At 40.1% G+C, this 285861-nt stretch overlaps 20 protein-coding genes, 1 long non-coding RNA gene and 1 other non-coding gene across 42 annotated transcripts in view; 6 read left to right on the top strand and 16 right to left on the bottom strand.

Moving 5' to 3' along the window:
* Positions 1-20311: 20311 nt before the first annotated feature.
* Positions 20312-27880, top strand: trib1 (tribbles pseudokinase 1). The gene is made up of 3 exons (XM_031296342.2): positions 20312-20982; positions 21693-21985; positions 25206-27880. Exons 1-3 carry the CDS (start codon positions 20665-20667, stop codon positions 25678-25680), a joined length of 1086 nt encoding a protein of 361 aa, XP_031152202.1. The 5' UTR covers positions 20312-20664; the 3' UTR covers positions 25681-27880.
* A 27556-nt stretch (positions 27881-55436) lies between these two features.
* Positions 55437-57536, bottom strand: lratd2a (LRAT domain containing 2a). Of its 2 annotated transcripts, XM_031296341.2 has the most exons (3): positions 57286-57536; positions 56184-57069; positions 55437-55656 (listed from the first exon to the last, which is right to left on the bottom strand). In XM_031296341.2, exons 2-3 carry the CDS (start codon positions 56986-56988, stop codon positions 55631-55633), a joined length of 831 nt encoding a protein of 276 aa, XP_031152201.2. In that variant the 5' UTR covers positions 56989-57069; positions 57286-57536; the 3' UTR covers positions 55437-55630. The 2 variants fall into 2 exon arrangements, 1 of the variants encoding a protein (XP_031152201.2); XR_004895429.1 differs by having other exon boundaries at positions 55437-56015; positions 56052-57536.
* A 3340-nt stretch (positions 57537-60876) lies between these two features.
* fam91a1 (family with sequence similarity 91 member A1) lies at positions 60877-85103 on the bottom strand. 3 transcript variants are annotated; one of them, XM_031296336.2, is made up of 24 exons: positions 84792-85103; positions 83857-83941; positions 83031-83182; positions 79990-80047; positions 77478-77545; positions 76923-77036; positions 76232-76322; positions 75394-75456; positions 75028-75134; positions 74831-74869; positions 72801-72913; positions 72256-72365; positions 71647-71759; positions 71441-71527; positions 71200-71329; positions 69098-69246; positions 68322-68456; positions 66961-67074; positions 66674-66746; positions 65657-65803; positions 65069-65170; positions 64737-64860; positions 64552-64621; positions 60877-63218 (listed from the first exon to the last, which is right to left on the bottom strand). In XM_031296336.2, exons 1-24 carry the CDS (start codon positions 84861-84863, stop codon positions 63033-63035), a joined length of 2502 nt encoding a protein of 833 aa, XP_031152196.1. In that variant the 5' UTR covers positions 84864-85103; the 3' UTR covers positions 60877-63032. The 3 variants fall into 3 exon arrangements, with proteins under 3 accessions (XP_031152196.1, XP_031152197.1, XP_035848706.1); XM_031296337.2 differs by having other exon boundaries at positions 65069-65155; XM_035992813.1 differs by having other exon boundaries at positions 71647-71756.
* A 2133-nt stretch (positions 85104-87236) lies between these two features.
* klhl38a (kelch-like family member 38a) lies at positions 87237-93191 on the top strand. The gene is made up of 5 exons (XM_035992818.1): positions 87237-87601; positions 89357-90713; positions 90952-91057; positions 91576-91967; positions 92009-93191. The coding sequence occupies exons 2-4, from the start codon at positions 89358-89360 to the stop codon at positions 91863-91865; spliced, it is 1752 nt and encodes a 583-aa protein (XP_035848711.1). The 5' UTR covers positions 87237-87601; position 89357; the 3' UTR covers positions 91866-91967; positions 92009-93191.
* A 2322-nt stretch (positions 93192-95513) lies between these two features.
* On the bottom strand, positions 95514-130521 carry spire1a (spire-type actin nucleation factor 1a). 4 transcript variants are annotated; one of them, XM_035992814.1, is made up of 21 exons: positions 129980-130521; positions 126127-126158; positions 114772-115035; positions 111020-111145; positions 107780-107854; positions 107475-107639; positions 107146-107232; positions 106562-106691; positions 105706-105747; positions 104769-104816; positions 104281-104435; positions 103492-103573; positions 103234-103376; positions 102174-102197; positions 100115-100144; positions 99071-99208; positions 98893-98963; positions 98458-98485; positions 98170-98333; positions 97528-98068; positions 95514-96802 (listed from the first exon to the last, which is right to left on the bottom strand). In XM_035992814.1, the coding sequence occupies exons 1-20, from the start codon at positions 130329-130331 to the stop codon at positions 97798-97800; spliced, it is 2427 nt and encodes an 808-aa protein (XP_035848707.1). In that variant the 5' UTR covers positions 130332-130521; the 3' UTR covers positions 95514-96802; positions 97528-97797. The 4 variants fall into 4 exon arrangements, with proteins under 4 accessions (XP_035848707.1, XP_035848708.1, XP_035848709.1 ...); XM_035992815.1 differs by lacking the exon at positions 100115-100144; XM_035992816.1 differs by lacking the exon at positions 105706-105747.
* A 963-nt stretch (positions 130522-131484) lies between these two features.
* si:ch211-215i13.3 (brain and acute leukemia cytoplasmic protein) lies at positions 131485-134975 on the bottom strand. 2 transcript variants are annotated; one of them, XM_035993306.1, is made up of 3 exons: positions 134635-134975; positions 134246-134390; positions 131485-132785 (listed from the first exon to the last, which is right to left on the bottom strand). In XM_035993306.1, exons 1-3 carry the CDS (start codon positions 134771-134773, stop codon positions 132566-132568), a joined length of 504 nt encoding a protein of 167 aa, XP_035849199.1. In that variant the 5' UTR covers positions 134774-134975; the 3' UTR covers positions 131485-132565. The 2 variants fall into 2 exon arrangements, with proteins under 2 accessions (XP_035849199.1, XP_031152195.1); XM_031296335.2 differs by having other exon boundaries at positions 134266-134390; positions 134635-134968.
* Positions 134976-137340: 2365 nt separating this feature from the next.
* On the bottom strand, positions 137341-146402 carry atp6v1c1b (ATPase H+ transporting V1 subunit C1b). The gene is made up of 13 exons (XM_031296334.2): positions 146198-146402; positions 144879-145059; positions 144725-144792; positions 144437-144522; positions 144137-144231; positions 143605-143696; positions 143227-143325; positions 142195-142263; positions 139739-139831; positions 139221-139314; positions 138797-138894; positions 138525-138648; positions 137341-137579 (listed from the first exon to the last, which is right to left on the bottom strand). Exons 2-13 carry the CDS (start codon positions 145008-145010, stop codon positions 137481-137483), a joined length of 1149 nt encoding a protein of 382 aa, XP_031152194.1. The 5' UTR covers positions 145011-145059; positions 146198-146402; the 3' UTR covers positions 137341-137480.
* A 4193-nt stretch (positions 146403-150595) lies between these two features.
* azin1b (antizyme inhibitor 1b) lies at positions 150596-157448 on the top strand. 2 transcript variants are annotated; one of them, XM_031296331.2, is made up of 11 exons: positions 150596-150828; positions 151622-151765; positions 152191-152389; positions 152547-152720; positions 152945-153117; positions 153270-153483; positions 153728-153802; positions 154120-154285; positions 154587-154696; positions 155611-155825; positions 155933-157448. In XM_031296331.2, the coding sequence occupies exons 3-11, from the start codon at positions 152288-152290 to the stop codon at positions 156006-156008; spliced, it is 1305 nt and encodes a 434-aa protein (XP_031152191.1). In that variant the 5' UTR covers positions 150596-150828; positions 151622-151765; positions 152191-152287; the 3' UTR covers positions 156009-157448. The 2 variants fall into 2 exon arrangements, with proteins under 2 accessions (XP_031152191.1, XP_031152193.1); XM_031296333.2 differs by lacking the exons at positions 150596-150828; positions 151622-151765 and adding an exon at positions 151776-151883.
* Positions 157449-159928: 2480 nt separating this feature from the next.
* Positions 159929-169714, top strand: adnp2b (ADNP homeobox 2b). The gene is made up of 4 exons (XM_031296327.2): positions 159929-160244; positions 161067-161188; positions 165638-165739; positions 165962-169714. Exons 2-4 carry the CDS (start codon positions 161081-161083, stop codon positions 168665-168667), a joined length of 2916 nt encoding a protein of 971 aa, XP_031152187.1. The 5' UTR covers positions 159929-160244; positions 161067-161080; the 3' UTR covers positions 168668-169714.
* A 201-nt stretch (positions 169715-169915) lies between these two features.
* On the bottom strand, positions 169916-172203 carry ggcta (gamma-glutamylcyclotransferase a). The gene is made up of 4 exons (XM_031296328.2): positions 171894-172203; positions 170783-170928; positions 170562-170694; positions 169916-170426 (listed from the first exon to the last, which is right to left on the bottom strand). Exons 1-4 carry the CDS (start codon positions 172200-172202, stop codon positions 170304-170306), a joined length of 711 nt encoding a protein of 236 aa, XP_031152188.1. The 5' UTR covers position 172203; the 3' UTR covers positions 169916-170303.
* A 788-nt stretch (positions 172204-172991) lies between these two features.
* Positions 172992-178175, bottom strand: snrpd1 (small nuclear ribonucleoprotein D1 polypeptide). The gene is made up of 4 exons (XM_031296330.2): positions 177940-178175; positions 177214-177290; positions 176666-176857; positions 172992-173240 (listed from the first exon to the last, which is right to left on the bottom strand). The coding sequence occupies exons 1-4, from the start codon at positions 177951-177953 to the stop codon at positions 173164-173166; spliced, it is 360 nt and encodes a 119-aa protein (XP_031152190.1). The 5' UTR covers positions 177954-178175; the 3' UTR covers positions 172992-173163.
* Positions 178176-179376: 1201 nt separating this feature from the next.
* LOC116047475 (ankyrin repeat and IBR domain-containing protein 1-like) lies at positions 179377-200375 on the bottom strand. Of its 4 annotated transcripts, none has more exons than XM_031296322.2 (21): positions 200174-200375; positions 196395-196734; positions 192283-192454; positions 192038-192169; positions 191096-191284; positions 190889-191006; positions 190539-190759; positions 189317-189405; positions 189053-189197; positions 188584-188744; positions 187991-188079; positions 187599-187729; positions 187308-187442; positions 186996-187082; positions 186783-186849; positions 186527-186672; positions 184727-184905; positions 184477-184528; positions 184251-184307; positions 183972-184095; positions 179377-183598 (listed from the first exon to the last, which is right to left on the bottom strand). In XM_031296322.2, the coding sequence occupies exons 2-21, from the start codon at positions 196580-196582 to the stop codon at positions 182127-182129; spliced, it is 3954 nt and encodes a 1317-aa protein (XP_031152182.1). In that variant the 5' UTR covers positions 196583-196734; positions 200174-200375; the 3' UTR covers positions 179377-182126. The 4 variants fall into 4 exon arrangements, with proteins under 4 accessions (XP_031152182.1, XP_031152184.1, XP_031152185.1 ...); XM_031296324.2 differs by having other exon boundaries at positions 179377-183595; XM_031296325.2 differs by having other exon boundaries at positions 187599-187723.
* Positions 200376-201047: 672 nt separating this feature from the next.
* LOC116047474 (receptor-transporting protein 3-like) lies at positions 201048-202945 on the bottom strand. Its single transcript, XM_031296321.2, has 3 exons — positions 202730-202945; positions 202162-202333; positions 201048-201662 (listed from the first exon to the last, which is right to left on the bottom strand). Exons 1-3 carry the CDS (start codon positions 202743-202745, stop codon positions 201320-201322), a joined length of 531 nt encoding a protein of 176 aa, XP_031152181.1. The 5' UTR covers positions 202746-202945; the 3' UTR covers positions 201048-201319.
* Positions 202946-208948: 6003 nt separating this feature from the next.
* Positions 208949-223256, top strand: fam83hb (family with sequence similarity 83 member Hb). Of its 4 annotated transcripts, XR_004895377.1 has the most exons (9): positions 208949-209271; positions 214877-215033; positions 215768-216100; positions 217090-217254; positions 217400-217524; positions 217625-218173; positions 218327-220791; positions 221504-221847; positions 222805-223256. XR_004895377.1 is itself a non-coding variant. In XM_031296317.2 (8 exons), exons 2-7 carry the CDS (start codon positions 214911-214913, stop codon positions 220767-220769), a joined length of 3738 nt encoding a protein of 1245 aa, XP_031152177.1. In that variant the 5' UTR covers positions 208949-209271; positions 214877-214910; the 3' UTR covers positions 220770-220791; positions 221504-223256. The 4 variants fall into 4 exon arrangements, 3 of the variants coding, with proteins under 3 accessions (XP_031152177.1, XP_031152176.1, XP_035849053.1); XM_031296317.2 differs by having other exon boundaries at positions 221504-223256; XM_031296316.2 differs by having other exon boundaries at positions 214841-215033; positions 221504-223256.
* si:ch211-199g17.9 (uncharacterized protein LOC108180085 homolog) lies at positions 223071-229025 on the bottom strand. Of its 2 annotated transcripts, XM_031296319.2 has the most exons (10): positions 228818-229024; positions 227778-227822; positions 227631-227696; positions 226225-226299; positions 225958-226005; positions 225723-225777; positions 224648-224737; positions 224479-224542; positions 224280-224346; positions 223071-223910 (listed from the first exon to the last, which is right to left on the bottom strand). In XM_031296319.2, the coding sequence occupies exons 1-10, from the start codon at positions 228831-228833 to the stop codon at positions 223807-223809; spliced, it is 630 nt and encodes a 209-aa protein (XP_031152179.1). In that variant the 5' UTR covers positions 228834-229024; the 3' UTR covers positions 223071-223806. The 2 variants fall into 2 exon arrangements, with proteins under 2 accessions (XP_031152179.1, XP_031152180.1); XM_031296320.2 differs by lacking the exon at positions 226225-226299 and having other exon boundaries at positions 228818-229025.
* Positions 226438-226570, bottom strand: LOC116047525. Its single transcript, XR_004104406.1, has one exon. It is a non-coding gene; the product is annotated as a U8 small nucleolar RNA (small nucleolar RNA).
* Positions 229026-229997: 972 nt separating the features above from the next.
* Positions 229998-231977, bottom strand: LOC118493429. The gene is made up of 2 exons (XR_004895381.1): positions 231233-231977; positions 229998-230619 (listed from the first exon to the last, which is right to left on the bottom strand). It is a non-coding gene; the product is annotated as an uncharacterized LOC118493429 (long non-coding RNA).
* A 63-nt stretch (positions 231978-232040) lies between these two features.
* grinaa (glutamate receptor, ionotropic, N-methyl D-aspartate-associated protein 1a (glutamate binding)) lies at positions 232041-244805 on the bottom strand. 4 transcript variants are annotated; one of them, XM_031296313.2, is made up of 8 exons: positions 244543-244805; positions 235575-235914; positions 234942-235057; positions 234641-234841; positions 233667-233795; positions 233200-233343; positions 232361-232534; positions 232041-232283 (listed from the first exon to the last, which is right to left on the bottom strand). In XM_031296313.2, exons 2-7 carry the CDS (start codon positions 235876-235878, stop codon positions 232385-232387), a joined length of 1044 nt encoding a protein of 347 aa, XP_031152173.1. In that variant the 5' UTR covers positions 235879-235914; positions 244543-244805; the 3' UTR covers positions 232041-232283; positions 232361-232384. The 4 variants fall into 4 exon arrangements, with proteins under 4 accessions (XP_031152173.1, XP_031152172.1, XP_031152174.1 ...); XM_031296312.2 differs by having other exon boundaries at positions 232041-232534; XM_031296314.2 differs by having other exon boundaries at positions 232041-232534; positions 234942-235054.
* Positions 244806-247917: 3112 nt separating this feature from the next.
* On the bottom strand, positions 247918-257124 carry mapk15 (mitogen-activated protein kinase 15). Of its 2 annotated transcripts, XM_031296310.2 has the most exons (15): positions 256737-257123; positions 256242-256391; positions 254754-254852; positions 254151-254180; positions 253158-253248; positions 252629-252759; positions 251506-251669; positions 251177-251316; positions 251037-251094; positions 250100-250237; positions 249749-249854; positions 249294-249612; positions 248864-248994; positions 248596-248748; positions 247918-248297 (listed from the first exon to the last, which is right to left on the bottom strand). In XM_031296310.2, the coding sequence occupies exons 2-15, from the start codon at positions 256329-256331 to the stop codon at positions 248103-248105; spliced, it is 1845 nt and encodes a 614-aa protein (XP_031152170.1). In that variant the 5' UTR covers positions 256332-256391; positions 256737-257123; the 3' UTR covers positions 247918-248102. The 2 variants fall into 2 exon arrangements, with proteins under 2 accessions (XP_031152170.1, XP_035849177.1); XM_035993284.1 differs by lacking the exon at positions 254754-254852 and having other exon boundaries at positions 256242-257124.
* Positions 257125-257923: 799 nt separating this feature from the next.
* vps28 (VPS28 subunit of ESCRT-I) lies at positions 257924-263372 on the bottom strand. The gene is made up of 10 exons (XM_031296309.2): positions 263276-263372; positions 261646-261709; positions 261495-261523; positions 261180-261217; positions 260830-260919; positions 260620-260725; positions 260364-260465; positions 259923-259976; positions 259752-259843; positions 257924-259114 (listed from the first exon to the last, which is right to left on the bottom strand). The coding sequence occupies exons 2-10, from the start codon at positions 261683-261685 to the stop codon at positions 258994-258996; spliced, it is 672 nt and encodes a 223-aa protein (XP_031152169.1). The 5' UTR covers positions 261686-261709; positions 263276-263372; the 3' UTR covers positions 257924-258993.
* Positions 263371-266306, top strand: LOC116047468. The gene is made up of 4 exons (XM_031296308.2): positions 263371-263647; positions 264151-264264; positions 264494-264650; positions 264846-266306. Exons 2-4 carry the CDS (start codon positions 264172-264174, stop codon positions 265895-265897), a joined length of 1302 nt encoding a protein of 433 aa, XP_031152168.1. The 5' UTR covers positions 263371-263647; positions 264151-264171; the 3' UTR covers positions 265898-266306.
* A 183-nt stretch (positions 266307-266489) lies between these two features.
* cap2 (cyclase associated actin cytoskeleton regulatory protein 2) overlaps positions 266490-285861 on the bottom strand; it is a 22413-nt gene continuing 3041 nt past the window's right edge. The window contains exons 2-13 of one of the 2 annotated variants that reach the window (XM_031296307.2): positions 282821-282948; positions 282600-282700; positions 281172-281249; positions 273167-273310; positions 272335-272420; positions 272079-272184; positions 268960-269143; positions 268371-268534; positions 268128-268251; positions 267966-268048; positions 267450-267590; positions 266490-267317 (exon numbers count right to left, since the gene is read on the bottom strand). In XM_031296307.2, coding sequence (XP_031152167.1) covers positions 267234-267317; positions 267450-267590; positions 267966-268048; positions 268128-268251; positions 268371-268534; positions 268960-269143; positions 272079-272184; positions 272335-272420; positions 273167-273310; positions 281172-281249; positions 282600-282700; positions 282821-282938 — 1413 coding nt within the window. In that variant the 5' untranslated portion in view covers positions 282939-282948 and the 3' untranslated portion in view covers positions 266490-267233. Of the gene's footprint in view, positions 267318-267449; positions 267591-267965; positions 268049-268127; positions 268252-268370; positions 268535-268959; positions 269144-272078; positions 272185-272334; positions 272421-273166; positions 273311-281171; positions 281250-282599; positions 282701-282792; positions 282950-285861 lie in introns of those variants that run through there. The other variant, XM_035993060.1, reaches the window with a different exon arrangement.

Below are 285861 nucleotides of genomic sequence, written 5' to 3'. Positions count from 1 at the left end.
GTTATGAAGATGTTCTGCGGCGTCTGCCGGGGGCAACCCAACTTGGCGGTGCAAGTTATCTATTTCAGTTAGCTGCTTCTCTACTTTGATGGCCTAACATTTCCACTTCTTAAAATACAAACTGCTCTATTTCCACAAGCTCACATTAGGAGGTCAATAGATCAAATACTGAGTCATTATCTATTCAAAGTGACTGGATAAAACAAAACACCAGAATCTCCAAATGAAACCATAAAAAGAACATTAACTACAGCACAGCCTCCACTCTCCAGACAGTTTTGGTTAAAGATTTCTGGATATTATGCAGGTGATGTTTTTACACACTTACCACGGCACTTTGCTTTAGATGAGTTCACAGTTACTTAATTCTTTCCTGTATAGTCTCCTCAATAATGTAACATTATACTATGCCCCCGACTCTGAAGGGAGATGCGTGCGTTTGATCTATGGCTCCTTGGAACAAGTTCTGTCTACTCAAGGTTATATTGTTTCATTACACCCCATCAATCATTCAGTAATGTAAACATCCCCTGAGCATAACGTTTTGCCAAATGCCCTTTACAGAGCGAGCTAACGGAAGGAAGAGAGACAGGAGGGAAGAGAGAATAAATGCACGAGGAAGAGAGGAGACAGATGATAACCAGAGAGAGAGAGAGAGAGAGAGAGAGAGAGAGAGAGAGAGAGAGAGAGAGAGAGAGAGAGAGAGAGAGAGAGAGAGAGAGAGAGTGTTGGGAGTGAGGAAGAGAGAGAGACACTGAGTCAGAATGAAATATCCTGACTGAGAAGTAGATATAGATTCGGCGAGTATCCTGTTCTCCCAGTGGGAGACAATTTGTTTGGGCTGGACAGGATACAGGGCGGTACATCTGGACAAATTAATCCTAAATACTGTATACAATATCTTTCTTCCTGAGCTGTGTTGGACAGGTCCTTTTCTCCAGAGACGATTGTCTCTCTACGACTTTGAGTTACTCTATCAATACCAGCTATTTACATTTATACATATATTACATTGTGGCTGCCCTACCTATTAACAACAATAACACTGTACAATGTCACAAAATTAATTGCTGAGATCTGAGAATGCAGTTACTTTGCTAAAAAGAAGTCTGACCAGGGAAAAAAACATGAACAGTGAACGAGACAATAAACTGACTCACTTATCAGAGAATAAAGTCAAAAGTAAGAACTGCACAGTGACATGCATCAAACTGAGTTATGACAAACTGACAGCTGCCAACCACTGAAAACCATCATAACGTTATACAGAATCTGATATTTACTGAGCAGCATTGCTTATAAAGCTTGCACATATGATAGACAACTACCTCTTAGCATTGACACACAGTCAGAGTATAAGATGAATAAATTTAATCTTAAACCACATATTTTTACTCACCTTCCTCTGCACAAAAAACATTCCCCACTTGATTTAAGTCAAACGCTTATTCATTTTCCACATTACAGACATCTCACACTCAACTTTACAGTGAGCAGTATTTCACTGGTTTAGAAAACTACGTAGTTGAGCAGAATATAAGACTAAGATTATCGTACAGGCTAGCTGATTCATTCTCTCCTCTACGCTGCCTGTTGATACTGTGTTTTTGTGAAAAAAAAAAAAAAAAAAAACACACCTGGAGGCCCATTGGCTCACAGGCTGTAGGCACCAGCCAATCCACACAGATAAAAGTTAGCAAAACTCAGACTAGCTGCCACAGTGGCAAGCCGGTTCTATTACCATCCAAAAGTCTAAATCAATTAATCAATATATGGGTCTGATTTCAGGTGAGCGTATACTTTCAGTTTCTATCTAAGCCAAGATTTTAGCCAGATTATCTTGACCACTCATTTTTTTTTGCCCCATTGGATGTCATTGTAGTGATGATGTACTTTTGGTAAGTGCAAATGTTATTATGAAAATTAAAAAACAAGTTGTAATAATCCAGAATTATTCTTTAAAATTCTCCATATAGTACTGTAGTCCTCTATATATATATATATATATATATATAAAAACAATTCACCGTGTGCATTAAATGCTACCAACCATAATGTGACTTTAGAATTTAGTTTGAGGTTGCGGTGACTGGCACAGGACTGGTTATGTCAAAATGCTTGTAAAACTTGTGAAAGCAAGGGGTGTGTTACACGTGCGAGGCCTGTGGAGGTAAGACGAGTTAAGCACGGTGGTCTTGTTTTACTATCAGGCTCATTCTTTAATCATGAGCAGATGAAAACATTTTACATTTATTTTCTTGTATTCTTATGAACTCGGCACCTGAAAATCACCAGGACAATGTCATTTGTGTATCTGCGTTTCTCTCCCTCTCCTCAATTCGGCTGTTTCCAGTTACCTTTCAACCGGTAAAAAATATTTACTCCTGAAAAAGTGAAGAGGATAACTTTCCATCTTCAACACTGTTCCAGGATACATCTGGCTTGTGTTGAAGGAGCTTCAGTGTGTGTGTGTGTGTGCAGTGGAGAATGATAATCATAAGAGAAGTGTATTGTTTCACTTAAGTCTGTGCTCTCCCACAGGGGAAGTCAGCAGTGGTGAATCGCACACAAGCCACAAAGCCTCCCAACAAAAAGCAGACACACACACACACACACACACAACCTCCCCATTGTGTGTGTACTTTATGTGTAGGAGGAGGTTCTTGTTATACTTCCTCCTCTGAATGCACATACAAACTCAAATGCAGGAAGGATCCACCGGTGGAAAGCTTCCCATTCAAACATACACCATTAACCTCCGAGGTCAAACATGATGTGTATACAGTCTTCCTCCTACTAGCACTTGGGAATTGGCTCTGATCCTTTCCTTGTCTCCTCTGCGAGCCTCTCACATACTAAACCCAACCTTTGGACCATGAACCAGCTCACAGTATGAACCACATGGTTGAGTAAGTCTTTGTGTTGATAGCTTTCAAATAAACAGAAAGCCCAGTACTGTTAAGGATCTGATCGTCTCTTGTGTGTTTATAATTGTCTTTTGTGGCACAGATGTGATCCGTTATTGGCGTCTAATTATAAAGATAATAAACTTTCAAGATTTTCATAGTCGTGATTGTAGACCGCACATTTCTGTCAAAATTCGGATTTGGGTTTAGGCATTGCTCCATAGAGACTTTGTTGTGAAAGATGATGAGTCCGCCAGGGTTTTATGAGGCTATTTAAAGGTTTTTCATAGACCATCCTGCCTTGCAGCCACCTGCCAGCAGTAGAGTCCTGAGCAGGTCGCAGGGTTGCCAGTTTGGCACAATATGTACATATATCAGAGTCAAGAAAATATGTTGTTTCTGTGAAGTGATCAGATGAATTTGTTGGCACTTGTCCCCCCACCTTACAGCCCCACAAATCCTTAAAATTACTTAAAGGAATAGTTTGACATTTTGGGGGAATATGCTTATTTGTTTGTTTTTTCGTTGAGAGTTAGCTGAGAGATTTGATACCACAAAGACTGGAAATACAGGGAAACAGCTAGCCTGGCACTGTCCAAAGTATAACAAAATTTGCCTACCAGTTTCTAAAGCTCACTGATTAACACAAAATTTCTCAATAGCTGCCAGCTGAGGCTACAGGAAGTTACTGTTCCTGGCCAAGAAATGTTTCATGTGCTGGATTAATGATTTCCACCTGTTTCCAGTCTTTGTGCTAAGCTAACCAGCTGCTGTAGTAACTTCATATTTACCCTACAAACATGAGAGTGGTATTGATTTTCTCATCTAACTCTCAGCAACAAAGTGAAATTTTTTTTTCCCAAAATGTCAAACTATTACTGGGTGCTTGGCTTCCTCACAACAACAACAACAACAACAACAACAACAAGACCCAGTGCCCAAAGTCACTGTGCCCAGCCAAGAAATAGTCCGACATTTAACTCCCTGCAAAGCCACAACTTGTTATTTTTACACTTTGGTTATTGTACCCCTGTAAACTGTTCCCTCCACCTTCTCCACACACTGTGCATACTTAAGTGAGCTTTTCTAGGCAAACCTCCATATTTGTATTTGTTTTTTTTACGGGTGCTGGTACGTGGAGTTTTCCCTTTAGACAGAGTCAAGCTAGCCATTTCCCTGTTTCCATTCCTTGTGCTAAGCTAAGCTACTGGCTGTAGCTTCATATTTACCAGAGTGGTATCAATCTTCTCATCTAAAAGGCCTTGGCACACCACGGTATATTTTTTATGCGTTTTTTTAATCCGTCATTTGATTAAACAAACGTTAAGCACAGAAACCTTACAAATTTAGTCTGATGCGTTTATTCTATTTGTTGCAAAATTCACGAAATGAGACAAAACGGTTTCCTCTTTCACATTGGGAAATCAATTTCTTTGGTTTCTGGTTTGGATATCCAGTAGAGCCGTTTATTCTCTTCAACGCTGATTGGACATACAGAATTTTTTAGATTGAATGGTAGTCTTCAGAACCCTTTAGCAGCTACTGGTGAGGCGCAAACATCCCTAAAGAGAGCTGTTCCCCCCCCCCCTTTTCTCCACACACAGTGAATACTTTGCCCATCTTTTCCAGGCAAGCCTCCACGCAGGTTTTAGCAGTTCTCTCAGATGCACAGCCAGGCGCAGAAAAGAATAATAACATGTCAAAGAAGCTCACAACGGCACAGACCACAGAAAATGGAACACGCCTGAGGGTGGAAAAACACTTCAAGATATCTTGCAGTGCTCTTGAATTTATTAAGACCCCTGCCTACTGCTCAGGATCAGGGGACAACAAGTGAAAAACAGAGGCGTGACTTTAAATAATGACCTGCTATGCTACAGGTTAACTGTACTTCTGTGTTACCAGACAGAGTTATATTATCTTACCAGAATTATTGCTATGCCATTTAAAAGATTTTGTATAAAAAAATCTTTCACTGCTGTGTTAGTCCATAAAAAGTAAATTCTGAATTGCATTTATAGTTTTCTAAGGAATCTGTTTTTGTTCTCACAGATGAACAGTAAAAAGACACGTCGGGTAAAAAAACATTAATTTAACATACTCTACGATTGACAATGTCACCGCAATACAACATGCAGTTCATAGGAATGAGCAGAGCCTTTTTATCTGCAAAGAAAAAGCTGTTTTACTGTACTTGTAATTAAAATAGCAAAGGAAGTACAAAGAATAATCTTCCTGTTCCACTTTTATTTGAAACTAATTTAAAGATGATTCTTGCACCTTTCATCTCTGTGGCTATTGGCTTGGTCTATCATGTGTGAAAAAACTTTCCCTAAGCCCTCACAAGTCTCTTGTTCAGTTGTTACACCACTGCTCAGCCTGGATTTAAAAAGGACCGGATCAACCTAACCCCTTCAGAATTTACCCTGTGGGAAAATGACATAACACCAAACACAGAGGGAAAATCAACACTAAACATGAGTCACAGCCTGGTAACTTGACGAACACCTAAGCCCTGCCTTAACACTGTATCACAAACAAGCATGGCTCCTCTTCAGCCTACTGAGCCACAAATACAAGATTTCTGTCCTTGTTTGTGTGATTGTGATGGCCCTGTCACGACTACACTTATCCAGTGTCCTTTACAGTATGTTCTTGTTTTGGTTTGAAATGCAAAATGGAAGAAAAACAAGGTAGTATCTGAAATAAGGACACATACCACTTTAAGCACTCATGTTAAAATGGGTCATGCATGCATTTGTTTTTTCATTCTCAGTGAAACAGAGTGGAGCAGGTTTTCATACTCCACGACACAAAAGCATACAAATTAACATACCCACAGCATACTTTGTCCTGTAGTATGACTCTCTTTTTGAGAGCAACTTGCACACAAAAAACACACAGACACACACCCCAGGGGTGTTAAAGCATGGGCATGACAGATCACGCTGTCTCTCCATTATGACATCGTGTTACGATTAATAATGCATGTTTCCTGACACCTTTATTAACTCCGCATACACCCTATACACACACAAATACACACAAACCTTCAGTCAGCACCAGCTCTAACACACACACACACACACACACACACCTCACTGTGGATGGAACACATCAACAGCACCCACAACTCTGGATGAGGTACTGTAGTACTAGTGATGCAGCATTGAAGACTAAAGGCAGTGACACACCAATCCGATAATCGGCCGTCGGACAGTCTGGCGAGGTCAGTGACTCGAGTCTGTTCGGTGTGTTCCATGCCGTTGTCCGTCCGAGGAGCTGTCTGCCTTCATTTTGGCCGACCTGACATGTTGTGTCGGAGGGCGGGCAGTCGGACTCCATGACCAATCTGATTGGTAGAGTGCTAACCCGGAAATGACGAGCGGGATGAGCGTGACTAAGCCTCTCAAAATCTGACGAAAATCTTTTAAACTGACCTTTGTCGATCTGAAATGAAGACAGATTCAGCAACTGCATGGCCTATTTCTCGCTTAAAATGTTTTCAGAACTATCGGTGAACTATCTTCGTAAAATATGAGATTGTATTCTTGAACGAGCAGCCATTATGCCCGGTTGAAAAATCCGGGAGCAGCCAGACCCACGTGACGCGTTCGTCCAATCAGCTGCCGGTTTTCATTTTTTGGGGCGACAATACAGATTAGCGCCGCCTGCTGTTATGGAGACGTATTACACGCTCAAGTCGGCGTCGCTTCGGTGTTTTCTGAGGCACTTTTTGGACCTCGGGGAGCCGACTGATCAGTCCGACTGCCTTATCTGCCAGCAGTCGGCCGTCGGGTTAGTGTGTCAGGGGCTTTAAAGCTGTTTCCTGCAGGTCTATCTGACTGGTTAAAGTTGGTGCAATGAATCACCATTCAACACAAATTGTGCATGACTATGATCTCAATGGGGACTTTTGACCTGGAGGTAAAGGACTATACACTGATGAGGTGTATGATGGTGGCAGTTTGACACGCTTTAGTAAATGTTTGTGAATGCGATCCTCATGCACCTTGTCCACCTTCATCGGATGTTTGATTGATAGTGTTGCCGAGCAAAAACAGGAAACACACATTGTTGAGAACTGTTGCCATTCTCCCCACTTTGCCCTATACGCATCTAGTTTTATTTATGTGGCAAAGTTTTGTGATATCTGTTGCTTCTGACTTAAGGTCTGGTTATGTCTAAAACTAGAACTCTGTTTTGAATGGCCACACAAGATGTAATAATTGTTATAGGGATAACAATGCACACTAAAGGACAATCTCTCCTCAGTGGTATTTATAGGATTGCACTTGTTTGTACATACAGATAGAGTAAGAGGTAATTGCGTGAAGAAACAAAAATAAGAGATTTGAATCCTCCATTGTTTCTTCTTCTCTGCAGACGTGGCCAATCACTGTGTGAAGGGGGAGTGAATGTCGGATGGTCGGTTTCGGAAAGGTTACTCAAATGATCATATATCGGATAGGTGTGGGGGGAGGGGGCTTTAGATGCTGTATAATCATCCAACAAGCACTTTGGTTGTAGCATACTGATACCTTTAATCATCCCAATAAAACGGAAGTGAATGTGACCACTGCTAGGTTTTTGGTGCTATAACCATCAAAAACAAAAGTCCTTTTAAACATATGTATTGTTTTGGGGCCGTGACAAAAGTCTCAGCAATAGAGATCTCAAATCCTTTGCAAATTAAACCAAAACTTTGTACATAGTTTAGTTAGATCCCGCCAAGCATAAGTAGAATATTTTAGATTTTTATTTTTTTAAGATTGATACACTGTGGAGGAAACTGTTCAACACTCCACAGAAGACACGTTTTGCAAAAAGTCTTCAGATATTTGAACAAGTTCTGGATCAACAGTTTCAAGCTTTTTGACAGTTTGCCACATTCTGGTCTGCTATCTCCCCTTAATTAGGAAGTTGTACCATCACGATTCACCAGGGACAAACGTCTATGAATGAATTCCTTTGAAAGATTTTAGTGCCTGTTTTAATAATATCATGTGTACTCCTTTATGATGACATTCTGCTGTTGAAACTCAAACACAAACTTCATGAATGTTAACCCACATTTTCCACATCCTTCAAAACTGATGAAACGCTAAGAAACGCAGGCCTAATTTTCAGCAGCCACGGAGTCTGCAGTTAATGGAGCCACACTCGGCTTTCATCTTTCTCCCGTGAGTTGTAGTGCAATCATATCATTAAAAGCTCTGCGTTAGGTAATTTGTGAAGAGTGACAGGTTGTTGTTGTTGTTGCTGGCTGAATAGTAAGTGTACAGTGTATGTGTACACACAAACACTTTCTTTTCCTGCTCCTTGTTTCCTTTCTTTCTCCGGCTGGCCTAGCCCTGGTTCAGGCAGTGTTTTCCAATACATGGGAAATAATTGGCCATCCCTTTCATCACGGGATTATGAGAATAAATCTCCTTTTGGAGCGGAGCAGCGCTAACAGTCATTGAAATCCTGTTACATGGGGTATTATCCTGCAATTAATTGCTTTTTCAAACGCTAAGCTCTTCTCTCCCTCTCGTGTTCGCACACTTTGATAAATTTACTACCGGTTGACTCACTCCAGAAAGAGGTTGGGGGTTATGGGACTTGTAGAGGGGATTGGTAACAAATAAGTTTTATTTCCTCTAAGCCTCAGACTCTTACTCAAAGTGTCATTAATGATGGTCCAACCTCTTGTTTTGGCCGGAGGATGTACTTTGTGTCCTCGCTTATTATTGAAATGAAGAGAGACTGATGATCTGCTCACTTCAGAATATAATTTATTGTGGGTATGTTAAAAGCAGACACCCCTTTTGAACAGCTGCTGTAGCTTATCTTTCATCAAACAGCACAGAGGAGATTAATGTCGGATGACACTTTCATGTGCCGTCCTCTAAGGCGCTGTTGGTAAAAGATTTTTTTTTTTTTTTAAATAAATCAAAGCGACTGACAACCAGAGGAATTGTATGAGAGAAAGCATAAAGTAGAGAACAGACAACTGAAAAAACAAGAAAGAAAAACCATTTATGCATTTTTAGCTGTGCTAGCAGCGTGGCTCTATAGATGGAAACGCCAGTCAGTCGGTCCACCACTTTGATGCAAAGTGAAATATCTCAACCTTTGTTTGTATCATGCCTTTAGATATTTGTGGGTCCCAGACGGAGTGACCTGATGACTTTGGAGACATTTACTCTTGCGCCACCATGAAGTTGACATTTTGGATTTCAAGTGAAACATCTCGACAACTAGCTGCACTTTGTGTTTAGTGCTAATTAGCAAATGTTAGCAACACGCTAAAATAAATAAGTACAAAAATAAAAAACAACTGCACCTTTGCCATCACCCTCCAAGACATACCTCAGTCCTTTCCTCTTCTGGGGTTCACCACTTATTTTAATTCTAGGTATCCTGTACCGCATTATCCTTCTGTAGAAAATCCCCTATGTTTCCTTTTTTATATATTGGTCAAATGGTTTCCAGATTTTCTCATACACACCCAATTTGTTTTTTAATATTTGTTAATCTCTCCATGGACATACATTGCGCCATATTCTTGATCCAAGCACCAATTGTAGGTGCCTCCATTTTCTTCCAGATGAGAGCTATAGTCCTTTTCGCCTGCAGTATAGCAAAGTCAATAAGTTTATATTCTTGGGGTTTCAAATTTAGATTTGTTGGATACTAGTGCAGCAATATCATCTTATGGTCAAGTGGAATGTTCACAGACAAGATGAACATGGTTTTATTGATTACCTTCCTCCAGAATGTTTTAATTTTGTCACACTTCCAGACACAGTGCATAAATGTCCATTTAGCCTCACTGCATTTAAAACAAAGGTCAGGTATATTACTGTTGTATTTGTTTAATTTGACAGGAGTTGTGGATGTCTGCATCAGCCAATTATATTGGAGTAGCTTTAAATTAGAGTTTGCTGTTTGTTTCTGAGATGCGTCACAGATTTTTTTCCCAATTGTTTTCTGAAATGTCCTGTTTTAAGTCCGCCCTCCATGTCACACTTCTGGTTATTGATGTTTCTTTAGAGCCAGATGCAAGCTAGTTATATATTGATGAAATCAACCCCCTCTCATTGCAACTGTTAGTTATAATTTATTATAAGGATGACATTGTAGGTATCCCGAGTGAGTGACTTGGAGATATTTAAAAAAATGTTTCCTTAAAATGTCATACATTAGAGAGATTTCTTCAAAGGTCATTAGAATAATTTCTTTAAAGAGGTCACCTACTTTACTTATTCCTTTCTTTGCCCATATCTGGAATCCTGCAACCAGCTTTCCTGATTTAAATGAAACATTGCCCCACACTGGGCTGAACTGTGACAGAGAGTCCAATATGTCCATATATTACTTTACCGTATACCATATATTAACCACATTACGAACTATAGGGTGATCAATATGTGTCCTTAAGTACTTTAGCTTAGCTGAATACAGGTATAAATGCAATGGCACCTTAAAGGAGCATGACTCCATCTCCATCCATGACGGAGCATCTCCAGAAGAAAAATACAACATAATAGTTCTCAATTGTGTTGCTAAATAGTACCAATAAAGATTTGGACATTTCAGCTCCCCAGTATCAAATGGAAGATACAGCAGAGATAAGCGGATTCGAGGACACTTCTTATTCCATATACATTTCCTGAAGAGTGCTGTGAGTTTCTTAAACATTAAATCAGTCTTGTGTTATGTATTTTTTGTGGATTAATTCAGTCTTTCACGGCTTCCTCCATCAAAGCAACTGGATTCATCATTCAACTTGATATTAAATTGTTCTCCTCTACACTCTACTTTCCCACAAAGCTAAATGGTTAAAAAAAAAATAACACAATGGCTCTCCTTTTTTCTCTCAGCACAGCAATAAATGACAATCGCTTCTTGTTTCCTTTCCTCAATCAGTGTTTTCTCATTGCACTGAGGGTGACATCATGGGCTCGACCCGGCTGAGCGGAGACAGCTTGTGTAACCTCAGTGATGGGCTGGTGACAGTATGGTGGTGACGTGTATGTTGTTGTAGCCACAGCGCGCACACACACACACTTGCCATCCACTTCCCATTAGCAACAGGAAACCCCTTGAGTCATCCCAGAGTGGAGCGCTGAGTGTAAGGCAAACTATTTCAGTGAAATCATGTGTTGAAGAGTGTTTCATAAAGACAGTTATGAAATCATGTTCTTTGGACATGAAGGGAAGTGAGCTGATCTTTTCAAGTGAAATTCTGCTGATGAAGGCTTGAGGGGGGCCTTTCCAGTGAAATTGTCTAGGTTAGAGGGCCACAATAGAATTAAACAGTTTGTATCTGTAATAGTGGTTAATACTGCAGTGCAGAGTTAAAGTACAGAATAATTTCAATCATCCAATAAAATCAATTAACTAGTGCTATCAGTTAAACGTGTTATTAACGGCGTTAACACAAACCCATTTTAACGGCGTCAATTTTTTTATCGCGAGATTAACGTTCTTTTTGGCCTGGCAAACTTTGTAGTTTTTTTCACATGCTGTTGCAACAACTAGTAACGTTAGAAAAACTACAACACCACAGCGGATCTAGCTAGACCGGAAACAAAACAACAGGCACGCTGCACACATACGTACATACCTGCAAACTAGTCGCTTTTCGGCGAAAATCGCCGTTTTGAATGGGGTCCAAGACCCGGTGCTAATACAGCACCGGTGCCTTAACGACCGTTAGCTACTGGACCGAATAGCGCCTTATTTAGGTGCCACTAAATGCCGGCGCTTCTCTCTGATGCTCCGAAAACGGACGTTAGAGGGAACTGAAACATCGCCGCATGGGACGCTAGTCAACACTACACTTAGCAGCAGCTAACGTTAGCCTACCATTATCTAGCAGCTGGAGTAAACACGGTTAAAATGCTGACAGCTAAACGATGTAAAGTGTGACTGTATTTCACTGGAGAGGTTTCTAACACCAGACTGTAGCTGCCGTTGTCTGAAAAACACAGACTCAGCCTCGTGGTGCATTCAAAGTTATTGTAAAATACCCTTTTCCCATCCACTAATTGTTTTCGCCGTTTTGTGCTTTTTTTTTTTTTTTTTAGATCAACTTTTTATTGTTTTATATTTTTGAACATACAGAACAGACAAATACAATTGAACAAGGTGCTCCTTTTTTTAAATATATCTTTCGGTTCAGGCACCGTTTTAAAAGTATCGTATCATGTTTAAGAGCATTAAAATGAGGGAAAAAAGAAATCAAGGGACATTTAGAACAGATAAAAATATGCAATTAATCACGATTAAATATTTTAATCGTTTGACAGCACTACAATTAACTGGTCAAACTGGTCATTTCAATAAAATCATAAAATACATAACTGGTCTTGTCATTATAATTTTGTTCACAGGACAGGAAGGGATTTACTAGGGTTGACAAGTTAAAGACAAACATATGTAGACCATACTGTAGACCAATGTATTAGGCAGCACTTCACCCCGCTATAATAAAAACAGTAAATGAGGGAATATCCTTCAATCTTTGCCAAGGGGCAGTGAAGCTGTTCTGGAGGCTTGTGGGGGGCCAACACTATGCTAAACACTTTATGGCAAAACCACAATTAATTTGTTTGGACGTTTTTTTGTTTTTGATGACATCTAGCTCTTGTTCCTATTCAATTCCAATGCACTCATTGTAATCCCCCTTGGACAAAAGAGTCTGCAAAATAAATGTTATGTAATGTTGGTTTTTCCCTTAGTCACCCATATACAGTAGCCTAATTATAGACTCCAGATAAGAATAGATTAGTAAAATTGATAATTTCAGTAAAATTCAGGTTTGAATAGAGACAAAAAAATTGATTCCTTAAAAAAAAAAAAAAAAGTATATATATATATATAAATTAAAAAAACGCGTTAATCGCGATGTGATTAAGGGCCAAGCATAATGCTACTATTTTGCCGTACTTCCTCGTAACACATCCTGCTGCTACAGGAATAGCAACACGGATTTCGGTGCCTCATTCTGGTGCCACTGATATGCCTGCACTTCTCTCTGATGCTCTGAAACAGACGTTACAGGCAACAGAAACATCGCACGTGACGCTAGTTAACACTATACTCGAGAGCAGCTAACGTTAGCCTACCGCTAGCTAGTAGCTGGATTAAACATGGTTACAATGCTGACAGCTAACGCTAAACGGTGTAAAGTGTGACTGTATTTCACTGTAGAAGATTCCTACACCGGGATGTAACAATCTGCAGCTGCCGTTGTCGGAAAAACACAGACGGTGCGTTCAATGAAACTGGTAATTTACACACTCGTGGTGCATTCAAAGTTGTTGTTAAATGCCGTTTTCCCATCTGGTGGTTGTTTTTGTCATTCAACAGCTATTTACTAGTGAAATAAGTTATTTTTATAGTGATTACATTATTATTATTAAACATTTCATTTTGATAATATGGCCTTAGCAATAAAAAAGCCGTTCTTTAATGTTGCCAACTGTTAAGTACCCTTCCTTTTTTTAACTTTCTTAAAAAGTATCAGTTCAGGCACCGGTACCGTTTTAAAAGTACCGCTCTAGCACCGGTATCCAAACCAAACAATACCCAACCCTAATATTGACTCTAGATTCAAATGTGTTGCTAGATTAAATATATGATAAACAAATACAAATCTTAAAATCAAGTTCATAGTCACTTTCTTTGCATTCATTTCATTCCCAATCAAGATACACTGGTAAGAATTGCTTTCCATTGTTAATATGTACTTAAAAACTGTTCTGAAATGCAAAATAATAGAATTTCAATGTGATATAGTCATATTATATATATATATATATATATATATATATATAAAGCAAGTCAAATTATCCATTTCAAACTGTCTGCATGTTCAAACTACATTAAGTACAGAGCATTTACTGCTGACCTTGGTCCCCTTGCCCCCTATGTTAAATCCCATGCACGTAACTTGGGTGTTATTTTCGACTCCCATCTTAACCTGGAGAAACAAATATCATCTGTTGTAAAGACTAGTTTTTACCAATTAAGAATAATTTCCAAACTCAAGTCTGTTCTGTCATACAATGATCTGGAAAAAGTCATCCATGCCTTCATAACCTCCCGCCTAGACTTTTGTAACTCTCTCTACTTTGGTGTCCCTCTGACTCTGGTGGCACGGCTTCAGATGGTTCAAAATGCAGCAGCTAGGCTGCTCACGAACACAAAAAAGCGTGAACACATTAAACCTGTCCTAGCCTCCTTGCACTGGCTTCCAGTCCAGTCTAGGATACAATTTAAAATACCCCATAGCCCCCAGCTACATAGCAGATATCATTCATCCTCATGTAGCTCACAGGTCCCTCAGATCCTCCAGCCAAGGCCTCCTCCATGTCCCACGGTCCCGGCTTAAGCAAAAAGGTGACCGAGCCTTTTCTGTTGCTGGCCCTCAGCTGTGGAACCGACTGCCACCAGACATCAGAAGTGCCCCTTCAATTGTAATATTCAAAGCCAGGCTCAAAACTCACCTTTTTACATTGGCCTTCCCGGCATCTTAATTGTCTTATCCTGCTATGTTTGTAACTAAGTGTTTGTCTTTTTATGTCGTTTTAGCCTTAATCACTGATTTGTAAGTGTATTTTATTTTTATTTTATGACCCTGTGGTTAATGCGCTATGTACAGCACTTTGGTCAGCACGAGCTGTTTTTAAACGTGCTATAGAAATAAACGTTACTTACTTACTTACTTACATTTGGGAAGTTTCACCTTGTTGTTGTCAGTATCAATCATACATTTCTGAAAATTAGGGCTGTCAAAATAACGCGTTCATTTCGATTAATTAATCTGAGAAAAAATAATGCGTTAAAAAAAATAACGCAGATTAATCCATTCTATATTGACGTTTGACCCGGAGCCGTTCTAGCCACCATTCGACTGTAAAATGAAGGAGGGAGACGAGAATGTGCTGCCTGGATCATTAACTGGAACATTTACTTGTAAAAATCTTCTTCCTGCCAACCCTGGCTACCGAAATCTGGTGCCACTGATATGTCTGCGCTTCTCTCTGATGACGATACAGGTAACACAAACACCGCTGCACGTGACGCTAGTTAACACTATACTCAACAGCAGCTAACGTTAGCCTACCACTAGCTAGTAGCTGGATTAAACACGGTTAAAATGCTGACAGCTAACGCTAAACGGTGTAAAGTTTGACTGTGTTTTACTGTAGAGGATTCAACACCGGTATGTAACAATCTGCAGCTGCCGTCGGGAAAACAACACAGACGGTGCGTTCAATGAAACTGGTAAACTACAGCCTCGTGGTGCATTTGAAGTTATTGTAAATGTCCTTTTCGCATCTGATGGTTGTTTTTGTCGTTCAACAGCAATTTACTAGTGAAATAAGTTATTGTTATTGTTATACATTATTATTAAATCATTTAATTTTGACCATATGGCCTTAGCAATAAACAAGCAGTTCTTTAATATCACCGACTGTTGTTTAGTACCCTTTTTTTTCTTTTCTTTTTTTTACTTTATTAAAAAGTATCGGTTCTGGCACCGTTAATTATGTATGCAATTCATTTTGATTAATTAATCACAGAGTATGTAATTAATTCAATTACATGTTTTAATCGATTGACAGCCCTACTGAAAATATGAAGTTTTATAACATTGGCATTGTCAAAAGGACCCAACACAGTAAATGCATTGTTATCAGTGTGTCACCACATTCCACCATTGTTCATACAAAATGAAAATGTTTAGCTTTATAACTTCTCAGAAGACCTTTGGGGAAGTATTTGTGCTGAGTATGTGCAAACATGACAACTCCCCTGTGTGAACACAAATGGTTTCAATCAATGGGGAACAATGTGTAGGTGTGTTACCATGTAAAAACAATTAGTGGTCATGTGCTGTAAAATCCAAGCACAGGATATTGTGAAAACTGAAAAGTACGTGTTAAACTGGGTTTTGAATTGCATAAAATCATTTATGTTGCCAAGAATCCAGTCTCTCCAATCTGACCAACCCTGACTCAGCCTAACAGATCAAAGAAACGTGTGTGTGATGGACAGATCGGGATAACTAGCTAAGAGAGGCAGGCATTTTTGGCCAGACTATAGTCTGGAGTCCATCCACATGAAACAATCCCCCATCTCAGCTCCTGGTTTGATTGATTGTCCTTGAGGTCAGCCAAGGTTGTGAAAATAGAGAGCATTTTCAGCAGAGATGGTTATAGCGGGCTGATGACTAATTTTGGATGAGACCTCAACACTCGAGTTCATACAGTTCACAGTGTCTAGGAGCTTATGTTAACATATACAGTAGACCAGAGTATTGCAGTAAGTTGTTATTTTTTGTTCTAAAGGCAGAATTTATACTATGATAGAATGGAAGAAATTCCTTAATTTTAATGCTAACATATACAGGTAGTTGAATAGCCAGTAGCCCACTTCTATCTCCCACATTCCAATTCTTCATTTTATAGCAAATTGTCAGTTGTCCAAAGACACAATGGTAATGGCAGATAACCAGACATTTGCAGAAAACAAGTTCTACTTTACAAAATTCATAACAAAAAGTGGCAGTATAATTACCAATAGAGGAAGATGGTGAACTTATAAAAAGACTACTGTTGCATATAGTACCCTTACTTCCTTCTTTCCTCAAGTGACCTTTTTCAGATGCTCAGAAATGTGGTCAAAGTTCAGCTGTAATTACAATAATTACCATATTTGCCATAGTTACGCATGCCAGCTAAAAGAAATATTTATCGTGTGTCCGTGCAGAGATGAAAACATCTGTGGTGCAATTTGCCCTGAAGCATTTAGCTTCCAGTGCATATCTTCAGGAGAATTATTAATCAATTTGATTCAACAAGAATGACTAAACAACAACAGCTATGAATAAACATTGAGTTAAAGGAGACATTCACATTTTCAGTTTCATACTTGTATTTTGGGTTTCTACTAGAGCATGTTTACATGCTTTAATGTTCAAAAAACACCCTCTATTCACACTGTCTGAAACCCTCCGTTTTAGCACCTGTCTCTTTAAGCCCCCCTCCCAAAAAAGCCAAGTCTGTCCTGATTGGTCAGCGTTTCCAGGTCTTCCACATCAGTGCTCTTGGGCGTCTCTGCACTGTCATTGCAGCCGGGGAATGACTGTAACGGCACTGTAGCTGCACTTTCTGCCTATGTATAGTATGGTTGTGTGAAGTCCTGAGGGCTCGTTCAAAAACAACCGTTTCAGTGTCCTGCTGTGCATGTGGGCTAACAGTCACACTGCCATGGCTGATGCTGTGTTCATGTCATATTGTTTAGACCGTACTTATGAGCAGCTGAGGTGAAAAGAAAACGTTCATGTCAGCCTCATGGTTGTAATTCCGAGTATGAGATATCTGGAATTTCTGGCAACTGTTTTCTCAGATTAGGTGAAAAAAGTGTCAACAAACCAAAAAGGGCAGTATATTTTTTGTGGAAAATGTTCATCATAAAAAGGCATCTATTCATCACCATTATCCAATACCCACACCAGAAAGACAGGTGTATGAGCAAAACAGGCTAATCATCATTTAAAGGGTAACAACTGTTTTTTTCAAAACAAGATACAATGTAAGTTAATAGGGCAATTGTGCAGCTTGTATTTACATTCACAAAAGTGCTTGTTTTGCCATTGACAGGCTCAGATTAATATTCTAAGTGTCTGAAAACATTATGTAAAGGATTTCTAAGGAGGTCGACCTTTCTGTTAAGAGCAAGATCCTTTTTTAAAAACATAAAAACATCCGCAAAATTGCGTTCGTTAAAGCCACCAGACTCCATGTAAACAAATAGTCATTTTAGCACCGTAAAATACACTTAATTCAAAGTTGACAGAAACAAAATAAAACTTTAACTTTAAGACCCACCAGACTCCCTTAAAAAAAAAAAAAAATATATATATATATATATATATATATATATATATATAAAAAAAATTTTTAAAAGGGAGTCTGGTGGGTCTTAAAAAGCTTTTAAAAAGGCCTCTCTCTGTGAGGATCCTTTCCATAATGTTGTCAGACACTTGGAATAATAATCTGAGCCTTTCAGTAGCAAAATAAAGCACTTTTAGTGAACCAAATTGACGATGCACATTTGTCCCATAGGGTTACATTAGAGCCCGGTCTGTGGCTGCCGGCTACAGCGTTCATGCTCAATACTGGACCAATTTCAAAGATTGTTGGTCCTATCATTCATCATATCATTCTTACACAAAAACATAGGAAAATATGGTCCAGGTTGGGAAGAAAAAAACAGTAGTTACCCTTTAAAAGAACTAACTGTAGCCTACGTCTGACTTGAGTTCGAGTCTCAGTCTCCAGCTCTGCTCAGAGCAGCTCAAATGAAAAATAATTCACAGCGATGGCTGGCTGTCAGCCAGATCAGATTGAACTATTCTTAGAGCAGATCAATTCCCAGTCTCCCTTTACCGCTGCTGGTGGTGACTAATTATAACAAGGGGAGAGCATGCCCTGAATACTGTTTTCTCTTCCAGCTCACTTGCATGTGGACGCAGGCACACTCCTACACTGCACTGTATACACACACACACACACACACTGGCTGACCGTCTATATAATGCTACAACCTGCAGCCCAGCAACATAAACTATCTTGCATAAGAGCAATGTACAGCCTACACATGTAGTATGGTGTGACCTTGTGTAATGTTTACAACATAAACTCTGAATTACGCTGGAACAAATCATCATCATATCACACACACACACACACACACACATAAACACACACTGTTTATCACAGCCAACGCAATACGTCAGTTTTTCCAGTGTATACCTAAACACTGTGCCACACATAAACAAGCAACAAACATGTATCATAACATTGATGCACTGACGCACCAGGTCCGGACCATTGTCACATAACAATAAACCTTTGGGCCTTCCACAGCTCTGCCGCCCTTTCCCACTGTGGCTGCTCATCCTGCTTTTTGAACTTTTTTTAAAAAAAAAAGGGAGCGAGAGACCGCAGAGAGAGGAAACCTGTTCCTGTGCCTGTTCGACTGCATGACAAACACACTTACTCACAGAGACGCACGCATGCATCAATCAGTTGGTGAGTCACCTTTTTCATAGGACGACCACTGCACAAAGAAAGAATGTAAGGCCTAAAAATAACAGCCATCATTCCTATGGAATCTGCAGCTCATCCATGTTTGGACAGCCTGCAGAGACAGGTTCACATGACCTTTTTGAGTCAAGCTGAGCCAAACTGCTGTGACCTGGTTAAGCGTGTGACCTCTTATGGTAGGAACTGTGTTGGAAATGTGGAAAGAAATGGTTTGGAACAGCATGCTTCTGTTTAGCAGGAGTGCTCACACACACATACACAGGCCAGCTGGTGCTCTGTGTTTAGTGAATGCTCAGTAAGCCTCTACTGCAGCTACTGTGCTTGTGCGACATAAAGCAGTGGAAAAAGAGAACTCTTGCGCAACACACACACACACACACACACACACACACACACACACACACACACACACACACACACACACACACACACACACACACACCCCAACAAACACACACAAACATGCACATTTATAATTACCTCAACACTCCTCATCACAGAAATGTTTTTTCAATCACCCTTCAATTTCTGGTTCTCGCATTCTTAAATAACATAGTTCCATAGTTCACTGATTATACTTTTTTCGAGAATACTGCATAATTTTCACACTGATTGCACAGTATTGGCTTGCTTGCTTGTTTGTAAGTAGTTCTGTCTCTGGGAGCCCAGCTGCTATGATGTTGTTTACAGAGCCGCGCTGTGCTGGCATATTTTATGTGAATGCTTATAGCCCAGCACCACTAAGGCTTTATAGGGGTGAGTCATATCCACATAACAAACAAGCCCAGCATGGGGAAATATCATGGTGATGTTAAAGGTAGAGTTAAGGCTCATACACTGGAGCATTGTACAGGTTAGTTCACACTTGAGGCCTAACATTTGGAGAGCAAACAGCTCAGGTGCCATACAGGTGGTCTGTGGAGAGATTGCTGCAACTGGTAATAAATGGTAATAAGAGCTGAACATTATAAGGAGCAACTGAGTCAGAGAAAGAGTTTTAAAGATTGTTAATTATTGTCTAAAAAAATGCATGCTTGATGAAGCAGCCATAATAAGTAGCAGATGCTTTCTTCATTCCTCTCACATGGTAGGGTTTTTTTTTTTTCCCCCCAATATCAGCAAAATCTCAGAACAAGAATTCAGAGATTCATGACACCACAAGATACAAGGAAAAGGGTTACATGAATGTTTGCACCATATGCTTATGTAGTCTTCTGTGAAAGGTAATACAGCAGAGCCGGTGCAATTACAGGATTGCTCAATGGTTGTGTCACCAGGAGGCTGGACTGGTCGGGCGGAGTGTTTGAGCTCTGAGCTCAACATCACCGGAGCTCACTCACTCTCTGCCTCTCTGAGTGTGAGGCGGTCTCTCTTTCTCTCTTTTTCTCTATCTCTCTCTCTCTCTCTCTCTCAGTCTGGACTCTGAGGGATCGGAATATTCTCACCAAAAGTACACAGACCTCAGAGCCACGGGTATTCACTCTCCAAAAACGACGTGGGTTTGGATTATTACCGTCACTGAAATCCGCTGAAGTTTAATTTATATCGCAACTATAATGAATCTCACACGGAGAAATGGATCGCACCGTTTGTAGTTTATTTTAAGGACACATCCTAAAAACAGTCGGGGTCTCGTTTATGCTTTCATGGTGAATCGGTCTATCAGGATGAACTTGCAGTGGAGCAGTCCGGCACAATGCATCCGCACCGGGAGAGTCGCGCACAAGCGGCTGGACTCAGACGATCAGCCGCCAGCCAAATGCGCCAGGCTGAGCGCCGAGGCGGGGGACACACAGGGACTCCTCGCCACCTCTCCCGGCTCCCCGGTCAGCCCAGTCTCAAGCCCTGTCCCGGCGACCCAAGGGCCATCCAGTATAGGACCGTTTCTGCTTCTACCTCTGGCGGACCGGGAGAGCGTGCACAGCGCGATGAACACCAACAGTGGCGATGAGCTGCTGTGCAAGGTATGCGCAATCCAGACATTGTGCAATTTCTTTGAATGAATGGTGTTTCAAGACATCGCGTTGCTCAATAGCCTGTCAGACATGTCATCAGTATTTAGCTGACTTTTTTCACCAAATGTCATTCTCACGCGAACTGTGTCACACTTTGCGTAACAACAGGAGTGTAACTTCATGATTTGTAAATCGCGAATATGATTATTTGAAATCTGTTTGCAAATACACGAAAGACCAGTCAACCCCATAAAGCCTATGCTGTGTTGTGATAATACAGACTACCTATGGAAATCCACCTATCCTGTGTGTCTGTCACACTGTGTGTCTGACGCACACAAAATGCAAACGTGAGGCAGTGAAAAGACTCATGAAAACAAGGATCCGCTTTGATGAGGACAGGGCCCTCCACTGTCCCAGATCGATGTGTTTATTTTGCGTGATAGACCTGCAGGCGTTTGGCTTTGTTATTAATAAAGTTAATCGCTATATGCTTTGATGATTCATTTGTCATGAAAAAAGCAAAAGCAGTATTGAGCTGGAATCAAAGCATATCCTACGCCTTCCATTTAACTCGCTGCCAAATTTGCATGCTTGTTTCCTCAGATGATCATTAGGAACACACTGACCCATTGCCTCCTCCCCCTCACATTCTCCCTTCCTCACTATCTTTCTAATTCCCATCCTGCATCTCTGTGCCTCCCCTCTCTTTCTCTCAGGTCTTTGATATGGGGGTGTACCAGGAAAAGATCAGAGCCTACGGCATCCTACCAGCCCACAGAAATGTGGCCGGCATAAGGGATATCATCCTTGGCGAATGCAAAGCCTACGTCTTCCTGGACAAGGACTTTGGGGACATGCACACCCTAGTGAAGAGCTGCCGCAGGCTGGATGAGGAGCATGCCTGCAGCCTCTTCCGTCAGGTGGCTCTGGCTGTGGCACACTGCCACCAGACTGGCATCGTGCTGGGTGACCTTAAACTGCGAAAGTTTGTCTTCGCTGATGAGAAAAGGTGAGACAATCACATCCCTTACAGTACTTTCAAGGAAACGGATTTAAAATATTGTCACGCAGTGGATGACACCTGAAAACTTTCTCACGTTGTTTAACCATCCACCTGTTCAGCATCCTGTTCCTTCTTCCCAGTTTCGTCCAGCTCTATTTGTATCAGTTAACTTTATTTGGATGCTCTCAGACTTTAAAACATGCAGGGTAGTGGGATGTGCCAGTGAAGGCACAGAGCAAACGTGGCAGCAGCTGATACACACAGGCCATGTGTGCAGATATCAATGTGGGCACAGATAGAGTAGGAGTTCTGTACTTGTGGAGGCAGACTGCATAGCTTCCCAGATTATCACCCTCTCTGTCTGTCTCCCTTTCTCACTCTCGATGTGTCTCTTTGTATGCTCGTGTGTTTGTTTTGCATGCCTGTGTGTGTGCGCGCGTGCCCATGCATGTGTGAATGTAGTGGGTGGTAGTTTGGCCGAGCTGCTAGACGAGGCTGGTGAATGAGACACTCATCCCCTTCTGCGGTCTATATTTTCGAATATATTTATTCCTCATTATTTATTGATAAATTACATCATAACTATGCTGCAGCATAACTGATGCTTCCAACAAGGATTCATTCAAATACACTTTTATCCATGCATGTAGTCTCACACACACACACACACACACACACACACACACACACACACTTCAGGGAGACACACAAAACCCCTGCTTACAAAACTATTTGTTGCCTCTTTGCCCTTGCGTCACTTGCTTTCCTGTAAGCACCCGCTGATGCTGCACAACCACCCCCACCACCCCGCCTTCCAAAGGCCCTTTTTCATGGAGACTTTTCAACAGTAACATTCTCCAGCCATGACCTCTGGGTTTGCAGGGTCACACTGGATGAATGAGAGCAGACAGCCAGCGAGAGAAGTTGAAGTTGGTTGTGTCTCTCTGATAGCTATACGGCTGCAGAGTGATGAGTCACAGTGTATATGTGCAGAGGGGGAGAGGAGGGGGGCTGAATAGCTGATTTTCTTTTCTTTGTGTGTGTGTGTGTGTGTGTGTGTGTGTGTGTGTGTGTGTGTGTGTGTGTGTGTGTGTGTGTGTGTGTGTGTATGTATGTGTGTGTGTGTGTGTGTGTGTGTGTGTGTGTGTGTGTGTGTGTGTGTGTGTGTGTGTGTGTGTGTGTGTGTGTGTGTCCATACATGTTTGTGTGGGTGCTGATTACACATTCAGAGCAAGCTCAAATGCCTTTTTTGCCTGGAATTCAGTATTTTGTTAGATGGGTGACCAAAGTGCAACACTGATGCTGGTAGACCCACAAGACCCGCTTTACCCTGGAGTTGTGGGATGACATATTCTTTTTAACTTCTCCTTTTGCTTTAGCTGGTGACATACTGCAGTGCCACTACAAATGATCTTACTGTGATGTAAAAACAAAGCTGAAGATTTCGCTGGTAGTGTGGAATTTGGCTTTTGTACACCCTAAGATTGCTGCCTCTATCCAATCACAGACAGACTGATCAACAAGTAGTAGTAAGTCTCCTTGAAATGTTGTGATTCTGCATGACCTCATTTATCCCGGCATACGCTCTTCCAAATCCACAATCAGGCACCTTTCAACCCCAACAATCGCGCTGTGACGCAATGTCCCAGCCAACAATGCAGCACTCGAAGCTAGAGACACAGAAAGTCACAACAATTTGACAAATGCCACACACACACACACACACACACACACACGTTTAGGGAAGGTGACTAGCAATGTGAAGCATGCAGAGCTTCACTGCCGGGCTAGCCTTCCCGTGCGTCACTGATGTGGCAACAGCCATTTGAGGGTAATTATGGGATGGCTGGCGCAGCGAGTGTGGAACCCAGGTGCAGATAGCCGCGGCGAGCGAGAGAGAGAGAGAGAGAGAGAGAGAGAGAGAGAGAGAGAGAGAGAGAGAGAGAGAGAGAGAGAGAGAGAGAGAGAGAGAGAGAGAGAAGATATGGGCTCTCAACAGAAGGATGACTCACTCTCTCCACCCCTAACACTCTCTGTTCTGTTTCCTTTTCTGTCTCCATCTCTCGTTCTCCTTTCCTGACATAGCTCCTCCACTATCTTGGTGTTTAACTATCAGTTGCATTCTATCTTGGTCCTTCTGGCTGTCACTCTTTTCATCCTCTCTCTGGCTGACTATTTCTGAAGTTCCTCACAGAGTCGACCCCTCTGAATATGCGATAAAGCGGCACACTTTATGTGTGCGTTTGACTTGATAAAACCTCCTCCATCACCGCGTTTTTCTTGGGAGCAAATACTGAGAAGCACAAATTAAATTTGAATTAAAAACACAGCACATCTGCTGCTGTAGAAAATGTATCACTCATTTTTCCCATCAACTATTTTGTAAGAGTGTTTAGCGGTCTCATTCTACAAATAAACTTTCACAATCTTAGTTGCTCTGGTGCTGGACTAAACATATCTCCCCCAGCTAAATATAGATCTCTGTGTGTGTGTGTGTGTGTGTGTGTGTGTGTGTGTGTGTGTGTGTGTGTGTGTGTGTGTGTGTGTGTGTGTGTGTGTGTGTGTGTGTAAGGTGCTGGAGTTGTATATTTATGTATGTGTTTATGTGACCATGTGTGCCAGGAAGTCATTGGAAATTTGCTTAAGCAGCTCAGCTTCTCAAACAGGACTCATTGCTCTGTGTGTGTGTGTGTGTGTGTGTGTGTGTGTGTGTGTGTGTGTGTGTGTGTGTGTGTGTGTGTGTGTGTGTGTGTGTGTTGTTTTTCCATGATGCAATCAGTGACTTACATTTAACGGATTCCTGAAATGTTTGACAGTGTTAAACAAAGCTACTGTTAGAAATAGACCCTCACACAAACACTCAGTGGTGTACTAGAAATAATTAATTTTGCTTTAAATATTGTTGTATATGGGAACTCTAAGGACATCATTTCCAACAACATGGCATTATTAAAAAAATATTCTGCTTGTGAAATGCAGATGATTTGGATTTTGATGGGGGGGATGAACATTAAGTTCTTAGGTTTCACCACAATGTGTATGAGATAACAGATGATGTCATTATTAGTACATGCTGTTCTTGTAAAGAAAGGGGATTCTTGAATGTTTTGAGGAATTCAGTAGCTGCTGGAAGTAAACATCCAGCAAACAAAACATTTGTCAGTATTGTCAAAGCTCTTAAAAGGTCCTTTAGAAAGTCCTGACCTTATTTTGACTGTCTTCACAGGACACAGGTGAGACTAGAAAGCCTCGAGGACTGTCGCGTCCTAGAAGACCCAAGCAACGACTCCATGTCAGACACCCACGGCTGCCCCGCCTACGTCAGCCCAGAGATCCTCAGCGGCTCCGCGCCTTACTCTGGCAAGATGGCCGACATGTGGAGCCTGGGGGTCATGCTGTACACTATGCTGGTTGGCCGCTACCCCTTCCATGACCCGGACCCGGCCACGCTGTTTTCCAAAATCCGCAGAGGCCAGTGCTGTTTGCCAGAGGGCTTGTCGCCCAGGGCCAAGTGTCTGCTCCAGAGCCTACTGAGGAAAGAACCCTGGGAGAGACTCACGGCGAATGAGCTGCTCGCTCACCCGTGGTTCCACCAGCCGCCGTCGTCGCAGGAAGTGGCGCTGGGTGAACAGGAAGTGAGCTCGGCAGAACAGATGGTGCCATCCTTTGACGTGGAAGAGGATGATGATCTGTTCTGCTGACGAACTTGATTCAGCTGAGTCTGGCTGAGGGACCAAAACAGAGATTGCTATGAGGGATCCATTGTTGTTTGTTTTTTTATATTGGCACTTTTTAGAAACCCATTTGTGTACTGTCGAGTGTACATACACCCTCAAGCTTTCTACAAAAACTTACTGTACTGTAATTTTGTTGTCGTATATGTGTTACTTGCTAAGGGCATTGTTCACAATGATCAGACATTGTGTTTTTATATGTATGTTTTTGAAAGTATGTGGTGCTAAAAGAAATAAGGACTCAAGATTATTTACCAGATCATGTTAACAAAATAATCTCTATCACGGAGAAGTAACCAATGGCAAACAGTTGTCACCAATGGTTGCTCTGAGCCTGGACTCACAAGGCTTCAGAAAGCATTAGATGAATCCTGAACGGGAGGCGAGGAGACTTGATGTTGTTCCTCTCTCGGACCAAGCTGGAGGCTCCGCCGGCTGACTCACCGATCCGGCTCAAAGAAGGCCAAGCACAAGCTTAATGTCTCGCAGCAGGCAGTGTCATAGAGTGAGAAAGATGCTTAGCAGAGGACTGATTGTCACACTCAGCGGGTACGCTACAAAGGTGTCTCATTGCCAATGCTACATGCTTTGCTCTCCATTCGTCTAAGCGAATGGAGAGCATTTACAAATCTCACACCATGCACAGAAGGTTGGGAAAGGCGGGGTGTTACTGTGTAAAACTCACAGAAAAGTGTGGAGAGTTTGACACACACACACACACACACACACACACACACACACACACACAGACACACACACACAAATAAGCAGTGGCACTGGCCTAAGTTTTTGTAAATGGCTAACAGAGAAAGAAAGAAGAAGTCTCAGTAATTTCCTTATTTGTAACAGTTAAAACTAAAACATTTAACTTTTTAAAAACATGCTCAAACCTGAATATAGCATGAAAAAAGGTTGCAAATTTGACTATGATCTACAATATCTGTCCGGCTCTTCTGAAACGCTGTGTGTGCAATTAGCCAAAGTTAAACCTAACACTAATGCTTCTGGTTTAAAATGAAATGCTGAAAGGAACTCTGGTTTTAAAGACTTGGTCACATGCCTTTGCAGTAACAGAGATGGATAAATCTTATGCCTAAAGGTATGCTACAGTAGGATTTTAGTGGAAAAAAATAAAAAATACACAAAGAGAAATCAAATGGTACTTCCTACTGACGCAATATGAGTTATCACTCAATCCAACGATGTTTGTAATTTTTAAGAAATGTGTCAAATATCCAGTTAAGGAACCATCAAGTCAGAAAGAAAACTTGTTACAGAAAAATGAAGACTTTCAGTGGAACCAGTTATGTTCATTTCTGTTGGAACATTTTGTCAAGCTGTGTTTCTTTGACAAAGCTGAGCTGTGTCGAGTGCTGTGCCCGTATCACTGTGTTTCATAAACTGAATGGCTCTGAATCAGTCGCAGTCAGGCGATATTTCATGTTGGTTGTCTGATGATGACTCATCACTTGAGCACGTCTGTAGAGAATGGTCCTGACCTTGGCTGGTAGAATCTGTCCTGACTGTTTCACCTCTTTAAATGGTACTTTTTTCCCTTCCTTTTATTTTTTTTGCCGTTAAAAGCTGTGGATTCATGGAGACTAGTCTTCATAGTTAGTGACAAGATGTACCACGTTCTAAAATATGTTTGATCTTGGACTGTGACAGGCGGATGCAGCACTAGTGTGGTTTATCCTTACAGGCTACTGAAGATCTGCAGCCAGCTATTTCATTGTGGCACAATCATTTTGACGATGGTACTAAATTTGCCATATCTGAGAAACGCTGTGCATTAAATATTTGGGTCACGCATTTGACTAATAAAACCTCTATTCCAGTTCTTGAATTATTTCTCTCTCATCTGCTCGAGATACCAGATGGGAACAGACCTGTGACAATCTGAATTGTTCCACACAGAAAAGTAATTTAAAAGTTTTATGATTTTACATGTAGTGAGTCACACATTCAAGTGACACGTAGAGTAAACTGACACGGGTGCACAAACTTCATATTGCACTGTGAATTACGTATTTGTGACACAACCTAGAAGCTATTACTGGTCCAGACAGGTTACACATGAGATATATTCATTGTACAAAAGATGTAAATATGTATATTTGAAATATGTATGGAGATGTTGAATAAAGATCACATTTTTTCATATTCACATGGCTTGTTTTTATCATTACTGCTGCTTGTCTCTCACACATACACACACGCAACCACCTGCACATTACATAGCTCGACTGCACGCCTAGAGGGTTTTCCTGCAAGAGTTCTCTCCACGCAGCTCTTCATAACTGTGAGAGAAAACAATACATTTTCTCATTTTTCCTCAGCACTTTCAATTTCCTCCTTGAAAAGGGGAAACATTTTCCTCTCTCTCTCTCTCTTTGCATCTAACCGTTTACTCTTCTGACCTTTGCGTAATGTAACATTTAACTCTTCAAACACACAAATGTCAATAGTGGGTCAGTGTCTTTTCCTGGAACACACAAGGGGGTGCATATATGGCACTCTTTTTTTTCCTCAGCTTCAGCGCCAACCGGTGGAACTCATCAAACACTGAACAGCAGCACTACTTAAACTCAAATACATATATTCTTTTCTACCTAATCCACTTTTGCCTATGAATCACTGTTTGACCTATAAGAGCTTGGCATGTCTCCACCATCTGTGTGTTATGACTACCCTAGGCATGGCTGGCCGGGGCTTGCGTATTAATGCACATACCTGCCTGCATGTCTGCATGTGTGTGTGTGTGTGTGTGTGTGTGTGTGTGTGTGTGTGTGTGTGTGTGTGTGTGTGTGTGTGTGTGTGTGCGTGAGCACAAGAGTAAGATTAGGTATCAACAGGGTAGCTGGTGTGTCTCAGCTGTTGGGAAGCTGCGATTGCCTAACACGTCAGAGTCAAATGTAAGCGCAGTATCAGTCTTCTCATCTAACTCTCATATTTTCCAATGCCAAATCACACGGACCCTGTCCTTAAATAAAATTACAGATTTCTCTGTGTTTGGACATTGATGGAAACATTTGGGATAATGTAAGTACCTAACTCAACAAAATATATAACATGATAATATACAACAGGTCTAGTCGTTTTTAGACATTTTCATTCGGAAAAGTTACAAATTATATCTGTAAAGGGTTATGTTAACAGACGTGTTTTGTGGTGAGGAGTAAAATTAAGTTAGGCATTCTCCATTGTGTGCCTGTGTGATCTCATCATGTCCTTTGGCCACAAGTATAAAACGTTATCCTTCCTTGTGATCAGGGACCATTACAGTTTCCCCAAACACATAAACCTTTAAATAATAACTTCACAAACTTCCTTGTTGGGTGAAAGCACACCAGAGCGTCATCAGATATTTCCTTAATCCTCCATGACCTCATTTGATGACATAGAAATTACAAAGGAAAGTATTTGCAGGTATTTCAGGGTATGTTAGGGTATGTTTGTGATGTTTGAACCTATTTTAAAAGGCAGATTTCTTTTTAAAAACAGTAATGCTACAGTCACGCTGTTTCAATATATGTTATTGAGCAATTGAAACTTTTCAGATGAAATGGGTGAATGGGATACTATGGGTTGTTTTTGACTTCCCATGTGACCCATACAGGAAAAGGGCGTTGCATAGGTATCACCCTGTCCTGTTTTTCACACATAAGCCACACAAGGAAGTGAAGAAGCAGATCTGAGATCTGACACCTGCTTCAGTCTCCGCTCTCACATGATGTTAAGTATTGTGCTTCTTTCTGGAACTCTTTGGCACAGGCCAGCGCTCCACTGATGCAATGGAAACAGCTTCCTCTGTTTAAATGACTCGCTGACCTCATATATTTCATAATACAAATCCCTGAATGAATGTGAGCTATTGTGTTGATCATAGTTCCGTGAGGAGTCTGGCTGCTTGTAATAAGGTTGGTATTTTCAACTGCCATCTTAAATCACAAAGGCATACCTGGAATTCATATTAATAAAGTCAAGTTATGAGCACTGCTACCATCTCGTGGAGGAACGGTAAACTGCAGCTTTGTGGCAGATAACATGCTGTTCTGAAATACACGTCTATGTAGGGTACAATACTGTAACAGGCCTGCTCTGTTGCTCGTCCTGAGGTTTCTTCCATTGTTTTTCCCAGTAAAAGTTTTTTTTTTTTTTTTTTTGTTCTCATCAATTGTTTATTACTGATATAAAAAGCACTAATAATGACTTTTAGATGGCTATTAATAAAGCCATCAGTTAAAAAAACATTTATAAAGTATGCCTTTTTTAGAAAGTGGAACAGATATTATCAAAATGATGACAATTCTTTCTCTGTGCTGAAATCAAGCTTTTTAAAATCAAATATTTTTATATTTTTTTATATCATGATGAATTAAATATCTTTCAGTTTTGGACTGTCAACCAGACAAAACAACACATTTTCGGGTGTTTAACAGATGGACCAATTAACTGATTAAAGGTGCCCTGTGGAGTTTTCTTGTAAACAAACAAAAGTTATTTTTACATTCTGTGTTACTGAAACACATTCTGTGAATCCTTGAGGTCTAACATACGTTGAATGCATTTCCTTCTTTATAAAACAAAGTCAAATGTCTTAAAAGTTTTGAAACCTGCATTGTTTAAATTCCTGTTTAGCAGGAATGTGTATGGTGGCACCCACATGCTCTTGTGCATGCACAAGGACAATTAAAACAGGGGCCCACACATAAAAACATTGCTTTGTAGCACTACTAGTGGTCAAAAACTCCACAGGGTACCTTTAAACAAGAAAATAATTAGCAAATGAATCATCAGTGAAAACAATTGTTAGTACCTGCGTGAAGCTGGCCCCCCACGTCATCCAAAAATTATTAAATTGTAGCACGGCTACTATTTGCGCTGCAAAGGCGTCTGATACCAGCCATCACTAGACGGCTGGTGTCAGAAGCCTATGCAGCGCAAATAGTAGCCGTGTAAGAAATAAAGCCTGGTAACATAAAATCCTTAGTAAAACAAATGTTTCTTTTAACGGCACAAATCAGCACAAACGATTGAGACCATTTTGGGGAGATTTGAACATTAATGGGGGGCTGGATGACGTCACTGGCCAGAAAATGTAAAGTTTAATTACTTAAAACCCTTAACAGCACAAACAATCATTTTTACGGCAGAAACCGGCACAAACGAATAGCAGTGTTTTTAATCATTTTTGGATGACATGGGGGGCCAGCTTCATGCAGGTATTGTTAGTTGCTGCCATAGTAAAAAACATGGAATAGTATAATCTTTCATCTTTCTCTGACAGCATGAGTCTCCATTGGCAATAAGTGGGAGTATTCAGTGTTTCAAGCAAAGTGGCCCCTCAGGGCTCTGTGTTATCATCGTTATTTTTACTCAGACAAATTAAGTGAAACAGAAAAACATTGTCAAGACATTAAAATATGCTGATTACATGGGTGGCCTGGTTTACACGGTTTGTTTATCATGACTTCTCTGACTGGTGTTTCTGAGCCCTAATTCCTATACCTGGAAATACAAGAGACATAATAGGACAAACATTAAAGTATGCTTAATCTAACTTTATTCTGTGTTTTATGGATTATTAACTCTGAGGGAACTCCTCACATCAGCCTCCTGACTATAGACTGTTCAGTATATGATGACCATGTCATGACAACAAACGTCCAAGGGAGGGCAGTGTTTTCATGCTGGCCAGGTTTTTCTTCATCTTTGCAATTAAACTATCCTCTTTCAAAGGAGGAACAGGTGGATTAGAGGACTTGATGGTATGGGATTAATAACAGTGCTGAAGGCAAGAAATTAAATAAAAAAGGATGTATTTTTGTCCTTTTTCAAAGATTAACATGTACACGTTATCTGAATAGGAACAATGCTTTTGATGAAATCTGCATAACTAAAGAACATCTGATCAATGAGGTTTTCATTATCATAAACCATTTGGCTGTCATTGTTAACTAAACAATAGACAGTCCCATAATAATGCATTCCCATCCATGTTTTTATTTGAGGCGAACAACATGATACAACCTCAGATTTGGGCTTTATGGGGGTTTAAACGGCAGCAGACCAAAATTGTTTAAATTGTTTAGTTGTAAAAGGATCCATCTGTCTGTGGAACCAATCAGCCCTTCCTGGCCGGGACTGAGATGGTTAAAAATGTCGCCAGATTGGACAATCTGAATAAAAACACCTGTATAGCTCTTTAAAAAAATTGTGTATTAACACAGAAACTGTGAAACATTTGAAGCATTCTCAGCAGCGCCTAAAAGCATTCCACTGCTGCACAAAAACATGTAGTGCAAGTCAAGGATGATTATACACGTATTGTACAATTCTAATTTACACTTTCATGTCAGGGTATTTTATCAGCAGTTCCTCTCCTCACACACTCTGAGAGAGATCCTTATTAATGACATTTGACTGAATGGGACAAATATAAATTGTGCCCTCAAATGTTAAATCATATTCTCCACAATAATGTTATATTCTTATTTAATCAACCTTCATCTGTCATTCCTTATGTACTAGGAGTCAGTTTCCTCTATCCAATGCACACCCATCTCCCCACTCTCCCTGCTGTATTATTCTTTTAGATCTCAAAGGACAGTGGTTATTGAGCTTGATTAAAATGTATGTATTTTCTGCAGGTAAAAGAGACCAAACAAAGAGAAGTGATCGATTCTAAGTGCCTAACATGCAGCATGTGTTCTACATCCCACATGAGCTCATCATTATATCCATTTGTTTCCAATAGCTGCAGTAACACAGGAGATAGGCTGCATGTCATTTCATCCACGAGTTCCCCTGTATGTTTCGCTGCATTTTCTTTGTGGCTTTGTGCACTGGGGCTGCAGTGAACACTGACATCACCGATTGCTGCTAATGGGGCCAATGGAGTGTACCAGAGCGCTCTCTGAAAGCTTTGTGTCATTCATAAGATCATACTGAAAGACAGTTCGGAATAATCTGAATGTATTATTCAGACATTCTGTACTTATAGTGCCAATTCTGAATATTTCTGGTCAAAGTCATGAGAGGGTCAAGCTAATTCCAGCATGCACTCTGCGGAAGGTGAGGACACGTCAAAAAGACGCTGCAAAACCATCACAAGACTAGCACAAATAGACAATCTCACACACTCTGATCTGACTAAATCTTTTGGCTTTGAGAGAAACCTGGAAGCAAAAATATCCAAACTCCCTGTGCGAAACACCAAGATCACAACCTAATCTTTCCTACAGTGAAGCTTACAGCTGTGATGTCATGGCTCCCATATTTGCCTACTTTTCAAAAGGGAAATAACATAAGAAAGAACTCTCCGATGCTCTTATGTGGAGTTATAATGTTATATTTTATTATTTGGGTTTAATAAAGACTGAAATTAAGATAGAAAAAAAGGTAAAAATAAAATGTTCTAGTCCTCTCCTCAAGCACAGTTGGATTTTTGTCTCTTGGGAAATATTGAAATTTAAGCAGTTCTCTGCTGTCATCCTGTGGAGTGTTTTCACTCAAAAACACCCTCTGTTGCATGACACTCATGCTTCAAGGGCCGAAAGGTATATTGTGCTTTCAGGGCTGCTTTGTTTAAAAGGCACAGTGTCAACCTACCTAATACCGACCTGACTTTAGTTTCCTCCTACAGATCATCCATGGTATGAATTGTAATTTGGCCCAGCTATTAGTTGATTATTTATTGTATAAAAAGGTAAAAAGATCTTCCAAAATATGAAAACTGTAAATACTAAACCAGTCAGGAAGACCTGACATGTGTACTATTAAGTGTGGGTGTATAGGATATACAGTACATATATAAGCTGCTTAATTCCTAACCTCCTCTTAAATGATAAATCAGCACTTTTCCTTACTGATGGCGAAGAGAAAATGGGGCAAGAGATTAGCTCAAAATTAAACAAAGAGCACAGTGTAAAGGGATTTGCTCTGCCACACAGGACCATGTCGAAAATGAACGTTTAAATGAGTATACAGTGGCTGTGGCTGCAGCCTTTGTGGTCTTACATGGGTCCGTGTACTTGGTGGCCAACGGATTTTCGTTTTGAAAGGAAAAAAAAAAAAAACGAAAAACGGCCAGTTTCCCAATTACCATTAGTAAATAGGAAAACAAAAAACGGAAAACAACCCATTATTCGTTTTTTGTTTTGATATTAGAAAACGAAAAACAATGTCGTTATCCGATTGTCTTTGATGTATTTGTAGATGGAACTCGGAAATTAAAATACGTGTGTATAAGTCGTATTCCTTAATTTTGCATTGGTATTTTTTCGTGACCCGGAAGTTACTCCCGCCACGCCAAGACCCGCCCTTCAATAGCATTTATTGGCCAGTACCGCCTGTAAGATCCGTTCTGTGCATGCGCATAATTAACTAACAATGTCCATGTGCGATTTACAGTCTATGTTTGTACCATGTGTTAACCATGGATGTATTAAGTGAACACGTTAACACTTTACGACCAAACATTACAACTTTTTTATTAAATCTTTTTTTTATTAAATCTTTATTATACAATAGTCATAGCTACAAACATTCGAAACTTGTCACTGATCCAAAACCGTGTAGCGACATCGTTGTTGTGTTGTTTACGTTAATGTTTTTACCTTTAATACTTCGTCTTGACTAATAACCATAGACTGTCTATTATTAATGCGATGAAGTGTAAACGTACATAAGTGTCCTTTTGAAGATGGGATGACCGCTCTCCCAGCCACCACTGCTGTATACCACTATAGTAGCTACATGCCAACGGCAGTAAACACTATAGTAGCTACATGCTAACGGTCATTTTAGCTGGCAATGTTGTTAAATTCTCCCCAATTCCGGGTCACATTCCTGCTGAAACATGTCCCATTGTGTAGTGTTTGGTTCAGAAGCCTTTATCTGTGATTTTTGACGTTAGAAAGTGCTGCTTCGTTCCACTACAATCTAACGTTAGCATACTCATAGCTAACTATTGTAGCTGCATGCTAACGCGACATAGCGGAGCATATAGCTAGCTATGTACGTATGTAGCAGGACTTAAAAATCACCAATAAAGGCTTCTAAACCAAATACTAAACAAATACAAATACAGTAAAGTGACCGGAATTAGGGGTGAAATGTCCAGCATTGAGCTACATAATAGTTTGCTAGGAGTTAGCTGGTCTCTCACAGAGATCTCATTTGTAGCCCTGTTTTACCGGATACTTTCATAAAAGTACAAACACAAAGTGAGAGGTATACACATGCTTAAACTTTATTAAAAGCATGGTTAACTGAAGCAGGACGGAGTCATGACTTAAAACACCAAAGCAAGGCTTCTAGCTCAGGCTAGCTAGCGTTAGCAAATTACCTTCAAAGTTGCAAAGAAATGATGAAACGTAAAATTTGAAGCCTTTATTTAATTTGCTACATGGTGTTGTACTGGATGGCCAGACGACCCTCCGTATATCATTAACAGATACTTTAGGCAACTCCAGCAAACACCTTGTAAACTTCATCTCTGCCATCATAACGGTCTACTGTCACTGTCTAATGTTTTCTTCCGGTAACCGGGAATGTCCAAACATCCTTACGCCAATGCGTGCATAGAGCTGTGAAGTTTGCCGGTGTTCGCGCAAGCGTAGAACTGATCAGGCAGTGCACAGAACGGATTTTACAGGCAGTACGGATCGGGTACTGACAAAGGAATAAGATTTATACACACATTTTAATTTCCGAGTTCCATCTACAAATACATCAAAGACAATCGGATAACGAGATTGTTTTTCGTTTTCCGTTTTTTAATATCAAAACAAAAAACGAATAATGGGTTGTTTTCCGTTTTTTGTTTTCCTATTTACTAATGGTAATTGGGAAACTGGCCGTTTTTCGTTTTTGTTTTTTTCCTTTCAAAACGAAAATCCGTTGGCCGCCAAGTACACGGACCTACATGCCACTGAGAGCTTTGTAATGATTCTTATTCTCTAAAAATGATGCCCATTAGCCAACTTGCTGCTCACTTCAAGCCCGTGGATAAGATGTTGAGTACATAGGCCCCATTGTACGAAAATACACAGATCAGTTCAGCAGCATTAACCCTTGCCCTGCTTGTATAATGTGCCACTGTCTGTGCATTTAACAGTGGTGGAATGGACATTACATTTACATTTAAGTGCTGTACTTAAGTACATTTTTAAAGTACTTTTACTTAGGCTAATATTTCAGTTTATACTTCTATTATACTACATTTTAAAAGGGGAATATTGTTGTCTCCACAGACACTACTAGTTACTTTGCAGGTTAGGATGTATGCTCAAAATATTTGCAGAATAGGAATTTATGTACACAACTTAATGTAGATTATAGAAAATAAGTAATTGAAGTCCCCAAAACTTAAAATTAGCCCCATATCGACCAGCTACAACAGTTTGATGTGGACAGAATTTTTAAATACTGCGTACACATTGATGGAGCAATGATAATAATAACAACAATCCAACAGTTTATAATTGAACAATCTGATAGGGACCATTCTGCATAATGAGTAGTTCAACTTTTGATATTTAGCTTGTAGTACTTTGTCTTACTACTTTTAGTTCACCTGCTCTTTTGGCAGGCTCTTCTGGGGGCAAACCAACAAGCTGTAAACCCAACACTGACATCATTGCCTTATGAAGTTATTATAGTGAACTTGTTATCAAACAGCTTATTTATACATCCAGCAGCGATGGAAAGACTACTAGAATATTGTATAGCCCATATTAAATATCAACGCGCCCACTGGTGGAACAACATCAGCAACATGACCCCTGATGTCCAAACCAACAATAAATTCAATTTTTATAGAAGGCACTTTGAAGCCTGTAGTAGCCTACATACAACTGATTAACTATTACAAATATATAACCACCTTCCTGAGTGTAGCCTCACTAGAATTAACCTAAAGAGACAAAAAACAATTCAACAAAATTGAACGCACCACGGCGGGTGCAACGATCATTAGGCCACATAAATAAAACAATCTGATAGCCTACTTCTGATAGAAATAAGAGCACAATGAAACATCACCAAAGCAGCCAAACAAATATGTAAACAATATAGACTCCACAGCGCATGCAGCCACAAACATATATCACAGCATAAGGAAATATGCACAGTTTTTACACACCCCGTTGCACACACACAAGGCAAGGCAACGTGGTTGCTGATGCTCTCATCTGTACAGTGAGTTGCAACAATAATTCATTTGATTTAATTGTCATGGTACTCACCTGTCTGAACGTCATTCTGAGTCTTGTGCACCTCAATCTGCTCTGGGTTCATAATAATATAATATATTTCCAAACACTTTGAGCTGAATGAGGCCCTGCAGTCACATCGGACATTATTGTCACAAACAGCAAACAGTCCTTACACACCTCACTAACGGTAAAAGTTCCCCAATGAACGCGGAAGTCACCACTGGATGATGCACTATTAGCACTTAGCAATTACCCAGACCTGGCCTGCACCTGTTGATGACGCAAACATCTTAGGTGAGTTTGATTTGAGTCACTTATCGTACTCGCCGCGTGGTGCAATAGATCACTGCTTGATAGGTAGATGTAAGATAGATGCAACCGTTTTTAACAGTGCTGAGGTGCGATAACGCTAACCATAACCCATAATGACGCTAAGTGCAGAGTGTCTACTCTCTGTTGCTCTGCCCGCCTGCGGCCGCAGATGCACCTGCAGCTGATTTATCACCTTCCTGTTTCTCACATAATTTATTAGGACTTTTTCATGTGCCTTTTGTTTTCACTCTGTAACAGATGACACTTGAAATGTGGCGTAGTACAATACTTGAGGACAAGTAAAAATCATTTAAAAATACCCCAAAAAAGTACGTTGGCTACACAAAAACGACTTCCTACAGTAAGAGAACATTTAATAAGAGACAAATAGTCTAGCTAGCTGTCTCAATTTACCATGCAGAGATCTGAGGAGCAGTAAACCATGGTCCTTACAGGTCCACCGGAGTTTAAAATTCCAACACAGAGAAAGCGGAAGAAAACGGACGTTGGCGAAAAGACATGCATCCGGCGGAATTTCCTGCGGTACTGGAGCAATCCCGGAAGTGGAACGTCGAGGGTATAGACTACTATATCTGTGTCTTTTGTCAAATGCTCCACTATGTTCACCAGGTTTAAATTGTATTCCAACTATAACTTAAGCTAATAATACTTCTTCCACCATTGGCCACATCATTCTGTGTTTCATGTGCTTGTAGCCTACTTTTGACAATATGAAAAGCATGCTGCATGTAATTGAACTGAATTTCATTGATCCTCAGGGGAGGGATTAAACACACACTCCCCTGACATACTGGGTGTTTCTCAATCTGTGTTCTTCTCAAGGGGGTAAGAATCTCCTCACAACCCAAACCCCCTATGGCGCCATTTTGATGCTAATAAGCACTCACCCCCCCTTAGCTTTCCATTGACTGCCATTCATTTTGACGTCACTTTGACAGCAAATAACTTTACATCTGAAGCGTTTATTTCTAAAGAAACACGACCGTGTATAAAAGGCTCCATTACCTTGTACCTCACGTTATGGCTCCATAGCAGACGTTTTTGTAAAAATAGGCTAACGATTGTGTCATAACCACGGGACTTACTGTCGCATAGTAGAGGAATTACCGTATAGTACAGGAGAAGCTCGCAGACAGTTTTGACTTACATTAGCTGTTTAAGTTTAATTACTAATGTTAACTAGCATTTTAGTTAGCAATAATTAGCCTGTGCCTATGTTATCTCCTTACATATACCTACGCTCTCCGTCTCTGCAAGATTGGGAATGATTGAGATTTCTCTTGGCACAGCTACCAGAAGACTTACAACTTTCAGACAGGTTGCTCACGTCACATTTACGTCGTCTCTCTCAGTTGGAGGCTGCGCAGTAACGCTCGGCGCTCACCGGAAAAGTGCTTCTAACGGCCTTCACTGGTCTCCGTCCAGAGCAACGGGATCTGTTGGTCCATTCTTATATACTGTCAATGGTTCTTCTATTGACTTGTGTTCTTGTGTCCCTGTGAAACATCATCTCGTGTTGCCAAAGTACCGTCCCAATACACAAGTTCGCATTTCACCAAGAATAGTTAAGATTCCCGGAAATGTTCTTGACACGCCCATTTTACCGAGGATGCACTGGTTGGTAACTTGTATGAACTTCGCAGCACTCATATCCCAACATTCATTTCGGCATTCATTGATGGTTGGGTTTCCGGTACATAGACAGACCAAAAACGGGACAATTTTAACAATTTTCGCCATCTTATTCATCACTAAATTCACTTCTGAGAACGTTTTAGGCGAGAAATGAATGGTTTAGATTTCGAATATAGGCAGTCTTGCGAAAATTTTTGCCGAATTGACAATTTGCTCCAAAGTTTTCAGAGTTGAGGAGCTCCATAAAGTGACGCGCCAGCCAGCTTGCGCCTGCCGGGGCCGCTAGCTCGTCACTCGGACAGTCACGCTCAGAGACCCCGCTGTAAGCCGGAGGTCTTTTAGACCGGTCCCGTAAATAAGAAGCTTTTATTTCGCCGTTGACTGATCGTTTGTTTAAATATCATAACACATGTCCATCATAAGATTAACGGGAACCTGTTTAAATTATGCCATAGGCTATATATTAGATTTAGTATTTGTTTTCTGATTTATTAGAAGTTGAGTTTCAGTCTGTATGATAAATTAACAGTTGTACATAAAGTGGTAACATGCTATGACATGTTATGTAGACTAAAGGGGAAACACCAACCTTTATAATTTGAATTGCTAATTTCCATTTGTTGTCCCTGGGCATATACAGTGCACTACAATAATATAGAAATGATAATTCCACATAACACTAATAGGAACGCATAGGACACACACTTATACACTAATAATAGTAGGGATCGCGTTCCACTCTTTTGAATAAGTAAGGGGTGTTTGAGCTAAACCATAAACAATAAAATTAAAGCTCAATTAGTTTTATTTTTCAATATTATTGCAATAGTTGTAGCATCATGAGGTTTTCTTGTCCGGAGCTTGTTTAAATACAAAGTGGTTATATTGTTGTGGTTTTTATTTCTAGCTGTTATTTTGGAGCACTGCAGGTAGCCTCTGTGCTGGGGGTGTTGAGCAATAACAGGAAGAATGCATCATTTCAAACTGTTAACAGCGTTTTCTGTGCTTGTGAACTTGCGGGTTCATTCTTCCAAGAACAACCAGCAAGTCCGTTCTTTGCATTCTTGAGATTAAGAAACACCCCCAGTCTACAATCTCATTTAATTTGCTACTGATGCCCATTCTATTGGCTCATCACCATGTCACGTCCCTGTTCATTGGCTGGTTAGCTTGTCTCTGAGTGGGAGAAATTGTGAGCACTTATTTCTTAAACATTAGTTTAATTCATTAATTGTCATTAGTTACAGTACACGCATAAACACTAGTCCGTGTAATGTACCCAAACTGTGTCAAACATTAAAAGGGATTAAATCACCAATCTACATAGTTGCACAATGACCTCCTCTCTTTCTCTTCATTTACTCTGAGCTCCCCACGGTTGAGCCAGGGGGTTATGAACAGGGGAACAGTGAAAGGGGGTAATCTTTCACTCCTTTGCATAGCACAAAGGCTTAGCTGGAGATAAGCTTGCACTCTGCAGCATGCACGGCAAGTAATATTAGATAGACACCGCTTGCTTTAGTAGAAAAGTTGGTCACACATCTGAGACCTCTGAGAAGATGTACACGAGGCAATAAATTATAGATATACAGGAATACACATGTATGCAGACACAAAGAACCAACACACAGACCTAAAAGTGTTTACCTTAAGTAATTTGAGCTACATGGCCTTTAAAAGTGGCACCATAATGACTCACAAAAGTGCATTGTAAAATAAAAGCTTCAGGTAAAATCGATTTAAGTTTTGGAACGAGCATATGTGTGTGTGGCACAGGGTTGAGGGCTGCTGTAGTCCATTTATTCACTGCTTTCGCACATAACAGGTAGCTGCTGCATTCATGAGTCGGGGGGTGATGGATGGAGAGGAGAAAAAACACTCAAAGGCTGGAGGAATGATGGACAGATGGAGAGAAAAGCAAGACAGGAGTTTATGGCATGATATCCGAGGGTTGGGAGGGAGGGGTCAGAAAGAAATGCAGCAGCAGGATTTGAGAGAATGAAACAAAAATGAGGGGAAAAAAGGAGAGCAAGAATAATAGAACAGCAAGAAGTCAAGAAGGGGTGTTGCAGCACGCTGGGAGTTCAGTTTGCATGGCTCCACTCTGCGGGTGACTTTAATTACTTTTCAGCGTCACTGCCTCTCCTGGTCATGAGCTGCATGCTCCGATCACCAGCTTCCGATTATCGGGCTTTTGTGAGGGCCTCTGCCTGTTGTCAGGCCGTAATTACGTTTGCGCTGGAAAGCATATCAGCACGTCAGAAAGCTTACAAAGCCGTCACCACGCTCTCCTTCTCTGTGGGTTTGAACCGCACGGTGCTGAGGAACTCAAATGTTAAGGCAGGTGCATACACAAATTGTGTTAAATTTGGGCATTTTTACATTTTATTATTGTTCCCATTTGTTCTCAGGAGTTTGAGGTTAATAGCAAGACAGTTTTCAAGGCTGACTTGCAAACATAAGGTTAAAAAAAGGGAACTGATTGTGAAAATAAATGCGATGATTCATAATGAGACAGCACATTAAAGCCCTGAATCATCCAGTCATTGTGAAACGCTAACCTACACTTCTATCAAAAGGAAGCACTGCCTCACACACCTAACTTCATCCGTTGTGTAAGCAATGCACTGTAGTGGTAACATAACAGTGAGAATAAAGCCACTCTTGTTTCCTGTTAAAACACAGCTGTCCCCATGGTCACCATGAATGTGTGACTCCCGAAACTTCCTCTCATACCACCTTTTAGAAACCTCTTCAGGTTCTCTTTTATTCGCTAGCTCAGATTCTCTCCCAGATTTTCTCTTTCCCATCTCCCTTGCTGCTCCCTACATCCCCTGTGTCTCTGATATTTGCTGGTCCCCTTTTTTCCCCCATTTCCCCATACCTGCCATTCTCTCTCTTCCCCTGCAATCACTCTCCACTGAACCTAAAAAGAGAGAATGAGATGACATGGAGAGAAAACCGCAGGTGTCTATTTAAGTGTTCCAGGCAGCCAGGCAGCCCACCTCCAAGCATCCACATCCCACAAGCCTGCCGTTGCCTGCACTTGTCTGAAGGTCGCACCTCTCCAAGCCATCGCATACAGCTGCTTGAGGCCTCTGAGTAGTCCAGCACCAAGGTCAAAAGATTCTCGGCCTGTTGTTCATCTGTCAAGAGCAGAGCTAAGAAACACCTCTACAGGGTACAGACAATCTAATATTTGTCTTTGATGTTTGCCTTTTTGTGTTCTTTTTCGCCAGATTTATGTCAAGTCATAACAAAGAAATATTATAAGGAGAGCGATAAATAGCAAAGAAGAGTGGAATAACCTGGCAGAGTCCTGCAGAAAGAGGGCCGCTACCGTATCAAAATACATTGCTTGTTTCAAATGCCATTGCCAACCAAATTTTACTTTTCAGCCCTGGATATAGTGAGCTTGTGTCAGATTCAGCTGACTCAATAACTGATTTTTGAAGCCAAGCTGCAGATGGACCTACTCGATCTGGGAGACAGTGGGGATGTGATAATGGAAATTGACAAGACGTTAATTTCATTCTGCCCCCTCAAAGATGAGGTGGGCCTTTATTAATAGAGTTATGATTTCAAGGTTTTGTACCATTTCGGGAAAGTCTTTGTAGGTCAGTCATCAGCACTTCATAAAGACAACTTGCATTCCTTTTAGCAAAACTTTAAAGTGGAAATATGAGTGTGCACCAGAGGCCATTTTACCGCTGAGCAAACACCACTGTGAGGATTAAAAGGTTTAGGACTAAGCAGAGATCTAGCTGGAAAAGTGAGCCATACAGGTTACAGTAGGTTATTATTAAAGTAAACAATCTTTCCAAGCAGCTGTAGCGAAAACCTGTTGCTAAAGAATATCTTGCTCTAAATACGAGCAAATATTGCCGGGGCTCTACTGCCATTATAAGTTACATTAAAGTAGCATTTTTTTACCACTCTGGGGCAACAGAACAAGCTTAAAAACACAACACTGACACGTTCTTATCTTAAAAGGTCAGCAAAAAGTTGCCTATTTATACTTATATTTTTGGGCTCCCCCAACTCCTAAGGAAAATATCTGGGTTTTTATGGGCTTATTGCTCCTCTATGATCACCAGCTAGTTGCTAGCATTGTACTGTATGTCTTAGTGTTGGGCCAATAGTGCACAGTAAGGTTTTAGAGTTTATTTTGCCAAAAACAGCTGCCTGTGGCTAGAAGCAGGGCTAATAAATAAAATCAGTGCTTTATTTTCTGATATTTTCTGTTAACTGACAAGGAAACACAACCTCCTTGTTGGAAGTATTGTCTGATTTTCACTACTTCGCCCAGCAGTCTATTGATAAAGCCTGACTGAAACTACTCCTTATATGAAGGTCTGTATCCTGGCAACCATAGAATTGGCCTTGAAATGTGATTGGAAATTTTCCCTGGCCTGGAGCTAAAATATCTCCAGGGGATATTTCTAAGTCACAAATATGTCACATTTCAAACCACCTCTTTAGTCATACATATCCATTGTTAACTGCAATAAAACTCCAGGCATGGTCTTCCTTTAAACCTTCATTATACCCCCCAATTTATAATCACAACTGTTGACTTCTCTGGGCATTTGGGTGGCATATAAAAGCTTCTTGTATGTAGTGGTTATATCATCTGGACCAAAACAAGTCAACTGCCTTTCATTGCTGCTGTGCCCGATAGCGGCTGTGTGTCTCTTTCATGTGCTGTCGCATTCAGCATGTGTGTTTGATTTTCAGCATAGCCAGCCATCAGAGGAGCAAGAGCCTGTGCTCCCTGAACAAACTTCCCTGAGACATGGCAAGATTTTTGTCAAGTTTCTCCTAGAAGGCAGCAATGCTACCAATTACCTCCGCAGAGCCAGTCAGCCGTCTCGCCGTTTTGACAGATGGCTTTGACCTCAGCAAACATGAGGACCTTCTCTTGGTTGACACATACGCCTGCTTTTGAAGGGAGAGGTTGATGGGTGGGGGTGGGGGTATAAAGGATGCAAGCCTCATTCTAAGATTGCATGCTATACAGAACAAGAGTCAGGCAGGTGAGGACAGGTAAGTTATCTTGATGGCATCACTCTGTACAATCCCTGCAAATGCACATGCAGTTTTCGCCTAATGATCGGGTTCATAACCTGCTTCCTGCTGGGCCTGAGAGCTCCAGCATACTCTTGAGCTGTGAATGAATGTGGCTTCCTACGATAAGAGGCATTGAATGTGAAGACCGACCGGCAGATATGTCCGTGTGAGGACAATAATAATACAGTTATGATGTTTATTTATTCTGTAGCAGTTATCAAAACAAACATTGCAAACTGTGTCTCATAAAACTGGGGTAATAACCAAATTACAGGAATAAAACCAGCATTAACAACAAAGCAAACAATAACAGACATTTCCTTTTGCTTCCAAACAATGTAGACCACTGAGCATGTAACTCAGCAGGCTTCCTTGTGTTTTTTTGATAAAGCAGATATGACTCCGCTGATGTGTTCCATGAGATGGAGAGTGAATAGGAAAAGCTCTCCTCTACAGCAAAATAGCCTCAGTATATCAGTTTAATATCAACAATAATGTACAGTGAGTGCAACTCACAGTGGAGTATGCAACATCTAAATAAACTCATATGAGCTATATGCACTTTGCAGTGTAATTGGAGCACACTTGTTTTTCAAATTGTGGCACTGTGTGACTCCTCACGCTGTTATTAACATTCCCTCTGACATAACATTGCTGCTCAAACACCCTTAATCAGTATAAGGCTCTCTAACTTTACCCTCCCCAAGCAGCTGACTTGAACCTTTGTTTTCTGTACCGCTGTTATTATCATAATCAAGCCTCTTGACGCACTGGAATTTCTGCTTTGGCCAACACACCAGGCAGAGTGATGAAAATGCGCCTCATGAGTGTGAGCTCATTATTCTCGGCTTTACACATACTGTGAATACAAATACAGAGTAAACGTACCTGTGTAGTGTACCTCACCTCTGGTAAATATCAGTGAATTATTATTGATTTGGTGGGTTACTGGGTTACCACATTCTACCACTTATTTTACAATCCTTATCCTAAATCCACCTCTAGAACAGGTTTTGCTGCAAGTACAGCAACTGTACATTTAATATTTGAACAAGTCAATTTACATGAATCATTTCCTCTAATTAGGCTCTTTTTTACATTTGTCTGAGATTAAGCCTGATTGTCAAGCTCATTTTCTTCATCGTACCAGCCTTGGGTGAGTATTGTGTTTTAAGGTTAGGATTTCAAAGGGCTCTGCGCCTGCCTGGAAGCAACTGCAGTGCAGGAGCTGGACCACATGGTGAGCACCGGAGGCATAAATCTGAAAGTGTCTTTGTCAGTTTCTCTTCTACACACTCTCTTAATACAGTTAAGTTAATAATGAGGTTCACCCCTCTCATGTCATCCAGTGATGTTTGAAAGAAATTTAAAGCTGCGGTTTTTTTTTGCTACTTGGGAGCAGCATAAATAAAAATGTCCACACTGTTATAATTGTATAACCATTGGGTTGATATGGTGAACTTGTTAGACTTGTTTTGTGTATTTACACATCCAGCAGTCACAGAGCAAATTAAGCATTCATTTGGATTTGTGTTTCTGGCCACCTGACGAATGTAAGTCCAATATTCACTCTCTTTTAGCTCCCGGGGGAAATATCTGGCTCTAAATGCTCCATTATGTTCACCAGATAGCCATTAACTTTGTCTGTCTGCTGTTTGGTGTTGGGCAGGTTGTTTACAGTAGGGAATGAGAGCTTTTTTTTAGCTGAAAACGACCTGCTGAGAGGGACGTGATTGAACCAAAACAGAGGTGTGGGTAAGTTGAGGGTTGTAAAACCAAAACAATGGGCCGAAGATGCTAAAACGCTCCTTAGAGATGAGGGAAACTGCACAGTCGAATGGTTATTTAACTTTGCATTAATTTTTCGTTACTATAATAATATTGATTTTAGCTGCTTTAAAGTAAGGGTTTTGAATAAATGAAATTTCATACGCAGAGACACAGAATTAGAGCCACAATGGAGGTCAGAGTTCACTCACACATGCCGGAGAGGTGACCCAGCCTACTTGCCACAGTGCTGGCATCTGGAAGCCCCACATTTATGCAAATGAGCAGCTATTAGAACGTGGATGCTCATTTGGCCGAATGCGCCCTCCAGATGTGACCAGATCGAGGAGGACAGAGCCAAGGGGTTTAAACAAGAGAGGGTAAAATTTCATGAATACTGATATGTCATGTAACACGCTGGCTGACCTCCCTGCCTTCAGCACTCTGCAGAATGATGTACCATACCAGAGGAGTCAATTCTCTCTTTTTGCAAAGCTGCTGGTGACAGCAACTCGACCGCCTGTGGAATCATTAGCAGAGAAAGTTCAGCATACTGACACTTGATCTGAGCAAATGGCCTCTCTAAAAAGACAGGTAAGGCAAAGCCCTTAACTCTGTGGAGAGAGAGCAGACTGCCAGCTCCTAAAGCTGATTAAGTTAACGGTGGCACCCTGGACTAAAGCCTAAAATTACAATTCTCCTCTTTCTATACACCATCAGTCTTCGGTCTTGGATCATTTCAGCCGCCCTAAACCTTGACCTTAACTGCTGAGGTGAGAAATGAAAAACAACCCGAGATCAGCTTCCATGAGTGATCGATCGCCATCCTGCTCCGATTGTGCAATGAAGAGGACAGTGACACACATTTTGGAGTAACACCTTGGTCCCCAGATCTCCAGACAGATGGCATGTGCCAGTTAGAGCGTGCCCTCAGCTGTTGGCAGAGAGGGGCTGTCACTCAACAATTTACCCATCTACTACACTCCATCCACCATCAAAATTATATGACCAATATGCTCCCTTTCAGCTCAGGAGAAAATGCCATTATGGCCTATTTGCATCATGTGCTCTTCCAGTCCAATAAAAGACAATGTTTTAACAGGAGGGTAATATTTGGGTAATAACCCTGAAAAACTCTCCATTTGTAAAGGAACAATTTCTCCTTTATGCTACTATGAGAGTGCACTTTGCCCTATATTAATCAGTACAGACACATATCAATCATCACTTGGCCAAAAGCCAGAAGATGTATCTAGACAGTGAACTCTGAAAAAGTATTTTTTGTTTGAAAGTAACTGAGTGAGCAGATTACAGTAATTAAAAAGTCTCAAATACATTCATAACTAATATAAAAATTGGCAATGTGTTGCAGAACAATTTTCTGTGCTTTCAAGAGCATCGTATTTTGAACAAGTAATTACTCAGCCAGCCTCGTGAAAGTTGTTGTTAATTTGTTTGTTAAGGGGAAAGCTGCACAAGGAGGAGGAGAGGCAGAATGCAAATTGGCTTTTTGGAGTACTTCCTTCCTGCTCTTTACACTTTCTTGTAAACTTTTCTCTAATGCCTCTGACGACTCTAAATGAGGGCTGATTATTTTAGACTGTGGAACAACTGTGGCCAGGAGGGATTCAAACAAACAGTCTGTGCAGAGGCTGCCACATATTGAGCATGTAAATGGATGTTCAGCTTTAATATGTCCCCAAGATGTGGCAGACACACTAACATATTGCATATTTATACATGATTCACACATAGATAATTATGTTTAGACCACTCTGTTCTGCTCCCAGAGATGCACCTTCACTTCACACAGTCTGGGATTTATGCAAAACATCAGTTGATGACTCAGAGCTTTGATTCATAGCTGGCATTATTCAGCACCAGCAGCATGTACATGTTTCAGTTTAGACTTCAAGCTTGTACTAAATAAGCTCATAGTTATATTAGTAGAAGAATTACAGACTAATCTTTGTATGGCACAATTTTACACACGGCTTGGTAGAACTAAAGAGACACTTTGAGTGAATGAAGGACTCTTCAATCAAGGATATTTAGAAAAAAGGGCAATTGAAGACATAAGTACTCAATAGCTTAAAACAACTGCAAAGTCATTAAACCATAACTAGGAAATCATTGCCAAAGTAAATGATGTAAGCATCCAGAAGTTCAGACAGGAGCTGCTTATTGAACTGATGAAGGGAAAAGTCTGGTGTCCTTATAAAATACACAAACAATAATGAAATTCATTCACACTAAAGACTTATTTGTTATGGTGTTCTGCCCTTTCAAAGCTGATCTCTGCCTGCATATACAGCTGTGTCAACAGATAAGGGAGCGATAAGAAGAAATAGTTGGGCTACCGCGTCCTTTGACTCGCACGCTCTGCTCTTGTGTCCTTTAATTTAGCCATTTAATGGTGCGCTAACCCTGAAGAGAAAAGCCTGTGTTGTTGGGTTACAGTATGTAAATTTGCGCTTGATTTCCTGGCATCACCTCATGCAGCAAAGTGAATTTCAGTGTTCCATAACATAAATAAATAAAACTATTTATACTATTTATGTAATAACGATACATCTAACGCTACACATCATGTTAAAGGTGTACAGCTTTGACAAACCTGTTCGCTAAAAGCTTATATAAACATGACTTGAATTGCTTGTGTTTACTTAGATGATGCAAATTACCTGGAAACCAATTGGGATCATTTAAAACAACTCAATTAATGTGACTTGGGTGCTCCCTAGCAAACAAAAAGCCCTATCATCTCAAAATAATCAGTTTAAAGAACCGCTGCCAGAGAATGCTGCCATGGGAAAAAAACAGGACAACAGCGTGGATAAACAAAGCCCGGGCAGACAATGAAGCCACCTGCCTCTTCGGCATCTCAAGCCACTCAGCTGCTCCACTCGACCATGGACCTCAAATGAAAGAACACAGCTTTGGGCAACGTTTTGGGCAAAATACTCTGGCAGCCACCCCAGTAATGGGAAATGGAAAAGTTAAGAGGTAGACAAATTGAATCCAAGAAAGTGTTGTGAATATATCAGAGGCTAAAGCCAGCTCATTGGTGAAAAGCACTTTCATGAATCCTAAACTTGATCGCTATAGACACCATAGCTCAACAACAATGCAAGTAGAAAAAAAAAATTGAAAGTGTTTATGGACAGTCATAGAAAACATATAATTGTCTTTCATTCTTGCTCTAATGCAAGACTATAACATTTGAAAGAACAAATAACACGTTCTACCTCTTACAACGAAAAGTTGAATTCATTAGCAATAAAACCCAATGTTGCTCAGTTCAATACACTCAGGGACTTGCTACGGCCTTACATGATCTGGTATGACCACTAGCTTATGATATCTAGCATTAGCAAACTTTAGACAGATATTGCTGTTTAACAGATAGTCAGATCGTTGACTTTTTACAACTCCTCTCTATTTGTGCTACTGTTACACAGCTTTCACTTGCATCTTGTAATTGCTGCTTGTGGCCATAGTGGCTGCTCTTCAGCAAAGGTTACAAAGTATTGCTCTTAAGAAAAAAATGTTATTACCCACCACACCAGTGCTTTTTTGGGTTAATGGAAATACAACTGTTAAGTCATTACTCCTTTCAAAGTGTTTCTCGTCAACCTACCATAACAAGTACGATGTCACAGTGTAATGATTGTCCTTGAGGCATTGGCGAGTTTTGCTGGCATGACTAACTCACAAAGAGAAGCTGTGTTGCTATGGTAGGTGGCTGTTAACTCACTCCCAGCATGGCAGGTGTAATCACATAACTTTACCCATCATCCTCTCTGTTTGTCCAGACAGGTTATGCCACTAAGGGAGTGGGACTTGAATCCTAAAACGTTTACAAGTGTCTGAGAGTGTGCATGCTTGTTGTTGCATGTTTCAACTTTTTAATGACCTTAGCTGCACCGATTCAACACACTCATTTCTCTACTGACCTTTCTATTTTTACAGCTGCATTATGAAATGTATTGAGATGTAGTTATGGGGTTGTGACATGCCTTTCATTTTATGGTAACAAAAAACAACAGCACTATTGATATCTCTTCTTGTTCATTAGAGGAATATGCTTATTTGCCTTCCTGGCAAGAGTTAGATGAAAAAAATCAAAACCACTCTCATATCTGTATGGTAAATATTAACATACAGCCAGCAGCTGGTTAGCTTAGCTTAGCATAAATACTGGAAACAGGGGGACACAGCTAGCCTGGCTCTGTCCAAAGGGAATAAAATCCACTTACCAACATCTTTGAAGGTCACTAATCAATGCGTTATATCTAATTTGTTTTTATCTGTACAGAAACGACCTTACAGATGGAAAAGGAGCGCCATTGCCTCCACCACCATAATACACATTAAATCCACATAGAAAACCCTGAGCTCAAAAACTGAAAATATAAGCAGTCTCTTGTATTGAAAGCCTTTGGGGCTTTTTGTGAAGAGAAAAACACATTTAAGTATTATGTTTTGGTCTAATGGTGAGCCAAGTCTTTTGTTTGAGATTGGGTATCAGAACAATTTGGAGCATTTTTTTCCTAAGCTAAATCACCCATGTGGTGGTGATGAGAATGAAAAATGGACCACTGTAAGACGAGCCTCTCAAACAGGTTTTTAAACTTCTGTTTTTGACCGTTAAGGTGCGTCAACTTATCTGCATGTACTAGATGTGTGGAGGTAGTAAACAGATGGGAAGCAAATTGTTTCTGACTGAGAGTAAAACATTTTAAAAACAAGACTTGTTAAAATGTTACTTTCTATTCATCACTCACATGCTTATCTCTCACATGTACAGCAAATTATTGTATTTCTGTCACAGTGGGACAACAATACGGATTCCCCGCTCTCTTATAATACAACTAATCTCATCAGTTAAATAAACATCCTGACACAAAACCTAGGTAGTAGCAGAAGCAGGCTGAGGTACCTGTAGGTGAGCGCTGACAGCTGATTATAATTGGGTTGCCTGTCCAAGCTTTCACATCTCATCAAGAGGAATGGCCTGGGAGAGAGTTCATGCTGCTTCACTGCAAGAGCTGTAGGAGCACAGTTCACCCTCCCACAATCTTACAAGAGGAACGCTCTGTATAAAAATAAAACATACTTCCTGATATGAATTTAGAGGTTGTGCATCACATACAGGCAGCCAATTCGAGCATGCAGCAGGAGGCAGAAAGACTTGCACATTCATACCTATGAGCAATTTAGTCCCCTATCTAGCTGACTTACATGTCTAAGGATTTTGCATGTATTTCTAAAGCATCTTTCTGTTCCAAGTGTCATCAAGTGCTTCCCATGTAAATAAAAACACAGCATAAGACCACCAAACAAAGGACACACCGATCCCTTGGGGTTCCTTTCCAATATAAATCTGAAGGGTCACAAGATCACTAAAAATCTCCTCCTTCCCAAGCGGTTTTTGCTTATAACTAAACCTAAAATAATTTTATATTATTATTTATATATATTATTTTGGTCACTTGGGGCAGCTGAAACAAGTGGTTAACACACTATTGACATCATCACCTTTTAAGTTGTCATTTGATACATTGTTAAAGAAAATATTGATTATGCCAAACATCTACTTCGTGCAGTGACAATATTTCTATTTGTTTCTAATGTATATCAATTTGTTCAAGTATTTTCTAAAATCAAATTTCATTTGTCTTAATTCAAGTGCAGCAACATGCCTCAGTCTTTGTTCAAGATAAAGCCACTTATTTGCACTTATTATATGCAAACTCTTACGATACCTGAAGATTTGTTTTCACTTGTTTGAAGATAATGAGGTTTTTAGAATGTGATTATAGACAAAAGAAGATAAAAAGGAGATGTTTAACAGTGTTGATATGAGTAAGTAAAGAACAAAAGTTATGCTTATTTTACTCTCCCTTCTTTTTTTGCTACCTTTTCTTGTCAGATACTAGATGCTTTCCCCTCTTTAGGCCTTTAAGTTAAACAGCTTGAGGAAGACAACAGCTCATGTTCACACTGAGGAGAGCACCTGTGACGATGGGTCACAAGTAGAGATTGCTTCATTTTAAAGGGGCGCTATGCAGTTTTGGCCATTTCTTGGCTGTTTTTGCTCGCAGGTTTCTCTATAGAGCTCCCCCTACAGCTTCGGAATAGATATTTGGCAGCTCCAATGTTTACTTGTGTCTGACTCCTCGCTCGGTCAGTCTGCCGTTTCCTCTTTCTCTGTTCCTCCGACAATGCTTTCCTAGCTTTCTGCTTCTTTTTTAGCCGGCTCAGCCATGACGATAGTGTGAAAAACTCCATCGCTACCTTGTTAGCCGGTTCCTGAACGAGCGTATGTGTGCAGTGCTGTGAAGCAATTCGTTACATCGCGAGACCTGATATCACGCAATACTTCCTGACGCTGAGGCCGGAGGCTCGCCGGCTGAAAGTTGCAAGGGTGGTTTTTCCGCTCACAGGCGCTAGGGGGGAGCGAGACGACCACCATTCAACTCTAAAAAAGTCATATAACCATTCCAATGACTCTGAAGCTGTTCAGTTAAGGTAAATTAAGCTAAAAAACGGCACAGTTTCCCTTTAAGGGCTCACAAACAAAAAGGTTGGGCAACACTGCATTGATCGATGTATCCAGAAACAAACCCAAACAGCAGGTACCAACCTTGCCTCCCCACACTGAAGTTCATCTGTTATAAAGTTCAAATTAAGCCAAACATCTCAAGTACCCTGCAACGCACAGTACCTCACATACAGGATGTTCCTGATGCAAAAAAGGATTAACGCCTTTTGCAGCTACAGCAGTAACATCTGCACAGCTGTACTCCTGTCTAGTTAAATGACTCTTTGTTCAATATAAAATGGTTTAATAAAGGCTGAACTTGACAAGACCCTAAGGACAGTTTACTGTGTCCTAATTTGATTACAGCACTGGAATATCAAAGCAACTGCTGGGAAATACAGCACATGGAGGCTAAAGCAGCCAAAGAGCCACGTACCATGCCCTACCATATGTAGCATTTAAGTCTGATTGTTCCCTTTGGTCATTATGAAAGGATATTTATAAATTTGACAGACTTTCCTAGATGATTTTGAGTTAAATAGTCTGACTTATTTGAAACTGTAGGTCAGACAGCTATAGGTTTTAAGCTGCGGGTTTACTGCTTCCTCATTCTGTTGCTATACATGTAACAACTGTGTGCAAAAACACAGTTGCTCCGTTTAAAAACTGTAATCATTTGCAAAATTGCTGAAAATATTTGATTTTTTTTTAATGCGTTTCACTTCAAGTAACATATAAAGCTCGGAGTCGGAATGAATGTTAGCCTTGGGAGTAACATTTCAGTTCTCTCAAAAGGAATAAACCATTAGAATATATTAAAATGAGAAAACATAACAATCAAAAGTAACAGTTTCTGTTAGTTTCAGTTTTCTGATGCAAGAGAATCACTCGTGGAAAACTGCAGATAGAATAGGCTTCCACAAGCTTATCACTGCCATCATCAGGGCACTCTACTGATGCAGTGTTGAGGCTATAAAAACATTACAATGTTCCCTCGTATTCTTCGGGGCTGTAGCTAAAACAAATACTGTCTGGAATCCTCCAAACATTATGCAGTGGATTTTATATGCAACAACAACAACTTTAGTTTATTGATATTATGGTCGGTCTTAGTTTAATACTAAAGGTGGCAGATGATCTAAAAATGCTGCGAACATCCATTGTAATTCTAATATAAACGATAATGAAGGAGCATTTCTGTCATTCTGTAAAAAGTGTTTCATCCAAACACACTGTTAATTCAGCAGGTTTTTCCTCCTTTATCATTTGTCACATTCGATTTAGCCTGGCTCACCGGATGTACATTGCTGGGATAAAGCCTGTGTTGTCAGGCTTAATCCCTCTTTTTCCCGCTATCTTTTGCAAGGGCTTAGCACCACCAAAGATGATTTTGTTTGGTTTAAAGAAATAAAAACAACCCAGAGCGTTTTTTTTCTTCTTCCCCATCCTAGAATAGATAAGCAGTGTATCCAGACCATACTCCAGCACTGACACAGCTTTAAAGCTTTAGTATGTAACTTTTTGATATCAATGACTGTCTGTTACTTTCAAGCCATTGTCCAATGAGTTGCTACAAAGCTAATTAAGACTATGAGCTGTCGGGAGGGCCGCATCTGGGAATGGTGGGTCCCTGGAGGAATGTTGCTTTAGGCCCCCCCCCCCCTTTATGATTTTAATACAATTTGTCAGCTGTTGGCCCCTGGAATAATCAAAAGCTTTCTCCCCACAATAGTGACAGCGCTGTGGAATGAGGTAGGGATACACATATCAATTACTTTCAGAATTGATTAATCTGACGATTGCTTTTTTGTCAATTGATTAATTGTTTTAGTCTATTAAATAAATAAAAAAATGATGAAACAGTTTACTATCCAAAGTGACATCTTTGAAATATTTTGTTTTACCCGTCCAACATCAAAAACCCCAAAGACATCCATTTAACAAGGATATAAAACAGACAAAAAGCAGCAAATCCTCACATGAGAGAAGCTGGAACCAGTGAATGTTTTTCACTAGAAAAATGGCATGAAAACACTGTAGGATTATGTTTTGGTTGAGGAATTGCACAGGAAGCAGGTATTATACATTTGATATATCAGATAAGTAGTCTGGTTTTAAACAGACTTGTAGCATAGGTTACCATGGTGATGCCTTAACTAAAAGTGAGGCAACTCTGTGAGACTAAAACACTAGGATTAGACCCCAAGCTAGCCAATAACCCTAGTCTACAAAACCATGGTAAAACTGGTTTGTGACTTTGGTAAAAGTCGAACAAATACAAACTACCAACTAGTTACTGGAAAGTCAGAGACTTTCCTGATGTAAAATATGGTGTAAAATCATGCAAGAAAGAAAGCAGTTTGACTGAGAAACTGCTTACTTACATGTGAGCCATTTGTAAAATCGATACACTTGAGTATCGCAATATTTTATTTTGCAATACTGTATCGATTTTCAAAAACGCAATATCGATATATCGATATATTTACGTGCAAAAATATTCATGTAAGACAGTGGTTCACGTTTATGTTGTGTTTAAACGCCCTACGGCTAGATGGCTATGCTGAGACGCACCACTAGTGTCCTCGCCTAACAGTGCCTAGCAGTGCCTGACTTTTTGCTAGAAGCCAACAATGTAGCTATGGCTGAACTTTGGCCTACTTTAGCATATAAAAATGTGCTCACTAAGAACCTGTTAACCACAATCCCAAACTGGCAGTTTGATTTTCTGTGTACTGAATTGTTTACCTAAAGTAAACTTCTTTGACTTTTATGCACATCATGTTTTAAATATTAGTTTTTCTAAAATTATACTTTAAAAAAAATCCCAATGTCGCCTTACGCACAGTATCGGAATATATTGTAATATATTGAATCGTGACCCATGTATCGCCAGATTCTTGCTAATACACAGCCCTAGCCATTTGTTTTACATAACAACTCCGATATTCAAGAGTCTTTTCATCTTTTCTCTGTATTGACAATCATTTTGAGAAGGTTTCTTCTGCAGCAGCTCAAACTGTTAACTTTTTAAACCCAAGAAATTAAACTATTTTCTACTAAAGTTTGAGAGAATCACATGAGATGACAGAACAAGCATTTTAAAACACAGCACATACTGTTCTCAGTATTAATTAATACAACAGAAATTGATGAAATTCTTATTATTGTGCATGCAAGTAAAACAATATGACAGAAGGGTCAAAAGAGACAATGAGTCATGATTTACTCAAACTTTGGGTAAGACAGACTTTGATCAGTGTAACACAAGCGCTACAACATTTTCTCCAACATGTGCTGGTGCGAGAATCACCCTTAAAGGCAGAAATAATCCGTCTTGTATTCAGCGAGCAGCTCCGTCTGGGTGAGCGGAGGGATGAAGTTAAACCACACAAGGATCAAATAACAGGACACACCATGAATAGAACAACAGTCACTCAGAATCATGACAGTTTGAGACAAATGTGTAAAGCTTTTATAAAACTAGGCTATACATTCTTTGTGGAGGGGCTATCGTACCTACAAACAGGCCTATCAACTAATTCAATCAAATTAAAATTTTCCCCCAAAATTTAATTCATAATTGCTAAGGCCATTAAGCATCTGAGGATGGTGATTGTGGCTTCAAGGCAATTACAGTAATAGCCTATAGACTCGCGTGAAAACAATTAAAATGACAATATTCGAATAGAAATAGTGATATATGTGCCCCAATTAAAAATAAAACGAAGGAGTGAAGGCTTGCTATAGATTAAAAATAAAACGAAGGAGTGAAGGCTTGCTATAGATTAAAGCAGGGTGTAACAGTTAATGTTCGATAAAGGCTACTCTACTTGCAAATCAATTTTTTTTCGAAGAGCAGTATAAGGGCAGCCATCAGTCAGCGCCTGGCTCACTTTTGATCTCCCCCGCGCTGCTGAAGTGAGTGGCCAGCTCCTGCAACACAGCTGTCCTGCCCAGGTGATCGTTCCTCCTCTTCTCCATGATCATGTCCTCCAAACTCTGAAACTCTAACATGTGCGAATGTTTCTCGGACATGAATATTTTCAACCTGTAGGGCTGCTTGCCTATCCGTATCTCCCCACCCATCTTGAACTCCCTCTTGCCAAACCTGCACCAGGCGGCAAAGCACTCGGAGTTCCTCCAGCTCAGCTCTCGGTCTTTTAAGCCCACTTGTTCCATCGCGTTCTGCACCACCATGTCCGGACCCAGAGATCTGAATTTGTACAAGTCGTTCACAACCCTACACCTCCTCCCTTGACTTGCATCTGTCAAAAAGCTGTTTTTCACCTCGGCTCTGTGCAGGTGCACCACTTGGAAGTCCCCCACGTACACAGCCCAGTGTGGGAACTGACCGGTAGCAACAAACTCCACGAGGTCCCCTGCTTTACATTTGTTTAGTAGATTCTCCGGGGAGTAAACCTCCAGGTTGGCAGACTTGACGCTCTTCTCGTAAATGCATTCATCTCTGTTGTAGACGGCGCACTCCACCTCGTCGCGCTGGTCGTATGGTTTCTCTTCCTGATTCGGGTCCTTATTGGTGGCATCGACCGCGCAACCTTCCTCCAGCTCGTCGTCGTCGTTAGAAAATATGTAGGAGACGCCGATCCGCGGACCTTCCTCCGTGTCCACGCCGTTCGGGTCCACTGTGGGAACTTCTGCGTAACTTAGATGTGACAGCTTTTCCATCTGGTTCCCCATGCCGCACCTCACCCCGGTGGCAGCCTGTGTAATACGATCTGATGTCGCGAGCTGTTACCGGTCGCCAAACATCACCACCATCTGCCACAAAACATAACCATTTAAAACTTCCTTGGCCCTGCCGTCGGACAGGGTTTTATAAAATTTACGCATAAGTAGGCTATATCACCGCGGTGTGACTGCTGGGATAGCCCGTTAGTTAGCCCCCCATCAACAAGTGGAGTTGGGAGGAGAATACAAACTGGTTTCAAATTCAGCGAGGTGAATTATCCGTCAGGTGTAGCCTCGTAGACTCACCTGCTGTTTCCCTGCGTAAAGTTCCGTCTACCGGCTGTCACATAGCCTGTAGGAAACAATGAGAGTTCAAATCCAAACCGTCGGTCGTATGTTTGTATACTCCGCAGGTGAACTAGTCCACTGTGATGACGGCGCCTACACTGCGCACTGTGCAGCAGAGATCAGGCCGGCGGTTACTGAAGGCAGATCCGGGGCTCGGCATCGCTACAGCGACTCTCTCCAGCTACACACAGCTCCGCTTTTAAAGCGGAAGTGCGCGTAATTTTCTTCACCGCACCTTTAATATCCGCTAATCATCTCCTAACTACACTTAACCTAAATGCTGATATAAATGTTGTGACTTTGTCTTAACAGTTTTGAGCATACAACTTTATAGTTGGCTTCAATTCAAATGAAATACAAACTTGATGTTGGTGTTAAATTTATGTTATTTTTCTCTGAATGCTCTAATGCCGTGTTTTTTTTTAAATGTAGGTCTTTAGGATTGTATTTATAAAAGATTAAAGAATTTTGTATTCATTTATTTGATTTCATTTTAGTTAGGAAGCTATTTTATTATGTTGTTTAATTAGTTATCTATGTTTTCTTGTATTTTATTTATTTAGTTGGCTAATTATTTAATTTGTAAGTTATCTATTTTTTATTTTATTTTATTCATTTTGTTAGCTAATTTAGTTTAATTTAATTTTTATTTATTTATTTATTTCTGGGGTCATTTTTATTGTATTTTGTTTTGTTGCTTATTTTTATTTATCTATCTACTTTAGTTGGTTATGTTCATTTTATTAATCGTTATTTTTTTTTTTATTTATTGAATCTTTTTTTTACTGATTATATTTTTTGTTAATCGCTGTGATCAAAAACTCACTGTATAGAAAACATGCAGAGTAGGCAAACCTCCATCCTGGGTTAGCTGACTGTGGATTGTTTACGAACTACAACCCTACATAGTGAGGAGGACTGTGTCCAACATCTGCCATATTTTACTGTTATGACCACCTGTCTGTCCTTGAATGAACTGAAGCTGCACAGTCATTTGCTCCATCTCCATCTCCTGGTGGGACCATAATGTCTCCATTACATTTGTAGTGGCTTGTGGCCTGCCTCGACTTGCTCTCAGTTATGGGCTATTTTCTCACCACTGTAGCAAAGGGAATGTGCTCAGTATGCCCCACAAATGGCACATGCTGCAGCAGCCTCCATGTGAAAACACCTGTCCTGGAAATGGTATGGCTGTGAGTGAGAGACTGGGAGAGATGCTAAGGGGTAAGAGCATGTTTGGCAAGCTGTAAATGGAAACAATTGTTCAACTCTGTGAAGAAGAAAGACAGACACACCCTTTAAAGGTCCAGTGTGTCGGAGCAGTATGTCCTGTATGTCCCTTACCGGCTAACGTAGTTCAAGATGGTGCATGAAAGGAATACTTGGAATTGATGGTGGAGGTAAATATTCATGAAAAATGACAAGTTTGTGAACGGGCAACACAGATTTTGATAATGAACAACTAAACACGTTACACACTGGACCTTTAACAGAGCAGATCAATATGCGTTTGACCTTAACACTGTGCTGAGTACCCACTGCGGGGTACTCACTGCGGGGCCGGTTACAAACAGTACAGTAGATATAATAGAGGACATGTCTCAACAGAAAAAAAATCTCCTTCTGATCCATTCATCTAGTTTAAACAGGCAGAATGGCCTCATTGGCCACAGTGGACTCAGCAGATTAGCATGGAGGCTTTTGGGCAGCACTCCCTAAGACTATCAGGTTAATTAAGAGACTGAGCTTTCTTCGAGTTGCACAGGATCACGCTGTGTGATTTCCAACTCTGACTAATCCAGACTGAATGTTTTCCCTGGTTAATAAGTTTTAACCTGGGTCACAGGGTTCAAATCAAATGTCTTCATGCAGGTTTCCAAGTCAAGACAGAACGAACATTTAACGATTTTAGCTGTACAAGAAGCGTGGCACTGTGTCAAGGTCCATCTGTTGGTCCACAACTTTTTCATGGATTTTTTTGCAGGCATTCATGGTCTCCAGAGGATGAATCCTAATGACTTTGTTTAATCCCCTGATGTTTCCTGTAGTACCACCAGCACACATCAAAATTAACTTATCCGCTAAGTTAATTTTGCACAAAATTTTGTACAGACATTCATGATCCCCAGACAATTTATCCTAATGACTTTGTTGGTCCTAAACTTTTCCTCTTGCACCACCACGAGGTTGACATTTGTGGTTCTGAGTGAAATTTCTATTAGCTGGATTGTTATGAAATTTGGTACAGACATTCAGGATGAATTGTAATAACTTTGGCGATGCCTTGACCTTTTAACTAGCACCAGCACTTGGTCCAACACTTTTGTTGACTAAATGCCTTCAAAATGAAGAACATTCCCCTCAGCTGTAGCTTAGATTAGTGCTTTAGCATGCTAAACTAAGATGGTAAACATGGTAAACATATCTGCTAGACATCTACATGATAGCATTGTCCTTGTGAGTGAGTTAGCATACAGTACAGCATTCATACAATGTTGTTCTTAAGTACAGTCTCAGAGAGCTGCTAGCATAGCTGGGTTTTTGTCTCCTTAGGCAACACAGATACACTTTTATAAGTTATCTTGGAGTCTAGGTAAGTTCAAAACAAAAGTGGGCATCTATGACAGCCTACACCAGGACGGATGAACTACAGCATCGTGAACTCACGTCATAATGATGCAATACAATTCAAAGGAACATTATCTAAGATGTTGTACTTCCAGTTTTACTTAAAATGATGATAAAGCAGCACAATAATTCAGTGTTCAAGGGGCCAGTATAATTTTGCAATCCTGACCTTTCATCAGTTTTGTCTCAAGCCTATATGTACTGTGTATGTGCACAACCTTTTGTTAGTATTCTTCTATTCATGTCTTTTCTCCCATTTCAGCCGAAAGCCTTGCAGCAACTACAGTTTGACAATGATGGAAGTCAAAAATAACAAATCTGCATAATGAATTCAGCAAATGTATTACACATTTCCCGAGCATCAGTGCTAGACAAAAAATTAACTGTTAGAGCAGTGACATGCAGCCTATTTGACCGCTTCTTGGAGCGTCTTATCCTCTGGTGGCATGACCCAGTTTATGCCCCTTGTGCACCCCGGTGACACACTGTAATTTGTGGTGCTGGGAAATTACTGGAGCAGGGCGGCCTGGGAGACATAGTCAATTAGGCGGGGCTCCACCTGTCCTTTAGGGGCATAGCCAACTACAGACTGACACCTATAATTTTCCCTCAAAGAAATGTGGGTTTTTCATGCTGTAGCTTTTTTTAAAGGTTTCACATCCATGTATCAGACTTATTTTTCAGCTAAGTGTTCATTTAAATCTACAAGGATGGGTGAACAAGTCTGTAGTTGAGGCTGATGGACATAGTATCCGGACCACTGCATCTTGCACACCATCTGTTCCACCTGGCTAGGAAAAACATCTACCAAGTATGGCTTAATATCATATAACGTGATCGGCTACAATTCAGAGCCAGTAGGCACTGAAATCCGTGATATAAAACCTCAAAGTATAGCTCAGGAAAAACGAGACTGAGACATTTTTAGGGAGGAAAAAGTTTGTTCTTATTACATATTTATTTATATTTTCATATACTTTTTACATATTTATTTGTACTGTAATAATAACATGTATCTGGAGCAAGGATGGAGGAAGGGCATGTTGAAGGAATGTCACTTTCTGTTTTTTTTAACCCATTTAATTACAAGAGCATCATCATTATTCAGTCAGTCAATGCTATTCACAGTCCCATTAAACAAGCTACAACAAAGAGTTGCTATAATATAGGTTGACATATAAAACTAGCCTTTTTTTTTAAACACTGGTGGATGTATACCTGGGGGAGGATGGGGGATATCTTGGATGACCAAGCAACTACAACTAGATAACAGACAGGCAGGATGGGAGTGGGCTCTTATTGTGAAAGGTAGGCGTGTATTAAAACACACCAATAGTGAGGTGTACAATACACACGCATACACAACATACACACAACAGTTTGTACACAGTCATCATGCTTCAACGGAACCTCATGTTAGTCTTTTTTTTTCTTCTATTTCAGCATCACGGCATTAGAAACAACCACAAGTGGGTCAAAAACTGCAGGAGGCAGACACCTTCAAAAAAAGAAATAATCAACAAAATAGGTTAGCATTCTAATAAAAAGTACTCTATATTCTTGGAGCCACACTGAAAATTCATGACAGACTTCAGACACTTTTTGGGCCATCACAGCTCTGAAACGCTGGGCAAAGCATTAGCATTTCCATCCCATGGGTCTGTGACTGCCTTCACAGCGAAGTTGCCTTCTACTCTCTAGACTACAAACCCCATTTTTCAAAACATGGTGTAAACAGAATCCCTTGGAGAGTGTGGCGGGCTGGCCAAGAGTGCACTGCACTACACCGCACTGCACGCAAACTGGAGTCGATCCAGGGAGAGATACTGGCAGGCATCAGTGGCAACAGGCCTGGGTCAAACAGACCTGACTGTTCCAGTTCTATGCAATTAGTACACTTGGTTAATTTTGTCAAATTCTTGAACATGGGCAATGGTTGGTAGTTTGTGCCCCAATGTTGTTGATTTTATTGGTTACAAACACTCATTCAAATATCATCAATATCATTTATAAAATCTGAAAAAAGGTGAAAAAAAAGATAAGCAAATCAAATCCAGAGATTTGATCAAAGACCTGTTAGTTTTTAATTGGCTGACAGCGATAAGGCAGCGAAATAAAAAGGACAGTAAAACAGAAGATAAAAAAAAAATATATCATTATACATGAAAGGAAAATGGTCTTTGGTGTTCTCTTTTACTGAGAAAGAATGATAACAAAGAATTAAAAAAAACTGCAGTTTCTCTGATGACTGGTCAATTTCCAAGAGGAAACACTTTCTTGTGTTAAACGTGAGCTCTAAAACCATGTGCGCACTACAAGGGATCCAACGTTTTTAAAAGACATTACATGTCTTCTTCCACAGGTTTGGAGAAATCCTGCACAGTGCAAATAATAAATGCCCCCAATATTGACTACAAGTAGGAAAGTATTCTTTTATGGTACGAGTTGTGCAACAGTATCATGCATCAGATCACTTAACGTGAAACAACAGCAGGGAGGCTGCGGGGTCTGTATCTGGACTCTGTCTGGGAAGTCCAAAAACTTGGTCCTAGAATATGCATTGTCAAATGATTCCTGAAGATGTCTGTTCAACACTTCATTGCTTATTTTGTGGGTCATTTTTAGAACATCTATACAATTATTAACCACTTTACACTCCGCTCTCAAGGATCACAGAACATCCAGTGATTGAAGGGTAGTGTGGAGGGCTAGTCGGTGAAGAACAGCGCAAGTGTTTCCAGTTAAATGGCCTTACAGGTCATATGCTGTTGACCTGCATCACTGTTATATACTGTGATAATAGCACCACTCCAACAGATAACGATGTCTTGCTAAGAATATGAGGAATCACAGAGGGGAACAGCTAAGGGGGTTCAAACTAGTGTTGGCAACTCTGTCAGAAGGATGATTCCTCATACGAAAGGTGAATGAAGTGCTGGCGGGGCTAATTTTCCAACACCTGGATACTGATAGACAAGATGCAGGATTTGACAATTTCCTCAGTGAAAGGGTGGTCTTTTTCAATGAGATGATGTTTTTCCTTGCGACCAAATCTGGTGATTTTGAGGGCGGGGCGCTTATGAGGGTTGGTCCTTCTGCAGAGCTGTGATGTCCAAAGGAGGAGGGGCCCGCCCGCTCCACTCCCTCAACTGCCCGTCCTTGAAGAGGAGGTTGAGGGCGGGCAGGGGGACACCGGACTCCGCCGGGGGCTGACTGAGAGGGTTCGACACGCCACTGTCTAGGTCAGAGGGCTGGACGCCGTCCTGCCAACACAGGGCAAATGTCACAGATCAGAACACCAGATAGAATGGATGATATGTGGGACAAGGATACATTTGGGACACATGGGACAAAAAAGTTGGCAAAGGCTAAGTAGAATGGTTCCTATCTGATTTACACTACAGTATGTGGCCGCTTTTATAAAACATCCATCAGCACTTTTAAACACTAAATCGTGTGGTTTAAAATCTGTGTATAAAATATGCAGAAAAAGTAAGGAGGCTCAGTTACATCAGGAAGGTCTGTGACACAAAAGAGACAGGATGTTTTAACATTTTAAAACTAAAACTAACATCATTCACCATGCTGTTCCACTTTCTATTAAATAGTTTTTCCTTTCTGCTTCATTTTGTCTTGTTTTTCTCTTCTCTCTCTCCTCACCCTTACACACATCCTCACAGACTGAAACAACAACCAAAACATTTGCAAATCAACAGAATATCTCATTTCTAATTCAACCCAACTCCCACATAACCCTGTGTTACTGCGCTCAATTTTAACTATGGTTATTGTCTTGCATTTTAGTTTTGTTTGTTTTCTCCCATGTCCTTTTGTTTCTCCTTTCGACTTTCAGGACACCACATGTACAGTACAATACACACTTTATGTTTGGTATGTTAATGCTTTACTTTTTCCAATAAAACAAAAAAAAGACTTTAGTGGCTATATTTACATTTAATTTGAAGTCTCAAACTGGCTGTGGGTCATCTCATGATGAATATCTTTATGGGATTAGCAAATGTACAGTATCAAACTGTGGAAGAATAGTATTCTGTATTATTTAACCAATACTGATTCAAAACAAAATGTTTAAGGAAATAGCTGCCAGGGGCAGTCATGGTGGCTGGTAATTGTTTTAAACCTGTTATATCAAAATCATGACTTAATTATCTCATTATCTCAAGAATGGTAAATACTCTTTAATTCTGCTCATATTTATTCTTTTAGGCTGTTATTCCAAACAAAACATTTAATCATATTGCTTTTTCATGTGAAGCGTGTTAAATATCTCATTATCTTAAGATAAGAGACACATTGATGGTTCGCCCCACATTGTGTTTCACGTTGTACAAAAAAACCCTCGTCTCTCATAATGCCCTACTGTGGACTTGTACTGCTATTTCTAAACTCGATTAAACCAACAGTTATATAAGACGCATTTCTAAAAATGGAATCAGTCTTTAATCTTGATTAATTCTAACACTCGATGTGTAAAATTAAATTCCTGACTGCTGATATTTCCATTAGACATTGTTATTTCTTTTCAGTGAGTATTCTCAAGCGGCCACCTGAAGACACAGCAGTGAGTGTTTTTACCTGGAATGACTGAACAAAGCTCAACACCTTCAGGGATAGCTTTCGGCTCGAGTGAAGTAGCTCTTGAAGGCTGAAACAACAACAGAGCTAAAGTCTAGCACCGCTACAACACACGTCTTTACACTTTTCTCAATGCTTTAAACAAAAGTAAAATCTTTGAGGATGTTGGGTGGGTTTATTTGTACCTTTCGTTGCAGCACAGTTTGTGCGAGGCAATTTTTTGACACACTTTGCGGTTTAGCTCAGAGCTGAAGAGGGGCATGCCGAAGCACAGTTCGAGAGGGACCCACTCATCTTCAGATGAAAGGCCTAAAGAAAGAGATTGGCAAGGGAGAGCAGAGATGGTGATGACAATGATACATTACAACATGACACAAATACAATTAACACGGACATGCTGGTCTCCCATTCTGGTCTTTACAGTCTCTTCCAACTCTCAAACATCGGATTGAGTAACTTGAAGGGATTCTAATAGAAAAAGAAAGAAATATATACATTAACCAAAAAGTTGACTTACTGTCTGTCTTTCCTTTGCTTTCACCGTTGTTTTCTTCTGTCACGAGCTCAAAGGACTCAGTGCTGCCGTTGGTGTCCAGGCCTCCACCTAGATGGGTGTCGCCTTGAAGAAAGGCAACACATCTCCATCAGCATTACAGAGAGGTTGTTTCACAGCTAGATTACAGCTTGAATGCCTTTCAGTTAAGAGGCTTCATTAAATGCACAACTTTTTGAACCATATCTCTTTTGCTGAATAAATATCAGAGGTCTGTCAATTGACAAAAACTGTGCAAAACTTTTAAAGTTAAATAAAATCTGTGATCAATTATGTCAGCAACATTCAATCAGTAAATCTCAAAGGTAAAGGCTAATACTGTTCGATCCACGTCCATTAGCAAAGGCTATCACAATAAGGGATACAATTAGGCAGACAAACAGAATAATTAAACTGGACTGTGAGCAATCTTTATCTAATTTGCACCATCAGTATCAATGGCCATCAGAGGCAAGGACATTGTTACTAATTCAACTATATGTCTTGTCTCTCACGTGCAAACATCTGCATGTGCACACGGTAAAAAAAGACTTCCCCTTCCCCTTCCCCTACCTCTGCACTCAGTGCTGTCGCTGGCCCTCCGACGGTGCCTGTTGTTGGAGTTGAGCATGGTGATGTAGCCGCACTGGTGCTCCAAGTCCACGTTCTCCTTCAGCTTCTGCAGCGCCTTGTGCACACACATGTTGGAGTAGGAGAACTCTGCACAGGAAGAAAACAAACAATAGGAGGGATGCTTCAAGTCAGCACTGAAACTGATAAAAAGGTATCTTTATTATACTTCTATTAATATCTGAGTAGCATAGCTTTCATATAAAATGTGTTTCTCCAGACGGTGTAATATTGTGACAGCAAATGTATTAGGGGGATGAGTGTTAGTGTTAAGCTTCACACACAAATTCACAAGAGAAGGATTTCACAGGATTCAAATCCTTTTAATGATGTTTGATGAGTTAAACCCCTCAAAGCCAAAAAGTGAATATTTGAGTCACCAGAGAAAGGAGCACAGCTTGACTGAGGTTAATCATTCAGGCACAACATGGCCGTGACATTACACTAATATTTACATTACTAGTGTATTATTATATTATCGGTTAATATGTTAATCCTGCTGTATACCAAGAAAAGTCTGGCTTTTACCTCCCTGATCCCGAAGTCAAGGGATATGAATAGCAATGGGAAGTGATTGACAAAGTCGGCCATTCCTTTCTAAGATAGCCAATACTAAACTTAATTCTGTGGTTTTAAGCTTTTTGAGAGAATGGAACCTGCTCACAGAATGAAGAATGAAGAAATAAGAAGTGATGCTAAAATAAAGGGAAGAAATCTATTTGTCTTCCCTTTATTTTAGCATCACTTCTCATTCTGTGCCAATTACGTAAACATCCGATAAAAAGGCGCCATATTCAACTTTTTCAGTTTTGTAAAATAATGTTCTTTGCAAATAAATGTAAAAACCTTGCACTGAATTACTTTGATTGAGTGAATTGTTGTTGTATTAGCATAACATACAGGCTGTATGATGTCAATTACTAAGTGATTTTAAAGCTTTATCCATGTATAATAACTCACCTCCTTTCAGATCTTCTGCATCAAAAGGGAACGGGATGTGAACGGTTTCTCCATGGCCATGCATACCGTGACCCTAAGGGTTACACACACACACATACAGTACAGTTTATTAGTTTACCACAGTTTATATATTGCACCAAATATGTTATTGTTGGAAACACACGAGGAGTAGATACATAACATTAGATGATGCAATGTTGACAGGTTCAAATTCAAGCAATTACGCCAAAAGAATATCCTGAAACAACCGCTTTGTAAAATTGGAGCTCATGTGTGTGTGTGTTTACCTGGATTAGCACAGCAGAGTGTGTGAGGGCATCGTTGAGCATGGTCAGCACGTTGGATGTAGGCACAACCCCGGGGTCGTGACCCCAGGAGGTGATCAACAACCTGTCGTAGACCTGAGCGGAGATAAACGGGTTAAGGAAAGCATTCCGCCACAGCTGCTAATCACGGAAAGCATCTGTGGTGTGAAGGTGTACGGCATCATGGGAGTACAACAGCTCATCACTCATATCATTACCATATTGAGTAATGATAAATAAGAAGAATGCTTTTCATAGAATATAAAACTTGACTCTTGACACAAGGTAGAGGGAAATGTTTCAGTATGTATGTCCTCTACAATAATAATTACATATCTCAGTCAAAAACAAAGTCCAGGGCGCCTGGGTAGCTCACCTGGTAGAGCAGGCACCCATATATAGAGGTTTACTCCTCGACGCAGCGGCCGCCGGTTCAATTCAGACCTGCGGCCCTTTGCTGCATGCCATTCCCCCTCTCTCTCCCCTTTCATGTCTTCAGCTGTCCTCTATAAATAAAGGCTTAAAAATGGCCCAAAAAATAATCTTAAAAAGTCCAAGTACTAAGTAGTTCATACTGACATGGCAACTTGTCAACCTTCCACTACGCCAAACATAAACTGATTAAAAGAATTAAACCTCCACCCTGCGGCTGATTTTACATGTTATGATACTTGCAAGGCTTTCACTAACTGAGTCAGAGCTTATCCATGAAATGAAGGTTTTATTCTTTTCTGTTTTGGTAACTATGTTCAGCTGTGAAAAAAAGTTGCGAAGGAAAAAAATCCTACAGTTAAGTTCACTGTGAAGCAAAACAGTTAAATTGAATAAAATGACAAGTAGACTTTTGGCCCATTTGCATATTACTGGTCCTCCCTTGAGAATGTACTTCATCAAATTCTCTTTTGTTCCCTGTCCCACATTCCCAAGATAGTTAAACAATTCCAAGACCATCAGGAAGCGTTGGAGGGGGGGAAATGCAGGTGCATGGTGTGGTATGACTGTGATTGTGATGCGCCAGGTGCTTTGTTATGAAATGAAGATTGACAGGGACGAAGGAAACAGCTTTGAATTTTACCACCAGTGCTCTGATTACCAACTGTAACTGCGGTCAAAAGAAGGTCAAAATAAGAAAGGGCAAGGAGTTAAAGACGAAATGAAAAAGTGTCCAATTGCATCTTCGATTGGGCTCAAAATGTCACATATAGGGCTTTTCTTATCTGACTTCAAAGAACTTTCTTTAGCTTATACAGTTTCTTTAACAGCATACATTTACTTACACAACAGTGCACCTACAGTACACTTATTAAACCTACCTACCTGATTAATTATTAGTTTGGGCTAACCTGGAATAGCTCTGGCAGTTTGCGGAGTCTGGAGCCTTTGGAGAGCAGCAGAGACGGCGGGCCTTGGCCGGTCACATGGTACAGGTATAGCTTGAACCAGATGGAGCTCACCTCAGGGATGGCCGGTCCAATGTGCTGCAGGGAGAAACAAACATGAACACATACATAAGTGTACAGCAGCAGAGCTAATGCATACTCACATACACATCCTTAGACGGTTTTTCCATTTCATTTCTTACCTGAACACATACTTTAAATAAACAACAATGTTCTTCTGTCGGAGAAGCAGAAATTGAAGCTGCTTTTAGAGATGTGAGCAGAAAACAAAGAAGATAATTCATGGAATTCCACTTCACCGACTCCCAGCAGTGTGAGAATACACAGCAGCGTGAATGGCACAACAAGAGTTTAACTTCTTTCCCTCTGTCTCTCTGAGCTCAGCTAGAAAGCTGGAGTGTGGCCAGGCAGAGGAATTACTCATGAGCCTCGCTTCCCTTCCTTCCTCCCTTTCTCTCTCTTTGTGTAGCCTTGTTGTTGGGGGCAACTGCAGGCTGAGTGCCCACAAAGCATACACACACACAGTCACAAATCACTCCAGGCACACAAGTGTGTACACACAGCAAGAGGGCAAACACAACCAAACAGAGAACACACGCACAAACACATGAACTGTCGAGTTAAACACAAACACAACTCTAAGACAGTCAACATTTGATCCAACATCCCAGCGTGACGCACAGTATACCCTCTGCTCTCCCTCCCTCCAGGCGTCATACCTGAGGCGTGCAGCTGCTGATGGGTCTGATCTCATTGCTGAGCGGCGCCATTGAGACCAGAAGCTTGTAGTTCTTGTTGAGGACACGGCTGCAGGTGGCCTGGTCCAGACCCAGCAGGCTCTCACAGCGCAACATGTCCAAGGGGAAACCTGGTTCAAGGAAAAACCAAGGCCAGTTACAACTTCTATACAAAATAGGCTGGGATCCAAGTCCGAGTAAGTAGGTGTATGCATGTAGTATGTACATAGTTTGCATTCTTGTGTCTTGTGACGTGACTAAAGACTAGAGTAACTGCATGGATAGTAGAAGAATAGAAGTAAGCAAAAGCAGAACATTTTGGCTGTTTCCCCATGTTTCCAGTCTTTATGCTGAGCCAAGCTAACTAGCTGCTGGCTGTAACCTTATATATACACACCGGACAGACATGAGACAACTATTCCTTGAAATGAAAAGGAGCATAGGGAGACTGTAAAAAAAGATCCTGGAAATGAATCTGTCAAGTGTGGATACATCAAACAGTAACTGGGTTGAAGCAGTGGAACTCAGCCAGAAAGCACAATAAAGAATCTTTCTTTATAGCCGTGATGCTAAGAAGAGTGTTCTCTCCAAGGTGACTTGTAAAGAACGTCCTCTCAAAAGGACACAAGTGTCAACTTGGCATTTGTGGATTTAATAATCACCTCTTGCCTTCTAGATATATATCTAAGAGGCAAGAGGTGTCTATGAAGTGCTAATGTTGATAATTAATGGGCTAAATCAGTACAGTCAAGTTTCACAGATGCAATGAACTGGCTGAAACTCAGTCAAACTGTTCAAGGACCATATTTTTTATACATGTTACAACATAGAGTGGAACAAACCCTTACAAAGGCCAATTACAATATGCAACGAGACTGCATCTTCATACTGTATTGTCTAAAGGAGGTTTGGATGTTGATTTTTGTAATGCAATAATAATTTATTATTATAATAATTTGTATCATTGTGAGCTTAGTTCAGCTTCAGCCTGTGGGCTCTCAGTGCTCTCGCTCCTCAGCAGACGCCTGGAGCAGCAGCTGAGGACGACTGAGATAAGACAATCACAAGTGAGGCACTCTGCCAAACCAAACAAACAGCATCTGGTGGCACAACAGTTGCAACAAACTAAGAGAGATTTGCTTTGTCGTCATTGGAGGACTCACTCTCTCCTGCTCCCCCTAGAGAAACCAGTAGAACAATACAGCTTCACTCTGGATTTACTGGCATAATATGAACATATTCAAAAGAAACTATTTAGACACAGGTAAGGGACGAAAAAGACAGCAGAGAGAGAGAGTGACACAAGTTTGCCAAAAGCAGCACAAATAGAAGACCCACTTCCTCTTTGTTGCTTCCAGAAGAGTTTTCAGTCTTATCCAGAACCTTCACATGAAAATTAGGGCTGCATGATTTCTAATAAAATAACTTTTTCTTTACTTATTGATGTATTATTGAATACCACAGAGCAAGCTTAAGGAGTTGAATAGGAGTCATTTACAGTAGTTGTTTGCCGCAATTGTGGTAATGATAGCTCAGAATATAGAGAAATTGGGAGAAAGTTGTAAACAGCTGCTGATTGTTGAGAATTTTTTTAACTGAATTTCTCATGGTTTTTAATATTTACATTAATAATTTCTGTTTGTCACTGAAAATAATGAGTTGTGCTTTGAGTCATACACACATTTAGACACAAACACACACACTGTTCACTCTGTACGTCCCAGCTCTCACCTTAATATTCTGTTTGATTGATATTTGCAGGCATGAAAGTGATTTTGAAGCAACCATTACAAAATGTTGGCTGCATTTGTATCACAGATGATGTCAACTGTTGGCAACAAACAAACTACAAAGCTAGGGAAACTATGAACATAAGAGTTTCTATTTCATTAGCTTGCTGCTGAGGCTGCAAAGGCAGTAAGAACTTAAAACCAAAACCAGCATGCTAGCTGTGTAAAAATATACAAAAACAAATCTGGCCTTCAAGCTGCCTATTATCACATGTATAGAGATGTATGGCACCTGGACCGTGCATACATTTACCAATAAAGGGGATGAAAAAGAGGGTGCAACTGTAAACTTACCTATATTTGGGATATCAGGTCCTTGGTCTTGAGTGAGTTCTTTGTTGTAGCGCAAGAAAAGAATGGTGTTTTTCAGGGTCAGAGCATGGTCAAAGTAACGCTGGGCCTCGCCCTCTGCCGTGCTCTCCACCTGGAGACAGAAAATAGGAAATAAATACAAGTAGAGTGTCTGCGCGCATGTACACATAAGGCTATAATTTATTTTCTACTATTATTTCTTTGTTTCCATTGCTGGTCTCACCTTCTCTAACTCAGCCATGAAGCTGTCCAGAGTCTCATCAGACAGCTTACCCACCTCAAACATGGTCACTGCATGACTCTTCAGGTTCTGATAGAAGGACAAAGACACAGGAGATCACAATGTACAGTCCATGTCCAATTTACACTGTCTCTATTAAGCCTTTTAACATTGAGAAAGTGTTCTCATGTCCACATTCAGTCACTAACCGGAGACAGGTTGCCCATCATGAGAAAGGCTGTGAGAGTGGAGTCAAAGAGGAAGGCAATCCTCTTTGTGGGTGGAGCTGGGATGCTCAGGCTGCTTACGCTTCCTGTGTCTGCTACAGTGACACAGAAAAATAAAAGACATATAACAAGAGCAATAACTCTGTGCAGCAACATTAATGCATATAATAGCACAACTAATCATCATAAAATGAGAATATGAGCTTGTGAGCTTATGAAAATGGAATGTGTTCACTACCAAAACCATACCTTTTGCTCAAATAATTTGAATTGATTATTAACATGTAAATGTGGTTGATGAACAGCCACTTTGATAATATCCAATTTGTTAGTCTGAGCAAACCAACAGTGCTGCCTTAACATTCATAACAAAGACCACAAATGAAACATTTTTGGACAAACACCTATTAATGTGAGAATTGCTTTCAGAAGCGTGACTGAGCTTTCTTTCGGATTAATTATCACTGCTGCATACATCAAGATGGGTATTCAGTTGCATACACTGCAGTGTGTGTGTGTGTGTGTGTGTGTGTGTGTGTGTGTGTGTGTGTGTGTGTGTGTGCGCGCGTGCGTGCGTGCGGCCACACATACCTTGGTCCTCCAGACTGGTGGTGTCGGTGTCGGTGGCCGAGGAGCCCCCCTCCATGACAGGACTGCCCTGCTCCCAGGACAGCAGCATCTTCTGAGGGTCCATGGTGCTCCTAACACAGAGCCACACAGTGATTAAATAAAAGAGCAATCTCACCACAATCAAGCCCTCATGTGTAGGGGTTTATTAAATGAAATAAAATATTTTAACATGTAGAGAAATGTATTTCTCCTGATGGAGAGCTTAAATGATTTACTAGGTGGATGTAGGTGGACGAATGGATGCGGGAGACCCTGAACTGAACAGAACTGTAATTTTCTTCCCACATGACAGTAAGTATCCTAACATACCAGTATGTAAAAAGTTATTTAATTCAACAACAAAAAAATAAATAAACAAGCAAAATATTATTTCGTTAACTGAAATGTTTTGGGGGGGGAATTTTCTGAAAATAATGCAAGTTAACAGACAAACATGGTTCAACATATGGCGCCACTTCCAGTGTTTTGATGTGGTGGATGGTTTGATATTGGCTGCCTGTACATACTTGAGTCTGTTGAGAGATGGGGCATTCTTCCAGGTGGGGTGGAGCTGGTCTGAGCTGATCACCTGACCTTTCTTTACAGCGAAGCCAAGACGACAGTACATGGAAACTGCATTCTGATAATAAAAAACAGTATAACACAGTCAACTTTGATACAAACAATTCAGATACTCTTTCACTGTCATATATCATCAACCTGTGACCTGTCACCCTCCTGGACGTTCACTATTGAGGTGAGTTATACTTTAGGTGGGGAAAGACAATGAGAATGGGGAATGAAAGAGAAAGTGAAATGGATTGCACCACTTACTCACAGTAAAATGTCTGGCAGGAAAAAATGGTAGCTCTCCTTTTTACAATAGATTTCTTCCTGCATGATTGCTGGTACATCTCAAACATCTCAAAAGTGCTGCTCTTTTTATCACAGATTGTTTTTCTCCTACAGAACTCCATACTAGCTGCAGTGAAAATAACGGACACTACATTATCTACTTTTAGTCAGGTATGCACTTCAGAATTGTCTATACAATGTGAAGGATGGATGAATATGTAGTCCAAAAGATGTAATCACTTTACTTGGACTTGGTTCGCTGGTTATAAGAAGACTGCTTCTCTATCGCATAGTCGAATTCTACTGATGTCAATGTTGACTTGTGAGGTTCTAAAAGAGACTAAACACTAGATGAATACTCTTTTGGGAGATGCTCTCTCAATGCCCAACAGAATCTACATTAAAAAGTCATGACTTAACGTCTAGTGACTCAAACCGATTCAAAAAAGAAAGAAAAAGGTAACTGTGTCATTTTTACTAAACAGTTGGCAGGCTTTTTCATTATTTACAGTCCTCAACTTGCCTTGCCTTTAAATATTTGATTCAGGCTGAACAGGCCACCTCAGTCAAGTATAGTGGGCTTGATTGCTTTCTACACCTCAACACTCCTGAGGTGCAAGCTTAGGTCATCCTCTTATCATATCAAAAGAAGCTCAGTGAGGTTTTTTTTCCCCAAGTGACTCAGGCCATGAGGCCATAACACAAGAGACAGTTAAACTCACGAAGTGATGGGAAAAGGCTGTCTTGCACAAAGGAGACCTCTCAGACATCTCAATCATCTCTGAAGTTACAGAGTTTCTCCTGGAGAATCGCTGCAACCGCTACCTTCAGGCACTTCTCTTAAATGCTGCTTTACAGCGGCGGGAATGGAATGACACCGAAGGACAAGGGAAGTTCAGCTCTTCACACTGGAGGTCGCAACACTGAGAGGGAGTTTGGCTCCATGTCTGATAGAGAGTGAATAGCAAACTGGGGAAAACTGGGTCAAACTCGAGCACCAATTCAACTGGAATGGTGCTGCTTAGCTCTCTGGTAGAGTCATGGGGCATGATGGATTCAACCAGAAACAATGGGTGTGTGTGTCACAGTCTATCTCTTAGCTGTATGTCTGTGTGAGTGTGTATGCAGAATGAAACAGCCAAATTGTGCAGAAATATCTACTTGCTGGGCTACATAATATCCCTGCTTGCACAATGCACACAATTTCATTTGAACTGCCTACAACCAAAGAAAGACAGCAATGCCAATGTACTTCTGTGATAAAATTATATAATATATATACTTCTACAACAAATTGCCGTTAGTCAAATTTAAAGTTACTGGAAATCACATTCAAATGAATAAGGAATTGAAACTTAAATCTCAATATTTGGCTACAAAACATCAATTAGCAAAACATGAAAAAGGCTGATTTTTATTCCTCTCTGCTACACTCTGTGCCTTCAAGTATACAGAGAGGCAGAAAGGATGTCTCAAAATCTGTTATAAACCACAGTGGAACCAGAGGAAATTACCTCCCCGTTTTGTCAGTGTCAATTGTAGAAAGCGGGGCCATATTCCCCAGATCTACTTTTTTCCTTTCTCTTCCTTTCTCCTCAGGTATGACTCCTGGAGGGAGGGAGAGCTTTCTCTTCTGAAAAACAGTGCTTTCGTCTCTACAGTACAATAGGACTCTCACATTCTGAAGCAAGTGGATACCCACCTTCACTAAGTCCAAGTCAATCTCCAACACATTCGCCAGCTGAGAGGCACAGGGGTAGGAAGGATCAGGAAAGAGATGGAGAGAAGAAAAAAATCTCAGTTGAAAAGTTGATCGATATAAACACACACACACACACATTCATTTACATTCAATGAGCACAGCAGGCGAGAACAATAAAACACATTTCAAAAGCCTACCTCCGCTACATTTGTCTGCTCATCAATGGACACAAAGATTTTGTAGAGAAGCGTTTCAAAGTAATCGCCTTGGACGCGGTTCATTACAAAACCTTCCAGCGGGGGCACTGAAAGACAACAACAGTTTCAGCTGTACAAACATTTCCACAAACATTTTCTTTTTTTTTTTTACATTGTTTTATTTTGAAATTAAATTGTTCTTTTAAATACTGTATGTATCTGTAATAATAGCATCGTTTCAGGTCAGTCGATTAGACATTGGAGGCTGTTTAAAACACACGCGCACACGCACGCACACACACACACACGCGCACACACACGCGCACACACACACACACACACACACACACACACAAAGTGATGTACCAGAGATGCAGCTGTCATCAGATATTGGAACATCCAAGTAGATGAAGCCCCGGTTGTACAAGCCTGGAATAAAAAACAAACATACAATAATAGTCTGTTAGCATAACTGACATAGTATCCATTAACATTGTTGTTGCCATTTTCAGAAAAACAAATCTAGTAGTTTTTGGTTATGCATACAACTTTCTGTTCTGTGTAGAACAGAAAATTGCACATATGAGAATGGTGAAAGAAATTCAAGCCGATCAAATTTCATTTGAACAATTTCTTGTATTCAAATTGCCTTTGTCTCCTGTATTTATTTGTATTTGTTTCCACTTAGTCCCCAGCACTCCAGTGGCCGAAGTTCATGACTGTCAAACTGTGCTCTAATTAACATTTAGGCTGCATGAACACAACCTCAGTCCCTGTGCTTCATCAGTATTAGCAACTATGCCCACACTTTAGCTGTAAAAGATGTTTGCCCATTGGTAGCTGAATTTCAAAGATGCAAACTCATTTATCTATTAACGCCACCAAATCCCATTACTATTATTTTCCGGGGAATAGTTACATTTTGAAGGTTAGTTCATGCTGTACCAGCAGGCAAATATACCGTAAAACCAAGCTGAAACAATAAATCCAACAGAGTTTCAAACAACTCTTTCTGTCGCCAACTGCTATTGCACTTTTTAATGATCTGGTCTGCTCTGCACTTATATACTGGTGTGAGATTTTGGTGCAAAAGGATTGTAAATCAATTAAGAAAGTATCTCTTTTGTGGCAACTCGTTTCCCACCCTTACATCCTGTTGAAACAGGATGTTTGAAATAGGAACATAACGTGACAGATTACTCACTTAAGACCACGTTGTACTCTGTTGATCCAGCCAGCTGAGGACCAGAATCTATCATCTTATCAATGGCTTTCTTCTCTCCTGGAGAACAGATCTGTAATTACACACAACAAAAACACAACATTAGAGCTACCTGTACATGTGGCTTTGTTTATAAAAAATTAAAAAAAAATCCCCTACAGTGAACAACAGTGATATTGCAGTCTCTGGGAGGATGAATGCATTTGCATATAATAACTGTGTGGATTCCTTCTACTGTTTTCCAGTGTTTCTTTTTTCTTTTTCTCATGGAGGGGAGAAAAACTGTTGGGAACTTGGCAGGTATTTATTTTCAGTCAGGTGAGATCTCCCCATGCAGTGCAGGGGCTCATGGTATGAACAATTGTAGCTTGGTGGGTAACGTGTATGAATTTCAATGAAAGCTCAGGGTAAAAGTAATTTTAACACACATTATTCTCTCCCTTATTTTGTAGATAAAGGATACATATAATGTACATAGAAGGAAAGGAGAAAAGAATGAACTGGAACTTCCTAAATCTATTTGCTTGATAGGAAGTTAAATATCTTAATGTGGATAAATGTGAATGTTGTCCTCTCTCCTCACACCGTATCCATCCCAGCCTGCTTTCACTAAAAGTTAAATATCCAAACGCATGCCTATCATCAAAAGAAGAAAAAAATAAGCAAACCTGACCCTGATATCATCCTCGGTGATGTATCCCGTATGTGCCGTCCACCATGGCTCCACAGAGATTTCCACTGGTTTGGCCGGTAGCAGGTCCCGCGCTGATTTCCTGCGAAAGAATTTCTGACAAAGGAGACAAACGGGGAAGCAGTTGAGGTAAGATTGAGTCACTGAAATCTGAATAACATGGCTATTAAGTGCCTAATATTGTAATTTTTAAAATGTAATTATTAAAATGGTGGAAAAAGATTTCCAAACTATGCAGAAATGTTTTGTTAATGGTGTTTAAGCTTGAGTGCGCTACATTTTCTGGCTATTATAGTCACATGTATGACGCTGTGTCTGCACATTGAGAATTGCTATGCAGTTTGTTGTTGACCAGCTAATCAGGGGAGGTACAGCTGGACTAAATATTCTAAATCAGCTGGACTAAATACTAAAATCAGTATTCCCATATGCATTTTTACACCAAATGTGCTAACAAGAACAAATAAATGAGCCTAATGTATGAAGTTTTGTTCTATAAATGATCATTTAAAAGGCTTTATTAGAAACATGTCTTACTTTGGAAGACCTGCACTGGTTCATTAGGTCTATGTATTGGTTTCTCCCGATGCCAAGCAGCCGCAGACCTGTGGGATGATGAGAAAAGGAGGAAGTCAGTAAAACTTAATTATGCCTCAGTAACTGGCCATGAACTGATAATCACTGCTCTAAGGCAAATACATCTGGCTGGAGCGCAGCTGCAAGTGTCTCTGGCATTTTTTCAATTACAGGCTCTGAGAATTAAAAAAAAAAAAAAAAGAATTACACCAAAAAAATTACAGAAGTTTGAGAATTAGTTTTTCTGGATATTCCAAACTTCATATTGGATAGTTACTTTGGAGAAAGAAGAAGCTTGACGAGTAGCAACAGTGACTCATCCAAATTCATCCAAAGGGAGTATGCCAACACAAATACCCACACACCTTCTCTGAGACAATCCCGACACACACACACACACACACACACACACACACACACACACACACACACACACACACACACGCACTTCTAGTCCATCTACCAACATACACAGAGTGCATGGATTTTTATCTGTAATTAATTCTGGCCCATGAAGCAAACATTTCATAGCCTGTATAGTGGTAGAGGTATGCATATTTTGGCTCTAAATTCCACCTTGCCCCCTCCTCTAGCCCATGATGCATAGGCCTGGAAGGGGCATAGCAAAATGTGCTGGGAAGGCTGCCAGTTCAAACAGAGACTAGTCAGGGATGTTCACATTTCAGCCTTCTAATGCAGCAGAATCCTACATGCATATCCTGCTGTTTCACCAAGAATCAGACGCAACACACAATGCGCCCACGTAAAACTCTCTCTCACAAACTCTCACTGCCTCTCCATCCACCCACTTCTGCATGACACACTTCTAAAGCTCCTCCAGGGAGATTAGAGGAGAGAAGCCCCTGCAAGCACAGCTCTGACGGCCCACTGGCAGCCTTCTGTCTCCACAGCATGAAGGTCCTGTACAGCCAGGACTCAGTCACTCACAGGCCAAACTTTGGCCTGTGAGTGACTGGAGTGACTGGAAGTGAAACGGGCTTTGGCAGCCAAAGCCCGTTTCACTTGACAGCAGAAAGTCTAAGAATGCTACAACTGCCCATACACTTGACTTTCAGCTTTGAAGCAATCTTAATCTGATTTTACAATAACTTCTGAGGAACACAGCTCCATTGTGATGTAGTGAGGAGTAATTTTGATTCACCATGGAATGGGATATACTGTATATCAGGCAATCCTAAAACCACTTGGCCAGTGCTCTGGTTTGGTTATGGAAATACAAATACATGTTTTAGGTGGATTAGTAATGCTAGTCAGTAGGTTTTGAAAACCATTTCTCTCATAAACCATGAAAACCAGCAAATCGAAAGAAAAAAAAAAGAGATGCATCTGTCAAGAAATATGAACAACATACATATGATACTCCTGCCAAAAGGCTGGCATCCAGCTGCCAATCGTTATCTTTATCAACAGACAAAAATAACCCAACTAAAAAATATTTAGATTGGCTTATTAATTTACTTCTGAAATGCTCTGTGTTAGAAAACCAGTTTTACAAAAGCAGAAAAAAACATTTCCTAAAGCTGAAGATGACGTCTTCAAATTGCTCGTTTTGTCCGACCAACAGTCCAAAATACAAAGATATTCACTTTATTGATACAAAACAGAAAAACTGGGAATTCTCACAAGCTTGAACCAATAAATGTTTGGCAATTTTGCTAAAAAGAAAAATTACATTAACAATTTATCAAAACAGATAACTCAAATAATCGGTTGTTCCAGCTTCTAGTTTTCTTTTAGGTGCTGAAGAACTTATATGCACAGTGAATAATGCTACAATGTCAGATAACCCATGAAGATTCTCAGTTTAAAGTAAGAATTTGAAATATCGTTCAAAAATGGTACCCTGAATTCAATACCGGTTCCTGAACGATAATGTTTTCGATAAAAACATTTTTTAATCCATTTTAACAAAAAGAAATTACAACATTATTGTACAAATCTTTTTTTTCAGCTCCTTTACACCTATGTGAGACAAACTGTCTTCAAGCTTCTCAAAATACCACAACAAACACACATGTGTCCCGTCATTGTCACTGCATGCCGCTACGACATGTACCATTAAACAGACAATCATAAGCACTATTGGATCTAGGTACAAGAATGCTGCATGCTTATTGGCTCACTGACGCTAATGAGATTTACTCCTTAATTATTGAAATTTGGTATTGAATGAGAAGGCTTTTTTTTCGATACTCTACCCTCCACTGACCTCATGACCCTCATTAAATCCCTAAGCTTTCTGAAAACTTCTGATCTGCATCTTTTCACTGTGACTGTTCTCCCACCTCATACACTGACAGCCCTTCAAAAACAAGAACTGGGAAAGATGTAAAAAAAAAAAAAAAAAACACAGAGAGAGCAGAAGTGGGAGGTACACAGAACCCCAGTAAAGTCATTTCAACAGTGTGGGAGAGAAGGGGGGAAACTGAGAAAAAAGAGGGAAGGAACTCACAGTCAGCAGCAGTGAAGTTGGGCAAGGAGTCATAACTCTTCTCACTGTTCATAATATCCTGGAGGTGCAAAAAAAGAAAGGAGAAAGGAGACAGGGAAAAAAAGAATTAAACTCATTTTCCTCTTTCCCTTCCTATGTCCCTCTGCCTCTGATTAATAACAGGATTAGCAGATCTGGGCGGCCGTGCTAATTTCTACACCCCATTTTCATTAAGTGCTTAAGACGGATTATCAGAATATGACATAGCCTTCGGCAATTCAGTGGCCACAATTAAAGCTCAGTCAAGTTTTTGCATAGGAAAGTGGGTGAAGCCTTTTTAAGTATAAGCTGAAAACTAAATGGTTCGTCTTTATTCATGTGTATAAGTTAAGTCATTAGAAAGCACTGGGCATATTAGTCTGTTCTGATGAAAGGGGAAGTATGCTGAATGTGGATCAATCAAATGTGGCAGCTAGCATCTGTACACACACCCTCTCTGTGTAAACACACAGGGTGCTGAAGTTAAGGAAATACATCGGAGGGCATTACGCAAAGAAATTACACAATGCATATATCTGTAATCAGATTCAAGTGCAACAAAACAAAGGTAACCAAATTGCAAGTGCATTACTTTTATTAAGAAATCATAATCATAATATGTTATATGGGTTACACTACCAGCCATGTGAACACATGAGCTCAGTCTTTGTAATCTAATTGATAATGTCAGAAGTCAAGGAGAACTGGCTGGTCAAAGTCCCAGACAGGCTGGTGCTTTGTGAGCCTGACTGTGCCTGCCTCAAACAACAGACTGGCCTTCATCAGGGAGAGTGAGCCATCATGCAGACAAAGCCAAACAAACTGACTGCAGAGCAAACAGCAAGATTTTCTCAGGGTGTGTTTTTCCTGGGATCAGTCCTCTGAGCTGGTAGTACATGAGGCTTCACTAGACACTGACTGACACCTAGTGCCTGACTGATGCGAAGTTATCAACATGGGATAGACATTACACAACATGCTCTTCTAAAACTGCAGAATATTTTATAGACTGACTAAATATATTGGATAATGGTGGTAATGTATGACATGTTTCACATTCTGTTCCTTCTTTTTTTTTTTTTACATGCAATTGACATTTAATTTTAAGTGTATGACTAACTAATGCTAGCCAATGACATACAGACATTTCTACTCTATACATACTGACTATACAGTAAAGGTGTAGCTGTACAAAAGGATACCTTTTAGTAGATCTATTCAGGTGTACCATGACGTGGTATATTTCCAAGTATCAAATTACACAATAAACATGGCAGCAGGGGGCTGTAAAAAGCTCAGATCCTTCTTATTATAATGGCTTCTTAGATTCCCTGTTTTGTCTGAAACTGCCATTTCCACAGTGGTTTCCAGGGATGCCAAAATAGGAGACATTGATAACTTAACAGAGACTGGATGTTTCTAGGGCTGGGATGATTTGTCGACGTAGTCGACGTAAACAATTACGTAAATGCGTCGACACAAATAATTTGCGTTGACGCGTCACGCCTAGAAATCTATAAATGACCGGCTGCCTCCAGCAACAGCGTAAGTATGGATTCCTCGCAAGTTCAACAACACGTTGAGAAAAATGCTCACACACGATCTTCTAAAGTGTGGGAGTATTTTACTCTTAGTACTCTTAATGCCAACAACAACGTGGTAGTCTGTAGACTTTGTAAAATGCATCCCTGAGTCAGGATAACAGCAGCAAAACTCCGTAAGTTCTGCTCACCTTTTTGTCCCTTTCCCTCCCAAGTAGAGTTTAGATTCTCTGCCCGAGCCCGAACTTGACCCATGAGCCGGCTCGGGCCGATATTTCCCGCCACTATCCTCGGGCCGGGCCCTTCATCAAGTATTTGTGTTTTTTTAATCATTACTTTATTAGCCTAATTGGGTGGGGAGAAAGCTATGCCTCTCCAGCTTCTCCCGTAGCTCTGGGTATATGTCCTGCACTGACTTGAGTGTGAGGTAAACTGTGCTAAAATCGCGTCTCCCCCCATCTGTAGCACTGGCTTCGATAATTGTCAGGTTAAAACGTGCTCAGGCTCATAATTCCAGTTAATGTGTCGGGCCAGGCTCGGACACAACATGCACTGTAGACGTGTGCGATTATCAACATAGTGACAGGGAATGTGTTCCCAGTAGTAGCCCAACGGTACGTTAGTCTGTTGATTCGTTTTAATGCCCCGCTATGACTTAACATCAAGCATCATCAAACGTTGTCAGTCGACAGTGTTATTTTTTTGGTTTCCCATAATCATGAGTGACCCAATTGATTACAGACTGTTATATTAGACACTCTGCAACTTGCCTTATGTTGGATTTATTTGATACATCTGATTTCATATGTTGCTAAAATTGCACTTTTTTTTTTTTTTTTTTTTTTTTTTTAAGATTAAAGGGAGAAGAGCTTGGATGTTAAACAATAGCTTATTCATTATTTTACCTACTACTGTTAAAAAAAGCAAATACAGGCTACTCTTTTGCACTTGCTCTGTTTACTTTAAGTTTTTATTTTTGTATTCCTCCTAAACGTGACTTTATTTTGTTGTTGGACTGATAGCCTACATCTGGCTTCAGGTTGCACTACAAATTCATTTTACTTGAACAGTGCAGTGTTAAACAATTTTAATAAATAGAGATTTGAACCTTATTGAAAGTTGTTTTGTGTAAATTGTTAATAAATGAGCAATGGGAAAATAATCGCTTATTGAAAAATTAATCTTTAGATTAGTCGACTAATCAAAAAAATAATCGCTAGATTAATCGTTTAAAAAATAATCATTTGGGACAGCCCTAGATGTTTCCAAACCAATTAGAGAATTTTTGGTGCTGCACAACAAGAATTCCTGCTCTTTGCTTTTGAGTTTACCTAGCTCATTGTTCTGAAAGCACAGGTGCAATTGTGAAATCACCATTATGTACTATATGTACAAAGATAGATTTTCAGGTGTATGAGAAGCTCCCCACATCAAACACCCATCTTCCCTTTTCTGTTCTGCAATGCAGCAGAAGTGGTTTACCTCCATGATTCCTATGTAATATGAAAACGGAGTGACTCGCAGCCCTTTGACCATGATGTCAGACAGGTGGTAGGGGTACAGCATCAGGTGGTCCCGGCTGTACTTCAGGAGCTCCTCATAATACTTGCGCTCATCCTTCCTCACGTGGCGCACTGCTCATAAAACACACACAACAGTCAGGTCACAACCAGGGCTGAGTGTTCATACAATAACACTAAACCAGATCAATCCAGGTTAAAAAAAAAAAAAAAAAAAAGTATTGATCAAGTGCTGAACAAGCTCCAGAAGGTCACAAGGGAAGTAAGACAATTAATCACATAAAGTGTTTATTATTAAAGCTATTTAGAGACTATTGCACATTATTTTAAGAGACATATTAAGGATTATTACAACGTATAAATATCACTCAATCTGCATTACCTGTTCATACACATGTACCAAGAGGGGAATCAAGTATTACTGTGATTCCAGGTATATACCTGTGATATAAAATGTTTGTTTACAAGCTGACCGGGCCTAGTGCAGTTACAATTTACACTAAACTGCCAGTTTTTAAATACAATAAGTTAAGGCTAATACAGACCAAATAATGTGATTTATTTTTTGCAGGGCATTCGTAGGCATTCGTTTTAGCTAAAAGTACCTGATGTACTGGAAACTGGGCATTCATTTGGTCAGTCCATAAACTTACTCACATGCCTTATTCTTGAGCTATTTAATGCAAGAATATTTGTTTGCCCTTTGTCTTTTAATCTCACAACTAATCATGATGTGTCCTACAGTACAAGTATGTTTAGCACTGCCATGAGGGACAAACTTAACTCACCTAGGTTATTGCGGAATCGAAGCTGGTTGCGGATGCTGTACAGCAGCACATGTTTTTCATACTCACGCTGAGAGTTCCCCAAACTCTGCAGAGCAAAAACACACAGCACACAGGTGAGGATCATGGCTGGATTAACTTTCAAATGAGTTACTGGGCCCCTTTTAACCACACTTTCCTTCCCACTGTCTATGTAATGTGTATAATTTCCCACACTGGAATATTTTCTCACCCCAATTTACCCATCCACATTAAATTCAGTTTCTTTTGTCGGTGTCATTATAAAATAATAAATAAGATTCTGAAAACTTGGTGCATCCCTAATATTTTCAGTTATATAGGCACAGATCAGTTGACACACAATAATGCCTAGAAGTCTGGGTCCCCTGGAGGTATGGGGCCTCTGAGCAGTTGCCCACTTTTTCTGCTTGGTAATCCATCACTGGTGAGGATGCACACAGGGATGCAGGCACACAGGCATGCAGGCACACAGGGATGCAGGCACACAGGGATGCAGGCAGGCAGCTCAAACATCAGCAAAAAGCTGCTGTAACGTTATGTACATACACCCGCCTCCACTTCACCACGATATTTGACGTATAGGCACAACGTATGCAGGAGGAGGGATTTATGCAGATTATTATTAAGCAACCTTCGCAATATTCGACATTGCAAGTACATCCACGCGCTAAAATCATGTGACGCCACCTATCAAAAGGTCTGTCATGTGATGCCAGTGTAGTTAGGGGCTGTAATGTAAAGATGGCCAGCTGTGGCTCCGGCTGAATGGTGAAACCCCTGCAGAGGAGGTTAGCGAGTCGTGCGAAGCTGACAGCTGCTGTATGACAGAGTGCACCGCGGTGACATTGACAGGTCCACCCCCAGGACACAGCGGTCTCCCCCTCACCTTGCCCTGTGAAAACGTTAAAACATGGTACCTGTTTGACATTAGCTGGGAGCTTGGTCCACGGATAATTCTGCCTGATGTGAAATTCCACGTCCGTGTTCATCGCTAGCTAGCTGGCTAAAAGCAGAATCCCTCGAGACGATCAGAAACGGGCTCTCGGGCAGGTCCACGGTGACTTTACCCCCCGATACCCAACAACCGAGCGAAGCGACCCCCGAGTTGAAGAGAAGTTTTATCCGGTGATTATTTTCCTTTACAATAAAGGGTCACTTCCTTGTTGTATTTTCGAACAAGCCGTTCGTCACGCTCGTGGCTACATTCGTCACTTCCTGTCGAGGCGTGACATTGGATGTGAATGGAGCTCGAGAGCGAGGTGACAAATGTGAGATGATGGGACTATCAAACCTTATTTACGTCATGTAAAATAGTGTTCTCCGTGCATCTCAAAAACTCGCCTCAAATGAGGTCTATTTTCTTATTATTTATTATTATACAAACCTAATGAAAAGAATAAGCTAACAGTTGGTCCACCATCCCATTACGTTCCAACGACAGTTTTATTCCATAATGGACCAATATGTCATATATTTACTTTAATAAATCCCAAAATGATTGATGAATTGGACCTATAGCCTATACGTTCCTCTTTTTTTTAAAGCCTATCGAATTTCCTCAAACAGTGGGTCATTGTAGTTTTTAGCTAACATTACTCAACAGCAGTAAATAGTGTAGCCTATAAGGGACTATTTTCAGTCACGGTTATGTGGGATTGACTCAAAATAAACAACAGTGCCAGTGTTTATTCACCCAGTGTGCCTCATTGATGTGTTTTTAATGAACTCTTTAGCTTTTCTGCAGCAGGAATATTAGTGGATCAAGAAAGTGAAGTTTTAAGCCAGTAAAATGAAGCAAAAGTGCAATGCACCTCAACCTGAATTTATTAAGAAACTGGTCTTTGTCAGATTTTGAACTTGGCCCCTGAAGGAGTCTGCACACCATTACCTATGAGCATGAAGCTGTCACTTGGTAACTGGTAACAGAGTGTAGGATTTCACTGTGTGACAGAGTCCACCAAAGTTGCGTGTGCTCACATGTCATGATGTCTGACTTGCTGACAGCTCACTATCTTGCAGCTTTGTCATTTAACCTATCCACATGTAACTCCAGTTCCTTGTCATATGCCGCTAAACAAACATGTCAATACTTAATCTCACTGCCTCAGGAGCTGCAAGGAGTACAAGTAAAAGAGGGGCTGAAGATAAGCCCCCCTTGTGAGTTAAAGAAATGCAACTTAGAGATATCAACTGTGAGGAAAAGGAGCCTTAAATGCCTCAGAACCATATCTCTCTCCGGAAGGTATGAGTGCAAACATGAGGTTATGACATCAAAGGAGGTGTAGTTAATTTCTCCTTTAATCTTGCCCACCAGTGACTTTAAATAATGTTACAAGAGATTCTATCCAGAGTAATTCATACCTTTCAGCAAGGTATGAGAGTACACTGCTTTTTCCTCCCTATCACTGTTTCCCAGCCTTTTTGGCTCCTGACTCATTATAATGAAGCAATGTCTACTTGTGACTTCTTGTCAGAGGTTCTGGTTTGAATGTGGATATGAGCTGGGAGCAGTTTTCCTTCTCAGGCTGTTTCATTTGAAGAATGTGTATAGGCCTTAAGAGGTGAAGGTAGACATAGATATTAGACAAAAAGGTCTGCATCAAAAAAACATAATTTTGTTAACATAGGTTGCAACACACTCATAACACTGTTAAACATCTCCATAATATCAAGGCATTTCAATTCGAAACAAGTTGACGTAGAAGTAGTCTTGTAATGATCTTAAAATTAGATTCCTCTTGGGACCCCCAGGTTGGAAACTCAATATCAGCTAAAGAGTTCTTCACGCTGTATTATTCTATTTTAATGGGGTAGTATTTTTAGAATGGAGCAGTATAGTAAAACAATATCATATGGATTATCAAACAATGGCCTCAAATACAATCACAACTTGATTTCATTGTCCAAATATGCCAATAAGACCACAGTACATATATCTCCACTATATCCAGGATTGAGGGTTTTGTGTGCTATTTGGCAACGTGACACATACATGGTCACATGATAACTGACACTTAAACAGGTGAGTAGAAGTAGTCGTAGTAGTAGTAGTAGTAGTAGTAGCAGTAGTTGTAGCAGTAGTAGTAGCAGTAGTAGTAGTAGCAGTAGTAGTAGTACTAACAGTAGTCATCTTCAGTTGTGCATGAACCAACGCACAGAAACAGCACCACATCTTGACACAAACTGTTCTTACAGCTGTTTCTCCTGATCAAGCTGGCCCATCAGCGCTGCTCTATATTTACACTTACCCTGGGTTACACACATGATGGAGGAGGAGGAGGGGAGGACTTAAACAGCACAGGAAGATGGACAAGGGTTAGCAGCTTGGGGACAAATTGATTATACACCAGTTTGGGTGGGCTCGATGGCTGAGTCAGGAACCTATGATGGTTCTCCCTCCCCTGAATGTAAACACTCTCTCCACTGGACCCTGGCAGAGCTGTTAAGCCGGCAACTGGGTACCAAACAGCCCTGTGTCACATGAGAGGCCCGGCTGGAGTCACAGTGGCCTGGGATACTATTCTTAGCTGCAGGAATGTACACAGTGGCCTCATGGCGAGCTCCACAGCCTTGTCGTTTCTCTGTGTCATGCTTCTTTTCTCTCCCTGACTACTCTACCCACTTTCTCTCTGGATAATGTTTTGGTCCTCTTTTGATTGGAACTGATACTTTTTTTCTGACCAGACAGACCAGACATTTTGGATATTATTTATTTTCTGAGCAGGAGGTAAGGATTCACTTAGTCACAGATGTTGCTAATGTACTGGCAACAGGTTCATCAGCAGCACGTTTCTTTCAGTGCTTTTGTTCAGCAATTGCTTCAGTATCTGCATTAATTATATTAATTGATTTTGATCATAAATGGTTTTATTGAAGTTTGGGAAATCAGAAACTAATATATATATATATATAAAACCCAGGTGTGCCACATTTACAATAACTTAAATAACCATTACTGGAATATTTTGTTTTGATAATATATTAGGAAATCAGATTTCTTTATGGTCAAAGTATTAGGAGTTTATATATATATATATATATATATATATATATATATATATATATATATATATATATAAACTCAACTCTCTCACAAGAGAGCACACAAAGCCATATTGGTTACATGGTAAATTGTCATAAACATTATTGATGACTGACTAGAAAGTATTCCAAATGATTGAATATTATCTATGCATGAGTGTGACTCAAGTTTTCTGATTGATCATAAGGAGCTCTTGGTCTCTACCAGCAGGTCGTGTTTAAGATCTGAGGAAAAAAACGTTAGTTGTGAAATGTCACTCACAGTCATTTCATAATATACAATAATGATCAGAGGTCCAAATATATCAGCCAGGCTGGGCCCCGTAAGTGGTAGTAAATCAGTAGCTGTCACAGGGGGTGATTAGAAGACTTAGTGTTGCTCGTAGCCCCATGATAAGTACCACTCTTTAAACCATCACAAGCCCTCTGACCAGGGAGAGACAGACGGACACTATAAGAGAGGAGGAATATAGTGGAGGAAAAACATAACATATACAAAATAGCAACCGAAAAAGTCAGGGAGGGAGAGGTCCAGAGAGAGACATTAGAGGGGATGGAGAGACAGACACAGATGGTCTGTTGACACGGTTCTGTCAATGTTAGCAGTGATGGGCTGCTTGATAAGGGAGATATGGCCTAATGCTTCATTGATGCATCAAGCTAATTTAGAGAGGTTAAAAATAGACATCAGTGACTCGGTAATCGTCATATTAAGGACAGCTGCTCCGAAGTGTTAAGAGTTTGAGAGTGGGCTGATAAATGAAAGTGTTTGCTATCATAGGGATCTGCATGGTTAGTTTGAGGGCAAAGGTGAAAGCCAGATAAAATGTCAAATAACGCTATAATCCCTACATTCCTTGAAAGCATAATTCATAATACACTGTTTAAAAATAACTAACCTTACCTTATTGGCTGAAACACCAGCTTCTGTCCTGGTAGAAAAAAACCACCAGGACAATATGTGTAATTTGGTAGGTTATTGGTAGATCCAAGTCTTTTTGTAGCAGCATCACTTTCTACTTTTGGACCTTAAAGGAATAGTTTGACATTCTCAGAAATAAATGGTGACTTCCTGGCAACCTCACGGTGAGACTCCAGGAAGTCCCTTTAAGGGGTCAAGAAAGAGTCCACCACCTCACCTCCTGTAAAACCACGTTTTTACGTATTTTTTTTTGTTTTTGTTTTTACGGAAAACAAATGAGATGTAGAGATGAAGAATGTGTTATTAAGTGAGCTTTATGGTATACATATATATATATATATATATATATATATATATATATATATATATATATATATATATATATATATATATATATATATGTTTTAATAGAACTGTGTAATGTCAGAGTAGGCCTGTGTTTTTGTCAACCATCTCTTTCCAATGGACACTAGAAATACAACACTATGATCATGGAGTCTCTCTTTTCCTACTCCACAGAATGGCCTTAAGACCACGAGAAGTTTTCTCTTTCAAAGACTCAGAACTTTCCTCCCACCTTCTTGCCCAGCTCAACATCCTCCGTCAGGAGCGCATCCTGACAGACGTCCTGCTCTGCACCGAGCACCAGGAGATCCCCTGCCACAGGAACGTCTTGGTGTCCAGCAGCCCATACTTCCGCGCCATGTTCTGCAGCAACTTTCTGGAGAGCAGTCAGGCCCGAGTGAATCTGAAGGGAATCTCTTCAAATGTCCTCAGTGGCATCGTGGACTATGTCTACACAGGCTGCATCACTATCACCATGGAGATTGTGCTCCCACTCATGCAGGCAGCCTCCATGCTTCACTATGGAGGACTCTTTGAGGCCTGTTCTATGTTCCTCCAGGAGCAGCTGAGTCCAGAAAACTGTCTGAGCATGATACGACTCTCTGAGATCCTTCACTGTGAAAGTTTGAGGGAGAGGGCGAAGGAGATGGCTGTGAGGTGTTTCTCTGATGTAGCTGCTACAGAGGACTTCTGTGAGTTGTCTCTTCCTGAGCTCATGTGTTACCTAGAAGACGACCGACTTTGTGCTGAGGAGGAGCAAGTGTTTGAGACCCTCCTGGCATGGATCCACCATGACCCGTTCTCACGACGTGGCGCAATCCATGATCTCTTCAAGAAAGTCCGCCTTCGCTACATCCATCCAACTTACCTCTTCCAGTTCATTGCCAATGACCCACTGGTGCAGTCCTCCACCCTCTGTACTGAGATAATCGAGTCAGTGCGCCGCCTCATGCTTACAGTCAGCACCAAGTGTAGCCGCGAGCTCAAGCCACTTTGGACCACACCACGACGTTACACCTGCAGAGAAACACTGGTGGTGGTTGGAGGACGCAAAAACAATGAACAGACCTCACGAGAAGCCCTACTATATGATGAAAGGACTCATCGTTGGCAGTGGTTGGCCAAGCTCCCTCTGCGCCTCTACAAAGCTGCATATGTGTGTATTCATAGCATCCTCTATGTGCTTGGTGGGCTCAGCCTCTGCATGACATCAGGTGACAGCTCAGTCAGCTCCACAGTTTACACACTCTCCCTGAAGACCAACCAGTGGCGAACTGCTGAGCCCATGTTAGAGCCACGATATGCCCACCAAAGTGTGTCCTATCTGCACTTTATTTTTGTGTTAGGAGGCATTGGGGTAGACAAGAAGATCTCTCAGTCAGTAGAGAGATATAACAGTATGTTTAATCAATGGGAGGCCATGGCACCAATGCCCACAGCAGTGCTGCATCCAGCTGTTGCAGCCAGTGATCAGAGGATCTATGTTTTTGGAGGAGAGGACGCCATGCAGAATCCAGTCAGGCTGATTCAGGTAGAGTCAGACTTCTCATTTTAGCTGCATTGAATCAGCGTTGAAGTCCAATTACTGCATTGTTGCCACTCAAATACAGACATGGTCTTAAACAGAATTCATTGTCATTAATTGCAGATAGAAAATTTGAAAGTGACTAGTTGACTAATGTCACACAAGCAGTCAGAAAACTACTTTTTTTTTTTTTTTGATGCTGCAGTAAACAGGTTGACTGTTGATGTTTGTGATGTGTCAACAGGTGTATCACATCTCTCGCAACTTGTGGTCCAGGCTAGAAACAAGGACGGTGAAAAATGTTTGTGCTCCTGCTGCTGTCATTGAAGACAAGATCTACATCATAGGCGGTGAGCTCAGAGAATGGTTTCCCCAGCTGTACAGTTTTACATTATAGATCTACATCTTTACAGTAGATGGGAATTTTAATGGATTTTTAAAGGCGTTTTAATCTGGCATTGCTTCCTACTGAAGATGTAAATCTTGAAAAAATAAAATAAAAAAAACACCTCACAAATATATAGTTTCAGTTTTTTCAAGGGTATAACTTCCTAAAACACCTGGGCACTGTAGTTTTTATCAAACGTTACAAAGACTCAAAATAAACTACAGTACCCACGTTAACTGTAATAAAAGAACATGTCTCCCAGTGCAACAGTGTGACTCAGTGATGTGTTTTTAATAGTTTTCGAACAACAATGGAGCTCTATGACACAGAGAAATAAACTAAATCAGGCTTTGGATGCATATACTGTAAACTACTTGTCATTGTTGGTTTTTGTGTTTTCATTGGATTTGTTGAAAAAATATAAAACATCACCACCAGACTTATTCTTTAAAGTGTGCTCAATGAAAATCTAATTTCCAGGATACACCAAGCGAATGATCGCCTACGACACCAAAGCCAACAAATTTGTCAAGTGTGAGAACCTGAAGAAGCGACGGATGCATCACAGCGCTACAGTGATCAACAACAAGCTCTATGTCACCGGTGGACGCATCCTCAATGGTCACGATGTCATCGAGGACTCAGACTGCTTCGAATGTTACGACCCCAAGACAGACGTTTGGACCTCGAAAGGTTCTTTGCCGTATAAGCTATTTGACCACGGCTCCTTGCCGCTAGTCTGTGTTTCCAACAGACCCAACCCACCATGACCCACCAACTACACAAATGAACCACTAACCATTTTAAACTGACTGCATTCCTTCATGCAGCTCAGTCTCTGCCATAACTTAGCAGCATGTTAGGCCAGGCTGACTTTCATTTGAATTGAAGGGGAGCTCAGCAGATGATCAGAGGTGTCATCCCTTAGACACCTGGGGTGGATCTGAACTGAGAACCCACGAGATGACGAGAGGCAGACATGCTTACACAACAAGCAGCTGTTCAGACACAATCCAAAAAGCTCTTTCCGTAGATGGCTGCGCTCGTTTGATGGTAACTAAGTGTTAATGCTTTAATTTCCCAGACATTTATACACAGCATACAACTGCCTGGCAGCTGCAGTTGAATTCCCTCTAACAATTAAATACATAGGGAATGGCTGCTTGTTAACTCAATGAGCTCTGCTTCTCATGTAAAACTGAAAATAATAGATCAGACAGATAATATAATTTGCACTTTATAGTAAATACATTCCTCCTTGACCCACATGCTTCTATCTGAGTGCACTCGCTGAAATGTCAATGAGAAGCACAATTTCACTTAAACAAAATGATCTGGGCCAACTTTATTCCAGTTTAGCTGGCTGACTTTGAGAATTTTTACTGCAACCCCCAACGAAGCATGTTCTCTATAATTGTCTCATGAATGTTTTTGCTTGCAACATAGTGTACGTATGTAGTGTATGCAGCATGAAAAAGAATAAAAAGATGTTTAGATTAGTTGGAGCACTGTAAACACCAATGTTGGTGTATTTCAGTGATGGTTTACTTTTAATTTCACCACAGCACAGTTGCAGTTGTTGTTGGATAAAGAAAATGGCTTCACAGGCAGCTATGTTGATGTGAGGACATGTGACAATGCTGGCTTGGAGGCAAGGGCATGGGATGCTGCAGTGACCTGATAAGGACAACTATGACTGGAAATGGTGTTGGTGTGGGGAAGATTTTCAGGATTTTCTGAGAACAAAAGCTATAATGTATCGGAGGAAAATGTAAGACAATGAGACTATGGAACTACTGTTATTTCCGTCTTGGTCCTTATGGAGCATACATTCAGTGTTGTGCTCCTGCCCCTACCCCTGGTAACAGTTGCCACGGCAACCATATTATCACCCCATTGGATCATGCATGGCACACATCCCTGTAGTGAGTCTATTTAAGATTGCATCACTGATCAAGTGACAAGTGTGTTGCTGTTACTTGCACAATTGACTTTCTTTCTTTAAAATGTGTTCTTTCCTACTATACACTATGCTTTTATTTTGAATATTGATTTCCCTGTTTGCGACTTGGTTTATAAAGGAACACAGTAATTTATGTATGTGTATGTGGTGATACTGCAAAGACAATTTCTTAATTTAGTGCTTTAAATTTCTATGCACACGAGAACAAATGATGAATATGTTTTGGACAGCGGTACAAATGTTGTTATTGCTTTACTGGGCTTTGGTGCAGATTTAAATGGTTCTCTATCTGTCTACAGACTGGCCGAGTCATGTTGCTATCATACCCAAGGGAAACATTGTTGACACAGGCACAGAAACATGTTAGCTGGCTATCAGGTGACACATTTGTTCTCCATACATCATGAAGTACCACTGCAACAAATATACTTCGGTGTAGTGTTATAGGAATTATGATAGAAAGTTAAAACAGTTTAGCTGGCATTAAAACAATACATGCTTTATGTTACAGTATGACTGCCAACCTCTTGACCCTTCAGGCCACATTATCATCATAAAGAGCTCCACATGTAGGCTAAATATCTAGTTACCAATTTCCCCCCTGAGAGGCTCACTGTTTGCATGGTATGGCCTGATTGTATGCAGTCATCTGGTGAAGCTGACTTTAGGGGAAGAGATGCAGGATCAGATTTCACTTATACATTTTAATCCCTGCCCATTAGTGGGGAAACATTCAAACTTGCCCAGGAGCAGTGACCAAAGGGGAATTTCATCACACTCCACATTAGCAAGCCCAGACTGTCATAGAGTTAAATGACTCCTTGTTAGCCCGGTCACTTTGAATGACTCCCAATAACCCTCTGTGTACGTGTTTGGTGTGGACTCAATAGCTGATGCCCAACCAAATTATTATCAAGACACAAACTGTGCAGAATGATACATGACAGCCAGCAGAATGTCTAAACTCAAACATGGAACTTTAAAGTTTAAATCAATTAAGACTATGACCATTATGAATAGCTTGCCATCAGCTGAGTCAGATGTCATATGCTCAACTCAGTTAGCCAGAGCAGCATTTCAGAACAACACCCTGTGAAACTTTTTATTGAGCTGCTGCTAAATACACAGCCTATTCAGACTGTTTGACCGTGTGTTTGCTTGCTGTCTTTCCATAGAAACCAGTGTGTGAGGGTCACCCTTCAGAGAGCCTGTGGCCTAGCAGGTTATTTTCAGTGTCTGTTACCAACACATCAAGGGATAGCATTTCATTTCTAGCCCATTCTCTGTGTGTGTGTGTGTGTGTGTGTGTGTGTGTGTGTGTGTGTGTGTGTGTGTGTGTGTGTGTGTGTGTGTGTGTGTGTGTGTGTGTGTGTGTGTGTGTGTGTACACATACAGCAATTGTTAGAAGAATTATATGCATAGGAGCAACATACATGCTGCCATCAACATCTACTTACCCTACGCTACATAACACGTAGGGGAAAGAAATGGATTATAAAATATAACCTAAAATCAATCAGTAACATCCCATTTCTCCTTTTTTAAACAAATGTGTCAATGCCCTTTAGTTCTTGATTATAGACTCAGATCTCAATGACTAGAAAAATACAGATTAGTTTATTGTTTCATTAAAGAGAAACCACAAGTAGTTTTAAATACTAAGTGAGGGTTTCCCTGCTGTGCCATGTGAGATGGCCTATTCCCAGTCTGTAACCTTACCCCTGTATTAATGTGATGGACAGGGGGATTAAGAAGGTTTACACCTATACGGCCAGAGGTGGAGAAGAAATGCTAAGAGATATTGCCTTTTTCTTTCACAAAAATCCTACTAAGACCAGATACATCACCCTCTTCAGATACAGTATGACTTTAATTTGAAAATTAGATACAAGCTACAACTAAAGGTTTTGTTTGATATTGTTTCGGCAATAATGCAAAATCGGCTGCCATATATACACTTAACTTTCAGTACTGAAAATTCACTTAATTCTGAAAGCTACTAAGCGAGAAGAAACATACAGTTTCATTTCAGTAAAAATAAGTAACATACAATTTAACATTGTGAATTATTTTTGATTATTACTTATTTAAAAGTCTGTAAAATAAGGAAAGTAAACTATTAGATTAAGTTAAAATAGTACTACTTGCTAAGTGTTTGAAATGTAATGTACTTTTCTAAAACGACAACTATTGCATCTGGTCAATTGCAAACATTGTTTGTATGACAACAATCAATCAGCATAATCAGATACATCAATTCTGAATATGGCAATACCGGTAACTTAAAACTGTAATACACACCTTCCACCACCTGATGTCCCCATGACCACAGGGTAATGTGAAGTGCAACAGAATGATTTCCTCTCATTGTACCTCCATCCCCCTCTGCTGTCCAATACTGCACATTCCTGAAACTAAATTTAACACCAGGCTTTAAATTCTGCATGAGTCAAAGTATGAATCATGATGGTTTTATTAGAATTCTTTTGATAAAAACAAACAGATCACAGTACAGCATGCATACATTCCTTCCTTACAGAGGTCTAAAATAAAACTGGTCAGATGTACGGTTTCACTGGCACATGGCATCGTTATTGAACAAGCTGGTTAGGCTTCGTATTCATTTGGTAACGGTCACAAAACACACTATATGCACACGTGTGTGTGTGTATATATGTATGTATATATAAACACGTTCATAAAGCATATTCAATGACAGTTATATACTTGCCTACATTCAGTGAATGGAGTGTTTAGTTTTGGCCATTATTCCATTCTCACACAAAAAATCTGCAGCCATCCAAACACATTTTCATTCATGGGGAACTCTGGGAAATGGCACTATGGACCCCCCAAGAGGTGAAAAACAAGATTTTAATTATTAATAAGACAAGAACCCAACATTAACAATAAACTGGTCCAACAAAAGTGCGATTTAGAGGAGTATTTTAACACTGAGGAGTTTATAAACTATACAATAGAAATAAAATTTTAATATTGACACAAACATAACAGTAATAATAAAGGTTTCAGAGAAGAATTTCAAATAAACTCCAGAGGCATAAATCCTAAAACATGGTAAAATTATACTACTGGAGTTAAGTCTTTTATATTAAATTTAGAACAATTAAGATATACAGCATGTACACATTCATAACCCTACATTTCTGTGCTTCTGTTGCCTAGCTTTTAACATGGAAAGGGCCAGAAACCTTGGATTACCCTAAAAAGGTCCCCCATTAAGTTTATCACACATATGTACAATAGGTCCATAACTACAAAAGGCATTCAAAGAAAGAAATTACATTTTGGCACCAGGCACAGAATTGAATATACATTAAAACTCATAGCTAAAACCCCACCCAGAAAAATAATATGACTATTCTCCCCTTCAACTTGTCATCCCTACAACATGAGAGAACAGTAAATATGCACTTAAACTGGCTAAAAAATGAATGATGTAACATTTGGCATAATTGTTGCTGGAAGAATAAGAGCGAGGGCAGGGGAGTGGCAGAGGTCTACCTCAAAAAAAACTGACAGGAGGATCTACAGTGCATTTCTGTCAAAAGACAATCTGTTGTTCATCCTGAGTGCTAGAAGTAAACAGGAACTAGAAAACGCATTTATTAGCTAAGATTAGGGATGGGCCGTTATACTATTTACACATTATCACTGCTGCTTTTGGCTTTCTGTATCATCTGATCACGCTCGTGTCAAATATACATTCTTATCTGGTTCACACTAGCGATATCAGCAACTTAAAGGTGCAGTAGGTAAGCCTTATAAAACTAACTTTCTGTCATATTTGCTGTCAACAATGGTTCTGCGTAGAATCGACGGCGTACCCCTGCAGACCCCCGCAGACCCCTCTGCGTCTACGCCGGACCCTACGCCGTAGCCTGACATGCACCTCTCCAAAAATGTAACTACACGTCGCGGCCATGCACGTCGCTCGACCGTGGCTTGGTAGCGTTGCTACCCCGCCCCAACGGGGGAGGAATGCAATTTCTCTCACTATGCCTCTAGAGTCACAACTCGCTCCAAAGATAATTGCCGTCACTCTCTCACTTTCTCCCTCGCTCTATCACCCACTCCCCATACACACACACGCCGGCTCGAGGCACACAACGCATAAGTAAACAAAGAGTTTCGCGATTGACCCTCCGGAAACCACACACCCCTAGCGTTCTGGCGGTGAAATGCACCGCGATTCAAAGAAACGTGTTCAACCCCGACGCAGAACTCCAAAAGGGTCACGACGACATAGGAGCGACGGCGTGGAGTTTACGCACAACCATAAAACGGCCTTAACTGTGTGTCAATCACTGCTCATGCACATGCATTCATTCTCCCTTGTGGGGGGAGGGGCTTAGGAGACTGTTTTGGGCTTTAGCGGAAAGGGGGGGAGGGACTGAGAAGTTGTCAATGTTATTAGTCCTGGATCTTCGTAATCCTACCTACGGCACCTTTAATTTAACTATTTTACCCACTGTGTCCTGAAGATCACTGACTTATAGAAACATGGCTCTCCTTTGTTATCTGGCAGCTCTGATACAGTCCTGACCAGGCATGACCAATCATAGCGTGCCAACTTTTCCTGAGATGGGGTAAAGTATAATAACCTTTACTAACTTTGGGGTGGGATGGACTGGCTTCATTAAAGGTTGTTTCTTCTTCATTGAAGAACTAACCTCTGGGAGAGGCGTGAAGAAAAGTGCACAGGGCAGTCCCGCTTTCTACACCTCATTGATGGCGCGTTCAGACGGCCTGAAGTTGACCGAGTTAGACGAGGACATGTAGAAGGATTGGGTTTTGCGATTGAGACGGGCACGTTTGGTGGCCACGCACAGGCTGCGCTTGCTGGAGGAGATGATCTCCATGATGAACTTTTTGCAGTCTACGCAGATCTCCATGGTGACCCAGTCCTCAGTAAACTCCTTTGGCAGCTCTGGCTCGTCCTGTGACCGGCAATCTTTGCTGCTACTACTGCTGCTATGCTTAGATGACCTGAGGACGAAAAGAAACAATGAACTGATCTGAAAAAGCATGACATTTTCACCATATTTCCTCAGTATATAAAAAGAAATGGGAGTTCCACAGTAACATACTTGTAAACACTTCTGCGTTGGCTGTGTCTGCTGTGTCCAGACCCAAATGGGTGCTTTTCTGGCTCGGCAGGGGCAAACGCTCCACTTGCCTCTTCTTTAGCCACAGCACTGGGGCCCAAAGAATAAATGGGCAAGGTGGAGTAGGGCTTAGGTGGCAGTCGCATCTGAGGTAAAAAAAAAATAAAAAAAAAAATACACAAAATGTTTTATTTTGTTATGTCAAGAGTCAACAAATTCAAAAAAGTGAGTGTTCAAAAGTGTGTTGAATAAAAATCAACAGCCGCCTACCTTTTTAGAGCACTGGGAACACACAGGCCTGGAGAAGATAAGAATGAGCCGTTATGTTGAACATTATTGAACCGACACTATCCTGAAACAGCACTCCACCAATTTACTCCGATAACAATGTTAGACTCATGGTGGACAGTTTTAAACCAAAAGGATCAGGATTGATGCAGCAGAACCAGAGATATCATCTTTTTTATTCCACACATTCTTCATTACCCACAATGCAACACAACCAGAGACAGTTGGGTCGGAGAGTCGAGTGTGTTGAGCTAGTAGCGGCTAGTCTCGAGTCGCTAGCCTCAAGCTTAGATGAGAAGCGGGCTACAGAGGTACATACAGTAATACTCCCCAACATGTGTAAACAGACTTTGAGGTGTACAATTGGTGGAGCTCCCCTTTAAGTTGAGTAGTTCTAGTATTAGTGATTCAATGTACCTTTTGCAGAACTGGCAGGTGTAGGACCAGGTAAAGAGAGAGAACTTCTTCATCCGACATGAGAAGCAAACCTAGAGAGGAAAGTATGAGGTGAGGTGAAGAAGGTACATAGAATCTGTTGCATTGAATTGATGAGTGAGGAGAATTATCACTCCCAAAAACTATATGTGGTGTCTACCTTTCCTTTCTTGAGGGCGGTGTAAATCTCTTTGTACTGCTGAAACTTCTCCAGCTCGGCCTTGACCAGAACCTGTCTGATGTGCATCACCTCCTCCACAGTCAGAGCCAGACACTCCACCGGATAGCAGAACTCCTCCTGGAGGGAAAAACACACATCACATCAGCAAACTACCCTTATATATGCAGATTAGGAAACAGATTACCCAAAACAGTGCAACAGCAAGGAGTGATGGTATCTACTGCCCATTGCACACCACGTAACCAAAAGACCAAGCATGTAATGAGATGGTAAAGGTGAAAACACCAATCTTCTATGCTCTCTGTGACCCACAAATGATGCTTCCACTGACATGACAGTGTGACAATGAACAGGAAATGCAGAGCATGCTGGTAATGCAACATTCCAGTCATGTTGGTGGTCCACAGCTTTTGGCTATCAAATTTACTTTATTCCCGATCACAGGTCCATATTAAAAAACAGATCTCTGATAAGATTTCTAAGTTTAAAAGTCAGCCAGCTCAACATAGTGAATTTTCTTTTCTTTTTGCACCATGCATTTACTTTTGACATTACTCAATGGACCTATAACGATACTATGGCTGTTTTATAACCATTATTTTCATGCAACCAATTTGCAAGCTGTAAGCTGTGGTCGCCAGGAGATTTGTGACATAGTTGGGAGCCTATTTAACATTTGCAACATATTTATCTAGCTTTTGTCTTAATTTAGTAGCTTAATGCGCCCAAAGTCAAAGTGAAAATTGCTCAGGGAACTTCTTCACCAATCATTTACTCTCACTGTACTTCAGTTGGCTTGGATTAGAAAATGTTAGACTCTGCAGTAAATGTTTACAGATCTTTTTTTTTTTCAACCTTCCCCGAGCTATTTTCAGTATGCCGCAGATCTCCCATTCACACACAAATGGTCATACCACAAGGTCCCATTCATCTAAAACAATTTAAATAGATGGGATTCTGGATGGGTCCCCCACAAAGTGTTTCAGTATGTGCCTTTGATGATATGCAGTAACAGTAACATACCGTGCCCTGATCACCACTGGCGGCTTCCACCTGACCAGCAGACAGAGGGAACAGGACGTTCAAACAGAAGCTTATATTCTACCAAGCTAAACACACACAGTATGCGTAAATACAATTTAATAAAAGATTGATCTAAAGGATATTTTTGAGAAGCTGCCAGTTACATTATTATTTATAGCCAACTTTCAAAACGTTCACCCATTATTTCACAAACACTCTCCTAGCTCAAGCTTGTACCATTAATATAATAATAATAATCTGGTGTGGCATGAAATTTAATTTAATAACAGCAAGTCCCATGACAAAACTAGAATTCTGCCTCTCCATTGTATGCTTCAGCCAACCAGTCTGTCCAGACTCCACATACACACACTTTTCAAGGTGGGCACTAGTGTCATCAATTCAGTATCCAACAAATGTCTCCCCTTCTGTTCCTGAGTATGGCGCTGAAGAATGGCCAGAAAAGCGTTTTTGCAGAACATTATGATGTCACAGTGAACTTGACCTTTTGGATGTACAATGTTATTACTTCATCATCTTAACCTATTAGGTATTTATGTGAAATGTTAGCATAAGAATTCTTGAGTTATGGCCAAAAAACGCTTTTTGTGATGTCACAATGACCCTGACCTTTGACTAGAGATGTTCCGATACCATTTTTCCCCTCCCGATACCGATTCCAATACTCGTGCTGTGGGTATCGGCCGATACCGAGTACCGATACCACTGTATTTAAAAAAAGAAAAAGAAAACACATACTACGCCTGCATGACTGTGATATGATTATCATTGTGGTAAGGCCTGAATCATATTAAACCCTTTGTAAAACATGAATGAATACAGCAAATGGAAGCCATTTCTTTTTAAATTTATTTTTAAATAGAACAGTATAAAACAGTTGTGCAACAGCAACTTAAATTAATTATTAATTAATTATTATTACTTAATTTGGGTAGCGCAGTATCGGAGAAGTATTTACGACCTGGCAAACAGTACCTTGGCTCCAAATGCTCCATTAAACGGCAAAATCCCACATTTTCGACGACAGACAGGGGTTGGTCATCCAGGACAATAAACTCCAAAATTTTGTCGGTTATCTTTGTCGCTTTTTGGCTGTCTTTGGAGAATTTATCTCGTCGTTGGAATGCAGTTTTCAGAGTTTGCTGCTGCAGTTCGTCCTTCTTTTTCCCCTTAGCTTTGGTAAATTCATCGTGCTCTTTAGCATGACGCGTCTTCAAATGTTTGATTAAGTTGCTGGTGTTGAAATTTGCAACACTCGTGCCACCCCTCGAAATTGCTTCTTTGCATATCTTGCATGTTGCCGTCTTACTGGTGGGAACATCCACTTGGTGGGAACATCCACTGTAAAGTACTGCCAAACCGCCGACATGATGCGCTAACGTTAGCTTCTTTTAAGGAGGCGTCAGGTGATCAATTCTTCTTCGCCCCTCTAAAACAGCGCAACTGTTTTAAGAGCAGCGAAGAAGAACTGTGTCAGAGCTAACGGAGCTAACCAGTAAATAGATTCTTATTTCTAATAAATTACGTGGTATCGGATCGGTGCCTGGACTCCAGTACTCGCCGATACCGATGCCAGCATTTTCGGCAGTATCGGAGGCATTTCCGATACTGGTATCGGAACAACTCTACCTTTGACCTCCAAAATCTAATCCGTTCACCCTTGAGTCCAAGTGGATGTTTGGCCCAAATTTGAAAGAAATCTTTACAGGGGGTCCTAAGAGATCGCCTTTACAAGAATGTGACAGATGGGCAACCTGAAAACATAAGACCTTTGGCCACGGCTGTTGCAGAGATGTAAAAAAAATCATCTGACAGCAACCTTCTCAAAAGGAGAAGTGTTCAATGAGATAGCAGTCTTCATATCTCATGGCAGGATAAGCCAGACGGTGTCTAGGTCGGATGCTGCCGACCTACATCTTACACATCCTTGCTAGTCTTCCCCTCTCTCCTGTTTCTCCCCTAATCTGTCTCGCTATGGTTTTCTAAATATATGAAGCACAATTTTAAAATGTGGTGATGGATAGACAGACCAGGTTACCTTGGTGCTGGGATCCGCCATCAGCTGCAGCATTATATAAAATAGGAAATGACTGTAAGTAAGTCTTTGGGGTTAGACAGCTATCCAGTGTAAACATTTTAATGACATTAGATGATAGAAAGGGAGGGAAACTGCAACAAAGATCTTACTGTTTAACATCTACTAGAGAAACTCAACGTCTATGTATCTATGTGAAAGGCCACGCATGTTTGAGCATGTGCTTGTATCAAAAAAGGAAAATAAACATAGCTTCAGGTAAAGGAAAATACTCACTCGTTATTTTATCGTGAAAAGGGTGAGTAGAAATCTGTAAATGTTTGAGTTTTTCATACCTCAATCTGTCACAAAGAAGTTTAATTATTCTCATTTTAAAATGAGGCAAGACAGGATTTAATCACTAACATTAAAAGGCATAAATATATAATAAAATGGTGTGACAACTATCCCCAGGAGAGCTGTCTCCTCCAAGGGTTTTAAGTATATTTCTTCCGATTGATGTTTGAAACCAGGGCCACTAGTTTGGCGCCAGAGGTCTGTCATTAAATTAGCAAGTGGTGAGAATGAACCGATTCCATCTAAATCGGCCTGTCCTATGGTTTCAATTACAGCCATCAACCTCACTAGAATCATATGACCACTGCAGAGTTACTCAGAAAACCAATGACCTCATAGCAAATGAATGACCGGTCACAGGACGGGAGTAAGTACAACAGATACATACGGTGGTCTTGGTAGATTAAGAGTTCATTTGAATTGTTATGTGATGAGTAGTTACTCTACAAACTCTGCAGTTCCACATGTATGCCTGCACTTAACCACTTTTTACTCTTTTCGCATATTTCATTTTGTTATATTGTATTACTGAGCAGACTGATTTTAATTTTGACTGATAAGAAGCTGATAGCAGAGACATTAAAAAGGAGAATAATCTTAGCTATACCAATAAAAAATATAATTTGACTATCTTAGTTTATTACCTAATATACGTTATTTGCAACTGATGCAGAAAGCTCTGTCATCAACCTCAGAGGCTTCATCCATTCAACCACAGTTTACATACCAAAGACTTGGAGCTCTGTCTGGATGGAGGTACAAAGGGGCAGACGCAGGTGGGGGCCTCCTTCTCGATAGAGTGCCACCTCTGTGGAGACTGACGCTTGTCTGGCTGTGGCATGGCAGAGACAGGCAGGAACTTTGGAGGAGCTGGAGACATGGGACAAAAAAGAACAACATGTGAACATTATGAAGACAACTTATGTTTGAAGTGGCCAAAAAGCAGAATTTAATATATTACAATATGTTTCAGGTAAGCTCATACCCTTCTTCTCTGTGACAGACTCGGGTGACGTGTCCTCCATCAAAGACGTGGACATACTGGAGCTGCTCTGTGTGGGCTCCTCCTGTCAACCACAAAATGACACTGATTTAGTTGCGTGATGCACTGCTTTAAATGACTTGGAATATTGCATATATAAATCCAATTATTATAAATCCAATGACTTTCTTCTTTTGGAAACACAGATAGTGAAGTTGAGAGATACTGCATCAACATTGTTTAAGCTGCTAACTTGGAACTGGATTAAGGGGGTGATAGTCTACATCCACGACGTTCCACATCCGGGATTGCTCCGTTGCCACCGGAAATTCCGCCGGATTTCACCCTTTTCGGCCGATGTACGGTAACTTCCGCTTCCTTTGTGTTGGAATTTTAAACTCTGGTCGATTTATGAGGACTATGGTTAACTGCTCCTCAGAACTCTGCAGGGTAAATCCAGACAGCTAGCTAGACTATCTACTATTAATCTGAGTTTTCTGTTGCACGACTAAAACAACTTTTGAACGTACACGTTCCACCAAAACAAGTTCATTCCCGAGGCTATTTTACATGGACAGCATGGCTCTGCCCGGTGCTTAGCACCGCCCATGACGATTGTAATTGGTTTGAAGAAATGCCAATAAACCAGAGCACGTTTTTCTCCCATCCCGGAATGCTGTGTGAACTAGCCAGGCCCTCCTCCGCAGTGCTGTAGAGGAAGGTCTGGCAAAGCGAGACTAAGGGGGTGATGATCATTTTATGAGCACGGACAATACGAGTCAGACATCTTACATCAGATTCGGAGCTGTCCAACTCAGCCAGCGGGGGCGCTTTGAGCAGCCTCTTCCTCTGGCTAAGGGGCGGCGCTCCACCTTGATTGGCTCCCAGGGTGCCAATGGCCAGAGACTGGGTGCTGATGGCTAATTTCCTGGGCGCATCTGGAGTGTCTGCGGGTGAAAGATAAGATTTAACTTGTATTACAAGTGAACCATAAATTCTAGTGAATCATCTTATCTTAACAGCTGGCCATCATGCCTCCTTTGTAAACTATGGGTGTCTTTGTATTATTACTTCATGATACCACAGAGTCAGTATACACAGGCCACATGGTGACCAAGATAAGCCCCAATCATATGCTTATTATATTACAGATTTCTCCTCAATCATTTCATCTAAATGAAGGAAACTAGACTAAAAAATCTTCATGTATTTTGGTACAAAAGGCCAAAAGATGACACCACTGATACTGGCTCCATACACATGAGACATTGCTTCTTTACCTGAACTGCGGAACAAGTCCTGAGGAGTGCTGATGCTTTTCCCTGCACCTGTGAAGGAATTAAGGGGAATATAACTGTAAGTAGGAGCACACACACATTTATATTTTAATTCCTGACACCAGACTAGAACCACAGGGAGGACTTGACAGCAACAAGCATCTGTCAGACCAGGTGTTTACTGAGGGGATGCTGTGTAGTTGTGGGCTATGCTCACACAAATATGTTGTGCATAGCTGGAAAGCACAGAGGGAGTGGTAAGTGATGGGGAAGTGCCAGGGGAAGCAGAGAATAACAATGAGTGCAGCCACAGTGCAAAAAGTTCTTCATACACCCATCTGGATTGCGGTCATCCTGTGAAACTGTAGTGCTACATTCAGATGGTCATCTGCCATTCAGCCAATCATCTGGAGGTAGACTGCTGATACCAGTGTTATATAATTTGTCATATTCCTCAGTGAGAGCGGATTAGGGTGACGAGCAGGGCAGACTGGCTGCATGGGCAGAGTGATTATCTGTAATCTCACTATACTGCCTCTGGCTCAATGGCTCTCTCTCATCACCTAGATCACAGATGGTCCCTGTCAGAAACTACTATATACTGGGAACGCTGTCAAACTTACAGTATATCATTCATAATGACATGCCTAAAATTGAGAATTCCTGCTCTGAAGCTTTATGTTTTTATTCTGCCTCCCAGCAAAGACCAAGGTGACCATTTCACACAGTCTGAGATTAGATTGCACTGTGTTGACCCATCTTTTCTGCAGGTACAGTAGTAGGTGTATGTATCGTAATTGCCAGTAGTGTGACACACACGCACACACACAAAATAGGGTGTGTTTAAAATCAGGGAGAAACAGGAGCTAACCCTAAAAATAGCCTGGAATGAAACACAAGGTACGATAATAGGAACACAATAGGTGACGTGAAACTTTACCTGATGAGTCAAAGCTGTAAGACATGCTAAGAGGTCGCATGACTGACAGATATGCCCATGTTTGAAATAAAGGAAATGGGAGCAAATAGGAGAAAGAGAAATCCATGAGAGTTAAAATGCACGGTGAAGTCAATGAATCATCCAAGACATATTCGCAAACAGACAGTTTCTGAAAATCTAACATTATGAAGACCATATTATGTTTAGGATATATAGCCTCCCATACGTATGATTATGCAACCACTGCTCCATATGACCCCCCTTAATCCCCTTACAAAAGGCATCTTGTGTTACCACATAGAAGCACTGTACAGTACACACCGACAAACTATTTGCTGTTTTTATCTGATTAAAGCCTTAAAATGGTTTGAAACATTAGATCCAACTGACGACTGCATACCACAAGGATTATTTACCTCAACGCATTGCTTTTATAAAAGTAACCACAAAGAGCAGCATGACATACCGGAATCATATTATTAAGTTCAAACCAAAGAATTTATCAGTCCAAGAGTACATTTGCCAGTAACCACAACTCTTACTTTTGCAGAGCAAACACGTAATCCTTGTTTAAACACTATGACACTTCTGATTAAGTGAAGTAGGAAGAGGTCTGTTAGAGTAATCATGATGGATGAGGTTAAGACATGGTTAATGGTTTTTGTCCTGAGTGAAGGGGTTAGGCTTGTAAACCAGAAAGTTAACAGACATACGCTCACTGATTAGAAACAATCACGGGGCTTCTTCAGATAAAACAAAAAGGTTTAGTAGATAGTTTGAACAGAGTGTCCAGAGTGCTGCACAGTTTCATACATTTGTGCAGGTATGTCAATGTGTGCAGTTGTTAGCGGCTCACCTAGGCGGCTTCTGCGGATCATGTCCGGTGAGACCGGCCTGAGCTTCCTTTCAGCTTTGATGCCCTCCAGCAGTCGCTCGTGGAGGCTCCGGGGACGTGGTGGGTGGGGTTTCAGTTTACGGGCTGCAACCTGTCATGAGTACACCAAGTGAGTACTCAACTGCCATCACCAGACTATAGTGAGATCCCCCCCCCCCCTCACACTTCCCAAGAAATATGCATGCTTTGTAATTGCATTAGGCCTTTAACACTTCTATTAGTCAAAGTTTATCACTTAAACAACACCACCATGTGATGATGGACATGCATGTAACATTATGTTTCCCATCGTTCACATCAAGTCATTTGGCTTTTACTGTGAATGCTGGTGTGCTGGTATAACAAATGACAACAATCTGGTTGAAACATGATGATTATCACGAGGCACTCCCTAAATGTTACCAAACTGAATACTGAAAATACATCAGATATCAGTATTATATAGTATACTGAATACCGTATAGACTAAAACTGTAAGGGCACTTTGAACTAAGTTTGGGGAACATATCTTCTGACATACTGGCACGGTGTTGTGTACTACTCACAGGGTTGAGAGGCGGTCGCGACCTGATGAATTCAAGAATGATCTCATGTGCACTCTTCTTTAACTTTGGCGGGATGTCTCCATTCACCTGGAATGACATTGTTAAATTTGATGTGGATTATGACTTAAATTAATACCTGCACTGTAGGGGTTGTCTAAATCTGCAGAGAGAAATTACCATTGCCACGTAAGAACATTAAGAAATGTGACTATTATTAACACAAATTAAATCAAAACATCTCATTGTTACGTTTAGGTCTACAGTTTTTCCAAACAAAGAAAAAAGCTTAATGAAATAGAAATAAATGCTTGTCTTGACTTTTCCCATACCATGACTTTTCGCAGCTTGTAACGTTTGGAGCGGATGTCGTCCATCAGCATTTCGTACGGTGTCAGCTGGTATTCTATGGGTAATGGGTTATACTGACGCTCCTGAACCTTCTTTAATTTAACACCATCTCGTAGATCTCGCATCACCTGCACCCAGAACCGTGCCTGGTGGGGACAATAAAAAACATGCAATATAATTAAAATACTGCAGCACATATGTTTTGTAATTACCAACACATGATCACAGAGTTAAATCTATTGGTGCTTAGTGTAGGGAAAAAAATAAAATAAAAAAATGATCTTACCCAATCTGCATTTTGCAGCTCATCGAGGTCTTTAACAGGTTCCCCTCGAGTACTGCCCTCCATTTTTCGAAGGTTCTGGCAAAGAAAGAAGACAAGAAATACATAAGAAGGGGGGAAACATTTTTTTTCAATGTCATGATATTCAAAAGTTGTACCACTGCATTCACAGTACTGGCTGAAATTAAGTTGAGGTAACTGGCAAACTGCCATGTTGAACGTTGTTTCACATGATATCAGTCTCATTCTTTATCGACAGCAGACCAGAGGGGAAAAAAAGAAGCCAATAGTCAACTAATGGCTGCTATTAATGTCCGCCTGCTGAATCATCACTACACAAGCTAGTTATTGAAAGTTCTGGGTGACCAGTTCAAATGTCAAATGTCGTCAGCTGCATGTGGCGAGTCCAGATATTGTAAACAGTTACTCTGCTGTCACACTATTCTTTCAGTTGAGTTGTTTTTCACTGACTATCATGACTGTGCAATGAGTGAGGACAGACAAAGTAGCTTCCCAGATTGGATGGACAGGGGACAGGTTGCTTTTCTAGCAGCTCCACCACCAAAAGAATACGGCCTTTTTAAATTTCCTCTATCATAGGCACAGTCAAATACTATACTTATATTATAAATAAAAATCTAAATTAAGTTTTGATTTATCGGTTGTTTTAGGTCAGATGAAACCAACATGATCTACCATATCACTCTCAGATCAAAAAAAGGAAAAGCTGGGGCACCCTGGTAGCTCACTTGGTTGAGTGTGCATCCTCAAGGCTTAATCCTTACCACTGCATTGCCCGCCCCCCCCCCCACACAGCTGTGCTATCAATTAAAGGGGAAAAAAAGCCCAATAAATTATGTTAAAAAAAGAAAATCCTAAAGGGTCCTCTGTTGACAGCTGCAGCTGCTTTTCGTCTTATCAACACATCTATTCATCCACACGACACACCTGTGTTTACTGTTGAAACTCATTCCTCCTTCCTAAGCCTAATCTTTTTTTCTGTTGATCTGACCTTTCTCTTCCAATATCCAAATGCATTTCTGCTGCCTGCCAATTTACCCTTCGCCTTTGTTACCAGGACTTCCTTCCTTTTTTAAACCGTGGCAACATTTAACCTGTGGCTTAGCGACCTTTCACAACAAATGATATAATAATTTGGTTTATCTCTAGACTGGCAGAACAGACAAGGGAATCCAACAAAAAGAAGCCGATAGTTACTTAATGACGACTTTAAATTACATCTGCTTGGGAGACAGAAGAAAATTTGGCTAGCCGGCTCAACCGCAACCACGAAAATGATAGCTCAGCGCTGGCTCCCCCCCCACCCCCCCACTCGCTTTGTATAAAACAGTGGTTGGCGTGCTTCCTGGACATAATTATGCTGGAGCTCTCTACAGCAAGGATTAACAAAGCCAAGTCATCGACTATAGACCTATGGAAAAACGCAGCAGCACAGGTATCGGTCCTAATGACCTCAACACCACAAGAAGTAGAGGAGAGCGACTAGGCAAGGTGTGATTTTTGTTTTGTTTTCTTGTATATTGGTTTGTTTTGTTTACCCTGAGACCGCAGAGGGTGGGGGGTGGGAGAGGGTTTTGGTTCTTGTTTGATTGTAGTTGTTTGTTCTGTATGTTCTATGTTAAAAAATATAAAAATAAAAAAAATGTATCATAAAAAAAAGAAGCTGAGACACTGACAGAAAAGAAAAAAACAACAACAACGAGAGAATCTGAAAGAAAGACTAGCCTCTTAATTTTGAAGCATGTGTGATACTATGTTTAAAAATATAAAATAGTATCACACATGATAAGTAAGGATGATTACTTATTAGCAACTGTCCAGTGACATTCAGTGCTACAGGGAGTGCAAAGCAGCCCATATACCCTGGTGCCCCCCTCCTGTAAGCTTCTTAAATTGCTGTAATAAGGTTAAACTTGATTCTATAACCATATATTACATAAGGTTGTTTGCATGACTTGCGCCTCCTGCAGAGGACACAGCCAGGACATATCGCATGAGTGTGTACATACATACTGTACAGCAAAGCTACACCGTCTGACCAGCTATGGAATAAGTCATGTGGCTACATCTACTCTAAACCTCAACCCAATCAGGGGACACAAAGTGTGTACTTGTTAGAGTGTACAAGAATGTAATTCTATTTTGAATACTTGAGTGGGATAGGGCAAATGGGGGGGGAAAAAAAAAAAGTGGGGAAGTTTTTCCCCACCAGCTCTGTACTCTTCTAATTGAGTTTATGCACAACACTTTCACACACAAAATATTCACGTCATCCAGAAATTTCTTATGGTTTGTATTTTGTGCCAATAATTACACATACATGCTGGCCTGTAATATCTGGGTCTGCTCAAGCTGCTTTTGGACATCTTCTATGGTGTATTTCTTTAATAGTATGTTTTCATGCTGACACATTTTCAATTAATGATTAAAAAGAATGAGCACATCTTGATTAACAGTTAACGGTTAATAGTCTAAAACATGCTGTATCTAAGAAGCTCTATAGGGAATCCATCACCAATCAGACTCAATTACTCCAGTACTGATACTAAAATCAGAAACAGGATGCCAAATCATGTCCATGAAGAGTAAAGTCATGCCAAGTAGCGTTAATCAATGATGAGTTCTTAACTGGTCTGACAAGGAGGTCATACAGGGACACCACCGTAGTCTCAATCCTTCTGGAGCATTACCATTTTGTGGGCTGTTTTGTTGTTATTGTGCAGTTTCTGGTCATCACTCTGGTATTTTCTTTTCCCAGTGTTAAAAAGCCTGTTGGCCTTAAAGATCCTAATTCAACCAATGTATTTCTACACAGTAAGTCCACATACCAAGCAGCAGAGTGGTAACTCCCAGGGGAAAGAGAGTTTGGTACTTTCTCTAATCTGTTCTGTGCCTCTAAGCACAATTTTCCCTATCACTTTTACTTCCTTTCATATTTTGATTTGAGACGCGCAAATGAGTCAAATGTTTTTTAAGTATGACTCATGGACAAAATAAGCCAACTTTGGGAATGTGGATGAGTGATAATTATTTAAAAGTAAGAGTAGATGTTACTCATTTCTGAAATAGGTTAAGGTGAGTCACTTCATATGCAAGTGTATGTTCAATTGTTGTGGTAAAGAAGAGGGTGAGCAGATGGCATCTTAGGGTTTTTAGCTTGACTGTTACTTATTCTCACCAGATTTATCAAGAACTCGCAGAAGTCACAAGCCAGTTTCTTACCTCCTTGGCACTCTTTATCTTCTCCAGAAAGGTGTGTAGTTCCCTGGTTTCGGCATAGAGAGCACGACACACAGCCTGGTAATGGCTGGGGGCGTCTGATGGGCTGGGCAGGTGGGAAGAACATAGCTGTAGAGGAGATAAGGGAAAGAATTAGCTATATATAGTGATACTTTAAAAAGGGACCATATTTATTTATGTATTTATTTGTGATTTGTGATATTGGGCTATATAAATAAAATTGACTTACTTACATACTTATGTAAAAATCAGTAACTAAACATGGCCAACATAAAGTACATATATTTGTATCCCACATAACTGTTGCATACATAGATCTCTTGTATAGTTAAAGCAAGGTAAGTCTTTTTGATCAATTATTTATTACATTTTGAAACAAAAATATGCATATCAAGAATGTACACAGAGACAATTATTACATTATTCAGGCACAATTTTATGGAAATACCCACCATTTGGTGAACATGTACAAAGATAATATAGACTTTTCCATCTGTTGAAATCATTGACAAATTCTTCGATCAAACCCAAACCTTGTTAGCCTAGAAATCTAGGCGCTCCCTAGCGGCAGCAAATGTAATTTGCAGCCAGGGTCAGTCTAGCAACTCTCCGTTGGCTTGCGAGCTGGAAAAACCAAACTCTAGTCAGGCCAATCACATCGTGTATAGAGTCGGTGGGTGGGCTTAACATCATGACGGCAGAGCTGCAACAGTTCCACGTGAATTCCCTGCTACTTGAAAACAAAGAAGATGGCTGCTGCTGCTGGCGAACAGTGGTCTTTCGAATCGGCTTTAGCCACGACTCTGGAAGACTTGGAGTTAAGCTTTTCTTTGAGAAAAGAACAAAGAACGGCACTGAAGTCATTCTTAAAAAAGGAAGATGTGTTCAGAGTTTTGCCGACCGGATACGGCAAAAGTTTAATCTATCAACTAGCGTTGCTCTGGTTGGTTGTAGCACTATCCTATTGCGTGCAGAGGGAATTTGAAAGACAACCGTTTATCCCACCCCTCGGATTGAGCTCTGTTAATGGTGAGTTCCCAGACCCAACATCTTGATGTGGGTCTGGCTTGTCTATAAGGGTCTATAGCCATGCTAGCAGCTGAGGCACAGCGGTGCTACGAGCTAAATGCTAACATCAGCATGCTAACTTGGTTACAATGACAATGCTAACATGTCATATTAAGCAAGTATACCATTGACCATGTTCTCCATCTTATAGTTTAGCATGTTAGCATGCTAACATTTGCTAATAAGCATTAAACCCATAGTACTGCTGAGGCTGATGGGAATATCATTAGTTTTAGTATTCTTTCTAGTATGGCTAAAAACAGTACCAGAGCTTTTAACAGCATGAACCTGATTGTCCAGATGAAGAGACACTGCCTCTCACTAGCATCACATATGCACCATTTAAAGCTCTGACCCATATGGTATTTGACTGTGATTGTTGATAACACAAGCTGCCTGCCAGAGTAATGGATGAGCTGCCAAATTATGTCCAGTGACACAAAGCAAGGAAACTTCAAATGAAGGAACAGTCCTTACTCATCACATACATCACTGGTGCCAAACCTTTAGCATAGTACATGTATTTTATTGTAAAAGAGCATTTTTGTTATCAATAACTAACAAACCATCAAACTGTTAGCCACCTCTATCAATGTTTCCCATTATCATCATCATCATCATCATCATCATCAGGAGGTGGCGCTAACTGCCAAATTTGATATGCCTCAATTAATCTAGATCTTTATCGTTAACCAGTACTGTGTTAGTGAATTAACTCAGTTAGCATTTGCACTTTGTTTAGCTAAGGTTAGCCAGCAATATCTCTGTTGAGAGGTCCTACATTAATTTGGAGATAAACCCCCGTTGGTAAGAAATAATCCTGGTGAAGGTGTAAAAGACACAGGCAGTGTTGGTGAGTGACAGAAAATGTTACATTACAGCCTCTCTAGCTTAACTGTCATGATTTAAGTGTCGGGATTTGCCCCATTTGGTCATTTATCATGATGTAGAAGCTATCTTGGACCAAACAGGGGCTTGAGTTGAGCTTTATGCAGCTGCTGGCCAGAGCCATGATCCGGGTTGGAGACCAACAACAAGGAAAACAAATGTGCACATTTAGATTAAAAAACATCAGTCAACCTAACATAATGCATTTTATTTGTATGTTGTGGAAGCATTCTTCACTCAAAGGTGAAACAACACATATGATGGGTTATAGTGGGACTTGCAATGCCCAACCCATTAAAAATCTGGCACCAATGCAAATTTCTAATGAAGTAGGAATCTTCCTTTTTTCTATTTTCCTCGACACAAAAGAGAAAACCAGACGAGTGACATATTCTCACGTTCTCCTGATGGGCTTGGCTAGCCACAGGAATGTCTGACTCAGCAAAAAGTGTCTTCTTCCTCATGATGCGTGAGAAGGGAGTCTTTACGTCCATGCTTAAAATAACGCTACATCGGTGGTTTTCACTGTTATGCTAAAAACGATAATCTGTATCAAGCACGAAACTTTATCTTTTGCAAAAAAATAAAGGAAAGCAAAGGTGGAGTCTGTAATTCTAATCCAATAAACAGTTGTCTGTTTTTTGTGCGCACTGAAAATCCAGTGTTTATACACTGCCCTGGATCTGTAAATGGGAAACAAGCTACGTTCTGTTCATGCTTGTGCACAGGGGAAAGGCCATGGATGTACAGAGGAAGACAGTGGGAGGGATGCTAAATCTGGTACATGCCAATGTTTTGAAGGAGTACTGGGAGTGGTGTATTTGTTTGTTCAAATGTCTTTCTTCAAAATCACAGACTCCACCTATATCAGTATGTACCTCACATTTCAGCATTTGATGAGTCAGAATTAAAAAAGGGACTACAATCCAAACTCCAGATTGACAGCTAAATTCACTACATTTCACCAAAGCAATGAGGAAACTCATTCAGCACATTCAACGTCTAACTATTCCTGTTTTAGTGGGATGCTTCACTCACAAGTCGGGTCATCTTTTGCTAGCTTCACGTCTTGCTGAACTCTTATCGACCCAACCTACCTCTGCCTGACAGAACAGCCGAGTACAAGGAAGGAGGTCAGTCAGGAATGTGCAGTTATCTACTCCAGCCATGTCATACCAACATATTGCAGTTTATACTCAAGAGAATGATTGTTGGAGAAATTAGGAGCCAGGCAAGGCAAGACACGCACTGGCAGCAAACAGACCTAATGTTTGTGTTCTACACCAGGGTTTATTATATGAAAGGAATGGGCTATGGAAGTTTCTAAGCCTATTCCCCAACTACCAGAGTGTTTACACAGCTATAATTGCCAGTTTCACATTCAAAAGCTATTTGGGGAATTTACAGCATGACAGACACCTATCAAGGGAATATGTTTGGAGGTGTATTAATGACTACATGTGGACTTAACAGATCCGATGTAAAAAAAAAAAAAATGGGATAAAAGGAGGAAATAGTCAAAGCAAAATAAAAATCTGAACATTTAATACGCCTATGACAACTTCGATGCGTCAGTCTGATCCCTCAAAAACATGACTGATCAAAATGTTGCAGTAAATGATAGACTTATTATGGGAGTGTGACCGAGTGGGAGGATTGTACTTTAAACACACCTGATGTATCTCAGGTTGCCTCTTACTGAAACTTGAAGAACCCCCCCCACACACACACAAAAATCAAGCGTTCATCAATCCGCAATCTCCCCAACAAGAACCTACCGTGATGAGGTCTCGATAGCTGCGAATGCTGGTGACTGAAGTGGTGGTGGCAGAGACGGGCTCCTCTTCTTCCTCCTCCTCGCACTCATCTTCCTCCTCTGTGGCTTCGTAGCCCTCGTCAGGACAGGGGTCACTCTCGGTTTCTTCTGTGTTGGTCATCATGTCGATCAGGCGCTCCAGCGGCGGGCTGAGTTCACGCTCCTCGTTTTCTTTGAGGCCAAAGTCCAGAGCTTTGTAAATCATGACACCGAGTGAGTCAATAACCTGTGGGACAATGGACAAATGGGATGGTGTGGATTATTATTGTGTACTGGAAAATATCAATTTTATAGACTTTGGTCCAATGGAGGTTCTACAGGAAGAAAAAAAAATAACGGTGCAGGATGGGGTCTAGTTAAGATTGACATCCACTGCCTTCCACAATATCAGATGTTTTACTTCTAAGCTAGATATGAAAAAATAAAAAGAATAATTAGAATATGAACAATTAGTATATACACACAAATGAATGGTTCTTTAGCTTGACAATTAGATAAGGAAACTGAGGGACATTTATAATTTAGCAAGGTAGTAAAATATTTGTTTTCCTGTCCACTGACATTTTTTCACTTGCTGTTATATCAACTATATCTACAACAAACTCAATTTACCTGAACAGACAAGAAGACAGTTCATGTCCTCATACCAGATGTGAAACGAGGCCACAGTGTTCCTCCAAACAGCGTGATTATTACCATAATCTGGGGATGATTTTATTTCATCACTGCTTCCCCACATTAACAAGCAGGGTATGACCTTTGTTTTTGCAGCTTGTTCCAAAATGTCTCAAACAACCACCCGGTTTAGGACGAGACAAAGTTGTTCTTTCACTGCAGAATGACAAGTTGTCCCCTCTTGATTTAATCAAACCACTGATCTCTGTTCTACAAGTGGATGCAAGAGGAGCTAAACGTTCTACACAGGACAGAAGCTCACGAGGAAGGATTCCAAAGGAGTGCCTAGAGCTATCGGTTCTTAGTCAATTAGATCGGACGTCTGGGCCTTTGTTGATCAAATATGTTTAGTTAATTAGTAATAATAAAAGAAATGAAAAATCTTCTTTTGGTTTTTACACTTGGAATAAATGTTCTTTTAGGACTTCAACTTTAACTGACACTTTCAACTACTTCCAGCACTTATATTTTAACTGCCATTGAAGTTAAGTTGAGTTTTTTTTTTCCGTGATCCAATAGTCATGTAATGAAGTGTATTTTCCTAAATACAGCATTACAGCTTCACAGTGCACTCTAAGACAGCAAGAAAATATACTTGCATCCTTTTTCCTATTTCCAGTGATCTATTATAGAGTGCCCATCATCATTTTTCTACAACATCCAACAAGAGAGGTATGTCAGTGTACAACTGTTGTGGCTATAAGGTTTGCACAGGATTTGAATGAGGATAGAAACTGCTGGCTGCAATCTATTTGTTTGTGCACAAGCAACACCTTAAAGCCATTTTGAATTTGCTTTGTTGAGGTATAAAAATAAAATGATGGGCTAACTCACTGCTGCATTACGTCATTACTGTACTGTATGTTCTTATTCAGAAAGGAATGGAGCAACATTGTTGAAAAAGGGAGGTGTCCGAATAAACACAGTGTTGATGTGGGTGGAGCTGGTGTTGTCAGGCATGACTGGCTATGCTTGGGTGAGGTACCAGAGAACAGTACCTGGGCTGTGGTGTCTGGGAGTGTAGCGCACTGAGGAAAGGGCTTTGACTGAGCATGTTCGGGATTATTGACTGCAGGTACAGAGGCGGAAAATCATTAGATAACTGACTATACTGTAGTAATACTGTAGAGTCAAAGTGCCACCCCTCACGTTTGGACTAAACTCACTTATGTTTCCTATAGATACTTTTTTTTACATTGATCTTTCTAAATAGCATGACATTTCTCAACATGTTGCATTGTTTCTACATTTAACAGTGAAAATGGGAGCCTATTACATTCAAATTATAAGCTGGTATCCACTTCCATATTTATCTACGTCTTCTTCATCTCTGCATTTAAAATGGTGTAGACATCACAGTTCTACATCACCTGACTAACAGGGCCTGTCTCTACCGCTTTAGCTTTCACCATTACAAAAGGTGAGAAGCTTTAAAAACAGTCACGTCTATAACAGGACAGTTGGGTCGTTTCATGTTCGTGGTGTTAAAGTCACAAGAGCTGTGAGAGAGAAATCATGTATAATAAAACTTGGTAGAAATAAAAAATAAACAAGAACATTTGTATTTCTTCACTATGTTCGTCGTGTCAAAAGAGTTAAGCGTACAACACTTTTGAGCAGGACGGTAGGTCTATTTCTGAATTTGTATCATTAGAAAACGCTATTCTTTATGGATCCAATCCCTGACCTGTCAGTTTAACTCTACTCCCTATTCAACATCTTTCTATAAATCTATGTACAGCATCAGTAGGCTAACATAAAATACCAATACCGTGAAAGTAGCAACAGCCTTCTGAGTGTTCTGACACCAACTTATTGATCCAATTTTTCCTCTTCTTATCATGTATCAACCATCTGTGTGTGCAGATGATAATCCTGTCCCAGGGCCAATATATATCCTTTTCCTTAGTGTCTTATTATGTAACCTTATAATCCAACTGTAGGACAACATGCACTGTAGTGGGCAGAGACTAGGGAATGCTGTGCAGACAGCACAAGGGGTGTCACTCATGGGCCAAAGGGATGCAAGGGTTTACATTGGACCAGGCAGGTACAGTGAATTAACAAAATGTAAGTGTGGAAAATCCTCTTGTATCCATGTGTAATTTAAGCAGTTGCATTAGACTAGATTTACATTTAAAAGGTCCAATATGTAATATATTTACTGTAAGAAACCCAAAAATGACTCCAATGCGTCATCAAATATTAAGGAAACATGCTAAGTTGAAATACTCTATCTTTTCTGACAACAATGCTAATACCAGTATTTTCTCCTTTTGAAATTTCCGTTCCGTGTTTTGGCCTGTTTGTTGTTATCAACTGTGCAGTTTGTCAGCCAGGCCCGGTTGCCAGATATACCTGTAAAAACGTAAACCCAGCGCGCTACAGCTGTAAGGTTAGTACAGCCATAAAAGCAGCAAACCAACGAACAGGATCAACGGAGATTGATTTTACCCGACAAAAAAAATGGCATGTTTCTAATAGTTGCGTGACGAGAGACGTAACAAACCTGTCTGGGTAAATATTGGAGATGTATTTGAAAGATGGAGACAGCTTAGAGCCCAAAAGGACGCAGAGTTGGCTAATTTCCTCCTGAACAGGTAAGCATTAGCTTCAGGCTAATTTATCACAGCTACTAGGGACGGGCATTTTATGTAATTTCAACATTTGTGTAGCTACTCACATTGAATTATATAGCTAGAGTACCCGAGTTAGTTACTCGCAAAAACAATTGAGACACAGCCAGTGAAGTGATCCCGACTGGTCCTGGCTAACGCCGCCATGCTAACCCTGCTAACTGCTAACGTTACCGGAGGACCAGGCAAGCAGCCGCGGCGGTTTACAACGTGTAGCCTGTTCAGCGTGTTTAGCGATTGTTGCCGTAATTCTAAGCCAATAAAGTGTGTTCAGTCGGGTGGAAAAGGACGGCAAGGTAGTGGTATTTTTAGCGGTTCCTATCATAATTCTAAGCCGAGGAAGTGTGTCTGTCTGGCGTGTGGAGAGGATGGCGAGGTTGTGGGATTTTTAGCAGTTCCTACGGTAATTCTAAGCTGAAAAAGTGTGTCTGTCAGTTGGGTACAGAGCTCCGCGTGAGCACGGACTTTTATGACTGTTAATATAGCCAGCATCTAACGTTAGCTACTCCGCTGTGGAGTAATGTCTGGCTATGTGAGACAAGCGTCTAGCAACATTGTTGTGGATGCTCCGGTATCAGCCTGGCAACCAACGTGAACTTCGAGTCTGGGGAGGAGGTGGCGGGGGAGACGACTCTCTCCAGTATTTTGAATTTGTACTGCAGTAACTATTTTAAAAACTAGTTGTCAGTATTACATATTGCACCTTTAAAAGGGACATCTGCTATACTGACAAAACATGGGTAGATTAACAGTTATTGTTTAAATCCAATTTCCCTGCCAACACAAAATGGCTTGTAATAATTAACTGCCTGGTACAGAACGGCTCGCTGTTCAATACAGTATTAATTACAGAACCTTGTACAATAATCTGGTTTATGTTGTCCAAGCTTTAGGCGCTCCAGAGCATAAATAACAGCTTAGACTCAATTCAACAACTACAGTTAAGTCCAGATATGAATGGCTAGAAAAAAATGCAAGTGAAGACTGTATAACTCTCCCAACACGGTAGTATTGCAACAGCTTCATGATTTTGTGATCAAAGAATGACATCAAGTCCACTATGAGCTGATGGCAGGTGGAATGAGGAAGAGGCATCTTAAGTATCGATAGCGAGCAGCATCCAAGAAAGAAGAAAAATTACAGCTAGGTTTTCCTGCAATCTCATTTGAAGACCTGTGACTCAATGGAATGAGGCATGGAGCCAAAGCAAAGGAGGAAGGAGGGGAAACAAGTATACGGATAAACAGTTGGGGAAAAACAGCCAGAAAATCCACTGCTGGGTTTCAGGCACAGGCAGAAATGCTTGGTAGCAAAACCACTAATTGAAACCAGGCTCCACCCAGGATAGGTGGAAGCCTGCCACGGTGGATGAAACACTCATATGTTCCCATCGCTGTGGTCTTGGACAACCACAGGTGACAGAAAATCGCCTATATTTGCATCAAATGCTGAAATGTAGCAGGATGAGTCATCTGGGTGCGAAAAAAAAAAAAAAAAAAAATAGTACCCTGTGTGTCACAAAAAAATACTCCCAAAAAATCCATTCAGAATATTCCTCCCTCGGAAGCAACGTTTCTCACGCTCCACAAACAAATAATGATGCCAACAAGCTTGTGCATGACATCATTGCTCATATTTTCCAACAATGAGTTGTTTTATACTACAAAATCTCCTTCTCACATGAAGACCCGTGTCAGAGACATCAGCTTGACAATCAATGACGCATAGGAAGAGAATTTTTTACTCCTGAATAACCTTTGTCTCCTGAAGGAACGCTGCGTTTCACATCAAATCCTAATTGCTAGAGCTGGCCAGCATAACAGTACAAAATAGCTAAACTCTATAAAAGTAAGACTTTAAATGATGGATAAAATCATAAAAATAAAAAATAAAAAATAAAAATAGGACTGGGCACACTCAACTTGCGTGTATACTTCAAAAGCTTTGAAGGTTGGGTGCTGGATCCTAAAAGTGAATAATCATAAATAAAGCTACTAGGACAGCACTCCAATTTGATAGTTCCTTGCCACACAACGGACGTTTCGGGCAGCGCCCGAATCATACAAATGAATACAGATTTTTTTCTAAAAACATTTGTGCCCACTCAAAATTAAGAGCACTTTTTCCACTTAACCACATAAAATGGGTCAAGCACTTGGCAAAACACTGGCCTTTTGACTATCAGGGGCATATAATTAAAAACATCTGTTTGGTGTGCTCTCATGCCAAACAGCTCAGACAGGCAAGCAAGCAAGTTTGGTCACTGGAGAATAAATGCTATCTCTGTTGAGGCTAAAACTCATGCATTTACCGTGTATGCTGCTTTCTTGACCAGAACTTGTTCTGAAAAGTGATTCATTCTAAATATGACTACCTCCGGTTAGACGAAGGTTAAATAAATGAAGAAAATCTCTGATTAACTGCCAGTTTAATTCATACTGGGCAAACTGAAAGGACAAATAATCCTAAAAATTAAAAAAATAAAAAATACTAGATTGAAAAATATAAATATACATATTCTCAGTTGTATAAGATGGCTCAACAAGCAGTGCAAGAGGAGCAACCATAATGGGGAAAGCATCAGTTAGCCAACCAGTACGCAGAAAGAATGAGTCGTTTGTGTGAACGTTAATGATGCTCTTTAACACAAACACAGGAGAAAGGAAAAAGTCAGGCTTATGTGCTGCTGAGTCTTTTACCACACAGCATAGATATACACAGTACATATCAGCTGTCATGTTGATGTCTATGGATATGCCAACATCTAGAGCTGATGAACTGACATGCTGATCTGCACCATCGCAGGTGACTTCAGATTAAGATGGCGTTAAAGCTAAGGCACGTCTGGGAGGGAAGGACGTGGAAGTGTCATTGTGAACAATATGTGTTATATACTACGACGGAATATTTACCGTTTTTTAGCCCCACAACATGTCCTTACAGCAGCATGGCTAACACCAACAACAGACGCTAAAGTTACCCATAATCCATCCGGTGTATCTCAACTAAGAATCTTATAGTAGCCCAAAATATACAACAATATGTGCTTCATAAAAACTGATGAAAATCCTTTTCTAGCCTTTTTCAAATATATGAAAATTCATTTGAAAGCAAACATCTGCATTCTTGCAGACTACAGCAAACAGGCCTGACATCATTTTTGGGTTGGAGTTAACACAATCACATTCTTGCCTTTGTAGTTGCAGCCCAAGGCAATACTGTGACCATCTGAGTTCACAAAACAGTCAGCTAAGCAGCCTTCAGCGTTTGCTGCAGTAGTAGAGCAAAGCCATCACAACACAGACAGTTACATAACCAGAGCTAAATCTAGAGGTATTTCACTGCAAGAGCGGATTCTGGGCCTCCTCCAGTCTGAAGCATCACTATTCATAGTGGAACAGAACGCGATGATGCCCATTCATATCTCCTGGTCAAAAACTGTCCGCTTTGCATTCATATATGAAGTCAGCTGAGGACTGAGAAAATGTCCCTGTGCATCAAAGAGCCATCACTGACATGTGTCATCATTTCAAACTACCAGTGTGATATAGGCATAAAAGCTGATATTGGAGATGCAGGTTAGATAGAGAAAATATATTTTAAACAAAAACCATCTCCAGATAAAACTCAAATAGCCTTAGCATTACATGGTGGTGCACACAGCAGTTTTTGTATGTGCCAAAAACATGATCCTCCCAAAACAGCAAACCCACAGAGTCTAGTTTATTTCACTACAGCCATTATTCATCAGCTGCAACAGCACAACAGTTTAGTCAACAGTTTGACCTAAAATGTTGTCAGAATACCCACAGTGGCTCTAAACTCCACACAAATCTGATAGGCAGCTTCTGTGAGGAGAAAAACACGCTCTTCACACAAAACCCAATTGTCTTAACCCAAACACCACACCGGACTTTCTAACAGCTACTGAGAACATGTGATAAAAGATCTGATAACCTTGTAAACTTGACAGACTGAAAGGTAATTCAATTAATATCTCAGGCCTGACTGGACCAGAAGAAAATGAGAAATAGATTTCTTAAATAAATAGAATAACCCGACACAAAGAGCTCAGACTACTCAATAAATTGCATTTCTGTGGTTAAGTGCTTGCTGTGAATATCCCTGTATAGGCAGAAATGTAACCCTAGGGGGCTGTAATATGAGCCGCATTTAAGTGTAGCTGTCAATGCCACAAAAAACAATTGATTAATTAGGATAAAAGCAGGATATAACTACGTCACTGGTAAATGTCAGGCATACAGGTACCAAACTGGGTGCCAATCTCCAGGGGACTACTGTATGTCTGGACTCAAAAACCACAGACAACTGGCCCAAAAAAAAAAAAAACACTAGGGCTGCTCGATTATGGCAAAAATCTAAATCTAAATATTGAGAACACGATTGTTTAACAGGTCTACTCACTGACTTTGGAAACTTCAATTACTGAACTTTAAAAACCGAACTGAATTCTTGAATTTTAAATATAATTCAACTAAAAAAAGAAAAGAAATGTATAAAGATGAATAAAGAAATATTCATTTTAAAAAATTATTTAAAAATTTGATCAAAATAAATAATATCAACTATTTTGTAAGTTAACGTTAGTGCACTTCCACAACCTACTAAAAACTACTAAACATATTAAAAAAAAAAAAAGTAGACCAAAATAAATTAAGATAAGCTTTATTGTCATGGCCAATCAAGAAAACATGTGACAGCCCACAGTCTATATACACCACATTTACATGTACAAACAAACTACAGTTAAAACACACAAAGAATATTGCATGATACACTACACCAATATATTGCACATTCCCTCTCAATAAAAAGTTATAACGTTGAATATTGCACAGATGTCCTACATCAAATATGTTGTAGTGCATGGCCACCACCTACGGAAAACATATACATTTTAGTAATCTATACTGTATTCAACATATTCCAGTAAGTAACTGAACAAAAAACAGCCAAAAGCATGCCACTGTAAAGGAAGGGGTGCGCTGGATTCATAAATTTATTGAGAGAAAACAAGAGCATAACTTTCACAACAGAATGCGGCACAATAATTTCATCTTGTTTTCATAATCGTTGGAAGCCAAAATCGCAATTGAAAATATTTTTTAAGAAAATCTGATTAAATCGCCCAGCCATTTAAAAAAAAAAAAAAAAAAAAAAAAAACACACATGCAAAAGAATCTGCAGCCATCATTAAAAATTATGTTAAAAAAAAGATGTCTTTCCCTCTTAAAATGTGCAGTCTGAAGTCAGAGCTGACAAGAGTAAGAAACAGTCTTTGTAGAGACAGAGCTCATTGCCTGCAGTGACTGGTATAAGCAGGGAAGGAAACACACACTAAACACAGAAGCCTCACATGCAGACACGTTCAGCCCCTGTTCAACCAGCTGCAGCATGGAAGCCATTACTGTACACTTTTTACATGCAAAACTATGCACTGCTCCGCTGAATCTGAGCCAAACAGCCAAATAAATCTAACCTATAACCGTCTGGAAAAAGGATAAGTGAGAATGGTGATCCGATTTGAATCTGGAATTTAACTTTGAAACATGAAAAAAAAAAAGTCTGTGACTAAACAACGCTTCAAACTTGGTGAATGACGGGTCCATATTATTTGGAGAATGAGAAAATAAACCTTTAGACTTCTTGCTTTAACTGCAATCTGCTGACCGACAACTGAAACTATTAGGAGCCATGTCAAAATCCAAGGCTTCACCTCGTGCATGACGCTGGCAAACTAATTGTCTTGGCCCAAAATGATGCTACAGTGAGCCGAGCAGACCTGGAAAACTAGAGAACTGTAATAGGATACTACAACTAATCTCACCTTAATCTTTAACTGAGGACCAACTGGGTTAAGCTTGTCCTGAAGGCTACAACAGAAGGTGCAAATCTCACAAATTTCCTCACAAAAACTATATATTTACTACTAGCCATGAAGGTGACAATAAAGCACTACAAGAGAGAAGCTTACTCATGACCAGATTTAAAGCAAGTAACAAATCAGTATCTTGTTTGAGATGACCCAGCACAGGTTCTATGGTGTAAGTGAGGAAAAGTGGGTCATCTCAATAACAATGTCAAAAAATGAGGGACGCAGGTCTATGGCCAAGATGTGACCAAGTGGGAGAGCACTGCTGTGTATTATCAATCAAAAGAGTAAAACAACGTTTGTGTTAGTTGCTGTATGCACTAAATCAATTTACTCCAAATGATCTGAATATAATTAGGCCAAGGAAAAGCACCAGGGTGAATTTATAGTTCCATTTAATGTTCTCCAAGAACATTAAATTACATTGAGCACATAAAAACAAACACAAATCAAACAGGGCAGACTATAGCCATGCTCTGCTGTGAGGCAACTGTGCTCTGAGCTAAATGCTAACTTTAGCATGCTAACATGTTCATAATAATGCTAACATGCTTATGTTTAGCAAGTGCAATGTCAACCATGTTCACCTTCTTAGTTTAAAATGTCAACCTGCTGGTGGCGCTAGAGGAAAAGACAGGGCATCATCAAAAATCAGTAGGGTTTATCCTCAGGGGATCATGAATATCTCAACAACTATTGGATGGATTGCCATGAAGGTTTGTAGAGATATTTAAGTCTGGACCAAAATGGTGGACCGAACGACGGGCCAACATTGCCATTGTTTTGTTTTTTTAGCATGCGACTAAAACAAGCCACTAACAGAGAGCTCCCGTGACAATAAATTATATCTGTGCTTTAACTGTCAGTCCATGAGACTTTTTATTTATTTTTTTAAACAGGTGTGTCCTCGAGGTTTGGCCATGTGTTTGTGTCTGTGGGATTGTCATGCTGATGCACAAATAGCCATTGTGCAAGATGTTGGATATTTCCAATTCCAACAAAACAACAAGGCGACACACTCCGTTTATTCGTAGAAACATAGTACAACCAAAGATAATGATGCAAGTAGCAACCCAGCATCAACTAGCAAAAATATAGTGTAAAAAGAAAAGGAAAGAGTGAGCTGAGGTAGAGGAATTATATTTCCAACTAAGCCACGCAAAACCACACACACTGTGCATGCCTGTGATCACATGAACTAATACGCAAACATGAAGGCCGATCAGACTGCTCAGAGCTGACAGACAACTCTCTGTGTAATTAGTCTATGTACACATAATAAACCTTTAAGAGAGACTTCTCCTCCCAGGATTATACAGTGTACCTTGCTTGGCCTAACAGACACTGGACACATGTCCTCTTCACGTGGTTTCGGTGATGAGTGTATAATAATGTAGAAAGTAATGCATTTAATAAAAAAAGAGAAGAAGTCGTAGTCTCTCTTAAGTGCTCTTCTGCATCAAAGTGCAGCAAGCACAGTAAGTATAGAACAAAGTAGAGAGTGCTATTTGCACAGATCTCACTCCCACTCACTGTGATGCCCACTCACTCCTGTGCATCACAGGTCAGGGCTCAATCGCTGGGACAAACACTTGAAAGGTTGTCATTCTTACATTTGGATAGGAAACAATTTATCGTTATGTTGCTGCTGAGCATTGGAATGTCTACAAGTTCCTAAAGAGAAAACTACACACAAGAAAATACCATCCCTTTTCACCAGCATTAATAATCAGTTAATGTTCATTTAAATGTCCTTTTGTATTGGCTTCATATAGAGGACATTTTTTTTCTCAAGGCTGTCAATATCATTGCAACACAGAGGCCACACCAGCCTACTTGTGGTACAATTGCTCACTAGTAGATCCAGTGGTGGGCAAGCTGTGAAAACAGTTTGTGAAATACTTTTGTCATAAACGAACTAAATAATGCATGACAGTTGTGGTGTGGAAAAAATGTAATCTGATAACTGAATTAACATTCTAGTTTAAATAAAAAAATAAAAAAATAAAAAACAGCAAACCACTCTACCAGCACTTGTTGAAAACGAAAACTCTTTTCTAAAACTGAACTTGTAGCAATTAAATAGACATGTGACATGTCATATGAAACTTACCTCTAATGATGTGGGGGCAGGTTGGTATTTATCTGTAATGACAGAAAATTAAGAGTTATTCACACTCATAAAACACTGGATAGTTATTCATTTGTGCAAACACACCCTCTAAATTATTTGTGGACATGTTCTGTATAACCATGCAAGACAGAAAACACACCTCATACAGTGTTATAAAACATAAAATATTAAACTTGGGAATGGAGACAAGACTAAATTTAGCGGGAGCTGAAAAGCATGATTGCTCTCCAGAGCTGAAGACGTCTGTAAAACTACTGAGTGAATTAATGATTATGTTTTCTCTGCAGACACTGAACACTGCCTGAGGCAAACTGAGGTGTCAAAACCTGCCACCGGGGGCTGGTTATAGGGCTATGACTGTGACTCATACTTGGGAGAAAGACATTGCCCTCTCTCAAAATGGAAAATCAAAATAAAGAACCTTAACCATGACCTTTTAAGTAAGCCTTTTCTTAACAACAACAACAACAACAACAAATCACAGGAACCTAAATGGATGGGAAAAACCTGAAGTTTCTCATTCCCTTATTGGACAAAAGATAAAATGAAAGCCTGTACATCTGGATTTTCATGCAAGAGCTCAAAAGTACATAGAATATCGTGCCGGGGTAGCTCAGTTGGTAGAGCAGGCGCACATATTTAGAGGTTTATTCCTCGACGCAGAAGTTCCAGGGTTCAAGTCCGACCTGTGACAATTTCCTGCATGTCTTCCCCCTCTCTCTCCCTTTTCATATATAGCTGACACACAGAATATCGTTCCCACACTCTATTATTTTTACATGCACTTTTACTTTTGACAGCTAATCACTAGGAAATAGTGATTGGAACATAGAGTAACTGCCAGTAAGAGTAACGTCAGGGGTTAAAGTACAAATAGAGAGATAGATCTGCAGACTTTGACACCAGTCCAGAGTGTAAAATGAGTTAATTGCATCTCTCTAATATAAGTGCCATTTCAGTTTAAAATCCTATCAATTGAGGAAATGATTGAGTAATTAAAAAAAGGGACTACTCTGACTGCTGTGGCTACACACTATGATTTTTTTTTCTATACAGAGCTTAAGGAGACATTCACGGAAAATACTTGTTTCATAGTGTAGCTCAGGTATGCGCAGGTCACTATGAATTACAGCTAACAGAAGGGAGCAAAAAATAAACACTCATCCACCAACGCTCATTTGGGAAACACTAGATCCTCTGTTTGTCCCAGCCAAGGAGAGATGGCTTGGCCAGGGCCCTGGTCTCTCCTAGACCGAGTAAGTCACAGTGGGCATATTTGGAGCAGTGTGCAGTGTCACCCAGACTATCCTATTCAGAGAAATGCCAACCTGTGGGCTGCTGAAAAAAAAGGGGTTCACAGAGAGTGGGATACAGATGGGTAGATTTAAGGTTTTTCTACAAGGTTGAATTTTTTTAAAAAGGGATATTCTTTTACCCATGTCTACTCTAATCTAAGAAATTAATACACAAGAGATTGTAAATCCTTATTTAAACCCTTTCAAATGACATAATAACCAGATCAACTATGAATAACATTCCAGTTTACATGCACCAAATCAACAAATCCTCTGCACTGTATATGAATCATTGAAAATATTGGAGGTAAACAAGAGCCTCATCTTGATGCAGCATTCAGGCCCTTTTCTAGGCAAAGTGGCGTGGGAGTGAACATATTCTTCCCCGCGCTGTGTGTGAATTGATCGGACTGCAGCAGGAGCAGCGTGTATCTCGTATCAATTGAGCCGAAAATAAATACTTGACTTGGACTCTGTGCTGCTTATTAGTCTGATTCTGTTTACTATGCTTCACAAAAATACACACTTCCTGCAATGTTTGGCTCGAGATGACATCTTGATACAAGCAGTGAGAAGAGTGACTTGAAGACCTCAGTGTTAGTGGTCTGGGTGTTGGCCAAAAAAATGCCACCTTGTCACTGACTCATGTACAGGACATACGTAGATTACATAAGCATTGATTTTCTGCTGGGGTAGCAACCTCTAAAACTGGCTGCCGAGCTACTGAAAGCTTAATAGGTCTCACGTCTCTCTCATCACCAGGCCTAATAAGAATCAGGACATGGCCGAGCTGTCCCAAAATACCTCAGCCACTAGCCAGAGGAACAGCAAAGGACTCTCTGTGTAATCTCCAAACTCATCAGATTTCTAAAGTCTGTGCATCTAATCGTCACATTTATTCTATTTTTAGCAGTGTCAAGACTCTCTCAGCAGCACAGGCTGAATTATAGCAGTTTATACTGAGAGTGTAATTTCCACAAACAGCAAACATAACTGGTTGGTTAAATATGCTAGGATGAGGGAAAGCTGGACTGAGGAGTTAGCTCAAGAGTGAGATCGTTATGTGGGGGTATAAACAGGGGAGGGGAAACTAAGAAGAAAAGGTGGCTAATAACTTCCCAGGAGAGATAGGATAAAACCTCAGTGCCAAGGCTATGCTGACAGCCACACCTCCTCCCACACCCAGCTTTATCTCTCACATATTAATGGAATGCAGTTAAAAGGCTTTGAGACACTCGTTGCACCTGGTGTACTGGAGAAAGCCTTTGAGACCCAGAGTAATGGTAGTTGTTCCAGTAGTTGATTGCTTTCAGCTTTGCAACCCCAAGTGTAAATCTATGCATCAACTATATTACAAGACAGCAGGGTCCTAGTCATTCGGACTGGAATTATTTGATACATTCTGCCTGTCCCTGTCCGTGAGGCCAGACAGGTAGCGTGTTGTTAGGTGCATTAGAAAATGTTTTTTTCATTAACAATTAATAGTTTGGTCTATAAAATGTCAGAATATAGTGAAAAGGGTCTTCACATTGCTGGTTTTGTTCTAACAACAGCCCAAAACCCAAAAGTATATCATGAAAACAAGCAAATATTAAAGCATTTGAGAAGCTGGTATGAGTGAAATCCTGGCATTTGTGCTTAATGTCTTATCAAAATTGTTGCAGATTAATTTTCTGTCAATGGACTGATCAACTCATCTAGTCATCGTTTCACCTCTGAGGCAAATAGTCAAGTAGGAACACAAAACAGCAGGAAAGTGGACCTCACTAATCAGAATTTAGTGGATCTACTATATGCAGCCCATATGCATGCAAGCTTCCAGCTTACTATTTTTACCAAACTATATTAAAACGTGGTTCCATTGGGTTTAAAATCTACCAGGTGCATTTAACCCACACCAAGCACCTGCTCTGATGCCCCCACTAATCTGTGCCTTTACCCAACTGTCACAACACAAATAATGGGGCTGTAAGGCAGCAATATGAGTCATCGGTGTTGGTTTGTTTTGCCAGTATTTCACTGTAGTCTTGATGCTGGTATTGCTTTGCTCTGGACTGGACCCAAGGTGCTCTGCAGTTTGAATCCCTCACATGGTTCATTGTTTACTGTTGCCAACTGACCGCTGCGGGAGCATCATTTCAAACACAAACCCAAGCAGTCATTCTGAGCCAGCCTTCGAACACATCAGTTTGAATGAAGCAATAATATGAGCCCCGTTTATAATGCAAATATTAGATCATATCGTGATAAAAAAAAACAACGTAGGTTCATAATTGATAATACAGCTTTCTATCTGTAATGTATTTTAATAACCGCATCGGGCGTCTGTAAACAAATTCACCACATGGCTTGAAGCAGACAGTCACAACAATATGGCCTCTTTGTAGGGATGCTCCGTTCGTTTGGCCTGCGACTGATGTGAAGGAAAAGGCTTTATTGTTGGCAGCCTGTGGAGATAGCAGTCTTCGTCGTTTTAGCTGCGCAGTTACTCAAACCAGACAAATGTTTGTGTAAATCCCGACACATGGTTCGTTTACCTGTGCAGTCTTCAAAGTGCAGTTTCACAGTCCCGTCTCTCCCGATCCTCACATCCCCGGGTCCCTCAATCCTCCTCGGATAGTCGACGGCTGAAGCACCGGAAGACTTGGAGCTTTTCCTCCGAGATTTCTGCGCTAAAGTCCGACAACATTGATAACACACCGCCCATGCCTGTTCCTCGTTTATCGGCTGGCTGTACAGTTTCAGGATTTCTTCCAATGAGACCTCCGCGGCTCCGTCGCTGCAGTCCATGTTCACGTCCCCGGTGTTCAAATCGGAAGAATCCCGAAGTATGGTCGCATTGGTCGGCGAAGTCAACATCCTGTCGTCCGTCCCGGGTCGCTTGGCCATCCTCACCTCATTATAACCACATCATTTAGAGAGAAAAAGAAACGCAATTAATATTTCAGAGTCACTCTGCTACATAGACTCAGACGTTAAGCTTTCAATCAGCTGTTTTCTCTCCGGTGAGAATAAAAAGCACCAACTGTTCACTGAACGACAGCTAGCTTGCTGCATCACATTCCGCCTGGTCTCACTGCCCGCCGGCTCACTGCGCATGACTCGCTTGTCTGTCGGAAATGGTCATTTTAAATATACCACAGAGCTTCCGCCATCAGGTGTGTGGTCCAAAATCTATATTAAAGAATATTGTGATAACACAACAATAAGTGTTGTTAAGGCTAAAGGGTCTGTTATAATTGTGAATTATAATGGTCTGGATGGTGGAAAGTAACTAAGTAGCCTACTCAAATTAATTTGCAAAAACAGATAAAGGCCATTCTTAAAATAAATGAATAAACCAGCACCAGTGTGATTAATATTGCCTTGAGTGCACAATAAAAAAAAAACATTACTTATTAAACTTTTGAGATGTCTTATCAAAACAATCCAACACCAGTTTGATTGATATGCCGTTAAGCCTATTCCCTGTAGTGCAAAAACCTTTACTTGAGTAATTAAGTAAATATCTCCTGCTGAGATGTAACGGCCTAGCTAATATTTGTTCTGATTAATATAGATTTGCATACTACTGTATTGAACATAACTGTCATTACCTATTTATATTATCATGTTACATTATCAGTCAGATCTAACAGACTATGGTGATGTATTTTATTCCATGGGGAAAAGAATAAAGGTCTATTTTTGGCATTTTCTTAATCTAACCTACACATTTTCTGTATGGATTTTGGATGAACCTACAAAGATTATGATTATCATAGTCATGCTATTTAAACAAAACATGTTTTGTAGTAAGCCCAGGAGTGATAGCAAACAAATTAAATTACTATCAATGCATGTGATGCTTGGTAAAGGACAGTGCAAGAAGTGTACATCTAAAAGATATGTAAGGTATAGAAACAGATCCATGAATTCATAGTAAATAACATGAAGCAAGATGTTGGCCTATTGATATAGGCCAATAGGCCTATTGATGTAGGCTTCGCCTGTAGCTAACAAGAAATTACTGCACATCTCACTTCTTTCTGAGTTTCACAACTTAAGAAGCTGACAATAATTTTAATTCAAAGAAGAAAAAAGTGGTAGATCCCATGTTTAAATGTTCCCATGTACACATTTCAACATTATCATCTCAGTAAATCATTAACAACTCTTGACAAGCAACAGTTATCACAAGCAGAAACTGTTAGGTCAGCCTCACAAGAGATCTCAGCTGGTCAACGGCGCCATCTACTGTCCATAACATTTTCCTGATGACAGATCCTGAATCACCTCCTGAATGTAGTTCTTAGTGCTTCTTTTTCTATTTTCACGTGTACCAAATAAAAAAGCAAAAAGTTTTATTTCAGACAGCTTGCTTTTGATAATGTTTGGGTAAAGACATTTTGTCATCAATGCTGAATCAATTTAAGATTGATTTAAACATGCAGATCAGTGTAAGCCACACAAATGACTCATCATTAAAATACTTATGTATATGGTAAATAATGAAGTGTAACATCATATAACATAAAAGAAAATGTGAGATAACACACAATACTGAACAAAAGAAACTCTCAAAATGAAAACAGGAGAAGTTCAGATCAAGATGAGTTGTAGGCACATGCGGGTGTGTTTGTTTTTTTTATCTTGCAAAGGCTGGAAAAGACAGTCTTCAGCCTTCAAGTGTCAAACCAGATATCAGTTTCTAAACAGCACTTCAGGGTCTTTTAAATGAAAATCATTTACAGCATTGACTGAGGTTAAACAGCATAATCATCGTTTTTCATTCACAACAAAAGGAATATACTTGCACAAAGAACTGAAGCAAATTCTTAAGGAAGGTTCCCACACAGGAAACATTTGATGTGCAGACTGTGATTATCATGTGCATATGGGACGGTCTGTTTTATTTAAAATTGACTTAGCACAGTGGCTCATTCCCTGACCGGCACCATAAGCATGGGTGAAAAGCATGGTGGAGAGCGTGAACACTGTTTGTGATCCGCTCTCTGCTTCACTTCACGCATGCATTTGCAATGGCACAACAAAGATGCAGCATCTCAAGATCTTTGGATGGAGACATTATGCAGGTGCTTATGTTGTAAATCACTGAGATCGACCAAAGTCCCTGGCAAACATCATCCACACACTTCTGTAATTCGCCATCCCATCTTCTGGTGAACTTTTACACAGCTCCGACCCTGTTCTTCTTTACAGAGTCTTGGCTTTTTTTCATCTTTCATCACATACGTTCCCAGGTTCAGCGTCTCCACTACTGTTGATGTTGACGAGCTGCCCATCCTTAGACAACGCACCGGCCTCCTTTGATGCCCTCCTTTTGGAGTCACGAGTGGTTTGCTGTGAAAAGATGTAAGAGTTTTGAATGTCATTTAAATGCCACCACGCTGGACAGAGAGCGAGTGGGCAACGATAGCCAACTGAGACCTGAGTCACTGATGGTCTGCCCATAAGTGGAAGGTTAAATAAATAAAACACAACGGTCTATGTTTTTGAGTCGCTGAAAAATGTAATTTATTAGGTCAGAGGATTCAATTTTTTTATATCTTTTTGAAATGTTAAATGAGTTTTGTACAGAACAAAAACCATTTGCAACTCAGTCCTCAATAACTATAATGAATTTAAAACATGCAGAATAAAAGTGTATATACAGTATTATCTTTCTGTCTCTTTCTGTCTGCTATTCATGAGTTTAAAGCCCATACATTTGCAGAAAGCAGCATCTGCACTCAGCATCTTTTGTGCATTAGCTCTCACGATAAAAGATTAGACAAAGATGATTAAAAGAAAATGTTATAATTCATATTCCATAGAATCCAGAATATTTTAGACAACTTATCATTCTCAGTGTTTACTGTGTATACATACAGCTACAGAAATATGGCCAACAGACACCCAAACATTGATATTTAAGTGTAAATATATATATATCAATCAGTAAATGCACATAAAACCTCCATAGGTCTGCAACTGATTCTTATTTTCACAACTTCCCTAGAGTGACATCTTTGAATTTCTTCTTTTGTCCAGTAGTGTTTAAAACCCAAATATCAGTCATATATGGCAAAGAACAGCAGCAAATCCTCACATTTCATCAAAATAGTTTATTTATTTTTTGCAACTTTTTCTTTCAGTTCTACACCTCTGTATTTTGAGTAACTTATTATTATCCATAGTATTTATTCAAGCATTCTTTGCACTGCCATGCTCTTTTGCACTACTTACCTTACGTACCCCAACCCTGCATTTAGTATACAGTAACACTGACCTATATATAGATACTGTATGGTTGTTGTTGTTGTTGTTGTTGTTGTTGTTGTTGTTGTTGTTGCTGTGTATGTCTACATTTGTATCTTCCTGAAAATGTTATCTGTAAATATTATAAAGCCATTCTAGGCAAAGCTCAATCATATCTTTGCGAATGTATTTCTCAAAGTTCATCTTGCAACCATAATCTCATATCACAAGAGACAAATATCTGCTGTCCGTCCTTCCTTCACTAAAACCTTGCTCCAGTCATTTGGAACAGTCTATAAAAGGATGTTAAATTGAGAAATGTGGTATCTAAAGTAAACTTGGTATAAATATATTTTAAACTACTGGCAACTGGAGTCAGATTTTTCACAAAGTTGATTCTGCAGAGCAATTTATCATAAGGACTTTCAAACACTGCATATGAGAAGTAATGTCAGAGGACAGGTATGCCATGCTACTAGGTCTCATATCCTGTATAACGTCACCATGTGTGCAAAGACAGAGGCTGTTGGTGTTCAGATTTAGCAGTTGGACGGTGCCAATATCTGCTACCAGTGACACCTACATCACTCAAGGAGCGTCTGGGTCTCCTCTGGTGGTTGGAGCCAGTGGATGTGAGGGCCTGCTTCCCACACTGGGTGCCTGTGTTCACCATCCTCTTCTCCCTCAGACTGGCCTCCAGAGCTTTACCTTTGGACAACAGTTGAGGGCTTACAGATTATCATGTGAAACACAACCAAATTCTTGTCCTGGCTTCTTTCAACATTAAGACAATAGTAGAGATGCAAAACTGCTATGGCAGCGAGTTGACAGGTTCATTTAGCTTTCTTGTGAACCTTTTTGTATTATTTTCTCATTTCTGAGGCTGTAATGTGGCCTATGGTAGCTACATGCAATGGATGTTAACAGACAAAACAGAGGTGAAGGCTCTTACTGTTTGCTACTGGTAGAGAGGTCTCTACGTCCGTATTGGTAAGCCACGTCGATTCTGTTTCTCTGGTCCAGCTCTCATGGTACCTCGGCTCGATGATCGCATCCGCCCGACTCCCTCCACAACCCATCGGGAAAATCATCCACGGCAGGTGCAGCTGACACGGGCTAAACACGGCTAGGTTTGTCTCACAACAGCCGCAGCATTCTCCCAGGATCTCTACTGCAGCTCCATCCGTGTTTCCGTCTCCATTATCAGTCGGAGCTGCTGCTTGTTGATGCTGCTCTTCACAGACAGCAGCTGATCAGCATTAACACACACCCGAGATATCTGCGTCATCCAACTGCATCCAGTCTGACCGCTGATAGGCTGTGAGGGATATCAACTCCAGCTCGTGTCACCATCATCATCATGCAAATATGCACTTACACCAACCAAAATCACTAATTTAACACTTTACTTTGGGTCCCTTTATTTCGCAATTATAAGCACTAGACCTATACAAACATTTAATATATAGCCTATATAAGTAGCAGTAGGATAAGATAAGAAAATGTACATTTTTGATTATTAATGTAGGCTACACTAGCTATCAATACTTATAACTGCTCCTATGAAAACACACTATATTATTAACACAACATTGTCATTCAGAAGGCTATCTGTTTATGTGCTCTGTCATTTTTAAGAATAATGAATTGATTCATACTGAGTAAAACAATAATGAAAAATCAAAAGAGGATAGTTTAAATAATGTAGTACGAATCACTATTAGGTTCTTTTTATAGAATATAAAAAATAAAAAAAAGTTGCCAGTTTGTGAAAAATCCCTTTGGCAGGTATAGGCAATTTATCCATATATTTGGTAACAATGCAGTTATACATGAAAAAAACTAAGTCATTAAAATGATATATTAAGGAAAACTATGGTTCATTTATTTAGCACTTATCAAAATCAGGGATTACACAGTGCTTTAAAAATCCAAACATAAAATGATGAAACAATAGCAAAATTCAAGTCAACAGGGAGAATTTAAGACAAATTACAAGAACAAATTAGAAAAACTCAGAAAAATACCAATAGTAGGCCTATATAGACATACACACACACTTGTTTGTCTGCTAAAATGTAATCATAAGAAAGTGGTTTTAAGAAGCAACACAAAAGAAGATAGATTTTGAAAGTTTGACTTTCAGCATGTAGCCTAATAAAGAGGTTTTACAACAATCCATCCAATCTGCAGTTGTAAATGTTACTACGTAGTCAATAAAACATTTACGGTCCATTGGAGCAGTCTTCCTGGTTAATTAAAGAGGGAAAAAAGCAAGTGTAGAGGAGTATAAACACCAGCTAAAGGGATTTTCCATCATTTGGTAATCCCAAAGTTCTTATTAATGGTTTGATCCATTATAATAATTTATTAACCATTAATACATCAATTAGTTACAATGTATACCCCATTTTAAAGGAGGCTTTATTAGAAAGGGGTACCAAACTGAGATATGATATGAAATTAAAAACAAAACTCTTGAGCTAGCTCCATAGCCACCAAAGGCAAACCTTAATTTCAAAATGAAATCATTTCCGTGGTGAAACCGTATTAAAGACATCTCTCTTTTGTACTTCAAGTTCCATGTGGACTTACTTATGTTTCCCAAATATACAAGATTAGATATACTGGATTGAATCTGTAGCACAACAGACAACAAATGTTCGAGTGTGACTCAAAACAAGAAATCTTGAGCAAATATTTGAATCTATTCTGGTAAACTGTTTGCTTCCAAAATGTTTTCATTATATGTCCACTCAAGTCTAGGTTTTAAATGGTGACCAGTAGAATTGATTTTCTATTGTTCTTTGCCTCATATGGGATTGATAGTGATTGTGAAGTTGGTTTATATCAGCCTGAGAAGACTTTGTCTTTATTCTGCAGTTAAAAAGGACAGTGAGCAAAAATCAAGTATATATCACATAGAGTATTTTATTTTTCACATTTATTTTAAATATGTGGTGTAATTTCCAGTTATACTGACAGTACAGTATTTGCACATAGACCTTTATCATTATTTTTCTTAAACTGCTTGATATGCAGAAATTATATGAGCATACAATCAGCAAACATATTGCTTCTTTATACTGTAAAATGATTCATCTCAGTATTTCACAGGATTACAGCTTCAGTGGGGCGAAATGATAGTCTACTTGTAAACAGACATTCCTTACATGGAGCTAAAAACACATCACTTGCAAAAACTGAACAAACAATAACATATTCACTGATTTAGAGGCTTTAAATAAATACTATATTTAACATACATTTATTTTTTTTCCCCATTTCCCCCACATGTGTACTGTTGTTGTTGTTGTTGTTGTTGTTGTTGTTGTTGTTTTGAATAAAGTAGGGCGGCAGGAAAAAAGAAACAATAAAAATGCAACATGTTATAGGTCCTTTGATGGGGAATGTCAACCATTTTGATGGGTGCACACTAGGGAGCTATTCACTTTTACAGCGTGGTACAAAGTGACAAATAACAAAGAAGACGGCCCATATTTCAGCCAATATATTTAGAACAGAAGTTCAACAGCATATTTAATATGGACCCAGGAATGTACCATGAGCATGAGGGAGGGAAAGAGGATGGGAGGACATAAATGTTATTAAAAAAAAAAAAAAACACGCACACACACACACACACACACACACACACACACACACACACACACACACACACACACACACACACACACAGGAAAAACAGGGTGGAAATAACTCAAAGTTTGGAGACGTGAACAAGTCACATCAGAATACTACTGCACAGGGAGGGAGATGATGATGGCGGCAATGTATCTAGACTTTGAAGTCCAGCAGGTTGCAGTCGATCTTGTAGTAGACATAGGGGTAGTACTCCTGCTGGCTCAAGTTCAGCCCTGGGATGTCCATAGTGGCCTGCAGGCACAACAGAGACACCAGAAGAATTACACACACATAATTCTTGTTTGTATCCATATTTCAATACATTCTTTCTTATACTACAGTAAGTTCCCATTAGAGAAAAGCCACCGATACTGCCTAAAATGCTGGTATTGGTATTGGAAAGTACTGGAGTTTATGCACAGATCCAATACGTAATTTAGCCCCAAAGAAAATTTACTTTAAAGTAGTTGATTTATGTTTTTTTCCGTTATGACTCGCTGTCAAAACGGATAATAAAAGAAAGTTCTTTGGCGTTCATTGTTTGTGTTTGTTCATGTTTCACAAATAGTTTAACAACAATGATAGCAATCATATCACATCCATACAGGGATAGTAATATACAGTTGTTAAAACATAATAAAATAATTGTAATTTTTTACCACACTGGTATTGGATCGGTACTCGGTATCGGCAGAAACGCAAGTTGCAGTATCGGAATTGGTATCAGGAAGGAAAAAAATGGTATCGGAACATTTTTAACAATAACGACTACTACTACTACTACATAGTGAATGAGCCAGGTTTTCTGGGATCATAAAGGAAACTTAATCTTTTGAATTTCAGTCATGTCTGTTTAAAATAAAATGCCTTTTGCATGCCTGAAACATGACATAATACATTGCACTGATGGCAAAAAAAACTATGAAAATCTGTAGTTTTTTCCACAAGGGAAACATTTGGTTTGCAGCCAAGTCAAGTCCAGTTAAGAAAATGTATGTTTAACAGGCCAATGGCAACAGACACAAAGGGTGATTTAGTCCCTTGAACCTGAAGTGACAACCAGTAACTCCAACACCCTGAACAAGGGATGATGTCATCTTCTTAAGGACCCTGTTATCATAAAAGTCAAAGAGCTGGACCTGCCTTCCTCCAATAATTTCACTTGCCACTGTCAGAGAGCGTGTGAAGGAGACTCACATCAATGATCGCAGCACTGCTGTCCAGGTGTTTGTACAGTTCAGAGAGCACCTCTCTCAACTTCTTCATGTTCTTCTTGTTGGGCTGGAGCAGCATAGCCTGGAAGTTCACTGGCAGCCCATATCTATGAAACACAAGAAGTCTGTCAGGCCGTCTTTTATCTTTCCAAGGAAAAGATAAATGGATGGATTACCAAAGTGTGGAAAGAGTTGCAGACTGATGAAGTTAACTGAGGGCGTTTCATGGAAGCTGCTGGGTCTTCATTTGCTTACCTCAATACTGACTCGACAAACACGCGCAGGGCTTTTATGTGAATCCACGCGATGAAGGCTTCACTGAAATTTACTTTCAGCCATCGTACCAGAGGCCCCTGCGTGGATAGAAACAGTATTTTAATAGTTTCCAATAAAGATAAAATACCTGTCAACTGGCTGAAATGGAGCATTCCCATTTTGGATGTTTTTTTAATAAGATGCTCCATATAAATGACCAGTAAGCATGATGACAGATGTATAGTCTTTCAGCCATTACATATAATACAAGCTGCAGGGCTGTGTATGCTCTTATTAAACATTAAATAAAGAAATAAGCATAAGCAGCTAAACATCTAATTCACCGAAACATAGTGAGCTCTATTAACTTCTTCCGTCCCTACTTAATCAGTAGTACTGTTTGTAAAGAAAACAGCAGCCGTACAAACTGTTTCTTCTTGTCAGTGGACAAACGTGTCATCTCTTCTTTGTCTGCCTTCATCTCCTCTTCATTGTACTGAAAATCACGCACTGTAAACCTAGGTCACACACACACACACACACACACACACACACACATACACATACACACACACACACACACACACACACACACACAAGTGCACTCCTGAAAAATGGGCTACCGCTACATACAAAACAAACAGATAATAAACATGCACTGAGATCCCTCAGTCGTGCTAATTGGAGAGACTGTCGAGTGCAGACAAAATTGTGTTTATTATAAAATCTTTTTTTAGAGCATAACAAGCCAGTTCCTGCGTTTACAAAAAGGTAGCCTACTTCAATAATGAGGTATCATTAATGCTATTTATATTTGTGGTTAATTTTCCAAAAACTCATTCAGGGAAAACAGAAAAATGATCCGCAATTAAAAAAATCTGTCAAATGGCTAAAACTGAAACACAGCTCAAGAGGAACTCCTAAAAATATAAATGAATTTACTTGTTTTCCCTGGCCTTGTGCTTGAAGTCATCTATAGCCTTCCTGAAGAGAGTGACACTGAACAGGCCGCTGTCGTGGTCTTCAAACAGCAGCCTGGAGGAGAGGAGATGACACATTAACGTAAGAGCTGGATACATTTCAGTATGTTTTCACATACAAAAGGACCTGCTTGTGACAAAAATAAGCACAGTGGAATTGCATGCTGACGCACTGGCTGTGAACAGTGCTGCAGGTGGGGGAGACACAATGTAGCACAGTTTACCTCACACTCAAGTCAGTGCAGGACATACACCCAAAGCTAAGGGAGAAGCTGGAGAGGCATAGCTTTCTCCCCACCAAATAAGGCTAATAAAGTAATGATTAAAAAACACAAATGCTTGATCAAGGGCCCGGCCCGGCCCGAGGGTAGCGGCGGAAAATATCGGCCTGGCCCAGCCCGAGGGTCGGGTCGGGTCCAGTTCGGGCTCGGGCAGAGAATCTAAACTCTAGCGAAAACGTGAAAGGTGGAGCAGTATGTCCTGTATGTCCCTTACCGGCTAATGTATTTCAAGATGGCACATGAATATGGAGCGTCTACCCCAGTTCATGCAAATGCAAATGTAAAATTTCAAGCCAATAGGAATACTTGGAATTGATGGTGGTGGTAAATATTCATGAAAAAGGATAAGTTTGTGAACGGGCAACACAGATTTTCATAATGAACAACTAAACACGTTACACACTGGACCTTTAAAGAGAGGGCGAAAATCTGTGGTGGTTGACAAACTTCTATATCGCATTATATATCATCATATGCTTCCTCCTACCTCAGACAATAAGTGAACCCATTTAATATACGCTTACATGTTTAGACCAACCTCTCTTTGTCCCTTATCTCTTTTGTGGAGCAGTTTATACTCCTGTAGAGCGGGGTCATATTATACAAAGCTTATATGATAGCATACACCATTTTGGATTCTCCAGTGGCTTCTGTACCCTTCATCAACACTGTCAAGATGATTGGGAATTGGTCAATGATCCAGCTTGAAATTGGTCAGCAAAGATAAACTCAAACAACCAAATCTGCTGATTTCACCCTAATTTCCTTCGATACATATGGGGCCTTATTTTAACGATCTAAGCGCACGGCGTGAAGCGCATGGCACAGGTGCATTTAGGGCGTGTCCAAATCCACTTTTGCTAGTTTGACGGGGGAAAAAAGGGTCCATGCGCCAGGCGCACGGTTCAAAAGGGTTGCACTTAGTATCTTCATTAATTCATAGGTGTGTTTTGGGCGTAACATGCAATAAACTAATCAGAGTGTCATCTCCCATTCCCTTTAAAAGCCAGGCGTGTTTGTACCTTGGTGCATTGCTATTATGATGGCGAATTTGCACCGCAATATTTTTATTTGTAATCTTTTGCATGTTTGTGTGCTGCTGCGCTTCCCTGTGTGTGTGTGTGTAACAAACAGTGTGCGCGCGCTGTGCATAAGCCTAGGTGCATTTTACTAATTTGCTGTTAAAATAACAATGAAATGCTGCGCTATTGACTTTAGACCAGGTTTTTGTTGGTCAATGGCGCGATCACTTCCCACTGCCTCAAGATAGCAATATGCCAAGAATTTACCTGAACACACGTCCTTGTAAGACCAGCACGTCCATGGGTGCAAAGATGGGCGCAGGTTCATTTGCTATTTAAACGATGCGGGCGCTGGACGGGAAATTGACTGTGTCGGTCTTAAAATAGCAAAGACACTTAAGTCAGGCTTTGCGCTGCACCGTGTGCAAGATAGGGCCCCTGGTGTCACCAGCTACCACTTCTTCTCAGCAACAAGGACATGATCCCTCACTGGCTTCTTACTCCCTGCCCTAGCTGCTCAAACGTAAGATGTTTCCCGTTTACAGCTCACATCAGTAGATGGTGCCCCACATCTGTTCTGGAAATACAGGTTGCTAGGTTACCACACCACAATGAGCCACGTCTGTTCAAAAGCCCGAACATAACGCTTCAAATCATCTGGCTTTGTTGGCAAAAGGTCAATTTCTTTTTTGCAGGTCAACCACATTATGTTTTCAATTTCAATATGAGTAATTTGCTTTTTACAGGTCAACCATGAAATGTTTCCAATTCTAATCAGAGTCACAGCCCAAAACCTAAACCTTGCTAAAGCAACTTTAGAGGACACTAGGGTCACAAACTGAGAAAGCAAGGCAAATAGTCTGATCGGAGACATTTTTGAAGAAAAATAAAATTGTTTAAAGTTAAACGGACACAAACTACTGTCTATTGATAAAAAAATAAAACCTGTCAACAACAGGGAAAGTAGGACTGTCTGTCTGTACAGTATGTGGCATAGTGCATGACATTCATTAAAAATCCAGATACATCACAGAGCAAAACTGTGGTCTTCATATGGTTGATCATTGATACATTTGTCAAAAAAAACGCACACTAAATAATTTAGTTATCCTTACTTTGTGGAGCGTGGCACAACCATTTCTGCAAGGGTTTCATACTCCTTCTGCCAGTCAACATAGCTTGTCCTGGAGATGGTTGAAAGGGGAAGATAACAGCAATGTATTTTACATCTCAAAATAACATTTTAGGGCTGATACCAATACTGATATTCTCAAACAAAAGAAAAGCTGATTTTCATTTTATTTTGAAATTTAATGCATTACAATTTGACCATTTCCATGACCAAAATGTATTCAGTTATGAGGGTGAAGACACCACATGGGATTGAACTGAAATTCTTTTCACTTGGTGTCTTCTTAAACAAGTGTAAACTACCCCATGTTACTGACATTATACCTTTAAAGGGGAACCCTAACCCTAACCCTACTATGCAGGTTTTTTTTAGCTTAATTTACCATAACTGAACAGCTTCAGAGTCATTGGAATGGTTATATGACTTTTTTTAGAGTTGAATGGTGGTCGTCTCGCTCCCCCCTAGCGCCCGTGAGCGGAAAAAACACCCTTGCAACTTTCGGCCGGCGAGCCTCCGGCCTCAGCGTCAGGAAGTATCGCGTGATACCAGGTCTCGCGATGTAACGAATTGCTTCACGGCACTGCACACATACGCTCGTTTAGGAACCGGCTAACAAGGTAGCGATGGAGTTTTTCACACTATCGTCATGGCTGAGCCGGCAAAAAAGAAATAGAAAGCTAGGAAAGCATTGTCGGAGGAACAGAGAAAGAGGAAACGGCAGACTGACCGAGCGAGGAGTCAGACACAAGTAAACATTGGAGCTGCCAAATATCTATTCCGAAGCTGTAGCTCTATAGAGAAACCTGCGAGCAAAAACAGCAAAGAAATGGCCAAAACTGCATAGCGCCCCTTTAAAATGTTAAATCAATATTTTTGCCAAATAAATATCAGTTTCCAGACTGTTTTTATGTAGCTGTAATCAGAAGGGAACCTCCATCACATCTACCATAAATACAATGACATGAAAATTCTCACCACATATTGAATATATAGATACTGATGTAAGTGTACTTGCTTTGGGACAACCACCAGCATGGTAATCAGGTACTCTGAGTCCAGTACAAAGTCCTCTTTCTTCACTATGTCAGCCAAACTCCTGGTCAACAAGCTCCCCCTAAAGGACGACACATGCAGTTCAGATTGTCAGGCAACTTGAATCTTTCTCAGGAAGACATAAAAATGTGTTTATTAAGCAATTTTAAATGTTACATGTGGACTCATTTTAACGTCATTCTGTTGTATGGGAAAATAGCCAAAGATAAAAATACAGGCTAATCCTGTGTGATCAAGCGAAAAAGTGCCACAGTATTTAATGCTTCTGTAGTAAAAAGTACAGACAACATACAGTAATTATTATTATTATTATTATTATTATTATTATTATATTACTCACGCATTCTTCCTCTCCAGGTTTTGCAGGTTTCCCTTTAAGTTGTTGTAGGCTGAAGCTCTGGCCTTCAGGTCATTGTCTATCTGAGCTGCTTGCTAGATAACATAAGAAGAGGATGAACACTATAGATTACTTCAGTGAGGATCATTTCCTGTACAAAACATATAATACATAATAATCTTTGATCACAGGAGTGGGCAAAATCAAACTATGTTTATATGCAATTGTTTAAGATGCTGTTTGTGTTACTGGCTATGTGTGTTCTCTGTAGTTGTTTATTCTGTTGTTCTCAGATAGTAAAGGGGGGAGAGAGAGGGGATGATACGCAGCAAAGGGCCACGGGTCAGATTCAAACCCAGGCCGCTGCCAAGGACTCAGCCTACATGGGCACACTCTACTGGGTGAGCTAGAGTCGCCCCGCAAAAGTGATCTTAATGCCTCAATGATATTGCCTGATTAAAATAAAAAAAATGTACAAAAGAAGAACAGTTAGCATAATAGTCAAATATTATGTCTACAAGTGAACAGATTTTACCTTGGAGATGATCTCAGAGATGTTTTTCAGCGACTGTTTGATTGGATACTTAGCCATGTCCCACTGGAATCTGGTGATATAGGTGACCAGGTCAACTGCAGAGAGTTGAAAAAAAAAAAGGTTAAAGTCATTGGCATTATTCACCTTCATACTATATAATGATTGTATATCTGAACCCACAGTAACCCATCGTGTCTTTCTGGAGTTTAATCAACAAAATCACGCTGGCTGTTACTTTCTACCACCACCAAGAGAGTGAATGTCCGTCACCATTCTGATGATTAAGTTAACAGCCATTACCTCCATTAGCAAGTAGGTTCTCCTGCACTTTGTCTCGGCTGTCCTCCAGGACATCTGCCATATACTGAGCGACCTTCTTCACCACACTGAAATGCAACACAGGGTGAGGAGAAGGGTTGGAGACCAAAACAAGGGGTCCCAAATAAACAGAAGCAATAAATGACAACAAGAGGCAGAACTGTACTAAAACGAGACAGTGGTTTATCTAAAAACTGTCTCCCACTGCCCAGAAGATACAGAGAGCATTTTCAAATGCTTTCAGCTAAGAAATAACACAGAGAAGTTTACCTTTCCACAAAAGTGTCTAGTTTAGCCAGTTCATCTGACAGACCCACTAAGACATCTAGTGTTCCGACCTGTTAGAGACAAACACACAAAAATATGCTAGACTACTCGTGGAAGGATTTAGTGGTGGGGAATACACATGACTGCTGTGTTTGACCTTGAGATCGGGGATGTTGAACTTGTTGTTATCCGAGAGGTTGTTGGCACGCGTGGTGGCCACCATCAGCTTGTCCCAGGTCTGCTGGCACGTCTTCTCCCCCGGAGCGGAGATCAACCAGAATTCTGTCATGGCTGCTGCTAAGAGGTTTGTCCACTGGGCCTTTGATGCAAGGAAGTTACTGAGGGTGAATAAAAAGGAGTATTAACAGAACTCCGCTGTGACTATTTCCAGGTCTGCTGTTCTGCTGACTGAAAGTAAAGAGAGAATTGGTGATGATTAAAATGTGTACAATGAGAATCTCATGGTATATGTTATCATCATCACTGACTCAATGATTTTTATTGTCTCATGATGAGACAATAAAAATCTGTCAGCCGTCTGAATTAATGCTGTATCATTTATACCACGGTAAATATACCTTGAACATTTCTGGGTGTATTGTAGTTTTTACTTCACTACACTTATCTGACATGTGTTGCTAGTTACTTTGGATGTTGAGATTTTAAGCAAAACATATGCTTAACATATAGGCAAATAAAAAGGATGCCTTTTTACACATTAAAATACCCAACGGTATTTGAAGTAGTTAAAAAAAACGGCTCCTCCTCAAACTTCTACAACATTAAAATGTTGCTTACATGTTAATGCATCATCAATAATCTAATAATACACAAGGGATACTATAATTCTGCAGTACTTTCAATTTGGATATTTACGTTCATTTTGCTGATACTATTTGGAAACCTTTACTGAAACTATATTTTGAATGCTTGACTTTTATTTGTAACTGAGTATTTTCACATGCAATTACTACCTTTGCTAAAGTAAAGAGTACTTTTCCACAACTGACGTGTAAAGATCCCTCCATGAATCACAGTCATAATATAAAGCGCTTTGTTCCTCTTTTGACGTCTACTTTGCTTCGGATTCATGAACTTCCTCACATTTCCCCTTAACTGTAATATGAACAATGCACACACTGGTTACTGCATCAGTAAAGCACAGTAGAGACAGGCAGGTCTCCATGTCTGCTGATTGACGGTCATATGATCAGTGTCTGTGCTGCAGAGGACATGTTAAATACTGATCCGCCTCTTAATTGAACACTATGAACAACACATGGCGAATAACTGCTGGTCTTTAGGTTTGATTTGTTAATCATTCTCACTTAAAATCACTCATTGTATTAGCTAAATATACCTGGTTGCTATATGGTTAAATTCAGTGTTAGCTCGCTGCTGACACGAGCTTGTTTGCATCGCAGTCTCACGCTGTCACGATGTCAATAATTGGTGTATTTCCGTAGGCCTACTTACCGGCGTGTTTAATGGCTTCAGTATTTGGTCCACACGGTGTAATTCAGTTAAACAGTAGCAGCTTCCCATACATAGACCAGATAATAACAGCTTTTCGACTCAAAGGTGCTTCAACACAGCATCTCACAGTCAGCTGATCGGGGCAGTTGTTGTGCGACTGCGCAAAGCTGCTGCGCACTACACTGAACCTCACGTGACAAGTCCTCGTGAGGTTCAGTGTCAGAAAAGTCATGCAGTCAGAAATAGTCATAGATAGATATAAATATATTTATAAATGAGTCAATATAGTTCAATAAATAAATACATCATGTTAACCTTTAAAAAAAAATTAAAAAATTACAACACTTTTGATAATGGGACTTTTTTTTAGAAGGCCACATTTATTTATTTCAGGGGACTTTTATTACATAAGTCCACACTAATTTATTTCCCTCTCTTTTTCATCTCTTATAGTCAAATGAAGGGTCCGTGGTTATCTCAGATTTCAAGCAACTAGGAGCCTGACATCGATTGCAAGCATTTCTGCCAAAGCAATTAAAACATGAGTGCGCAGACAAGATGCTGCACGCGTTGTCGGACACAAGCAGGTTCCTGGAACCGCTTGCGCATTCGCGCGACCGACACAAGTCCATCAGCAGCCGTCTTCGAGCCTGTCGCCAAAGCATCCACCTGCCAGTAGGGCCGGGCAATATATCGATATAATATAGGCTATATCATGATACTAGATATCGTCTTAGATTTTGGATATCGTAAATGGCCTAAGTTTTGTCTTGTCCTGGGTTTTAAGGTTTAAGGAAGTGATGTTATTTTCTGAATTTACCAGACTGTTCTGTTCTATTTGCCTTTAACCATTAGTCATTGATGATTATTTATCTGAAATCTAGGCTATTTGTCGCCAATCATCTGGGTAATTTTATACCAGTAAGTTGAACTTTTTTTGCTTCATGCCAAAAGTCCGTTAGTTAGCCTGTAGCTATTCCTTAGCTAGCTAGTCGGTTAGCCTAATGTTACTTATGAGTCGGCAGAGAAACGCAAATTCGCCTACAGAACACTGTTTGCCAAAACAACCAGACTGGTTTCTTCCTACAGGCTGTCGTCAGGGGCGAATCTAGGATCAGACTTTTAGGGAATGAGAATGTGACACGGATACAGTGTCTTAAAAAGTATTAAAACACTTTAATTTGGGTTCTAATCTTCACCATGAAATAATCAACTTCTTCTCTGGGGACGTTAAACTTCACAACCGCACTCCTGCTCTCCCTCTGGCAGATCAGATATGAGACTCAGCCAAAGGCGGGAGTCTGGCACAATCACCTCCAATTGGCCAATACTACGATTACAGGTGCAGGTACATAGCATAGCTTTGGCGACAGCGAAACGGGATATTAAACCTGTTTCAAGCCCTTTGAACATGTAATTGTTTGTCCTTTGTCACTAACAGACAAGTTTTCTAACTCTAACTTGAAGCACTAAAATTGATTTAATAAAAAGAATATATTATTTTTTATGGGGGCTGAGAAATAATTTAGGGGGTCTTGAGCCCCCCTAAAAAGGGTCTAAAATCGCCAATGCTGTCACTGATGAACACTTAACACCAGTCCATAGTGTCAGGATCAATCCCTAAGGATTGCTACTTTTTTTTAGCAGTTAAGAAATAGATTGTAGCCTTACCCTTTTTTTCTTTTACTATGCAATAAACCTTACATTTTTTAATAGTATTGTTTTTAACTGTTTAACTTAAATATTCTTATGTCCAGGGGCGATTCTAGGATAAAATCTTTAGGGGGGCTCAGCCCCTGATGAGAATGTGACACGGATACAATGCATGCAAAAGTGTTAACCCCCCCCCCCGGCTAAATCAGTAATTTTATTAGCCGATAATCTCTGAGTTATAGCTACTGCAACAACGTCAGCTAACTTTTTTGACACTATGATGGAACTAAACCTGACACTTTATAAGTCACAGTGATAACAACCAATTTGACACAATGTTCTAACATTCAGCAATTTTAGTTGCTTATGTTTCAATTTGGGTTCTAATCTGCGCCATTAAATGACCAACTTCTTCTCTGGGGACTACCAACGTTAAACTTCACAACCGCACTCCTGCTCTCCGTCTGACTGATTAGATAGAGACTCAGCCAAAGGTGGGAGTCTAGCATAACCACCTCCAATTGGCCAACACTACGTTTCTGTTAACCCTTTCCTTGACTGGGTTACAGGTGCAGCATCGGCGACAGCCACACAGGATATTAAACCTGTTTCAAGCCCTTTGAATCTGTAATTGTTTGTCTGTCACTAACAGACACGTTCGCAAACTCTCACTTGAAATAACAAAATTGATAAAAAAAAATAAAAAGTTTTTTTTTATCAATTTAAGAGTAAGTACTCAATTTAAAAAGGGTCTAAAATCGCCCATGCTTATATCCGTTCGGTCAAACAGTTAATTGTTAACATCCCTATCTTTTAACATAACCATTTTTTTTAATTTGTTTGTATGCCAGGAGTGTTGAGAATTGATTATGGATGCAGTTGTTTGTTTATATCCTTAACTTCTGCTGCAAATTGAGTTTCCTTCCTGATGACAGTCAAGGAAATTAGCTGAATTTAGTGGAACTGAAGCACAAAATCTTATTTTACTCCTATCCTCGTGGACCTTTGAAGCATAATATAATTTATTTGTTTGCTTTTATGTACACCTTGTTTTTATTGTCATTTGTCTATGAGTTATAGCCCTGTAAAGCACTTTATTTTGTATATATATCTATATATTACACTACACACAATTGCTTTACAAATAAGCCTTGACTTGACTGTACCAATACAAATAGATTTAGAAGCCATATCTTCTTTCTCAGAAATGTGAATTGCATGGCTCAATTTGATTAGCTCTTCCTATACCTTAGGGCAATTAGCATGACTGTAGGCTACATGAATCCATAATCCGGTCACATGGTCTCTGAACCTACACATCTTAAAATATCAGCGTGAGAGTGCTTTCATAGAGAACTTTCCTTGTTGTTTAGACACTTTTCTAGGCCACTTTGTTTTGTTAGATAAACGCTATAGGACAGCCAGACAGACACAGATGAAGCCATGCAGCATGTTGCTCCCATGTCACAGAAATACAAGTCATACGACTAAGGGTGGCTGCAGGCTGAGTTTTTGTGGCATTCATTCAGTGTTGTACAGAACTCCTGACCACCATGCTTAATGAGATACATTTCTCAAAATGAATTTCTTACCATCAAACTGAATAGCACAAACTATTCAATTATCACAGTTAGCAAGTGTGGCTTAAAGACTAATCAACAAAACATTCAATAAGCTCTTGAATCTTAATAATCCCCCAGATCAGATTTTGTGAGACATTAGCAGGAACACAGTGAATGTCAAAATAGCTGCTACCTAGACAGAGGCATATTATGAGACATAAAACAAGGCCATATTTTAGCATTCCTTTGGCGAGATGTTTTAAAACCAGTAAGGAGAAGTAAGAAGAGTTAACAATACAAACAATACAAATATCCTGAAGACATCTATGTGTGGTCAAAGACAGCTTGAGCCAGGATGCTAACACATGTTAAACAGCCTATGTAAAGTATTGAAAATCAAGTTCACCACGAGCTTCACCAGCTGTAACATTAAAATGCTGCTTGTGTGTCAAAGCATCAGTAATAATATTCCAAAATGATTTATGTTTATGTTTTCTACACACTGATAAATACATAGCCTATATCTTAACAGTGGTGAAAGAATGTATATATTTGACTTTTATATATATATATATATATATATATATATGTATATAATATAACTCTGAAAGGGCCCAGTCTGCCCAACAAGTACCTCTACTTTAATACTTTAAGTACATTTTTGCTGTTAATGCTTTTGTGCTTTTACTTGAAATCTTGAATGAAGCAGTTTTACTTGTACCAGAGTATTGTACCAGTGTTGCTACTTTACTTAAGTAAAATAAATGCGTAGGCTACTTCTTCTACCATTGTTTCACAACATTGCTGTGTCACTGTGAGAAAATTGCACCAATGATGTTTTTTTTAAAGAAAACATTGTTTAGCATTTGTTTATCATTATGCTTAAATGTAGTTTTTCTTATAGCTGTGAGTGGACTGTGTAGAATTAGTGGTCTTGGGTCCATCTCGTATACATAAATGATAGCAGCTGGGATTGTTCAACAAGTGTATCTGAAGTGTCTCATGAAAAAAAGAGCAGCTGAGGTCTTAGGTTGGTTGACTACATCGAGTGGCCATCTACGGGAAGTGTATGGTTATGTAACCTGAATAAACATCATCACAGATCTACGGCGGCCTGTAAGACATTCGGAAATACATATTTGGTATGTTCTCAAAAATGCAGAAACCTCATTGGTGGAACGGAACGTTAGGCCCCGTCCACTGCCGTTGATTACCTTTTCCACTTCCTCTGCTCGTCTTCAGTAGTCCTCCGCCCGTCAACCGATAGAGAAGACGCTACTCAACTGACGCTCGTCCATCTACACATATGGCAAAAACCGCTCTCTTTCTTTCTTATATCGTTGTGCCCACTACTGTTTAAAAATTCCGCCGAAAAAGAAAAGACGAGTTTCCAAAACATTCTGGCCGTTATCTCACGTAAGTAAAGCGAAATACTTGGGTTGAGTTCCTTGGATTTAGCAGGCGGACGTAACATGGCGGGCTGGTCTTTCTGCCTTCTAGCCACACATGACAGACCGATTCATTGAATTTAGTGTAGTTGAGATGCCTTAATGTTAAATTGAATGGTATTAGTAAATTATGAAGCGATCTTAGCACCTCAGTCTAGTGTTTACTCTTTGTGCCAGTGTTTGGGTTTGTTTGGGGGTATTAACAAAATGCAGTGCTAACATAAGCTTCTTCCTACGACGTGCAGTCAACAGCCAGCTCAACATTAGCAGCGCTCCCGTTGCCGAGAATATCTCAGCAGCGCGTTTCCTCGCGATGGTGTTGTTAAATACAGCTGCACTTTTACGTGTTTAATGTAAATGTTAATGACATATGTGCGGTATAAAATTCCATGTTGTTTTTGTGACTCATTGCAATAATAATGTGTAATTTGTTAAGTTCTGACACTATTTGCACACACACTCGCGTGTTTTTTTTATAGACAACTATCGCATAATAATGTGGACTAATCTTTATTAAAAACAGTCGGTTAGTCAGGAATAATATAAAGGGTGTTTATTGGTTTAAAATAAACTACGTCACTTATCGATTGTGCCGGTGAAATGTTGACCGCAGTGACAACAATGTGAACCCATAATAGCGGAAATGACCGACAAGCCTAGCCTAGCCAAAGACACTGCATTTCATGTGATAAACGCATGGTGCATGTCTTTCTTTTACAGTGTATTTCCTATGTTCAAATCTAATATTTTGTGTCCCTCAGGGCTCCCCTGTCTCTGCACAGGTGTATGAGCGCTACCCAGGGGGCCTAGGGGCGGCTCTTTACCGGGAGCACTTTGACTTCAACGCTGAGCCACCTTGGGATCCTAGCTGATAGCGGGACAGGTCCGTCTCCTGACTTGTCCATGTGAGTGACTCACTGTGTCTTGTACACACCAAAGAGGCATGCTGGCTTACACCCACATACATGTAGCAAAGTCCAGGGGCATTGTATTCTGGGTGGAATTTGTCATACAAACCATGGTGTGAGTAAACACGTTTGTATTGGTTTTGAAGTGTTTTTTAGGGTGAGTATAGATTTTGTTAAAAGCTCAATGAGGTGTGGAGTTTACTAATTTTCTAATTATGCAAAAAAGAATGGGGTAATGTGTGTCCAAAGGGACTACTGTCATATATGTGTAGCTGTTGATTTTAAATGTGGAAATGAATGAAGGTAAAAGTTCATCATCCTCTATGTATGGCCCTGTGTATTTTACCTGGTTAAATTGCTGTAAAAAAGTTTATTGTGGTGATATTAATAGTTATGTTTTTTTTTTCTCCCTCCTTTTCTAGTTTGTTGCATACCGGCAGGACCCCATTGGCTCAGTCGTGACCTCTTGATTTGCTTATCTGTTCTTTATGATTGTCGGCTTAGCGTAATACGGTTGAGATGAAAGGACTCGCTGACAAACCCAGCTACATCATTGAACTCCTGGAGGGAGGAGTGACCCTTGAAGATGTTATTGACGGACGAATCTGTGAGCAGGCTCTGGTCAGTTCACCATGAAGTTCTTTTTATGGCTTCAGGTTGCAGTGGAAGTCTTTCTCAAAAAGCTTCAAATAGCTTTTATAACACTGTCATTAACACTTTGCAGGTTTGACCAATTGCTTTTGTACTCAGTGCAGACTTTACCTCCTTGTGCTCCCAGGTGGAGAAGAGTGCGTTTGTGGTGGGTGACCTCGGTGCCCTGATGCGGCAGCATGTATGCTGGCAGAGCGTAGTGCCACAGCTACAGCCTTACTACCCAGTCAAGTGCAACAGTAGCCCTGTTGTCATTGAGGTGCTGGCATCTTTGGGCCTGGGCTTTATCTGTGCTAACAAGGTAAGCTTTATACTTCACAGAGTCAAATTTAGGTAGCTTATTTGCACATTGCTTCACCCTTTTGTGAAAGCTATTGACATTTTGGGGCAAATACATTTCAAGCACTCAATTGATTACAAGTCAGCTGATGACTGTAATCCTTTCAACTTATGCAACACACTTAGTACTGTTTTGATGGGGCTTTTAGACTTTGGTGCGTTAAGTATTTGTCCACTTTCCCACAGACTGAAGTGAGCCTGGTGCTGGAGCACGGCGTGCCTCCAGAAAACATCATTCTGTCAGGCGTTTGCAAGCAGCTGGCACACATCAAGCACGCTGCCAAGAACAACATCCAGCATCTTGTGTGCGAAAATGAGGCAGAGTTGTCCAAGATTTCCCGCCTGCACCCCAGTGCAAAGTAAGTGATCAAATTAGGCAGCAAACCTGAAGAAAAAACCCAGAAGATTGGGAAAGCTGTTGAAGGTGTCACAAACGTCTTATATTACTTAGATGGATGTTCTTTCGTGTTTTGATCTCTGGCTGATGTTCCTTTATTTTGGTCTCTCCTAGGTTGCTGCTGCAGTTGACCACCAAGGCCCACGCAGCTGAGACCAGCATGGCCTTCGGCTTCTCTCTGAAGAGCTGCCGGCACCTGCTGGAAGCAGCCAAGGAGCTTGGAGTCCAGGTGGTTGGGGTGACCTTCCATATCCCCAGCTCCTGCCAAGACCTGCAACAGGCCTACACCCATGCACTGTCAGATGCCCGCTGTGTGTTTGACATGGGGGTGGGTACTGTCTGGAAAATATTCTCCATTATTTCTTTTCATTAAGAAGGACTCTTTGACATGCAGGGATCGAACTGCCAATTTTGTGGTTGAAGGACGACCCACTCTACCTCTGAGCCACAGCCACCCCATAAATATGAAATTATTAATTTAGTAGATATAATTCAACTCAAGACTTTTATTTCAGTATCCTAAATGCCTTTTTAATCCCTTGTTCTTTCTACTGTTTGCTGTTTCCTTTCAGGTGGATCTGGGCTTCAACATGAACATCCTGGACATTGGTGGTGGATTTACTGGCTCAGAGTTTCAGCTCAAACAGGTAAGTGCTAAACGGCTGTGTTATTTCTGGGAATGCTTTAATCGGACTGTCAAATGACAATGAACAGGTTCTGCAAAGACTTACCTTAACTGATTAACAACACAAGTTGCCAAAAAAAAAAAAAAGCCAATATAAGTTCAACTCTGGATGTTCTGCCATCTATTTGTAGCTTAAACATCGCATCACTTGCCTCTCACTAACAGCGTGCATAAAATAATATATTTCAGCTTTTAATGCCTACAACTAAAGTTTTGCATGTTTGTTTTTATCTGGAAATGCCCTCTGAATGCATATTTGCTTTAACTTTGTGTGTGCAGGTTGAGTCTGCAGTCAGGCCGCTGCTGGATGCTTACTTCCCCCCATTGTCCGGCGTGCAAGTGTTGGCCCAGCCAGGCAGCTTCTATGTGGCCTCTGCTTTCAGCCTGGCTGTCAACGTTATCGGCAAAAAGGTGGTTGCCCGCCACTGGGACAGCATCGCTCAAGGTGAGTTACTTAATCCTCTGAGGTTGTCTTTGTCCTGTGTAATACAGTTAAATCTGACTGGAATACACTTATCTTTGCACTCTGACTGGGAATATATGCCAATAATCATATGCAGTCTTAGAAAAGAAAAAATAGTTTTAGAAAATATTTAGAAAATGGGTTCTCATATTTTTTGTGTCAAGATTTTTTACACATGGGTGTGGCATAATCATAACAAAACCATCAGAGGTCAAGTCCTTGATTTGTAGATAATACATGATGTTCTATATTTCTGACATGGTCAACCACTGTATTTACACAGGTGTGAACAACGAAGATACCGAGTTCCTGTACTACATGAATGAGGGTGTTTATGGCCCATTCAGCTGCAAGCTGCTGGGAAACTCCATCGCTGCCCCGTCAGTGCACAAGGTTAGTAGGCCTCTGAATGAAGAATCTGATAGCAGCTCTAGTTGAATAGGGAAAATGGGGTCATACATTATGACTATTTAAGGAAGAAGGATCATAATTGCTGGTGAATTATATTGACCAGTGTAAAGATTGGTTCTGGGGATTTCATACAAAGCTGAGTTATTTAAACAAACAGTGTTCTCTCAAAGTGTGACATTAGTCAAAAAGGTTGATAGCGACTCACAAACAGCTGTTTACTACCCAACTGTATTCCCTACCAGATCAGGACCGCCAGTGACAGTTGATGCTTTTCCTCTTCTACGCTCTGTTTACCTCACAATCATTTGCCTGATGAAGGTCTTGTACCGAAACATCGCTAATGTAAATGTATCTTTGCAAGTTAGACAGTGTGCAGGATTTTGTTTGCAGCTTTTGACCTACTTGTCCCTCTCCTATGCACCTGTGTTTACCTCACAATCATAAAATGACACAAACTCCATAACATAAAACTGGAGCTGTTGTTAACTAATAATGGAGGGCAAAATAAACTGAAGAAGATGGCTTGTGATGTAGAAATTGTGTTCTGGTGCTTCAGGGCAGTTTTAATTCATTTCATATACCCCAGACCCCTGATGCTAACAAGCTAACAGTTGTAGTCGGCTATATTGGCTAGTTGATAATGGCTATCCAGTTTTAGGTTGCCTGCTAGCTAATAATCAGTGGTTGGGATATCAACAATAACATCTTTGAGCTACCACAGCTATGCAGTTTGCAAATGATGCATCAGTTATTGATAATTTCTTCAGTTGCAGACTATAATCATAGATATTGCTCTTCTCCTATAATTAGGAGTATATTTTACATGTGCAGTAGAGATGTCATTACCTGTGACAGATGGTCTTGCTCAGTTAGGGTGACACTTTTCTTCTCTCCAGCATGTGCGGTGTGCTGATGGAGTGTATCCCAGCAGCCTGTGGGGCCCGTCACTGGACCAGCTGGACCAGGTGGTGGAGCGCTGCCTGCTGCCTGAGCTCAGTGTGGGAGACTGGCTTTGCTTCTCCAACATGGGTGTGTGTGGCCTGGAGGAGTTCACCTGCCTCTCCGGCTCCCCCCAGCTGCCCGTCTACTACACTGTCTCCACCTGTGACTGGTGAGTATAGAGTGAGTTAGCATGTGAAGGCTCATCACTAATACAGATGTTGTAAGGATATGACGCATTTACAGAGAACTGATTCTGATGCTTTGTGTTGTCCACAGGTACGAAATGCAGGAGGCTGGTGTGGCACTGGACAGTGCCATGAAGAATTTCTCCATGGTCCAGTACAGTGCGTAACTACCCTCTGCCCCTGTCCCGTATTATATTGCACAGATTCTCCTTAGCTTCTGCTTTCACCATGTGAGAAGAGGGGTGAACGAGGTATTTGGGACAATGGGCTAAATGTGGTCAACATTCCAGCCACCTTAGCAGTGTTCTATCATTTCTTCCAGGAATTTGACTTTTTTTTACCTCGAAATGGGAAACAATTGGTTGTCTGAATTGGTTGTCTAAAATTTGATCTGGAAGATAATTTTCTCATTCTCGCTCCTCCCTCTAAAATCAGTCAGCTAAAAGAACTCCAGCTCAAATGACATTATGCAACAAAATGGACGACTCTTTGGAGATGGGACCCCCCCAAACATTTTTGGGGTGGTTTGTTTCCTAAATCAGTTTACAAAATGTACAATTGATTTAAATCATGTTCTCTATTGATTACTGTTGACAGTCGTGTAAAACCTGTCTGTTCAACACCAATACATTTTGTCTGTAGATGATTTTTGAAGTGTTTAAAAGAATCAACACCTACTGTAGATTCTGTACTTCAGACCCCTCACTTTGCATAGTTTAAATGAAATTATGACAATGTAACCTATTTCTTTATCGCAGCTCACATCAATGCATTTTTATTTATTGGATTCAGATATTACTGGGGCAAATTTAAAGCTCCATCTTTAAGTGTGTTTTGCCCAGGTATTATGCTGTGGCCCATCTAATAGTGTTTTCCTGATAAAATATTGATGTGTTTTTTAACGCTACATGGATTAAGTGTGCTGTGATTGCCATTTGTGACCTCAGTGGTTTCCCTTTACTCAAAAGGCATGAAGGAATTTCTGTGGGAGATTCTCTCTACGCTGAGCTATAGCTTGAATACAGAGAACTGCATACACCCTAATGCACTCCTTGCCACTAATAGAGAGGTTAATCTGGTTTAAAATGCACAACTTTTTTGTAGGTTAAATAAGTACTGTGACATTTAGCGCAACTCTGATTTTTCAGATCTTCATATTAGTGTCTCTTTCTAAGGGATTGGTCCTTGTTCACCCAGGATCTGAAAAACCAGCAAAGGAGCTATTTCTGATGAGTGCTCAAACATAACGAATCTGTAGGTGGCAGATGTAGACTTGAATGTCTATAGCTCTCACATGAAAGACATGCTAGTTGTACACAGACCTCTGAGGCAGTGCAAATGGCAAATAACATGCCAGACTTTTCCTCATGTCTCTAAAGTTATGAGGGGCAATATGCACTCTCTTGTACAGCTATATGTCTGATAATAAAAGGTGACCTGACTCAACTGCAGTTTTTAAAGAATCCAGCCCGTGTGTGTTAAAATGACTAATGTATTAATTACTTACTTGTCTAAGGCACTAATGGACCATAGCCTGTTTTTGACTGTAAATTGTGCTTGTTAAAGTAATGAAAGTGATTAATTTAATACATTTCTGACTGAAATCATTTGTCTTGTGTATGTGTGATCTTTGGTGTCAAAGGTGGAACAGTTGTAGATTCCTACACGTTCTGGATAACATCTTCACTGTTTGCCAACCTAGTTCCAAAACAAATGTTTCTGATCTGTTATGGGTCTGGTGTGTGTTGTGATTACACAGTAGTTGAATTTCCTGGAAACAATCTAATCCAGATTTAGGGCTGCTTAGGCTGTTTGCAGCCAGGAATGAGCTCTCCCTTGTGGCTGATTCATCCTAATAGTACACTAGTACAGTATTTTAATGTGTTTTGATGATAGTATGTATTTTACAAAGATAATTGGATCTGTAATTCAGTTTAGATGTATATTACAAGATAGCGGAGCACTACAGTGTCATCTTAAACCAGAAAAGAGCATTTCATCAGTGAAATGGGCTGCTGTTTGTTGTAAAGAAAACCGGCATGTGCTTTGATGACAACTATAATAAATGCCACTTCAATTACAGTCTAATTAAAGAGCTCAGCATCTACAATGTGTCCTCTTGGCACTGTACATTAGAGTATCTGTTTATACTGTATACAGTTCTGAGGCCTGTTTCACACTAACCAGCCATCTGTAAATTCAGTAATTAAAGAAATTTAGAGGTGGAAATTCAGATCAGGTTGCCAGGGTGACCTGCTGGCTAGATAAGACAAATGTTGATAATTTTCCATACTGCATGTACATTTTCTTACATGTCCTGTCTATCCCTGAAGAAGACACTCAGCTCTCACCTGCTTATAAAGCTTCTGATAAGATCCTTGCTTGATTGTTCATGAAGCACAATGTACTGCTATCATATACTGTAGTAGGTAGCTTCAGCCATTGCTCACTCGGAGCCTCAACATTGTTAAAATATTAAGGACAGATTAATGAATACACGTCTAATGTGAAGCCATTGACTTCCTCTTCTTCAAAATGATTTTAAACACTTTCTGACTGTCCACTGTACACATACTCGCTGCATGTCGCCATGGTCAGAAGGTGTTTTATAGAGTGTATAAAAAAGAAATGGTCATGGTGTTTGATAGTGGTGGTGGCAATAATACAATAGCAGCTGATTAACTAGTCTACAAATTACAAGGTTACAACACAGATAGATTTGAAATGACTTGAGGACAACTTGGTTTACAGCCTGTTCACTTTGAGCAAGCATGAATGAATTCTTAAGTTGTTGATTCTGTTTGGTGGCATAACCTTGTATTGGTTTGACATGAGGGAAACTGACAGTAAAAAAAATCTCTTCTCCCTTTCTTCTCTACTTTGGGTTTAGAGATGATGTCATCTAACTCAGTTGTCCTTCAGCAGTCTTACCTATGGGAAATGCTGCAGTGCAATCAGCTGCAGCACAGCCATTATAATTGTTGACACTTTACTTCATGTTTTACTGTATGCCCAGAAAATTAAATCATCCTGGTTTGCATTGCCTGACCAGAGGAAAAAATGCTAGATGTGATCTTGTTAGTCATCTTTTAAATTAGGTCATTACATTATTTAACACTACCCTGCTTCATGCAACATAACTGTGAAAAGCATTTCCAGTGGTCAAGTTAGGGATTGGATAAGTGGGGGAATTGTAATGACCAATTACAGCATGTATTGGTGGGGATAAAGGACTGTATTAACATCTGGGCTTGTGGTACTGTGAAATACCTAATAAAATGCATTCTGTTGTTAGAAATGGTGCGGTAGATTGATAACGCAGGAAATTGTCATGAGTCCAAGACGAACATGTAGTAACGTCAAATTGTTGCTTTGATGAATTGGCGATTTATCTCCAAACAAACTGACCTTTGTTCGTAAAGTTTATTTGGTAGGCCGTATTTCAGACTCGGTCGGATTTTGCTCAACTCCTGCAAGAGTGAATGTGTTTGTAAATTGGTAGGCGGCCGAACATAAGATTGTTAATGTAAAGAAGATTTGAATCTACTTTTACAAGTAGGTATGACTGACCATAAAAATAAAATTAGGTCTCGTCATTGGAATAAATTGCTACGCAATGGTAGCTAGCCATTTATTTTTTCTGTAATTGTTAAACATTGCCAACAAGTCCTAAAACGTTATGCTATGCTAGCTAAAACACATCTAACCTATCAATTTCACTTCCTCTCCTATCAAAATGGTGGTTCAATGTAATTGGCTAAAAAAAGTAGCATGATATGACGTCATAAGACATGGACCCACCCATTTAGCTCATTTTTTCGACAGCTCATTGGATAGCCTTAGTCATGTAACACGTGACTGCCAGTGGGGGTCGCAGTAGCCACGCCCCCCGACCTAGCTATCTGTTGTAGATTACAAAAGTCCAATTAACAAGTCAGTTATTACATTTAATTCAAAAACAGGAATATAAAATGGATCACTTGGACACTCTTGAACAATGGCTGACAGTATTGGTAAAAGAATAAAAACTTATTTAGTTTTTATGCTGGGAAGCCTCCTATTGGTCAGTTTGTGCAGTATGCAAATGAAGACTGCTACGTCAGATCCTGAACTTGTGCGCCATTTTTTCCTTATTAAGGGGAAGAAAGGGACAAAAGCGGGACCAAAAATAACTTATCTTTGGGGGTGGTTCGCAAATATTATCATTCATATTTGACTATATTATTCATGCAGCGGTGTGTATAGACAGAGGATGCTGCTCGGATGAGTATCTATGTGCAGCGCTGACGCAGCTCACCGACACACACAGTTGACGACCAGTGGAAGTGGAAAACGTTAGCCCTGTCGGAGGTGGCACAGCGACAACTAACGTCAACGTTAACATACACCGAAAATTATACGAGGTAAATATCTGCGAGGAGGCTGTGGGCATCCTCAAGTAGGAAGAAGCGGCGTGGCCGGCTTATTGCTGTCCGCGTGCTGTCAGGGTCTTTTTAATGTCTCCAGTGTGGCAAGCATACACTGAGCAGTGTTAGCATGGACGGCAAGGTTTTAGTTTGTAACGTTAGGTGATCTAAATCAAACACTTTAACTCACTAAAATAAGTTTTTCTTAACCATCAGTGAATGGTTCGTAATCATATATTATTAGATACTTATCGTTAAGTGTGAAATTAGCTGTTGCAGTCACTTAGCTAACTGTTATGTTATTTGGATACCACAATGCTTATGCAGACAATATCTATGTGTAGTCATGTTTTTATATGTTCATGTTTCACAATTTTTATAGCAATGTATGTTGCAGTTACTATTTAGCCTCTCAATTCTTAGTACAGTAACGTTATATTATTTTTTGTATAGGAGTACCTTTTCTAACAACTTTTTCTTAACATAATAAACGTTGGATAGGCTTGTCCTGCACATATTAACTGACCACAGCTAATTGCATTGATTGTGTTTGCCTTTTACATTCTCCCCTGGGTGTGCATTTTTCTGCTTGCTATTCTTCATTTATACAGTCTCCATTCACCAAACTGTACAATATTTGGGGCTGCAGTAAAAAGTGGAATCATTATTTTACTCAAATAGTGGTTACTTTTTGGCCTTGACTGGGAAATGCTGTGACTATGAATGAAAAAAAAAAAGATTTAGTTAAGTACTTTTGTTGTAGCTTTAAGTATTTTTTTGTTTTGCTCCATAACATTAAAGCTTGTTTTCCTCTACAAGGCTTGTGAGGAATAATGTATCAGTATCCAGTTGGAAATATTGACAAGATCCGAAGGGGTCGCAAGGCGGTGAAAAACATCCTAGGTGAGATCGGCCTGGAAGATTGCCAAAACCTGTTGAAGGTATGTTTTATCTTGGAAAATCATTAAAGATGCCTTTTAATATTTGGGTCTGATTGAAAGCCAGTAAGTGTAATTTACACTTTATATAAGATAGGTTGGCTTAAAATGTATATATTTTTGCTTTTTATAATAGCTTTAAACAGTTACAAACACTATGGTAATTATAGTTGTGATAAATTTGTTGGTCATCAGGGTTTCTGTCCAAAATGTAACCACTGAATCTTGTAATACTGACGTATCTGATTGCAGCCACACATAACTTTACTGACTGCTGTTTTATCCTGTTTGTGTCAGTCCAATCAGTGGCTTCACATTCAGTTGGAAGTACAATTTAACTTGTGTTTTGTCATATTCTTAAATCAATTTACCATTATTTGTGACTTCGATGAAACAAGTGGGGCAAACTAACAATTGCATAGTGTTACATTAACATAAGTAACTGGAACCAACTCAATCTTAACAAAGCTAGCTAGCCTGCTTCTAGCAAGCAATTCAACAACTATTCCGATTGATCAGCCGATGATCGTTATTGGCCGATATTCAACATAAACTTTAGCTGTCTCCATGAAGCTCCCAGCTAAGCACTTACAACTCGCGATGCAGTTAGGAAACCAGAACGAGCTAACTAATGTTAACATAAGTAGGATACCAAAACTTCAGTAGTCGGTGCCAATACCAGTGAAATAACACGATTCTCGATGCCGATTTCGATACCACGGTAAAAAAAAAAAGGATTTTCTAAGATTCCATGTACTTTAACTTGAAACATGAACTTCTTTATTAAAATATTTGAAAATTATCAATTTTCAATTAAAACATGTGCAATAGAGCATAGAACAACATAATAAAGTGCAATTAATGGTCATAGTGCAACAACTAGTGTCCCCAGACACATTCCAGACTTCCAGGCATCTTTTCAAAAGGTACTGTGCAAAAACAACAGTGTTTCTAACAGTTGCGTGACCAGAGACGTTACAAACCACAGGTAAATATTGGAAATGTATTTGAAAGATGGAGACATTTTATGTCATTTCAACATTTGTGTACTCACATTGAATTATATAGCTAGAGTACCAGAGTTGGTTACTCGCAAAAACAATTGAGACACTGCCAGTAAAGTGATCTCGACTGGTCCTGGCTAACCGTGGCTAACGGCGCCATGCTAACTGCTAGCTAACATTACCGGAGGAGCAGGCAAGCGGGCCACGATTGTTTACAACGTGTAGCCTGTTCAGCGGCCGTAGACGACAACGGTGAGTTATTTGAAGCCAAGAGAGGGGGGCTGTAAATCAGGAAGAGAGGACCGTGAGTTTGCAGTGAACATGCCGTTTTTTAGGTCAGGTAGAATCTTATCTCCGTAGACTCTCGTTCATAGTTTTTCAAAATTCTCTGATATGTCCCATGTACCGGAAGTAGAAAGGCGTGACTTCGGTCACTTGTTTGTGACCTCCTACTTCTGAATGTATCTACTGGAACACTCTGAAGCGTATACTGCCCCCATCAGTTCTGGAAGAGGCGCAGCACCGATGCTGCTAACGCTGGCATCGGCGCTAATGGTGCTTCAAAAAAATTGGCATCGTCGGTGTTTTGTCATTTCAGAACCGGAAGGTATCGCAAGTATCGGTTCTCGTGACATCCCTAAACATAAGCATTTTGGCTCGGTGGATGTCGATTTTAAAGTACTAACTTAGTTACTCGGTACTTAACGTTAGCTCACAATGCCTTGTTTCTCACTCCCGTAACTTTTATTGTTCATTAGACATGACATGGGAAGAGGGAGATTAGCTTACGTTAGCCAACCTATTTATAAAAAAAAAATAAAAATCACATTTGAATAGTAATTTCAGCATTTGAATAGTATTGATTTTTTTTACTATTCAAATTATATTCAACTTTTGGAATTCGTTCCAACAGCCCTAGTGCCGACTGGGACAAGGAAAAAAACAAACCTTTATTCCCGCTGCTTTCAAGCAGGCTTTAGTTGCAAAAGCAAAACGGGATAAAATAATTCCTGAAGCAAATGCCTTTTAATTTTAACACAACAAATGTAATAAGGCACTTGAAGACTCATCACCCAGCGGAGCATGGCGAGTTTGTTAAGCTGAGAGTGAAAACGCGCCAGGTAACGCAACCCCTTTAGAGAGCACCCACCTGACTTCCTTTTAGACTTGCTGCAGTGTAGGCTAACGTTACTTGTTGCATTGCTCCTTGGGAGTTTTTTGTACTACTCTGTTGATTAGAAGGACAAAAAGGGCAGCCATGCCCAAGATTTGTCTCTAATATCTGAGGTGTAATTGTGCTATGTGGCACACAAAAGAGAACTAATTTGACAATTTTTAAACAAGTTAAAACGTTTCGCTACCAGCATTCTATTATTAAAATAGAAATGATTAATTAGCAACATTATTAGCTAGCAAGCTTTGTTAAGATCTAGTTGGTACAAGTTATGCCCCATGTGTCTTATCAGTCACAATTGATGGTAAAATAATTTAAGATATGACAAAAGGTAAAGTATGTTCCCCACCAATCAAGTTTTCTAATTGAACTATAAATATTAAATGAACTTCTGTCTTGTGTAAACATTAAACATAGTTGTACAGTGCAAATAAACATAATTCTTAGGGTTTTTCTATTGAAATTTTATGAGAAAGGCACCAATATTTCTAGATATTTTTTTGTGACTCAAATGCGTGTAGAGATTCTTTTGGGATTACAGTGATTGTCAAGTTTTGAAAATCAAAATATATGATTTAAATGTATCTTTTGCACAGAAATCTGAAAGTAAAGTAGAGCAGAAGAAAACCAATAGCCAGTCATAATCAGTGGACGTTCTTGCCCTCTACGAACCAATGAAATCAGTGGGCTCAACAGGCCCACCCCACCGCAGCTGTAATCAGACTCATAAAGCCACGTTCACATGCTTGAAATCAACATTGGCAATTATCTGCCTCCTGTTCACTTATGCGAGCGAAGGGGCGAAGAAGCAAATTCGCATGTAGTTTAACTTGGTAAACTTTGACCGTTGATGACGCAGCACGAATATTAGAGATGGCCCGATACCATTTTTTGCTTCCTGATGTCGATTCTGATACCTGAACTTGTGTATCGGCCGGTACCGATCCGATACCAGTGTGTCATATATTTTATTATGTTTTAACAACTGTGTACTACTATCCCTGTATGGATGTGATATTATTTCTATCTTTGTTGTCGGTCTGGCTCAGGTTAAACTCTTTGTGAAACATGAACAATGAATGCCACAGAACTTTACTGATACTGGTATCGGAACATCTCTAACGAATATCGGCCTCAGCAGGCGATCATCACTCACCTGCATTCGCATATGTGTGACTGTCCCTAATTCTGCAGAGAGGGAGAGAAAAAAAAACACTGGGTTGTTTTTATTTCTTTAGCTAATCACAATTGTCCTGGGCGCCGCTAAGCCCAGGGTGCAGCAACGGTGCTCGGTTAAACTGGTAACATGCAGATAGTGGAAGGGGAGGAGAATTCGGTCTGAAATAGGCGGCCAATGGCAGGCTTTTAGTCAGTCAACGTCCTGTGATCTTAAAACAATCTTAAAACACATTAAAATCAGATTGGAATTTAATGATGATGGTGACATTGAAAGAATGCAATTCAGAGGGTCTTTGGTTGTTATGGCAACAAGTGGGGTCTATATCTATGGGTTGGGCCATAGATATAGAACAATGTTCTATATCTAGGGGTGGGGCGATATGATGTCAAGTTAAACTATTTCTCAATTGCACTGCATCTATGAGTGTACGGGTTTAACACAGGTGCAGATGAATGACGTACTGTGTTGAGGCGCTGGTACTTGATTTATTTCCATATTGTGTGACTATACTTCTACATTTAAAAGGGAAGTACTTTTTACTCCACCACAATTATCTAATGGCTGCTTCTAACTTTTCAGGGTAAAAATGTATTTGTGAAACATGCACTCAGTTGTCAGTTTATTAGGGTCATTCCCCTAAAACTAACAGGCTTAATAAAATGAATCCTACCTTCATGAAGATTATGTGAGGTGTTGCTTCAATTTAAATGTAATTTTGGACTCTGTAGTTTGTTGTGCTGCATTACACAGCAGTGCTTTTAATTTGTACTCTACTCATAATATAAATGGGGTGGACAAAGTATTGGAAACCTCAGCATAATGCAATACAGACTGCAATTTCAACAGTAACTGATCATTGTAACTTTCATGAAGGTAGAATTTATTGCAGGGCTTTTTAATTATACTGCAGTAGTTTAAGCTAGGTGCACAGTAAAAACGTACAAATTCCATATATAATAAATTCATACTGTATGATGCATTGCTATTTAAACTGTAGGCCAAATGGCCTTATTTACTTGAACAACTTTAAACAGGTCTTCTAATACATACATTTTTTGACATTGTGAAAATGTGTTTGTGTGTTTACTGTGCAGGATCTCAATGAAAACTCTGAGAAGAACTCAGATGAAGAAGAGGCCTTTCAGGAAACTGATTGGGACGATATCACATACGGATACAAAAGACTAAAGAAAAGGGTGAATATGACACGTTTGATTATTTGCTAGTTTGAGTATTTGTTAAAAAATTCAAAATGTTACTGATCTGTAAGTAAACCCATACCTGTCTAGTGGATTAAATTGTCATTAAAGAGGAAAGTAGTCATTCCATATTTCTGTGTATTTCTATGTGTAGCTTGGTATGAATGTTAAATACTTAGTGCCCACTGTGCAAATTTAACTCTTCATCTTTCTATTCAGTGGCCTTATCGGTCTCGACCTCTATGCTGTACCCTGTGCAAGTACTCTTCTACAAACATCTACAACTTCAGGAGCCATGTCTCTCGTTGCCATGGATATATGCAGTCATTCTGTGCACTGGCACCCTGTGCTCAGTGCGTCTTCGTTGGAACCCCCAAGTATCTCAAGAAGCACATGCTGTTCTTCCATGCCAACTCTATACAACGGCAGACGGGAGGGTCTCAACCCACCCATTGTGGAAGTGAGCGGTATCAATGTCGAAAATGTGGATTTCCAAACTCCTCTATCTTTGGGATGAAGAAGCACATCATTCTCAAGCACCTGGACAGGTTAGCAGAACAGTATATTGGTTACAGATTACACCCTCAAGGGACTTCATCGATAAAGGTCTACTGCTGTAAGGTGTGCAAAGTGAACGCTGGAAGCCTAGACCAAATGTTGCATCACATGCTGGTTGAGCCATCACACTATTCAGTCAGTACACAAGTGCAGAGTATGATTTATGAGAACAAGAACTACACCATTAAAACAACACCTAATGGGAATGGCATGTTTGTGACATTTCCAAGCATTGCTCCTAAACCACAACAACCTCAAATGTTGAACAGTAAGTCCTTGGCTTTACCAAGCAATGACCAACCTACTGAGACTGTGGTGGCATTACAGAAAATACAGGGAACTCCAAACAGTACGACTCTGATCTGTGCCCCCAGAACCAACCAAGCTTTTCTGCCCCCTCAAGCGTCCGCGCTAGTGCAGCTAGCTAGTGCGGAAGCTAAAGGTTTGCTCCAGCCTGGTGCCACAATAGCCATCCGAAGTGCTTTGCCCCAAGGACAATCTATGGTCCAGCTTCCCATGGTTTCTAACGTGTCTTTTAAACGGGCACCTATGGCTATAACTCCTGCTTCTGCTCAACTACAACAGACTCCACAAGTGCAGCAAATCCTTCTCCCGTCAGGACTGCAGGCCAACATGGCAGCTGGAACAGGAGCAGTATCTAAGCCTGCTGTGGTCACACAAAATGCACCAGCAAACCAAATCGCCCTTCAAGGTACCATGCTGACTTCACAGTCCTTGCTGAGTCACCTGATTCCGACTGGCAACAAAATAAATGGCATGCCCACATACACTTTTGCTCCACTGCAATTAGCAGTGCCTGTCTCTCAGAGCACAGGTACCAACCTCAAGACTGTTGAGCAAACCAGGAACTCCACACCACCAACTAAGAAGTGGATTACCTGTCCCCTCTGCAATGAACTTTTTCCTTCCAATGTCTTTGACATGCATACAGAGGTTGCTCACCAGACAAAATCCACTACATCCAAGTCAGAAAGTGTGGCGGCACGAGCTGCATTCTTGAAGAAAATGCCAGACAAAACTGTCAAATGTCTAACGTGCAAAATTCTTCTATCAGAAAAAAGCGTCTTCCAACACCTGCTCCATGGCCTGAATTGTTTGTATTGCTCAGCTTTGTTCTTTTCAATCAAACAGCTCGCTGAGCATGTAAAGCAGCACAATCCCACAAGCAAGCCATACTGTGATTTTCTGAGGCAGAAGTACAGGGTCTACTCTAAAGGTATTGGAGGAATCCTGTTCCCTTACTTTGACGTCCACACCACCGCACCAAAAGAGGTCTTAGGAGACACCGAGGTCAATCTTGCCCTGGTCACAAGTTCCCTCGACCTGATCTTCTTCAAGTTGCAGCCCAGCAGCCAGCCAGAAATCTGCTCAGCACCTGCGAAAATCAACAGTGCCTATTGTCCATTCTGTGATGAAAAGTTTGAAAATGAATCCAAACACCTTCAGCACCTGAAGCAAAAACACTTAGTAGCACCCACCATTCATGCTATCCTCAAGACAGAGGCTTTCAAGTGCATATACTGCAATGGTGTGTACACAGGAAAGGTCACCCAGCAGGCAGTGATGCTCCACATTCAGCGATGCCGGTGTTCACCAAAACAACCAACGCCACCCACAACTACAGGAGCACCACCGCAGCCACCAAAACCAGCTCAGAAGCAACTCTACTTTCTCCAAATGCCACAAGCGCCGACTATGAAACAAACTATAGCTCCAGCGCGTGTAATTCCAGCTGCACCCGCTGCAGTGCGTCCAGAGAACGTAGCAGAGCTGCAGTCTCAGAAGAGGCTGGAGGTTGCATGGAGGGAGGTCATGATGACCAACAAACTAGAGCGAGAGAAAAAGGCGGCTATGCGCAAGAAGCGAGAGAATGAGAAGTTGCTGCCCCCGCCAGAGCCTGTGATTCAGATGGATCCCACAGTGAAGCTGCTGTTGGAACCCAACCCGATGGAGCGCCGCTACGGCGATCAGCGCAGAGACTTCATATCCAAATACTTCAACCTGAACCCCTATGCCACCAAAGCCGAGACCGAAGAGCTGTGCAAGAGGCTGTCCCTCACAAAACCAGAGTTGGCGGCCCACTTCAGCAAGAAGCGCAGCAAGTGCATGAAGAGTCTCAGTAGGAACAGTGCTGCCATTTTCCTCGGCTTCAACATGACAGAACTGAACAAGGTCAAGCACAATCTCATGATCCCCGAACAGAAGCCGGCCGACACCACAGAGCAGCCGCCTGCTGATTCAACGGAGCAGATGGAAAACAGTGAGGGTGGACCAGAACCAATGGATGAAAGTGGAAATGAGAAAGTTACGGATGGGGAACAGGTGGAGCAGATGAAATTGAGTTAAAAAAATGTGTGAAAACGGAACAAATGCAGATGTCCCTAATTTAAAACCCAGATTACAAGATAACAACCCAGATACTTTAATTATGGCCTTTTGTGTTGACCGTCGCTAGAAAAGTTCATCATGCAGTTACCTGTGTGGTCAGTCTCTTAATATAAACCACATCAATAGTGTTTTGTTTGACTTCAGTAAATTGTTAGTTGTCCATATCCCAATTTTCACATGAATGCAGAGAACATCATTATGATACAGATTCATTGTCTGCAAGATATAATGGTGTCAGACTGTTGAGTGGCAACAGTATTTAGCTGGTTACAATCTTTCATTCAACAATGGCTACTGACTTCAACTTGAGCACTGATTTGCCCATGGAAGCAGCTTTTCTTGCACCCTTTATTTAAGCCTATTTTGTACAAAATTGTGATTCCTACATCATGCTAGTCTGCCGATATCAAGACTTAAGTGCACACTTCAACATAGACTTGGTTTTTCATTATATTATGCTTTTCTTTCTATATCCCCCCACATATTTGGACCTGTTTGTGCAGTTTTGTTATTTTTCTTTTTTACTTTTAGATGACCACCACTCCCCCCCCCCCCTAGATTTAAACTGATTAAGGGGAACATGTTTCTTGCTCACCAACTCCTGCAGAAGGTAATAGGTGAATGTTCATATTGCGGTTTTGAAGCCAAATTCTTAAGAATGTACAAATGTTTGCGTTTTCAGGTTTCTGCATTCTTGGTTACTATACATCTCTGACCATGTTGCTTGCATGAACCTTTTGTTTTATTGTCAAATGAAATTATGATTTGTGCCATTGTGAAGTCTACACATTTGCTTTTGGAAATTTACCTAGATTCAACAAAGTATAAACACGTTATTGGGTGTTCACCGTATATTCTTTTCTCCTGACAGGTGTTTTTTTTGTACTTGCACATATTTTATAATTCCTAGAGGACTGACAAATGTTAGGAAAAGTAGGCCTACAAATTATCATTCTGTCCAATGCCACGGTGTTGTAACAAATAAAGTGGTTTCCTTTTACATAAGTGATTCAGTCATTGTAATTAAACCTTTCATTTTAAATCAAGCTGTGTTAAAGCACCCCCAAGGTTTTTTTCATTTCACCTGTAACTGAATGACCTGGTAAATAATGCAAAACTTCCGGCCAGTCTTTATTCCTTACCAGCAGAAATAGAACATATTGGTTAAAGTCAGAATAAATGCTGAGCAGAATGAAGTCTTGAGGTTGTTTCACCGATGTTTATTATTCCCCTGAAAACTAATAAAATGTAAGGATCTTCTGCCTGTCACATACATTTTGAGTCTTCAATTGTGATGGCTCTAAAATAAAATACATAAATTGTTTGACGGTGGCTCAAAATAAAAGCCATGGTAGGTGTGGCACAGCCACGTCTCATTATGTCCATGCATTACAAACATCTGGCCTCAGTGTTACAGATTCAGTTTTGACCTTAGAAATAGAGGTTTAAAAAATGTAGTTATCAGTTATAACACTATTTATTGTTACTATTCTGCTCCTTATGTTCTCAGAACAGCTACTAAATGGACCTTGTGGTGAGGTTGTTTTTTCCCAACTGGTGTTTTCAAAGAGTAAAGAATGTGAACTTTCAATCTCTACTTGGCCGTTTGGATTCGATCAAGGATTGAGGGGCCAGTGTAGTTGTTGGTTTGAATGGCCTTCAGCCTCTTCAGGTAATCTCCCGGAAGTCCATTCTGCTCTGCACCCAGACACACCACCTTATATAAAACAAGAGAATTTATTCACAAAAACATTGGACTAAGTGAATTGGAATGTGTCCTTTATTGCATAGTATAGGCTTTTTTAAGTCAAGTGTGTTGTCTTTGGACCCGTTTGTGTTCACATGCACACACCTGTTTGTACTGAGGAGAGGGAAGGCAGGCGTGGAAATTGTTCATCTGATAAGACCTGCAGATCATGAGTCCATTTTCAGTCTCCACAGAAACCTCCAGTGGAGAGTACTTTCCCTGACTCACCCCTTCCTGGCTGAGAACACAACGAGAAGAACCACGCAGTGGGTTGGTTAAACTGACAAACATGAACAGAAAGACAGCTGTGTGTTTATGTGTCTCACTTGTCTAGGCTCGGGAGGTTTTCGTTGCTCAAAGTCCAGATTACCCCCCACACTTCTGCCCCTGGACAGGATTTAATGGTGGCCACTCCACCATGCCAACTGTTGTCCACATGTTTCTCCCACAGGCCAAAGTTCAACTCATAATCCTGCACACAACACACAAGCAAACAAACGGGGTAAGAGGTAAAGGACAAAAGGCTTCGAACGGCGATGAGGGATTTTGCATTTTAAACAAAATGCCTTTTGTTTCAGTGTGATGTAAAGAGGGGTTCTAGGTTTGTGTTTTCAGCAGTGTCCCCAGTGAGCCTGTTTGTTGTTAGTCATCACAGCATAGCACACTCTGTCCCTGTTGTTACAGCTGATGCTAAAACTAGCCTAGTAATCATTTAGGTGGGCCAATATGTGAAAATAATTAACCAGTTGTGTCGGAAGACTGTTCCCCCGTCAATATGTCCCCCCTCCTACCTGAACCAAACAGGTCGTAAAGTCACTAGTTAGTTTTCTATATTGGGACACCGTAAAGTACATTATCAGGTCACTTTACCAAGGAGAGGCGCTATGTAGCATATAACTGATGTTACTAGCCGTTGCGCCCTAAAAACGGTAACGTTAGCTAATTAAGCTATTACCCGTTATATAAGTGAAATGTCCCAAGTTAAACGGGCACCTCGCAACCAACTAGCTAAAATGTGACAATATAACCAGCAATGAAGTAACCGGGGTTTAGCATACCAACAATGGTTACAACTAGCTAGCTAAAACAGCATTACTACTACATCCCTTCCCTCTGCCGTTTCATTTACCTTTAGTAGTGACACCATGGTACATTTACGAGAAAGACAATGCTGCGTTCATGTCGACGACCGCAGACTGGATCCTGACTTGAAGCGTTCATACCGCCGGACAAATAAGTGTAGGCTAATCAACTTATCTATGTTATTTACCATTGATTTGTGTGTCATATTTGCTGTACAGGCACTGTATCTTCAGGATAGAAGATACAAAACATTGGGTATTTTGTAATTCCCACATGACCTGAACGCCATATTGGTAATAGTGAAAACAAAAAGCGCTATTTTATTCTACAAACTTAGCTATTTGTTAACGTTACCTTTAGTCGGCCGGTAGTGTAAAATGTCGCAGAGGGATTTGCCAGTTGCAGTCTTTCCTTTAATAAGTTACTTCCAAAAGCGAAATACATGAAGCTACCGTTGGAATCGGACATATTTTGATATCCGTGGTTTCCCGTCGGACAAGACAGCAAGACTGGACAGAAGACCGCAAGACTGGACAGAATACATAAGTTACTTCCAAAAGCGAAAAACATGAAGCGACCGTTGGCAACGGACACTTTGATATCCGTGGTTTCCTGCCTGATGAGGCAGCAAGACTGGACAGAAGACCACAGTGTTGTTGACATAGGCAGTAATCAACGATTATCTGATGTCATTTGTAGTATTTTAGTTTGGCTCATTTCTGTTTACTTCCGGGTAAGATGACGCTCTTTTGAAATACAACAACCCACATAGCCTTTGATTTTTTTAACTCTGAATGAAACATTAACATGACTTTAGTTAAATAGCAGTCTATACCACCTAATTAACTAATCGCGTATAAAACTAAATTAAAAATACTCCAACCCTAATGTTACCTGTACAGGGTTTTGAATCAAAACACTACTCCAACCCCTGTACAGGTAACATAAGGGTTGGAGTATGGTTTGATTTTTTAATTTAGTTTTATACGTGATTAGTTAATTAGGTGGTATAGACTGCTATTTAACTGAAGCCATTTTAATGTTTCATTCAGAGAAAAAAAATCAAAGGCTATTTTACAAAAACAAATTTACCAAACTGCCAGTTTCAAGGCTCACATTGAAACTGTAACTACACATTCATTTATATACTGCATATGCTTTATTAAGCAGATTAACTTTGACCACAATCACTTTCTGAGAGCCACTATGCACTATTTGACTAAATAAATGGTCTCTAAAAAGCCCAAAAAATAATCTTTAAAAAAAAAAAAAAGGTCTCTTTTCATTTTTTAAAAACATTTCCATGCAAATATATTTTATTCAGCCATGTAATGAAAACATTCTTTCCATCCATCCATCCATCCATACTGAGCATGTGTGTGTAATTCAGGCCTGTGTGTAATGTGTGTAGTATAAATTATATTTAGTGAACAAACCCTCTTACTAATGGTGCAATAATACACAGAGTCACATTTATTCCTCTTTACCTCTATCCATTTTAATGTACAAAATAATGAAAAAACAAAACTGAAAACATGGAAATTCACAAAATGTTTCCTCCGAGCAAAGAAAAAAATCCTGTACAAACAGTGGGGTGGTGGTCTGCAAATGTACGACCTGGTGATCATCTCCTCGGGCCACCCCGACCTCGTCCCCTTCCTCTGCCACGCCCTCGCCCCCTGCCTCGTCCCCGTCCAGCCACTGGGAAGACACAGAAAAGTTAGTCAGAAACGTGTCAAACATGCACAGGCATGTTGGGTGTCACAGTATAGTAATGTGGGCCACTCAACATTTAAACCAGCTAAACCCACTTGTGAATATCTACTCATTACTAAGTTTCTAAATGTATAAGCTATATAAATGTATACAAAGACCCTGCATAAAGGTGAGGAAACTATTTGCAAGAGACAAGCAACAAAAACCAGTGGGTTGGTTCTAAAAAAAGGACAAAGGAAACTAGGCAGAATTTGTCCTGCAGAGAGAATTTAAACACAGCCACCTTAGTGCCACTTTCACAAAGGAGACACTGACACTATAAACAAGACAAATAACTTGTGTACAGGTGGTTAATGACAGCCAACAAAGTGTTGCCGTATAAAATCAAACTTTTCCTAATCATTATTTGTTGACAGCCTAAGTGTTTATAACTTGCAGTCCGATTATAGTTAATCACCCACAACATACAAGCACAAAATCCATGCACTACTTTCTAAACAGATCAAGTTCAAATTAAGGGGGTGTCCATGCATTGTAACAAAATCCATGGTTTGACACAATTTTGGGTATAACCAAAAAGAAAAATGTGGGTTTGAATCCTCTCATTGGCACCCCAGCACAACAAAGTGAAGTGTTTATATTTCTCTACTGTCACTGTCAGCACCTCTTACTTTCACCACTGCTGAGATGTTGGTCTGTAAGGACTGTAGGACAGGAGCCGAACATTCATTCGATGGGTAGGCATTCAATTTTGGGATTTGAATATTCAGGTTTTTTTTTAGTTTTTTTTTTTAAACATGCATGCACGCTGAAATTCATGGTGTTGTTTTGTCGGGATTAAGCTGCTTGCTAAATGTCCGCTAGCTAATTAATGCAGCGGTCGTCCATCTCAGCCAAGAACGAAGAAATGTGTAGTTACAGTGTTTCCCATACGTAGGTTTTCCTTGTTTTTTTTAAAACTTGTTTTACTTACAGGTAGATGGATAGCTGCCCAGGTAGATACAATCTGAATTACATTTTGTCCCCATCAACAATGTAATTTTATAGCACACAGACCAGCAGCCTCCAGCCCCTCCACCTCGTGAAGTCTGGTTTGTTTAATGTGTAAATAGTTTTTTCTTCCTAAATTATCTTATGTAGTCATTTTTTTCAATAAATAGTTAAACCTTTGTTTGACTAGTTTATTACTGAACCCAGCCATCACAAGCTGCGCCGGCACATCCCGTGCTACCCACCACCACAAGTAAATTCTCAACCTGTGGGAAACACTGTACAAGCGAGCAGTCTGAAGCGTGTAGAGGTCTGTATGGTTATACTGTAGCAGCCTGGTGTCGTCTTCAGGCGATTTGATAAAAAGGTAAACATAGTAACACGTTAGTTACGGCTGTGCATAATGCCAATACAGTGATGCGCTGGGTGAGCATTCATTCATACACTGCGTCAGTGTCACTCGTCAGACAGTCCGGTAAAAAACGCCGGTCTTTCGGTTTGTTTTGAATGCCTGCTGCAAAAAAGTTAAGTCTGAATCGACTTTAGGAGAAAGGCAACCCGACGTCAACCTGCTGTGGTTAGTCGCAGCGTGCAAGTCCCGTAACGTTATAGTTAAATAGTTTAACACTACGAAACAAACACTGCCCAGGAGTTTGTGACTGTGTCCTGCAATAACAAAGCAGTGGCTTTATCTCTCGCCTTTATTTTCTCTCTTTTCCCAAAAGCTGCCTTAAAGTGTAGTTGAAAATGTTAGTTTCCCCCGCCACCACCGAAGCGAATATTCACTTTTGAAAAGCACCGAAGCTCAAAAAAAAAAAAAAAAAAATTGTATTCGGTACAGCCCTAAAGGACTGTGTATTGGCAAGAATCTGGCGATATGATACACAGCATGACAAAGTGGTTACGAATCAATATTGATATACAGTATATTACGATATAATGATACTGTAATAATGTGATTTTTTAAAATGACAATTTTAGGAAAACTCAGTCAGTGATAGACGTTAATATTTTTAAGCACTGGCCCCACGGCTACAGTTATGTTAAAACAATACAGAAAAGGCAACTTAACACAGCCTTCCTTAACTGACACCAATAAATGAAAATACATTAACCAAATTAAGATATCTACCTTTCTAATTATTAATTTAAATTGAAAACAAGTTCCTTGTTAACATATATTCTCTCAACCTCTTAGTTCCAGGTATTGTCTAGCCCAGCACTTTACAGCCGGTAAGCCAAACTAGCAACTGTGTATTTAAATTAGGGCTGTCCTCGACTAAAGAAATTCTTAGTCGACTAACACTTATGATTGTCGATTAATCGATTAGTTGATGTAATCGACAGAGCTGTGCTCTTTGAGGTGGTTAAGACTAGAAAAGCACAATATAAATATAGTTAATTAACCATCTGTAAAGCTGACTTTCTCCACAATTAATCCTGCAAAAGTACCACTTTAAATCTCGTGTTTACCAGAAATGTGCCCATAAGTTTCTTGGAAATGAGTAATTAAGCATGAATAAGCATAAAAAATGACTTATCAACTAAAGAAATCTTAGTCGACTAAGACCAAAACGACCGATTAGTCGACTAATCGACTAAGAGGTGGCAGCCCTAATTTAAATGTGCCGTGCGCTTATGGCCAGACAAAGCAGCCAGTTTATGAACGTGAAGGCGCATTACTAGTTCTCCACTCTCTAGCTCTTTCACCCAAGTGAAGGAGCAGGACAGCGGCGTGTAGCATCTACGTCAGAACTGACATTAGCTTATGGTAATGTAAATTTTAGTTTAGTGATATCCCTGCAGATGTGCTCTTGACTGGTCTTTGTCGGAGTCCTCGATTTTAAGAGCTAACTGCTTATCGGATATCACTACCCAGCATTTTCTTCACCAATGTCACTGGCAAATAAAACTGATACAATTTTGTTCAGAGTGGAAGAGCCAAATGGTTGAAGATAGATTACAACACTGCTATCTAGCGGTCGGGGGTTTAAACAATACAAAATGAACCGCTATCTGCCACGAATCTTTGCATGTTTGAATCGATACAGTCTTGCAAAACATAATATTGCGATGCTCATTTGTATCGATATTTTCTTACACCCCTACAGTCGGTGTCAGGCTTCTATCATGAAGATGTATTAGAGATACTTTGCCTTAAACAGATCAAGTTTAAATCAAGATTAGCAGTGTGTGGATTAGGACACTTGTCTCTTCTTAAAAGGTCTGTACAGCATAATCTTAATGGGACAACTGAGACATTTCTCAGAAACATTACACTGTGCCCAGAGCAAACATTATGGAAATACCTTAAGGTATGTTTGCTAATAATCAAGCCTTTACAAAACTCCCAAACTGCTCTGGCACATACATACATGCATGCATAGCCTGCTATGGTTTTCTCTGCTGTTTTAACATACCTGCTTCTCTCTTCTTGGACTTGACCTTTGGCTCGATATCAACCAGCAAGGTGTCCAGTGGGAGGCTGTCAGGAAGGATAAAGTAGCGAATATTGTTGCCACGGATACTCAGTGATTCCAGCTGAGTGGGCTCCCTGTTTTTCAGGGTCATTTTCACCGCTTTCAGGTGGGTGTTCATGCTCACATCAACACCTAAATGGGAAAAGAAAGGAAACAAGGATGGGAAAAACTTGAAAATGAACATAAACAAGCCAACATCCATTCAAATTAAAAGCTGAAGGGGAACTAACTGCCTGAGACCGTTTCAACAATCAAAGATTATAAACTTCATGAAGGTATGATTTATTGCAGGACTGTTGCATTAGCCTGCATTAGCTTAATAAACTGGCTACTGGAGTGTGTTTAGTATTGCCTGTGGGTGCATTTTGTGATCAAATGAAATCTAAACTTGAATCATGACAACTGAACTTTGAACAATATTTCACTGCAGTATACCTGTACAAGGGGCAACTCCAACACAATTTAATAATGCACCAGCTGGCTCTTACCTGTAATGGTGCCATGGACCTGGGTGCCATTCTTTAGTTCAATGGTAACCGTCTCATGGCTGAGTTTCATCAAAAACCTGTAAGTAGTATTGAACAAGATTAGTGTAAACACATTGTGTTTTTTTTAGCTCAACGTTTCCCAATTCTACACGAACATTATACATCGTGTTTAACCTGCGATTAGCTAACGCTGCCTAACTGCCGGTTGTTTAACGTTAGCTTTCAGCAACAAAACATAGCTAAGTACTCTGGTGGGAGAGATAACAAATCCTCCAAAATTTGATTTGAGAATGAATGATAAATGACTACACGTCTCTCTGGCGGTGGCTTGGTTTTTAGCAACTAAATGCGCTAACTTAAGTTTGAAGACAAAGATACAGGGCCTGTGCGTTAACTTTCTAGTTACCATTCAGGTAGGTAATGTTAAGTTAGCTATGTTTGTTAAAGCTAACGTTAGTTAGCAAACATTGCGTCTATAATACCTGCGCGACTTTACAGCTAAAGCCACAGTTCAACAGTTAGTAAGGACACCTCAAATGTGTACGCATCTGTCGTATTATTTCAAAGACTGAAGCACCGCCATTGTAACACCATTCATCTCGTTCACCGCTTCCCGCCTCTTCACCGTCTCTCCGTTTACATCTAAATTAATCCATCAGCATCGCGTTGTTTTTATTATCGCACATCACAGCATTGAATAAATAGCGACTTTTCACTATCACTTACCTGACAAGTTTCATGATGGTGACGGACTGTAGAGACAAATCCTCCACCAAAGACAAAAAAATTACAGCGCTCGAGTGAAAACACAGGCCGCTGTTGTAGGTTTTACGTTTCAGTCGCGTTGATACGACGTCATTAAATGAGCGACAGCTAAGAGAAACGTTACACAACAGCGCGACCTAATGGTGGAGTAATGAACATCATGTACAGAGACCTGCTAAAAACTATACTGTATAAAATAGATATAACCCTTATGACGGTCTACGGTTCAAATTTACATTACTAAACTAACTAACAGCATTTTATAACAACTTTATTGCACAATACAGGGGAGTATGTCTGCACAATAAATATAGCAGCTTCAGGTTTGAGACCAGGTACCAAATTAAAAAAAGATAGAAAGTGGCAGTTTATGTGCAAGTATAACTTTAACAACATTGTTGTTGTTATTGATTTATTGATGTATTTCGCTAACAACGGCGTTTTATACAGTGTGAGTACGAGCAGATAAAAACTATATCATGTAGAAATCAATTAGTTTACTAAAAAGTTTAATAAACACAGCAATTAAAAACAAGAGCAATACAGACCTTTTCCGCAGCAGCCATTTTGACTTGTCACAATAAAAGCACAGGTGTTACTAATAACATTAATGATGGCTCTCTTGTTTTCAAGTGTTGAGGGAAACATCGCTATAATTGTATCTACACCGCTTTTCCTACTGTGCGTTTGTTGATTTAGGTATAAAATTAACCACCATATACCCATGCCATTTTGTACCCGCTGGAGATGTAGATATTTCGAGTAACATTTAGTAACGTTGTGCAGGTACCGGCATACCAAACACACTCCTACCTACTGTGTCTCTAGTGTACTCTGAGTTCAGATGATATGTCTGAAATTTCTGTGTGGAAATCCCAATACATGATTTCTCTTGTCTCTGTTTTTCCACATGATTTGCTATAGTCGGAGGAAGACACAGGCTTCTCGGTGTTGTTTTAGTTTCCACTGGCTGCCAATAGATGTTGCTAAAATTACCTTTAATTTAGTATTTTTTTTACCACTATGGTATTAATTGGTACAGTACAATTGTCTCTGGTAGTAGGACTGTCCTACAGCCATGGCATGATGTTTTGAGTAAAATTATCAAAGAATATCACTTTTTAGCTTACTTGAAGACAGTATTTGCAACCAACATATTGTTCAATATTTAAACAAGATCTACATTTGCAGAATATTCATGTGTTTAAAAAATGTGCTAGTTTCCTTATCATGTTTGGCATGTTGTTGATACCTATTGACCAGTGGAAACTGACTGTAGATGGCAGTCTTACGCTCTAGAACAAATCCTACATGTACAGTATACAATGTTGTAGATGTTTTTTGAGGTTTTGGAAATCACTGTCACAGAGAACTTTTAAAAAAAATCTCATAGCGACACACTTTCAGTTGTTTTTATTGAGAGTAAACTTTGCACTTTCATTTACAGTTTTGGCCCCACATTTAACCTCTCTTATGGACCGACTGGGAATGTATCAAGTATAATCTATGCAAGTGCAATTTCTTTTCTTTTTTTTCTGAAGTGGTTGGTTGAGGGATCGTTAAAATATAAACATTATATATGGAGTAGAAAATAGCACAGGACCATTTCCTTGACACAATAAATTCAATTCTAAATCAAGAAAACAAAAAAAGGAAATAATTATAATAAAAGCAACACTGATCAGTCCTCCACATCTTGCCTGACAGCACTGGATTAGTGCAACACATTAACAGCATGCTTGTGCAAATTAAAAGATCCCAGACTTTTCCATTGTGTATCCTGTTGCAACCATGCAACCTAAACAAATGTTAATTAAACCATTCCCCATTTCTCAGGAAACAATGTCTGAAATGTTATGGGCGACACCAGCTGCCCTCGCACTTCAGCCGGCTTTATGAAATGTCTAAACGTCAGCACATACAACCTGTCCAGCACCTTCACAGTTTAATGTTCAACACGGAGAGGAAAATGTGCATTATTTTAGGGGTTTTATCTCTTCAGTGGAGCACTCCAGACCTCACACTTCAAACAGGCTAAAAACTCAAACTATTAATTAGAAGTGATGCATTTTAATTGCATATCACATTCTGTATAACTGGCACCTTTTGTAAAGTAGAGGGAGACATTTTAACAAAACCAGAATATCTTTACATTTGTTTGGCCTGCCATGAAAATATGATTAAAAACACTCCATTATCATCATTTCAGTCCCAAAAGCACCAGATCACATCTCAACATAACAGGCAGTTTAATTATCTTGTAAACATTAAAGTTGGGCAATAAAGTTTAAAGATAAAGGCTGAGTGACAACCCAGGATTCAGAGTGCCATTTCAAGAAAAACCAAAGGCCAACTACATTTGAACAACTTTAAGATAAAATGGGTGTTAATTATAGTGGAAACTCTAAAGACAAATGATTTCTTTTCACATATCTTCAAAGCAGTTTTTCTCTGGGGACAAGGTAAAATAAGATACACCCGGGGTATGAGGACAAACAATACTAATGTACATCAAGAACCTCAGTGTATGGCAACAGCCAAAGTGGTGTGTTCTTCATTATCTTTCATTAGCAACTTTGTTTAGCATGTTTAAAAAGTAATGACAGTAATAAATACAAAACAAATAAACAAATACGATTGAAACAAAAAGGCACACAGACCCAACAACTTTGGTCTCAACTGGAAAAAAAATGTAATTTCTATAATAAGAAATTAAAAGGATAAATTACAGTAAAGACACAACTCATCTCCCATCTATGAACTGCACTAATCATCAGTAGTGGGATAGATATGTTAAAAATGAACTAAATGAGTGTTTACATGTTAAGTATTGTCTGATTGCTTTGGCTCAGTTTTCACAACAGTTTTAATGTACAAAGAGACAGACTGACTTGATATATTATTACTTTAAACACAAAAAGATGAATAGAAGACTTACTGTAGTGTAAAGTCAGACTCTTCTATTATCATACTTGACGTGATCTAGTTTTATCCATTAAATATTTGTTTTGATGAGAGCCATCTTATTTTTATAAACAGTGATTCAATTTTAGTGACACAATATTGTGACAATTTGACAAAGATGTTTTTATAATGTCAATTTTGAGGCCAAAATGAACATTACAGCAGTTTGTCTACAAGAGTTTTGCACATTGAAACCGTCGTGAAAACTGATCCAAAGCAGGTGTAAAATACAGCAATATGGATGACACATCTCATCTCCAATAAAGAAAGATAATTTTATAGAATGGGTATAATAACATACAACAAGCACCCAGGACGCTGAAGTGCCTTTGAGCAATACTCTGAATTCTTACTGACTCTTGGCTGAGACTGACCACCGACTTCCCTGTTCAAAGGGACAAGCCAATATCGGTTCTGTGATCACTGGAGCATTACATAAGAATTATGACTGTCATATAATTCAGATAAGCACGTTGTACTAGCATGACGTCTACTGAGCAGACAACTGTATCGCCATTCATTGCAGCCTACCAAAAGGAAACATCAGTAGTGTGTTGGCGCTCTAACAAAGCAGGCACAGTGTGCATGAAGGTCCAAAAATCTGAATTAGGCCCTCTGATTGTACAGTACGCTAAACAAGCTCCATGGTTACAGTTATCATGTTTGGCTCCAGGAGGCTCGTGGTTGGGTCGGTGTGTTAATAAAAGTCTGAGTATACTGTACGAGGCAAGTTTGGATTTCAGCATGATCAGCACCAAAACTTTACCCTGAACAAACTGACAAGAGAAATAAAGGAAATAAATAAAATAAGAAAACAAAACATGTGCAGCATTTAATGTGTTATGATATCAGTAGCTCTCCATTGATATACTTTGCTTTAAACACTCATTTGTTTCAAAGAATAGTCTGTTTTTAGAGCAGACAAAAGCACTTAAAAAAATGTGTATGACATAATCTTTACTGGACAAAGTTTGCAGGGTTTTATGTCTCCTCTAGATACAGTATAATACATACAGTAAACACTCCACAGACCTACATCTTTCACTGAGGCATCACCGTTATATCTTATATTTTTTCCTCTCTTTTGTTTTCCCAGTCTTTGATTTTTTTTCTTCTTCACTTTTGTCTCTCGCTCTCTCTTCCTGTACTTGGCTCAACCTTCTCTCTACATCGTTCGGTCGCTGTCACACCAGGTGTACTTGCTCCTCCCACTCCTCAGGGGATTGGTCTCCCTCTATGTGAAGGATAAGGTCTAAGTCTCTCTCTGTGGCTGGGGCAGTGTGTGTGAGACTGTCTAGACCTTGGGAGTGTGAGTACAGGTGTGTGTGCGCTTCGTCCAGCGACAGGTCAGCCACACACCCTACGTCCACACCCTCCTCGCCAGCCTTTTCCAGCTCCAGAGTGCTGGGCCTCGACGTCTTAGGGCCCTCCGCACCCTCCGCACCTAGACAGGGACTCGCCAACCCTCTGTCTGCTTCTGGCTCGCCCTCCAGGGGCTGCCAGATAGGGGCAGGAGTCATGTCCCTGGAGGTCTGGCTCTCTGTCTCAGTCTCAGTGTTTGTGTCAGGGGAGGAGTCAGTTTCTGTGGTGGGCGGGGAGGGGATGAGGGCCAGGCTCTGAGGGTTGTTCTGGGGGTTAATGTTGTTGTTAAACCAGGCCATGATGTTGTCCAGCAGCTGGGCACTGGCTGTGGGGTCCAGGGGCTCCAGACTCTGAGGGTCACTGGGGGTGAAAGGGCCGCCCGGGGGGATTACCGGTGAAAGCAGCAGCTCCGGCTCAAGCTCTGGAGACGGGAGGCACAACTGGGCATGGGGCTGGAAGTCTGATTTGGGTGGGCGTTCAAGAGCGTAGGCGGCAGGGCGCTCCTGAGTGTAAGAGCTACTGTGTTCAGGGCAGGGGTTGTAAGAGTTGTCTGGTTTTGGGGTGCTGTCACACGTGGCTGCATGTTCCCGGTTATATGAACTGGGATGGGCAGGGTTTTGGGTGCGTTCAAGTGCACCGGAGGCAGTGTGTTCAGCCTCTGCCAAATAACCACTGGAGTGGCAGTAACTGGGATCTGTAATGGTGATATGGTCAAGCACATGTGGAGTGGTCACTGCATTCTGGTCTGGTCTATGGCTGCAGTCACTGTAAGCAGGTTCAATGGTGTAGGGAGCAGTGAGTGTACTGTGGTTGTACGTGTGGTGAGAGCAGAGCTGCTCCTGTGTGTGTGTGTCTAGGTCATAAGGAGTGGTAATGTTCCCCAGTTTCATAAGGCTGTCTCCCAGCTCCAGCAGCTCTGCACTGAGAGAGGGAGGTGGGGGAGGAAGGGGAAAGGAGTTTGACGTGGGAGGCTGGGAGGTGGAGTCTGTCCTGTTAGGGGGGCGAGGAGGATCCAGGAGAGAAGTGGGGAAGGAGGAGCCTCTGGCTCCTGGAGGACCATCTGTGTTGAGAGAGTGCAAAGCAACATCACCCAATTCTCCTGGGGGACCCAGCCTTCTCTCCTGTCCTCTGTCCAGTCCACGATCCAGCTCCACTCTCCCCTCAATCCCTCCCTCTAGGCCTCGCTCTCTGCGAGACTCCTGAAGGGACAGCTGGATGGCCAGCAGGATGTTTGGATCATCTTCATCCAGCGAGCCCAGCGCTCTTCTGCGACCCTCACTTCTCTCTGGACCTTCTGGAACACAAAATACCACATTAAAACAAGGACTGCTTTGTCAAGCTTGATAACAAATTGATCCCAGTGATCAATGCCTCTGTGTGCTCCGACTAGACCAGATTAATAGAGCAATAACTTAAAATCCCATTTGCTGATTGTCTGGTGTGGTGACAAGTCAACATTTATAAATGAAGGCAAAGGATTAGAATGCAGAGTTTGTGCACTATACTGTACATGCTATACGTAAATGACAATGGTACCTAGAAAGTGCAACATTGAATTAATTTCCAAAATGCCCCATGCTATATACACACCTTATGCCTTTTGCATAATCCTTTTTGTAATGAAGGGCTTTATATGAGGCTATTATATAGTAAAACCTTTGCCAGACCTGTGCTGTCACTCCTCCTGCTGGTCTCTGGTGTGTTGCTGCCGCTTCTAAGGTTGTGCAGACTCAACATGTCTCCTCTGCGCCGTGGCCTGTGTCTACGACGGTACTGGATGTCAGCATAATCCTGCAAAGAGTAATTCAAGCTGGGTTACTACAAAACCAACTCTAAAAGCTGTGTTGAAAGTCTATTTTGCATCATTTAGGGTCACAATCTTCAGCACAGAAAACAGAATTTAGCCCATGCATATGCACAAAATGCCAGGAACTATGATGTATTACCTGTGACTGTCTCTCTCTTTGATCTCCTGCTCCTAGTACAGAGTGACGACTCCCCATCTTAACACACATAAGCAAACTAAATCAGCTGCAGCCACAGTCATGCATTTGCATGACCTCATACTGAAGTAGGTCACTAAGCGCAGGTTTTGGGAATACCATTAGCTGGGCACAAACCAAATAGTTAGCACAACAAAAGTTAGAGTTTCAGTGTATGGTGACAGTTTACCTCAGGGGAGGCAAAACCGAGGTACTCCCAGTCCCATGATCCTCCAGGGTAACTGAAACAAACACAAGAAAGTTTTGCTCACACAGACACACATGATAACAGCAGATAAGTTCAATTTTCAGTTTCGGTGTAGTTTGTGATTAAATATTTATATTTTTTCTTTGCCTTCTATATCCCTGCCAGTGGAGGGAAGATGATGCAAACAAAACAATGAACTGTTTTAAGTATGTGTGAATGTGTTTGTCATTACTTCCTGCGAGGAGGATCAGGAGAATCGTTGGGAGCGACGCCTCGGGCCACTGACGCCAGGAATTCTTGCCTCTTCTGCTGCACCAGACGGGCCGCACTGATTATCTTGTGGCAGGGAGTCCTCAGGTACGGCCGGTTGACCTTCTGGGCCAGATCCTCCACAACCATTTCAAGGTCCGTCTGAGAAGAAACAAAGACAATATCTTAACTTCCAAGAAGAGACTTGAAAATCAAATTTAAAAAAAGAATTTGCCACTCATATTTAACTTCAAATATAGACAAGATATGAGCTGAGTATATTTTGAGTATTCTCTATCTCACAGGAGATTTCATCCAATTTTTAGCTTGTTTAAAGTTGTAGTCCGTAAGATTTTGAGGAAGTAGTGAGTTAAAACAATGGTGATTGAGCTTATATCCCACTTATGAAAACGCTTGTATTTGCTGCTTTTTCACGTAATACAATCTAAGTGTCTGGGGCGACTCCCGCCCTAAATTCAAATGCAGCGCATAGTTAGTGACGCTCTTTACGTCAGTCAGTATGGGTTGGTCTCCCTGTCTGCCCCATGGTTTGCCCAAGTGGAGCTTGTCACTGCCGATTATGCTGCGTCCCAATGTACTCGGACATTGGAACTTCCAACTAGGAAAGATGCAAAGAAATGGTATGTTAATCGGGCGCCTACATTTCATTAGTGCTGACTCACAATGGCGAACCAACAAACGGAGAAAGAAGACAACTTCAACTTTGAGTCCAAAGAAAAATAAAGAAAAAACTAAACTCCCACACCCACAAGAGGACAGAGCTGATGCTGGCTGAGATCACATGTCACCCTTTGCCATCAGGAAATGATAGCCAGGCTGGAAGCCACCCGTAAAGCCTCAGAGCAGCTGGGCTCTAAACTCCACCCGCAGCAGCAGCCGCAATAGTCAGGGCTGTTCGTTTTCGAAAGAAACTCTGGGAGATGAGGTCCCAGAAGCGGACCTGCAATTACATCTTACCACCAAGGTTGCCGTTAGAAACAACCTAACTCAAACTTAAGGACTACAACTTTAAGTGTTTGAAAAATAGATGTAATGAAAAAAAATACATATTTTTGCAAGGCAACTGCCCTGCTTAACACCACTTAATATCAATCAATACAATCTCAAAATTCTGTATGTCTAAAAGAGACATCGCACAATTGTCACGTTACTACAAGTGAGCCAAGTCATAAGAAAATGTGAGTTAAGTATCTTACAAACTGCAATACAAATGCTCACATTTCCCTAACAATGTTGCAAATTGGATTAGGGATTTGTAATGAGAAAAGGCATTAGCTAAACAAAAGCAATGCACTTCATTTTTAACTTTTGCACAGGGATGTTAAAACATCCAGAATACAGATTATAAACTGTACGCCTGCACCAACACTATAGATGTGGTATGTTGAGGAGAGCTTTGTCCAAAATGTCTGAGGAATATTAATCATATACAGTAAATGAATAAGTAAATACAGTATACAGTATCTCAACTACAGGCTGAATTAGTAAAATTATTTGTATGGATATTAATGATCCTCAGAGGATGAGAATGATTGTGTTGACCCCTTCACCTGTTGTCTAGCATCACCATCAGGCCAAAATACGAATCTGTGTATTAGAAACACAAAACCTAATGGTCAGATTGCCACAGAATTCACTAACAGTACTTTGTGTGTCCCAACCAGTTTAGCCAACCTGTGGTCCAATGAACACAGCAGTCTTTAGGGATCACTGGAGCGGCTTTATTTAGTCTTGTTCATGTCCCAGACATGTATAAGATTACCTGCATGAGTTCAAATATCTCTTTCTGGGTGCTGCCTTGCTGCAGGAAGAAGCCGTATGGGTAAGAGCACTTCAGGACACGTCGCGTCTTCAGCAGCTCACACACACCGTCCTCAATGAACCGTGTGTCTGGAGGAGTGCCTTCACCTGGACCAAACAAGCCAGTATTATAATGCAGATAGGATTAATGTATTATGATTAAAACAAAACAAACAAAACACTCCATACACTTTGTTTCACATAAGAGAGAGACATACGGCAAATAAAGGCTCTGCTCAGCTGCTCCATCTTCTCTTTAGCTGTTTTTAGTAGTTTCTGCTCCAACTAACAGACAAGACGAGAGAATACCAATGCCCAATATTTAATAATCATCAGATTGTAATGTATGTCTCAAAAAGCGTTTAAATTTCTTTTAGAAATTCAGCTTTGCATTGTTGTAAATGTGTGTGTATGTGTGGCGAGTGTATTACCTTATAACTGTGTTCATGGTTCTTGAAGCGAGTGTAATAGTGCATGAAACGATCCAGCTCCTGAAAACTTTTGTGCTTCTTTTCTGCCTGTAACAAAAAGAAACTCAATTTCACTCAAATGGCTTGATGTGAGTACATTACATGCTGTAGGGCACATGAACATGAGCTTCAATAATGTTTCCTCTGACAAGTTATGGGGAAGTTCTTGCAGGTGGAAATGTGAGCAGTTAAATGTATGTTGATGCGAATATATTTTGTGTGCATGTTTTTATCAGTCAGAGCATGTGTGTGTGTTAGTGTGTGTGTAAATACCTCCACAGTCATCTCTTTGGACTGCTCCTCTAGCTGTTGAATGACCTCATAGCGAGTACAGCGATAATAGCCTCCTGTTGATGAGCTGTGCTTCTTCCACTCCTCCAGACATATCCAACAGAAGTCATACTTACACTACAGAGAGAGAGAGAGAGAGAGAGAGAGCAGGGCTCATTTCATAATTCCAGCCAAAATACAGTAAATAATGAAATAATAATATAGAATTATTAATAGTCTGTGACCAAAACTCAGTATCTACACAAATGATGACACACAGATTAATGTGTATACCTTGGCACACTGCATATGATTGCAGCCTTCATTCTTCTGAATGGGCGACTTGCAGTTGGCACACGGTTTTGAGTTTGTCAACAGCCACAGGCAGTTAGCAGCATCCTCATAGGCCTCACCCACACCTGCCACTGTGGAAAGCGCACAAACACACACACACACGCAAACACACATTAGCAACATCTCATTTGTCCAACACCTGCCCTGCAGATACACCCTCCAGCACACACAAATATCAATCACCTCAGAGCCTGCTACGTTATAAAAGTATATTAGACGTATCCTGGTAAGTCGTCCTGATAGCTGCGGTTAACTGCCTTGTTGTAGTGCCAGTGCTAAAATGATCCTCAGTAACACACAGTAAAACACAAACAACACAGAAACAGACTTACACTCCTCAGGCTTCATCTCTGTGACTTTCTGGAGCCAGTTCCTCCACATCTGACAGTCACATGGCTCATGGGCCTCGCCAAGGCACTCCCTGCAGACAGGGAGGGTGATAAACAGAAAATTAGGTGCAGTAAAATACAATAATTGAGACTAAAGCAGCATGACAACTTGTCACTAATTCATAGAAAGAGAAGCAAAAAGAAGAAAACAAAAAAAGCACAGAAGACGTTTCTTTTAACACGGCCTGACAAAAATTTTTTAAAAAAAAGAAATTGTTGTCTTGCATACATTTTTTTGGTCAACAACATAGTAGGCAAATTCTGATGGTATGATAACCTTCAGCAAAAATATCACAGTTTCCCGGTATTACGGTATTGCAATGACAGCTATAAATGTATTTTTATTTTTTTTAATGTATGTAACTTTTTTTCCATTGAACACAATGTATTTCATTTTTAAACACACTGCACACTGGCAGGGGCAGGGATTTCTAAAGTGCACTTTCTGTCCTTGAAGACTCATAAAAAACTGCTCTGAAAACAGCTGTGTTGAGTGTTCAAGTATGTGTAAACAACCAATAAATCATGAAGTGTACCAGCAGAAGAGGTGACCCTTGCCACAATCAACAGCTGGGGAGGGCAGCAGGGGGAAGCTGTGTGGGTCACTGTCCCCGGGGCCTGGTCGGGTGAGCCGCACCGCCCGCTCACAACGAGCTGCAGGACACCATCGGATAGCAGGATTGTTCTCCACAAATGCCTGCAATGGGGAGGGAGGAGAGAGGGGAGAGATAGGAGAGAGGGTGAGGACACAGGTAGAGGAGGAAGAACAGAACACAGACAGACAGCAAGGAATAGAAGCAGTAGTGATTGGGAAATGCCAAAAAAACAGGAAGAAACAAACAGAAACAAAGACAAATGTATACAAATATGCAGCAAGTAAACGGTCAAGTTTGCAAAGACACACACAATAAATTTACAGTTGGATGAAAAGCATTCCTTTAGCTGTGGTGAGCCTAAATAAGAACATGAACATCAATATCTATGAGTGTGTTTTTTGTTTTTTACCTTGATGTCAAACTGTAGATATCGCTGGTCCATCTCTCTGGAAACTACGCTTTCTATCACATGCACCGGCACTAACTGGTAGCACTCATAGGCCGGGCAGAAGATATTGTGTGCATCACCCTCCTGAATCTTTACATTGAGGAACCTGAGAGACACACAAATGCACACACACAGAAAAATTGATACATAAATGCTCAAACACATTGAAGTATGCAGAAACATTTACACACACACACACACACACACACAGACATAGGTCCCTACCCTTCCCAGCATGCTCTGCAGAACTCGTGTCCACAGGACATGTCCACTGGATCTTCAAACACTGAGATAGAGCAGAGACAGATTCCACACTGCAGGGAGACAGAAGATAAACAGATGATGTTCAAATGCTGTGGCACTGAATGATATCACAGTTATACCTAACGAATGGATATTATTTATGGATATATATATTCTATTTACTTGAGATTGAATACTTTTTGCTGTGTTGTCTTCATAATCACACACAGGGAATGGACAAAATAGCAGTAGCATCTATAGAATATGATGCAGAGCAAAATAACAGACCTGCAATAAATCCTACCTTTGATAAGATTTTATTAGATTTTATTATTACCATCATGTTGTGATATTACGGCCATCCAATATTATTATCTCATTTTTCCAAAAGCCCACACAGCTCCATCATGCTTTTCAAATAATATTAAATCCCATGCATCCTCTACAATACAACCCAATGTCCTCTTCATGTTTAAGGAGTCTAACAACTTCAGGTCTGAACACTGTGATGCAAGTAAAACATTTGCAGGCAGACAGCGAGACAGGTACTGGATATGTAATTACACCTGCCTCAGCAGCAACAGTGGACTAGAGGCTGATGCTGATGTACAACAACAAAGAGTAGAAAGAAGAATTATTATTGCTGAAATCCAACAGGACATTGAAAACTGTACCGTTTACTACATTTGGCTCCCAGGGGAAATATCACTATGATTTTAATCAACAAAATAATTCGCAAAAGTAGGTTTAAAGCTTTAGTGCGTAACTTTTTGATATTAATAAATGTCTGTTACGTTCAAGCCATTGCCAAATCAGTGGCTATAAAAGCTAATTAGCTCCACACAACTCTCTCTGTATTTCTCAGTATGGCTATGTTCAGAAGATCATGGCGTCCGGTGACTTTCCCGCGCAGAAACTCAAGTGAAGATAATTACCACTTCTGAAGAGTCTATCATATTTTTTAATCCTTCGTGTCCTCCTTGGCTACAAGTAACTGCATGGAGGAGGGGTGGGGGCGGTGCGCGATCACGTAAGGCTTGTATCATGTGGACGCGCCGACAGTTTTGTTGTCATTACTTAGAATTCCTCATGGTGGCGACAGAAACTACGCACTATAGCTTTAATATAACACACATTTTCTGCATCTTTAAAAAGTTAATTTAAACACTGATGCCAGTTAAAAACTCATCACTGGATGTCTCACCGATGACAGGCCCTCCTCTCCAGGTGTGAGACAGCTGTCGGTCGGGGAGGTGAGGGTGAGTGTGAGGGGTGAGCGCGGAGTCCTAGGGGTGCGAGGTGAGGGCAGGGTGTCCCATGCATTGTAGCCGCTGGGTGGTGGAGTTGGCATGGTCACACCTGAGCGCTGGCAGCAGCCATCAGCATCTGACATCCAGGCTTCCAGAAGCTTTTCTCTGTCCCAGTCTAAAGAGGAGAGAGGTTACACACACACATTTAGAGGCAGGGAATATGTACGCTATACTCTATATTTCAATCACAAAGACAGTGCTGTGAGGGTTTGTGAAGGTCTCATGAATATTAACTTCAACACACCATGTGCTCGGAGCAGGGCCTCTGCTGTGAAGAGGGGGGCTTGCAGCATGTCTGCCGTCTCTACGATCAGCATGTCCTTCAGCCTGCGCAGGTCCTGAAGCTTCAGTCCCTCATAAGGCTGAAATGTTAGGGAGATACAGAGAAAATTAAAAGAAGGGGAAGGTCTAGCCAGCAAGAAACCCCCAGATCTCGTAATTGTGGTCTCACCTCTTTGTATTGCAGCAGGTTGGTTTCACCATGTGCGTCTGTGTTTGACTGCTGAGCTGAAGAGGAGAAAACCATCTGGGACTCCAGGCTGAGAGCCAGCTCGGTGTGGTGATGCCGCTCGGCATGGTCACATGGTGTCAACTTGTCCTCATCCTCCACAAAAAGGTCTGCCTCGCTCTGGATTAACAGCTACAGGGAGGAAGGAGGGGGGAGAAAAGAGAGAACAAAAGGAATGGGAGAAAAAAATAAAAAAAGAGATATGGATAATGGACATGAACAACAAATTGAAGGAACTTGTAACAAAAGAGAACAAAGGAAGTGAGAGGCAAGAGCAAGTGGGGAAGACAAAGAGAAAACAAGAGGAAGAGGAGAAGAGAGAAAGATGTGATGGCAGAAAACAGAAAATAAATACAATAAAGGGAAGTAGACAGTGACATGTGAAGGAAGAGGGACACAAAGATAAAAAAAAAAAAAGACAAGGAGAGGAAAGGGAGCAAATACAAGAAGAGTCAAAAGGAAGTTTAGTCAAATGGAGAAAGATTGACGTGTGAGAAGAAGAGGTGAATAAAAGAGGAAAGAGAGGGAATGAAAATAAATGTGTTCAAACTTTTTTACTTAAAAAGGATAATATCTGGGATTCCCTCAGGCAGCCCAACCCAGACTTCAGCTCAATTTTCTTTAAATTCAGGAAGTGAATTTTCTTCCTAATTCAAAAGCTGTAAAATCTTGAAAAACAAGGGAGGAAGCACTACTTGGATCTGACAATAATGCAACACAGAGCAGATGCTCCAGATGCAAGGCCTGGCACAATACTGTCTACAGATTTTACAGGATGTAAAATCAAATCTAATCACCCAGAGCACAGACAGATCTGCCATACACAAAACAATGTCCTCCTAATGCGAGTTTGAGTTCCAGAGGGATCCGCACAATTTCTCTCACCTCTACACAGCTCTTCATGCCTGCAGCAGCAGCATAGTGCAGACAGGTGCTGTGGTGATTGTCGGTGGCGTTGACATTGGCCTTCTCATACTGGCCTCCCTCCAGCCGGGCCCCCGTCCAGCTCAGGATCATCTGGCAGCGGGGAAACCCACAAATACACACACAACTTTATTTGTATGTCATCTTTGTAAATACACTTTTTTTTCCCACAAAATGCGTTTGTCCGTGTGTTAGCGTGTTTGTACCTGCAGGCAGTCGGCACGACGCTGCTCGTCCCTCTGGGGTCGGGCCAGTCGTGGCGACAGTGCTCCCTCTGGCAGCAGCAGGATTTGCGGGCCTTGGCACAGCACGTGAAGGCACGTCTCGTTGTGCACATTGCGCTTGTTGGGGTTCCCTTCTTTACTGAACAGGAAGGACCTATATGATGCAGGTAAGAAAGAAGGGATTAAATCAAATAGAAGAAAGAATAAGGACAAAACAGAGTTTAGAAGTGAGGTGGAAAGAGATGAAAGAACTGACGACAACAGAAAGAAGGCTTAAATCAGAGGGTGAAAGGGAAGGTGAAGAGAAGCATACTTCAGAGAAAGACAAATGTGGAGGAAGGAGTACAATGGAGGGATGAGTGGAGATGACATGAGAATGAAGTATGGCAGTTTGATGGATTGTGAGATGAGTGTTGGTGGATAAGCAGTAGAGAGGGGCATGGCAGAATATTGACTATTTCTGTTTAACATCTCAGAGATAATGGACCTCCTCGACCTCGACACACACACACACACACACACACACACACACACACACACACACACACACACACACACACACACACTTCCGTTTAGTAAATAGTTTTTCTCTGCTCTGTCTGTAAACCTCCATTTACTCTCTCTAAGCTCTTTTATTTGGCTCCACCTGCATTCTGTTTTTTCTTTTCAAATTTATTTCTACGCTTCTACTTTCATCTCTCTTTTTCTATCCTACACTTGCTTTTTTTCCTCCTCCTCTACAGTGTCAATTCTTCATTGTCTTTTGTCATTCTTCTACTTGACTTTTCTATATAGGTGTGTCACGATTCTGCAAATCCACGATTTGATTTGACTTTTGATTTTAAGGTGACGATTCAATTTAAACATTTTCTTTTCAGCAGTGAACAGCAATGCCACAATAAAAGCCACTAGATTAGGGCGCCTGGGTAGCTCACCTGGTAGAGAGCGCGCCCGTATATAGAGGCTCAGTCCTCGACGCAGCGGCCCTGACCTGCGGCCCTTTGCTGCATGTCATTCCCCCTCTCTCTCCCCTTTCATGTCTTCAGCTGTCCTATATAAATAAAGGCCTAAAATGCCCCCAAAAAATTATCTTTAAAAAATAAATAAAAAAGAGCCACTAGATGGCAGAATGGTACTTTACAACAACAGTTAGAGTTTCTCAAAATTAACAAAGTGCAATTGATTGTACCATTAGTTTACCGAGATGCACATGAACACACCATGAAATCCCATCGGAGCCCACATGCTTTACCTTCAGTTTGTTTACATAACTCACTCACGGGAAGGCAAAAATGTCGCCACCCTGATGACTTCAGGTAAGCAGGAGGATTTTCTGGTTCTGTTGTTGCTCCGTTATCTCTGACTACGGTAGTGGCCATGGTGTCTGGAAAGAAGCAGCTGCAGGCTACCAGCCAGCAATAAGCTATGCTGTCTGTTGTTTTTTCCCTCAGACGCGCAGAAGTAGGCGGGGGTGGAGAGAAAAAAAAAAAAATACTAGGGGAATCGCCGATCCTGCTTTGATTTTAATAGTCAAAATCCAAATCTCATTTCAATGGAAATCGTGAACCCCTATTTCTACATTATCCTAATGCAGCTGCACATTAATCTGTAGTTAAAAGCTTGCTTCTTTTTCATCAGTGGTATAACACGAATAGTTGAAAAGACCTTCTAGTTCACAATAATGCAAGTTCAACAAAGAAGAAAATAACAGGATGTCATCGGATTTCCACTGGTTGAATACACAATAAATGTTGTAAAACCTCTCCCTCTCTGCTCCCTCTGCAGTAGCCACTATTGAATTAGTGTTTGAATGTTTCCTTATTGTGTAGCCTTCCAGCCTTTCTTCCACTGCTGTCCCGCTTTTCCACTTTTGACCTTCTTATCCTGTCAGCTACATGCCCCTGAAGCCTCCCCATTAATGACAGTGCACTGCCAATTCACCCACACAGCAATAATCACTAATTATTCCCCTCTCAACACCCCCACCTACACACACACACACACACACACACACACACACACACACACACACACACACACACACACAGGATGGATGGCCCTAATATCAGTCTACTAAAAAACGACGTCATGTTTTGCTGCAATTGTCGAGTATCAAAGCTGTTCAGACCGTACAGTAATTTGACGAGGGCAGGGCAGAGTTCAAACGCTTCACACTGAACAACAACAATTAACACTGAAATTCTGAATTTGTTTGTAGTGTGTGTGACCAAGAAGGAACCAAACCTCTCCAATAGCATGAAGACACGCACACGGAAATAAAAAGGAAGTTGCTGTATGTTGACAAAATACATCTGCTTTATGTCTTGGCCTTCTTCAAACAATAGGAAATCAATTGTTCACAATGAGTAACCAAGTCACTGTTGTTATTTACATATTTCTGACTGTGTTCTCATTCACAACTGTGTTGTGGAGGAAGGGTTACACTTCCTGAACTACACCCATTTTTCTTGTAATAGGTCTACTTGTACCAGTTTGCACGTCTCATGGGATTACTATCCAATCCAAGATACAGGATCTAAAAGAGAGCGAATATACATACTGTACAGCAGCTATACATGTATGTTAAAAAATAATCTAAAAAACAGGACTCTGCATCTAGCAGCCCACGCCTGTCCTCTATGAATCTGTATTTTGTCTGAGATTTCTCGGCCGTCTATCTGCTTGCCTCTTTCCAATCGAGCTATTGGTACAAAGAAGCATTTCCTCTGATACTTATCAGGAGCAGAGCGCTGGGTTCAGCACGCCTCTCTGGCCCATTATAGGTTAGTAGGAAGGGACACAAATAGCACACCAATTGATTCACTGTGTTTTATTCACAGACTCGGACATGTTAAGCAGTTGTGGAGTCACAGTTTCCTCCCCTCAAAACACACACATGCAGATGCACAGATAATTGACTGGCCTTTTTAAACAGCTTCCTCTGACCCCCCCCCCCGTAATCATGGAAAGAAAGGGCTAAAGAGAGGAAGAGTGCGAGGAGGAGGAGGAGGTAAGGACGGCTATTGAGTCACTGAATCCGCTGTCTTGGTCATGGCCAGCAGCCTTATTGTCCCTGTAGGGTGTAAAAACTTTTTTTTTAGTTTGACCCCTTTCGTTTAGGTTGTGTTAGACTCAGTGACTCCCCTCCTTTGTTTCTCTTGAGACTATTATTCAAGGGAGGGTTTGCTGTTGTGTACACCTTTTTCAAGCAAGTACGCATGCAATGAAAGTCCTTACAGCACAATAGCCATGAAGTAAATTCAAATCTGTTAACTGCACTTTCATTAAGTTGGGGGACCAGAAGCAGAGAAATCCTGACTTTTTAGTCCCTAGAGTTTCTAGACCTTTCTACGACTCTGCTTCCTAAATGTCCAGGTTTTTTCAAACTCTGCCCCAAGTTTGTACGGCATGCTTTCTAATATAAATTTGAAGTCTAAATCAAGAGATAGAGACAACCCTGATGACATCATGAGAGTTATTTCCTCAGACTTTAGAAAACTTCCTCCAGAACCCCATCATACCATTATACAGATGTTTCCACAGGCTGAATAGTCCTCCTCATGACGAGTACACTGAATTTCATGTGTAAAATTTGCCCTTTTCATGTCTGCTTTTTGTTTAGGTTGTCACAGTTGCTCATTCTAGTAACGGTTCGTTTTTGAGGCTGTAGTTTGCAGTTTTGTTAATCAGTGTCTGTGTGGATCTAATTTTGTCCGATTGCCAGTGTTCCTCATGGCTAATGCATGTCTCCTGTGTCTGGCATATGTCAACATGACTTTAGTAACGTACACCGTGTAACATAATTTACATAGTTTGAGAATATACAGTATGCAACTGGTCTCTTCTGTACAAAAGTCCTCTTTGTCTTAAAAACACAATTATGAAAATGATGACTCTCAGAAATATATTAAAGCTGACATCCTGCTAATTGTTATTCAGTTTAATATGACTAACTTGCATAACTACTTTTGTAACTGTATTTGATAACTGCTAACAACACTACAGGCTGCAGCCTCATAAATTACTGTTGAATTCAATCAACACCTTTGACATTCTCAACCAATCCAAACCAAAAAACATGTTTGTTTCTGTACCTGAGCAGACGTGTCATGGCATGGCGGCACACATAGTGCAGGGGTGTGTTGTGCTGGTACTGCTCTCCGTACGATGCATTTGGGTCCAGGCCGTCCCTGAACTGAGGGTTGCCCTCATACAGCTGCCAGGCCAGGGCCTCATCACCACCCACCAGGGCCTTGCGAAACTTGGTGGCTGTGTTGCCCATGGCTTCAAGCTTGCAAAGGGCCGCCTAAAGGGAGCTGTGGCAGATGCCCGTCTGCCTGCCTGCCTGCCTGCACCTCCTTCCTCCTCCTCTTCCTCCTCCCCCGTTCACCACAGGTCACAACTTATAGCAACATGGTTCAGTGTTTTCCTGCCCTGTAAGTAAAAAGAGAGAGGGGAAGATTGATTAGGAGAAAAGAGGGACATGAGGAGAGTAAAGAATTAGAATGAGTGGGAGTAAAAAAAAAAAAAAAAAAAGGCTGGTGAAGGTAGGAAAAAAGAGAGAAAACCAAGACAGAAGTCAGGAAGTGAAAAAGTAGGGAGACAGGTGGAAAGGGGGAGCGAGAGAGAGAGAGAGAGAGAGAGAGAGAGAGAGAGAGAGAGAGAGAGAGAAAGCAGCTCAATTAATCAGGCCATCCATCGATCAGCTGATGTGTTGTGGTGAGGATGTTATCTTACCACTTAGGGGAAAACGGATGGAGAGGAAAGGTAGAAGACAGAGAGATAATTATAAAGAAGGCAGGCAAGAGGGGTTAGGTTGATATCCAAGCCATCAGCTAGTTAGTCAGTTGATGAAAGGCACGGTCAATATTACCACAGCTGGCCACCGCGCGTTTGTGAAGAATTACCCACAAAAGGCTGTTAACATACTTTTCTGCTACTGGAGATATGAGAGTCTGAGTGTGTGTTAAACCGTGTAGCACTAATACGCTGTGCCAAAACCAGTTTTACTTTGCCTCTCAGGCACTAAACCAAAGAATCACAGCTATGGCTGCTACAGTTAAGTTTACTCTTCTAGCAACAGCTTATAAACTCCCTGTAGATTCACAAGTTATCATAATCTTTTCATTATCTTCCTATCAATTATAAATTTACTTAAATGACATGACAAGAATTTGTAATATCACGAGAAAAAAAATAATACAACATGCAATACAAGACTAATGTGTGGTGAAACAAACAAAATGCTCTGCTTCATTTCCTTCCTTGTCTTCCCCACCTCTCCCTCTTACACACACACACACACACACACACACACACACACAGTTAAGAGTATGTGAGTGCATGTGTCTGTGAGTGCGTATTGGGCCGTTGAGGGTATCATTACAGTCTTCATTCTATGGCCATCTGTCTGGCCCTCACAAAGAGCCTCTTTTAGCCCGGCTACAGTTGGCCGCAGGCTGGATGGGCTCTGGAACATTTGAATAGCGTGGCTGGCTGCCTCCCCTCCTCTGCCTCCCATTTCTATGCAGTGACAGACAGGGAAACACACACTGACAGACGGAGACATACGGCCCGCGCAGAAGCTGCAACCACTGGCGAATAATAGCCAACATCTTTTAAGTTCTGCTCCTGTGATGCATTCAGCAGTGTGTGTGTGTGTGTGTGTGTGTACACAGTATAAATCTAAAGGGGTGGTGATGATGAGGGGGGTTACTATAGATAATAGGTCAGTCTGTCTGCTTGGCTCTATGTTTTGTGCACACTGGTTTACTTCCAGTTCACTTCACTCCTCTGTGTATCTCCGCCAGTCTCTCTCTGTCTCTCATACTAAATAAGGACAGGAAGTCTGGACATGGAGGAACTTTGGAATTTCAGGGAACGCAGGGTTTGTACTTGGCAGTGACAGTACAATTATCTACTATTACGAAAGCTCTTTGAGCCTACATGTCATTCTGTGGTCGGGTGGAGTGAGGCTAAGAAAGTGTTTCAATCCATGTTGACTGGACACTAAATCTATTAGCCGTAAATCCAGACAGGAAAAAAAGGTATATTTATGAATTATTGAATTCATAAACTTTTTAATTTAAATTGTATTATTGAAAATTAACAATTTTATGTCACACTGGTACCACAGCTCAACACAAAACAGGCCTCTTGTACACATGGTATTCCCCATTTTAGGCAGTGTGATAATCGAGACTTAATGACTCATGAGCTCAAGAATCCCAAACACATGAATGTTGTCTGGAAATGTTTGTCTGATGATTCCTGCTGACAAGAACTCAAGTCATGGCACTCTTGGTTTCTCAAGAAGCCAGCCAGAAATACAGACATTAGACCAAATTCAACACCATTGGGTGTGACTGTCTTGGTGCTTTCCATATGTATACAAAGGGTTCAAGCTTTAATGGTTAGTTAATAAATCGATTGACAGAGAAACCAATCTGCAACTATTATATAACTTTCCAAGCAAAAACACCAATAATTCTCTAGTTCCAACGTTTCTAGTGTGAAGATTGCTGCTTTTCTCTTTAAAAAACACATTTAGGTTTTGGACTGCTGCTTCAATAATACAAGACATTTGAATACTTTACCTTGTGCTCAATCTAGGAAAGTGTGTTTCTGACATGTTATGGACTAAATTATTAATTGATTAATCAGGGAAATAGATTTAGTCAGATTAGTACAGTAAATATCCATTATTTTCATTGTAGTAAAAAATTAACAATTATTTTTTTGAATAAATGCTTAACTGTTTGGTCAATAAAAGTCAGAAAATGGTGAAAAATACCAGCAGTCCAAAACTCAAAGATATTCATTTAACAGTGATATAATAACAGTAAAAGCAGCAAATCCGCACTTTTAAGAAGAAGGAAATTGAGAGCGGCAGTTATGTTTGATAAATTAGCCTACTAATGATTAAGTCATTAGAAAAATAGTTACTAATTAACTTTCTGCCAATCAACTAACTGACTGATCAGATATAATCAAAACAAGTATTGCAGTCCCACCAGGGGTGCTGTCTGTCATATCAAGATATTATTATACTGATATGTATCTCAGTTTTACGTTTTAACAGTCCTGCTATGATAAGCTAAAGCTATGACTGACGGTAGACTTTACTAAAGTACATGAAGCATTTACGCCCTACCTGCCAGCACCTTAACAGTCAAATCTACAGTTACTGCTGTCACTATTACATGCCTTTAAAACAAATACCACCCACTGTGGTACCTTTACAGTTATCAAAACGTGCTGCCATCTGATAGACATCAAGTCAGACACCTCATAGTCAAAGTATGGATCATACTTCTGTATAAAATGACAAAACCAGTTTGTCAAAAGAAACATCAAACTTCTATGGGGGAGCTGAAGTCAGACAAGAGCTGCATAGTGTTAGTTACTTCAATAGCACTTCGGCATTTACCAAAATTAGCTAGGTCACCGTCAATCAGCTACATATTCAGGTCAGACCTCGTGTGGTTATCCCTGAAGAAGTGTGTCAGCATGAAATGGAGCACAAAACAAACAGCAGCCGACTTCTCTGTGCATGTTTCTGTCCATGCGGCCCCTCGGTTAAAGCTCCTTTGTTCAACACACTGACAGTGTCTGTGTGAATTACTAACACAACGGGAAAGCGAGTGTTAGGTGCAGGTTTTTCGAAATACTGCTGATAAAAACGCTTTACCTTGGGTGTTAACGTTTTCTCATGGCTGTGACGGCGCCGTGGGAAAACGTTAACACCCAAAGCAGACTACCTTTCTACCGTTGCCGAAGCTAGCAAACCTGAGGTACACGTTAGCGCGTTATCTTAGCCTCAACTAACGTTACCTACAGCAGGACAACATCAAATCTCCGCCGTTTTACTTACACGGTCGTTTCACTTGGTCACTAGTCGCACATTCGGGAATTTGCGTAAATCGAGGGCCATTATCCTATCACTGTCATTCGCATCCCCGGCTGCTTTTCCGCTGAACCATCCTCTCTGCCACCGGACCCGGCGGGGACGATGATGATGCTGCTGAGTGCGGAGGGGCGAGACTGACTGGATCGCTTCAGTATGTTGTTGTGGCTGACAAAGAGAAAAGCGTACTGCGCATGCTCGGGACCAACTGTCATACGGAGAGCTCTCACCTGATTGGTAGGTTGTCTGAGTTCGTTTGGTGTAGCTACTGTTTTCATTGTAACCTTTTTGTGAAATTGTATTTTAGCTGCTATTATAACAGGTGCGTTTTAATATGTATATAGGCTATATGAACATAAACTTAAATTGATCCCCCCCCCACCATGAGTTATATTAATATATATTATAGTGTTCCAAACCTTTTTGGCTTTTGACCTCGAGGTCCTGACCCCAAGGGGAAGAACCACTGTATCTTATTACTGCCATGTTAATACTGATGTATTCATTTATAACCAAAATGTTATGTTGAAGTTGATTGAAGTGTAGATATTTTAACTGGGGAGGATAATCTATAACTCCCATATATTTAATAAACTAAACATTTGTTTTGCATGTAAAATAGCCTATTTATCGGCAAAGTAACTAGTCACTACAGCTATCACTATTGTGGAGTAAAAAGTATATATAAAATATTTGAATCTGAACTGTAGAGTAGTAGAATTATAAGTACAAGTATAATACAAGCAGTTGAGTAGGCCTACATTTAGTTAGTTATATTCCACCACTCGTCTTCCATATTCATATATAAATTCATGAAATAATCATTACCCCAAAAACAAAACGTGGTCAGACTTAATACTTTATTAGGAGTGACAACAATACGAAAGACATAGAATTTTACAAATGTATATATTTACTGAAACAATCTTATTATTGGTCCTTAAAGGTAAAAAGGTGCAAATTGCAAAGGAGCATCTCAGCTAATCAGCACATAACATCTCCCTGCATCTCTCTCGCTCTCTCTCTCTCTCTCTCTTACACACACACACACACACACACACACACACACACACACACACACACACACACACACACACACACACACACACACTTCTAATCATCCTGACAGCAGATGCCCATAATGCAGGCCTGACACAGGGTCGCCTCATGAGGTTTGGTCCAAACCTTGGTAGAGCTTGCTGATGAGCCATCATCATCGTCGTCGTCCTCATCTTCGTAGCAATTCTTCCGGATTTTTCTAAACAGCCTGAACAAGGCTTCTTCCACCTCTTTCTTGGAAAAACCAGGGAGGTCAAACTCATCGTCTTGGCAACGGCGACAGGCCTGTCCAAAGGGCCGCATGATGACTGTCCCACGGTCACCCCGCAGCCGGTAACGGAACAACACCACAACCCGTGCTGAAGGCCAGATCTTGCTGCAGGATCCACACTGAAAACTGTTGAGAAATTAGAAGACAATAAATGAGAGTCAGAGCTTCTCAGTGTTAGTGAAATTTAGGTATTCTCAGATAAGCAGCGTTTCCTGCAAGTTATGACTATTTTTGAAAAGTTAAAATAACATTTCAATTTAAAAGGATCAATCTTCCCATAACTTTGTTGGTTATCCTGTTTTCCTAAGTCACCATAAAGCAGGATAACAAGTGCAGTCTTTACCCAGGGTGCAGTAACAGGTTTTTCCACAGAATGACACTGTTTTACTGCACATGACTTGATCTTTATGACACCATCATCATATGATCGGTCATGGCAACAGGAATGAGTAGAAAGCACAACAAGACATCCTGCTGTCAGCCAACTACTATTGTTAGAAAAACAGAAACTCTGTCGACACTTATTACAGTACAGCACATTTTTATCCTCCTTAATCTGAATGTTTAGTAGCCTACTGTGTATGCTTTAAAGTTATATACTTTGACAATATAGAACAATACATACTGTCCATAGGCACAGTGGCTGTAGATCTTCCAGCCTCTTTTCCTCTCCTCCTTGGTGACGATGTTTGTCTGGCTGTAGCTAAAGTTAAGACTCCACTGGTCTCCATAGTCCAGCTCATTGTCATCGTACAGCAATTCCTCAAAGGTGTCCTTCCACAAGGAAGGAACCCAGTCTGCACAATTACAAATAAAAAATTGCTTTACATTCAGTAACATATGGTTTCTCTGTCACAGCACTGACAAAATAGCAGACCTCCGGGGTAAATGACCAAACTCTCAGCAGGAACCTTGGCTATTGTTCCGAGTCAAAACATTTTTAGCCTGCTTCAGATTAATAGCCTACTATCTGAATTAATATAACGTAAAATACATGTAAATGTAAAAGATGCTTGGCCTTTATATAGCCAAATATGAACACTAAAAATTGACGTTGCATAATGGCCTCAATTTGTGAAAAACAAATTGCATAGCACCGAATTAAACTGCATATTAACGTATTACACACACACACACACACACACACACACACAAGAACGCAAGAAGAAAGAAAAAAAGCCACTATGTGTTACCTGTAGATCTGCTCATGTTGTTCGGTGATCAGATAGGACTTAATGAGCTTCTGGTAGATGAGATGAAGCGACGTTTGACTTGTGAATATCGCTCTGCAGGCAGTCTATTTATTATCAGTTAGCAGCTGTTAGTCTGGAAAACGAAACTTAACAACATACTTTCATTTTCCATCTAGCTTGGAACGGTGTGATTCAGTATGAGGGGCCGTTTAGGCCATTTGTCAAGAATGCATGCACATACTCTTATACTACATACTTATTTCAGTTTATTTTCATTTTCATTTCATACTAAATTGTCCTTAGGGAAGTCACTTAACCCCAAATTGCTCCTGATGCTGCCCCATCTGTGTGTGTGAATGGAAGTTGCTTTAGATAAAGCATCAGCTAAATGTAATGTAGGCTAATGTATTATTTAAATTTTTTTAATCTACAGTCCTTATTTCCTGTTGGTTTATGCTCAGTCAGAACCTACAGTTGTGACTACAGTAGTAGTCATAACGGTAGTCTACTTTATGACTGAGGGCAGAGGCTGCCCCCACCCGATACAGAGTCACTGCACAACAGATCAGTCATTGTATGGCTATTGGCATGAACTGGCGAGCTCAAAGGTTGTTGTTGTTTCTCGAAGGGGATAGAGTTTGCGAACGGCAACACACAGAGAATGGAAGGCAAGGGACATCAGGCGATGCCAGATGTGCGGCAATTATCCTGGAAATGGACTGTCGTTGATTTAGACTGTTTACTCAGATGCAGTCTGGATCAACATAAGTACATTTCCAGGATAATTGCCTGACATCCGGCGAGCCACGCACTGGATTTCCATCGCCTTCCACTCTGTGTTGCCATTCTCAAACTCTGTTCGATTCAGAAAACCGTCCACACTTTCTAGAATTAAATAGCATATTAATGTATTACACACAAAAACCTGTACCTGTACTTGTTTGATGATTTGATATTTGATGAGCTTCTGGTAGATTAGATGAAGCGACTTGTGAATGTCGCTCTGCAGACAGTCTCTGTATTTATTATTTGTCAGCAGTGGTAATTCTGGAAAACAAATGTTGAATACTGGTAAAGTAGGACACCTGATAATTTTCCTTCTGTGTCATTTTTAAGAATGATCTAAATGTCATATAATACTATTTTAAAAGAGCTCTACTATATGGAAGGAAAAAAAGAAAGCAACACAGGATCTATTTGATATTTTCCCCAAGCCACATTTTCCATATTTCCTTATACTTATAATAATGAGATTGTCCTCTCCATTAATGTCCATTTATTTTATCAATTGCTGTAGTTTTTTGTTTAATTTACAGTGACAACATTGCAAGTGTGACACAAGTGATAACAAATCCCAACACACTGAAGTTCAGTTCAGGTCACTTCAGTAGGGGGCAGTATAAGACAGCTGGTTGTTCCACACAGACCACATGCTAAAGTGGACCATCTTTTGGTGCACAGTGGAAACAAGTACTATTTAAGGAGTCCTGGGATTTCTAGTCTCGCATTGCCAGACCTTACTCCACACCGCTATGGGATTTCCCACCAGCCACTGCCTATTTCTCAGAAGAAGGCAAACTGTATCAGCTTTCCATTGGTATTATATTAAGTAAATATACTTAACATATATCTGAGTACTGGAAAACTGGAGATCATTAGGGTCATACTGATGAACTGATGAAATGTGATCTTTAATGTATCTCTATAGCCCAGAGGACCCAATTTTGCCATGTCAGAATAAAATATGAAAATGTAGGATAAAATAGTGTCATTAATATTAAACAACCTGCTGCTCAACAAGTTTCCCAGCAGAAAAGAAAAAAGATGGCCGGGTTGGCTCAGTTGGTAGAGCAGGCGTACATATATTTAGAGGTTTATGCCTCGACGCAGAGGTCCAGGGTTTGACTCCGATCTGTGACGATTTCCCCGAGCACAGCCATCCTGTCTGGTGAAGTTTAAAACAAAGCTCAAGTCCAGACCTGTAATATGTTGGACCTAAAATTGTTCCAAATTTTTTATGTTTTATTAAAGAAATATCTTACTAAGAATCAGTAGCTTTTATTTCAAGGTAATTATTATGAATTAGTAGTTGTAAAGGTAGTAACAATAATCCATGCCAGTCTTTGAGTGGACATTGTAGTAACAGCATGATGGTGTCAAGCTGGTTTGATAAATCAGACCCTTGTTTACTCTTTTAAGTTCTGTTTGTCTTTGTATCATTTCTGTATGCACGGTGTTTCCTGAATAATCATTAACATCATGTCAAGACAGTTGTAATAATAGCATCAGATTGACAACACCTGTCACAGGTATGTAGTGACGCCGTTAGTCCTCTCTCTCTCTCACTCTCACACACACACACAAACACGCACACACACACACACACACACACGTACTTACTTACTTACTTTAAATGAACTGTGGGGACTTTCCTTCTACCTGAGTTGTTTATTGTTCATGATGATGCCCCACCCAGTACTAAAAACTGATTGTAATGCTTGTCAGAGTTTCTTGACAAGGTCTCGAGCTCTGTTCAAAACAGGAACACACACACACACACACACATTTAATAACACACGCATCGTGCAGGTGTGTCAAACTCATTAGATCTCACTTGTCAGTGATTATTTGGGTGTTATCTTTGGGTAATGGGAATTATGTAATCATGTATCTTAGTTACACCCACACACACCACATTCACTTTATTGTTTAACTTTTTGAGGATCATGTTTTACTCTCTCTCGAAGAATTCATTTGCAGGATCTTGATCTGTGAGGAAATAAAGGACCCGCACACAATGCAGAACAAAGAAACCAAAGGTAAAATGCCATTATATAGTGGGTGGTAATGGGAATGTAGTGCTGTCTCATTGGCATGAGAGTCCATATACACACACAACACTGCCAACCCCCTCACACACATACATAGCAACCCATACAGTCATGTGAACAAATTAGGACACCCATGCTAAAGTTGACTAAAAAGAGGAATAAAAAAATCATCTTTAGGAAATTGATCTTAATGCCTTAATAAAAAAATGAGGAAAAATCCAATCTTTAAGGACACCAATTTTCTTTGTGAATGAATAATGTATCGTGAATAAATAAATGTTCTTTCTTAAAATACAGGGGGCATAAGTAAGTACACCCCTATGTTAAATTCCCATAGAGGCAGGCAGATTTTTATTTTTAAAGGCCAGTTATTTCATGGATCCAGGATACTATGCATCCTGATAAAGTTCCCTTGGCCTTTGGAATTAAAATAGCCCCACATCATCACATACCCTTCACCATACCTAGAGATTGGCATGGGGTACTTTCCATAAAATCATCTCTCAATGCAAATCAAACCAGCTATTAGGCTAACTGAAATAAAACCATGCCAATCTCTAGGTATGGTGAAGGGTATGTGATGATGTGGGGCTATTTTAATTCCAAAGGCCAAGGGAACTTTATCAGGATGCATAGTATCCTGGATCCATGAAATAACTGGCCTTTAAAAATAAAAATCTGCCTGCCTCTATGGGAATTTAACATAGGGGTGTACTTACTTATGCCCCCTGTATTTTAAGAAAAAACATTTATTTATTTACGATACATTATTCATTCACAAAGAAAATTGGTGTCTTTAAAGATTGGTTTTTTCCTAATTTTTTTTAATTAAGGCATTAAGATCAATTTCCAAAAGATTTCTTTTTTATTCCTATTTTTATTCAACTTTAGCATGGGTGTCCTAATTTTTTCACATGACTGTATACTGTATAGTGTTAAAGTGGACGTGTGTGCACCTTTCTTCCCAGCACAGTGGTGTAAAGATGACCTCAGAGCCCCAGGCTCCAGAGAGTCACCTTATACTCAGGTGTGACATTACAGCGTAAGAAAAGCATGCTGGGAAAGCTCACAGGGGCACAGAGATGCAGGTTTAAGACAGAGAAAGAATAGAGAGACTAGACAAGAGCAGACTCACAGAGTATTAACTTTCTAAAGTACTGAAGTAAATTCCTGCTAAGTTATTGGTGAATTTGATACTGAAGCTGTTTTGGAGGCTTGTGGTAGCCCAACACCTTAGTAATGCATAATACATATTGTCAACATTGAACTCTCACAGCCATGTCAATAAAGCTTGTTTGAATTCAAATCATCCCAGATAATGCAGACTCCTCTGCCAGGCATGTTGAGATGCAGGCCAGGATTTAGCTGCTGCCAGGACTCTGCCTGAACCTGTACACCTGTTCAATGGCTGCCAGGTGACTCAGAGAAGGAGGACAGGGAGCGAGAGAGCAGAGCTAGAGGGAGGAAGACAGAGAGAGAGAGGGGGGAGGGGGGAAGACATTGTGTGTGTGTGTGTGTGGGGCATTGGGTGTGGTAAGATGCCTTGAGCAAATTCCTTCGAGCGGCCGCACCCTGGGTTTCAGCGTCTGTATACCTGCTAGTGTTTGTTATCAGAGATTGTTCATGTAAGCAGACACTCTGTCTCTCTATTGGCACTCATACTTCTTTCATGGGATATCATTTCACACACACAGTATAGCCTATTCTTTATTATTGCACACAATCATAGTCTACTTGTTATACTCACACAGCCGTATGCAAAAACTCAACTCTCATTTCATATCTCTGTCAAGCTGAGAGTTGCACGTTTGCATGAATTAAAAGAGTAAACAGGCAATGTGAGAGCCCAGAAACATGGCTCCTGCAGTTTGAGTTTACAGCAGGAACTTACAAGGTGCATTCAAACAGGAGACACACCCTTACGAGTAGGACTGAACACACAATCACATTCATACGTGCGTGTGTGTGTGTGTGTGTGTGTGTATGTGTGTGTGTGTGTGTGTGTGTGTGTGTGTGTGTGTGTGTGTGTGTGTGTGTGTATGTGTGTGTGTGTGTGTGTGTTGCTATCAGAGGGCTATGAAACAAGGTGTGTTCTATCTGATACACATGTTTCAGGACAAAGGACGGCAAGTGCAAACACACACACACACACACACACACACACACACACACACACACACACACACACACACACACACACACACACACACACACACACACACACACACACACAGCGTGTATACTTTTGCCTGTATTATGCCTTGTTTTAATGTCATGGTTGCTGCTGTATTCAAATGCATTGAGTGACACACAGAGGGGCTGATTGAGAATCTAAAAGAGAGGCAGTAAAAAGTAAATAAATAAAAAAAGACAAATAAAAAGAGTGAAACAGACAAAGGGTTAAGATTGAAGACGTTTTCTTCAAATTATACAAAATAAATATGTTGGAATTAACTCACCCGAGCAGAAAATTCAGAAACATATTAAATAGTCATTCGCCTATTGGCCAAAAGTGTGAGAACAATCTGCTAACTCCAGTATCTACAAATGATGGTTTATATTAAGGACATATAGTGTCTTAGTATGATCTGCACTATCACTTCATGGCCTTTAGAAAAACAAGCTTCCCAAATCCAGCCCATAAAGAAACTGAGCAGTGAAGCCTGTAGCAGAAGATTAGAAAGGGGAACTGCTGGATCCTGCTGATTCAGTGTTTTGCCATGGAGAAACACAGCAGGTGACTCATTTACATAATGTTTCAGTGGGGAACATAGTCTCCAAAGAAACCAAAGTGAGCCTATAACTTTTGCTAAAAAGGGGCAAATTATTTCGGGATAATGGTAAGTCTCAAATGCCGAGCACAAAAAGAGCACAAAATAGAAGAGTCATATTAAGTAGGCTGTAGCAGCAGAACTGCTGAGTGTATTTAATTGAGAAATTGTGCGTTTTATTGACTGTGAATTATTTCATTTGTATGAGGAAGAAATGAAATAGTGCAGCTTTAAACTGCTGCCTGACACTTCCACTCTTCCAGATAACTTTAGCGTCAACCCATCCAGTACACAGTAGGGATGACATTAGTAAGCAGCAGGTAGCAACAAGGCAGCAATATAAAGTGCAAAAAGACAAGATAAGGTGCCAAGATACAACCAGTGCAAAACAGTGTAAAGACAAGACAGTCTAAAAAGTGAGTGCTAGAAGGGTGATTTATTGTAACAATGGCCCAAATTGGCACATGTAAAGAGTTTTGGGGCTAGATAAAACACCAATTAGCAGCCATGACATAAAGGCCAACACTTTTGAAATATGCCACTGGGAGTGAGCTTCCAATGATCTTCTGTTCTTAGTGATCAACGGGTTTGGGAGGAGTCACACCGGTGGGAAAGCCCTGCCTAGCAGGAGTTGTCCCGCTCCTTCCTCATTCACCGCGCTGCTCTGTGCCGTATAGTGGCGGTGGCTCTGGAGGATCACACCCCGCCGAGTGAAGCACTCAGCCCGGGCCTGGAGTCCGTGTGGCCTCGCGTCTCCTTTCTTCGCAGGCTGGCAGTGAAGGGTGCACAAAGGAGGTTTGGGTGGAGTTGTAGCCCGATCTGAGGAATGTGACGCGCCGACGGGAAGGGAACGCATGCACATCGGCGGTTTCACCGGGGAGAGAGATAGTCTACCCGTCGATACAAAGAGAGGAGACAAGTTCTACCGCAAAGTTAGTAGGTATGGAGTGGAAATAAAGGTTTGAAAGTGCAAATGGGACAAAAGAACCATATGTACAGAGGGTCTATTCTATTCTATTGTGTTCTGTCCTGTTTTATCTTTTAGGCTACTGTAAATGTAGCCTATCCTAGTACACTATTATTTACTGTGTTTTATTCTAATTCTAATTCATACTTTATACTTATTATACTATTAATTCTTTATTATTTTATTCTTGTTGTATATTGCTTTATTCTATTATATTGTGTCCTGTTTTATTATCCTCTATCATTATTTTCTATTCTATTGTGTCCTGTCCTGGTTTAATATCTTCTAGTTGTGTCTATTCTATTCATTACTTCATGTGGGTGGAATAAAAAAGTGAAATGCTGGTTACTTTCCTCACCCGCAGCCTGAAGTTGATAGAGGATTAAGTCATCCAGGTACCTGCAGCTGTGCATTGCAAAACCTGAACAGTATTGTTATTGTCTAAACACACAGAAGGCTGGCACTGACAAACTGTGCTGCTCTTTCTCCTGTCCTTTGAATACATTCAAGGAAGAGGGAAAACAGCTACTTATTTTTTTTTTTTTTTTTTCTAGGGGTAATAAATAATGCCTGAAAAGGTAGAGACACTTTTACAAGCATGTCTAATGCATCGGTTGCACAATGCCCTGTACGGATTACAGGTCATGTCATTAGGCTAACTTGACATGCCTCTAATTTAAAGATAATTGGTGAGGTCATACAAAGTTATTGTCCTCTAAGCATGGAGCCTTGTATGTTGAGCAAGAAAGACACCCTGCACGTCGTCTCCTACATACTTTGATCTATAGCCTCTCATAGTATCTTTATCACACACACATCAATTTTGTTTGCAGCAATGACCCAAACAAGTAAAGTTTTCATTCAAACTTTACCTTGACAGGCTTTGCCTTGATTCAGTCAAAGTGACTCACTGGATAGGAATAATCCAACATGTGTTTGTAATTTGAGGGGAAAAGTTTGTAGTGCAAGCTTTTTTTGTGGCCTGTCTCTGCATGTGTGCTTCTTATTATAGATTTCATCTTGTCACACTAGCCATATGGCCAGGGCTGCATCCCATTCATAGCTTTGTTTGCATTGTGTGTGTTACAAGGGATCATTGTCTGTGGTAGTAATTCATGTATGAGCAATATCAGCTTCTGGGGGAGTGAAGAAGCAAAGTAGAAGCATTTTTATGCTTTTATTGTTGGGTTTTCCACTCAAGATAACCACAGACATCTTAAGGCAGTTGGAACAGATGACGAGGACCTCAGTGGACCTGTTTTTCTAGCAGCGCTGCTATGTAAAACCCAGCTAGAAACAGGGAGGATAGGTGCTGCATTTGTCCTCACATACAGTATACATTAACCTGACCTTGAGCTGTCTTTTGTGATTCAACAGTCACCCTGAGGTGTGATGTTATACAGAAAAACAAGTTGTGCTGTGTTTGCTCTTATCTGTGTTTGTGTGTGTTAATCTGCCGAAAGTGGCATTGAAAGGTCCTGACAGGAGCATCAGGAGATGAGTGGCTCATCCCTCCAAACCTGTTTTCAGGTATTCTTTTATAACTGCATTCACACCGAATAATTGCACAAAATGAATCGACCGAAGAGCTATGCCAGATCAATCATAGTGCTTGTTTAGTGAGCAGTGTTCAGATGCGTGTGTGTGGGAGACAAGACAGAAAGCCGAAAATATTTTTTGGAGTTTGTACTTGATAGTTTGTGTCTCCTCAGGCTTGTTTCTCTGGTTCACATGTTGAGACAGATAAAAAATGTTCTTCTCTCAGCTCTTCGCTTATTATTTCTCTCGCTCTTCTGATGGCAGGAATGCTAAGAATGAGCCATTCACATGCTTAGTGAGCAAACATTGGGCACATCAGCATAGTGGGTTTGTCAGCCTTGAGGAGCTGCAGTCGATTTTGCCTGCCTACACTGTGTGGTTTAGTGTTTCAAACTGGCTTTGTTAATGGTGCATTTAGGGCAGGCTGGTCCTTTTGTGGGTAACAGAAAGGGTTATAACTAAGGGAGTAACAGAGAAAGTAAGTTCCCTATCATCATGTCACTATCTACTGTTTAATGCTTACTGAAGTTGCTATAACAACAAACAAAGCAGCAATATTTGTTTGAATATCCGAGCAGTCAGCCAGGTGAGGTGCCATGCATCTTACATTGTGTTATTCTGTTGCTTCATTCTGCACTAACCCAAATGTCAGGAGGGTGAATGAGAAACCCCAGGGCTCTGTTTGGTGCTAATGCGCTCTTGAGTCACCCACTTAGCTGAGCTGATGATGGGATAACATAAATGTGACAAATTAAAAAAATGGTTTGCTTGATAGCTCATATTCACCTCAGGGTCCATTTGCATTGGTTCGCTGTGTTCCTCTACGGTGGAGTTAATCGATAATGAAAATTAACGTTAGATACACCACTCTTTATTTTTCTAACTGAAAGGCAATGACAGCATTTCTAACCATTTCATAATTTGAAAAGCACTTGCTGTGTTTTTGTTTTTGTTTGTGGCTGTTGTGTTGCTACACATGGTAGCTGACTTTTCTGAGGTTTAAACATTATGACGAGCACAGGCAGGTGCACATCTCTCAGTTCATGGCTGTTATCACAAGTCCTCAGGTATACACATAACTGCTGCCTCAGCACAATTCACTTGTATAGAGATCAAGCCTCAGGTGGCTAGATTTCTTTAAAAAATAAAGAACAAAACAAAATGCATCAAAGTAGTTGTGATTTTTCCCATTTTAGAAACTTGGCAGAAGTAAAATTATTCCATGCAAGCAACGTGTGCGTCTAACATGACTCCCTGCCCACTATGGAACTTTTAAATGAGAACAGCACACCACAAAGGCCCAATTTCTATGGCTCAAACTGAGTAAGGAAACAGGATGTCAGCCATTTTGCCAGCAGATGAATCACCACAGACATTTATGTTGCAAGTTATCCCCAGGCAAGGCCAGGCCGGGCTACCCGGTGACTCACCAGGCCTCTGAGTAAACCAGTGTCTCCAAGTGATTGCAGGTTAGGACTTGGGGCCCTTTGCTATCACCCCCGATCTCTCAAGTGTGTGTGGAAGTTTACAGAAAACACGTCACACACACACGCACACACACACACACACACACACACACACACACACACACACACACACACACACACACACACACACACACACACACTTCTAAAGCAGGTACAACCTTACAAAACGTCTGCTCACCCTCCCACTCCGACCCCAGGTTAGCCAGGCTGTCAATCAACCATAGTTCCTAAGACTGTACGTTTCCATGGTGATACAGTATATCCACAGTCAAAAACACTTCCGGTTTCAACCACAGCTGCAATGTGCAGAAGGAACACATGTATATTCCTGATATTAAAGAGTTTCACCAGCTTACTTTGGATACTGGAATTGTTTGTTAACCCGGATCTCCCCCATCAGATGACCCGTCCAGTGTGCAGCTGTCAGCACCACATTAAATATCAACGAGGGGGTGTCCTGGCTGGCTCAGCTGATGGTGCATAATAACACAGGACTGTGTTGAGGGATGGAATCCAGCCTTATCGGTGATAGTCTACTTCATCTTTTGAAAGCAGATTAACAGATGCCAAATAATGATGGCAAAACGTATACTAAACAAAGTGGATTGAACCAGCTATTGTTATTAGAGCTGAAAGTAGTAGTTAATTATTTGGAAATTAAATCAGCATTTTTATATGTTAACCAACTATTTTTTTCTAGCAAAAACACCAGACATTGCCTTGTTACAGCTTCTCAGTTGTGAGCATTTGCTGCTTCTCTTTTTCTTATGTGATCATAAACTGAACATCTTTAGGTTTTAAAGTGTGGGCAGACAAACTATTGGATGGCCAAATAATGAATTGATTACTTGTAAAAAATTAAATATATAAAATAAAATAAAAAAATAATCTGCAGATTAATTGATAATGAAAAAAAGCGTTCGCTGCAGCTCTAATTATTATATCCTCCCTTGTTGTACAGTTTCTGTTTGTCCAACTAAGTTGTCTATGCCTTCCATCTATCTTGTTTTTCGATGGTGGCTGATTGCCTCGTTTGGGCTTAGAGTGAGAGAATTGGTATCTAATAAATCGATTCATCCACGGATGAAATTATGTGAATAATGTTGAACTTGGCGCTTAAGGTCTGTGAATCTGCAAAGTGAATCCTAAACTCTCTCCACCCTCTCTTTCTCATTTAAACAATCAGTTATTGCACATTCACAAATTGATATTTACAATGTTCCTTTCACTACCTCAAATTAAGTTAAAGGCAGTTCAAGTCATGACACAGCTAATAGGATACTCATGCTCGCCTAAATCAATGTGTGTGTGTGTGTTATGACTGAACCAGAATTTTTAAAGGTTGAGGACTGAGTAGCAACTTGAAGCATGACGCACCAGCATGAAGATTTACTGAGCAGAGATATGAGAGAACCTGTCTATACACCTCTAAATGCCTTTCCCACCTCTCCCTCTCACCTCCCTTTCTCTCACTTCACTCCCTTCTTTCTCTAACTCCCATTGTATTTTTGATATCCTGTTGTTCTTACCTTTATGTAATTTTCTCACAAGCCAGATTGGATTTCAGTTAATCATTGGTGCTATCACAAGCAGGATATTTAGTTGCTGAATACAACGTTACAAAAAAGGGCAGTTAAGCAGTGTGTGATGCCATAAATAAGAAGTTATGTTATCTTTCAATCACAGAGTCTAACTATAAAATTGAGTTTATGGTGAACAACAGAAGACAGAAAATGATGATGAGTTGGGGTTAAGTATTTTGTCTAAAGAAGTTGCAAACTATGTCTTTGTATTGTTTATTATTGTCCAAGGTCATCCAGTCAAATATTATGACATACGTTGTCAACAGTTATTTTAAGTTTAGTGTGCCACATTTACTTTGTATTTGTATAATATGTATAATAAATATAATTAAATATTAATGGCAATAATAAAAGCAAACCATCAACCTCAACTTATTTATTAGTGATTCATAGAAGAACCTGCACTGACTGCATTCATTTGCCTTGTAAACTTAGAAACGTGGCCCTCGGCTGGGAATTATTTTTTTTCTGGGGAGATCTGTCACAACTATTAACTCCTGCCAGAGTATAAGCATGTGGTATTGTGTGCCAGTTAAGGTGTGCATACTCCTTAACTTACTGCACAGCCGTTTGACTCAGCAACAATAGACTCTTTGTGTAAGGGGTTATAGGTAATCTTTCTACTTGTGTATCCTGACATAAAGCATTCTTCCTCTCACCACCCTGAGGAATATTTAGTTGAATTATGAGTATTGTATATCACTGATGGAAAAGTAGTGTCTTATCTAGTTGCAACTACAAAAGCAATGTGATTAAACACATGGCAATATGTAACTGTTTTCTCTAAGAAACCTGTAATTGTTTTTTTCTAAAACACTCAAACAAACTGTACAGACACCTGAACAAATAAAAATATGAATAAGTTGATAAGAGCATTGTGCATCACATTTTTAAATGTTTTCTCTCACTGAGCTTTTCTTCCTTTCTGCACAGGTTTAAATTCCTCCTCCCTTATCTCTCCTCACCCAGGCCCTGATTTTTGACTCCACCCCTCTCTCCAACCATGGCACATCGATCTCAGAGTTCATCGATTGGCGATAACCCCCTCGACCCAAACTACCTGCCCCCACATTACCGTGAGGAGTACCGCCTAGCTATTGATGCTCTGATAGAAAATGACATACAGGTAACACTACATTTTTCTACTTCTGTGTTTTTACGTGTGTATGTATGGATATTTATTTAAAATACTTCAAAAAGACTGAGACATTGGTTTAATCAGACTGATCTCATGAAATGGCGTATGTATGACACGCCAATTCGTATGCCATTATTGGCATGTTATCAAGACACATACTTGCTTTTTAGCGTGTTTATCAACGCCGTTTGGCCTACATTGAGTTACATTACCTTGCGATTGCGTGTGAATTGATGCCGTAGCGAGTAGTATGAAAGGGCGAAAATCTGCATAGGGAGGTTGGTCAGGGTGGTGGATGGGTAAAACACAGGACTTTCACCCACAGGACTTTCACTCAGGAGACCGGAGATCGTGTCCCACGTGTCACGTTTCCTAATCTCAACCGTCGCTTTGTTCTTTAACTAAATCCGATCCCGTTGTTCGTTTCCTAAACTCAACCAGTTCTTCTTTTACTAAATCCAACCCCGTTGTTCTTTTCCTAAACCCAACCCGCGTCACGTTTCCTAAACCCAACCGTAGCTTTCTTCTCGCGATAACACGCCAAGTGGCGTGTATGTTTACGTCCTCTGTATACAGCGTAGACATACACGTGGATAGCTCAAAATGCGTACAGATAACACACCACTTGGCTTAAGAAAGTGGGCGTGTATGTTTACGTGAAGTCATGATGTCATGTTGGTTTAATGATGTCATGAATTTGAGTGTGTCTCCTGTCACAACAGGGTTACCATGAGTTCCTCCAGTCCGCGGATGTGGTCGGTTTCCTGGCACAGTCGGAAATTGAATTCATTAAGTCAACAATCCAGACGCCCAACCAGACCTCCAGCGTCCCAGAGCTGACATACCATGAGGGACGTCAGGATGCTGATGGCTCCTCCGACACCTACTGGCCGATGCAGTCCGACCTGGCTGCCCCGGGGCTGGACCTGGGCTGGCCGCTGCCACAGCAAAGCTTCATGGGGCCCACAGAGGTCACCACTCTAGTCAACCCCTCCGACCCAGACATGCCAACCATCAAGCAGCAGGCCAGGAGACTCATTAAGAATGCACGCCAGGTAAGTAAAAGGCAGAGATGGGAAACTTAAACCTACATATCCGGTTCGCTTTCAGCAGGTAATTCTGAAAAAAATGGTATCTGAGGATAAGATCAAAGCATTCTACGTACATAAATTCCAACCTATTATAACGCGCGTACCGCGTAGCGGTGAAAAATGCTACCAATGCTTTTGTTTCTACGCACATGCTATACTTTTTCATAGCTAATCTAAAAGTGATGGGTGGGAAACCTATGATGTAATAAATTAACACACCATTTCTTACTACCATATCAGTATGAACTGTACAAATCAAACTGTATCTTTTCACACTAAAAGTTGAGATAAACGGCTGCCAGTGACTAGTGTATGTGTTGGTTATGCCATCTCATTGTTAGTTTAATCTTACTTTTTTTCTGCCACTGCCAACTTTGCCACCACTCCCTTGCATATGAATTTCTTACTGGCAGGCCTTTAGCTAAATTCAAAATATAATTAAAACAAAACGAACATGCCAAATGTCAGGCAGTCAAACCTGTTGATGTGGGCCGTGTCATTGTCTGTCCTCCATTTCTGTCTTTGTGTATAGAGTACATGTTTGTCTTGTTTACTGTAACAACATTAAAAGTGTGACTCTCCTGTGTTCTGGCATACCAGTGTTTCAACATGCATATAGAAGACAGGTTCTGAGACAGGAGTCATTCATCTTTCTATGCAATGTGTATTGTGTAAATTTAGGAGAGATTAACGTACATTGTATTGCTGATACACTAAGTGTAGTTAAATGCCCATTTTGTTTCAGTTATATGGTTGAGAGCATAATTCAATGTTTTATTTTCCATTGCTGATAAACAGCCAAGGCCAAAGTTCTTTTAAATGATGTAAATGTTCACGTTTTGCAATTTTATATTACCTATTCAGTTAAAATCATTATAAAACTAAACTAATAAAGACCATATTACATTGACTGAACCTTGACTAGTTTTCTTGTGTTTGCTGTTCTGCTTCAGGTTATTGCTGTGGTGATGGACAAGTTTACAGATGTTGACCTTTTTGCGGACCTCTTGGATGCAGCAGCACGCCACGTTCCTGTTTATATTCTACTGGATGAGCAGGAAGTCCATCACTTTGTCTCTATGGTCTTCAACTGCAAAGTCAACTTGGACCAACATCCTGTGAGATTGCCTTTTCATTACATTTTCTCAAAAAGACTGGGCTCACTGTTGTCTATCCTTTGGCATTTATTGTGTTATTTACTTATTTATAACACATCATTTCCACTAAGTGTGTCCATAACATGATTGAAATTTGGTTTTACAGATGTTGCGTGTCAGGACTGTGGCAGGAATAACCTATTATTCCCGTACGGGGAAATCATTTAAGGGGCAGGTGAAAGATCGTTTCCTACTGGCTGACTGCAAAGCTGTACTCAGTGGCAACTACAGGTGAGTCATTTGTTTTCATTAAATCCCCGAGACTCATTCATTCATTCTGTAAATGCCAGTACTTTAATTGCCTCCACCATTCTTTCTTATTTTCTTACAGTTTCATGTGGTCCTATGAGAAGATCCATCGCTGCATCGCCCACCTCTTCCTCGGGGAGCTGGTTGCCACCTTTGATGAAGAGTTTCGCATTCTCTTTGCTCAGTCAGAGCCTTTAGTTATTGACCCATCTGATGGAGCACTTGCTCTCTCTGACTCCAGCAGTTACTTAGGCAGCCAGTTCGGTTTAAAGAGGACCCAGTCTTTGCGTAACCCCACAGGTTACCGAAGGCAGCCTGAGATTCCCTCTGCCTTCCCCTATGGAGACTCTGATCATAACCTTGCACTTCCTTTCCGGAGGAACGATCCATTTCGTCACACTGTTGAACCTGGGGTGGGAATTACAATAGGAAAGTATTCCCAGCAACAGTTTCGTCTGCAGCAGTCGTTCCTGGAGCAGGGAAGGTCCATAGTTTCCAGGCAGATGGAGATAAGTACCAGTGGCTTTAAGAGGCACAGCTATGCAGAGGGAACCCAGGAAAACTACTCATCTTCGAGGCAATACATGAAGCACAGAGTCATGAATAATTTGGACGAGACAGACTTTCACAGGTAGTTAACCCTTTAATATCTACAACTGTTTGGAATCTGAATTATTTAGAATCATCACATGCATCACCACCTTATGTGAGTACAGTATATGTATTTACACATAACAATACATTTATAATCAAATAATTAAGAAACTCCGTATTCTCTTCACAGGGAGCAGACCCAAACTAGCCATTACTACAATGAAGGGCCTGGGCCGGGTTCTGGCAAGGGACACTACGACAGACTTCGAGGTCGTCCTCCACAACTCTCCATTGACCAGTATTCAGATTCAAGCTTTCGCTCAGATCGGGAGCCTCCACCTGGAAACTATAACCGAGAATACTTTTCATCTGAGGACTTGAGAGGACCTGAGGGGTGCCAGGCACCTCCATTAGCTGGAAGGTATGTAGGAGATTCCACCAATAGGAGGCCAACCATAGGTCAGGCGTATGCCTGCCAGAGCTCACCCACACAGCCCCACCCACCAGAGAAGAAACCATTTGCCAAACAACCTGATCAAGAGCATGATGAAGATGCAGATGCTAAGCAAGGCATGAGGAGTTGGAGAATCCATTCCTATCTTAGCACTTATGAGGACAGTGGAGAAGAAAGTGTGACTCAACCTTTGGGGCCTGATGCATTTGAAGATCCTCCACCATCTCAGCAGCCAACTGGCACTGAAAACTCAGCTCCCCGCTTTGGAATAAAGGAGCCACCGAACGTTCCCCCCAAACCCAGACCAGATATCTTGAGACCACGGTTTGGAAAGCCCATGTTACCTGAGAGCAACAGTCGAGACTCTGCCCCAACAACAACCAAGGATCTGCTACCGTCAGTCAGTGACTTGAAGCCATTTGTACTGGAGAAAAGAGGGAGGGAGGCTGAGAAGGAATGGGAGAGACAGCCAGAGAGGGGTGCAGCAAGGGAGGTGGGTGTGGATGTGGAGGTGAAAGAGACTCCAGATCTCTTCCTGTCCAAACATGAATCATTCCGTACACGGGTTAATCCACTCCTTCAACGTAACTCTCGTCTGCGTTCCTCGCTTATATTCACATCGTCCAAGGCAGAGATGCACAGTGGTAGCCTGGGCCTAAAACCAGCCACAGAGGAAGACGAGGAGTTAAACTCAGTGCGCACTTCCTCGATTGTGGCCCAGATCCTAGAGAAGAGGAGGTCATTGTCTCGTGAGCCTTTTGAGTGGAGAAAGAAGGCTGAGGAAAGAGATAAGGAGAAAGAAAGGGAGAAGGATAAAGAAAAAGAGAAGGAGAAAGAAAAAGAGAAGGAGAAAGAGCGACAGCAAGAGGAAAGGGAGATTCGATTAAAAGATGAGATTAAAGCAAAAGAAGAACCTCAGAAAACCAACAAAGAGGTAAAGACAACACCAACTTTTGAGAAATCTGATGTCACAACATCATTATCTATGAACATGAATGACCCAGCAAATAGACTGCAGTATTTCCAAGACCTGGCGGCCAAAAGAAAAGCCTCAAAAATGGGAACAGAGTCATCGCTCAAAGCCCCAGAGCCTGCTGAAAAAAAGCCAGACCTTTCTGATAAACCTCCCCTAAAACCTGCAATGACTCCAAACATCCCAACTGTTAGTTCAGCAGAACCTGAACCAAAGAAGATAGACATATCTGCAAAATTGGCAGAGCTCACTCGCAGATCTTCATTTAGTTCCTCAAAACCACCCATATTAAAGCCTTCTGCAAGCTACCTGAAGCCTTCAGAGACAACTCCACTTCAAAAAGAGGAAAATGCATCAGATGGTCAAAAGAAGGATATATTCAAGTCTCTAAAGCCCCTTCCTTCACCTAAGATCTTCAGGAGGGATCCGTTGAAGTTCAAAGGATTGAATCCCCGTCGGATCTCCTGTGATGAAGAGATTCTGACCACAGACGCTACTGATGCAGAGAAGAGTGAACTGAAAAAGAGTCGCTCTAAAAGTTCTTCAACTCTGCCACGTGATGATTCCAGGGAAGGATTGCAAAAAGTTATGGGATCTAATACATCCATCAACACACTTGGTGAGGGAAAGGGTGAGGGGAAGACACTCGACTTCTTGAAGAAGCAGACGCAGAGGCTAAAGGGATTACTGGGGCCCAAGGATAAAGAGAAGAAATCTTCAGGAGACGATAAGGGCATGAGCACGGTCAGAGAGATCACTGAAGATATAAGCAAAAAGCTGAGTTCATCAGCTAGAGATAAAGAATCTACCACTGCCGACCAAACTACAGCCAATCACAAAACATCAACCGGCATATCAGGCCCATCTCGATACCAGGCCCCGGGCAGCTCTGTTCTGTTCAGTAGCAACCTACGAGATGACACCAAAGTCATTCTAGAGCAGATCTCGGCCAACAGCCAGAAAAACCGACTGGAGCGAGAAGAAACAGGAGGGGACAAAGAAAGTGACGATGGGGAGAAGGGGCTGGAGGGACAGAACGCCATCAAGAAAAATCGATTTCTGCGTCCCTCAGGCAACGTCCAGGAGCGGGAGGGATTGCTGAAGAGGATGGAGAGTTTGAGGAAGGAAAAGAAGGTCTACAGCCGCTTTGAGGTAGTCTATCACTGCAAGAATGATACTTGCAGCGTGGATGGGAAAGAGATATGAACAAAGGCATAAGTAGCGTTAGGTGTGTAAAGAACTTAAGTAGTAGATGTATTAGGGGAATCAGGGGTTTAGATTAAATTACATTACAAAAAGCCAGCTGTTTAAAATATAAATCCTGTATTGTCTGAGTCAATCAGACGCAGCAGTAAATAGTACACTTGTGAGAGTACAGTACAATTAGAGACTTAAATATGAAAGAACAATCTCTTTGGAACTTTCTGAGCCATAAAAATGATCAGATATGTTTAAACTCATGTTTAGGTTACGAAATGTTTGATTTTGAATTAAGAGTTTGTTCAGTCAGTTTGAAAATGGAAATAAGACTTTGAAATATATATATATATATATATAAACAATCATGTATATTATAATTATTACAGAAATAATTAAGTAGTTTGTATAACTGAAAGTAGTTTTTATTCCCAAACAATGAATGTTTAACATAGTGTCTGCTTTTAAGCTGTGAAAATAAATTTTGGTGGACAAGCTAATGTTCATTGCTTTATATTTACACAATAGAAGTCTAGTACAACTATGATTGCTATTGATTGTAATTCTATTTTAAATACTACTGAATTTGGTCCTACCTTTATTGGTATACTGGTTAAATTTAAGTGTATTTAAGAAAAGCAGAACATGCTGTCCCTTCATAATATTGACAGTAAATGACAGACGGAAATAGGTTCATGAACTGTTCACTGCATTCACTGTTATCCCTGTTGTTCTCTTAATAGATGGGGAATAATCTTGGATAACGAAAGATGGAGGAGCCACCTTTTATATGGGAACTATTTATGTAAGATGATCAAAAAGACCTATTGCCCATATGTGCCAACGCCACTCTCAAAGTACCTCTGTGGCTCAACACCAGCCTTTCCTGGATTTCCACACGAAGTAATACAACTTGAAAAGACAATATATAAAAATACTGAAAATAAACTGAAGTCATTGGGTTTGGAATGTGCCTATGTGCCAAGACCTGGAACTACTTTGACCTTATATGGTGACTGAGAGAAAGAAGAGTGACTCTACTTGCATTCTGGCTGCATGGGCCAATGTTTCACCTAGGAGGAAAAAGGTAGGGCAATTTACATAAAACTGAACTTGTACAAACGTGACTGGGGGAGTATGAGAGAGGATAAAAGAAAGACAGTACATATTGCACCCGAGGGATGGAAAATAGACCCATGCCAGTTAGAAAACATGGCGGTGTATGACTGCATGTGTACAAGTGTTGTGTGATTCTGCAAGTGTCTGTGTAGCTGGGACTTGTTTTAAACTGAATGGGAGAAAGTGTCCTTGTGGATTCATTGTGTGCCAATGGCCCACCAAAGGTATTACCAAAGTTAGGACTATTATTAATCCAGAACAGAAAGCAAAGATAAGAAAATGAAGGGGAAAGGAATGACATGAATAACTGACAAAGAGTGAAATGTCTGTAAGATTATAGAGAATGAAGAGTAAGACAATATCAGAATGTGAGAATGTGTTTATGTCTAATTCTAATGATGAGGCAGATTTTCGATAGAAAGTAGAGCCTGTCGTGAACTTTACCCTCTCAAGAGTGTTATGTGCCTTTCTATTAAGGTGTGGACACAATTCATAGAGTTGAAAATGTCAGATAACCATTCAGAGGGGACTGTAGGTTTTCATGATTAGAGGAGTTGAGGTAAATGTAAGTGTACTAGTGTTTGTCTCATGCAATGTAAATAAAAATGTAAAGCATTTAAGTTGCCCTGAATCACTTTAAAAAAAAATGTGCCCCTGTTCCTCTGTATGTTGACTTCTAAATAAGTCTACTGCATAAAGGAAAGGAAGAGAAAAAAAGAGAAGCTACATTTTGCAGTACTGGAGCAGGGCCATGCCTCCTTTCATAAGTTACTTAACTTCTGAGACCTACGCCCTACGCAGGACTGCTAACTCCTTTGTTGGTCTGTAAACACTAGTAAACCAAAGATTTAGTTATATGGTACAGTTCCCAGGCTGCGAGCTCAACTGAGCATCAAACCATTTATTGTGTTTTTCTTTTTTACAGTACATCAAATGATTGGAGGATCAATTGCTATATGGACACTTCAGGGGTTACACTGTTTGCTATAAGGGATTATATTGTACATATTAATATAAAAAGGGCTTGTTGATAATCTAAATGACAAATTAGATAGTGACCACACTCAGTGTACTATCGAAGTGCCTTGTGTTTATTTGTAATTAATATGCAAGTATGTGGTCTTGGCTGTAAAAACGAATTGGCATTAATTAGGGGGAAATCATTTGCACAGGGGTCAATGTGTTCTTTTTTTTTTTTTAAACCTCAGATAGTATTACATTGTATTTGAAATACTGCAAAAAAAGTTGTTTATTAAATCTCTTTCAAACTGAAATTGAATGTGGCTGTGTGCACATAGTATGTGTGTATATTGTAGTGAAGGGTTGTACTGTTTTTATTTATAGGCTCTTTAAGATTCATAAAATAAACCCATGTGACCCATGTGTATTTTTTTAACAATTTCACAACATTTTTATTTTAGATATATGAACACCTTTATATTATGTCAATACACAATATTTCAATATTTAAGTAAGAGGATAGTACCATACAGGATACTACTACTGGCACTTGAAAAACACTATTTACCAGCAACAATGTAAAATATTTCAGGTTTCATAAATACATCAAAACAAACCCATGCCTTACAGAACAGTTAATGTAAAAGCATGAAATACTTACAGAAAAGTAGCCAGGACACAGGAATTAACAGAGTTTGGTAGGCAAACATTTTACTTGGATGTCACTGGTATAAATTGTAGTTGAAGTTGTGACTAAAATTCTGTTTACATTTTTATTTTTGGTCAACTAAAGTTTTAGTTTTTTGCCGTACAGGTTAGGAAGGATATTTCAACGCTTGGACTGATGAAATACAGAAGCTGCCATTTGTGAGATTTTCACTCGACAAGAAGTGATCAAAGTGCATCTAACTGGAAATAAAACAAGAGACTGTTACCTCTGATTCTTTAAAATGACCTACGAACAGTTTTACTCCTCCTGAGTCTCTGCAGCTGTTGTCACTGGCTGCTTCTGTTTCTTCATCTCTTCTAGCTCCTCATCGAGGCAATGCAGCTGAGCCAACTTAATTTGTTCTGTAAGAATCACAGAAAAAGACCAAAGATCAAAGGGGTTGGACATGGAAAAAACAATATAATAATGCATGTTCAAGAATAAACGTTTAATAGACCTTTTTCATGGCAGACATGTTGACACGTCATAGTAGGAAAAGCACAGGTGTATTCAAAACCATTAATGATGGCTGCATTCCACTTAGGAGAGGCCCTGGTATTGTACATGCTGACTCACTGAAATAGCTTACTGGGACACTTGATGGAATTGAGCCATCGTTAAGGTTATCAATTTCAGCTGTGCTTTTCCTACTATGACAAGTCAAAATGTCTGCTATGAAAGAGGACCATTGCTTGCAGAAGGATGGACATAAATTATGAGAGGGTACTTACCAGCCGATAACAGTTGACTTTTCGTATTCCCAGCACTCTCTATTTCTTGTGGGAGCCTTTCTGGAGTCTAAGTTACAATTTGAAGGACAACATCATTAACAATATCAACAATGAGTCACATTTTCATCATTCTGTTTTAGAGATGTGGGAAAAAATTATAGATGTCAAACTCATTTTGATATAAAATAGATAAACTTACAAAGACAGAGTGCAGATTCTTATGCTGCTCTATCAGCTGATGAAGTTGGTTTTCAAACTTCATCCTGCAAAAACAGGGCTGACTTTAGTTCATTTCTTTTTGACATTTACATGGTTGTTCGATATGTTAAAAAAATAAAGTAATATATCATTGCACTGTTAATAGGTACCGCTGCTTCCGGTGTTTAAGCTTGAATTCCTGGATTTCACATCTGTACTCTTCCAGCAGTTCCTCACTTTTCTTGTTCTGCTTTAACTGCCTGCACAACACACACAACTCACTCAACACAAGATAAAAGCATCTTGAAATATAAAAGATTTCCACCTGTACCATCATTTCACCCTAGACTTACAGTGATTACTGTACATCGCAGACTGCAACATATTCCTCATAACAACATTTGATCCCATATACATATATAGTAAATCGACGGCAACTAATGTGCCCTTAAGTCTATTACAATTTGAACCTGCTGTGTGTAATGCTGTATATAAAATAGCATCATCACATGATCCTTTGACAGTACACAAAAGCCATGTACTACCCAAGGATGTTGTGTATGGTACAATCAATCACACTGTATCACACATCATCACACATGAAAGTATGCTTGCCAGGTAAATACTTGTAAATGGGGATTCGATTAGTTATAACAATGAAAGTAAACAATACAGACAACATATACAAGCATAAAAAAAGAAAAAGAACCACTGACAGGAAAAACAAAGAGCCACAAAGGTATTCAATTCAAAAGTCTGAAGTGAAGGAACGGAATGTTTTGTCACCAACAAATATGTGGTTGATGTCCAGGATGCAATCAGACTCTCATTAGGCTTTATAAAAACTAATTCAATGACACAGGTACATATCTTAATGTTATCATATCAAACCACCTTGGTGGAGATGGCTCTAGTCAACATATGTTACTGAATAAAAATGCATTATTAAAATGGTACATTGTTATTAAAAGTTTAAATTTAACTAATATATAATTAGGAAATGTCTTAATATTCAGTACAAATGGACTGAAGAAAACCAATCCAACATGTCACAGTAGATCCAAAAATACAGGTAAGATGTAACACCAGACTATTTCTCAAAGAAAAAAATATCCAGGATTCTGATAAGTTGCTGCCATCTAGTGTTACATATCGCGCAAAGAAAAATGTTAACGGGTCATGTTCAGACTTCAGAAAAACACACATTAAATATTATTATTTATCTGGTTAGTGTGCAGAACTCACCTGGAACAGTCCTGCTCAGACTCCTCACACTGGAACTGCAGCTTCCTGCACAACTCTGGAGAAAAACATCACACAGCTCATCAGATTATTCATATGTATTGGCTGTGTATATACAATAGATGACATATTTGTTTTCAGACCTAGTCAACCAAAAAAATTAACTCTGCATGGCTTAAAATCATCATATTTATTAAGCTATAATCAATTACACATGTACAGTTGTTTGAGTATGTACCTTCTTTTTCTTTATGGATTCCTTCCAGTTTGTAAGCTTCAGTTTGTACTGTAAAAACAACAACAATGCCTAGTAATAGTATACTATGATAAAATAAGCATATATGGTAAATAACATGTGGCATAAATAGTTGTCTAAAGGATAGCAAATACAGTTACTATATACTTTTAGTAGGTCTTTGACTACATCTTAGCAACATACAGCAAGTACAATAAGTGTATTGTATGTAAATCAAATACAATTATTAGAGATTATTTTGTGTCTTACAAGTTTCCAGCTCTTTCTGCAAAGAGTCACTGACAGATTTGAATTCCTTAATTTCTTCTTCCAGGGCTCTTTTACCTTGAATAAAACAAACCGTGTAACTACAACATGACAACAATTATATTTGTTGTTTAGTAACTTCACAAAAGCTAGATTCAGGGATCACATATTAACCTGTAAAATTGACTTCTACATGATATTGTTTTTCACAACAAAGTCAGAATGGGTCTTGTAGGGTGTTGCTGTTCCCTACAAGATGGAGATATTAATCATATCTCATGAGTCTCCATTCATCATGTTCTGATACTCCTTGGTGGGAGTAACAGGTAAGGATGTACCTCACTGAAGATACCAGAGCATTGACGTAAGAACGGTTATGTTCAGTGCGTAGAGCTGTCTTACTCACGGTTTTAAATTCCCGTGGTCGCGTTCAACTTTTATTTGTTACATGCAGTTTGATGTGTTTTGCTTAAACTCAAACCCTTACTACGTTAATGTGTAACGATGTTTGTTCTATATGCCATTCTTTCTGTTAAACCTAAAGGAAAACGCGTGCTCATTAGCATATGGAAAGCACAACCAGCCTTCTCATTGGTGCAAATTCCCACAGCTTACTATCAATCTCAGACCTCCGTGTTAAAGAGTTTTCACATTGTACGATCAGTTTACCTCTATAGGACACCTACACGCGGTTCACGTGTCTTTTATAAACTAGCTTTGATGTAATTACAGAAAAACACTGCGCGACTTACCATCGGAAGTGGAAGTGTAGCTTCACAAAGACTAACTAACATGTCAAGATGTTAACTCCACATTCTGCTTTCGCTAGGTTACCACCAGTTGAATTTCTGACCGACTTGTAGCCTACATACTAGCGAATATATAATTATGATTACAGTACTCGTACTGATCAAATGGTTAATCTCTTAATACAACAGCTAAATAATGCGCTAACCGTCGATTTATTAAAGATTCGTACCACAGCTCCACGCATGCGCGACACAAGCACAATTCAACGCGAAGACGGAGGTTTGCGGCAGTGACTTCTCAGCCGTGCCTTTCTACTGTTTATTCCCATAAAATAGATATATCTATGGTTTGTACCTTGTGCTTGACCGAAATGCTTTGCAGTAGATTGAAAACGTGAAGCATTTTCTGCATTGTTTTTGTCCCAAATTAAGGGGAAAAGATCCAATATACAAAGGAAGTGCATGTGTGTCAATTCTAAAATAGAAAACAAAACATCTCCCATTTGTCCGAAAGATGTCGCTATTAGGTCTGACCAGGCCTGCCTATACCCTCCATGTCAACTAACTGCTCTCTGAAGTACCTCATTATGTGCACATGAGAATTCAAAATATCTGATTTACTAGCAATTCAAAAACGCCATAAGGTCAGTCAAACACTACCTTGTTGCAGCCTTCTTAATTTGCCCATCAACTGTTCAACTTTGGGCTCCTGCTGCATTCCTCCACCTGACAGCAGGGCATGAAAATATATCAGCCTTGTTTAGGGATTTTAAAGATTGGTTTAATTTGTACTTTGTACAAGTTTACCTCCATTCATTGGTGTAACATTAATCAAGTCCTCAATGTTGAATCCTGTTAAATAAAAATAAATGTTAGATAAGTGAAACACTTTTGTTTGACTTCCCATCATGTTCCAACGTGCCTACAGCACATGTTAGCTGGCTAAAAGTGTCACTCTATGTAATGTTTAGGTTAAATTTCAGGTTGGCCTTATTAGTTACATGACTAAAAGTTAGGTGGGTTTATGTTAACTCAGTGGTTCCCAAATGGGTCCTTGAGGGAGACCCCAGGAAAAAGAGAAATAGCTACTTTATTTCCACTATAATTCGATCCATAAGTAGCCTAACACAATGACACAATGTAAGACTATTTTGGTAATGTGTTTCATACACCTTCTGTAATAAAACATCTAAAAGCAACATTCTTATCAAATGGGGCTCCGTGGTCTAACTTGTGTCAGTTTAGGGGTCCTTCAAGTGAAAAGGTTTAGGAACCACTGAGCTAGCTAGCTAAATGTCACTCAATGTAATGTTAGGGATATCCTCAGGTTGTTAATAATAATAATAATAAATGGCTAAAGGTTAGGTGGGTTTAAATTAATTTACTTAGCTAGCTAAGCTTTCTGCAAAAACAATACCATTACAGCAATTTACAAATGGGCTCAAACTGAGATAACGTAACGTTAAAATTAACATAGTTTTAAGCTAAGATAACACAAATAAAGTTAACTAACCTTTCTCCTTTAGCTAACACATCAATTTAGTCTTTACCAATTTAAATTAAGTTAAAATGACACTTAATTAACGGTGATACCTAAATGATTAGCCAGTTACAAAGGAAGATACTGACATTTAGCCGTCTTTGCAGTCATATTCTGCATACAATGCTGTTACCACCGTTTTATTAAAGCATCTGTTGGCCTTACAGAGCCAACAGATGCTAACGTTACTACTTAGCTATGCAGTAACTTAAATGTTTTCTTAAATAATTATTGTAGGCATTTTAAAATCAGTATACTTTTGCTACTATAATTACGTATAGTTCAACTTAAATTTACGCCGTCTAACCTGCCAATTCGCTCATGTTTATCCAGTCAGAGGAGTCTTTTCTTCAACTATCCAGAGTCCTCCTAACCGTCCTTATCTGAAGGGACGTGTGCACCTATGTGCACGAGGACGGAACCAGAACCCGTTTGGCGCCACGGTGCGCATGCACCGGCCTGCCTGTACCCCCCACAGTAGCATATTTTTTTAATATAAAAAATACTATATATTTATATATTGATTTATAGCAGGAAAAGTATAGTTACAGACTTGTTCCAGTGGCTGGAAGAAAAACAATTACTGCTTGTCTACAAAAGACTCAACAACTAGAAGGGCACTCTGGTATGCTCCATTTCACAATTAATGCGTGTGAATTTTATCCCAGTAGGGAAATAATCTTTACGATTATTCCGACACCCCTTGAATGCAGCACAAATGCCCTGGCCTGTCCATGGATGTATTAATAGAAGGGCCTATCTCGCAATGTTAACGAAAGTGAAAAATAATTTGCGAACCGCCACGTAATCATGGAAGTATTATGTTCTTCCTTGGCCCATGCTACACCCCTCCACCAGTTTCATGAAAATCGGGCCAGTAGTTTTTCCGTAACCCTGATATAAAAACAACAAACAAACAAATAAACAAGCTGGGCCGAAAACCCTCCTCGGCGGAGGTAACGAATAAAGATAACTCCCCCTCGGCTAACACAGGGTAAAGCTTATCTCCGATTTATATTTCAAATGTCCACATTATTTACAGATCGACACTTTTGTGTAATGATATTTTTGCTGAATGGAAATAACTTAATTCAATAAATTAATTTGCATTTCAAGGTCATTTAATCTTTTAAATCAAAATGTGGGCCTGTAACAACGTATCCACTATTCATACGCCTTAAACCTGACAGATACTTGATTTTTGAGACCGTTGTCAATTAAAGACAAAAAAATTATAATGATGAATTAGCAATATTTTGAACACATAACAAAACTCAAATAAGGATTCCTCAACTTTGGTTAGAAATGTAAACATATGCCCTGAGTGGGCCATTATATTTAGAAAAAGTCTCAGCTCTATGGCTGACAAGCTATGCAATGGCAACAATGTTTATAAATTAACATACAAGCAATACCTATGGCATTTAGTTTTATCAGAAAAATGTCTTCAAAGGGATTGTGTAAATGAATAAACAAAGTTCGACACCTTCACATTGTATCCAGTTTTAATGAAAAGCTAACAGCAGTGTAGAGGAATGTGGTCCATTTTGATTTAGGCTAATGCAAATATACTGTACAATGCAAACAGACCTACAAAGCCCCACAATTTCTTTATCTATACACATCAAACCACTAAAGGAGTTCTATGTACAGTACACGTTAGTTAGATAAAAACACAAGAGTTAAAAAAAAAAAAATAAAAATAAGTCTAACAGGGCTGGCAAACAACACTGTTTCTTGCCAAAACAGGAATACCTGTACAGTGGGAATTATCAGCACATGAAAAATGAGAGGAAAGGTTCATGCATGAGTTGAAAAAGCAAAACATAAGGTACAGAATAAAAAATATGAATGGTTAATATAGCATTCAAGTTGTGTGTGTTTATGTGCAGGGAGTATTTTTTTGCTTCCAGTGCATGTTTATTCCTTTAGCTAGGAGTGTAACCAGTATGTGATGGTTTCACAATCACCTTAAGTAATAAAGTCTTTGTAAATTTCCAAACAGTGCACGTTTGTTTTCCTCAACACTTTCTTAAAGAAGCCTCAAAGCAACCCGTTATCTATATTAAGTTCAATCAATCGATGAGTTATAAATCCGTCGTCCATCTACTTCAGAGGTGGCGAACCTGTGGCTCGCCACCTCCTCGCCACCACCTCTTTGCCTGCTCCTGTGAGGCTCTTACTGTGTGGCTGTGGGCTGTGTCATTGGTTGATTGTTGTTTTTAACTTTTCTGAAACATACAGTATTTCAGATAAGTAAAAAAAAAAGCACATTTGAATGCATCTGCCAATACTGCCAATACATTTACCAATTATTTTAAAATGGAAAATAATGCAGCAGAGTTTTGAGGACAGATTCTGCAACCTGAGGAAAAACAGCGGCCACAGATCACCTTCCTCGTTAACCCTTTCACTGCTGAATCAGATTGTTTGAAAGCCCCTTTAGTGACAAATGAGTGAGAGAGTTGCTTCAAGTGGCCACAATCGAGTTCAAGCAAGACCTGAAAAGGATTGTGGATAACAAAGACTGTCAGGTTTCCCACTGAGTCAATCTAAGTGAGAAAAAAAACTATGAAAACTGCTATGTATTATGACTGTCATTAGATCTGGAAGACACTGTTGCTGTTGTAGTGTGGACATGCATGTGTTGTGTGGCTTTTTGCTATGGTGCGGTTTTTTTTGTGGCTCTTTATACCTAACTGGTTGGCCACCCCTGATCTACTTCTTCATATGTTAAAATTCAGAAGTGAAAACTTGGGTCAGGTTGGTATAGAAATTGTCAGAAATTCCAATACTTTAACCTTTCACATTAGTTGAAATGAGAAAAAATAAATACAGCACTAAATTTTCACTTCACGTTAATGACCAGATAAGAGGAAATTAGTGAGGTCAGTAATGACAAAAAGGAAAAAGGGGACATCTCAGCTTTGCAATCATAGAAATCATTTCAAAACATAAATTTTCTTCCTTTTGAAAATATTTTCTGTAAGTATAGTTTATGAATATTAAGTCATGGTCATGTTAGTCATATACATCCAACATTGGTCTTTTCTTTTGCCATTAAAAGAGTTTAGTTACTGTACTGGGTAAGTGAAGTCTTGACATCCGAGCAAATTTTTCCCAAAAAGCAACATCCATACGAATCACTCCAGCATGCCTTTTCGGGGCAGGGATTGGGGTTACTGATATCATATACAGTAATACACTTAACTATTTACAGCTGTGACAAGCAAGCTAAAAGGTATTCCTCTGGTAGCTCTAAAGGATCATAACACATCTTAAGTTGTGTTGCCATGCAGTTACTTTACACCAGCGGACTCAAAGGAACAGATATGTTTGGGGAAAACAGACAGATTGAAGGAGGAGGGTATTTCTAGCACTAACTTCTCTTCAGGCAAAGCTGGTTTGCATCATCATTAGGCGCTACGGATACCTTCCCCTCTATTTTTCTCTTTTAATCTCTGCAGGAATCAGAATCAGAATCAGAATCAGAATCAGAATCAGAAAGGGCTTTATTGCCAAGTACGTACAAAGGCATTCACAGGATAACAGCTTTTACACTGTATGAGCAGAGCCAAACTGGTAGTTGGGGGATAGGTAATATAGCCACGTGTTAGAAGCATAGGGCAGTAACAGCAAGCAGAGTGATCAAAATTGAATAAAAAGAAAGGAGGAAGTATACTTCTGTCACTAATGGCAAGATTTGAATAAAATAAATAGTGTCCCTCAGCTGGATTTTATGACAGGCTGAATCTGCTCCACAGCACAACTGCCTGAGTGAAGAAAAAGTTTGAGTTAGAGAGCATGTTAGCAAAATTTCACAATTAAAAGGAGGCATTCTCTATCTCACTCCTTTTCTCTCTAAGGTGCAGCCTCATTCCCGGGAGCGTCCAACAATAGTCAGGATGTAGAGGAAAATGTTGATGATGTCAGTGTAGAGGTTGAGGGCGGCAAAAATGTACTCCTCTGGACTCAGAGACATCTTCTTGTTGCCCAGGAGAAGCTGAGTGTCCACAGCCAAAAACTGCAGACAAGAAACAAGGTCGGCATTAGTCATTTTAAGAGATGTCTACAATTAAGATCTAAGATGAATGACTAGCAAATGCATTAGCAAATTATTAAAAGAAAGCAGGGTTGTCCTTCATCAAATGCATTCTATGACATCTTCTCCTTCTTTGTTCATCTAAAGTTGCCTACCTCTTGTGTTGGCCCAAAAGACTTATTTTACCCTCTATAATAATGTTTATAGTGTTTTACCAGCTGTTTTGGTTAAGTTTGGCTCTCATGATGCATGGTCACATATTCAAATTTTAATAACAAAGTTAGCGTCCCACTTTCCTCTTGTTAAGCATAAATCTTTTTCCTACCCGATTTGTGCTTTACACTTAAACATTCTGCTGATATAATTCTCACTTATTGAGCAGAATAAAGTTCACTGAATGGAAAACCATCTGTATGGTGAGATAATGGTGATGACTGTCTAGTAACTGTATCCAGACGACTGGACGCCATTACCCCACACATTTTAAAGTACCCAACTGGAAAGTATACCTTCCATGAAATATTTTGCACTTGCTCAAGAATGACATCCAAGTGATCATTACGGTTGCACAAAATCAGGATTTTTTTAACACGCCAAAAACTGAATACAAGCAATAGCCACAGCCAAAATGAGTGTGAGAAACGTACGCAGGTGAAGAGCAGGGCCCCCAGTGAGGCATAGACGATGTGCAGGATCCTGTGGCGGATGAAGATGCAGAGGATGGAGAAGAGCAACAGCACAATCAGGCACACAAACAGCACGCCCCGACAGGAAGTGAAGTCATACTTGCTCTGTGGTGAAGAAGGAAAGAAAAAATGTTGGAAAATACTGTATATGAGCTAAGGTATGGGACTGATTGTCAAATAAAACATTTTTAAACCATTCATTTATATTTAAATGCATTTTACAATTGGAATCCAAAGTTTTTTCCAAACAAATACTCCTGAGGGTTTAACTAATACAATCATTCATACCTTCAGTTTAATGTTGCACACTTTACTGTGAAAAACTAATCAGAAGAAATTCTCACTTTAGCTTTTGAACCAGAGCGACTTTGTTTGTCTGTAGACATTTCAATACATTTATTCAAGCAGCTTTTTGTGCGTTTTCTGACCTGTAGTGAAAAGAGCACGACAGTGAAGCAGACCACTGCAGTGATGCCCACGGCCATGATGACGGTCTCTGTGTCATAGAAGCTGGCGATCATGCCCACCATGTAGGAGAGGCTCAGGGTCAGGATGGACTGCAAGACACAGAAAACACACAATCAAATTAACATCACTTATGACACACTTTACTTGGTTTAGATATCCAGGTGAGATGATGGAAAGATGGGCCATTAGTCTGTCTCAAAAAAATATCTTGAACCAAGACCAATCTATAGACCGAATCACCTTGATGTCGCTCTAACACAAAAATCCCTTCTAGGTAGAAAACTGCCCATCGATTTTAATTGCTGAGATATGTGAAATCGGCAAACTTGTTTATTTCTGTTGTCATTTTAAGTCGTAAGTATAACATTTTAAGATATATAGTTAAACACGGAGGTCTTCCCCATCTGATGTTTCTGCTGTGCTTATTTTCTTTACTGTGTTGCTTTGCTAGGGTCTTTCATAAACCAGATCTAGCTTTAACAGCAACGTCTCGTTCAAAACGATTATTATAATGATCAAAATCAACTAACCGTGGCAGCTCTACAATAGACATTGCGGTACAATGTTCCAGTGGAAAACAAAACAAGCGATCCTAGAAATTACAGGAGGAACTGACAGAGGGAGCCCAGTTTAGCATGAACATGTGTAAAGTGATGTAAAGTATGTTTCTATTTCAGAATTTGAAAGGTGGGTAAACAGTGTTTACGTGCAGCCTCCACTACACCCCTGCCTTAGGTTAGATCATGTATGATTCTCAGGAGCACCTACAGCTTTCACCTTCAGCTTGCTTTGCATATTTTCTGTTGAAAAATCGTAATCGTTCATTAAAATGGTACACACACTGTGCGTGAATTGGTTTATTTATCATTTTAACAGAATTTTACATTGGCTAATCCATACTTTTTAATGATTTGCTATTAGGGCAAGTTCTTACCAGTGCAACCAAGTTCCAGGGGTGCTTGCGGCGGAAGTCTCCACAACAGCTGAGGACGATTAGAGACACAAAGAAGACTGCATAGGACACATAGTATGTCCATGGATTACGTCGCACAAAGAACTTGGCCTCATCAACAAAGGTGAAGACTGCAACGAAGGAGAAAGTGATCATCAGCTGCACTGTGAGAACCATGAAGACCTGGTGGGAAAGAGAAATGAAGCAGGTGAGGTTGTATGCAATGCCATATTTACTTCTTTATCAGACACATTTCATCTTTTTGAAACGGTAAAGGACCTACTTTTCTGATGAAGGCTTGTCGGATGCTCTTGTCCTCAAAGCCAGAGTTGGTGAACTCCTCATTGTCGTAGTAAGATGGAGGCACATCACCATGGTAACCAGCACTGCCGACAGTTTCTGGTGAACAATAATAACAGGACAACAGTTTGTTTTTGTTTGTTTAAACTAGCACAGCTAGGCTAAGCAAATGGACATGTGTGTGTGGCGTCTGTGTGCGATTGTAGTATTGATCTTCTCATTGATTTCCCGGTCATCTGTGTTGAGTCTGATCTAAACTGGAGCCAGCCATGTGTTTTCCTGTTGACCTGGATAATGTACACAGCTCTTCTAGTATTCACAGTTTAGTGTGTAAATCCATTTACATGGAAAAGTGAGACACCTTAATTGGGCAAAGAGGAAAAGTTTGGAAAAAGTAATAATGAACACGACTTTAGCTGAGCACATTTTTGTGGATGAGCATAAGCACAGTCAAAAGACATGACTCACTTTCGTAGAGTTACAGGCCCACTATTTGGCTATGTCATGATTTATCGCCTCTGTGATACATTCAGGTATCTAATAACAAAGAATAAGGTGGCCTAGAAAAGGAAAAGTCTATTCATAAATGCTTCACATCTTTGGTTTAACCACTCACCCGATGGGTCACCAAGAAAGCCTGGTTGTGCGACCCCTTGCTGATAAGGCCCCTGTGGGTAGGGTCCCTGTGGGTAGGGCATCTGAGGGTAAGGCATCTGAGGGTAGGGACCAGGGGCAAAACCTGGGCCTGCCTGGGGGAAGCCCGGCTGTCCATAGCCAGCTGCTGGTGGGTACGGTCCTCCTGGGGCTTGGCTGTAGTTGGGAGGGGGCATACCGAAACCTGGCTGAGGGGGTCCATAAACGTTGTTATGAAGTGGGTTGTTCTCACCCATAACAGGGTATCCACTCTTCTCCTGGGACATGGTGTGGGGGAAGGCTCACTCTGCTGCTAGAACAATCTATGAGAAGAGACGTAGAATCAGGATTAGTTCGCCTAAAAAAACATCTGTATCCAGCATAAACATACATTAAACAACAGGTGAGAAGATTTTAATCTAAATGTTTGCAGTAAAAATATTCACACAATTTCAACATCTTTCTTACATCTCAAAAGTCCCAGAAGTAAGCACAGAAAAATAAATGATTGGACACTATCTAGGCCAAACTGGCAAAGACACAATCACTGCATATCCCTGATTGAAAAATGTGACTGGCAAATAAACAATGCTGCAGGAAGAGAGGACAAAGGCATTGCAGAGAGCTATAACACTTTGCCTTTTTGTTTTCACAAACTAAAATCCAGATATATTAGCATTTTATGCTCTTTTACCTTCCTTTTTTGGATTATTTTTTTTTTCAGTTAGAATATACTAAATCACTCTTCTAAAAATCAAATGTGATTGGTCATTACATGGTCTTATTTATAAGAAGCTGAACAAATAACAGACAATGCTGAAACGTACATGCTTATAAAGTCTTTGAGAGAGCTAGGCTGCGGAGGATCAGGAGGAAAATGATTTTTTTTATTTAGTTTATTTAGTTTTTGTAAGATCACTGTGGTCAGTACACGCTCTTGGAAATATTTGAAATCATTGTTTAATTCTGAGATTTTAATGTGTTGATTTATCGGTAATGCATATGTTATTGTGAAGTGTTGATAATGAAACAGGAGATACATGTCTTGACACACCCTGGGTTTACGGTCAGAAGAAAAGAAATGATGAGTTACTCATGAGTTCAGTGAAAAGCAGTGGGCAGCTGTGATCTAATGGAATAAATAGGCCACAGGTCAGAGAGTCACTAAAAACACCAGATGAGACACTTGCGTCACACTGCTCTGAGAAGAAGTTAGGGGAGGGGTTACTGTTATGGCTGACTATCCAGGCACATCTGAAAACACACATCTTTGGCAATGGCTGCAAAGGAAGTCAGTGGAAGCAACCGCACTTCCTAGAAAGAGCTGACTGCACAATGCACTGCATAATAATAATAATAAAAAAAAATAATAATAATAATAATGTGCTACTTTGCATTGACGGTGTGATTTAATGGGTGCATTTAGACAGGTAATGTAGTTATATTTGGGTGACCACGCTATCTAATGGTTCATATTGGGTGTATATAATTAGAGCTACGAATTTGACTTGAATTAATGTCACTTAGGGCTGAAACTCAACCAACCCTTGTCATTTTGAAATTATTATGTCATTCTAAAACTTCCCCTAATAACAAGGTTCAACCAGAGGTTAACTGAATCCTTTTTACTGCTGTGAATGAACCTGATGTCAGTGGAAGAGTACACCAGTAATCATAAACCCCATTCATACCTACATAAAACTGCCAATCCCACACACCGGCTTTATGGATTTAACCAGCAGAGAAAACGAGAGAAATTGAGGAGACGGCAACCACTGTTCACACTTGATTAGCGCGGACAATGTTACCATGGATGCAGGTGGTGCCTTGGTAACCAAATGTATTATTAATCTGCTTGGTTTCAGGAAGAGGCCTGACATACTGGCCATTTACTGCAGTGTCCCATCCCCCCACCACGCACCTGCACAACCCAGGTCAACAGGTTTCTGCACCATTTACATTGCAATCTAGAATGCTAATGAAGCATCTACATGCATGACACAAAGCTGTACACTAGAAAACAGATATCTCGGCAAGTGAGGTCAGATTTTTCAAGGTTGATTAGTGCTTTCAAATCTGCTGTGCAGGTTTTATATAAAAGGTCTGCAGGAAAACTTCTGCTGAGGGATAGGAGCCAATAAAGCCATTCTCCTGATTGCTGACTTTAAAAGAAAAGCTTGAGATTAGAAAGCTAAAAATCATGCTTACTGTTTCTAACACTGCCTCTATCCTTCTCCTCCCTCTTTCCAGACCACACCGTAAGCGTTATGCAACAGTGCTCTATTTCGCCTTGGCTAATGCATCCAGACTCCAGTGTGTTTCCTCATGATTCCTGTCTGTCCATCACTAGGATAGTGCAGTAGGAGAGAGCAGACAACATGGCGAGTGCTGGCTGAGCTTCATACTGACAGTCTCCATTTAGATCATAACAGATTACAATCATTATCTGAGGAGCGAAATCCCTCCTGGCTTTCAGGACAACAATGGTTGTGTAATGGGGCATACAGTACACTGAGTACAGCAGTTTTTTATTGAATTGAAATATTACTTGAAAAATCCATTTATCTGTCAGTGAAATGTTTGCACTGTAGTCAATATCGGCTTATCTTATACGATCACTCTCTTAATGTAACACTACAAAAAGGTTTTGTTTGCTTACGTCACACAAGACAGAACATCCGTCATCTGAGTGAACCCAGAGATGTAACTGAATAACCTAAGAGTCCTTAACTAATCACGTGACACACGCAGTCAAAGCATGTGATCCCCTCCCTGTCCAATGTCCATGTAAAGCATTTAAGTTTGTATCTCAGGTCTTGAATGAATTTGCCATCCATGTTAGGGCTGGGCAATAAGCCAGAAATCCCATGTAAAATAATCATATGGATGGAAGAAGCAATAAACTGCTCTAGGTGTTTTTTTTCCCATCAATTGATTAATCTTTAGGTCTATAAAATGTCAGAAAAAAGGTGAAAAATGCCTATCACGATTTCCTTAAGGTCAAGGTGATCCAAATCTCAAAGATATTCAGTTTATTATCACATAAAAATAGACACTTGCCACCGGGTTTGACAACTTTTCTGGGGGGAACCCTGAACTTTGTTAATCTATAATTATAGCTTGTTGTGAATGACTAATTTGGACATTTGTGGAATGATAACATGATGAGATAATATAATCAAAGTATGATTTTGCAGAAATCCAATAAGCAATAATTTAATTATCCTTATCCTATGTCTTTATTTATATTCATTTTCTCAAATTGTAGCAAAAGCTTAAGGTGATCTTGGAAATCATGTTTAACAAAAGTGACAATTGTTTTTTAGAACTGAACTTATCTGTACTGGCCTGTTTGTAGCTTTTTATCTGTGTAGCATGGGTTACCTCCATAGTTACACACCACACAGTAAAGAAATATGCATGAAGTCACAACGGCTTGGTCAACAGAGACATTCTTCTCCTCTGATATTTTGACAACAAATGTTATGTGTCTTAAGAGCAGAGCATGTGAGCGGAGCAAGGAGTGGAAATTCTCACCGCTTCTTGCTCCGCTCACACGCTCTACTTAAGACATTGATACATTTTATTGATAAATACAATTGTATTTTTTTGTATTGTTTATTGTACAAAGAAAACTAACACTGTTTTAGAATTAAAAAAAGGTTAAGCCTCTTCAGAAAAGGACATTAAAAGTTAGTGCCACTCATCTCACAAGTTGCACAAGATCAATTCAACAACCACAATAGTTTCACTTCCATGTCTGTGGTGAACGTGAATACTGTCCAGTCATAGTTTAATTTTTTTAAGAATTGTTAGTCAGTTCAAGGCAGTGTTTGTACAGCTTCACAAGCATTATTTGGGAGATTTTAAATCCTCTTAGAAAAGACAACCTGACGCTAGATGGATAAGGACAGTGCCACTATCCCTGGCTTCAGCTGATAGCTATCGCCAGGGGAATTAGAAGATTAGGGGGGGGGGGGGTCGGGGGGGTTCAGTTGGATAGCCAGAGACCCATGTTAACACAATTAGGCTAGCACAATACCTTGACAAACCCATAAACAACATGCTATGTGCATGCCTGAGCACCACCAGGAAACACAGTGACAAAACAGGAACAGCCGCACAAAGCACTGGGGTCTATACAGAGGTCAGCGTGTTAAAACATGTGGCGCCGCGACAAGTTAAAGTAATAGGCTAAGTTGTGATCTTTGATTGAGGATGACTTAGGATAAATACAATTAAAATAACAATACTTTTAAAGATTAAGTATACAACTTTCACACATGCAATACTTTTCTAAAAGCTACAAACCAACAGGACTTCATTCACTGAGTGCTATCAAAAATAAAATGCTGTTTCACGGTCACATGATCACTGACTAATTTGGTGGGAGCAGTTTTGCAACCTGTGGGGAGGAAAAAGTTTCACGGGATTGTTTCACACAATGCACCAATAACAGACTCTTCAAAGCACAATAATAACATTTTGAGTCCTGTTATAAAACCGCCACTTGACCACCTCATTGATAAATCCCCCGTAAAGTCGCTGTCAGCCTATCTGCCAGCAGATGCAGCAGTCTGGAAAGATATTGTCATGGTGACGCGCCGTGTCAGCAGCAGCTCTGGCTATGTCAAACCTGCAGACATCTCGCCTTGTGACAGATGGCTGCACTTTAGGTATGGCATAGAATGTCAACATACTACTGCTTTCTTAATTATTCTTTATAATAACAGGACATATTTTGTTAAATGAAGAAATAAAGAAAGAAAAAAAAAAAAAAAATATATATATATATATATATATATATATATATATATATATAATGTTAAATATCCCCTCTCTCCAATACTAGCAAAACAGAATAAGCACATACATGCTTTTTATGGGATGAGGCCGTTATTTCCATGGCTGCAATATAAATTGAGTAATCCTGGACTTAGTTTAAGTCTGTTTCACAGCTGGATGGTGACACAACAGCAGAAACATCCACTAGTGTCCTCGCTTGTCTCTCCTCATCTTGTTCTTCCATTAAATAACCCTCAACATTATGAGAAAATGTTCATTCAAAGTCCCTCGCTGTAAAATTGTATTATAAGGAGAGCAAACTAATTTGCTCGGCATGACATCATGCACGTCCTGGTAACAAGCTGTCACGGAGGAACCGAGAGACTGTTTCTCTCTGAGCTGAACGTCATGCTCAGGTATATCCTTCAGCTTCAGTCAACACAGGACAGCCAGACTGTAAATGGAGAACTTCAACCAATAACACAGTCGACCTATAAATAATAAAAACATATAATATGCGGTCAAGGATGTAAATAGCTAAGGACAATGTTTGGCTAATGGAAACTGTGTATATTTGGAGGTGTGTGAATTATTCATGACGAAGGCCTAAAGTTGAGATAGCAACAACACATAGGCTTTCATAGAATCAGGGTATGGGTGCATTAATATTGTTGTTGTAATATATCATCTATCCCAAGTTGAGCTACCTTGATTTGGCAGGGATTTAATCACTGGCTTAGCCAGTAAACAGAAAGGTCTGGTTATTTAATCAATGAACAGTTTCTCAATTGACTTTCTGTCAAATTTACCACTACAAAAATATATTAGGGCTGAAAACTTGATCATTTCCATTACCAATTAATCAGCACATTTCTTGATTAATCAGTAAATAGTTTGGTCTATAAAATGTAGAGCTGCAAAGTCAATTGATTAGTTGTCAACTATTTAATTAATCGCCAACTATTTTTTGAAGAAAAAAAAGTCAAATTTCTATGATTCCAGCTGCTTAAATGTGAATATTTTGTAGTTTGTTCACTCCTATTTGACAGTAAGCTGAATATCTTTGAATTGTGGACAAAACAATACATTTAAGGACATCATATTGGGCTTAGGAAAAACCTGATCAACATTTCACAATTTTCTGACGTTTTAGACCAAACAAGAATCGACAGAATAATCGACAAGGAAAATAATCATTAGCTGTAGGCCTAATAAAATGCCAGTAGATTGTAAGAACTGTCTATAGAGAGGCGAAGTCCCTTCCCATTCCGGTGGACCGCCATGGGACCTTAACGCCAAAAAAATATGAACGGTAGTGAATGGGGAAAGACAAATTATTTTTTGATCCCGTTTGAATTGAGCCATGACTTACACATATGATGTTCATCAGATTAATAGATAATTTCGCAAGTCAAGAAAGTCTCAGTTTATTGTTAAACTGTTGAAGTATAACACTGTGAAAATACGTAATTAGAAAGACTACACACTTCAAAGTCACATGGATGAAGTCTCGCTGTAACGTTACTCAAATGAACAGCGGATCTTGCTTGTTCTTTTGCTTATCTGCTGAAAACACTTCACTGAATAAAACACAACAGGTAAGATAACGTTACATGTGTTCTGAAACAGAGCTAAGCTAGCTAGCTAGCGATCAAGCTGAGCATCAAGCTAGGTGATGTAAATTGTGTCAGCCGAGAGATGTAGTTCACTGAGTGGTTTCACACAAAACTAAGTGGTCATATGACAAACCTACGGCAAACTGAGACTTTCTTCGGTTGAAAATGTATCTTTTAAATTGACAGTACTGACCATGGATTACAGTATATTTGTAATCCATGGCTCAATACAAACCGGACCAAAAAATAATAATTATCTCTCCATTGACTCCCGTTCATATTTTTTCGAAAGATAGGTCCTATGGACCGGAAGTAGGGCATGACTTTGGCTCTCTATTACAGCCAAGAAAGCCTCTCCCCGGAAGCAAAATTACGAATCCCACTATGGCCACGCCAAGATCCGCCCTACGAAGCAGCTCGATTGGTTGGGGTTAGGCATTTGACCTTGAGTGGTTAAGGTTAGGGTTAGGGGATTGGTCAGGGGATAGGACCTGAACATGTAAGCATGGAGTCCTGGCCAATTAGTGTGTGAATGCTATTGAAGGGCGGGTCTTGGCGTGGCCATAGTGGGATTCATAATATCGCTCCCCGGAACGCGTAGCTCCTATGGCACTATTGTGATGCTACCAAGCCATCACCCCCCCGTTAGCATTCCACTGACTGACATTCAGTTTGGCGCCACTTTGACAGTGAATAACTTTACATCTGAAGAGTTTAAAGACTAGTTGTCCATTGTTAATTTCTAAAGAAACACGACAATGTATAAAAGGCTCCATTACCTTGTATCTCACGTTATGGCTCCGTAGCAGACATTTTTGTAAAAATAGGCTAACAATTGTGTCATAACCAAGCGACTTACTGTCGCATAGTAGAGGAATTACCGTATAGTACAGGAGAAGCTCGCAGACAGTTTTGACTAACATACGCTGTTTAAGTTGAATTACTAATGTTAACTAGCATTTTAGTTAGCAGTAATTAGCCTGTGCCTATGTTATCTCCTTACATATACCTATGCTCTCCGTCTCTGCAAGATTGGGAATGATTGAGATTTCTCTTGGTACAGCTACCAGAAGACTTACAACTTTCAGACAGGTTGCTCACGTCACATCTACGTCGTCTCTCTCAGTTGGAGGCTGCACAGTAACGCTCAGCCATCACCGGAAAAGTGCTTCTAATGGCCTTCACTGGTCTCCGTCCAGAGCAACGGGATCTATTGGTCCATTCTTATATACAGTCTATGATTACAGCCCAAGGTGACATCTTTACATGTCCAAAACATATTAAGGTAAAATAATACATTAGAGAAAAGAAGCAAATCCTCACATTTGAGAAGCTGGAACTAGGTAATAGTCAGCATTATCAAAATAGTTGCCACTTTACTAATCAGTTAATAGAATAACGTTAATTGTTTTAGCCCTATCAATATCATGACTTAAAATTACATATACCACTTCTAACTCTAGGTAAGTGAAAGGACCAAGACCTGCTAGGCCATGATCATATCTACATTAATAATCATTTTAGTTTAACAAACCACCTCTTGTTTAGCTAAATACACTATGAAGCATACGTTGTTGTAATCAAAATTGATCACATTATTGATATCAAAGAAAAACTCAGGAATAGGGCTTGGGCTGCAACGAACAATTGCTTTTACTTTCGCTGAATCTGCATAATTCTCTAGATGAATTGATCAATCGTCTATTAAATGTCAAAATAAAGTAAAAAATGTCTGTCACTATTTTCTAAAAGCCAATGTGACATCACGTGACATTAAATGTCTCAACATTGTTAAGACATTCGTCTTATCATAGAAATTAGGTTTACAATGAAATAAAAGTGAGAACAGCAGTACATTCTCACATTTAAGAAGCTAGGAACACAAAATGTTTGGCATTTGTGCTTGAAAAATTAAATTACTTTAAACAAATTTAAAACACACAGAAATACTAGGGAGACTACACTTAATCACCGATCTGGAACAAAAATGATTATACGATATGCATTTAGAGGTTAAGAGTGACTGGAAACCTAAACAGAAACCTATGAATCGAAAACAGCGAGCCTCGTTTTCATGGTGCACCTGCAGCGGGCGCACCTCCCTCTGGGCCTCTCACAGCGCACATAAACACTGCGACACTGCGATTATCCGTTAGCTACATCAAACTCACAAATACTAACCCCAAGCTAGCAAGACCGCCACTTTAGAAAAATACTGATAAACTGTGAGTGATTCGGCGGTGGATATTCATTATCCCTGCTCGCCATGTTGAATCTTTTATGTCATGTTTAGCCACCACATTTACGGCGCTAAGCTGCCAAGCCACATTTATTTTCTTCGTGACTTTACGTTAACGTTACTGTATCTAACGTTAGCTGTGCCGTTAGTTGATAAAATATGTTTTGATAAGTCACCTCTTTCTATCTTGTGACAGCTGCTAGCCACAACCGTGCTCGTTAGCCGCACAACCAGCATACAATAACGGTAACGTTACAACACCCACGCACACACACGGCAAATGTACTCCCACCAAACTCTAACACACGTACCTTTAATGTGTTTATTTCAGAGTAGCTGCCGACATTAACGTTAACTCTCCCTCCGCCTCCTCCTGGTCTGGACCATGGATGTTTAATAATAATGATCTGGACTGAACAACAGGCTCGAGCAGCTGACGACGTCACACTACGTCGTCATGTGATGTGTGGGAATCTCCGCGTGTTCTTGTACATCCATTCCATGGTTACGCAAAATGACCAATTTATCCAACTGACAATGGATGTATTGTATTATAAGATTTATTTTATGATACTGACGCAGTATTTTTCGCTAGTGTCATATGAGAGAAAGAAAAAGTTGTGCAGTTTACTGGCTTTACAAATACTGCGATCGAAAGATCTAGATAGATCTGGAGGGTTCTGCATGATGCATAACAGCATAGTTACTGTAACGTTACTTAACGTAACATTTTGAGGCAGTGGTTTTGAGGTTTATCCATTTAACGTTACTTTATACTTCAACTCCACTACAATTTAATGGGAAATAGGAAATACTGTACTTTTTAATCCACCACATTTATCCGACAGCTGGAGTTAATTTGCATATTTAGATTAGTAATACAAAATATAAATAATAAATGAATAGTATCAATGAATAGGCAACCTGGCATATTTGTTAAAAACCCTACCTTTACGAGCAGCAACATTAAAGTGATTATACATCAATAATTATAATCTGATCATATAATGTGTGTGTGTGTGTGTGTGTGTGTGTGTGTGTGTGTGTGTGTGTGTGTGTGTATATATATAATTAGATCATAATTATTGAGGTTTTTGGCCATTCTGGCCATTCTTCTGCATAATGAGTACTTTTACTTTTGATACCAATTACATTTATTTTCATAGGTGTGATTGGCAAAGGACAAAAAAGCAGGAAAATATACGGCGCACCCATGACGCTGCGACAGCCCCCTCCCCCCCCTCATTTAAAAAAAAAAAAATAAACCATTTAATGGCACTTTCTGGAGAGTTTTGTGCAAAGAAATGGAGAAATTGAGTCTTACATGATATGTAGGTATTAGGGCATTTAGCATTTACATTACTGTTAATCAGTCATCACTTGATTACACATTGCATTACCTTGTTATAATATAAATAATAATAGTGCCACATGAAGAGACAGTGCAGCATATGACAGTAGCAACAGCTGAGAAGATTTGGGTCTGTGGTGACCAGGTCCACCTCACACAAACTTCCTTCTCCTATTCTCTCTCCTTACTAACACACCCACACCAGCCCACATTACCACGCCCATGCAGTCCCACCCACGGACATTTATGGATTTTTAAACATTTAATGTAACTGGCAAACAATGCTTTCTACTTTTTAAAGAGCACACGTTTATAACAAATTTTTATTTATGCCGTTTGTATGCTGTTACTGTCATTCTCTACAGTATGTAGGTATGTAGTATGCATGTTGTCACTGTCTGTTCAATTGTCCGTGTTTCTCTGTTGACACTGTACATATTAAGTTATAACTCTAACTCTCCAATTTAAATGTTTTTTATGGCTGTCTGTGATTATACTTCAGGGTTTTTCCTTGCTCAGAATTTGTCTTTGCGGGAACACACAAAGCAGGGGGGGGAGGGGGTCTGGGTGTCCTCCCCCAGGAAATTCTGAGGGTAAAAGACTTCAATTCCTGCATTCTGATACATTTTTAGCACCAATTTATGGTAAAAATGTCAATATTTATTGCAAGGAAATCACAAAATTCTGGTGGCAGGTAACAATTCAAAATACAAAATATAATGGAATATTATTATATTCAGTAGTCCAGTAAGGAGGCTTTCACATCCGGGACATGGGCCGGATACAACACTTGACCCTAAAGTCCAGTTGTTTGTAGGATTGACTTAGGCTACTTAATCAGTGATGTTGAATATAGCCTACAGTGTAACGGACCACCACAGTTCACATGTGAACCGCGGATTAATTGCAGAGTTTAATCTACATAGTGTAAAACTACTACGTGAATGGGGCACAGCAGAAAGACAGAGTAGAGCGACGCTGCTTGTTCAGGGTTTTCATGTGTACTCCTATAGGCCTACACTTTGCATCAGGCGTTAAAACCAACTGTACCGAATTAAACTACTATTTAACGCGAGACGTTTTTAACCGCTAATAAAACTGTCTCAATTTAATACTGATGCCGTCAGACGGCCGCGCGGACAGACAACAATCGGAGTATTGGCAGAGCTCTGCGCCGGCGGCTTCTCACTGTACAGCCGGTCCCCCAGAGCAGCATGATCACCGGGAGGGTCCAGCCTGAACCCTGCAAACAGCGATCCCATTTGAAGGTGACATATGATTTTGACTGAACGTCTCAATTTAAGTAACCTCTGATTGTGAACTGATTGAACTGTTGTATTGCTACTACCTTTTACCTACCTTAAGAGATAAGAGAGTACTTCTTCCACCACTGTTCATTTGTTCATTGTTCATTTATCTGACAGCTGTAGTTACAATACCTTAAGACTCAAATTTACATGTAAAAAACACATACAGTAAGCCTTTAAAATACAATCATTGTTTAAGAATAGACCAATGGTTTCCAGCCTTTTTGGCTTGTTACCGCTAACAAAAAGCAGTGTCTATCTGGGGCCCATGAGTTGTTGGCAGTTTCATCAATAAGCAATTTGCCCTCTAGACTTCTGATTAATCTTATTTAATTCAAATAACTGTTCGAGGCCCAAAGAGGTAAAAGTATCCAATAATTCAGGTAAAAAGCAAGGAGCTGAGTATTTCCACCTCTGTTTATTAAACTTTATGGTGGCCTGTTGTCACAGTCATCCATGTCAACATCCAACATTATAAACTGGAATCAAGAAACACTAATCTTTTTCTTTCTGTACACAATTGTAAAACAATTCCTTGTTTAAACTATTTGCATATTATCTGAAACCAACTGGTTTAATGTACATAAACCATTAAGCCAATAGGTCATTAGCTACATAGATCAACATGAAAAACCCTGGCTGGTTTGACCATGTAGTGTGCCCCGGGGCAAAAAGTATTTGTGGGCCCGTATCAGCAGGGACTCACTGTTTGTGATACTTACTTAAAACACAAATGTATTTAGGAATATTTAGCATGTGGATTTCTCTCTATGGATAGACAGGTAGCCAAGTCAACATTTCAGATGATAATGTGCTAAAAAGGTGAATATTCCCAAAGAAATTTGTAAATGACCACAAACCTACTGACACCTAAAATGGGCCTTCAGGGCCCCTGAAGGTCTGGGGTTTGCCTGGTTGGTAATCCAGTCTTGTGAGAAATGCTGTTGAGTGAAAACTTTTTGAAGCAACTACACATATATACTGTACATATGTTCATGAATTGCTGGTACAATTCGATAAATGCAATATAAAGTCACTGGAATTTTTATAGACTTGGACAGCGATAGACATGTCTCCGTGGATACAATTTACATAGTATACAAGAGGTGTAAGAGTCTTTTCTTTCAAGTTGTCTTTCAGTTTTCTTTGTGCCTAACATACTTGTGCAAAGCAAATCTTGTTGAGTGTTGAAACACATGTGACATGACAGCAGTTACTGGTTGTAAGGACGGCTTCGAAGCAGATTGTCCAGTTCAGTCTTGTTGATGGTACCATAGGCCTGGGAATAGCTGCCCAGTTTGGCTCGAGGGTCGCCTGCAGCAGCCACATTACAGTTACTCTGAAATACTTTCTTGCTGAACCGTGTCGGTGGCAGAGCCTCACGAACCTGAGAGGTGGAGCGCTGGTTCTGCATGGAAAGAGAAAGAAAGTTAGACATTCTATCTATCTATCTCTTAGTAAAGCCACCAAGCTTTAACATATCCATATATTTTCATCCATTCTATTCAGGGTTCAAAATTAGAACCATCTGCCAGCCAAATGCAAATATGCAGGTGGCTGGTAGATTTGCCTCACTCATTCACTAGCTAACATTCACTAGCCATTTGGCTAGTTTAAATCAATATTTCATCAAGCATGTAAATAGGCTGAAATTCCATCCTGGCATTGAGTCATATTGTACGTGTCCTGAGGTGTGGTGGACTAACCAGGCGTGCAGATGTGACATATAGCCCAGAGGACAGGGATGGCTCATCTTGGCGAACCAACGGGTTGTTCTGGGTTTGGTTAAGGGTCAAGGAGAAGGAGCGGTTATGGGTCACAGGGGCTGAGCGACCACGCCGGAGAATCTGGTCCATGGTCTAGTGAGGGTAGGGATAAGAGAGAGAGCAACATACAGGGTGAGCCACAGAGAGATCATGAGTAGGAGAAAAAACAAAACTAAAAAAAGTAAGTAGACTGAGGTCGGTTGCTTACTGCATCAGTGTTGGTGCCCTCTGTTGGTGATGTTGTTGCACCTCCATTACTGGTCTGTCCCACTAGTTTCCTGTTGGCTGCAGTGGAGGGATAGTAATTAGGAGGACCAGCTGGACTCCGAACAAAACCATCTGAATAAAGAAAAGAATTTGTGTTTTCTACCTTTCACTGTGAAGGCATGGGACTTAAGAAATATAAACATGTTTTACACCAAACCTATCACTTTCATTCAGAAGTCAAGGTTCTCAAATGTTAAATATCTAAACACAGGCAATAAATCAAAAACTTTTCTTAACTAAAATGCAAGATTACAAATCTGAACAGAACATTGTTTTTTAATAATGTAATATGAACATATTTTAATCAGTACCCAAAAAAGCACTAAGGTTTGATACCCAGTCCTGTGTTGAAAAATAAAATTCAGACATACTTGGGGCATGTGTGATGGGGTTATATGTGAGTTTTCCCAAGCCAGGACTAGATAATGGACTCGTCTTCTCCACAGCAGGTGGAGTTGACACACTCACAGGCCCAGGTTTGGTGACGCCTGTATGGGAAGGAACGTCGTTTGTCTCTTTAGTCTTTTCATGTTGTGTTTTCCCTCCGCGGTCACCACACCCATTCACTGCCACTGGGCCCTTCTCTACTTTGTCCTTCACAGGGGGCTTCTCAATGCTACTGACACAGCCTCCATCTTTTGGATGGATCAGCCTTAGCACCCCCTGATTAGTTCTCCTCTCCAGTATCATCTGCAGGTTAGAAACAGAGGACAATTAGGGTTATATATATTATAATATTTTTGCAATACACTTGTATGTAATGTGGTCTACTGTGTAAAGATTAAAATCAATGTTGCCTTCTGAACATTTATAAATCATTTTGTACCTCATAAAGTTTGTTGCGGTACTGAACAACAGATAACTGTACATCATCATCCACTGGCAGCACTACATCATAGTTAAGAGCTGGCTCCCTGGCTGGATTATGAAACCTCAAAAGATAGAAACGTTTAAATAAATTATAGCACAAAATAGTAATAAAGTTATGATACAAATTTTGATCTCTCTAAACTCAATCTAGCACAGGCAGCAAAGCATTCAGAAGAAATTATTTTAACTGTTCAACTAAGCAAACAAAAGAGAAGAGAATAAAAAAAAAAAAAAAACATCTCTACAACCTCTTGTGGGAAACCACAGCTACTCATCTTAACTAATCTGAATTCTTGATCCTTCATACCTGGCTACATATGGGTGTTGGAGGGCTTGCTCAGCAGTGAGCCGCTTGTCTGGGTTGAAAACTAGCAAACCTTTCAACAGGTCCAGAGCATCAGGAGACACAGACAGCTGGAGAAGATCCTCCAAAGGCACCTGTGGTCTGGTGAAGGAAGGGTGAGATTTTAAAGGCTCCTGCAGAGATTTAGCATTGCACTGCTGACATCGACAGACTTGTGCTGTGCAGTTAAAAAAAAATGTAATTCCATGCATTTGTCTTCCTTGTCAAAACCTGGCGCCTACATTACCCACAAGGCAACTAAATCTCTGACCACTAACAGTTTGCTCAGAGAACTTCTTTCACATATGTAGTAGTACTCCCCAAGACCTGTAAACAGACTTTAATGTGTAAAATAGGTGGAGTTTCCCTTTAAATACAAAAAAGCAGCAGGCAGAAGAAAGGCAGTGGAATGTGTGTGTTTGTTTGTTTGTTTGTTTGTGTGTGTGTATATATATCCAACACACCTTTTTTTTTTAACAAAGTGGCCTTTTGAAGCTTATTAGTAGATTTAGATGAATAGATTAGTTTAGTTTATGATTTTGCTTTGTCACTGCTGCATCATTGCATCTCTGCAACAATCACTGCTCCTGCTCTCTGAGCAGGTAATCAACCACACCTCCACTTGCATGTTCTGATAACAGTCTTCCCAGTGGAAGGAAGGAAATGTGTTATCGTGTCTCCCAAAACTAGCTCTGTCCCAGGAGTGACAAGGTCAGAAAAAAGCCTAGCATCATCAGCAACTGTGCACACTGTGTTCACATATAAACAAAGTAATACATGTGAGTTGACTAAGTGAAATTTAACAGATGCATTGTTGTTTATTTATATTTACATGTACATATAAAGAACCTCTTCATTGATATATTTTCACAACATGAATAATAAAAAAAGATTTTCTTACTTTAGTAACATTCTCTGAATGACAGAAGATCCGTATTCAGACTTGATTGCAAGAATATCTGAAAATTAAAATTCATTTAATTAATTCATAGGGATGAAGGTTATCAGTTACTAAAAGTAAAGTATGATTTCTTTAATCACCTTCTGGGCTGGGGTGGGGTATGGCACTCATGATCTTCTCTATTTGGTTTATGGTGGATGTCCCGGGGAACAGGGCTTTTCCTAGCAGCATCTCTCCCAGGATACAGCCAAGGCTCCACATGTCCACGCCTTTAGTGTACCTTTGGACAAGATGTATTCCTCTTACAGTCTGGTACACTAATGTTTCCAAAGAAGTATTCTCTTGTCTGAATTAAAATGTTCCAAATGTTGCCTTCTTCATAACTGTTAAATCAACTGCTGTGAAGAACAAGCACAAGAAGAAGATTTAGTACAGATACTGACTAACAGATGCTCATCACAGCTGATACCTCGTGGATCCCAGCAGGATCTCAGGAGCTCGGTACCACCGCGTCGCCACGTACTCCGTCAGTGCTGGATTCCCACTGTCCTCTTGGATCTGGTTGAGTGATCTGGCCAAGCCAAAATCACACAGCTTGACTACACAGTCGGTGTCCAGCAGCACATTGGATGGCTGTTGGAAACACAGACAAGAGAAACATTCTTCACAGGGACAACCATAGTTTGGTTTTCACTTATTTACAGAGAGCAGGTCGAACAAGGTATGAGAACAGAAATGAACTGAGGTGGAACAGCAGACAAATAGGAGAGAAGGAGGGATGAAATTCTAGGCTCTAGGATCAGAAGCCGTTTTGTGTAGCCATGTCAGCAAATTTCCTGCAGACTTGTGGAAGTGTTACTGAAAGTGATTACAAGAAGACAGTATTTTGGACAAAATGGCTTAGATTTACATAAGGGCTCAAACAATTATTCCATTATTTGATCAATTGCAACTACTTTTTTTTTCTTAATGATTTTTTTTTTTTTAGCAAAAATGCCAAACATTCATTGGTTACAGCTTCTTCATTGTGAGGACCTTCTGCTTTTCTGTTTTATATCAGCGTAGACTAATACCATTTGATTTTGGACTGTTGGTTGAACAAAACAAGCAATTTTAAGACCTCAACTTGGGCTTTAGGAAATTATGACTTCCATCTTTTGCTATTTTCAGAAAATTAATTGACCGAAACGATAATTATTAAAATCGAGAAAGTATTCAGCAACCACAAAACAAAGATAAAGGAAATCATGAATATGTGCAGCAATATGAGTTGGATTTCTTTTAATCAAAATAAGAGCACAGTCTGTTACTCTGATATGTTTTATGATTCAAAAAACAAAAAATGCTTTTTGGGCTTTTCCGCCTTTAATTTGACAGGACAGCTAGGTGAGAAAGGGGAGAGAGAGGGGGAAGACATGCAGGAAATCGTCACAGGTCGGATTCAAACCCTGGAACTCTGCGTCAAGGCATAAATCTCTCAGTGTATGTGTGCCTGCTCTACCCACTGAGCAAACCCGGCCACTAAACATATACACTTATGATACTAATAAATGGATTCACGACTAATGCTTTATATTCTCCACCTGGCGTACCTTTTGGTCCCTGTGGATAACATTTCCTGAATGCAGGTATTTGACAGCTTTGAAGAGCTGGTGCATCACATAACGTTTGTGGATGTCCTTCAGCAGGGTACCTTTCTTTATCACTGCATGCAGGTCGGTATCTGGTACAAAGCAGAAAGCAAAAGTGGATGATAATACAACTGTAACATTAACATCTACCAAAGATTGAATTGTAAATTGTCGTCAGTTATTTGTGATTTTGGAATAGAGTTGCTAAACACATGTTCCTCTATAATAACATACACAATGATTTTCAACCAAGTGCCGACTATGAAATGCCAGAGAGAAACAGTGGAGGTCTGTGCTGGATGCTGGTGTACAGTCATGGGTTACACTGCAGAGAGGGGGGAGCCACACACACACACACACACACACACACACACACACACACACACACACACACACACACACACACACACACACACACACACACACACACACACACACACACACACACACACACACACACACACACACACACACACTTCCAAACACTCACCCATGTATTCAAAGATGAGGTAAATGTCTTTATCATTTTGAGCTCTGACGACATTTAGAAGTTTGACGATGTTGGGATGATCGCCAAACTCCTGCACACAGAAAGGAGATTTTTAGTAACAGAAACCACACACACACAGAAACACAAACAAAATCCTGGCTACTGTTTGACCTATAACAACGGGCAGGTATTGTGTAAAGTACACAACAGGGAAAGTTTTATGTAACAGAGGTTACATATTGACTACTGTAAACCCCATTACCACAACACCTGGAATAGCACTGGAAGATGATAACAGCTGATTAGGGGGCAAAGGCACAGCTGAAGGTTGCACGTACAATATGTAGGTCGGCAGATAAAGAGTCAAACAGGAATGTGTTGATATAAAGCAAAGTGAGAAAGGTACATGTTTGCTGTGCCTTGTTAATCTCCTTCTGAACAATAATAAAGTCAAAGTTTGCTACTGTTGAATTTTTACCATGCTGCATCAGCAGTGTCATTGCTCAATGGGTTTCACACAGGAAACTAAACAGCTTAAAAATCTGTTTCCAGCATGTTTCTACTTATAAAGCAATTCACTTTGACGAAACAGTAATGGAAAAATAAACAGTGCAAGAGTAGGAAGGGCATAGCATAACTACTGTAGCAGCATCAGTGGAGCAGACTTTCAAAATACAGCAATTTATCTGTAAATGCGTTCAAAAAAGGAGTATAAAGAGAATTTTCCTGTTATTGAGTTGGCACTTTTTTGTAGAATTGGCGATGGAGCTTACAGTAGGTGCAGTATCCTCAGACACAACAATCACTGTATATCATGAAGTGTCCCTAATATTTTGTACATTTATTCAGAAACATACAGGACAAAGACAGAAATGATGAAAACAAAATGTAGAAAGTGGGACCGAAATTATTAACCTTAGGGACTTAAATTTAAAAGAATGAAAGTATGTCAGTTGGCCATTATTTTCACTCAAACACAATTATAATTGTTACCTGGAGGAACATGATTTCCCTGAATGTCCGCTGCAAAAGGAAGAAAATTACAGTTAGGATATGAACTCTACAAGCAACATGTCAGGCCATAAACTTGGCATACACAAGCCTCCTGTTCCATTTAATCATTAGCCAAACTTGTCTCTCTTTTGAAACAGGCAAGTGAGCCCAGGGGCGATTCCAGCAGAATAAAGTGGGGCTGCACAGGAGGTAGTCTAGCCCTGCCCCTGAATGAACCAATTTGGAAACCACTGCGAGACAATTATCAGAATAGGAAAGAAGAAAAACAAATTTGCCAAACAAAATTATATTTATCTTTTTCAGACCTTCCAATAATTGCTACCTTTTGTGTTGTGTATTGCTGGATAATTTGACCTCTTCAGACATTGTATTTAAATAATCCCTTTTTGGTTAAATTGGGCAGAACCAGTTGTCGTATGCAACCATAGACAATGGGTTTCAAGTTGCCATTGCTTAATTACTAAGGGGTCACATACCAAAAAGGTTGGGAACCATTAGGCTACATAGATATGATATTAAGATATGAATAACATTAACAGGGTACAATAATGACTTTACTTCATTGTCACATCAAGCACACACCTGGGCATCTGTCCTGTTCCTGAAGGCGTCAAAGATCTTCTTTACAGCCACAACCTCGCCTGTCTGCCTGTCAACTGCTTTCCATACAATGCCATAAGCCTGAGAGAGATACAACATACTGGTATCAGGTCACCTCTTCTCCATGCAGGAGGTGGCTTATAGTTTTAACTGCAGGATGTCAAGCAGATAAAAATATACAGTATATAGAAAACTAAATTGGGGAAACACTGTGGTCAGGGCCGTAGCATGAAATTTAGAAAAAGTGAGGTCACAAGTCCAAGCAGTTGCTCCATACAGATAATGGATTAATAATATTGAGTCTTTTATTTTCCATGTTTAATTCATTCAGCTGTTGTCCAAGAGTTTCTCTACATGGCTGTTTTTTCTTGTCACATGCTAGGACACCTAGTTTGAAACATAGGAGTATGTGCCCTTTAAACCCACAATACCTTTTAAAAACATAAACATAAACATGCACTTCCAATCACCATATTCCTAGAAGAACAGGTGAGGACATGACCTCTGTGTCTGTGGTGAAGGGAGAGGCAGGGTGCTGATGAAGGCAGGGAAGTCAAGCATAACAGAGGCAGCAGTGAGGCAGGGCATTAGAAACCACTGTTATTGTAGAGACACAAGGAGCAGCACTGTACTGGAGGCAGTGGATCAGATTCACACAGCCCTGGTGACTCTGGTGACTGTTGTATCTGTCAAACCTCGGCTCCAAAAGAAGAGATAGTGATGTACATTTACAGGGGAAATTGGGTTTTAAAACAAAACAGTTTATAAATTCAGAAATTTTAGGGCATTTGTTTTGCTGCTGTGAAAGCACTTGTCTCTCTAAAGCCAATTAGCGCAGTGCTGTTTACTATTGTTTGGCTCCCTGAAGCATCTCCGCACAGAATGCCATTATCCCAACACTCAACTGTAAACAGGTTCAACAGCCGTGTAACATGAGTCACATCTGCCCTCAGGTACGTTTAGTTAGCCAATATGACGTGTCTACGTGGCAGTTACACCTGGCCATTGCAAGCAGAGCAGCAATTTGTGAGTCTCAGTGGACAGTCTATGGAAAGAAACCAGGCAGTTTTTAGCCCAGTGGCAAGCCTAGTGGAGAGGAAAAAAAAGGGATTTGGACTCTCAAGGGAACAAGTGTCCTCACACATCAGCTGATCTGCAAAGAAAGAGTTTGTCCTGCCAAAGTAAATAAATCCCTTGCTTACAAAACTGTAAAAGGATCTTAAGTCTGGAAAATGTCAGGAATTTTTCTTAAGACTAAAGTACAGAGGGGGCTTAACGATGTGGTAAACATACAGGTACAGAGGAATCTGATGTAAAGAGGGGTGTTTGCAAGAACAGCATTGACCAAAAGTGTTTGGCAACTCACAAAACGTTTGCAAGTAGGGATTCATGTCAAAGGTGCAATGAGGAGTTTTGTTATTCATTCAAATAAACTTCCATTAAATCCAGTAGAGACAAAAAGTCACTCACCCCTTTTCCAAGTCTCTTCTTGATGTCATACTTCAGAGAAATGTGGTCCTCCACCTCAGACACATTTGTTGATTCATAATGTTTGCTCATTTTCTTTCAACAGGCCGTTCCTCTGCTCATGCAGAAAGCATCACCATACTTTGATTATTCCTGAAAGAGATCAATGGCCTTGAATGTCCAGGAAACAGGTGTTAAAACGGTTGGTAGAAAGGACTGAATTGTGGAGCCAGTTCCGTCAGAGCTGCAGCTTGAAACTAACGAGCATTTCTGTAGTTTTGTATCTTATCTGGCAACCCACATGCGACCCTCTGTATCTCGTAACGTTACTTGTAGTCAGACGTCGCGTTGCCTACTGTTCAATCAATCAATGTTGGCTCCAAAAGCGGCAGGTTCGTTTTAAACTATATCTCGTCTAACTAGTGACTGAAAACACACTGTTTAACCTGCACTGTACAGAATATGTTGTTATCTTTCAAGGTGAAAGTCAATTCTTACTGCAAGTTTGGATACTCCCACACTGCTGCTGCAAACAGATGAGCCGTAGAGTTTTGTCATTATTTGTCGTCCTGGTAACCAATACGCTGCTGCCTGGTTCTTAAAGGAGCCGCCCATGGCTGTATTAAGAACAGCTGCCGCACAAACACTTCCTGGTACACCAAGGGAAATTAAAACAAATAATCTTTCTAACTACACCATACAGTCGGTGGGCTACACTCATTCGTACAAGTCAGAGATGGACATCTGGCTCTCAAGGACATTAGTGCTGTAGACGATGGTTGAGGCGCTGGGATTATACGAAGACCTCTGTTATAATTGTACACATTTTCATCAAAATGTTCCAATTTAAACGAAGTTCCTCGTAGAGTCTGTTTGATGATGAACGGCTATTCTATTGGTTTTAGTTCTGCAGCAATGGGACCAGTCCTCACAAGCAAGTAGAAAACCAAAAGGTGCGTAACTAGGCCTCTATGATCTACACTGGCTAACCCATTAATATTAAATGTAACTTCAGAGAGGAAACAAAAGCAAAAGTAAATGACTAACCTGGGAAAAATAAAACTGATGGGCGTGCCGCGTGCAGACTACAACAGTAAATATTTTTGGTCGATCGTCTACAATTAAGTCCAGAGCAATAAGCAATAAAGCAAATGTGCTTTTACCAAAGACTAGTCATTTGAACTTGGGCTTAGAGACCACAACTTTATAACAGAAACCCCTGAATTGCAAACTGGGGACGTTACGTTCTAAGCAAGTGGGCTTGTCAGCAGAACATTTGATAGGAAATCACACCTAAAGTAATTAAAATGGGTCTTGTGTTTATTGTCTTGTGGACCCGTCTTATAGATGGGCACTGTACAAAAATAAATATTTAAGACTTCTTTTTTATATTATGCTAATTGTAACAGACAAAAATCCTGTGGTCAGTTAGTATTAGAGCTGGGTATTTGAACATTCAATCAGATTCTTAGTCTTGTTTACTCATTCTTTGACCAGATATTTACTCATTTAATTCAGAGAACCTTTTCTACTAGACTATTTTATTTAGACAAAGTTCTTAATTTCTTCTAAATCACTTGCTACCCTTATTATATTTCTAAACATGTCACAAGTTAAATAGTTTTGGACACTGCATAGACAAAACTCTACACAAATTCGATCTTATTCGCACAACACAGATGAAGTTAGAGGTAGATTTTCATCTTTATTTCTAAAAAGGTGTTACATGCTCTTGTTTAAAAATCAAAACTATTATTTACAATGATACATCTTAATAAACATGTTCTCCCTAATGGTGTTTGAGAGTTGAAACATATTTAGCAAGCACAATAAGCATGGGATGTGTCCAACTCACTTTTACCCACTTCATGTGACCCTCACTTATTATGGAAACATTGATTAGGTATGTTAACAGAAAAAAGGGCTAGAAAATGTACACAAACAAGTCCTTCCACCATAGTTTCAATATAATCATTAAATAAGTCAATTTTTATCTTAAATTCCAAAGTCTAAAATTATTTCAGCTGCATTTATTTTCTATATTTCTGTCTGTCAGCTTCTTTTATTCTATCTACAAAAACTGTTTCAGATTTCTGCAGTAAAAATAAGTGTGATAGAAAAACAAAATGGTATACAGAACAAAAAAATGCTCCTATGACCCCAAGTGGCAGGCATTGGATAGAATTATGGTACCAAAAAGAAAAGAAAAATATTTATCTTTCCAATAATACAAAGGCTTTGGCTGTTGCAACCTTTTCTTCATGTGCAGACTTTGCCAAATATAATTGTATCATGCTTCTTTGTTAATGCTATGCAAAACTTAAGTATAAAATTAGAACTTTTTGATATTACAGTACAAAGTTAGAAGTAAACTGTTTTGTCAAGGGCAGAATAAACAGCCATGTTAAAGGATTTATCGCACAGGTTTGTCTAGAAAAGAGGCCAATGGAGCATATCGCAGCACAGGGCAGGCCTGGTGGGCAAGGCTGCAGGCAGCATGATGTACCAGACACAGTGTAGTATGCAAGGCCGTGAAGTTTGAATAGTACACCACATAAATAAAGGACATAGGAAGCAAACAGCAGGTAAGAATCGGGAGGATATGAGACAGAAAACCTGCACAGAAATAAATCCACTCTCTACTAATAGCTAGAAAGAGAAAGTAGAGTGTTTAATTATTTTTTTTTAACTTAATAGATATTAATAGATATAGAGTCAGAATTTCAGACAGATGGATCAATGATGGACAGATGCTTTAGGAGGAATGGAGGAAGCGGTTGAATGCATTGTAGGCTGACTCCAGATCAAATAGCATCTGGCGCACCTGATTATCATCCAACTCATCTGAGGCTGACATGCTGCTGAGGGTGGTCAACCTGATGTGAACAAATACAAATCAAGGTAGATGAGAGTTAGGACAAAGCTGTTAAGACTTATGACAGACTTGATTATAAAGTAGTTAAACTTATACTGTACATGCAGTCAAGGAAATGTCAAATTCTACTTATTGATTTTCATAATACAACTTGTGGCCTCCTGAGCCATTAATTCAGTTTTTGTCAACTGCAAAGATGCTTTAACATAATAAATAGTACATGTTGCTCCGTGCCCCACGCATAAGGAGAGCAAATAATCGAAAAACAATGTCTAGAAATGTAAACGGCCGACAATCAATCTCGGATCTATCTGAGGTACAAAAACAATATATTTAAACATGACTACCACTTCAAAAACTCAGTATTATATAAAAAAAATAAATAAGTTACAAGTTCTAGACCCAGCTTTTGTCTGACTCGTTATACCACAGCATTTACCTATCACAAATAGTCTGCTGCAAATGATTATACATGGATTGAATGAGTATTCATCAGTGAAAGTAGAATTAGTTTAACTTGTGGACACAATCATCACGCATGTATGTGTGTGTCATTGTGGCTAAAATAAGCATCCTACACTGAACTGGCACAAGGCTAAACATAAACACTGTAAACTGGGCGGCCCAGTGGAACTAACCAGAGGCTGACTTTGTCCTTAGCCTCCGAGTCTGGAGGCATGTTGCTCATTCTGTTCATTGTTTCCATCAGTTCCCTCAGGTCTGGCTGGATCTGGACCAATAGAAAATAATCAGTTAATCAGTTGTTTTTAGTCTGTGTGTTATTTAAGTTTTACACTTTTTTTATTTACCTCATCCATGGCCCTGATCTCCAGTCTCAGCTTGTCCATCACAGTGATGAAGAGCTGAAAGACAATGAGACAATGCTCAACATACTTTCCGACTTCCACAATCACCAACAAGAAAAATGAAATTTTTTTTATTTTTACTGGCGGCAACACAAACAGGGCACACATTCTTTGCCAGAATCACACTGTCTGTGCACAGATTTATTAGTTTGTTGGATTTTATGAGTTGAGATCAAAGTTGGCAGTGGATATGGCTGGCAATACTCATTCACATTCTTCAATGAGTAACCACAGGATGAGCCAAATTACCTGAAACCACTTCAACCACTAAATATTATTATTTTTTTAAATACGACTGCAACAAGTTTTAATCTGGCACACTTTCAAAATAAGCTTCCCGTTTGCGCTGACTGTTTAATATGATAGAGAGGAGAGAGGACGTACAGAAACTATATCTGCAATGCAGCGGTTCAGGTTGCCCTTGTCATCCTTGATGGTGATTGGTCGATCCTCCTTGATTCTTTCCATTGCTAGTGGGCAGTCGAGCTAGGAAACAAAATGATAAGAGTAACATCCTTACTAAGAAAAACTCTTAAAAAAAAAATATATGATAGAACAATTCCATGGCCCATTTTTAAAAATGTTTACAAACAAAGTCAAATGAGTCATAAAATCATCTGTGCTCCAAAAGAGAACTCACTCTGTACTTTCTGCAGAAATCATCAATGGAGCCCACATCAGAGCCTTGCACCTGTTTAAAAGCAGCCTTATACTGAACCAACAGCCTGGAACAGGAAGCAGTGTACCTGAAACAGACAACTCCTGCACATTAATAAAAACATACAATCAAAGTCACATGTGAAATTTTCTTGTCTTTTAAACACAAAATATAAACTTAAGTAAGACGCACTCATTAGGTGTGACGCAGTCTTTGATGTAAGCCTTCTCCAGAGCCTGAAGGGTCTTGACGACAGCGAACAACTCTGCCATATTATCATACCTTCAGAAACAGGGTTAAAAAGGAGGTGTTACAACACTAGCTTCTTGTGCATTCTTGATATTTAAATCTTTTTTTTTTAATTTTAATTTTATTTTCATTGGGTGTTTTTGTTTGATATTTCACTTTGTACTCAGGTCTCACTTGCAAATGAGATCTTGATCTCAATGTGATTTCCTGACTAAATAAAGTATATATTTTATAAATACCTGGGTTACTATGTGTTCATAATAGGCTAGTAATTAGTAATATATGACACTTACTTCTCTCGTTCTCTTGCATTCTTGTATAATTTCACCTCCTGAAAAGACATGAATTGTGGTGAAGGCCTTCACTAATGCTAACAAGTACAATCAAATTATTTTTTTTAGTTCAGTTTGATTGAAACATTTCTTGTAGAATTAGCATCCATGAAAATGGTACGTTTGGTTATCTTCCAGGAACAGTTCAGTGGACAATTTGAAAAAGTGAAAATAATCAGATCATTGTAGTTCCATTTGGTTGTTTTTTTAAAGGTGTAAATTGAAATAACTATTTCCCAAGCCTTAATTAAAGCATTCAAAAGTAGTTCCATTTACCTCATATAACTCAGGCTTATTGGCAGGAGCTGTGGGAAAAAATAACGACATGCTTTAAGTGACATTACTTGTAATTTACTGTTGAAAGGAGGATGATTGAACAATTTAAATAACTAACATTGTAGACATTAGATTTATTTGAATGTCTTACCTCCTCCCACACCTCCTGTAACTGGTATCCCATGGAACATGATGTTGATGTATCAGAACTTGATCTGAAAAAGATTTAAGTTACAATGTGTCTAATAACTAACTAATAATTGTGACCAAAACAACCAGCTAAAACACGTTCCCACTATTAATGAATAAAAGTTTTTTTCCACAAATTTTTTAAATGTTGTTATATGTAGTAGGGACTGTCCTGACTTATAGGTGAGTTTCTCTCAAAGTATTATTGATATTAAATGCGTGTTAAATTAAGGAACTTGTCTTTTTATACTGCAGGGTAGTGTAAAAACAGAAACAGTGCTCAAGGGTATTTAGAATGAATAGAAGACATTTTCTGGATTATCACTTTTAGCATTTAATATTTGCACATTAACATTAACACTGTACATTTCATATTGTATTTATTATTACTGTATAATTGTTTTTATTATATATGTTAAAAGTCTGGATAATATATGTTGTTTGTATATGTTGTTTTTATACCTGGAGTGGTAACAAAATAATTTCCCCCTGGGATTATTAAAGTATTTCTGATTCTGATTCTGATTCTGATAAGATCCAAGGAGAGCACTGTTAGACTGAAACACCGTTAATACAACTTCCAAGCCACAAGTGGTTTACAAGATCTACTACTTTTTGGTATCAGAATCCGGTTTATTGCCAGGTAGGTTTTCACATACAAGGAATTTGATTTGGTGTTTTGGTGCATAGACAAGAAACTTTACATATGTATATACTGTTATATATTATATCAGGCAAGATTTAAACCCTTCACTAGTATCATAAAACATTAACACTTTTACAAAGTAAAAAACTTAAGGTAAGAATATCATATGTGGAATTTTACATAGCAAGTGCTAAATAATAATAATAATAATAATAATAATAAGTGTGGCTATTGTTTAGGCCATAAGAGATGGATCAGGATTTAGGTGGCTTGTCACCACGGCTAAACATTTTCCTGAGGGAAACCCAGGCAAGTGTTAAGAGGTATTTATAGCTCTGCAACTTAATTAAATGTATTGGATCAACAGTAAGTTACACAGGTCCCCACCAGTCAGGTTCAAATTATGTTTCAACAATTAAAAAAAAGGGACATATCAGAAATAATTATCAACCTTAGTTTCTTTTAAATCCAGCTTTAGGGGCGACATCCTGACGTTCGTTATTCTCAATTGAACTGATTAACACCATATAATTGTTACCATATGAAAAGGCAGACGTTCGCTGTTTAGAACAGAAGTCCGATAAGTACAGGTTGGCTACAACAACACAAAAGCGTACAATGCTGCCGCGCTGAGTTAAAAAACGTTGTTTTACTCGAAGTATTAGCTGATTCACGGAGAATACGCTAAAGGGAAAACCTTTTAGCTACAGAAAGCCGATCATCAGCAGCCTATTTGTTTTGCCGAAATAGCGAGCCCGAAGTTAGCTGTCGAGGCTAGCTCGTAAGCACTTCCTTAATGATTTATTATAACTGGGCCATACAGGTAGTTGTTTGTGAACACTGAAGTTTGTATTAGTGACCATTATTGTGGTAACAGGTAAGAATCCGGCAGCATTTTTTTATATATCAGTGTTTAATCAACGAAATTAAAAGACACTTTACCTACCCTTTCGGCAAACTGCTGTGACGTCAATGTAAACACACCTTCCTGTGAGGACCCGCAGACGTCAAAATATTAGGTGTCCATTGTGCCTCACTAAACATTAATACTTTTTAAGATTATCACTGGTGTTTCAAACATATGTACTCTTTATTAGGGTTATTCATATCTTCCATTTAAAATGAGAAGTAAAGAACATATTTTTAGGCTTGACCACATCTAATAATTTTCACTCAGTCAAACATCAGAGGCAGCCCATCGTCGAAGCGCCAGAATCAAACAAACAGTAACGAGGACGAATTTATGTACCAAACGTTGTAAATTGAGTTTAAGAAAGCGCAAAGGAAAGTTGAAAACACCACTGTGTAAGTTTATGAGGTAAGTTCAAATATGATTTAATCATTTATGTTATATGGAGAACCAGAGTAAGGCTGTGATTATTAAATACCACCTAGCTGTTAGCGACGTTGGATAACAGATGATAACGTTAGCGTTAGTCAACATCTACAGATATATATTTATATCTATGGTCAACATCAGTTTTGTGACTTATGATGGTAAAATGATGATTAGCTAATATTAAGAAAAGTCAACGGAAAATTGGACTGATAGCAAGCTGCGTATCAGTTAAAACAATAAACGATGATGTAGGACACATTCATTCATTACTGTTGAAACTGTTAACGTTACAGTAAGCCTAGATTAACGTTAGCTGCTGGTGGCTCAGTTTTTCCTCAATCTTCATTAAAGCTTTAACAGTAAAGACATACAAGTCTTTAAACACAACCATTACAGGACTATAGTATTGCTCCTATTATATCAGTTGAATCTAGATTATCCTACCACTCACATATGATATTTTTATTGAATGTATTGTATAGATCTGTCCTTCACTCTCCACCATGAAGACCTCCAAACCAGCAGAGCAGACCTCTGCTCAAGAGGAATGTGGTGTTTGGCTGGACACTGTGCAACTGAAAGGAAAAGCTAAACAGGTAATTGTGGAAACTAGCTTTAAATTCTGACTGAATGGCTATTTCATTACCTCTCAAAACAGCAGTGAATTAATACATGTAATACATTGTTCACAGCAGATGTTAATAACACACAAAACCACTTACAGTATATCATTATTAGTAAGTAATATCATCTTATCAGGAGCCTCCTACATGGTTATTGTACGTGAATATATAAGTAGGATCACAATTTAATCTTATGTTTTAGAAACGACTCGCCCGTCCTATTTCTAAACTGCTGAATCCCTTCGCTGGAGGCAGAGCATACAATTTGGCTGTGGCTCTCAACTTCACTCAGACCAAAATGGAGATGCCAAAGACCAAACAGAGCTCTATATCAACCTTCTTCACACCTCAGCGCAGAGGTATGTTGCAAAAAACTCTGCTGTCATCAGGTTGTCAAGCCATTTTTTGTCATGAGTATTGTCATCTTCAACTGAATCAGTCAGAAGCTGATAAAGCTGCAGTAGACCATTGACTTAGCTGCTTGAATGCGTAAATTGACACATTCCATTTCTTTTTTTGTTAACATAACATTTGTTTATACCTTCTGCCTTAAGTTCTCAATAAGATGTCTACTTCTGAAGTACCAAACATGGATCCAGTGCGGCCTTCTTCACCATCTACCTCGTCCACACGTGCCTTAACTGCACCCACACCTGTAGTATCGGGGACAAAGCGAAGGCGTGAAATAGATCTTGAAATGTTTGACTTCTATAACTCTGAGCCTTGTGTGGATCGTGAGTGGAAAAGTGAAAATGTGAGTGAGCCTGAAGCAGCAGAATGGCAGGAGCCAGCTGCAAGCCATACACCTTCTCAAAACGTGTACTATGAGTTTGAAGAAGAGCAGTTTGAGGAGATAAACCCACCACAGAGTAAGAGGAGGCTCACTGCAGCCTCCTCTTTGCCAGGTGACAGTCAACCTCTTCCACAGGCATGGAGTCAGGACCCACTGCTTACCTGTAGCCAATATTCTGAAGGTGGATCTTACCCGACTAACCTGAAAAACATCACAGCAAAGAACTTTAGTGACTCTGAGCAGAGTTTCCCTAACAGTCTACAAAGTGAGGAAGCCTTTGGTATCCAGATTGCTGTGGAAGGGAGGACCTCGACTCAAAACCACTTTCATTCTTCTCGGATGGATGATGAGAAAGAAAACATCAGATTTTTGTCTTCTAAGTCCCCAAGAAAGCACTCACCTCTCACTCATATTGAGCCTCTTTCAAATCATAAATGGACAGAACCAAAAACTGCATCACCTCGAAAATGTATTCCAGAGCAGCTGTGGAAAAGAGCTGATAAAAAGGAGAGCCTTGAGTCACCGTTCAAATGGAAAATACCAAGCAGCTCTCCTCCAAAAAAACTAGTATCGCAGCCCTCCTGCGGAGAGGTTGATGAGGACAGTCTGGCCATGTTGTTCACCCAGGACTCTGAGGGCTTCAGGGTAATAGCACACAGAGGTCTGCAAGTCAGGAGTCCTCTCAAAGATCAGAGTAACATCAGCTCTGGGATGGTGAGAAAGAGCACTTACAAATCTCTGATGGAGCAGGAGGAGGAAGACGAGATGCTCTTTACTCAAGACTCTCAGGGAAATATGGTGATCAAACACTGAAAGGAGCCTTTGAAATGTCATATAGTCTGGATGTAGATAATTGATGTCTACTTTTAAAAATATTTGTTTTTCTGTGCTACTAGAGCTTGAAATCAGTTATGAACTGATATATCTTGTTTGTTTCCATAATGACCTGACTGATTTACTTTTAGCTACATTAAAACTATTGATATATTTTCTGTGACTCTTACCTTTCCTTACCTGTAAATCTTTTGTACTTTCCCGGATGTTTCAGTCTATACCAGGTATTATTTTCTTGTTTTTGGTCTCTACAATGCTGAAATATCTTGCAAGGTGCAACTTTGTTTTGCAATAACACTAACAAGCAAGAACTGAGTTTTGATTTTATTTGAAAAATGGTACACAGTTACATCAATTTGTTTTCATGTAAATTAAAAGTTTTAAAAAGCGTTTCTGGTGTTCACACTATCTTCTCTATCTTATGCTGGTGCCATGTGCTACATGTTAGGACAAAGTAATATATAGACGAGGAAGTGCTCAAGTTACTACTACTGTTAGTCTTTAAAGGTGTACAAATGCAGAGCTTGTACCTTGATTTCTTAATATTGAGATAAACTAGTAGCCAAGTATGAAGTTTACTATTTTTAAGTTGATTTAATACCTTCTGCAGAACACCTGACATTGTTACATTCGTCTGAGCTGATTGATTATACTGTACATACACTATCTGCCGTCAATGCAAAATATAGTGAGCAGTGATGCATAAACTTCACTCAATAAGTGCAACAGTGCTACATGACTACCATGCACTATACGCATTTAAAGAAACTAAGACACGTTTCATTAGATAGAAAATATACCAATAGTCCTACACTTAATTTATTATCGTCTGGTTGGCCACTGAATGTCATATATGCATGCGCATAGCCTTTTCTGTAAAACAATGTGAAACTGCTGTTGTGGTCTAAACTGTGCTTCAACTCTCATACAGTGAATGTAGATAGAGTACAGTCGTAATGATGCTGAAATATAATTGCTTATATTTCAACAGTTACATATTCTATTACACAAATGCTTGTATTGCCATGGCACAGAAATGTAAGAAAAGGTAAATACATTACAGTTTGTGGGACTTAAGCCTGAGATATCCATATATTCTGTAGGGATGTGTTTTGAAGAGAGGGATAATCAACCTACTTAATGGTTCACCTTAATCAACAGCTTTCAAAGTGCTAGAAAGACATGAAATCACAAATGCAGGAACAATGAGCGGACCAAAAGTGAATCTGTTGCAGCAATCCCTTGTATATCTCGGACGGAGAGATTTAAATCAATGGTGATGACGCTTTGTGTGCTAGTGGTGAGGACGCATTAATCAGCCTGCGATCTCAGTGGGCTCTGTCACCAGTTTGGAGCCATCCCAAACAGTCTTGAACTGCTCCGGTACCGGAAACTCCCTCTGTAGAACAACCAAGAAGAAAACAGTAAATGCAGCTGTGAAATTAGAACTGCACACATGAAAGATTCAGGAAAACACTGGATTCACACACATTCAGAGATCCTCTCCTTGTCCCTTATCTCAGACACTCACATATTCATCATCTTGTGGTACCAGGATGTTCATCTCGGAGCTCTTAGCACTGACGATGTCACAGTTGAGGGAGTCCTTACTCAGGTAGACCTGGCAGCCCTCTGTCTTGTTAATGGAAATGGTGGGAACTGTTCCCAACACCTATAGAAATTCATCTTGCATTTATTGATGTGTGGCATAATTTGCACTGATATAAGAATCTACAAACAAAACTGATTCCAATGATGTTTTAACAGAGGACAACATACAATATGGGATACCTAAATGAGAATATAACATAGCTGGTCCATACATCAAAGCAACAAGTCATAAAGTCACTAAACAACCCTCCAACAGAACTAGTATTAAAATGTAGAATGGTAGCCATGAGAGGCAATTAATATTGCTGTTACTCTCAAATGTGAATACATTTGCTATAGCCTAAAATCCTTCAGATCTACTGTATTGTATGTTCAACATAGATAACTGACTTGTGCATCTTTTGAAGCCATTGTATTCTGTAAATGTTTTTCTCACCTGTAACTGAATTGCCTTTGAGTTGATTATCTCCACAATCCCGACTACGTTTTCAAAAACCAATCCCAGCTTCTTGCAGTTGTCTGGAGAGAGTCAATACATGTAAAGATAGGAAATTATGAATTTCATCACAAATTTTCAGTTGGTTTTCAGATCACTCACCTATGATGATGGAATTAATTTTGCCCTTGATTTGCAGGGTGGAGTTGTTACAGCCGAAGACGTAAACCACTTGTTTTAGCTCCGTCTCCTCGATCATCAGGTCGTGTTTCTGCTCAAAGTACTCCTGCAACCACAAGGGAACAGATGCATTCAATAATATGGGACTTACCACAATATAAAAACATACTAGTATATCTTCCTTTGGGAATAATCCCTTAAAGACAAAGCAAACATTTCACGTACCACCCTCCATTTTTTCCCCTCCAGCTCCAGCAGAGGGGTTTTTTTCTGGATGGCTGCCTTGGGCGAGTTCACAGTCCCTGGGGACTTTGTTTTGGTCGGTGTAGTTTGCGAACGCAGATTGGGGTTCTTATGGGTCTTCTTGTCATCTGATATATGCTTCAGACCTACAGTTGGAAAACATGAGGGAAAATGATTTTAGACATGCTGAGTCTTAATTCCCTCAGCACTATCTGAGAAAATTTAGCCAACAACCAAACTCAAAACATTGAACAGTTCCAATACATTTTCTGTAAATTGTATCTCCCTACATGGTGTAGTTCCTGTGGAGAACATCAAACCCCTTTTAATTTAAATAATTTAGTTGTCTGCCTAAAAACAACCACATTTTAAAATATTTAGTCTAAGAAATGTTTGAATGGGCTTTAAAAAAAATGTTATGTTTAATTGTAGAATGTAAAGTCCTATTTGTTTGATTAAAACCCCCCATAGTCACAGAAATATCACAGGACACAATATCATCTGTGTCATCAATGGTAGCTACAGTATGGCCCTGTACACATGCATATTGTATAATCTTTCTTCAACCCACCTTTAGTGATGTCCATGCCCTGGTTGAGCTGGGCAAATAGCTCTGAGTGTTGGGCCAGCACACTGCCCGCCTGAGGCTTGGAGTCATCATCAGTGAAGACCGGAGGTGGGCCGGGGGGAGGAGGGGGAGGTGGACAGGAGGGAGCCCTGGGGGGGTCATAGAGAGAAGGAGGCGCGATGGGGCCCTGGAGGGTGGAGAAAGAAAAAATGTTAGAGAGCAACACTGCATTTTAGCTTTGTGAGCTTTTATTGAGAGAAAGCACAGCGGTGACAGGTGTTTTGAAGATTACAGCTGTAGTAATATATCTCTCCAGCAGGGGGACTGTTGCACAAGAAATATCTTTTAGTTTGGTGGCAAGAATTCATGTCTTTTTACCAGCAGACCATGGTGTATGTGATTGTGCTCCCAGTACAATCAGTTGAAAAAAGCGTTTCGTCTTTAGTGCCAAGAGATACTTTGATGATGGGGAAGCACTTTTATTTCCTTTTAAGCAGCTTTAAGGTTGTTACTTTCTCTATCTGTTAGTAGGCTACCACATACATACTGTATCAGCTTGTTCCAGCTCTTTATTGAAGCTATATGATGTTTACACTGGGTGAAATACTCAGACCCACGACTATGGTCTATACCAATTCAACAAATGGAAATATTCTAGATATCTTGTGCATTATTTTATATACATTTCCCAAAAATATTTACCTGAAATATTTAGGCTCTTTGGAAACTTCTTGGATCTCCGCTAGAATTTCAAATGAAGTTTGTGGCTTTGAAAAATGTTGCTGGTTGAGCAGTATAAGTTTATAACTATGCTAATCAGGTCCTGTAATTAGTGCTCTGGTCATCTCTAGTCCACCTTAATGTGTCTACAATGAATAGAAGCTTTGGTTTAACGGAGTTGTGTACAGTTAAAGTGCACAGCCATCTATCGACTACTACAGTGAGGAAAAGCACACACACACTTGCGGTTTGAAGACCTTGCACAGCTGCCAGAGACAGACAGACAGACACACAAACAAACACACACACACACACACACACCTATCACAGAGGTTCAACTGTCACTTTACGCGCTTCTACAGTACAGCTGAGACTACTTGATCTTTCTTTTGGTCACAATTAATCGATTTTGATACTCAATAAATCATTTAAGTCATTTTATAAGCAGCTTTTATTTGGCATATGTGACAGTAAAGTGAATTGTTTTGTGTTTAGACTGTTGGTCGGAAAAACTATTTGATAACTTCACTTTGGGATTTGTGAAGTTGTGATGGCCATTTTCACTGTTTTCAGACATTTTATAGACCAAACAATTAATAGATTAATTGAGAAAATAATTGTCAGATTGATCATTAATGAAAAGTATTATTTGCAGACCTGCTTTAGACTGTGTTAATTACTTTTTGGTGAAAAGACACCCCAGTTTTCTTGTCTGGAATGTACTTAACTGGTTAGAGGCTGCCACAAATTGCCTGCCGGAGCACGGAGAGGCGAGTCTGAACAAACACTCAGTGACAGAAATTGTTAAAAATATGACAATCAATAAGAATAATATTGATTTCAGTCTTTTTTTTTTTAATGTAATTCTTTAATTCCTTTTTGCCATGAGCCTGATCTGAAGCATAACTGATGTGACTGTGTGTGTGTGTGTGTGTGTGTGTACGTGCGTGTGTGCATGCGTGTGTGTGTGTGTGTGTGTGTGGTGTGTGTTTGTGTGTGTGTACGTGCGTGTGCATGCATGTGTGTGTGTGTAAAGTCATCTCCATATGACAGCCTGTGCATGTCAGAGTATAATCGTGTCACTAAACCCCTATCTGAGCAGCAGATGACGGCTGCGTTAAAGGGGGACCAGCCCTGCAGTTTAGGTTACGGTTACCTAAACTGTGTGTACACAGACTCTTTGTCGGGGTTCTTCTGTGAAGAAAACCTCCATTCAAGTAAACCCTGAGGACCACCTGTTAGTACCACACACTCCCGTCGTTGTACGCACACACTATGTCCCTCACACACACTTCAGCTCTGTCGTCTGACAGCAGGGACAACAGCTGACAGACACACACACACAGCCACTGCAAACTCTCAAGTTTCTGCATGTAGAAAACACATGCATGGACAGCTGTTGAGCATTAGCATCATTTGATGTTAAAGGAACAGTTTAACATTTTGGGAAATACGCTTATTTACTTTCATGTTATCTCATTTTATTTCACTCTTGCTGAGAGAGTAATACCACTCTCTACATGTCTGTATGGCAAATATCAAGCTACAGCTCACACCGTAATTTAGCTGGGCATGATGAATTGAAACAGCTAAAATACGCCTGCCAGTATTTCAGGAAGTCACTGTTTCAGGCCAAGAAATAGTCCCACACATAATCCCTCGTAAAACCTCAACTTGTCCTTTTTAAACTTAAGTTATTGTACAAATTAATTAAAAGAGATACAAATGTGTACCTTTGGGCATTGCCATGCTAGCTGTTTCCCCGTTTCCAGTCTAGTTGCTATATGCTAGGCTAAGCTATGCGAACAGTCTCCTGGTTATAGCTTCATATTTACCGTAAAGACATGAGAGTGGTATTGATCTACTCATCTAAAATCAAATCAAATAAAAGTGAATAAGTGTATTTCACAAAATTTCACTACTGTTATGTTAACTATTCCTTTAAGAGTGAAATTGCACTACAGCTTTCCCTGAGTGAATTAATATAATAAGAAATAATAAAATAAGGTCATGTGTGTGTGGTAGGATTTGGTTTCAGGCTCTCGTAATCTCTGTGATCTAGTGAGTGTGAGTGCAGAGGAGTCCCAGAAGAGACACCCATAAACAGAAGTGTGTGGGAGTGACAGAGGTTTTATGAGCTCTATGGAGAACTGCGTTGTGCAGCTACTGGAGAGAAGCTCATTCATTCATTTATTCATGCTCTCTGCAGTGGTTTATGTAAACGGCTGCTCCATAACTAAAAATGGAAGTTCATTTGAGCTCTGACATAAAAATATCATGGCCTGCGAATGGAAACTAAATGAAAACACAGTTAAGATAATACACAAGTTGTTACAGGAGTAATGTATTGTTTTTAGGCAAGTGTATTGTTAACTTTGAGAGAAGAAGTATGTTATACTCACACTCTTGCTCCACACCAGTCCTGTAGAGTGGTATTGTTTGATGAAGGACTGCATCTCGGTCCAGATCGACAAGTAGGAACGCACCCAGTCTACGTGACGTCTGTCGCTGGGAGAAAAGGGGAGGAGAGGTTGATGAGACAAAGATATGATGGTCAGATGAAAACAGAGAGGAGCATGGGGTAAGTAGTAAGGTAGGAAGGGGCAGAGGTAGGAAGTGGATGCAAAATAAGGGGATGTGAGGATGGACAGTACTTACGTTTCCTTGTAGTCCTTCAGTACTCTGTTGGTGTAGAAGGTAGCAGCATCATTCATCTCCTTCACATATGGCCCCGGCTTCTGACACTGAGAGACATGAAAGCTCATTAGAAAACACAGAAGCACTGTGAGGTCAAAACAGTCCTATAGAGACCTTTGAGAACGTATCTAACTATCAGCACATTTGTCTTCATTTGAGAGTAAAAAGCAGAAGAGTGCATTGTGACATTAGGCTGATGTTTGATAAGACCTGTTTTGAAAAGTGCCGTCCTGACAGCATCTTACACTGACCAGATTCAGCTTCAGAGGGTTTTCTTTAAGTACTCAAGTAGAAAAGCTTTGATCTTAATCTAAATGATATTCATCCCTAAACTCAGAAGAAGAGATCTGATGGGAAACAGAGACTGATGAGAGGACAGAAAGAGGGACAAATACTATATGTAAAACATGGTAGGTTGTATTTTTTATACATATCTGTCTGTATGCAACATTATTATAGTTGTGTATCTTTTTTTAATTTTTTAGACTTTTGATGATTTTACATGTTCACGTACCATCAGTTCATCTATACTTTTTCAAAGAAAAAAATTCTGTAACATAATCCCTTTGATTTGAAATTATCTATTTTTTTTCATGTACATCATTTTCATTGCAGGTTATGTTTTTGTCAAAATTACAGTTTCCTTGAGTGACTTTGTTTTATCTGTTTATATACGTGTTTGTGTGCTTTTTATTTTGTTTCTATAGGCTGATATGCATCTTCTTACATGTGTTTTCTTGTATATATTTGTGTGTTTGTGTGCATGAAAGTACGTAATTGTACTTCTCCTTACCACAGCCACCCAGCCTAGAGCGGGGATGCTCTCGCTGACGGCTGACAGGTGGTTGAAGAGGCTGCTGCCACGGTTTCGTTCACGGAAGCTCTGGATCTCCTGGATGTGATCCGAAATTGGTTTCAGCAGGTCATGCAGCTCCGGCTGCAGAAGAAGAAGAAGAAGAAGAATTAGGATAGGACAGCAGAAGGATGCAGGAGAAAAGGAAGAAATATCAGTGTGAGGAGAATGCAAGATGGAAGAGCTAGGGAGGGTGGTAGCGAATGGGACTTGTAAACATATTACATTTAAATCAAATCACTTCTTTAGCACTACTTCTTTGACATGTTTCAGATACTTTTCATTTTACAACCCCAGTGTTGTTTACGTGCCCACCCATACCCAGCCTGTTCACGGTGCCAATCAGTAATTCCTAAACTAGGCTACAGGACAGTAACTCATTTTATTAGCCAGAGCTTTTTTCCATTGGATCTTCCAGATCTCAGCTACAGTATAGCTCCCCTCCCAGCCCTCAGCTCCCCTCCCCGCCGCTCTGTTCCTACAAACATTCCTCGGTTCATGGGGAGATCCCTCTGGCCTTGTAAGGCATACCGCTCCTCCAGTGTTTACAGTTTACCTATCACACATGCACCCGCACACACATAGATTCAGGAAGGAACACAATGTTTCACTAGGGAATTTCTGCTTCAGTTTTCTTGTTCTGATATGCAGTGAAATTGCTGCTATGTGAAACATGTACTGTTAATGAGCTATAAAAAAGTGTTTATTTAATCAGATGAGAAGTTGCAGAACACTGCTCTGTTTATGAAGTAGCTACATGCATTAAGATAAGCCAGTATATCTGCTTTGATAATATCAGCTTTTGTCATATACCTGATGTATGGTAAAGTATCTCTTGCTAAAGTTTATGGTTTATTCCACAGCACAGTTAATTTGTGTGTGTGTGTGTGTGTGTGTGTGTGTGTGTGTACATAAACATATCTGTTTTTTTTGGTGTATTTTTTGTATATAATATACGTAGATGTAGGTGTGAAGCCATGCTGTATATGAAAATACGGCTCCTATGTGTGTGTGCAAAGGTGCAATCAAAACAGAAGTAGACATTCTCCTTTTTTGCCAACAAATTCTTTCCCCAATCAGATGCACATGATCTCCACAAGCTGAGATAGATGCTCCTTTCTCTGCTCCTCCGGCTGCTTTTATTTTTACTAAATCCAGTTGATATCTCTGTGCGAACAGCTTTGAAGCAATATATTTTCCCTGTTCAATAGAGATACCATACGTACATATATCATATGTACATATGTGCTAGGTTTGCTGAGTAGGAATGTAAGGATGATTTGATAAGCCACATGAATTTAAGTGTCAATCATGAACCACAAAAAACATATTAGGGGATCATTGTTCCATCACCTTTCTCCCTCATTATTCAGTTTATTCTTTCAGTTTTCAGCACTTAAATATTTACCCAGTTCCATCTTTCTCTACTATTTCTGCAACTAATGATTATTTTCATTACAGATTATTCTGATGATTATTTTTTCAATTAATCAATTCAATGTTTTTTCTATAAAATTTTCAATAATCATGAAACATGCCCATCGTGGATTCCCAAGGCCTTTAAATGTCCAACCAAAAACCCCAAACCCAAAATATTATGTTTACTATCATAAATAACAAAGAAAAGCATGCAATCTGCACATTCGAGAAGCTGGAATTAGCATGTAAAAATTACTAAACCAACTAATCAGTTATCAAAATAGCTGCAGATTTATCTAATAGACAGTGGTGGAGGAAGTACTGAATCTCAGTACTTAAGTAAAAGTACAAATAACCAGTTTTACCATTTAAAAAATTTAAAATTTAAAATTACCATTTTGGTAATATGCAAATAAGAAGAAAAAAAAAGTTGGTTAGTTGTTTAGTTTGCACCTTGGTCAGTGAGGGCACTGTGTCTAGCGACCCGTGATTTACGGGGTGGTTCAGTTATTTTGATGCTGAGCTTCGACAGTATCCATACTGTCCACTACCACAAGGCCTGGCTTGCAAAATGCAACGAAGTAAAAGTCAAAAGCATGCACTATTGATTCTACTTAAGTAAAGTACAGATACGTGAAAAGTGTACTTAAGTACAGTAACAAAGTATTTGTACTTTCATTACATTCCACCACGGCTAATAGATAAATCAACTGATCGTTTCAACTGTACTATTTATGTGAAAATAATAAAGAGCTCTCCCGACTCCTCGAGTCCATTAGAGCTGTCTATCCCTCTCTACATCACACAACAACAATGTCACCATGGCTCCCACTGAAAATACGACTTGTATTCTGTGAGTCAGTGCACTTGTCAGAGTGTGGACTTCCCCTACTCAGTCATGCTGCACAGTGTGAAGAGAGACAAATATATTAGTTGTATTCCCAAGTGCACAATGTTCTGGCAAATTTACATGCTGGCATTAAGGCAGAACAGGAGTCAATTTTCCATGTCACGACAAGCTATGTTTTCTATAAATCTTCTACCACAACTTTTGTGGGAACAAAAACAGAGATATTCCTAAGCACAGATACATCTATGTTGTTCTTACATAAAGCACCTCTCAGAAAGTCCATGTGCTGTTTGGTATAGCTAACATTTGGACAGAGCCAGGCTAGCTGTTTCCACACTGCATTATGCTAAGCCAAGCTAATGCAATGTTTATTGATTCTTTTTCCTGTAGAGAAAAAGAATCAATAAACATTGCTACTGTGGGTCTATTTAAACTGAACAAAACAATTCAAAGGAAAAATTCAACATTTTAGGGAATACGCTATTTGCTTTCTTGGAAGATTGTTACCACTCTCATGTTTGTACGCTAGCTAAATATGAAGCTACAGCCAGCAGCCAGCTTAGCTTAGCATAAAGACTGGAAACAAAGGGAACAGCTGGCCTGGCTCTGTCCTACCAGCACCTCTAAAGCTCACTCAACATGTTATATTTCATTTGTTTAGTCCATACAAAAACAATTAATTTTTTGAATTATAAAAACCATAGTGTTTTACCTTGCTGGGGGGAAGGAGCTAACATTTGGGCTGAGCTAGGTTTATGAAACTAGTGCGTGCCAGAAGCACACAGTTAGCTTAGCACAAAGAAGAGAACTTCATCAGAATCAAAGACTGAACTAACGCAGCTCCTTAAATTCATAGCGTAATGAAATGTGATTGCTCACTGATCGTTTGAACTGCACAGTTGATGATAATCTCTGAACTACGCTAAAGAAAATTACTTAAATCAGCAAAGTGATTCATAATTTCCATTGCTCCACAGGCAGATCTCAGTCCACCAAAAAAAAAGAAAAAAGAAAATATATGTATGGCCACATGGATAAGAAGTCAACTGTCTGAGGCAGAGATACAGACAGAAAGAGAATGAGCTGACAAAAGGATCAAAAATGTCGGCTCACATTATTTGATGGGCAGTGTGTTACAATAGCACAGCGTCCGAGCCTTGACTTCCTATATAAGCAGTGGATCAAAGGTGGAGAGTGGAGGGCGACAATGGGAGAACTGTAACTGTGAAAGTCTACAGTGTGTCTGCCAGACACACACTAACACACATGAAGTTCACAGGCCAACTTGAGGTCACACAAGAGAGAGGCTTACTTTCTTTCACTCTATCTATCTATCTATCTATCTATCTATCTATCTATCTATCTATCTATCTATCTGTCTGTCTGTCTGTCTGTCTGTCTGTCTGTCACACACACACACACACACACACACACACACACACACACACACACACACACACACACACACACACACACACACACACACACACACACACACACACACACACACACACACAGACAGACAGACAGACAACAGGCTCAAATATAGAACATGCCCATAAAAAGTCAGAGAGCACAACAGGGGCTGTGCTGCAGAGAAAGACCAGAACTTTGTAATCTGTGTGTGTGTGTGTGTGTGTGTGTGTGTGCGTGTGTGTGCGTGAGAAGAGAGGCTTCACTAAAGTCACACAAACTTTTCCTCCTATTGGTCTGTCTTCCAACCTAATCAAACCTACATTTAGATATAGGGCTATATTGTCAATGCACATTATTATTTTTTACCCACACACAACCAACTTTGCATTCATACAACCATCTTGAGTTGTCTGATTATATAAACACTCACAAGTCGTAAACATGGAAGCCATCACTACCTTCCATCATATATATATATATATATATATATATATATATATATATATATTCCATTATGACATAAACACATAAGACTGCTAAGAATGAAAATGAATTAGCTCTTTAATCTTAAATGATGAAAAATTACAAGTTTTTCAGCTTGAATTGCTGAAATACCTGAATATTGATAATTATTGAAGGCCCACCTGACACTGTGTTAATGATTTTTTATTGTTCCAGACAAGGTAAAATCTTGAAAAGGAGTCAAGTCGCAAAGCAGCCAAGTTAAATCTAAAGTCCTTATGTCTGTGACTTGAGTCCAAGGCTCAAATCTCAAGTCTTTAGTTTAGAAAATGGACAGAAAACCCTAGTATGTGTTTGAAATATTCAACAAGAGATGAAAGAAGCACTCTATGACAATTCCATACTTGGAAAGGGGACAAGACTTGATACAATTCTTTTCTGCTCTTTTCCGTGTCGTTTTTGGGGTTTATTTCGCCAACAGCGATACAGAATGTCATCTCCTCTTCCCTTATATCTCTCTCCTCCTTTCTCTAGGGTGAGTCCCTCTCTCTCTGTAAAACTCTCATTCTTTCCTTGTTTGCATTTCTGACAATCACTGAAAGCTCTTTTCACAGCCTCTTAACCAATGACCGGACAGATAGGGAGTAATCACTTCCTGGTTGGCTCCATGGAACCCTGTAAAAAACACACACACACACACACACACACACACACACACACACACACACAGAAGGCCAATGGGATGATATCATATCAGCTCACACACACACACACACACACACACACACACACACACACACACACACACACACACACAGCTTTCTCTCCCACCCCCCTTTCTCTATACGTGAACATGTTGGGAATGTGTTGTATTAGCGTTTTCTTAGTCAAAGAGCAGCGTAATCCCTCTGTGAACAGCACGGCTTGCTGGGGGACACAGGAGGGGAGGACACGGGTCAATGACGTATAAAGGATTTTCAACAGGTCTTAAAAAAAAAAAGTCATGTGGTGCAACTGTGAATTATCTTAAAATAAATTAATTTCTTAAAACATGCTTAACACTTTTTACAGGTTCCCAGTTATATAAAGCTTTAAGAAACTAAGTATTTGCATTTCTTTTGAGTTTTTGTAAATAATGATCTCATTGTTTTGTTCTCATTGTCCATATTTCATTAAATGGACATCATCGGACAAAGTACTGTATGTTCATATATTATGATGGACATATGAATACAATTGCTTTGCAATTTTGTACTTTTGGCTACAAAACACTTTGAAAAAGATTTGCCAAATAGGGCAAAAATACATTTGAATAGATGTACGGTAATTTCAAAGATGTTTTCAAAACAGCGGTCATGGACAGACGGTCACACCACATGATATTTTGACACTTTAAATACCAGAGCAATTACAAATAACTAATGGTTTTTGAAATGTTAAAGTGAATAAATATATGGGAGAGATACTACATATACATCTTTGTTGTTGTTGTTGTTGTTGTTGCATTTACAGTTTTTCTTGATTGCTTTGACCTGCTTAAAGAAACTGGGATCCACTCTCAGCAGAGCAGAAGACCTCTTACAAATGTGTTAACTCTTTCTCATTGGATTGACATATTTCCCCCACCCTTTAGCAGAACAGTTGACACAGATGTCATTCAAGCAGTCCAAACTCCATTGTTTTAGCTATAGTAACCAAACAGAAACCATCTGTTCCTAACTATTAGAAACTACCTACATCAGTATGAAATCACTGAAGCACCTGTTTGACACTCCTTCACACAAATCTTCAATTAGCAATCAGTCTGCAGGGTTAGGCCATGTGGCCCCATCGTCAAGACAGAAGAGACTGAGTATCAACAGTGGCTATTTCTTATACTCTGCAGTAATAGATGTTTATACTTTACTGTAATAGATTTTATTTTTATTTTCTTAATTTCTTATACTCTAATAGATTTTATTTTGGTTTACATGTATTATGTGTAATATTTACAGTATTTCAGTTTTCAGCCACAGTTTGAAAATAAGAATCAATGGAATCAATAAAATTTGCATCAAAGCATTTCTGATTCTGGATCCAATTCTCTGCAAGAAGGCAAATTTGACAACAAATGGCATGAAAGCTACATACAGTAATAGACTACAGTGACAAGCAATGGTGCACTGATTGCTGTATTTTGTTGTCCACTGTGTAATGGTTGATTGGAAGAGCTCATACACTTGTTTGCAAGTTGTGTTGTTTGAAGGCAAAATTAGCTTTTGTTGCATATTTTAAATGTTTTGGCACGGTTAGAGCCTTTTGCAAACAAAATGTGTCATTTTGACCATAAGTGCTACTGTTTCGGCCTGTGTGTTAACTGTTTTGAAAATGTGGAGTTTGAGTTGACTGCTGCATCAAAGCAATCAAGAAAAACTGTAAACCTTTTTTTAACTGAAGAAAATGCTGTCAGACGGAAAATGTAGGCGTCACGTCATTGACCCACACACTGACACACAGCACTGAGATACAGTTCACTTCTATGTTAAATGGGAAACATTTGATGCAATTTGTAACTCCATGTCATGAGAGTTGCACTTTGCATCACCTGATGCATTTAACTGCAAGGTTTTGTTGCTGTGAGCACAAACACAAACAGCAGCAGCCAATCAAAACGATGAAGTCTCATGATACTATTATTTCCACCACTTTCTGTTGGTTATTATAAACCCATCAAAGAGCATACTGTAAACAGCAATAATGACAGTGGGACAATAAGTGATGTTACCTTAAAGGATACACATCATGAAAAACTCCCTTTTTCAAGCAGGCTGAGCTTTTCGAGAAACAGGTGCTAAAATGGAGCGTTTCAGACAGAGGGCGAATTCACGTATAATCAGACAGACATGAGAAAAAGAATGTGTTTTACAACATTAAAGCATGTAAACATGTTATAGTGGCAACCTAAAATACAAGTATGAACCTGAAAATGCGCATAATAATGTCTCCTTTAACTGTTAATGACATGATGGTTGACACCGATGATTTATATTGCTAATAATACACCATTAAATAACGTTTTTAACTGTTAAAGTTAAAGTTGTTTTGATTTAGTTAACAGTAAAGTAATCTATATCCTTCGTGTTCCACTTCCGGGATTGCTTCGGTGCTGCAGGAAATTCCGCCAGATGCATGTATTTTCTGTTTCCTTCCGCTTTCTTTGTGTTGGAATTTTAAATTTGGTGGATTTATGAGGACTATTGTTCACTGCTCCTCAGATCTTTGTATTGTAAATTGAGACAGCTAGCTAGACTATCTGTCCAATCTGAGTTTTCTCTCGCACAACTATTTTGCAGCGGCTCTGTGCGTAGTTTAGCACCGCGCATGACGATTCTGATTGGTTTAAAGAAATGCCATTAAACCAGAGCACGTTTTCCTCCCATCCCCAAATGCTATGTGGTGTAGCCAGACCCTCCTTCGGCGCGCTTGGACGACTAACAGTAAAGTCACCAGGGCGCCTCAAACCTTACAGTCTAGCACAGGCCTCAGAGTTAAGGGGAAAGTGTCAGGAATAATTGGCACATTGGCATATTTGCTATAGCAATAGTTACAATAATTTTATCTATTATGAATTATGTAATCAAAGGTCTAGCCAAATTTTCTGATCTTAACCTGACAGAATAAGTGCACATTCACAAAACTTCTGTGGGATTGGTGCTGGATGCCAAAAATTGCAATAAAATACACTGGAATCACTGCTCCCTTTAATTCAACAGTGACCACACAGCTGTCACACCATCAGTAGGTTTCAGCATGTTGTACCTGTGCAGGTTCCTGATGCATGGCAGCCATTTTGAGAAAGGTTCTCTGAGTCTGCAGGGCGTTGTTCACCATCTCCGCCTGTCGATCATAAAGAACCAAAGTCAGATAGGTTGGGAATATAATACATGCTACACATTCTATATTTTGTATACTGAATATAGACAATGTTACAGTGCCCTGATTTGCATGACATTTTTTCATTCTCTTTTGTTTACGCTTTGTGGGTTCTCTCACGCTTATTGAAATCTAGGCAGTGAATCTGTCTCTTAGACATACAAAGAAAGTATAGCCACACACACACACACACACACACACACACACACACACACACACACACACACACACACACACACACACACACACACACACACACACACACACACACACAGTTTGGGTTAGTCCCAGCCAGCTGTGTCCTGTGTGTGTTTGAGACCTCCAGTTGCGGGCCAAGGGAACCACCAGGGAGGCTTTCTCCATAAAAGGAGCTTTGCAAACTTAAAGAAACTACCCCTGGCTCTCGCTCACACACTCCCCCGCCTTTTCACCCCATTGGGACGCAGAGATAGAGATCTTCTTTCGAGGTACTGAAGAAGAAATACAACTTTTTACTTTGATTTCTCTCTGCCTGCCTTTACTTTTCTGTTTTGGAGCACTCCCTGTTGTTCTGAATATATTCAAAGGACATGACACAGCTATTATTGGCAACTGGCCTACCACAAATACACACTTTGCAGTCCTAGCGGGAGTATGGGTCATTACCAAATAGGAAAAGGTGCTCCACTAGCAGTTTGATAAATGAAAGTAAGAGCAAAGTTCAATTATACTCCCATCCTTGGCTTTGTAGAGGACAGGAAACCTTGGACCATGGACCTCCCATACACAAACATCACTATTCTTCAGCCTCTAAATGGGATATAAAGCAGGAAAATCCATGTTTGTTTATAAATGTGCATCCAATCAAGTAAAGACTGCCTGCACTAGTTGCTCCACTTGTATTCATCTGTGCTCCCTTTAGAGAATAGCTTGGCTCATTCCTTTGAGCAATCCACCTTCATCGAACCCTGATTCCCCATTACCAGTGGTCACCATGGTAGGCACAGAAAATACCATTGAAAGTTGATAGGGCAAATGCCACGAGGGCCAGCGATTGGCTTAAGGTTTACATTAGTAGTTGCTTTTGCCAACAGCAGACTGGCAAACCAGCCCTGAAAAGTGCCTGCATGCAGTTTGTATGTTGCACTGTAATAATTGAAGGCCACTCATGAGTCTATCAACATTTTGATTAACTCCTCTCTTCTTTCATCTGGATTTTGACAACTCCACAATAGAAGGACACAGTTGGCAGAGACTTTAGTTAATGAATAAAATACACACACACACACACACACACACACACACACACACACAACTTACAATTACTTAACTTACATGTTTCTCCACCTCGCTTCCTATGGCTCGGCTGTTGTTCATGTACTCGGACATCGGACCTCTCAGTAGGAGGTCAAAGGCCTCCACACACTGAGACAAACCTGGAAAAACAGGGAGACATCACTGCTCTCATGTTGAGCTTTCACTTAAATGTACCCAGTGCCTGTTTAACTTGTTGCTCTGTCTCCCAAACCTCTGAGTATGACTGAGCACAGACTTGCCTCCATCGATGCCATTGACACAGCCCCCGTTAGCCATGCCGCTGGACGCCTGCATCGTGACGGACATCTTCTCCAGGCGAGTCACAGCTCTCTCCAGCCTCTCCATTAAACCTTCCATGGTGACAAACCTAGAAAAAAAAAGAATGGTTTCTTAAGCTGTACTGTGACCTTTCTAATCTTAGGTATTAGTTTTGTGATACTGTACAATGTTTCACTTCATTGATCACAGAAGAAAACCTTCTTTTTTCCCCTCTCTCAACAGGGAGGTGAGAGATCAGTACTAGGTCCTGAGCTGATCAGAGTATCACTATTTATGACAGAATCACTATTCAACTTCCCCACGCTGCTGCTCACTGTTTAAAAAAACCTGGCCCATGTCATTACAACGTGAAACTAAATGTAGCCAATGCAATGGGCTTTATATGAACACTGTCTCTGTTTGAGCTGTCTGGCCCTGTGCAACAGTTACAACTTCTGCCATGAACACATGTGTGTATCACACAATTGCATTAAGGAGGGACAGAGACTGGAGCCAGGCTGAGAGGAAAAACAGAGAATTGAGTGCAGTGGGGGAAAAAATTAAGAAAACCTGGAAAAATACCTGATGAATATACAGTACCTTTAGATACATACAATAGGAAGACATGTTTTCTGCTCCAGTCAAAGTCAAAAATCAAATCAAATTAATATATACAGACAGAATATATAACCACAAAAATGGTGAAACAATCTGACAGTCAGAGTGACTATCAGATCACCTGTGCTGATGCTGAAAGAGTGACCTCAATGACCCTGGATATTCCCACGATGACATTTAGAGATGAAACACTTGAGACACCCACATAGATTGGACATTTCACATACATGATTATATAGACTGTACCCAAACTCAGATAGCTCCCTGTTATGAGGTAAACAAATCTCCAGCTGTGATCGAATGCCACTGAAACACGGCACAGACCATATTGTGTCTCTTTCTTTAACACTGACCAGCCATATGCCTCACCATGCGGCAACGCAGGCAATTGGTCAACAGAGTGGAATTCAATCTAGCAACCCACTGCATGTTTACGCAAACTACTGCTAGGTAACTTTCCAATCTGACACCTGCTATACCTTTATGTCCAACACACAATCCAATGGTGTGAGTTATAATCTGTTTTATTTGCTTCACAAATGATCTAGAAAAAACACCAGGAGGCTATGTGTCACATTAATATGGCAGCTATGTAGACTGGATTGCTTTCCCTGTATGTAATCCTTGTAAATTATGTCTTGTAATTATGTGCTATGAGCATCAAACATGTCCTGATGGGCGTCACCGAGTCATCTCTGGAGAAACCTCTCCTCGGTGCCAGATGCCTGTCGCAAGACTCAGCTGCTATTTCTGCTCTCTGGGTCACAACAGCTCTGAAACCTGGAGAGCATGTCATCAATGTAGACTGATCATGTACAACAAGTCAGATATGAAGCAGCTATCCAAGACATTTGCTTGGATCAAGTTTATTTCTTGAGTTTAAACAGCGATAAACTTATTTTAATCAAATTATTAGTCTTTGCATTTTGATACCACTTTTTTTTAGGCCCTCTATACAATATTTATAGTTAGTCTTGTAGTCAACAAGACATGTTCTGATAACACATCTACACTGGGTCCTGGAGTACACCTGTACACCACTGTAGTAAGGTGGTTAGCAGAGAGTATTAAGTTACTCTTTAAAGATGTCACCTGGGGCTCTGTGAAATTGTGGTGAGCAGTTTTCTTTTTCTGTTTTATAGATAATAAATAATGAAAATACCTGTTGCAGCCCCATAGTTGAAGCTTTACATTGCATACATTAGATAGAGGACAGAGAATCAACTACTCTATTTGCTAAAGTCCCAAACACTTAACTTAATCACTGCCTCGCTCAATATATAATGTGTTTAAAAACCATGAGACAGAAACAGCCAGCGTCTGCACTGATTGTATTGTCAACCAGCCAAATTCTCCATTGCAATGCAAAACCATGGCCAATGATGCTCTTTTAGCTTTTCATATACACTCAATGTAAGCCCATTACAGAAACTTAATGGGAAACAGCCAGAGTGGGTTGAAACCATGAGTGGTACAAAGAAAGTAACACACCAGACAAACAACACAATGTTGCCGTTATCAAATTCATCTATCAATAATGTTCAGCTGTTGTATTAAGTAGACATTAGTAGACCCCAGTAAATGAACACATTCCTCTCTCTGTTCCTGCAGACAGGTGGGCAACAGCGTCTGCCACATAAAGACCCCAACCAACAGCTGAGAAAGCACACATGCTCCTGCAGTGGAAAGATATTACTGACTTCACCCTGACCTGCATGTCTGTCATGAACCCTCTGGCCTGGTATCTGATCTTTGGGCCTATATTGGGCCAAAGCCAGCTGCTATGGGCCTACTGTAAGGTATTCAAATGTAGGTCTCAAGATCATGCGCTGCACTGTACAAGTACATTTGAGTAAATTCAGTAAATAATTGTTTTATCGGTATTGTGTTTATGCTACAAGAGCTACAGCCGTTCATATAGCCACTAAAACAGGAAGCTGTGATATCATCAGTATGAGCTGTTGGTGAAAGTCTTGGTATTTTGTATCCACTTACAAAAAAACCACTGTAGCATCTGGGTTTTTGTTGTTGATTTAAATATAGCTGATATTAGGCATCACAGTGTTTTTATTATAGTCGGTAGGGCTTGGCAATACGGCCAAAATCTTCTATCCCGATATAGGTACAGTAATTTCATATCTCAATAACGATATACAGTATATCCCAATATAGCATGTTTTCTGGTTGTTCAATAAATAAATAGTCTTTATGAAAATAACCACATGGTAAAGCCTTTTTGTATGCTGTGTGAATTAAATACTTGAAATGAAAAGTACTGAGTATTATACTCATTTTATTAAGAACCTTAGTGCAAAATGTACGCAACCTGCAAGGGTCAGAACGTAAAGCTAATGTCAATGTCAATTTTATTTGTGTAGCACCTTTCATTACAAGTAAACCCAAA

The sequence above is a fragment of the Sander lucioperca genome, chromosome 16 (assembly GCF_008315115.2).
Source record: "Sander lucioperca isolate FBNREF2018 chromosome 16, SLUC_FBN_1.2, whole genome shotgun sequence".
Classification (NCBI taxonomy): Eukaryota; Metazoa; Chordata; class Actinopteri; order Perciformes; family Percidae; genus Sander; species Sander lucioperca.
This window is presented reverse-complemented; position numbering and strand designations above follow the sequence as displayed.

Excerpts from the sequence above, each read along its gene's own strand:
- grinaa (XM_031296312.2), bottom strand. The coding sequence starts at position 235,878 with ATGTCCCAGGAGAAGAGTGGATACCCTGTTATGGGTGAGAACAACCCA. Across the intron at positions 233,796-234,640 it reads CCTGGAACTTGGTTGCACTG|TCCATCCTGACCCTGAGCCT; the intron begins GTAAGAACTTGC and ends TGTGTCTTGCAG. Across the intron at positions 233,344-233,666 it reads TCGTGCTCTTTTCACTACAG|AGCAAGTATGACTTCACTTC; the intron begins GTCAGAAAACGC and ends TCTTCACCACAG.
- atp6v1c1b (XM_031296334.2), bottom strand. The coding sequence starts at position 145,010 with ATGACAGAATTCTGGTTGATCTCCGCTCCGGGGGAGAAGACGTGCCAG. Across the intron at positions 143,697-144,136 it reads TCTCTGAGATCATCTCCAAG|CAAGCAGCTCAGATAGACAA; the intron begins GTAAAATCTGTT and ends TATGTTATCTAG. Across the intron at positions 138,895-139,220 it reads CTGACAAGAAGAAACAGTTT|GGGCCTCTGGTACGATGGCT; the intron begins GTACGGCTGCTG and ends CTATCCACGCAG.
- LOC116047474 (XM_031296321.2), bottom strand. Across the intron at positions 201,663-202,161 it reads AGCCACTGTGCCTATGGACA|TTTTCAGTGTGGATCCTGCA; the intron begins GTATGTATTGTT and ends ATTTCTCAACAG.
- vps28 (XM_031296309.2), bottom strand. The coding sequence starts at position 261,685 with ATGTTCCATGGGATACCAGTTACAGGAGGTGTGGGAGGAG. Across the intron at positions 260,920-261,179 it reads AATGCAAGAGAACGAGAGAA|GTATGATAATATGGCAGAGT; the intron begins GTAAGTGTCATA and ends CTGTTTCTGAAG. Across the intron at positions 260,726-260,829 it reads GACTGCGTCACACCTAATGA|GTACACTGCTTCCTGTTCCA; the intron begins GTGCGTCTTACT and ends TGTCTGTTTCAG.
- klhl38a (XM_035992818.1), top strand. The coding sequence starts at position 89,358 with ATGGCCTTAAGACCACGAGAAGTTTTCTCTTTCAAAGACTCAGAACTT. Across the intron at positions 90,714-90,951 it reads ATCCAGTCAGGCTGATTCAG|GTGTATCACATCTCTCGCAA; the intron begins GTAGAGTCAGAC and ends ATGTGTCAACAG. Across the intron at positions 91,058-91,575 it reads CAAGATCTACATCATAGGCG|GATACACCAAGCGAATGATC; the intron begins GTGAGCTCAGAG and ends TCTAATTTCCAG.
- mapk15 (XM_031296310.2), bottom strand. The coding sequence starts at position 256,331 with ATGAGCAAACATTATGAATCAACAAATGTGTCTGAGGTGGAGGACCAC. Across the intron at positions 253,249-254,150 it reads GGGAAATCATGTTCCTCCAG|GAGTTTGGCGATCATCCCAA; the intron begins GTAACAATTATA and ends TTCTGTGTGCAG. Across the intron at positions 249,613-249,748 it reads ACCGCAACAAACTTTATGAG|ATGATACTGGAGAGGAGAAC; the intron begins GTACAAAATGAT and ends TCTAACCTGCAG.
- spire1a (XM_035992814.1), bottom strand. The coding sequence starts at position 130,331 with ATGGCCAAGCGACCCGGGACGGACGACAGGATGTTGACTTCGCCGACC. Across the intron at positions 115,036-126,126 it reads CTGCCCCCACATCATTAGAG|GTTATTGACTCACTCGGTGT; the intron begins GTAAGTTTCATA and ends ATTGTCCCACAG. Across the intron at positions 98,964-99,070 it reads CCGCCCTCAAGAAAGGAAAG|GTTTGCTTCTCATGTCGGAT; the intron begins GTAGACACCACA and ends TTTCCTCTCTAG.
- fam91a1 (XM_031296336.2), bottom strand. The coding sequence starts at position 84,863 with ATGAACACGGACGTGGAATTTCACATCAGGCAGAATTATCCGTGGACC. Across the intron at positions 72,366-72,800 it reads CCATCTCTCAACAGACTCAA|GAGCACCATGGACCCTCAGA; the intron begins GTATGTACAGGC and ends GCTCTGTGTTAG. Across the intron at positions 66,747-66,960 it reads ACTCTGCTGTGCTAATCCAG|GGTCACGGTATGCATGGCCA; the intron begins GTAAACACACAC and ends TGTAACCCTTAG.
- azin1b (XM_031296331.2), top strand. The coding sequence starts at position 152,288 with ATGAAAGGACTCGCTGACAAACCCAGCTACATCATTGAACTCCTGGAG. Across the intron at positions 154,286-154,586 it reads CTGGGACAGCATCGCTCAAG|GTGTGAACAACGAAGATACC; the intron begins GTGAGTTACTTA and ends GTATTTACACAG. Across the intron at positions 155,826-155,932 it reads ACTGTCTCCACCTGTGACTG|GTACGAAATGCAGGAGGCTG; the intron begins GTGAGTATAGAG and ends TGTTGTCCACAG.
- LOC116047468 (XM_031296308.2), top strand. The coding sequence starts at position 264,172 with ATGAAGACCTCCAAACCAGCAGAGCAGACCTCTGCTCAAGAGGAATGT. Across the intron at positions 264,265-264,493 it reads TGAAAGGAAAAGCTAAACAG|AAACGACTCGCCCGTCCTAT; the intron begins GTAATTGTGGAA and ends CTTATGTTTTAG. Across the intron at positions 264,651-264,845 it reads CTTCACACCTCAGCGCAGAG|TTCTCAATAAGATGTCTACT; the intron begins GTATGTTGCAAA and ends TTCTGCCTTAAG.
- si:ch211-215i13.3 (XM_035993306.1), bottom strand. The coding sequence starts at position 134,773 with ATGATTTTCCCGATGGGTTGTGGAGGGAGTCGGGCGGATGCGATCATC. Across the intron at positions 134,391-134,634 it reads CTCTCTACCAGTAGCAAACA|GTAAAGCTCTGGAGGCCAGT; the intron begins GTAAGAGCCTTC and ends TGTTGTCCAAAG. Across the intron at positions 132,786-134,245 it reads GTAGGTGTCACTGGTAGCAG|CAAACCACTCGTGACTCCAA; the intron begins ATATTGGCACCG and ends ATCTTTTCACAG.
- LOC116047475 (XM_031296322.2), bottom strand. The coding sequence starts at position 196,582 with ATGGGCAACACAGCCACCAAGTTTCGCAAGGCCCTGGTGGGTGGTGAT. Across the intron at positions 192,455-196,394 it reads GCCATGACACGTCTGCTCAG|GTCCTTCCTGTTCAGTAAAG; the intron begins GTACAGAAACAA and ends TGCATCATATAG. Across the intron at positions 188,745-189,052 it reads ATCTACAGTTTGACATCAAG|GCATTTGTGGAGAACAATCC; the intron begins GTAAAAAACAAA and ends TCCCCATTGCAG.
- lratd2a (XM_031296341.2), bottom strand. The coding sequence starts at position 56,988 with ATGGGGAACCAGATGGAAAAGCTGTCACATCTAAGTTACGCAGAAGTT. Across the intron at positions 55,657-56,183 it reads CAGCGCGGGGGAGATCAAAA|CTCACCCAGACGGAGCTGCT; the intron begins GTGAGCCAGGCG and ends TTCATCCCTCCG.
- ggcta (XM_031296328.2), bottom strand. The coding sequence starts at position 172,202 with ATGTCAACAACACTGTGGTCTTCTGTCCAGTCTTGCTGCCTCATCAGG. Across the intron at positions 170,929-171,893 it reads ACACTACCGGCCGACTAAAG|GATTATGAGTTGAACTTTGG; the intron begins GTAACGTTAACA and ends TGTTGTGTGCAG. Across the intron at positions 170,427-170,561 it reads CCTCTCCTCAGTACAAACAG|GTGGTGTGTCTGGGTGCAGA; the intron begins GTGTGTGCATGT and ends GTTTTATATAAG.
- fam83hb (XM_031296317.2), top strand. The coding sequence starts at position 214,911 with ATGGCACATCGATCTCAGAGTTCATCGATTGGCGATAACCCCCTCGAC. Across the intron at positions 216,101-217,089 it reads TCATTAAGAATGCACGCCAG|GTTATTGCTGTGGTGATGGA; the intron begins GTAAGTAAAAGG and ends GTTCTGCTTCAG. Across the intron at positions 217,255-217,399 it reads TCAACTTGGACCAACATCCT|ATGTTGCGTGTCAGGACTGT; the intron begins GTGAGATTGCCT and ends TTGGTTTTACAG.
- snrpd1 (XM_031296330.2), bottom strand. Across the intron at positions 176,858-177,213 it reads GGTCCATGGCACCATTACAG|GTGTTGATGTGAGCATGAAC; the intron begins GTAAGAGCCAGC and ends TTTCCCATTTAG. Across the intron at positions 173,241-176,665 it reads GTCCAAGAAGAGAGAAGCAG|TGGCTGGACGGGGACGAGGC; the intron begins GTATGTTAAAAC and ends GTGTCTTCCCAG.
- trib1 (XM_031296342.2), top strand. The coding sequence starts at position 20,665 with ATGGTGAATCGGTCTATCAGGATGAACTTGCAGTGGAGCAGTCCGGCA. Across the intron at positions 20,983-21,692 it reads GCGATGAGCTGCTGTGCAAG|GTCTTTGATATGGGGGTGTA; the intron begins GTATGCGCAATC and ends TCTTTCTCTCAG. Across the intron at positions 21,986-25,205 it reads GTCTTCGCTGATGAGAAAAG|GACACAGGTGAGACTAGAAA; the intron begins GTGAGACAATCA and ends CTGTCTTCACAG.
- si:ch211-199g17.9 (XM_031296319.2), bottom strand. Across the intron at positions 226,300-227,630 it reads ATTAAGAAGGCTGCAACAAG|GTAAAAGAGCCCTGGAAGAA; the intron begins GTAGTGTTTGAC and ends GTTTTATTCAAG. Across the intron at positions 224,543-224,647 it reads CTTAAACACCGGAAGCAGCG|GATGAAGTTTGAAAACCAAC; the intron begins GTACCTATTAAC and ends CTGTTTTTGCAG.
- adnp2b (XM_031296327.2), top strand. The coding sequence starts at position 161,081 with ATGTATCAGTATCCAGTTGGAAATATTGACAAGATCCGAAGGGGTCGC. Across the intron at positions 161,189-165,637 it reads ATTGCCAAAACCTGTTGAAG|GATCTCAATGAAAACTCTGA; the intron begins GTATGTTTTATC and ends TTTACTGTGCAG. Across the intron at positions 165,740-165,961 it reads ACAAAAGACTAAAGAAAAGG|TGGCCTTATCGGTCTCGACC; the intron begins GTGAATATGACA and ends CTTTCTATTCAG.